The 234,734-nt window shown below is 35.2% G+C and overlaps 2 protein-coding genes and 2 pseudogenes across 12 annotated transcripts; 3 read left to right on the forward strand and 1 right to left on the reverse strand.

Moving 5' to 3' along the window:
• The first annotated feature begins 9,968 nt into the window (after window positions 1-9,968).
• Window positions 9,969-148,834, forward strand: OSBPL8 (oxysterol binding protein like 8). 10 transcript variants are annotated; one of them, XM_016138190.2, is made up of 25 exons: window positions 9,969-10,345; window positions 49,934-50,038; window positions 61,272-61,310; window positions 67,135-67,171; window positions 76,854-76,991; window positions 105,546-105,616; window positions 110,915-110,992; window positions 112,979-113,080; window positions 115,084-115,287; window positions 117,370-117,454; window positions 118,733-118,904; window positions 122,079-122,316; window positions 122,923-123,107; window positions 126,131-126,212; window positions 126,487-126,585; window positions 127,823-127,919; window positions 131,651-131,749; window positions 134,030-134,127; window positions 135,231-135,320; window positions 136,764-136,900; window positions 138,544-138,729; window positions 139,076-139,163; window positions 141,067-141,172; window positions 142,680-142,782; window positions 144,561-148,834. In XM_016138190.2, the coding sequence occupies exons 2-25, from the start codon at window positions 49,997-49,999 to the stop codon at window positions 144,691-144,693; spliced, it is 2,709 nt and encodes a 902-aa protein (XP_015993676.1). In that variant the 5' UTR covers window positions 9,969-10,345; window positions 49,934-49,996; the 3' UTR covers window positions 144,694-148,834. The 10 variants fall into 10 exon arrangements, with proteins under 10 accessions (XP_015993676.1, XP_015993677.1, XP_015993678.1 ...); XM_016138191.2 differs by having other exon boundaries at window positions 76,863-76,991; window positions 144,561-144,693; XM_036237887.1 differs by lacking the exon at window positions 9,969-10,345 and adding an exon at window positions 36,641-36,659 and having other exon boundaries at window positions 144,561-144,985.
• LOC107507165 lies at window positions 18,198-31,700 on the forward strand (annotated as a pseudogene).
• On the reverse strand, window positions 136,253-136,371 carry LOC118614085 (annotated as a pseudogene).
• Window positions 148,835-150,533: 1,699 nt separating the features above from the next.
• Window positions 150,534-154,111, forward strand: BBS10 (Bardet-Biedl syndrome 10). 2 transcript variants are annotated; one of them, XM_016138200.2, is made up of 2 exons: window positions 150,534-150,795; window positions 151,200-154,111. In XM_016138200.2, the coding sequence occupies exons 1-2, from the start codon at window positions 150,611-150,613 to the stop codon at window positions 153,172-153,174; spliced, it is 2,160 nt and encodes a 719-aa protein (XP_015993686.2). In that variant the 5' UTR covers window positions 150,534-150,610; the 3' UTR covers window positions 153,175-154,111. The 2 variants fall into 2 exon arrangements, with proteins under 2 accessions (XP_015993686.2, XP_015993687.2); XM_016138201.2 differs by having other exon boundaries at window positions 150,592-150,730.
• The last annotated feature ends 80,623 nt before the right edge of the window (window positions 154,112-234,734 follow it).

Consider the following 234,734-nt stretch of genomic DNA (forward strand, 5'->3'; position numbering starts at 1 on the left):
TCTAGAATTCTGCTATTTTACTTGACATTCTAAGATCAAAGTAAATAGGAGTTGCACGGGATCTTGTTCTTAACCTAAAATTTAATAAAATAACATTTCCTAATCTTCTTTTATAGAGACTAAGGTTGTTGTATTAGTCACGGTTTTCCAAAGAAAATGAATTAACTATATATATATATATATATATATATATATATATATATATATATATATATGAGATATCCATATCTATGCATCTATCTCTGTTTTTCCTTTTACTTCAACCCCCAAATCAAGCTAACATCAAAACCTATTCTTTCTCTAAAACATAGCTCCGTCCTAGTTGAGGCCACATTTAGCTCTTGCCTGGACTTTAGCCCTAATATCCTATCTCCCTGCTTCCCATTTTTTCTCTTCCAGCCCTCTACAGAGAAGCTGCAGTCATCTTTTTAAAAAGCAAATTTGGTCAGGTTACTTACCTGCTAAAAACAATCCAGTGGTTTCCCATTGCACTCTGTATAAAGTCTAAAACTAACCATTCCATGTAGCCTGCTACAGGATCTGGCCTCCGATTACCTCCTCAATTTATTTTCTAGCCTTCCCTGTTTTACTTACCACAGTATATATTCATTTACTAGCATAAATAGAGATGACTTAAATTTTAGATACATTTGTTGTGAAATGTCTAACTGGGGATTACAATGATTAGTTATTCTATGTATAATTATGTTGCTCAGGAGAAAGGACTAGGCTAGAGATATAGTTGATAGATTAAAAAGAAGAAGAGCATGAGACCCATTTTCTCCTCTTTTTTCTAGGAAGAAGAGGTAGAGTGAAAAGAGAAGAAGACTGAGTATGGAATTTGGGGGCGATTAAAGAAATAGTAGAGAAAGATAAACCTGCAAAGGAGACAGAGGAGTTAGAAAGGCAGGAAGAAAACTAAGGGAATATGATAGCATAAAAACAAAAGAAAAAGAGATTTCTGCCCACAGGCAAACAAGAAACATGCAAAGAAGTTGCCCGTTGGTGATGACTGCTAAAATGAAAAGTCTATGTGGGTTTAGTGCTCAGGGAGGCCTTATGAGCCATGGGTAAGTTATGCAGAGGTTAAAGAAATCATCAGCAAAGAGGCTTTGCCGAAGTAGCCAGCAAGGCTTGTGCCCTGGTAGCCTCCCAGCTGAGCTCCTGTCAATGATGATTCGCAAGCTATATGTTGTAGGAAATAATGATTAAAAAAATTAATAATCTTTTGTTATTATAAAAGCAGTAAATCCATGGTAGAAAGTCAGGAACTATATATAAACAAAATAGAATATTTTTTTCTAATATTCTTTATCCAGATTACCACTGTTAAGTTTGTTGTTTATCTTTCTATATCTTTATTTTTTCCTACATATGCATATAAATACATACTTATTTTTAAACCAAAGTAGTATAATATTCAATATGCAGTTTTATAACCTCTTCACTTTTTTAAAATTAAACAATCTTTACCTTTCCAAGTCAAAAAATGTTCATCTTATATAAAACTCAAATTCCGATTTTCCCATTAGTTTCCAAAATATCTTTACCGTGAAAATTAGTAACTAAAATAAAAAATTATTATTTATTTATTTTTCCTGTTGAATCTATATTTCAGAGTATTCAAGTCGTTCCAGGTAATAAAGGCAAGCTCTAGTTTACCAAAGAAAAAATATAGAAGAAATGATGGAATTAGAATTATTCCGTAATTCTCATTGAAATTATTAACTCATTTAAAGGCTTTCAATGGGTGTTAAAATATGAAGTTTATGTTTGAAGGGGAACTGGACATCTGTATAGTATCAAAGTAATACCATACAATTACTTCCCAGTCACAAATATAAAATGGAATAAGACTGCCATATCATTAATTCGATTGTCAGTCTAAGCATCAAAAATTGGGCATCAATCAAATAGCATAAAAGGTGCTATATAAAAATATACTACATCACTTGTAAGTATTCTAGCCCGATATTTAACTTGAATCCATTAAGTCTTTATATCTAATATCTTTCAAAGATACTAGCTTTGAAAAAGCCATTTTCACATTTATAAAAAGTCATAGATAAGGTGTTCTGGGTTGCTAAGCAACACTGTGTAGGCAGAAGAATAAGGAAATGTATTGTGCTTAGAGACAAGTTATGTTTTACTTTGATTCATTGTACTTGATAAGTTTGGTGAGACTGGATTGGCTTAGAGTATTGACTCCATGTATTGCAAGAGATAGTCTGCTTGGAAATCTTAGTTAAAAGGAAAACACAACTCTGAAATTGAGCCTAGCTCTGGTTTGCTGAAGAAGTGGTAATGGTTTTTATTTTACATGTAAGATCCTGATATGTGAATTGGGGATTGTATAATTCTTAAATAAATCTTCTTTTATGACCTGAGATTATTCCCATGTCTTCTATAATTTTCAGAATTGGGGAAGTTACTGCAAGAGCCTTGGTATCAATTGAAAGTTGGTAGAGTGTATGTTCTGTGTGAAATTTTCTTACAACTGAGTGGGGTGAAAATAGTAATATTATGTAGAATGTAATATTCTCCAAAATGGTAATCATAATAGTTTATATTTTTTGAGTTCTTTAAGTCTTCTAATAACATTTAAAAATAGATTTAAAAAAAAACTCCACTTTACTGATGAAAAAAAGGACCTTGGTGGTATTACATAGCTAGTAAATGATAGGGCCAGGATTAGAACTGAGATCTATCTGATTTTACAACTGAAGCTCAACTTCTCTACATTATACTACTTTAGTGAGTCAAATATTAATGATTGAAGTAATTCTGAGATTTTCTTTGCATTTAATAGTAATACTAACTCATAACAGTTTCCAGATTATCACTGCTAACCTTAACAGGAACATCTATGCATGAAACAAAAGTACTCAGTTCTTGTCAAATATTAGCACTGAAGAATTAAAACATTAATAAGAAGACTTTCGCTTCTTTTTCAGATAACAGTGCTGTTCAAGGCAGAGCCTAAACTTTTACTTGACATTTTTTTTTGCTACTTTATATGAATTTAACAGTTGTGCATTCGGAATCTGTTCAAATTCTATTCGTAATGGAATCATGTGAATGCCAAGGAAATCAGTACATCTGCTTCTTAGCATCTCTAGAGTAACCTGTCTTTGTAGAAAGCTTTATATAAATTTGAGCATGTCAATGTGCTCAATTTGATTTATTTACCACAGGTCATGTGATGTTAGCTTTCACAGGGCCTTAATAGAAGTTTGAAGCAAATAACAGGTGGCATGAGTTACTTTTGAATTGAACACTTTTACTGAAAAAAAAAAAAAAGGTGCAGACATGATAGGAGAAAATACTTGCTATATTTGGTTAAGGGTAGAAAATAAGAAGTAGTAGTTGTAGAGTACATTCCCCTGGAGCTGACCTACATATGGTGAAAATGAAGTAACATATTTTGAAGTTTTTTTTCTAAAGCATTTTGGGGAGGTGCAATAGACGGCTGCTACCTGATAAAGCTGTGCGTACGGCACCTTCACTTCCAGGAGAGAGCAACAGAAATGACAGTTTTGAAACATTGCTAGTTTATAGGGCGAGGCCTCTTGCTGGTTTTTGCATTCATTTCAGGAAAGAGGTGGAGTAACCTACAGATACTTGATAACTTATTTTGTCAACAGGCTGTGCCTCAGAACCTGTAAAAACTGATAACTTATTAAATTGAAAGAATTAGTGTACAATCTGGTTTATATAAATGGAATTAATTCTGACCTCTCAGTAAGTTTATAAATATATAAATTCAGGTTGGACAAAGCTACCTGGAATAACCTATACCAGTAAAATACAATCATTTATATGTTGAAAGATATAAAGACATGACAGTCATTGGACATTCTCCGGTGAAATTATAGATTTGATTTTACCAAGAGAGTAATAGAAGAGTATGTTGTGAATAATCTCATATGGTTGAGGAAAAAAAAGAATAATGCTTGGGAAGAAAAAGTAAGGTATAATTTCTTTGCATTATAGTTACAGCTTTGGAAATTTAAGGGATTATGTGTTCTATGTTTCCATAATTGTGATAAACAGCTTTTTACACACTGTCATGAAACTAAAATAAAACACATATCTACAACTGGGAATGGATAGAAATGGGTTCCTCTTTTTAAAATTTCTTTGGAGTTTAGGATGCCCTCTTGAACAGAATTAAAACTTGAATCAATTCTTATAGCTTGAGCATAAATTTCTAACTATTTCCAGAGATGATGTTAAAAGTTATAACATGCACTTAATTTTGAATAGGCGATGTGGGCGGGAAGAGTAGGCAGAACTTTTAAATAAGACTTAATTGTCCTTAACCTGTGAATACATAATTATATAATTCATTATGACGAACTTTCATTTTTAGACTTCTATGGTGGGAATCATTAATGCTTCATAGTTATGTGAAAAATAGCATATAATTCTGCTTTTTTATTACTTTGTATCATAGTCTCCTAAATATACACCAATTTCTCCAGTCTGATTATTAATAAATCATCTTCATTGGCACATTATGCAAATTTGAAATAAGGAGGTCATCATGAAGAAAATACTGAAAATGTTCTACCAGTACAGTTCTTTAAAAAGTACCAGTAAAATATTAATACAATTCTGTCTGTATGGATGAGAAAAGAAGACAAAAAAAAAAAAAAGAACGTTTAGTGTTTTTGCTTTTAAAGGCATATACCACGTAGAGATAATAATACAAATGGGTGTAATACTTGGTCTGATGAGGTTGGTGTAATAGAGGGTATAAAGTGAGAATTTTAATGAACTTATTCTGATATTAGTCATATGAGTGATTGTTGTTTTTTAAAAATATTAAAATAACTTTAATAATTACATTTTGAATAATTAATGATTTTTGGGTTTATGTAAACATTTACCATTTTCAATGCTCTCCTTCTAGTCTCAACTCTCAGACCTTTCATTTGAGATCGCTTTATTTTTGTCTAAAGAAATTTCTTTAGACTTGCTATTGGTGAGAATATGTTAGCAGCAGACTTTGCTTTTCTTGCCTGAACATGCCATTATTTTGGCCTTATTCCTGAAAGGTCTTTTTACTGGGTATTAAATTCTAAGCTGACAGTCATTTTCTTTTAGCCTGTTGAAGATAGTATTCTGTCTCTGGTTTCTGTTGCTATTGATGAAAATCAGTTACCAAAAACTTTGAGGATAATCTGTTTTTTTCTCTGCTGCTTTTTTTGTTTGTTTATTATATTTGTTTATTATATGGTGCTCTATAGTTTTACTATGATGTACCTAAGTATGGACTTATTATTCTTTAGCTTGCTTGGGATTTGGGAAACTTTTCAAGTGTGTGGGTCGGAGTTTTTCATCAGTTCTAGAAAAGTTCTCAGTCATTATCTTGTCAAATATTGCCTCTACCTAATTATCTTTTTTCTATTCTTCTATAGCTATGATTAGACTTATTTTATATTTCACAATGTCTTCCATGTCAAAGTCTCTTTTATATTTTTCTCTTATTTTTATTTTTCTGTTCCATTTGGGATAATTTCTTCATTTCTAACTCCCGGTTCACCAGATTGTACTTCTGCTATGTCAAATAGACTATAAACTTGCCCACTGAGTTTTACATTTTAATAATCTACGTTTTCAATTCTTTAAGTTGCTTTTTCAAATATCTTCAGTCATTCTTTATAGTTTCTTGTTCTCTGTACATATTTTCAAGCTTGTCTTTTATTTCTTTATTCATATTTTAGATAACTACTTTATAGTCTGTGCCTGGTAATTTCTGTATCTGAAGTCCTTTTCAATCTCTTTCTGCAGTTTTATGTTTATACCATTTCTCACTAATGTCTTATTTTCTTTTGTGCTTGTTATTTTTTTTTTTAAATGTGAGCTGCTAATTTTCCTCAGAATTTTTTTATAATCCTTCTGTAAGGCTTAAGATGAAGACAAGTTCCTCCAGAGAGGGTTGGCATTTGCTTTTGCCAGATATCTGAGAGCACTAACAGTCAAAAATAATTCTTGATTATCAGTTTAATCACACATCTGGAATCACACAGATGGTATGAATTCAAGTTATATTTTTGCGTGAAAGTTCTGAGATATAATTTCGTTTTTTTCCCTGTTCACTAGGTGCCAAGGTTTAAGACAGTTCATTTTCTTTGTAGGGAGGGGTGTGTATGCTAGCTAGTAAGGGGCAAGTTTGTTTCTAGTACATATTTAAACTGAATGAATAATCCTTAGAATCACTGCTTTCCGTTTATGTAGGGCAGGTCGTGAGTTTTGTCTCTTATAAGGCAATGAAAAACCAAAGTTTATGTTAATTGGTTTGGCAAATGCCTTTGGGGTAAGGCTAGCTTTTAGGCTCTACTCAACTTTCTAGGTTTTTGCCTTCATTTCATTTTTTTACTTAATAATTCCTTACTTTATTTCCAGTTTAGCTATATACTTAATATGATATACTAACTTTTTTTCTGGAACTCTTGTTTTCAGTGTGATCACTGAGTTGGGTATCTGGTCCACAATATGCCATAAACAGAAGCCTATATTCGTCTTCATATTTTTTTTATTATCCAAACTTTCCTTGAGGGATATTTCTTTAAAAGAAGTAATACTAAATAGAAATACTTAAAATCAATAAGCAAATATTTTGCAAGCGAATAGGTAGATTTTATAGACTACATTTTAATATAAATATTAGTCAGATATTTACTACATATTTTAAGATGTCTATTATTTTATTTTACTATGTAAAAGTTTAAATATTATGATTCTATAGTGCATTTAGCCTTTGAACCACTCTCCTGATGGCTCAAATTCATATTAGGTGATTTGTGAAACTACGATATATAATCATTTTTAAAAATCTCTGTTTCTTAGAACAATAAATATTTATGTTCTACTCTTGTTAGTACTTGCAGATAAGCTGCTGCAAAACTGCTGCAGGGTAAATGTGAGTTTTAGGTCTGCTCTACATATTTTCTTATTCAGAGATGCTATTTGGAGCATGCTTTTCTTGTGGCAGGCAGCAAAAGACTAAGAGTGACCTGAATGTTTCACTCAGATTTAAAGCAGTTAGCACGTGTCACATATGCTAACAAACCATTGGCTAGAGACCAGTGACATGACCAAGAGTAATAATACACTCTACCACAATCTTCAAAGCTATGTTAAATATCTTACTTATGTCTGTCTGAGGTTGCTCTCAATCTTCTTAGAGAAAAATCCTCTAACAATCTTTGGCAACATAAGCATCTAAATGGATAGGCTAAAGGAAAAAAACCGTCAAACCAAATTTCCCTTATTCTAGGTCAGGTTTGAAATACCTTCTGTGGGTAAGATTATCATGCCTATTAATGTGCTTAAACTGATTTGGAAAAAAAATTCCTTCTCATTTTTAGAAATGAGTAATTAATTAAACATTAGGCAATTTTCATTAGAGTTAAAAGTGGATAGTTATAATAAAGTTTTATTTTAAAATATTAGTTTTAAAATCATTTTAAGAGTAGAAAACTTCCAAAGCAAATGAAAGTTATCAGATATTTTTCAGTTGTATTGCAGAACCACATATTAGTTTCTATTTATGTTGTGATTACATTGAAAATGTTAGATTGGATGATCTGGAATCATAGAGTAGTTGATTTTAAAGGATCTCAAAAACATATTTTTTCAACTCTAGTGTATTAATACATCATTTTGTTGCGATCAGTTGTGAGGTATGTCAAAATCATTAGCTATTCATGGCAAGGTACTATTACTAGCAATAGTTAAAACACAGAAAATTGCTTAGTGAAAGATATGCTTTGTTTTGTTTTCCTGTAATATCTACACTTTCACTTACCTGCACTCTGATTTTTTTTTTTTTTTGAGTGTGGCTAAAAGCCATTGCAGCTATTTTGACAAGAATTTGGATAATCCTAGGTATACCATGACTATTTGTTTTAAATGTGAATATATCTATTCGAGAAAAAGGTCGCGTATCATTCCTTAAAGAGTATGTACCCAACTCCCTACTTTTATTAGAACTTGAAATGCAGAGAGTAATTTATCTAGTCACATATCTAATTATCTAAGTCTATGTAACCTAGGCCTCCTTGCTTCCAGTACAGTACTTCCTATTCCAATAAATGAATGTTTATTTTCAACAGCTAATATAAGAAAGTGGGGCTAAGAGGATTAGTCAAGGCAATTTGCCTCCTTTTTCTAATCTTAAGTCTCAGTTCCAAAGTAAAGGAGAAGCACCAGAGAAAAAGAGCCCAGATGGTATATTTCACATGTTATCTATGCTGTAGGAACACTATCAAATGTACTTGATTGTAACACACAATAAGAAATACAGTTTGAATTACAACATAGACACACGCTCACCTTCTACCATAACTGAAAGTTTCATAAAGCAATTCTTACCCTTACTAGATATGAACTCTGATCCTTTATATTCAATTCCATTCTAGCCTATGTCATGAAAAAATACAATTAATTTTTGAGTTAGTTTGGGAAAAAACTGCTTTAGAAAATAAGAGACAGTTTTCAATTTGTTGACAAACTCCAAAGTTACTAGCTTTGCTGAAATAATGTCATTTACAGAATAATAAACTTCCCTCACATTTATTTGGACTACAAGTGTCATCTCTCAGACTTCAGAACAGAGCTTGTAAAATCTTTTCCTCATCAGAACACCAATTTATTACAATATCTTATAGATTCTAAGACTTATCTGTTTTCAGTTTAACATGTCTGAATTCAAAACTTGTTTAAAAAGCCAGTGGCATGGCAGTTTAATTGGCAGTGTTTCTTTTCTTTCTTGGATGATATGACCTACTGGTGAGTCTTAAGAACCATTATTTCTTTGAGTTTCAACGACACATATTAATAATAAGTGTAATATAATAATTATATAGACCAAACTTTAGTGCTTATTAATTTCAAAATATCAAGCTGATCAGAAAGCTTTTTGACGTCTTGTTAAAAAAAATGTGGGGAGATGAGAAATGCTTAAGAAAAAAACTTTAGTCCTGGGCTGGAAGGAAAAATGAGTTACAAACTGAGATGAGCTATTACAGAAAGCTTTCTCATGTGTCTTTATTGTTAGCAGGGTTTGATTACAATCTTTTTGCTTTTCCACCTCCCTTATTTCTGTGTTCTTTTGGTGACTAGCATTTTACTCTTTTCCTCTAATCAACAGGGCTGGGGGAAAACTCTTTCAACCATGGTTAAAAAGCAGGCAAAAAGTTGTTTCCAAAAGTTAGGGTACTTAAAAAATAAAGAATTAGGCTTTATTTTTAAAATAGAAGGAATTGGCAAATTTCTGCTGTTTAGACTGCCACCAACCTAACACATTGTAAAACTTAATGACTGTAAAACTGGCACGAAGCATCCTGAACATGACTGAACGAAAATAAATTTGCTAGGCTATTTTGATCCCAGTGTGACTGAAATGCACCATCCTTTCCTTAAAACTAAAAACCTCTAATGAAGAAAACAGTAAATTAAATGCCACAATTAACGTGCTACTAGAAATAGGAACAAGTAGTTACTGCTTTTCAAGCCAGGCACCACGATGCCTTTTTTTCCCTTTGTTTGGCTAAAACCTTGGCCAAGCCCAAACCTGGGGAGGCAGGTCCCACGCTCTGGCCTCAGACTGGGCGTGGGGTCCTGAGCCCTGAGCAGGGAGCAGTATTGTGCAGTTTCCTAAGATTGGGCAGAGCCCACTACGACGGGTCCAAAGGCCTCGCATGGGCAGATCATAAGCGTGGGCCAGGCGGCAGTGGGCTCACATCCTGCGACCGCCCTTGAGTGTGCAGAGGCGGCGCAGCGAGGACAAGACTGGCAGAAGAAGGCGTTGCCGGTTGCTCTGGCGGGGTTGGCGCCCGCCGGGCAGGGGAGGCCTCGCCGCTGCCACCTCCGCTCGCGGTCACGTGACGGGGAGAGGGTGTGGCCCGAGCGCGCGAACCGGGAGGCGGGGCCGGAGGGGGAGGGCGCACGAATGTGAAGGATCTTGGCGGCTCTAGGTGCCCAGAGAGGCGGCGACGCGGCGAATGACAACATTAGGCCGCGACGCGCTCCGGGACGGGCGGTAGTGGTAGCGGCAGTCCCGGCGGTTGCAGTGTTGGCCGCCACCCGTACCCCGCAGACGGAGCGAAGGCGGGGTCCCGCCCCGGCCGGTGGCCCGCGAGGCCGGCGTTCCCGCCCCTCTGGTGGGCAGAGCCGGCAGCGCCTCTGCGGCGGCGAGACAGCGCCCTTGGTCTGGGCTCGTTCCCCAGCTGTCGCTGGCGACAGCGGCCGAGAGAAGTTAGGGTCGGATCAGACGCGGGCAGAGCCACAGAGGAACCGGCCCCCTGCGCCCCGCCTCTCCGGGGGCTCCGCACTGGTGAGTGTCGCGCGGGTGCCTGAATTGGGGGGCGGCGGGTTCGCACCCCTGCGGGCGACTGCACCTCCAAATCTCTACGTTCTGAGCTTGGGCCGCTGGGGACTTTCTCTTTGTCCCCCTTTGGAGTGAGAGATTCCAGGGGCTGGCAGGGGCGGAGTGTTTTGGGGCCCGCAGTAGGTACGTCTGTCCCCTTACAAAGCCACAGCAGGGGCGGGGGGAGGCACAGCATTCTGGCTGTTCCGAATATCTGCCTCGTCCCGAAGTTTGGGCGGACAGCGGGGTCTCGCCGGAAGCTCCGGCGCCCAGGAGAGCTGGCGCTGTCACTTGGTGCGGTTAAGACGAGGCTCCCGTTTTCCTGTGACAGCACCGGAGGAGATTGTGCAGCGCACCGCAGACCACACCCGCTCTTGCAGAGCAGAATGACACGGTGCTGTTCCTTCCTCTAAACCTCAGTTCCTGTGGCCTTATAGCGTAGGAGGAAAGCGAAGCCTTCGGTGTACTTTTAAATTTAGTGTTTCTTTCAGAGCCCTTTCTCAATAGTGGAATCGGGTTCCAAGGAGCTTTACATGGAGCGTGCTTTTGGTTCATTGAGCCACCTACTCAGGATCGGCGAAGCAACTGTATATGCAGATTTTCCATTCACAAAAGTCATTTAACACTCTTCTTTATGAGAGACATCTGCTCTGGAGAACATGCTCAATTTCATTTTATCTAAATGCTGTTTGAAATAATAGGTTAACTTGGGCTCCTACTTAAAACAGATGAGAAAACTTACCTAATGGATGGTATCAGCATATATGCTTTAAATACATAATTTAATGAAGTTTCTGCCTTTCTAGTGGGAGACTTTAAATGGTACCTGAGTAGTATTAGAATGCCCTGTGTATGGTAGGGTTATTAGTATATATTAACTTTCCCTAAAACTTAGCCTCAAATTAGTGCCTCTTTTGGTCTTTTAAATAATCACTTAAAACCGTTTTTGACTCCTTAGAATTACAAGAAGAGCAAGGCTTGTGCAGGAACATGGGTGACTTGCTTGTTAGGATTTTTCCATCCCATCAGAGGTCATATACACCGATCATGCTGAGAGACTATGGTCATTTTCTATACTTGCTAGAAGTCATTTTGCAATAAAATTGTTAAGACCATGCTAGTTTTGTAAAACAGGTTGGAGAAGGAAAAGTAAGGGTGTGAAATTTGTCCTATATTGAAAATACAACTAATTTCAAATATGTTACCTCTTTTTTGGTAGCAACTATGTATGGAATGACTATAATATGCCTGTTTTCAAAGTACTGGGACAGGGAATAGATGAAACATAAGAACTACCTTTTAGGTTTTTAATTATGAAGATTAAGTTCCTGTGGTCAAATTCCATGTGAACTGTTCGAGCCGCAGTACATTGTACACAGGTGCTTAGAAATGCCTGCTTAATTAAAAATGGTCATGATTTATTTCTTCTTCAATGTATTGTAATATTTATTGTATCTGTAATCTGAAAAGATGCTGCTATATTTCTTTCAGTTAGAATGTTATTACATTTTGGAGGCAAATATGTTTCTTATAACACATTTATGGCACTTATAAATTCAACAATGTCTAGTTTCTTTGTACATTCTGAATGAAAAAACCTTAAAATATACTTTGGAGAAAAAATATACACTTCTGTGTAATGCAATTATGTTTTTGTTTGGTTTAAGAAAAAATACAAAATTATGAATTTACAAAATATGCATTACAAAAGGCTTTTTTTTTTTTTTAAAAGGGCAGATTGCAGAATTTTAACTAGTGAGTGCTCTTAGTACATTTTAAACTTGGTTTGGTTTATAAATAATCCTTCAAGAGCAGGTTACTTGTATTAAAGCATGAATAACAAAGCACTGATACTTAGATGTAGTTTTTTAGTATTATTTTGGAAAATTCTTATCCTGATAGCAATACAAGAAGTATTATATTTTAATATTTATATTATCCTATCCAAAGCTGAACACATTTATAGCAATGATCTTGGAGCATTAGGGATTCAAAAGTAGAAGGCATAGGCCCTAGCTTATTCTAATGAATGTGACCTACAAATAATGCAAGTTAAATTAAAAAGCCTCTGAGTACTTCATTAATGAAGGTGTCTGGGTGCAAGGAGATTGATGGAGGTGCTTGATTAAAGTATTTACAGCTGAAATGTAGTTTCCTTGTGGATGGGACACAGGAAGAGATGTCTGGACTAATGTGTGAAAGTTTAATGTCAGTGTGTAGAAAACCCCTGAGAAATTTTAGATCTGTCCTTCCTCCTGCCTTGATCCCCACCCCCTCATGTATCTTCAGAAGGGCACGAAGTTGAATGTCTCATCTAGAAGACATGAGAGAAGGGCTTTTTCCTCCTGAAAAATGTTATCAAGTTTGCAGGCTTTCTTCAGACATCTTGTAGGAAAGGAGTCCTTGTCCTGAAACATCATACTTTTATATAGGATGTATTATTTTTACCTTTGTTAAAGTTGCAAACAATATAATCTCTCCATGATAGCGAGAACCTTACCTATTTTGCTCACCATTGACCCTTCAAATGCTTGATAATTATTGAATGAAAAAAATGCAGTTCCAGATATGTGACTGGAGAACAAAGAGGAGTGTGTGATAGCGTAATCCAAATTAGATAGATACAAGCAGTTAAGTGATAAAGGAAGGATGGTGGCTTGAGAGGCAGGAAGCAGGTCATTTACACTGGAGAACTTTCTTGGAGGTGATTCTTGAGTTAGATCTTGCTGAAAGCTATATATCTAAAGATAAGCAGATTTTCTAAGGGGGTAGACAGCATGAACCAAAGCATTTAAATCAAACTAGGTAATCAGCTTAAGCCCAGTGAGTCTTTTTTGATAATTTGAATATTTTTTTTTCCTCATAACTTGCCTCTCCCAGATAAGAAAATTGTCACATCTTATATAAGCTAAGATTTAGAATTACTTGAGTTTTGGAAGTGACAATGGTACAGCGAAAGCAAGAGCACTGAACTGGGGTTAAGAAAATTTGAATTAGATTTTCGATTGCATCTTATACAAGTAAGTGTCCTTAGGCAAATCACCGGGCCTTAGTTTTCTCATTTGTAAAAGGAGGATAATATTTATCCTATATAATTGTTGAGAGACTGAAGTTACATAATGTATATGAAATTGCCTACCTTAATATAGCATACATTAGAAGAAATGAACAAACATTAAATTATATAAAACATTTCTTTGTCTTTAGATCTCTAAAAAATATTTGGGTGTATCATGAACTTTAATATCTGTTTGACCTTTGAGTTGACCCATGGTGTTATATTTAAATTTATCAGTATCAAAGTTTTAGATGCTTCGTTTTCTTTCAATCAAACATAGGATTTTTTTTTTTTTGATAGAAATGAGGCTTGTGTTACTTTTTAATGTTACCTCAAGGAATGGTGAATGCCCCAAATTTTTAAAGCTTTAAGTGGATATCTGTGGCTGAAAAATCAGCCTTGAGGCATTTCTTTTGTACAGAATTTGTTTTTGAAGAAATTGCCCTTACTTATCATGCTATCTATTCATTCTTGTGAAGAAATGAGATTTTCCTGGTAAGGAAAAAAGTGACCAAAAATATCCTCTGCTTATAGTGATCTGAATGATTCTAAACCATGAAGGATCTCTCTACTTGTTGTGCTTTATTTTAGAATTCAATGTTTTTTGAGCAGGCTAATAGACTTCTGTCTCATTTCTTGTCTAAGCTTTTTGTTTCAGTAGCTGCTTGTACTTTTATGAATCTCAAAATTTCATTATACTTTGCAAAATCTTTGTAGTGTTTATAATCCATAGAGCAGTCTGTCCTTTGTATATTTGGAAGGGAATTTTATTATAAAAAGACTAAAAAGAGTGTCAAGTCTTCAAATGATAAAGAAGCCATATTCACAAAAGACTGAAAAAAAAATGGTTTTAGAGTTCGAAGACTTTTCAGAAAAAGAGGAGACACTTTGATTTAAGGTTGTTAAACATAGATTCAGACGGAGATTGTTAAAGTTCCCAAAGGTGTCTTAGGAGTGATTGGTCATACTAGTAATAATAGCTAATATGTTTGACTCCTAACTATGTGCTACTTTAAGAGCACTTGACATATGTTATATTTATTCCTCACTGTGAAACTGCTCTTCCCTGCCCCCCGCCCCCCAAATCAAGCTAGTTTCTTGTCCTTTTTATAAACCTTAGGCACCGAGAGATTAAGTAGTAGGTAGTGGAGCCAGGATTTAAACTAAACCGAGTCACAGGGAGGCTAAGTAGTAGGTGGTGGAGCCTACCAAAAGGATTGAATTTGAAGTTTAACTTGACCTTTGACTTCAGAGTCTCTTTTTAATCACCTCATTATACTGCCTTGTATAGTTTATTTGCAGTTGTCCCTTAAGATAGATCTTGGCCTTCATAATCTTTGTGAATCTGTTCCGATTGTGTGATTTGATGAAAAGTACACTTTGTAATAAGATGGCATATAGCCTCGATTTTTTTCATTTCAAATGTATTTGACTGACATCCTATTTTTTAAATCTTAAAAAGATACTTGCGGTAAGGCGAATAATTATTTTTTTATTCATCCAGTTGAAATTTTCTCACTAGGAAATTCCAGAATCTACTGGAAGTACGAGAACATGGTAGATATAGTATTTGATGGTGAATTGTTACAATTTTTAAAATTCATACTAAAAAAACCTTTTTTTTTAAGGATAAGATTGATGCACAGAATTAGTGTGGATGGTTTTTATTTAGTGTATTTGAGGGACGCAAATCTATATAATTGAGATCTAGCCTTTTTTTCCATGACCAATCTATTTCAGTTTATTTAAACCATATCCTGCTGACATTTCCACCATTAAAATAACTTGTTTGGGGGCTGCCAAATGCCACAGGAGTAGTTTATCAGATTATATAGTTTCTTACAAAGAAGGCTCAGGCCCTGTGGAAATTATGAAGTCTGTTTAGGTATATTCTGATGGGTGGGAATATGGTGTATCTAGAGAAAGAGCAGTCCAGTCTACATAACATTATTGCTTGGTAGGAGGACCTTGGACATGAGGGCACAGGTACATTGCTCAAGTGGAGAGGATGGTAAGGGACTTCTAAATACTAGTTTTGCTTACTGTATAATTTTACCTATTATTTTGAGTGTAATAACATTGGAGATCAGCAGTCCAGAAGTAAAAAAAAACCAGTGCTGTATATCATAGTGGGGAGTTTATAGTTCCTAGGCACTTTTGTAAGATGTAGATGCTTTATAAATACTCAGTGATGATCATGGAAGGACTCTCTTAATACCTGTTATTTTAGAAATATAGAGTGGTAGAATAGCACATGTTCTGGAACCAAACTTAAGTTCAGAACCTATACAGCCGCTTACTAGCTTATTGTCCTGTATCTGGCCCTATGCTGACATGAGGTGGCCTTGGGGGAAGAAAATGGTATATGTAGGCAGAGCGAAGCCCAAAGATGCACCCTGGTTCTCTTGAGTTTTCCATGGTTCTTGTGTGATATAAAAGATCTGAAATTTATTATATTATCCTAGTGAAGGAAATAGAAGTTAGGGAAAGAGCCAGCAAGACTGTCATGAGGCTACTACTGTGAGAGGAGGAACCATGGAGGTTGTGGGAAGGTGGCTGTGGCTGTGGCATATTCAGCTCAGTGCACCCAAGTTTGTGCTCTCTATTTTTGTACTATACTTAATACTGGGAAGTCGTTGCTCAGCCAGAACACATTTCTCAGTCTCTCCTCCATCCTCATCCTCCCTCCCTGCATCGAGGGGGAACCATGTAACTGTGTTTCACCAGTGGAATGAGAATGGAAATGATAATGTTTTAACTTCTGTGTTGAGGTGGCTAAAAAACAGGTGTTCTTCCTCCACTTTCTCTTTTCCCATCCAAAGGCCAGATGCAGAGGTGGGGCTCTTACAGAGTGATAGAGCCATAAGACTGGAAAGATCTTGAGTCCCTAAATTACTATATGTACCAAACAGGAGCACCCACACCAGACTGTAATTTTACTAAGAAATTTTAATTGTGTGAAGTTACTGAAACGTGGAGGTTTATTTCTTAGGCAGCTAGTGTTGCCTTAACAAGAAGCATGGGCTGCATAGAGGAGGTCGTTGAGGCCCTAAGAATATTCATGTCGACAGGAGATGAGGTGAGGCCCAGTGGACAGTGTTCCAACATACACATCAGCACATGCCATTATGACTCTATGAGAACCAGTGGCCAAGTCTCAGAGTCCAGTGAACACCCAGAGGACAGTCTACCGGTCTATGTTCAGACCAATCATAACACTCCCTGTACCTATGAAAACTTTTCTCTAATACCATGATACCACGATAGAACGAGGAGCAGAGAGAAACTATAACAAATTTTCTACAAAAGTCTGAAGAATTCCCTTAAAGCATGGTTTCTTGGGTTGGCACTATTGACATTTTGGGCTAGATAATTCTTCATTGTGAGTGGCTGTCCTGTGCATTGTAGAATGTAGCATCCTTGTCCTCTATCCATTAGATGACAGTAGCACTTCCTAGAGTTATACTACTAAAAATATCTCCAGACATTGCCAAATGTCCCCTGGGGGACAAAATCACCCCCAGAAGAGAACCATTGTCTTAAAAACTGAGTTAACGTGGAAGAAATTATTTTAAACTGAAACTTGTCTTTAATTAAAGGGTTTGTTCCTCTCTTAGGAGGTGGGTAGAGAGTTCATGGAGGAGGTTTTTATGAATAGGCAACAAAGAGCTATATTGTTTTTATGGAATGCATTAGTTTCTATGACATGTTGATCCATGCTTCTATTAATTTATCAACCTAGACATCAGAATTTTTCATTTTCTCTTCCTTCTAAACTAGTGGCCATACTTATTGGATAGATAAACATATCCTTTTTTCCCTGCCCAAGTAACTCCAGTTCTCATGTCCATAAATTCTCTCTAAATGATGAGAACTAATAGTTTTAATATTTTGAATATGTAAATGTCATTTAATGTTGGGCCAGGTAGTATGCTCAGATTATCATTTCTTTTCTGCAGATTATATTAAGCAGTCCTTGGGTCACTTGAGTAAAATGTTGATAACATCAAGATCCAGTAGATTTTGTTTATCAATTGCTGAAAATCTAGCTATTGAGTTAAAAAAAAAAATTGTACATGACTTTTTAGGCTTCTTGGTGTTTCTAATTGCTCCCTTTTCTTGTAATGAATGCTTTTATTCTAATGTCTCAACTACCCCCACCTCATTCATCAGCATAGTACCTGTAGCATTTTGTTCCCTATTTATCTGGAGTTGCCTATAATTCTGTCTGTTTGGATTAGTTTCCTTTTAGGTCTCTATCTGAAACTTTCACTATACTCTTGCATTGCATGGTTGCCTTCTGGCATCCATAGTTGCTGAATAGAAGTCATGTGTCATCTAAATCACGATCCTTTTAAGGTGTAAATTCTAAAGACTTTAAGGATCTTCCCTGTTTTATCTTTCAGCTAGAAATTCATAATGAGGTGTATAGATGGTTTTTGTTTTGGTTGTTTCTTCTAGGCACTCAGTTGCCCTTATTGTCTGAATCAGATTCTTCTTCCACTGTAGGAAATTCTCTGTTATGTCATTGACATTTTCCTCCCTTAACTTGTTTGGTCTTCAGCAGGCCGGTGTTTTCTCTCTTGGATTGATCCTTGTCTTATTTTTACTTTCATATTTTGTGATTTTCCTTGCTCTATGTTTAGGAGATTCCCGCTCCTCCCCCCCCCCCCGTCATTTTTTGGCTGATTTTTTGGGGGGGGTAATTATGAATTTTCTTTTTTTTTTTTATTTTCCTACAATTCTTTGTTTGTTTGTTTGTTTTATGTCATAATACTGTCTTTAGTTTCAGAATATGTAAAGAAGATTTTTAAAAGATATCTTGTGTTCCTTAAATTACCTTCTTTTCTCCACTGGTCAGTTTTTTTTTTTTTTTTTTTTTTTTTCAATCATTCCTGTGTTCTCCTTATATGCCTGGTGATTTTTGGTTTTCCATTCATGTTTCAGAAAGAAAAACTGGGATTCTGGACTGAGTCTACTTCCTCCTACCCTGTTTTTGGACTGTTTCCCCTATTTATTTATTTTTTTGTTTGTTTGTATTTTTTTGAGTAGTTCTAGCCATAACACTTAGTGGGCAAGAGAGTAGAGAGTCCATTGGCAAGCATTGTTGTAAGGTAAGAGGGAGGAGAGCTAGCTTCTAGGCTGTGGGCAATCTAAATGCCAGAAGAGAAGGATTTATTACTCTGTCCTGGCATCCCTACTTATCTTTTCCTACATAGTCATTCACTTTCTTTAGAGAAAAGCCAACTATCTTTTTGCTATGGGGTAAATGTCAGTTGTTTAGATGCCACTTGGGGTTGGGGGTTGGGAAATGTAGTTGTCCTTTATACAGTTAAGTAATATTTAATTCTTTATTTTTAGTCCCACTATTTCCAACCTTTGCTGTGCCATTTACTTTGCAATCATGCTTTTCTAGGGGTTTGTCAGACGTTTGGGTTTCCACTCTTTTGCGTCACTCTTGAAGAGTTTAACTAGGCTAAATGGCTTTCTCTGCTAGTTGTATCAGTCAGTCTCGCATCTGTTTTCATCTTTCAGAAATTTGTTGAATTCCCTCTCTACCCCATCTCCATTTTTAATTTTTTTTCCTATGGCTTTTTTTCTTTCTTTATGAATTGTTTTTATTGCAATGGGATATCTGGAGTAACTGGCAGGAAAATTTATATTTAGTCTACCATCTTTTATTGGAGTCCATTTCCAGCTTCTTCAACAGATGGCATGGAACTGTTGAACTGTTTTTGTTAGTTCAGGTTTATTCACCGAAATTGTGACATCATACTGTATTAAAATACAGTGATGTTCTTTGCTATTGATTTGTGTAGATGTTTGTATCTTTATGCCAATTGGCCCTAAAACTCGTATTCTTTTGAATTCTTTTTTCTTCTTAGTTTTTCTGTTTGCTCTTCTATTGTCATCTACCCCAACTTGCACATGTCATTGTGATTCTCTTGCAATTTCTCATTTACTACTTTGAAACTGAATGAGACCATTTGGAATTGTGCATAAAATAATGACTTTGGCCTACAGAATGGCATATCACCTTTAAGCTCATGGCTCGTGACATTTTGATTCTTCAGAAGTCTTTACTTATTTTTTGTTTCTTAACCGTCTAGACAAGTGAACTGTTTTAAAATTTTAATTCTCTGCCTTAATTGTTATAGCTACTTTGGTTAATTAGTTACTGATATTTTTTCTCTATTTTTCTTCTCTTCTGTCTTATTATCTTTGGTACCTTAAATGTTGAGCTTGCATTGCCTCGCTATTTTATCGCAGGCCTTAATTTTCATCTCCTTTTATTTTCTAGTCACAAAAATTTTCCAGCATTGTTCTAGACTTTCTTTAATTTGTTTTTTTCCCAGTCTTCTTTCTTGAATATTCAGGCTCCATATTTATGGACTTGAATTATCTTGGACAAATTTAAATTTATTTCCTCTGTCTTCTATGATACTTCTGCATTTCCCTGTTAATCTCGTTTAGTTCTTCTCTCATGAGACTTCTTAATTCTTCTACTGCTATGGTTTCGGTTGCTGGAATGTGTGCCTTTTATGATCAGAGTAATAATTCTTCTGCAATCAGAAATTTTACAATTCATATTTTAAAAATGTTGACTATTTTAAAGTTGAAATCCTATCAGAAATGTGATTTGGAGGGCTTAAACTCCCAGATTTGACCTGATTATATAAGATTAGAGAACCTACGTAGTAAATACTTATTTGAAATTTAAAGACATTTGGAAAATAAATCAGCTCTTATGCAATTTCTTTATTTGCCTAATGTAGAGAAGGTCAAAGTCGTAAATATTTCCTAATGCTGTCGACATCTATTTACTGATTATTTTGTGAGCTTTATATTCTGTGAAACTCTTCATTTTATAACCCAGAGATTAGATTAGATGGTGGTTATATGCCTCTTGCCTTACCTTTTTCATGTATTTTAAGCATTTTCCCTTTCAGATATGTGTTGTCAGGATTAATTTCCCTCTTGACTGTCTCATTACAGTACCCTTTATTGCTTCTATTATGTTTAATAGTTTTTGGTACTTTTTCTCAACTGTTCCTGAAATTTTAAAATAGAATCTTAATCATTTATAGTAATACTTTGTCTATCTTCAAAGCTTTGGTTATTTGGGAAATTATTGTTTTTATATATTTTCGCAATGATTAGGATGTAGGAATTTAAAAAACGGTACTCTTTCATCGACAAAAAATTCCTCTGTAAAACAGCGATTCATTTTAGAGATCGTTTACTTAACATATTTAGCATTTTAACTAGCAAGGTCTTGTTTATTTGTTTATCTTTTGGGGCTTCTTTTTAGTTCACAGTAGTAGTAATTAGCGTCTTCAAATTCAAAAGATGAAATAACCAGTGACACTTTTGTGACTGTGAGACAAATTATGATTTTAATTAAATTCAGTAAATATATTGCTTTTTTGATATTCTGTGTTTTTAGTTTTTATATTGATCAATTCTTTTTTGGGGGACAAGCTTTCAGTGTAACAGTTATCTCCATAGTTTCTTGGTAGTCATCTTAATTCAAGTATCTAAAATTGGGTTGCTTCTCATAGATCAGTATCGAATTGGCAAGAAGAAATGTACTTATGTCTTACACGATAAATTAAAGATGATGAGTACTTAGGTTGTGGTAATTTATACCTAGAATTCAAAACCGAGAAGCATCTAGGCCAAAGTGAGGCACTCAGATGCTCATTTTTCTTTCATGTTTAAGATAGGAAGCCATTATTAACGTGTATCAAAATGTGAAAAAATTGCTTTTGGGATTTAGTAAGAAAGTCAGTAATAAAGTTCCTCGAGATTTTCTTGATTTAACTTTATTTAGAGCTTGCATTTCAGCTTTGATCCTTAATAAAGAACCTTTGGCTTAAGTATGGGTATGAATTTTACTTGTAGGAAACTGGATAACTCTTTTTGTTTGTTGTAACCAGTTACCATAATCAATGAGAAACACGTTCATTTTTTTTTCTAGTATCTTGAGTTAAAACAAGGTTCATATTTTCCTTAGAAAAGAATCTTTTAAGAGAACTGAAAAATTTATGGAGAATTAGGTGGTTTAGCTGTAAATTAAAATATCTAACTTCGAAAACAGACTTATAATCTAAGGGAAATATTTAATATAAAGGACTAAATTATTACTGTATGATTGACAGTATCATATTTGTAGGCACTGTCCTTAAGTGGCCTTGATTTTTTACTATCTCTGTAACCCTCTTTGAGACCCTCCATCACAAGCTTGTGCAACATAGAATTATGAACACCAACTGACTTAGTAAACAAATGTACTGGGAAAATACGGAGCCTGGCAGAAGTATTGTCTTTCCTATGAAGTGTGACTTTGGCAAAGCATGTAATCTCTGTGGGTCTTAGTAAAATGGAGAGTTTGGAACAGATAGCCTCAGGTTCTTTTGAGGATTCCTTGAAGATGTTAGGGGCTAGAATTCCAATAAGAGAATATCTTACATGACATAATCCTTATAATAGTGTTGAAATAGATGGTATTATTCCCATTTTACAGATGGATTTATTCATGATGTATAGACTCTGTATTCAAGTAACATGCTCAGTCATAGAGCTACTAGGAGCCCAAGCAAGAAATTGAACCTTGGCCTGTCTCATTTTGTAGCCATGTTCTTTTTAGTATATTATATTGTCTCCCCAAGCCACTTTCCTGTAGTAGATCACCAGGTTTTATTCTTAAAACTTGTTCTACTTCTTAGTCTGCAGTTTTTAGTAAATGTGCTTTTGCATTACAGTACCTGTTATTCAGGAAAACCAGAATTCAGGGATCGGGCCTATGAATTATGCCCAAAGTCGAAATGTGACCAGTTTTTAAATAAACATACTAGAACTTATTTGTCTAAGAGATGGTCGGTGTGTTCAAAGTTATCTTGAATTTATTTCAGTAATGTCACTGTTCAGAAACTCTTTTGGAACGATTCCTTTGTTATTTCGTTAGTGCCTTCAGCCTCATTCTTTTACCTACCTTCTAAGATGGCAAATAACATCTTTTGAGAACACATTTGATATTCAGAAAAAATGTTAAGTAATTCTGAACTGAGTCTAATACATAAACTTAAAGATCAAAATGAGGAATGCCATTTTTAGTTAGAGATAAGCAGTAATCAAAGGGATCAAACCTATTAATCTTATGTCCATTTATAAGGTAGCTAAGAAAGTGATTAGAAAAGAGGAATTCCAAAATTGTTTTGTGTGGTGGCAATTTGAAACAGTCTCTAAAAATGACTGCTCCAAATGAAGGTAACTTTTTTTGGTATGTAAATTCTGCTATATTGGTTAAAATTACATCTAAAGATAGTTATATCTGTTCTGTTTGCTACTTAACACTAGTGCTATGCTGATTTAGCATGCACTTTAGAGAAAAAGAGTTAGTGAATGAATTATAGACATCTTTCCATTTTAAAGGAGATCCAAATCTATAGAGCATATGTTTATGTAATAACTTAGTTCTTGGTTATATGCATAATAATCCTTGGTTATATTCACATTTATTATGTAATTTGTGCTTATCTGTGTTTAGGTTTAATTCCAGGCAGCTACCCCATCCCATTTCCTAGCATAAACTATAACCATTTCTGTTGCTAAGCCTGAGTGTACTCTTTAATGCAGGTTTAAAAAATTGAATTTTTTTCTGTGAAAATTATCTTAGGCTGCCTTATCCACTTATTTACTGAATGGCTTTTGAATATCAGTGCTGTACTCTTTTGGTGCAGAATAAACAATAATGTACCTACATATCTTGTTGCAGAGGAATTTGTGATAGGAAGATTTCATTTTATCTTTTTAAGGTATTATTTTTTTTAAATTTAAACTCCCAGATGATGGAGTATAATGATGTTTTCTCATTTGTAAGTATTAAAAGAGACTAAAAAGATACCTCTAGTCCCTTTTAAATAATAGCTTTCCTTTTGAGATTTCAAAATAATTTAATGTCACAAGACAGATATTTAATTCAACAGATAATTTGAGTGCAAGTCACTGTGTAAGGGGCTGAAAATTCAGTGGGAACTGAATAGACGTGACTACTTCGAGCTTTGTGTGTGTGGGAAGGGCAAGGAACAGAGAGTAAACTGCTAGTTGCACAATCCATTGTAGAGGGTGGTAAGAAGAAATGTGGGGTGATACAAGAATTTGTTGACCTAGTGGGGGTGGGGAGGCAAGATGACTTGAGTTGAGGTTAAAAAGAAGATTTCTGGTAGCTCATCTTGTTTAAATATCCTGGAACAGTAAGGAACTTGGCTTTTGCTAGACACTTAAAGCGTTCACTGTGGTTGGAGTATAAAAAAAAAAAAGAATGATAGCAGTGTGATGTAATAGGCAAAGACTGAGTCATGCAAGGTTCGATAAACTTTTGATTTTTGTTTTAAGATTCCTAGGAAACCATTAGAATATTTTAAATAAAGGATCATGAAATGATCAGTTTTAGAATGATCACTCTGGATGCTGTGTAAACAATGTTTTGGAGGTGATCAGGGTAGATGATGGAAGATCATTAGATTGTGTTGAAATTAAGGTACCTGTGACTTCTCCAAGAGAGGCCAGTGGTTCTCAAAGTGTGTATCACCTGGGAACTTATTAGAAATGAAGATTCTTGAGTGCTACGGCCAGCATGGCGGCTCTTGACGGCTCCTGCTGTGCCCAATTCCATGTGGAATCCAGTGCATGGAAGATGCTAGATGAGATGGACTTTGAAAGGGGGATCTCGTTGGCAACCCTGAATGGAGACATGGGCCGAATGAAACATTTAATCCAGAAGATAATGGAGCCTAGTCAACCTGGACTTGGCCAGTTGTACCACTCTGCACTATGCCAGTGGGTGTTATGCTATATGACAGTTCCTGCTGGAAAGAGGGAGCAAGTGTGATGCCCAGACACATGGGGGTGCCAGTGCCCTGCACTGGGCCAGCTACTGTGGGCACACTGAGATCACATGGCTTCTGCTGTCACTTGAGTTTAACCCCAAGCTAGTAGATAGATGACAAGGAACAACCAATCTACAACAGGCTGCTGAGAAAGGTCACGTGGGCACCTGCTCCTTCTTGTTGCAACACTGCCCACCTCTGAAGGCCTTCTGGGTTTGGAAGGCATGACTGGCATGTGACCTGCTACCCTGAAGCTATGACCTGAAGGACCTGTTGGCCAGTTAAATTTCCACCCTTCTATTTCAGGCTGCCATGCAAGGGTATACAGACTAAGACTTTAACCCCCTGCCTTGGTCAGCATCTGTGCTGCAGGGTGGTAAGGCCTGAAGATGCAGGAAGAGGCCCATTTTGACCACTGGAAGGGAGAGAGTAGATTTAGTGGGACCGCAAGTGCTGAGGCCTGGGTAGATTATTCTGTTCTAAGTGAGTTTGTGTGGACACATCTATTTGTTTGGAAAAAATAATGTTATATTCTTACCTCATCCCATGCACAAAATTAAAGTTTGAGTAGATTAAAGACCTAAATTAAAAAACACAAAACTATGTTAAGTATTAGAAGCTAAAGAATATATGACAAATTGAAATCTGCTTTCTAGCCAAGTGTCCTTGGTAAAAGCCACTTTACCCATCTATCCCTGTTTCCTCATCTGTAAGATGAGAATGATTATAATTGGGCCCACCTCAAAGTTATTGTGGGGGTTAAATTAGTGAATATATGGAGAGCACTGGCAAAAGAGCCTGGCACATTGCAAGCAATATATCAGAGCACCCACTTCCTCAAAACCGAAGCAACACTTGTTTTCATACCATAATTTCAGTACTTTTAACAATCTGAGAGATTTAAAAGTGCTATTGCTTTGTTGTATTTTGCATTGCTGATTATTAGTGAGGTTGAACATCTACCTGTCTTCTGTGAACTTCCTGACCATACCCTTTGTCCATGTAATTTTTTTCTTTTTATTGATTTATTGGAGTTGCTTATTCTGGATATTGTCCTCTATATATAATTATATATGTATATATAGCAGCTTTTAATTTGTCATATATTCCATAGCTGCTTCTAATACTTACATAGTTTTATGTTTTTTTTTTTTGTTTTTTTTTTTTTAAATTAGGTCTTTATCGCCTCTTGGCCTTTTGGCTAAGATCAAGTGTAATTTAGATCTTTAATCTACTTAAAAATTTAATTTTGTGCATGAGATGAGGTAAGTATATAATTTTCCTTTCATACTGTCACTTGTCTTAACTTTGCTGGTATCTGTTCATGGAAATTGGTATAAACACTGTAGATGGAAGTTTGGCAATATCTCAAAATTAAACGAAATAAAAATGCAGATTCCTGGGTTCTACCCAGACTTACTGAATCAGAAACTTTGAGGATGGGGCTCAGAAATCTGATTTTGAACAAGCCTTCCAAATGATTCTTATAGATCCTAAAGTTTTTGAGCCTCTGCTGCAGGTTATTAGATATATGTTTTTTGAATGTTGGAGAAAGTTCTAGGCTGGTGATAGGCCGTAACTGCATGAAGGTGATAGTTGAAAGTGAGAAGAAGAAAAGAGGCTCTAAAAGAGTGAACCCTGATACATGTTAGTGTCAAAGTCCTGGTCAGAGTGAAAGGAAGCAGTGAAAGAATCAAAAAAGGATTGACTAGAGAGACCAGGTCAAGAGAGTCTTTGAATAAGGACATGGCAAAGTAAGCGTTACACTTGGCTGTGAATGATTGTCCCATGAGTATTTTTAGTGCAATTACAGAGGTGGGCATCCTCTTTGAGCAGGTTGAGGGGGAAATGGAGAGAGAATGAGTGAATGAAGTATAATTTACGGAAGACATCCCTTACTCTTTGGACAGATATTTAATATTCCAAAATTATGAGGAATCAAAATAACCTGAGGGGCAGCTAATGAGCATAAGAGTCTGTTGAGAACTATATAAAAATCTCATTGTCTGGACCTGTTGATTCTGAAATTCATAATTTACATAGAGGACCGAGCTTAAGTTTAGCATTGTCTTTACCATCTTGCAAGGAAATGCCATAGTATAATGATAGTTAAACTACGGAAGGTGGATGGGGGATGTTTTATCTACTAAGAATGCCGTTTTTAACATGCTTAAAACCACTTTCGCAGTATGCATTTATATAAAAATAACTTTTAAATTACAAATACTCATTCATTACAAATACTTTAATTCACTTTCTACATAATAATATATGTATCCAAAGGAAAATGTGTTTAAATTCATTTTATGATTAAGATTTTTACTTTTTAAAATTACCCGAGTTATATTTATTTTAACACGTTAATGTTATGTTATTCATAAGTAAAGACCACATTAATGTGAAGACAAATCAAGATAATTTCAAGGTCAGCCTTGATTACATAGTACTATTTTTGGAGTAGTGCGTGTGTGCATGCACATGCACACACCCGTGCATACACGCATGCACAAACATGCACAAGCATGCACACAAGTGGGGAGAGGAGGAAATAGGGAGGGAGAGAGACTGAGATGCACTTTATTTTCTGGGTGAAATATGTATTTGCTTGTCTAAAATTTTCTTTAGAGAAAATGATTTTTATTTATTTAAATTTTGGGGGGTAACATAGGTTAATAACATTATATAAGTTTCAGGTGTACAATTCTATAACACAACATCTGTATTTCGTATTATGGGCTCACCACCCAAAGTCCAGTCTACTTCTGTCAACATATATTTGACCCTCTTTACCCTCTTCCTCCACCTCCCACATCCCTTCCTCTCTGGTAATCATCATACTGTTGCTTGTGTCTATTAATTTGTTTATTTGTTTGTTTGTTACTTTGTTTTAGGCCCCACGTGTGAGCGAAATCATATGGTTCTTATCCTTTTCCTTCTTCTTTATTTCATTTAGCATGATACTCTCAAGATCCATTCATGTTGTTGTTGCAAATGGCAATATTTCATCAAAAAAAAATGTGATTTTTGTCATAATTGCTCACTGTGAAAGTCAACAACTGTAGAATCTCATAAAATTAGTTTATATTGCTACTAGACCCCACTTTATGCCCAAAGTAGCCCACTTATTAGCAGTTTGGTATTCTAGATATTTCTATGTCTAGATAGATAGGAAGATACTTGTCTGTATACTTTTTTAAAAAGCGGGACTGGGATTATAGCGTAATGCTATTTTGCAGTTTTTTCACCGTTCAATTCATTTTAAATCTAAGAGACTGAATCCTAATAATTTCACTTATTGACTTTATACTTTGTTCTTAGAACATTAGGCTGGGGGTTAAGAGACTTGAGTTCTGATCTCTTTTTGCTTTATGATATTGGGCAAGTTATTTAATCTATCCATGTTTAGTTTCTTCATCTATAAAATTTAGAGATAGCGGTTCATTTGAAGATTTCTGATAGCTCTAAAGTTTATTTAGGAATGCTCAATGAGCTTTCAAAGGGCATACATTTCCTTGAATTTTATATGAAAGTATCTTACCCCACTTGTGAATACTTACAGGGATAAGTTCTTGCCAAGTTAAAAACAAAGTAGTGCGGGGAGAAAGCATGTTAGAAACAAGGTTCAAAATTATTTCTCATCGTTTTAGGCCTACCTGCTGCTTTTAGGATAGTACTAACCAAAAAAAAAAGGGGGGGGGGTTTAGAGCTGATTAAATTTTTTGACTGAAAATTCACTTTTTGAGGGATATGGGATGTGAGTGAGTCTATGTTTGGTTGTACTTATTGACTACTAATGGGAGGTAAGACAAATGAGACTTATATAGCCTCCTCAACATTCTTTAAGGAATGTGTCATCTTCTCACATAAGTGTCTTAGAAAAGCCAAGGGCATTAGGGATAGGAACTGTTGGTATGAGGCCAGAAGCTGTGCTCTCGTGTTCTTTGGCTTTCTGCCCTGAGATTATTTACTAAGTAAAGTTTTCATGGCAAACTTTAGAAGGCAAAGCAGTCTTAGTTTGAAGAATCTTTGCGTGAAGGTATTTAGGTTTTGAATTAGCATTGCTACTGTTACTATTGTTACACTGATTAAAAGGTGGTTTTTGTTTCCCTGCTTTCATTGTCTTAAGTTGCTTCTTTCTAATTTTTATTCATTTTTAGTTGTTTTTATCTTTTTCAATAATGTTGTCAACTAATATTTCATACACTCTTTTCTAAAGATTATTTAAATCTTTAGCTTTTGTTTTTCTAATATTTTCTTGCCACCTTTATATATTTTAAATTTCTCTGCCCTTTTCATTGATTTTTTTTTTTGCTTAAACTTTTTAAAAATGTGTTTTTTTTTAAAGTAAGATTTTATTAAGATAGAGATGCAAAAAAGTATAAAGGAGAATAATCGAGAAAAATAATGATTCTAACAGTGGCTTGCCTATGGAGAGCTTTAATTTAAATTTACTTTTTGTTGATATGTGTGTATTTTTTTCTATACATGGCTCTTGGGTGGCATGGTTCTAAGGCGGATAGTCCAAAATATGTTTCACACTCTCAGCAAGTTAGATTCAGGATATTTTTTTTTATACCTACCCCTTTCCCCAACCCCCCAACACACTTATCCAATAGTAGCTCTTAGGGCTTCTTAGTAAGAGACTTTCTCATTCCTTTCAATTTTGGACCTCTTCCACAAAGCTTTAATCTGAGTAATGCAGATGTACCATGAGCAAATTTCCCACCTCTAAATAAAATTAAGTGTTATTTATGGTGATAAAGTCCTCGAGTTATCCTTATAGGGACTCCTCTTATGTCATTTGTTATCCCTTTAGCCGTTTTGAAGATGTTTGATATAAAAAATTTTACTATCTTCATTTTAAAAACAATAAGTAATCTTTAGCAGTATCAGCCTCCTAAACTCTTTCAACAAAAACGAAAAACAGTGGTGGGTCTTAACAATTTTGTTGTTAATCTTATTATTAAAATTATTTTCTAATTTAGATTTTTTAAAATAGAAACTTCTTTTTAGTGTATGTATGTAGGAAAGGCTTTGAAAAGTATTTTATGGTACAAGAATGCTATCATGAGAAAATTTTAAATGGAAAATCATTTATGATTCTAAATGCTATAACATCAATAATTTTTTAATGTGTCCATAAATATTTCAGCTATTACATTAATTGTAGCATACGAGCCCAAGAAAGCAAAAGTACATAAGGTCATTCTTTGGTCTTATATGTTCTACTCTGAGGCAAGACCTCTAACTGGATATTGCTCTGATGTTAGATGGAGCAGATAGCTGTTTGTTAGCTGTCACTACATAACATCCTTTCTTAATAAGAGACTTGAGTTAATTTAATCCTGTAACTCTGTTGTCCTCACCATAGCTACATTGCTGCCACTCCGTTTAAAGGTCAGTATTATTTTCTTTTAATATTTCATCCCTCGTTGTGTATCTAATTCTATATTTCTCTATGTTTTTCTCATTCTGGGAACTAAATTAGCTGAAGTTATTACTAGCTATTTCGGTTATCTCTTTCTAGAGATGAAATGTTGAAATGACATTTTTCTGTTCTATATATAAAATATATATGAAAGGAACTACATTGCTAAATATGTAACATCTTAATAAAGAATTAAGTTAATTTGAATGCCATAAGAATGCTAACCCTGCATTCTTTTATTAAACACATTTAAATGTATACGTGTTAAAACACTTTAAAATTATAAATGTTGAAGTATCCTGATCTCGGTCACATTAGGTCTCTTGAAACACAGTTTTAGTATGCTAGCATTTTAAGTAATATGCCATGACATAATTCTTGAAGCTGAATAGTTCTCCGAGGAGATTTTTTATGACTTGTTTTCCAAAATAGCAGTCACTTATAGAATTCAGAATCAGGAAAATGTAACGGCTTTCATAATTTCAGGAGTGCAATGACAGCTGAACAGCAAGTCCATATGTGGCTTAGCTATAATTATATTTTAATAATTTTTTTTTCTGTTGAGGAAAGAACTATGGCTAACCTCCAAAAGACTGAAGCTGATGTTTATAAGCATTCATATTTTTTCAGCAGAACTTCTTTTTCCCCTATTTTAAATAGTTGAATGTGTTTAGCTTATGTTATAGCATTAACTGGATGAAGTTACTATTCTGGATCCTACTGTAAAATTTAAATGAGTATTTGCATCACATGGGTAGATCACCCTGATTCTTTTGTTACTCCCATATATAGACTTGCTGGCACAGGCATGCTAATTTTGTCATCTCCTACACACAACTTGCTCCTTTCCGCCTCCATTCTTCTGCACATTACCATTCCCTCCACCTGCAATACCCTCCTGCCTTTCCTTTTCTCTTTTAAAACTGACATCTGAAGTTATTTTCTCTAGAAATTCGTTCTTGATTTACTCCATGTAACTTACTTATTTTCTTGGTTTTACTTTAACACAACATGGATAGATGCAGATTCAACTAATACGAATTGTGTTTCTGTGATGTACCAAGTATAGTTAACTTCTCATTTAATTTTCACAGCTATCCTGTGAGTTATTCCCATTTCACAGATGGAATTAAATTGATTCCCTGTTACATTCTGAGTTTTAGTTGTGTTAGATTTTGAACTCTTTTCATGAGTTAAAAAAAACTTGCCTGTATATCATTCTGCGTTTCCCTCTCTGTAGTCTTTCTTGCTCTCTACCACTTAAACTACCAATGTCACTTAAAAAAAAAAACAAACACTACTTTATTCAGATGTAATCTACATAAAGTACACCCATTTAAAATATATAACTTGATGCATTTTGACAAATGTATACACCCATGTAACTACCACCGCAATGAAGATAGAGAACATTTCCATCAGTTTCTTCCCAAATCCCTTGTGCCTTTTTCTACTTAGTGTTTCTCCTTTTCCACTCTCTCAACTCTTCCTCAGCCAGCAACTGATCTGGGTTCTGTCCACTGTAGATTGCTTTTATCTCATCTCAAATTTCATGTAAACGGAATTATAGATTATGTACTTTTGTCTGGCAATTAAAAGGAAAGATTGTTCCTCTGTATTAATAATATACTGCAATTTGTTTATCCATTCACCTGTTGATAATTTGACTTGTTTTTAGTTTTTGGCTATTACAAATAAAGCTGTTGTGAAAATTCCACACACAAATCTTTGCGTGGACATTTTCCATTTCTCTTGGGCAAATCCCTGGAAGTGGCTGTACCGTTTTGCATTCCCACCAACAATATATGAGAATTTCAGTTGCTCCCCATTCTCATCAACACCTATGTCAATTTAAATAGTTTTAGCCATTTTAGTGGTTGTATAGTAGTATCTCATTGTGGTTTTTCATTTGCATTACACTGATGACATGTGGTATTAAACATCTTTTCATGGATTTATTAGTCATTTGTATCAATTTTTTGATTAATTGTTTAAATCTTTTGTCTTTTTAAAAAATTTGTTTTCTTAATTATTGACTTTCAAGAGTTCTTTATATAGTTTGGATCCTAGTTCTTTATCAGATGTATGTGTTCTGCCTACTTTGCTTCTGTTCATTTTCTTAACTCTGTTTTTGAGGAAGAGAAGCTTTTCATTTTTATGAAGTCCAGCATACCAGTTTTTCTTTCATGGTTTATTGTGTTTAGTCCCCTAAGAAATTTTTGCCCAGCCCAAGTTTGTGAAGATTTTCTTTCATGTTTTAGAAGGTTTATAAGTGTTGGCTTTTTTATTTGGTCCATGATTCAACTTAATTTTTGTATTTATTATAAGGGTCAAGGGTTTTTAAAAAAATTTTCTTTAATCACTATCCATTTTTTATTGAAAATATTTTTTTCCTATTGGGTTTCCTTGGCATTTTTGTTGCAAATTAATTGACCATATATGTGTGGTCTATTTCTGGACTCCCTATTCTGTTTCATTGACATACACACATACATATACACATACATACATACATACATACATACATACATACATACATCCGTAAATGCACACGCATATCATGCCAATATCACACTTTTACTTTATTTTTATAATAATTTTTGGAGGTAGCATAAATCCCTCAACCCAACATCATTTTGAAAATAGAAAAATAAATCTCTGCATAATTTACTCTTTGCCCTCATTGTTTGTTTATGTATGTGTTATTGTTTTTTGTTTTTTATTTGTTTTTGTTTTGGCTTTCAAAGATGTCGTCACCAACAGGGGCTTTGTATTTTCCAGGGCGGATATTGTTTGTATTAAGGAATGTGCTATGTACTTTCAGCTGGCTAGAAGGACTTAGCAATTTGTGTTCTTCCTTTGCCTCACTGTCATGGGTAGTAAGCAACTCTAGGTCCCAGAAGTACGTTTATATGATTGTTGAGAAGGTTGGTAAATTGGGGCTGCAGTAGCAAGTGTACCAGAAGCTAAGAGTCTAAATACCAAGTCTGAAACTTGACAGTTATTGGAAAAGTTTGAGAAGGGTTGATATTCTTTAAATATTTGGTAGAATTCATCCATGAAGGTGTCTGGCTTTTCTGGATGTTTTCGATATTCTAGTCGATCTTCATACTTATTTGTCCAGATTATGTGTTTTTCCATGATTCAGGGTTGGTAGGTTGTATGTTTCCAGGAATCTATTCCTTATGGGTTGTCCAATTTATGTATAATTTTTTGTTATAGTCTCTTATGATCCTTTGTGTTTCTGTGGTATCAGTTGTAATGCCTCTTTCTTCATTCTTCATTTTATTCAGGTCTTCTCTTTTACTTGGTAAAACTAGCTAAAAGTTTGTAAATTTAGTTTATCTTTTCAGAAAACCAGTTCTTAGTTGTGTTGTTCTTTTTTATTGTTTTTCTATTCTCTATTTCATGTATTTCTGTTCTGACCTTTAGCTTCTTCCTTTTGCTAACTTTGGCTCAGTTCTAGTTTTTCTAGTTCCTTGAGGTTCAAAGTTAGATCGTTTATTTCAGGTCTTTCCTTATTCTTAATCTAGGCATTTATCACTATAAACTTTCCTCTTAGTACTGTTTGCTGCATTCCATGAGCTTAGGTATGTTGTATTTCCATTTTCATTTATTTCAAGATATTTTTTGATTTTCCTTTTGATTTCTTCTTTGACTCATTGGTTGTTCAGGAGTGTGTTGTTTAATTTCCACATATTTGTAAATTTTCCAGTTTTCTTCCTGTTACTAACTTCCAGTTTTATACCATCGTGGTCAAAAAAGATATTAGGTGTGATTTCAGTCTTTTAATATTTGCTAAGTCTTGTTTTCTAACCTAACATATGATTTTATCATGGAGAATGTTCCATGTGCACTTGTAAAGAATGCATATTCTGCTGCTGCTGTTGGATGGAATGTTCTGTGCATAACTGTTAAGTTCACTTACTTTAAAGTATAGTGCAGTCCAATCCTTCCTAACTGAGTTTCTGTCTGGATGATCTATTCACGGTTGTAAGTGGTTTATTGAAGTGCCCTACTATTTTATATTACTGTTTATTACTCTTTTCAGATCTGTTAGTTGCTTAACATATTTAGTTGCTCCAATGTTGGGTGCATATATATTTACAGTTATTATATACTCTTGATGACTTGACCCCTTTATCATTATATAATGATCTTTGTTGGTTGTTTCACTTTTTGACTTCCAGTCTGTCTTGTCTGATATAGCTACCCCTCCTCTCTTTTGGTTTACATTTGCATGAAGCATCTTTTTCCATCCCTTCACTTTAAGCTTATATATGTTCTTGAAGCCGAAGTGAGTCTCTTGTAGGTAACATATAATTGGGTCTTGTTTTATCCATTCATCCACTCTATGCCTTTTGATTTGAGCATTTAGTACATTTACATTTAAAGTAATTATTGATAGGTAAGGACTTAATATTGCCATCTTGTTAATTTTCTGGCTGTTCTGCAGTTCTTTTGTTCCCTTCTTCCTCTCTTGCTCTTATTCTTTGTGAATTGATGATATTCCATAGTGGTATATTTTGATTCCCTTCTCTTTATTTTGTGTATACTTTCTGTAGGTTTTTATTTTGTGGTTACCCTGAGGCTTACTCGAGACATTTTATAGATATAACAGTCCATTTTAAGCTGATAGCAACTTAATTTTGGTCTTATAAAAGACTCTGCTTATTTTTACCCTTCCTCACATTTTGTTTTTGATGTCACACTTTATATCAATAGTTTATCCATTTACAAATTATTGTAGTTATAGCTATTTTTAATACTTGTCCTTCAATCTTTATGGTACAGTGGTTAATACACCACCATTTCACAGTATGAGAGTATTCTGAATCTGACTATATACTTTCCTAGTTACTAGTTAGTGTCCTTTAGTTTCAGCTGGAAGAACTCCTTTCAGCATTTTTTATAAGGAATGTCTAGTGGTGAAGAACTCCTTCAGCTCTTGTTTGTTTTGAAAATTCTTTATTTTGCTTTCATTTATGGACATCTTTGTTGGATAAAGTAGTTTCGGTTAGCAGTTTCTTTCGGCACTTTGTATGTATCCTTATTCTCTTCTCTCCTGATCTGCAAGGTCTCTGCTGAGAAATCTGCTGGTAGACTTATGGAGGTTCCCTTGTATGTGAGAAATTTTTTTTTTTTTCTCTTGCTACTTTTAAAATTCTCTCTTTGTCTTTGATTTTAGGCCATTTTATTATAATGTGTTTTTGAGAAGATCGTTTTGGATTGAAATATTAGCTTAATGAACTTGGATGCTCACACCTCTCCTCAGGTTTGAGAAATTCTCAGCCATTATTTCTTTAAAAAGGCTTTCTATCCCTTTCTTCTTGACTTCTGTGACTTCAGCGATACATACCTTATTTCTCTTAAGTTGGTATGTCATAGACTCATGGGCTTCTTTTTTCTTTTTGCTTCTCTAGGTAATTTCAAAAGATCTTTATTTGAGCTTGCTGATTATTTCTTCTACTTGGTCTAGTCTACTGTTGAAACTCATGATTGCATTTTTTGGTTTAGTTACAAAAATTGTTTGTTTGTTTGTTTAATATTTTCTTTCTCTTTGGTGAACTTCTCATCTTCCTGTATTGTGTTCCTAATATTGTTAAATTGTTTATCTCTGTTCTCTTGTAGCTCTCTGAGCATCTTTAGAATTATTATTTTGAATTTTTTGTCAGCTAATTCTGGGATCTTTACTTCTTTGAGGCCAATTACTGGAGGTATACTGTATTCTACTGGTTGAGTTATGTTTCGCTAACTTTTTGTAATCCTTATAACCCCGTGTAGGGGTCTGTGCAGTTGAAGAAGCAGTCAACCTCTTCTTGGCTTTATTGACTGACTTCGGTAAGGAAAGACTTTTACCTGCAGGTGGGGACATGTTGGAGCAAGCTGTGACCCTGAGTCTACTGGGTGCCACATGCGAAGGGTGTGACAGTACTGGGTTTTCAGGGGACAGTGTGGCTCACTAGCTTAGGCTGTTGGGGTCCACAGCATCAAGAACTGTGTAGTGTTTGACTACTACTATGGGGGATCCACAGAAGCCTTCCAGGGCTTTTGGGGTCCTCAGTAGCACCTCCATGTCCAGCAGCTAGGGTTCAGAGCAAGTAATGATAGTGGCTAAAACTCATGGTGTACATACAGACAGCTGCAGGAGCCAGCCGCAAGTGCCTGTGTGGTGGCAGGTGTGGTTGCCAACACATATATAGTGGTGGGGATCACGGTAGGCAGACAGCTGTGGGGGCCTTGGCTGTAGATGTGTCCTACTATGGCTGCTGCATCTCACCATGTGTTCATGACAGTGGAGGCTAGTGGTGGCCAGGGGCATGCAGGTGCATAGCTGGAGGGGCTAGCAGCAGGTGAATGCAGTGGTAAAGCTCAGTGACAGAAGATAGGGCCTGCAAGCAGCTGTGGTGGCCTTGGCTGTTGGTGTGCTCTTTCATGGCTGCACAGTCTGCCCTTGAACATGCACACAGCATGGAGGATTGTACCAGGCATCAGGCCAGTGGCATGTAAGTACACAGCTGGAGAGGCTAGTCCTGAGTGCACACAGCATTGGAGATCTAGGCTGGTACTTGTGCAGCTGCAGAGGCCTGGGCTGGCTCCTGGTATGGATCCCTAGACTCCAGAAGGGGCAGATGAGGGGAAGGAGTGGGGAGGGGCCCAGGCAGCTGGTGTAATTGAGTGCAAATACCTCTAGGGCAAAAGCTGATGAAATCTGTTAGTCATTGGCTGCTGGTTTTTCCAGTGTGGAGAGTTGCTGGGGTCCTCTGCAGAGCAGGCCACTGGGAACTGTGGTTGCCTCCATTGTGTGGTTGCTGTCAGTATCCCTTGCTTCCTAACTGTGTGTGTATGTCTCAGCTGTGCCATTCTCTGCTCGAGGTGAAATAGAAGTACATCCTTGGTGAGGTATGTCAGGGCTGGGAAAGCTGATTGCTCCCTTTGCTCTCTCTTTTCCTGGTATGGAGAACTTTGCTTGGGAGTTCCCTCTTGGTGCTAAGCAATGCTGGTGTGTGTGTGTGTGTGTGTGTGTGTGTGTGTGTGTGTGTGTGTGTGTGTGTCAGTGTGAGAGAGAGAGTGAGTGATACAGGCAAAATGAAGCTCTTTTCCTTCCCTTTTTGTGTGGTAGCGCTCCTTATTTTAGTTCCATTGTGTTGCTGAAGTTTCTTAAATGGACTCTAGATCTCTCCCAAAACTGATTTTGTTCACAGATAGCTATCTAATTGTTATCTTTGTAGAGGATGGAGTCTGGAAGCTCCTATGCCACTATTTTGGTCCCTGAATCTTTTTGGGTGATGGTTAACTTCAATACAGAAAGCATTCAGTAACTAACAATGGACTTGACACAGTGTAATATATGTATAAAAAGATTCTTCAAATTGTTTAAAAGCAGATAGAAAAAATATTGCTAATCACACAACTCACTAGACATTTGCAAAAGTGCTCTTAGAATTGCCTTATGAATTACCGATGATTTGATTCATTATTAACAATAACATATATAGTACAAAATAAAATATTACAAGGTGTTGTGTTGGATGGTAGGGAAGTAGACAAGGGTGAGCAGGCTGTTGTAAAGGCAATTCTTTGTTGGCGTCTTGTGTTTCTGTGTATCTTTCAAATAAAGCACTAATCACTTTTTTTTATGGACTGTATTTTCAAGGATGTTTGTATAGGGAATAGCTTTGGATGACAGAGACAGTATCTTCCTCCCAAAGAAAGAGAAGGTTTGTTTACTGCTCATTATAAAACATAATTGGATTTTTAAGTTCAGAGTACTTCTGCATTGCAATTCATGCTTCTGTGGGCATCCTTCTAGGCTTGTACAAATGGCTCTTTTGGGACTTGGTGTGGCTAAGATAACTAGATAACTAGAAAGGATAAGAAAACTATAAACATTTAGGAGGATTTTCTAAATTGACAGCTTTACAAGTGGTTTAAAGTTTTGCTTCATTTTAAAGAACCCTAGAGAACCCAGGCAATCTAATATATCTGTGGTTTAGGCAAGAAAGATGATGCTCAACTTTAATTTGCATATCTATACTCAATGAAACTGCCTTTCCCCTCAGAAGATTGGACGGGAGTGTGCATGTATCTGTATTTACAGTTGTAATAAAATATTTAAAATATGTATTTTATTACAGTTGTAATAAAATATTTAAAATATGTAAATATTGCTTTGATCACCTACTTGAACTGTTTTTTGTTTTTGTTTTTAGGAGCTGACTACTGGTCATGTAGGATAAAAAGCTTTTAACTGAATCTGAATAAACTTAGAAAACTATAATGTGTTTTATTGATCTGTTGAGGTTATTCTAAGTTACCTCACATTGTTTTTTACTCCTTAATGTGTTATTCTGAAGACATGTCCTAGTATGAACCTAAAGTTGAGATTGTACCTTATACAACTTATATTCTTTTGCATTGCAGTGATTATGTCAACAAAATTTAGACAAGTGGTAAACCTGGCTGTTATACTGTAAAATAATGGAATTGTAAGGAATCTCAGTAATAGCCTAAAGGTCCACGGCTAGTTCTCAGTAGAGGCGTTGACTTAAAATGAGGTTTACTAATATTCTTTATATCAGGACATAGAAAGCGAATGTCTTGAGAATGGACAAATGGATGAAACTATGTGGCTAGGTCTCCCCATATTTGATATGGTGGTGTGAGATGACTTTAACTGGTATTTGATGAACATTTAATTTTGAGAGTTATATGTATATTAGAAAAAATGGAACCAAACCAGTAATTTATGGAGTTTATTAGATAAAGCTAATTAAAGATAAAGGCAAGTAAAAAAAAATAAGTAAATAACTATGCTGGTAGTACGTGCCAAAAATTGTGAAATTGGCACACCAATGATTTATTGAGAAACAGATATAGAGAAAAAATAGTCGAGTTAATACCTGGCAGCATACTTATGTGACTTTCAGAGAAATAAGTATTTGAAAAACATTAAGTCAGTACTTTTGAGCTATATATGGATGAATAGAACCAAATGATTTTATTTAGTATTTTCCATTAATGGTAATATTTTTAAATATATGCATCTCTTTTCTCTTTTTGTGTTATTTAAAACAGTGAGACTCGTAGTACTCTGGCTATGCCAGAAATTTGAAATCAAATGGAAGTCGTATGTATGTTAGCAACAATGGAAGGCAACATGAATGAGCTTTCACAGAAAACTGTTGTAGGAGTTACACTGAAATGGACAAATCACAAGTGTGTAGCTCAGTATTTACATATGTATACACCCAGGTCTCTACCAAGTCAAGATATATTACATTTCCAGCTCTCTCATGCCCCCTTCTGGTCAGTAACTCCCCTTCATATAACCTTACAATAATAAGAATAATCACTTACTCTGACTGATTCTTATTAAGCTTCTAGAATAGTGGTTGGCACATAGTTTGTGCTGAAAAATATTAGTTTAGTAAATGAATGAGGTCTTAAGAGCTAACATACTTTAAGGGATTCTTTCTACATTATGATTATTGACTTTGTAGTTTTCCTTTTATAATTTTTCTTTTTTTCTTTTATGCTTTTTTTTAATGGTTTTTGTTTGTTTGAAAGTAGACAGTCTGAAAGTAGACATTTTAAAGTTCAACTAAATCAAATATTAACATAGGATAATGTCCCTGTATCTTAAACACAGCACTTTTTTTTTTCAGGTGTTATAATTGGATTTTATGTAGGTACTTTTTTCTCTTTAAAAATTTTAAGTTTTAGAACTAAATTTATGAGCAACCCTTAAGAAGCAGCTAAGTTATAGTCCAGCTTACTTGAAAAATTTAAGAGAACCTATTGCAGGAAAGGCAGGGTCTTTGGTCACAAATGAAACAAATCATCATGTTTAAATGATTCCATGTGAATAACTATTGCATCATGGAAGGGATTACAGTGCCACTGTAATCAATTTATTTCTAAAAGGCCAGACAAATTTTTAATTGTTGAAAAAAGTCAGTATGTCTTGAATCTGATCTCTAATTAGAGTATTTCTAAATAGGAAAAATTTACACCATTTCTTCCCTTTGAAATTAAAAAAAAATTCTAAGATACATATTACATAAAATTTACCATCTTAACCATTTTTAAGTGTACAATTTAGTGCAGTTAAATAAATATATACATATTGTTGTGTAATCGTCACCACCATTCATTCCCAGAACTTTTTATCTTGTAAAACTGAAACTCTGTACCATTAAACAATAACTCCCTATTTCTCCTTTCAGCTCCTGACAACTATTCTACTTTGTCTCTTTGATTTTGACTACTCTAGGTACTTTACATATATGAAATCATACAGTATTTGTGTTTTTGTGACTTGCTTATTTTACTTAGCATAATGTTCTCGAAGTTCATCCATGTTGTAGCATGTGTCAGAATTTCCTTATTTCTAAAGAGTGACTAATATTCCATTGTATTTGTATACCACATTTTGCTCATTCATTCATCTATCAGCAGGCACTTCTACATTTGAGCTATTGTGAATAATGCTGCTCTGAACGTGGGTGTACAAATATCTGTTCAAGTCTCTGCTTTCTGTTTTTTATATATATATCTAGAAGTGAAATTGTTTTAACATATGGTCATTCTATTCTTAATTTCTTGAGGAACCATTATATTATTTTTCACAGTGTTCATACCATTTTACATTCACAGCAGCAACGTGTGGTGGTTCCCATTTCTCCACATTTGCTGTACACCACTTTTTAATACACTTGTTTTGGAAAGCAGAGACGTTACTCTTATTATTTACACTCCTTTACAACACGTTTGCATAATTAGGAATTCAGTTTTGACTACTGCGAAAACCCAAGGTGTGTGTTACGAACAGTTAAGGATATTATCATTCACACTTTGTTAAGTGCTGATTTAGTTGGTGTAAGACAGATTTGAACCCTGTTGCTTGATTCTTAAAGTGGAAGAAATACTTTTAGGAAGAAAATAGTAGATAAGTAAAGTGATGGAAAAAAAATCATTTGCTCTTTCTGTGAAAAATATTATTCTTTTGAGAACTTTCTTGTTCTACAGTAGAGGATCATCAAAATTTTACATGCTCTGATTGCTTCTTTTCTACATGACTTTATTGTGACTAAGAAGCAGTTATCAAGTAGACCCTCACCAGTCATTTTAATTTCTTATTTTTAAAAAAATATTTTAAAATAATTTTTTATGGTGACATTGGTTAATGAAATCCTCATTTTCATTTCTTACAAAGGTCTAATTAAATATCATATTTAAATGTGAATTATCAAATTCAAAATACACAGAGTTGGGTGTATTTTGATTGACTTAAATTTTTCTCTTCCATTCTTCCACCCACTCACACCACCTCGCCCATCATCTCATTAATACTAGTGTAATATATCTGCTATGCAGTGAGTGTATAGTGCTACTGTAACTACAGAAGAATATAGGAGCGGCTTTCTCACCTTGGGCTTATGTATATTCTCTGCTTGGAAAGTGTTTCTTGCCCTTCTTTGTTTAGCTAAGTGTCACTCCTCATCCTTTAGGTCTCAACTTGAAACATCACTTGCTATGAGAAGCTTCTCATAAGCTCATAAAGTCCATGAGGTCATGGGCCATGTGTATTTTCTCACTTTGATTCTCCAAAGAATAGCGTAATACTTGGCACATATGAGGCACTCGTTAATTTGTATAAACTGTCATCATGGAACTTTGGATTAAAATGGGGGAAGCAGATGGACAAACAAATATTTAGAAATACAGTGTGATTAGTTCTGTAATAGAAACATGTTGAGTGCACAGAGGAGGAAACAGCACTGCACCAAAGGAGAAATGGAGTCCATTCGCTCTCGTCTGTTCCTTTTTAGAACTAATATGATGTTAGTATATATATTTCAAGTTCATTCATTTAAAAAATTTGGAATATGTGTTTACGGCAAGGAGTTCTTAACAAAACTTTCCAGAATAATTAAATTACCCATGTTTTGTGTCTCGTAGCCTTTTATTTAAAGTTGTTTCCCCTGAGATGTTTTATAGGATGCTGTGTGGGTGGCAAGTGAAAGGGAAAACTGTGATTCTTGTTTCTGTTAGTTTTTATGAAACTAATAAGCACTTTGTATGTCATTTTTATTTTTACGTTTTTGAAGCCAAATATTTGAAATATATCACTGTCATCTATCTCAGCAAATATAACCTGTTTGTACTATATATACAATTACAGAGATATTAATTACCAGTCTTAAAAGTATTCATTTAAGTACCAGGTGATAGAAGAGTATAAGTGAGTGAATACATTAATAAATAGATAACATTTGTGTTTGACATTTGCATAGTTTATAAAACACTATCTTTAATTAAAATTTTATCTATATTGGATAATTAGCATAAAATATTTTCGAGATCTCACCTGAAATTTTAAAATTATAATTATCTCCAGAAACATATTCTAGAGCATGAAAATGATTATTTTATTAGACTTTGACCTTTAACTGTTTTTCTGTTTGCCTACCTTATTCTTTCCATTCTGCAGTAGAATTGAGTATGAAGATCAAAATCATCTTCTACTCAAGTAATTTAGCTTATGGGGTATAAGGTGACTATATTTAAAAAGTGGTTCTACATGTATCCAGTGAATAGAATTAAGGCATCAACTCACTGTGATAAAAAAATTCTTAACAGTCATCCAATATATTATGGCATATTATATTAGATTTAGTGGGCCACTGATTTTATCAGAAATTTAGAGTTTGAGACCTCTAAAGGAGTTTTACCCCAAATCCCCACCTACTTCTTATTTACTTTGCCTTAGAATGATTAATTTTTTATTGTAAAGATAACACATTTATACATATGTACAATAAATGTAGAGTTCAGAGTATTGTTGCAAAGCTAACCCTTATGTAAACACCAGCCAGTTCAGGAAATAAAACACTGATAGCATGCCAAAGCCGTGTGTCCCATCCTAATCATTACCCCATCTGTCCTCAAAGATAAACTATTATCTGAATATCATTGCCCCTGAAATTATTTTTCAATGTGAATTGAATTGTATGTTATATATACTGTTATGTAAGATAATATTTTGTTGATGAGAGCAAGTCATATAATTGTCATTTTTCTTTTGCTGTATCATAGTTTATTATTTGAATTTACCATAGTTGTTTATATCTTTTGTTGTTGATGAACATGCCCCCTTCTAGATTTTGGCTATTACGAATAATATTGCTATTAATATTTTTGTACATATTCTTGGTGTAATTGTGAATGCATTTTTTCAAATATTGGTATATATATCTGAAAATGTATTCGCTGTGTTATCTTTGGGTCTCCTTATCTCCAACTTTAGAGGAAAGATAAATGACTCTTTTTCCATAGTGGTTATACTAATTCACTACTCTCAAATATCAGTGTGAATTTTTATTCTTCTATGTCTTACCAATACTTACTATTGTCCATCTTCTTAATTCTTGTTATTTTAAGTTTGTAGTAGCATCTTTGTGCTACTACATACTCCATATCATGATCTCCATACCATGTGCTTATTGGTCATTTGCATGTCTGCTTTTGTGAAACGCCTGTTCAGGTCTCTTCCTCATTTTTTCTATTAGGTTACATGTCTTATTGATTTATAGGAGTTCTTTATACTAGTCTGGATATGAGCCATTTGTCTTTTAATATATATGGCAACTCTTATACATGCTGCTTGCCTTTTCACTGGTTTTATAATGTCTTTTGATGAATTGAAGTTCTTTTTAATGTAGTTTATCAGTTTTTGTATTTATGGCTAGCGCTTTGTGTTTAAGAAATCCTTTTCTACCATTGAAAGCATTCAACATTTCACATTAAGTGTGATGTTTTATGTAAGTTTTATTTGATTAGGGTGGTTCTTTCTCTTTATACTTTGGTAAGAGTTTTTATCATGAGTAGGTATAAATTTTGTCAAAATTTTTTTCAGCATCTATTACAATAAACATGCGCTTTTTCTCCTTTATTATAATATGGTGGGTTATATAGATTGATTATTTTTTAAACAGATAAAATTAACTTGATTATAACGGTGATCCTTTTTGCATATTACAAGATTTGGCTTTCAGGTACTCTGTTTAGGATTTTGAGTCATAATTTATTGTCTTCAAATGTCTAGTTTTATATCAGGGTAATGCTAGCCTTATAAAACTAGTTGGGGTAGTATTTCTTCATTTTTTGCTTTTCTGGAAAAATTTGTGTTAGATTTCTGTCCCTCCCTCACCTCCATTTTGAGTAAAATTCACTAGTAAAGTAATTTACAAAGGGAATTTTCTTTGTTGGAAAGTTTTTTTTTTTTTTTTTATCATGGATTTATAGGGCTATACTGAATTTCTATTTCTTGTAGAAGTTTCAGTAAGTTGGATTTTTCTCAGAATTTGTTTCTTGTAAGTTTTCAAATTTACTACTATAAAGGTATCTATAATTTCCTTTTAGGATATTTTTAATGTTTGGAAGCTTTGTTGTGATGTCTCCTTTGTCAATCATACTATTGTTTATTTCTGTTGTCTTTTTTACCTTGCTTAGTCTTACCTGGCATTTGTCAATTTTATTGTTCTCAAAGAATTAACTTTTGACTTTGTTGATTTTCTCTTGTATTTCAGTTTTCTATGTCATTTATTTCTGTTGTTTCCTTCCTTTGCTTTTTTAGGGTTAATTTGCTTCTCTTTCATATTTTTTGAAATAGCTGATTAGCTCTTTGATTTTCAAGCTACCTTTTATAGGTACAAATTTTCTCTGCAAAGTTGTTCCATCTTTGGCTCTTAAGAGCCCCTTCAAGTTGATTCCTGCCTCTTCATTATATGACTCCAGTAGTCTTTGATAGCTTTTTTGCTTAGAAATGCAGGATAATGGAATGCAAGATACTCTAGGCTCACCTTGTACATTTATTGTCTTAGACCTGGAATATGCCATTTCTCCATGAAGCCCAGGTGTCTTTTAATGAAAAGTGATATTTAGAGACCACAGACTTGGTCCTGGGGTCTGGTTGCTACTGGGTTGGTTATTTCTACATGCAATTTTGCTATTTCTTTTAAAACACATAGAGCTACTTATTTCACTTTGGAATGATTTTTTTTCTCTTGAGGTTTCAAAGGGGAAATATGAATGTATAGTAAGAGGGGTATTGTGTACCTTTCTGCCTTGATACCTTTAGGGAAACTTATCTTACTTAGAATTATGTTCTGTCATAAATATTTTTTTCTCTCTATCCAACTCTGTGAAATGTCCAGTGTTTTTTATATATGTTAGAATTTTGCTGTGACCAAAGTTTAATTTCAAGCTCGGAAATTACCTTTCTAATCTATTCCTTTCCCACATGTATTTCTTTAGCAAAATTATAAACTATATAGCAATTTATTTGAAATTATGTCAGTTGTTCTTTATTCTTTTGTAGAATTATATATCTACTAGGAGATAAAGTTTTGTTTGTGACTAGATGTAAAACTAGATAGATGAATCTCAAAAAAATGTAAACCTAAGTTCAAAATGGATTGCATTGTTTAAGGAAGCCTTTCAATTCTAAATATGTATGAAAGTTTCTGCATTAATTAATCCTAGTTAGGTTTACTTATATATTCTTCTGATAGTTAATTTGTTTATATTTAATATAAATGATTTGTATAAATTTGTTTATATTTAATATAATTTAATATAATTTGTTTATATTTAATACAAAACAAGGGTTTTGTAGGTAGGGAGAGAGGGGATAGTCTCATTTTACCACCTTTAGAAGTCTGGGTTTAATATCCATATATACTGCTATAGGTAACATCATGTGGGTACATACTGTTGTCATAAGGTTCATTACATCGTCGTATACTAACCAGTTTATTTAACTCTCTCGGCTTGGACAGGAATGATGTATATCATTTTCTGTGTCTAGAATCTAGAACATTGTCTTTTACGTGACAAGATATAAATAAATATTTGATGAATGTCTTTTGAGCCCTGCAAAGGACATATAACTGATGGTGAAGCAACAATATGTATTAAGATTCATAAACCTTAAATTTTATGAATAATGTATATTAGTGCTTGGTCTAGAGATATTAGGAAATAGAATTTGTTTCGTACCTTGCCAGAAATTTGGTAGAAGTGATTTCTTGTTTTTCACTGAACTTAGGCTAACACTAAGTTACCTGTTGTATTTCCCCTGGGCAAAGTGCTGATAATATTGTTTTGGCTGTACTCTACATAAATAGTGTGTATTTTATAAAGCAAAATATAAAGAAAATCTTTAGTACATTTTTCTTTGCATTTTTTGTTAGTAACCATTGTCACTTGAATGGATGATTTATACATATGTATATATACATCTATATATATATGTATCCGAAACAGTGCATCTTTAAGTAATGAATTTGCCTTATCTGAGGATATAAAAAGTATTTGGATGCCCTTCTAGTTCAGAATTTAAGTAATTTATTGGGTTTTAATGTATTGTCAGGTAATTATTAAATAAATGCAAAGTAGATTAGAATGACTTTATAAAAGAGATACACATAGGCACAGTAGGTTGTAGATGATGTTTATGAAATAGGGTGCTTTTTTTTTGAGAGTAGTGCTCTGAAGCATACTCTAGATGCTCCAGAGAAATCCAAATAAGTGGAGTTATTTACTATGCCTTTTCCTCCTCTAAGAGTTGGTGTGATTAGTTAAGTCTGTTCTTTCTGTCTCCCTGATTGGCTGGCTGTCTTCCTCATGTTGTGCAGCTGCAGTGGGATAACTTGCCCTGCACATTCCTATCCCACTTCCTGCTTTCCCATCAGTATCCAGTTTTTCACCTGCCTCCTGGTCTTCCATTAGCATCCAATCATTATTGTTGTTATTTTTAGAATGAAGGGAATCTTAACATAATTCATAAGTCCCAAAATATTATAATACTCTAGGAAGCATATATATAATGCTATTTTGTAGTAATTTTGATGAAATCTATTTGGGTATGCAGACTGCTTTATCAAGCAATCACAAATTTGTTTTTCTTTCAGATTAGTTAGGATAACATTTTGGTGCTAGCTTGCTTTTTGGGAACTGTCTAATATAATTTCTCATTATATTAGGCTTTTCTTTAGGATTTGAACTAAATATTATAGATTCATTTAAATACTATAGATTAGTTTAGACTAGCTTAACCAAGTTCTTATTTACAATCTGATCTTTCTTTCTTTCTTTCTTTCTTTCTTTCTTTCTTTCTTTCTTTCTTTCTTTCTTTCTTTCTTTCTTTCTTTCTTTCTTTGTCAAATTGGCAGTGAGATTAAGATTATTGAATTTAATTTAATTCAGTTTCCAGCGATAAGATATTATACTTTAGAAGCGTGGTATGTTCACCGATAAGAACTCTTGCTTTGAGCATTTTTGTTTTTGCTACGTATGTATTTAACAAAAAAACTAAAAAACTTCTGGGGCATCTTATAAGATAGGAAGCCAGAAACTAATCATATACAACTTGTTGCAGCATCATAAGGTTGTTATCATTAAACATGTGTTAAAGACGTTGGCCTTACATGGTAGAGGTTCCTTCCATGTCTCTGTGACTGAAATAACTAAGCCCAAGATAGAGAAGATTTTTTATAAAAATTACTTTCTCTAGGAACTTTGTAAGCTTAAGTGTACATGGTGATGTTCCAGTTCCTCAACAATGTCTAGAGTACTGATAACAAAAGAGGGAACATAGTCTTCTTTAAACTTTGAATTAAACTAGTAATTATGTTTAAATTAGGGTGCAGGCCTAGCTTTAGTTTGACAGTTTAGAGAAACAAGTCTTCAGGTTGTGATACACTGTACTCTTACAAAAAAATTATTCGACATTCTTTTTTGATTATAGAAGCAGCGTAGTGTTTTAAAAATTAAAGTGGCAGAAAAGACGGCCCTTCTTTTCCTCAAACCTACTCACTAGAGCTAGGTACTATTAAATTTTTAAAAAATTACTGTTTTAATTAAACTTTTTTTCTATTCCCAGATTTATTATCATTTTAAACATCTTTCGACTTTCACCTCTGAATAATGGGGAAATTAGTGTGCTTATACCTTAAGCATCCAATCACCCTCTCCCTCTAGGATTTGTTGTTATATATTTTTAGTTCTAGTCTTTGGCTTCAGAGAAAATACTAAAAACTTGTTTCTTGACATATTAGCAGTGTCTCTTAACTCCCTGTTATCAAAGATGAGGAGTTTAGGGCACTTATCCTTAATTTGATCTTTCCTTTCCCTGTTCCCTTTTTAAATTAGTCATATTATAATTCAATTTTTATTTTTATGTGTGTTCTTTGCTTTGTATGTAGACTAATTTTGTCTTTACATAAAGTAATTGTATAATAGTCATTCTGAAAATTGAAAACCAAAAATTGGGATTCATCTATATTGATCCTTTAATATCGAAATACCCTAGGTTTCTGAGCTCGGTCATTTGTTTTTTCTGCACAATTCCCGTGGAGATCTCATCCAGTCTTATGGTTTTAAATTCTGCCCAATGTCACATCTGCCAGTACAAATTGCTTCCTTGATACCTCTATTCAGATATCTAACTGGTATCTCAAAATGAATATGTCCGAAAGGCACTTCTGATACTCATCCCTTCCCTCTCCAAGTCTTCCCACAATGTACCCCATATCTATTAATGGCAGTTTCATTCTTCCACTTGTTTAGGGCAGAAACCTTCTAGGTTCCCATTTCTTTTCTCTTTAAAAATTCACACCTACATCTGGTTCACTGACAAATTTTTTTGACTCTGTTCAAAATATTTAAAGAATATGACACTATTCACCATATCCCCTGCTACTGTTCTGGCACAAGCTACTATTGTCTCTTTCTTGGATTATAGCAAGAGCTATATATAGTTTTTGTATCATCTACTATTTTGAATTTATTCATATTTATAACTGAGTTGACACTATTAATTCAGTGCTAACAAATGTTTATTAAATGTCTACCATAAACTTGGTGTTGGATAGACAGATCAATAAAACACTCTGTCCTTGAAGAAATTTGGATCATGAGAACAAATAATTACAATGCATTGTAACACATACAGTGAGGAAAGGTACCTAAGGTTCATAAATTGAAAGTCAGTTTAGCTTGGGTTAATCCTATTGATTATATTAAAGAAACCAAATGACAAGCCCAATTGAAAGCCTAATTAAAAAGTATTTTCACTAGCATTTGGATGCCAGTGCAGCCTTTTATACAAATTGCAGAAAAAAAGAAAAGTTTTTGAAACTCTCAAGAAATGACTAGAAGTCTGTCTACTGATGTGTCGGTTTTGGTTTTGTTAGCTGATTTAAGGAAGAATTATTAGAAAGGATATTAGAGACTTCTGAATATAGTCACTATAAGAGTTTAGCTTAGAGGTTTGTTAATTTAAAAGTTCTAATGAAAAAGTCTTGTGATGAAGACATACTTTTTTAAGATTTCAAAATAAAAAGATATAAAAGGAATGCATGTTCATGTAAAAATTGAAAAATACAGAAACACTAAGACTATTTTGTATATAACATCCTGTTTTCTTTGCCTTTTCCACTTAATATGTTATCTTCTTTCCAGTTTAGTATATACAGATCTACCTCGTTAAAAAATTGTTGCATATTTAATTTTTTGTCTGTAATATAATTTAAGTAAGTTCCTAATTATAGACATTAAGGTTGTTTCCAGTTTTTCCTATCATATCTATTACTTTGTTGGATGTGTTTATATATTTTTGTGCATTTGTATATGCATGGGATAATTCCTAGCCTTGAAATTGCTGGATGAAAGCACATGCATTTTAAATTGTCCTCCAAAAAATTGTTATGGTTTATATTCTTATCATAAAAGTGTATGAGAATACTAGTTTTCCTACATTCTTACCAATGTTGTATATTAGTATACTTTTTAGTTTTTGCCAGTGTAATGAAAAAAAAATTTATTTCATTAATTTAAAGCAGATTTAAGCATCTTTTCAAATTTTGAAAACCTTATGTCTTTAACCTTGTTCTTCCTATTTATCTTCACTTGAAATATTTTCTCCTTTTGTTTTTCTCTGAACTTTTATCGTTCCTCAAGGTTATGTCAAAACTTTTTTTTTTAATTGTTGAATTTCCCAGTAACCTCAGCCTAAAATAATTCTCCCTCCTAATGTACTTATTGCTTTTTTTTTTCCCATTTATCAAAATTTTATTCCAGTTCTAATACATATGATTTTCTTCTTTTAGGATTTCCAGATTTACAGGATGGCTAAACATTAATGGAAAGTGAAGCATAAACCTTCTTTCACTATGGAGGCAAGTTTGGCAGACGGAGAACCTGACCGAACTTCGGTGAGTGGTTCAAATACAGCATGATAATACAGCTATCATCTACAGCTGTAAAGTGTATGATGTAAGCCATGATCTTATTTTAAAATGTACTTAAAACAAACTTAAAGTATTTTAAAACAATACTTTTTACTTCTCTGATGATATGAAACTTACAGATAGTTAAAATCCCATTGGAACATAACCCTGCCAGTTTTCTCATATTTCTGCTTCATCTCTCTTTCCTCTTCTCTCGCCTTCACAGATATATAGTGTAAGAAATACCTATATAATAGTTTGTGTTTATCTTTTTCCTAAAAAACTAATTGTCTTAGTGAAATCAGGAGGTGTTAAAAATTGAGGAAATTAAATATTTCCAAATCTCAAATCATGTGCAGCTGTGAGCAGGCAGAGGGAATGAAACAGTTAAAATAATTAAGAATTAAGAGCAGTTACCACATATATTCTTTCTATAAAAGTATAAAGATTTAATTAAAGATTCGTGATTGTGATTGAATTATATTCTGAAATTAAATAAGTAGGGGTAGCAGTTACATATACCTTATCCAATAAGTAAAAAATAAAATCTACCTGTAGCATAGATTAAATGATAATTTATTATTGTAAAAAATTATTTTTTGTTCCATGATAATTTTGTTTCAATTCTTTTGCATTTTTAAAAGATTCCATTAATTTATTTCTTATAGATTTTTTATTAGGAATATTTCTGTTACCTAAAGTAAGGGGTGCTACTTTAAAACGTTGTCAGCTAGTAGCTCTACGGAAGATTCTTTGACAAATTTATATTGTTGGAATAATGTGGGGGCCAGTTTTTCTTTCACATTGCTATGAAGTTGAGAGTCACTATTACATTGAAGTGTTTGTAAATTTTAACTTAATGAATGTCCTTTGTTCAGGCTCAATGTAGGGATGGTCTAATGATTGATAGCAAAATGCCATTTTGCTTACCTGCATTAACTTGGTCTCACTCTTTCTTGAATTTCTGGTTCAAAATTTGTTTTAGTTTCTTAAATGGTCAAAAAAAAGTTAAACTTTAAAATTTAGTAGAGAATAAAATGGACATGGAAATAACTTGATTTATGAATGTTATCGTCGTGATTATAAGTGGAAAACTGGATGGTAGGTTATTTTATTATAATTTCAGAAAAAAAGTTAAGATTAAAGCCTTGTCTTAGACTATGATGTTTACTTTTCTATAAATAGCTTATTTAAAGCTAATGGACTTTTCTTAAGTTCTTTTAGCTGAAATAATTTTAATTTCTTAGTGGTAATAAAAATGCCAGTAATAACAATTGCCATTTTCTAAGTGTATACTTTGTCAGACTATCCTCATAACAACCATTAAAGGTACGTGTTTGTTTACTTTTACTTTTATAGATAGGGAAATAGACTCGGGGAGGTTTATTATCTTTTCTACGAGCTCACAGCTTAAGTGGTGCAACTGAGGTCTGTCTGTCTCTACTTTGCCAGTAAGGTTTTGACTGTGTATCTGTATTTCTGAATAGAATTGCTTAAAATTTTTACCTTTTAAAATAAATATTTAAGTAGATAGTATTAAATTCCATACCAGAATACCTATACTATATTAATAAAGTTTTAATCATTTTTTATCCTGTTGATAATTGGAGCAAGTTATTTAAAATACAGCAAGAACACTCTTTTTCTTCTTTTTCATTAAGTTTCTTCTGTGAAATAGCTCATTTTAGAGAGAATACCAATAATTTTAGTATGAACTACTGAACTATTCTGTACTTGAAACTAATCTTGAGGTCTACTTTTGAGTTACTTATTTATAAAATATCACCTTTGAACTGCATGGCCTGAGCTAGTTACTGTTTAGATTTAAGGTAAGTGGGATGAGAACATGGGCTCTGTAGACATTTAGCTGCATGTTAAAATCTGAGCCCTCTAGCTTAGTTGTATAACCTTGGTAATTATTAAATTCTCCAGGTCTCCAGTTTCCTCATCAATTAAATAAAAATAATAGTAATATTTACCTCCCAGAGTTGTTTTGAGTTTTGTGATAATATATCTCGAAAGTGCCTATTACAAAGCTATACACATTGTAAACATCCAATAAATAAAAGCTCTTATTGTTATTAATATAAGTATTGATATTAAGCCTTCTCTCTAAAAAGGTAATTAGAAGGCAGGAGAGACAGTAAAACACACTCAAAAAAGCCTTAGCTATTCTGTGATTTTTGGCTTTACATTTTCTCTCATTCTCAGTTTTTCTACCTAAAATATTGAGGCAAATATTCTATTTCCATAAAAATATATAGGCAGAAGTACTCATCCTTCCTACTTGATAGAAACAGTATAATCTATTAAAACTAGAAAGTTCTTTAAAAATATAAAATAATGTGTCATTATGAGGTGGTAGTATTTTAAAAAATCTTATTGCATGCAGTGGTTTTTAAAATATTATCAGTAAACTCTTTTTGGATGCAGCCTTTGTACAAAGTACTGAGACAGATGAAGGGGAAGCTGAGAGATATAAATTGAAGTCTGTCCGAATTACATTTATTTTGGGAATACTAAATAGAGACAAATTGATAAAACAATAGCATTGAATAAGTGTTAAATGAGGGACATAAAGCATAGTTCACAAGTTGTGGGCAGTTGTACAGTGGGGGGAGTTAGAAAAGCTTTCTTAAGAGAACATAAACTTTGAATAGCACAGGTAATAGGGATCATAGGATTGAAACAAACAGGAGGAACATTCTAGGAAGGGAGAATAATAGCAAGAGGCAAGGCTAAATGGGAAATTAATTGCTCAGGGTTTATTCAGGGAAAAAAGAGTAGAAAAATTGATTAAGGTAGATTGAAGAGAGTGGTGTTTATAGGAAGAATGATTGATGTGGCAGATAGAGACCAAATTTATGGGAGGCTTTAAGTGCCAGACCAGGGGTTTTGAACTTGACTCTGTAGGCAATGATATGTCATTGAATATTTTTATGTAGTTGGATAAGATGAATCAGGAAGCAGGATATAAAATGATTGGGAAGAATGAGAGATAAAAATATTAAGTAAGATACTATTATAGTAGTCTTGGTGTAAAGTTATGAAAGCTTGGACTCAGTTTGATTTTGATGTCTATTCATTTAATTTTCTTCTTTCACATGATATTACTTTTTCTGTCTTTTAAAAATTAATTTGCTCATTCATTATTCCAGTTGCCTATAGTTCTATTTTTGTGGTAGTGTTGTCTGCCTTAGGTGGTAAATACTGAAAAATATGGATTGAACCCTATACATGGCACTAGTATACTTCAGGACACAAGTGTACATTTAATATGTCTTAAAATATTTTGTAAAGGTCCAGAACTTATATCACTTTAGAAATTAACCACTGAGAAATGCTTAAAATGTAGGAGTCATATTTTACTAATAGGTTAAGGTAGACCAAATAAGTAAATATCATTTTAGATAAAAAAATTTGTTCCTTACCTTAAAGAAAGTCATATCTTTTGAATATCATATATTATTCTTGTTACCAGAGGAAACTGCTTTATAAGGCCTATTAGAGGTCAAAATCTTTTGTCGTATTAAAAAATGACTGTATAAATGATTTTTTAGAAGAAAGAAAATGTTTTAAAGATATGTGTGAATCTTTGTAGTATTAATAGGGCCTCTGAATTAAGGAAGTCTTTCTTGAGATTCTATTTAAATTAGGTACTTTGAATCAAAGGTTTTCAGAAGTCAAACTGCAAAGATGATTTAGTTCAGTAATTCTCAGAATTTGTTAAATGAGTGTCTTCCTTTATGAGAATAGAGATGATCCAACGTCCTGAAACTTTGGTTTTTAGATACTTACTAAGGTAAGTTTTTCATGATTATTGTGATTTGGTGCTCATAAAGGAAAATTGGTTATGTTATTAGAGTGTATTGAAAGCTTTAAATAATATTCTGAGAAGTGTGGCTACTATATATACCACTTAGCAACATCGTACAGCTGTTTATGGGCATGCAAATTAATGGAATTGCCCTAATTTTTGGTAATGTCAAGTGTTATTTTGAGTGGGTCACAGTTTTTAGCTGTTGCTATTTTTTTTTGTTGTTATAAATACTGTTAGTTTAGCTTCATCATTATTTTCAATTTAGTATATTGTGTGTTGTTAGTCATAGCATATTTGTAATGACAGTATTTTTGGTGTACAGTTTCCCAATAATTGGCCTGTAAGACAGTTATGTATACAATCCAATTATAAATTATCCACATGCTAACTACTAATCTTCTCATAGTATTGTTGTACAATGGCACTTTAGATTCCTATGCCTCCACCCTCTGGAAAGTGACAATGATGGAGAAGGGTGCCGGAGCCAGCCGGCTAAAGTCAAACAGCACCTAAAAGAGGGGGGTGAAGCCTAAGAAAAAAGAAGAAGATAGGAAAGAACTTTCGGGAGGGCATACAGTCAGTGCTGCAGCCCCGTCTTTATTTAGTTCAGCCTTTATATATGTTTTTGGATACAATAGCAAAGCACAACTATATCATTCAAATGCTAACATTCACACAAGATCATATAACATCCTTGTTATCTGGGTTGTAAAACATCCCCTTATCTTAAAAGGATTTCTTTAGGAGGCAAACCTCCCCTCCAGGGTCAATGATGATTAAATCAACAATTTGCTTCCTTGAACCATTGATAACACAGTCTCAGCAGCTGCTTTATGGCTCCCAAACTATGTGACACCTTCAGTGCCTTGTAATGGCTCCTGACAGAAGGGCCGTGAAGTTTCTTGTCTCACCTATAACAAATAGGCGTTAGTCAAAATTTGAGGGCCACCAAATTTGCTGCATATCTCATCTATTATTTGAATATTCTTTGAGACCTGCTCCTTGGTAAAGGCCTATTTGCTTTTCTTCTCATTTAACAGTAGTTGTGCTATCAGCAGAGCCTTTTACAAACTTCTCAGTCCTGTGGCTACTTTTCTCCTTTAGTCTTTGTGGGAAATTTAGAGATTATTTAGTCTGATGATCTGCCTAATGTAAGAATCCTATCTACAGTATTCCCCCATAGTTGGTCATCCAGCCTTGGCATGAACATATACATGTAACTCACTGTCTCAAAAGACAGCTGAAATCATTGTACTTGAACTGGTTTCTCTGTTAAATTTCACCATTAGTCATTATACTAGTTTCCTTTTTTTGCTATAACAATTTACCACACACTTAGGGCCTTGAAACAACACAAATTTAACATCTTTCAGTTCTAGATCTCAGAAGTCTAAAAGCAATGTGTTGTGTTCCTTCTGTAAGATCTGAGGGGAGAATGCATTTCCTTGCTTTTATCAGTGTCTAGAGGTTGCATTCATTCATTGGCTCATGGTCCCTTTCTTCTATCACTTCAGCCTCTGGCTTTTGTTGTTACATCCCTACTACTCACTCTGACCCTTCTTGCCTACCTCTTATGAGGAAGGACCATTGTGATTATGTTGAGCCCACTCAGATAATCCAGGATAACTGTCCTATCTAAAGGTCCTTAATTTAATCACATCTACACAATCTCTTGCATTATGTAAGGTAACATAATCCACACAAACAACAGCTCTTTCGAGTTCTCAGTAATTTCTAGAAGTGTAAAGAAATCTGGAGACTCAGAAGTTTCAGAATCGCTCTTTTAAACCTTCAGCAACTAACACTTTAAGGAATAATAATTTATACTTACCTAATAAGCATGGAGGGACCCAGAAGATGATGGGGTTAGAATGAGGGAGTGATAACCAAGATAAAATTTGCCTATTTCATAATCGTATCTAGCATTAAGACATACACTATACCTTCAAGGAGTTTTATGTGTTTGTTTCTTTTCTCATGTTGACATTTAACAGAAATCTGTTGAGTGCCTACTTATTTTGTTTTTATTAGCGTCAATATTTTGTGTGATTCATTTGCAAATCATTTTTTTTTTCGGTCCTTATACAGCTGAGCCTATGGTTTTGTATATGTATGTCTGGAGGTGAGAGTTGCAGGAGTCTATAGCTTTTCATATTTTTCCAGAAATTTACCCATTTTGTGTAGGTTTCAAGTTTACTTAAGATTTAATATATATATTTTTTATTTTAAAACTCTGTCATGCCCTCTTCTTGGGTCTCCTTTTTTGTGAATGTGACACTTTTGCTTCTATCTTCCATCTCTTAATTTTTCTTCTATATTTTCCATCTCTCCTTTTCCTTATGCCTTCTTGTTGAATTCCTTCATTACTCTTCTAGCTCACTAATTTATTATTGTATCATATATATATATATATTTTGCTATTCAAGCTTGCTGTGTACTTTATTTCACATAATATTTTTATACCTACTATTATTAGCTGTTTTATGATTGCTTGGTTATGCTTCATGTTTACAATATCCCCCTATATCTTTTTGAATACATTTATTATGATTATTTTAAGTTTTTATAAGTTTGGTTTCCTAATTTTTGCTCCTTTTACTGATATTGTTGGATTTGTTTTCTTTCACAGCACTTGGGATCCTTAGATATTAATTATTTTTGTTTGTTTGCTTCTACTTTCTTGGAAATAATTCTGCTAGGAATATTAACTGCCTGTCCCATACTGTCCTAGATAGAAAGGTAAGAGCCCAGGGACTCTTTTGATCAGTGTAGGGAATACATGTCTTAGGATAGAGAATCTCTTGTTAAAAATCATTGCTTTATCATTCCTCATTTGCCCCTTCCAGTCGTATGTTCTGTTTCTTAGGGGACTTTTTTGTATTTTTGTTCTTTAACACAAACTGTTTCTTTAGTTGTAATCACTTAGGTCATTTGGGAGAAAGGGCAGTGGAAGAAGGTGGTCAGCCTTTTTGCCTGCGCTTACATGCATACTGAAACTGAACATGTGTACAGTTTAAAAATAAAAATGTTTAAAACTGTTTAATGTCTCTGGTTGATATTAAATCATTTTCTGCTCTGGTAGTAAATGCAGCATGGGCAGTGATCTGTCCAGTATTACAAAGAGAAAAGGGCATAGAAAGATCCCTCCCAATTTCCCTTCCAACCCCAGCCCCCTGACCTTTCCTCCATCTGTGGTACTATCTTTCTGCTGTAAGGTTGCTCCCCACCTATCCATCATTACAGATGGGTGTAGGGGAGGGTGTTAGTTAATAGTAAGTAACTCAGTTCCCATTTGCAAAAGAAATTGGTTACTTTCTTTTTGGCTTGTGTTTTCTGCATGTGGAATGGCTGAGGTGGTGGCTGCAAACAAGATTCCAGCATTGTTGGACAGTTTATTAAGATTAAGATCTTTGCCGACTGTGACATGCCTACAATTTAATGATCAAAAGTAGAACTATTAAGGTAACTCTCAAGTACATAGGTTGTCATTTATCCAGTAGAAAGCTATTTGTTTTGCCAGACTTGAGAAAAACCAGCTTTAAAGATTTATTTTTCTTTCAGGATCCATAAATAATGCTATCATTCAGTTTTTTTAAAGTATAAAGATTTTTCATAAGCATTATCATTTGCTGTTTTCTTAGTTTTAAGACATGCAGGTGTACCTAGTTAGGATATAATTAAAGCCAAGACACCCACAGCTCTACATTTAACTCTCAATTAAAATTATGTGCATTAGAATCTTAAAATAAATTTCTTCCTACTGTTTAAAAAAACTGAGAGTTACATAAAACCTCAGAAAGAGGTTTTTTGAGATGGATTAAGATTTTAGCATGTTGGAGGTACATGAAGATAAACTTTAATTAAAAGTTCAAGAAAATTTTTATCTGTCCAACTCTCCAGTGAGAGTAGAACAGAACAATGAAGGCTTTTTATCCAGACCTCAGGGTCACTTTAATACGTCTTCATTAATTTTCAGTGACTTCGGAAGCCACCTTAGATTTAATATTATGAAAACGGCAGCAGTGGAGCCAGAAAGAGCTTGGGAGAGGGAACAAATTTTTATATATTTATGTATGTATGTGTATATGCTATGTATGTATGTGACACATACACACATTCAATTTTGGTCAAACATTTTATTTTAATAAACTAACCTACCTTCATTGAGTATACTTCTATGCACATAGTACCTTGCGAGGTTTATGATTATTTTCAGAGCAGGTTTTAGGTCTCAGAAGCAATATTTACTGTTTTAGGAGAATTAGTAGAAAATAAGGCTAGAGAAAGTAAGCAAACATTTATTAAATTTCTGTCATGTGCCAGGAGCTGTTCCAAGTGCTTTGAAGTTAGACTCATGTAATATTTGCTTCACATAAGCCTATGAGATGGTATTATTACCCCCATTTAGTGGATGAGATCACAGAACGATAAGTAAGCTGGTCAGGATCACACAACTAGTAAGTGGCAGAACTGGGATACATTTTATCTACGGAGGCCAAACCTTAATCATTTATTTCACCTATGTTAGAATTAGATTAAACAGATTTCATAGTTTGGGATTGTTGTTTTAAGGTAATGCCAAATGATTGATTTTTTTTTTTTTTTTTTTTTAAGCAGAGAAACAACCCATTCAGAGTTTTGGCTTAGGGAAATTATCTTAGCAGAATTATGGAATATTAGAGATATCTGGAGTGTTTAGAAAAATCCAGGGCTCGGGCTGCAGTCTGTTCTATTGAATTAGATTCTCAGAAGGATAAACTGAGACATCAGTACTTTTAAGGTCTCTTAGGTGATTTCAATGTGCAACGAATGTTGAGAACTATAGAAATGGAGGCGGTTAGCCCAGGGAACAAGTTAAAATGCAGTTGTGTAATCTAGGTAAAAGGCATTTAAAACCTGTAGGGTAGTAGTAGCAGAATAGAAAATATCCCTTCTGTACCTTGCTTTTTTTGCTAGATGTCTTTGTTTTCCATGTTTGGGTCACTATATTTGTGTGGAGAGAGAACATTTTTTTCACATTTATTATGTGCCCTGACCTCGTCTTGCTGTCTCCCACACTTTTTCATTTATACTCTCCATAATACTGTGAAATATGTATTACTCTGTTTTGGAGGCTATGAAGGGATGGGTAATTTTCCAAAGAGCATATAGCTAATCAGTGTGTCACTGTTAGGATTTAAATACAGATACTCTAATTCTGTTATTCTCGTCATTGAAGATAAAGGCTAATGTGTTTATTATAAACTTATCTATGTCACACCTAGCCTTTTAAAGTATCCCTTTAAAGTTTTTCTATGCATTACCTAATGTATACGTTGAAAAATATGTAATACGTGATCTTTTATTTAACCAAAAGTTTTTATCTCCTGTAATTAATTTTCACTTTTCTATCTGGGGTGTATATCTTGGCATTTAGGTACCATGTAGTTGCTGAGACATGAAGAGCAGTTGCTAACTGTATTTTTATACATGGTAGATATTATGAGTCATGGAGGTTGATGTTTCCATAATATTATTAGCAGTTCTGTTTGTGCCGTGATACTGAACAACATAACATACTTATCAGAACAGAATAGAACTCTAGAAGGAAAGAGGTATTTGGGATGCAGTCCGTATGTGTTACTTCAGATCCTGGTCACAATTAAATATAGGATGTAGACTCATGTATCTGTATGAAGAATTGACCAAAATGAAATTCCAAGTAACATAAGCTCTTATTTCAGCCTGAAAATAAAAATTATTTAAGTAGGTCATAAGATTAAGCATCATACACTGAAATATTTATGTATGTGGCCTATCTCATATAACCAGTTGTCATACCTAACTTGGCATGATGGTAATGTGATAACAAGGTTTCTGTTGTGCTGTTATTTCATAACCTTTCCAGGTAACTATGGATGGTTAGGTCAGATATAGAGAAGAATGTTAATGAAGTCAAAGTCCAAGGTCATAGATTTAATTTTTTCAGTAGATAATCAACTTTTTTTCTTATAACCACTTGACTAGAAGTCTCGCGAAATGCATAACATTACTTATAACTGACAATTGACATGTTCATTGATTTTGACCTTTCCTTGCATGTGAAGACCTTGATGAAGGAGGTTGGTATGATCATGACAAGAGACCACCAGTACTGGAAGAAATATAACACATGCTCCATTACCGAAAACTAGTGGTGAATCTGTTAACAATGTTTTTGATGACGGACAGAATTATTTAAAAGAAAGGATAGGGGAATTCCTAACAATGAAATTTGGGCATTAGTAGTGGAAGAAGATATGAATGAATATTCTTTAAGCACAACTCAGGATGTTCTTAGTGTTGAAGCAATTTTCTATGTTTAATTGTTAGTATTAACAGAATTTTAGGGCTGTAACATCTCATGAACTAACAAGAATACTAAATTTAAGATATGTATTTAAGTTTACCTATGGAATATTATAGAGTTAGGCTTAGAACTTATATTTCATGATTCTAGTCTTTGCGTGTCTATATTAAGTGTGCACAATGTTATGTTTTGGATGAGCAAGACTTGTTTTCTGCTAGAAGAGAATTTAAACTGATAAACAGAGGCATTCCAGTGAACTACATATAAGAAATTCTTTGCAGATGACTCAAGCAAGGGTTTATGTCTGAGTGATTGAAGAAAAGATCGTACCATTGAAAGAATTAGGCAAATTGGTATGGAATCTAGTTTCAGAGGGAAGCTACTGAGTGCTGTTTTTGGCCTAAAGATGTTTTCTAAAAGAAGCTTAAAACCCTTCCTTTGCTAACAGAATTTTAGGACCAGAAGTTGATTTGCAATAATGTCCAAACATATAGGTAGCAATGTTTTGAACTGAAGTTTTGGAACGAAGGTCAGTCTGAAAAAAAATCTTAGAAGTTGTCTAAATAAAGGTAATAAACTGAGTAGGACTGGAATCTGTAGGAAAAGAGCAGATACAGAAAAAAGAGCAAATAGTTGCGGGCCAAGTACTGATTATGGCCCCTTACTTATTGAATGAGAGGACAAAGTAGAGATGGGAAAATAGAAGGGAAGCCAAAGCAGTGGAGTATTAGAAAACCAGGGAGGAGAGGGCTTGTTTAGTGAAAGGTCTATGGAATTAAATTCATTCAGGGAGGATATGGACTGTGAAAAATCCGTAGAACATTGCAGAGAGGACTTCATAGGTTGGCAGATTGACTGGAATTTCCTGAAGCCTCAGGATTTTTTAAAAGGATTCAGTTCATTTCTGGTGTAAACTTACTATTGCACTTTTTTTTTTTTTTTTTTTTTCTTTTTGCTACTTCTTAAAAGATTAACGCACCACTTCATTTGATAAACTGTAGGTGCTCCTTAGATTCAGATTCAGGTATATGAGATAAATCACTCCTGAGAAAATTTGTTTTTTTTTTTAGATCTTGCCATATTCAGAAGTTGCTGAAGTTCAAGAGACAGTGAGTAATATATGGTGCTATGTTTGAAATGTTAACATTTTAATATTTTTTCAAGATTTCAAGTTGGATTCCTAAAATGTGTTTTCACTATATTTAATTATAGATGATTTTGTCATGAGAAGTAGCTAATATAGATTGAAAAGGTCAGTTTAAAAAATATGTATTTAGTTTCCCAAAATGTAAATAGGTTTGATCTTGTTTCGATTACAAAAATAATACCAATGTGGCATATTTAAACAACACAAAAGATATAATGAATAAAATCCTGCTTTGTAAAGCTAACCACTGTTAGTATTTTGGTGACATCTTTCCTAAGTGTGTTTTATGTGGATATCTTACATATGAAATTTTATAAAAGCAGAGTCATACAAACTTTTTTAAAAGCTAGTATAAAATGGATGTTTTTTAGTAAATAAAACTTTAATGATTACATAACATTTCATTGTGTGAATATATTATTTAATACTCTTAAATAGATTACTATTTTAGATTATTATAAATGATGTGAGACATATCAGTGGCCACATTTTACAGAACATTTTGGATGATCACCTTAGTATACATTCCTAGAAGTACAATCAAAAGTGGGATCAAACATGTGATTTGGTTATTTTTAAATAACTGCCTGGCTGGCCAGATTATTTTCTCTCTCTAACACTGATAAACTCTAGTTCCCAGAAAAATATTCCCTTAAAATCCCTCCAGTAAAACACAAGACTAAAATAGACATGTGTATATTTTGCAGACAATTACAGGAGTATGAAAAAGTTGTTTAAATGTAGAGTGATAACTCCTGTTGAAAGAACAAACAGATCTCAGCTGCATTATATATCCTTTCCTGGAGTTTCTTTCTCTAAGGATCGAAGATAATACTAAATAGAGCACTCTTGAGATGTTTTATATAAGCTTGCTTCTGAATTGTGGCTTCTGAGAGCCAACTGCAGCAGGATTGCTTCTACAAGTACAATTGATCTTTACTAGGGGAAGAGGTACCACCTATTTGAAACTTCATTTTTAAGTTTTACTTGTGTTAGTGCTTAATAAACTCTATGTTTTTGCTTAAGCTCAAAGGGTGACTTAAGTCAAATCAATATATATGTTAAGAGGGAGGTGCCATTCTAAAGGCAATGGGATCAAGCTACTGTATAGCTCTCATGGGATTGTTTCTGTATTATCGGGAGGCCATCTGTCCTGGATTGCTTAGGACTGAGGGGTTTCCCAGGACAAAGGATGTGATTATGCACTTTTACGTACTCCATTTCTTAAAGAGTACAAGTTTTATGCTAATTATACATGGCATGGCAAGTATTTAGAAGTATTTTAAAATAAAACCACATATTTTTGGCATAATGTTCTTCTGAGAATTGTAAACTAAAATCAGGCTTATAAGATTTAGATAATGGCAGTAATTCATGCTTTTAATAAAAGTACATTGGTAGTATACTGGATTGTTACTATTACTTTACTATTTGTAGTTCATACCTTCAGCCAATATAGAGAATTTATTTATATGATAAATTATTGAGGTGACTATGTGGACATTGCCTAAGGGATAACAGTAAACATGATAAATTACTAAAATAGAGAAAATGTGTCTGTCATATCTTAATTTTTTTTTTTTTCTGAATAAGCTTAGAAGTTTCTGGATTCTTTGAGATTCTAGTTGTATTTTGGCTCTCTAATAAAAGCCAAGAAGAGTGGCTAGCTTTTTTTTTCTCTTTCTTTCTTTCTTTTTTTTTAAAATATCTTACAACATACTTGTGTGGAGCGTTTCCATATTAATTATTTCATATTGTCTATATCGATGTGTTATATAACAAGAAATTGCACAAATTAGACTCAGGTTCTAAAGTGTTAAGAATATGAAGTTAATAGTGTTCTGTTTAACCATGTGCATAAGACTTCGGTTTTACTTGGTAAAATTAATATGTAATCTTCAATTACTTATCTCCCATTTCTCATTAATATAACTTGCAAGCAACTCTGAGAGGATGATTTCACTTGTATCTCAATATAGTGCCGTTGTATCCACATCCTTCTGGGAAAGATTTCTGAAGCCATACTTATTTTTCATTGTGTTTCTGCTTTTTTTTTGGAGAGTTTCAGCTTGATTCTTGGTTCTATTCTTTCATTATATGACTAATGGTGCCTATTCTTTTATCCTGTGTCATTTTTTCAATCTACTGTGATTAAACCATTAGGTTATATATCTTAACTCTCACACATATCATAGTTTATACTGTTTTCTTACTAGCCTGAATTTTTCTCTGTACAGATGTATTTGTCCAAGTGCCTATTTGACATTTTGAGTTGAATTTCTAACAGACATTTCAAACTTCACCTGTCCCAAACTAAGCTTCTTATATTTCTTCCTATAAATTAGCTCCTCTTACTGTTTTTTGTTTTTTTTTTTGCATCTCGGATAATGGCAGTTCCATCCTTTCAGGTGCTCAGACTTCAACACTTGACATCATTTTGATTCCTCTTTCTTTTACCTCGTATTTGGTCCATTTAGAAATCCTTTTGGCTTTATCTTAAAAATATATTCAGAACTCAGCTACTTCTCATCACCTTCACTGTTACCACCTTGATTCAGATCTCCTTCATCTCTCTCCTAGTTTATTATGGTAACCTCCTAACTGATTATACCCTTGTCCCTGTAATTTAGTCTCAACATAGCAGCCAGAGCAAACCTGTTAAAACAGATTACATCACTCCTTTTCTCAGAATCACTTATTGGTCCCCATCTCATTCAGAATAAAACCTAAGCCCTGACTATGTCCTGTAAAGTTTTACACATTTTCTTTAACTTATCTCTTACTCTTCTCCTACTTGCATTATATTTCAGCCTCTTTGGCCTTTTACTTATTTCCTGAACACTCAAAAAACTTTCTCCCATACCATTCCTCTACTCTTGATCCTCCCTCTGCCTGGAATACTCTTCCCCATGTTCTTATGGTCATTTACTTCATTTTATTCAGTCATCTCTGTTGTGAAACCTTCTTAGGCAACCCTATCTAAAATTTTAACTCCCTCTTCCCTAAAATTTTGTATGTCCTCATTCTCTGCTTATTTTCTCCTTAATATTTATACTGTATAATGTATAACATTTTTACTTCTTAATTATGTTATTGTTCATCTCCCCCACTAGAAAAGAGCTAACATGAAAGCAGGATTTTTGTCTGTTTTGTTTATTCCATGATGCCTAAAATGATACCTATATATATAGTAGGCACTCAGTAAATATTTGGATGGATGGATGGCTCAATGATAGGAATAAACAGTGTTGTTTATTTTGATTATTATTCAGTGCCTCAACCTGAAAAAAATATTGGATTACTTCAATAGGATCATGTTTATATGACACAAAAATACTTGAGGATCTAAGGCCATGCCACCCTGAACAAGCCCAATCCGTCTGATCTCGGAAGCTAAGCAGGGTCGGGCCTGGTTAGTACTTGGATAGGAGACCCAGAAAGACTGGGTGCTGTCGCCGTAAAAACAGATAAACAAACAAACGAATAAATAAATGCTTGAAGATGTAACATTGAAATTCAGCATTATTTGAAGCAGATATTGAGAAGTTGCTGTATATGCTAAGAAGTAAACAGGCAAGGAGTACAGCTACACAGATGTTGACATAGTGCTGTTAATTAACAAAACTGTATAACAGAACTGTACAATGAAAGTAAACTTAATCTTTTACCCTAAATAGAAGATCAAATAAGAAATCTCTAAATGTGACTGGCCCTGTGAAATTGGATACTCCCAACCAGGTACAAATGGTTAGAACCATTGCTTTCTTCCAGGAAGTTCCTGGTAAATCTAGGAAAACTAGTAATTATCCATATCAATACTGGAAGATGTTTTAAAGACGTCTATAAAGCATTAGTAAAGTTTTCCATAGTTGTCCCTCTCAATTTCTTAACTTCTTTTAGTTTTCCAATATTATTTATTTATTGGTGATAACAAATCATCCTAAAATCAAGTGTAAAACAACAAGCATTTATTATCTTACAGTTTCTTTGAGTCAGGAATCCAAGAACAGTTTTGCTGGTTGTCTGTGGCTCAGAATCTCTGTATGGTTTCAGCTAAGTTACCGCAGAGGGCCGCTGCAGTCTTATCTGAAAGCTAGACTAGGTGGATGGGGCGGGGGTGTGTGGTGGTTGGGGAAGATCATGGTGAGGGATGCACATCAAAGCTCATTTAGTGGTTGTCGGGCAGACATCATTTCCTTCTCTTCATGGCTGGGAAGTGAGGGGTGTACAGAGCTGGCTTTCCCCAGGGTGATCTAAGAGATAACAGAGATGGTAAACAAGGTGAAAGTCATAGTTTTTTAACAATCTAATCTCGGAAGTGATGCCCTTCTCTTATGCCCCATCTTGTTCATTAGAAGTACTTTCATCAAGTCAAGCACTCAAAATAGAAATAGAGGGGATTATACACCAAGAAGTGGGGGAATCACCGGGGCATTTTAGAGATTGCCTACTGCAAATACTTAAATTTCTTTCCACATGCTTGCTAGTTGTTCTAACATGGTAATAAGGACTTGAGCACAATTAGTTCATTGTCACTAAAGATGTATTTTTTTAGCTTATCCTATGAAACTGAAATCATTTTATAGAAGAATGAGCTTAAATGAGCAACAAAAAAAAAATGAATAGAGCAAATGTCTTTATTTCTGAGCAAATACCTTTAAAAGGCATTAGAACATAATATCAAGCATTGTGAAATAACTATCACTTTAGAAAAGTACAAGGGCCAAGAGTTTTTCCTAGGAGACAATAGAAGCCCAAAGCAAACAATTGCTACCTTTTTTGGGTTATAGTCAATTAAGAATCCCTAATTTGCATTAAATAAGACCAAGCAATAAAGTAACCAGTGGGAATTTTTTGTTTTCGTTGTTAACTTTAGTTGTGATATGTTACCATAGTTGGTGTTTTAAATGAGAGAGAGCTGAGGACTTTGTACCTACAAGGGAGACTAAAACACTTGTCCATAGATGACATTTAGTGTAATGTTGTATATTAGGTAAAATAGTTATGAAAGGTTAGCAATTTATTTTTTTAGTTGATTGCAAGTTATTCATTTAAGCATTGGGTCTTCTAACTTCCTAAAGACCAGTAGCTCCAGATGATACGCTTGATATTTAGTAGGTCCTAAGAAAATTTTGTCTGAATAAAATTTATTGTTCTAATTAGTATTCCTCTGGGTTTTTTTTTTTCCATTTGAGGAAATAATTGTTCTGCTTTGTTGATGTCTTTGTAATGCTTTTTGCTCAATGCTTGGCATATAATAAGCACTCATAAATGTTCCTTTGTAAAAGAAACAGCCTGAATTTCTATGTAGTCTTAAGTGCTTTCATGGCATGTGGAACTAATATTTAATATTGCATGAGTATTATGTATTTTTAAACCACTGAAATGTAAAGAATGAATAACTCTTGGCTGTCTCTTACATATTTCTAAATATTTTTACCACTCCTAACCCATATCTTGAATTATAAATAAAAGTAATTTTTAACTTGAGTAATTTTCAAAACAAAATACTTGGATGATTTCATTTTTCTCTTTCCGATTTCATTTTTCAAAATAAAACAACTATTTGATAATTGATAATGCCTAAGCCAGAATCTTGCTATGTGTGGAAAAGGAAATTCCTTGTGAATTATGATTATTAGGATTGATGTGCATGTGCTTTCAACTTATAAACTAATGCTATTTTCCTTGTCCTTTTGTTTCACTGCTGCTTCAATCCTGATGCATTTTGCTTCTTCCTGGTTTGGATTGTCTTTGTTTGCTGCTCAATTACCCTGCATTAAAAGCTTCTTGGTGATAGCAAAGATGTCCTTGGGCCATCAAGTAAGTAGCTAAAGTTTGAATGACATGTTTGGAGACATGATTATATTTTGATGTGTACTTATAAAAAGCATATGGTATTTCTATTTTGATTTTTAAATTTTCTACTTTTCTTTCCAAGCATTGAAATACAAAGTGAAGAAAATAAATGGTCATTCAGTGCCCAATCTGTTGTCAGTGTCCATCTGAGATTGATAATATTTTTATATTTACATTTTAATTATCTAAAGATAGATAATTCACTTAGCCAATTACCTAATTCATAATTTAGAACTTCTTCATAGTATTCCTTTCTGCAGTCATCACAAAGCATAGCTCATACTACTTTGAGGCTGGACATGGTATAAGAAATGAGAAATGCTATTCAGTCAAAATTTTTTATATGACAATTTGGTTATGAAAAAAACTTTTATTTATACTTTAGGGATTTCATAAGTGAAACATGTTTCATCTTAGGAATTTAGAAAATGTAATCTTTAAATTTATGTTCAAAAATTTTTTTATTTGACTGACACTGTGCTAGCTTTGGTGGATACACAATGAATAAAACATGTGCCTTACCTTTAAGGATTATTATAGCCTAGCAAGGGAGTTAGACCCAGTAATAGATAATTTCAAAGCATCATGACAGGAACAACATTTTTATTAAAAATCATAAAATTACTGATGTGAAAAGAACTTCAGAAGTCACCCCAAAAGCATTAATTTAATAGATGAAAAGCCTGAAGCTAAGAACTGAAATATCCAGGGAGTTAGAACTGGTTACTAGTCCAGTGTGTTTTCCACTGGTTTTCAAAAATCAGAGTGAAACTATCAGTTTGCTGAACTGAAGTTTAACCAAATAATATTGCAATATTACTGCATTGCAAATCAGACAAAGATTCTAACTTTACTGAAGATCAATGTGGGAATTATATTGATTTAGAAAGTTTTAGTATTTATTTCTAAATAGTTATCTGACAATTGCAAGTCAGTTGACGGCTTTGAGGCTCATTTCCCTCCTCTCCATTGGCTAAAGTGGGGGACTGAGCAAGATAATGGCAAGGTTTCTTTCAGGTGTAAAATTCTTTGTTCTAGAGGAGTAGCTATTTGTATCTAAAACCAGTTATAATACATACGTAATTTTTTTTCCAAAAAGAGAAATGATTTAAAGTAATATCCTAATTCCTTTTTTAACCGCAACAATTCATACTATTTTAAATACATTGTTTATTATACAGTCAACATTATTAGAATAGCAGAAATATTTAAAGTAGAAAATAGTATACAGATCTCAAAAACATTTTTATGTTTTCTTGTTCAGCCTTACTTGTGATACCTGGCAGATGTTTTCAATGGATTTTTCAGTTATTTTAATTATTTCATATATTTAGATGTTGGTGAAGGTGAACTGATGGTGAATTAATGAAATGGAATTTAATTTTTAATATCAGTTGAAATGGTTCTATTTTAGGAACTAGGTTTTATAAATGCACGTGTTTAATATTTACTTGGAATAGGAATTCTGGTTATGTGTTTTAAGTGTGTAAAATAAAAATATACAACATATATTTGAGATGAATTTATATTGTATGTGCTCTGCCAGCTATTAAAAGGGGACTATGTAATTATTTCCTAGAGACCACATATCTGTTAGAGTGAACGTGAATTTTCTATAATACTTTATTAGGATCTCTACTATTGAATTAAAAAGCTATAATGTTATGTATACCAACATAGTTAAATTATTTAAGTATTTAAAAAAAGGTGTATCATCTGTAAGGGGAAATTTAGGATTATTTATGACTCTAAAAGAATTACTTCATTTTATCTAAGCTTTCACTTAGTTTAAGGATATACACCAGACTTTGAAGCTTGTAAACGTCTTCAGATTTTATATTGGATGAGTTGAAGTCAGAAAATAAAGAATGATAGTATAGAAACATATTCTCTTTAGAAGTTTCAGCTGATATGTTAATTATATTATTATTAATTATTCTAGTGTGATTAGTTTCTACTCAAGATAGATAAAGCAACATGAATAACAAAGGTTACTTTACTTCCACTACAAAGTACAAGCAGGAGAGGGCACTGTGATGCTATCTTTAGTAGGTGAGGCAGCTGATTGTTTTGTCAGAAACTACTCTGAAATTATGCATGATTCTTTCATGAAATATCAATTCCTTCATTTAGCAAATATTTATTGTCAGTTTTATGCCAAGGGATACAGATAAAGTTACTGTCCTTCTTGAGTTTACATATCATTAGTCCACTATAGTACAAATGATGGACATCAAAATGATTTTAATATTGTGCAGTTCTGTTTTTGGTTTTTATAGTTGTTAATGTTTGTGAATGAGGTGAGAGAAAACAAAACAGAAAAATAAGGTTTTCTGTTTTTTCTAAAGAAGTATATTATGTATTTTTCTATTTCTGCAAACCCTCTCACTTCAAGGTTATCAAATCATAAACAGTAGTACCTCAATAAGGAGTTACAATGGGGTGACTAGAACTAAATTCACACTTTTTTGACTATTTCTTCTTTATATAGTAAAGTTATTCAAGATGTAGATACCTATATCTTACTGATGGAATACTTACGCATGCTTTCATTCTATTAGTTGTTCTTATAATGTATTTTAAGTTAGCTTTAAATGTACTAATACTATGAAGAAATGCAACATATTTAAATTATAAAGCATAGTCATACAGTGACTACATGTTGCACTTACAACTTAAGAACTTGAATCTTAAAAATACCTCATGTAAGAAAAAACGAGCGTTGGTGAGCATGTGGAGAAAAAGGAACCCTCATACACTGTTGGTGGGGTTGCAAACCGGTACAGCCACTATGGAAAACAGTTTGGAGGTTCCTCAAAAAATTAAAACTACAGCTACCTTTTGACCCAGCAATTGCGCTTCTGGGTATTTATCTGAAGAAAACCAAAACACTAATTTGTAAAGATTTATGCACCCCTATGTTCACTGCAGTGCTATTTGCAAGAGCCAAAATATGGAAGCAACCTAGCTGCCCATCAATAGATGACTGGATAAAGAAATTATAGTACATGTATACCATGGAATATTAATCAGCCATAAAAAAATGAAATCTTACTATTTGCAGTGATCTGGATAAGATCTAGAGGGCAGAGCAAGACAAATGCCATATGATCTCACTCGTATGTAGAATCTAAGAAACAAAATAAATGAACAAATGAGACAAAAACATTCCCAGATACAAAGAACAAACTGGCGACTGCCAGATGGGAGAGGAGTTGTGAGGGTTCGGTGAAAACGGTGAAGAAGTACAAATTAATAGTTACAAAACAGTAACAGGGATAGGGAGTGTACAGCATAGGGAATATAGTCAATAATATTGTAATGGCTATGCATAGCGCCAGATGGGTACTAGACTAATTGAGGGATCACTGTAAATTATATAAATCTCTAACCATTGTGCTGTATACCTGAAACTGATACAAAAAAAGACAAAAGACAAAAAAACTTCATGTCCATCTATGTGCCGCTTCTCTCTTCTATCCTTGTGTCTGTCCCCCAGAGATGATGAATATTTTATATATTTTATCATTCTTTGATTTTTTTTAAAAAATAGAGTTTTTTAGGTTATTTTAAAGTTATATATGTATCACTAAGGTTTGCTTGGTTTTTAACTTTATAAAAATGGTATCATGATATATGTCATCTTCTAGGGCTTATTTTTGGTAGTTAACATCTTTTTTCCAAGATTCAGCCTTGTTATTGGATATAGCTATGGACCATTCCTTTTCAGTGCTGTGTACTATTCCATTATTTGCATATTACACAATATATTATCCATTTTATTTTCATTAAGTGAATATTTAAATTGTTTTGGTTTTTGCTACTATGAATTGTGTTGCTATGAACATTCTTATTCGTATCTCTTGTACACACATAGAAGAGTGTTTCTAGGTATGAAGCTAAGAGTGGACTTGTTGGACCTGTAGGGTATGCTGAAATTCAGTTTTATAAGACAGTTCTAAATTGTTTTCCAAGGTTCTTGTATGAGGTTATATTCCACCAGCAGTGCTTAAAATGTCTCATTGATCCCATTCTTATCTATTTGCTATTATCAGACAGTAATTATTTTTGTATTAAGTTTATTGGGGTAACATTGGTTAATACAATTATATAATTTTCAAGTGTACATTATAATTTGACATCTATATATTCTATTGTGTGATTACCACCCAAAGTCTAGTTTCCTTCAGCTACCATGTATTTGACCCCTTTTACCCTGTCTCTCTCTTCCCTCCTCCCCACCCCCTACCCTCTGGTAACCACTAGTCCATTGTTCATGTCCCCAAGTCTCTGTTTGTCCTGTTCATTTGTTGCTTTTAAGTTTATATCCCACATGTAAGTGATACCATGAGATTTTCAACATTTTCAGTCAGACATTAATTTTTGTCAGTTTTACTAAGTGTAAAATACTTATTTCATTATGATCTTGATTTGTATTTTCCTGATTACTAAAGAGGGTGCACCTTTGTTTGTATATTGAACATTTGCATTTCTTCTTCCATGAGATCACCATTTAAGTCCCCCCCCCATTTTTCATTTTGTATATTATTATTTTTATTGGATTATAATTGACATACATTATCTTAGTTTCAGTTATACAACATAATGATTTGATATTTGTATATATTGCAAAATGATCACCTCTGTAATTCTAGTTAACATCATCACCATACCTAGTTACAGATGATTTTTTTCTTGTGATGAGAATTTTTAAGATTTACTCTCAGCAACTTTCAAATATACAGCACAGTATTACTAACTATAGTCACCATGTTGTATATTACATCCGCATGACTTATTTTATAACTGGAAGTTTGTACCTTTTTACCTCCTTCACTCATTTTGCACTTTGCCCCTCCCACAACCTTTCCATCTCTGACAACCTCCATCTCTTGGAGCTTATTTTGTTGTTTCAGGCCTCTTTAGATTCTGCATATAAGTGTGAGCATTACACATTTGTCTTTTGTCTGACATATTTCACTTGGCATAATGCCCTCAACTTCGATCTATGTTGTCTCAGATGTTAGGATTTCATTCTTTTATGGCTGAATAATAATCAACTATACATATGTACTACATTTTTTTTTATCCATTCATATGATGGATATTTATTTTTATATTTTGGTTATTGTTAATAATGCTGCAGCGAACCTGGGAGTGCATATATATTTTTTGACTTAGTGTTTTTATTTTCTGTGGATAAATGCCCAGAAATAGAATTGCTGGATAATATAATAGTTCTGTTTTTATAAGAACTTGCATACTGTTTTCCATAATGGTTGCACCAGTTTACATTCCCATCATCAATGCACGGGGTTCCTTTTTCTCTACATCTTCACCAACACTTTATTTCTTGTTTTCCTAATAATAGCCATTCTAAGAGGTATGAGGCAACAACTCACTATGGTTTTGATTTGCATTTCTGTGATAGTGGTGTTGAGCATCTTTTCATGTACCTGTTGGCATTCTATATGTCTTTTTTTGGGAGTGGGGAATATCCATTTAGATACTCTCAATTTTTAAATAGGATTGCTTGGGGGTTTTTTTGCTATTGAGTTGTGTGAGTTCTTTATATATTTTGGCTGTTAACTGATTATCAGATATATGATTTGAAAATATTTTTTTCCGTAAGTTACCTTTTTATCATTGATTTCCATCACTGTGCAGAAGCAGCTTTTCAGTTTAATGTAGTCCTATTTGTTTAATTTTGCTTTTGTTGCCTTTGCTTTTGGTGTCATATCCAAAAAATCATCACCAAGTCTGATATAAGGAGCTTACTGCTTTTGTTTTTTTCTAGGAGTTTTATGGTTTCAGGTCTTACATTCAAGTCTTTCTTTTGAGTTAATTTTTGTGTATAGTGTAAGATAGTGGTTCAGATCCATTTTTTTTTTTTTGCATGTAGCTATCCAGTTTTCCCAGCACCATTTATTGTAGAGACTGTCCTTTTCCCCATTGTATATTCTTAGCTCCTTTGTCATAAATTAATTGACCATATATGTATGGGTTTATTTCTGGACTCTCTGCTCTCTTTCATTGGTCTGTAGTCTGTTTTTATGCTAATACCACACTGTAGTTCTCTCCCTCCAACCCCCATAGCTTTGTAATACAGTTTGAAACCAGGGAACATGATGACTCCAGCTTTATTCTTTCTCAAGATCACTTTAGCTATTCAGGGTCTTATGTGGTTCCATACAAATTTTAGGATTGTTTGTTCTCTTTTGTAACATGCCATTGGAATTTTGAGAGAGATTACATTGATTTTGTAGATTGCTTTGGATAGTATGGACATTTTAACGATATTCATCAGCACAGAATATCTTCCCATTTATTTGTGTCTTCTGCAGTTTTTTTCATTAACATCTTATAGTTCTCAGTGTACAGTGGTCTCCCCATATCCACAGAGTATATATTCCAAGACCCCCAGTGGATGCCTGAAACTGTAGATAGTACCGAACCCTATATATACTATGTTTTTTCTTGTACATGTGTACCTATGATAAAGTTTAATTTATAAATTAGGCACGGAAGAGATTAAAAATAATAACTAATAATAAAACAGAACAATTGTAACTATACTGTAATAAAATTTATGTGAATGTGGTCTTAAAATACATTATTGTATTGTTTATACAGTATGGATATACTGGACAGCATAAGATTTCATCATACTACTCAAAACAACATGCAATTTAAAATTGTTTATTTCTAGGATTTTCCATTCAATATTTTCAGATCCTGGTTGACTGGCTTGGGAATGGTGTGTGGTGGTGGGAGCCACTGTACACATCTTTCACCTCCTTTGTTAAATTATTCCTTGGTATTTTATTCTTTTTGAAGCATCCCCTCAGTTTTATATTGCATTGTTGGTCTTTTTGTAGTTGATTTATGAGTTGTTTTTTATTAAACATTCTGGCTACTAACATTTTATTATATGTGTTGCAAGTATCTTCTGTCTTGTGTCTTTAATTTTAGTTTCTTTTGATTAAATTCTTAGTTTTTCTATGTAGTAAAATGTATCAATTCTGTCTTTTATGGTTAGTGCTTTATTTTTTTTTCCTAAAGAAATCATTTCTTACCTCAAGTTTATAAAGATATTCTCTTATATTTTCTTCTAAAAGTTTTCAAGTTTTGTTTTTTACATTTTTGTCTTTAATTTTCATAAAACTATTCTTTGTGGTAATAGGGTAGGGACTTACTTTTCTAATACAGATAACCAATTTTCCTAGTATCAATAATTTAATAGTCTTTTCTTTCTCTACCTATCATGTATCTAAGCTTCACATAATCATGGGTTTGTTTCTAAGAGGTTTCCGTTGTGTTTAGGTTTTTTGTCTCTCTCTACATCAGCAATGTACATTTTTAATTTCAATAATAATTTATAGGAGTTAAATGGATCTTGAATTTAGTAAGTGAAGGAGCCACCATATACTTTATGAAATGAAGTTTCATAAAAATATGAGCATTGTTGATTGATTCATTCAACAAAATTCTGTGGAACCCCTTTAATATTCCAGACCCTTACCAGGACTCAAAGACTTATGAGAAAATAAGGCAGACAAAACTTTATTCGTGTACAAAATTTATGGATTAGTGGAGAAGACCGATAATAAACAAATAAATGATATAATTTCAGATAGTGATAAGAGCTAAAATAAAGTGATAGAGTACAACTGTGATGGAATGGGCAGTAGCCAAAAAAATTAAAAATAATTGATAAATTGTACTATATTAAAATAACACATTATGTATCAAAAGGCATCATGAAGGGCTTTTCTGAAGAGATGGCATTTGAGCACAAACAACAGGTGGTGATTGGGGTTAATAATGAAAAGATCTGGGGTAGGAGTGTTTCAAATAGAGAGAGCAAGAGATACAAAGGCCCACAGACTGTAGCAAGATGCTATGTTTTGAGGAATACCAAGAAGGCCATTATAGCTGAAACAAAGTGAGTAAAGAGGAGAGTGGTAGAGAATGAGGTTGGAAAGATAAGTGGGGACAGACATTGTTGAATCTTTAAGCCAAGGAATTTATTGCAAGATGACGGAGAGTCATTGAAGATATTACTACATGATGCAAATCTGATTTATGATTTACAAAGATTACTGGGCTTCCATATAGAGAATGAACTCTAAACAAGCAAGGAGCAAGATGGTAAGTCTGGAGACTGGGTAGAAAACTGCTGCTGTGATCCAGTGGAAGGGTAATGGTGGCTTGGAACAGGGCAGTAGTTGTGAAAGTGGGAGAAGTAGAAGGACTCCAAATAAATTGTGACTGGAGACTGTAAAGATCTCAGAGATAAATTGAATGTGAAGTGTGAAAGCAAGAGAAAAACTGAAGAATGCATCTAAGGTTTTTGGCCTGAGAAAGTGGAGGGGAATAATGATTAGACTTACTGAGATGGCAGAGAGGGAGGTTTGGGGGATAGGCAGAATCAAGAATTATGTTCTTGATAAATTCGAGATCCTATTAAATAATAGAGGTGATTATAAAGTAGGCAGTTGGATATGTGAGTTTGAGTTTAGGAGGAAATATACATTTAGGAGTCATCAGTGTATAGATTCTTTTTTTATGGTCTTGATGGGAAAATAAATTTTTTATGTTTTACTTGGATGAGAAAGAGTTTTTGAATTTTCACTTTGAGATTTAAGGAGTTAAAACAAAATTTTGAAGACTTTAGCACAATAGAAAACATGTTAAAGCAATTTATTTAAAAGATGTAGTGATAAAAATGTGAACATGAAGTTCTGGTTTCGTTAAAAATTAAGTCAAGAGTGAAGATAGAATCATTTTCACTCGAAATACAACTGAAGTTTTTGTAGGTTGAAAGCATAGAAACAAAATGAAAGGAGGTGGCGATTCTAGGGCACTTTGGGCTTGCTCACAATTTGCCTTGTTCCTTCATGGAGTTTTTTTCTCTTTTCTCTCTTTCTTCTATGGAATTAAGCATTGCCTTTTTATGTTAGTAGCTTGGTCAAACGGGTGAACTGTAGCCTTAAACACTATTTAAATTGATTATCGGGGCAGTAAGCTTTTAAGAGCCCAGCAGCCTTTGGAACTAAATAGTCCTGAGTTAGAATCTTACTTATATTACTTAATAGTAGGCAAGGCAATCTCTGAATTTCAAGTTTCCCCATCTCTAAAACAGGAATTATACCTAACTACCCATGAAAATTAGAAATTAGAGTAGAAATTCTAGTGAATGTAAAATATTTTATACTGCTGCTAATTTAAATTTTTTCCGATCACTAATGAGATTGAGTATCTTTTCACATGTTTGTTGACCATTGTATTTCTTCTGTGAAATGATTTTGTCTTTTGCTTATTGTTCTATTGACAAATATAGAGTTAATAGGCACAGTAAACTTTAGAGTAGTTTTTATCCTCAGTTGAATATGTATTTTTATTTTTACAGTGTCTACAACTTGTATAGTTTTACTCATGCATACTTGTCAATTCCTTTTGGATTGATAGAAAACTCAAATTAAAAGAAAATAAAACTATGCAAGTATATTACAGTATTGAGTTGGTAATGAAATGAACATAACCATTGAGGTGATTTCAATCATGGTTCTGTTCTGCATTATTAATATACCATCCCATAAATCTAGGACCGAAGTACTAATTCTTTTTCTCTTCTTTCCTTGAGTTGTGGTAGCAAACAGTGACGAATCTCAGCTTCTGACACCAGGAAAGATGAGTCAGCGCCAAGGAAAAGAAGCTTATCCAACGCCAACCAGAGATTCATATCAGCCGTCTTTTAGTCCAGCAAGTTCTCATAGCCAGGGTAAGAAGTTGTTTTAATGTTCTGGGTTTTTTGTTAGTTAGTTTGTTTGTTTTTTAGGAGAGAATGACATTTTAGGTCCATCATTAACTTTTTTTTTTTTTTTTTGAACTGTTTGGTGGTATATGGTTGTTTGTTTGTCTTGTTTAGTCATCCATAATATTCTTGAAATGAGTAAAATTTTCCCTTAGCGTCTTTTAATTCCTCTCATGTTCTCCAACATTCTCGGTTAGTTATATCATTCTTCAAATTTAGTGATTCTCAAACTTTTTGGTCTCAGGACTCCTTTACACTAGTAAAAATGGTGAAACACCCAAAGTACTTTTGTTTATATGAGTTAACCTATTGGTATTTACCGTATTGTAAATTAAAACTAAGAAATTTTTAATTGTTTATTATTAATTCATTTAACATTACAATAACAAACCCATTACATGTGAATATGAATAACATATTTTTATGAAAAATAACTAATCCCCCTCCCCCCCCCCAAAAAAAATGAGTGAGAAGAGTGATATTTTTTTCCCTCAAGATTCCTCAACTGGCACTATTAATATCTCTGGCTGAATAAGCTTTCCCTGTGTTAGCTGCCCTGCTTTGTAGGATGATTTGCAGCATCCCCGGCTTCTACCCACTTTATGTCAGTAGCACTTTCCCCAGTTATGACAACCAGAAATATCTCTAGACATTGCCAGATGTCCCTTGAGGGACAAAAATCATCTTTGGTTTGAGAGCTACTGTTTTACAGTATTTGCAGATCTCTTTACTGTCTGGCTTTAAAAAAGACATATAGATTTTCATATCTACGTCTGCAGTCTGTTGTGATATGATGATTTGATTGAAGTACTTATGTGAATAAAATCTGGCCTCATTTATGTGTTGTCATAAAAGAGAAGATTACATATTTGTGGATATTCTTCTTTCATACTATACTAAAATTTGACAAGTGGTAGTTTCTTAAATGTTGGTTACAATATGGAATCTGAATCCATATCAATAAGCTTTTCAGACTATCGAATTCAAATTCATTCATCTAAAACTTTGAATGGCTCTTTACTCATGCGTGATTTTGAAACATTATTTATTAGTCATTTGGAAAATAGGTGCTTACTGAGTTATGCAGTTCTACCAACTATTGATACATTTTAAAATATAATACAAAGAAGTGCTGTATAAATACTTCTCATTTTGTCACATACATTATTAAAACCACATGCACTCAGGAATTAAGATTGATCATTTTTACTACTTCCTCAAGGACATTTATTAGTGAAACCGACCTTTTACTTCAGGTTCATGGCAGTGAAGGAGTCAGTGACTACTACTACAATTTGGTGCCTCTGGCTTGATTTATGCTAAGGTGCCAGCAGTTTTACCCAACATTGTGTTCGTACTGTCAGTGGAAATGTCAACTCAGTGAAAAAGTATGATGAAATAGTTTTAACCTTGCAGACCCTCTAAAAGAGTCTTGGGGATTCCTGGAATCATGGATCTCACTTCGTAACTCTTAATTGATAAGTTTTGTATATTGGATTCTACTTTTTAGTTAAAGTTTATTTAATCAAGTGCTTTGAACTCTCCATGATACTACTGATAGCTGTGGTGGAAAGACTTCTGCTTTTAAAACCAAGAACTTAAATTTGGTGTTCGAAAGCTAATATACATATACTTAAGTTATCAAGTATTTTTAAAAATTAAATTTAGAGCCATATACTGTCTATATGTAATTAATCAGGTTTTGGTGTTACTTTATAAATTATCCTTGAAATTAGGTTTTTGTTACTCAAAATGAGTATTAACTAGTAAATAGTTACATGATCATTTTCTACTTTATTTCAGTAGAAAATATTTTTTCTAATTGTGTTACACAGAAACATTTTTATATAACATTTTTGGAATTGGAAAAACTATATAAATATAAAAATAAGTACTGTGTTAACATTTATTGCTTAGTTGTTGAATACAGTCTTGGAAAGCTAACATTTTTGTTGCCAAAATGCTTTTTCAAAGCCTGAAAATGGATATATGGTACGCTCTGGTATAAGCATCATTAGGATGAAATTCAGAAAGGATGCAGCTTACCTAGCATTCCATTCTGTGCACCATAATTTTAACTGAAATACATATGGTTCATCTGATTCATGTATCTGTGCACTAGAATATTCAGAGGAATTCTTTAACTCAGAACTTAATGAAACAACAGAAGAGTTAGTTACTAATAATTTACCCTCATTTGTATCTATCAAGAACATTTTTAAGCAAGCAAGGAATTTGAGAGAATAGTACAGTGAACACTAATATGCCCATTATGTAGAGTTAAGAAATTATTAATCTTTTGTTATATGTTTCATTTATTTAAGCATGAGGCTGGAATACTCAGAGTAAACTATAGACCTCACGATGTTATGTCCCAGAGTACTAAGTGCATCTCTAAAAATTATAACACTTTTTATATGACCATAAAACCTTTACTGCATCTAACAAAATTATTGATAATTACTTAATGTAACCTAACACCTAGTTTATATTCAAATGTCCCCAATTGTCCCCAAATCTCTTTACAGTAGATTTGCTGAAACCAGGATCCAAGTAAGGTTCATACATGGTATTTAGTTGTCATGTCATTATGTCTTCTTTAATCTTGAAGAGTCTCCTTATTTACTTTTATTTTCTGTTGTGTTTTTGACTTTTTTAAGAAATTGGGTCAGTGTCCCTAGAGAATGTTTGCCTTTTTTGATTTGTTTTGATTGCTGCCTTGACGTATCATTTTTCACTTAAAGGTGTAAATACTGTTTGATAATCATTGAATTAGTTAAAACACTAGAGTTTAAAAAGTAATGATTTTCAGTCTATGGTCATGACATCCTGAAAAAGTCTGATCTTGTCTGATCTTGGAAGCTAAGCAGGGTCAGTCCTAGTTAGTACTTGGATGAGAGACCACCTAGGAAGACCAGTGCTGTAGACATAAAAAAAAATGTGCGTGTGTGTATACAACTTATATGTATATAAATTATATATGTGTGTGTGTGTGTGTGTGTGTGTGTGTAAATTTTATAAAATGGGGATTTTATAATTCTTCATTCTTTTTACATTTTTACTGGAATATTTATGTGAAGAAGAGATTTTCATTGTCTTAGGGATGCTTGGTAAAAGATCTGACTCTCAACACTTTCTGCGATTTCTTCTAGAAGTGCTAACAGTATCAAGGCTCTGATCTCTTTATTTTCATTCCTACTATCACCACCTTAGGTCACATGCTTGTGATTTCATACCTACATAACATAGATCCACAGCCTCCTAATATCTGTTAGGACCTTGCTCTCTCATATACCAAGTTTATCGTCATTGACAAACATCCCAGACAAACAGAAAATTATTGTTATGTGTTAAAGTGGGATTATGGTGAGTCTAGGGTTCTTTTAGATGTATATGGCCAAAGAATACATGAGTCCTATGAAATAGGTCTCTGAGGGAAATAATATGAGTAAAGAGAAATAGAAAATTATAAATAAAAATACTATTTTTTATTATTCAAGTTTGTAACTGGAAGCTTTATTAGATGCCTGCGTTTATGTTATTCCCATTCTCAAAAAGTCCTCAACTGACTATTGCCTAAAGCAGTGGCTCCTAAGTCTGGTTGTTTCCGAGAATCACTTGGGAGCTTTGCTTAGATACAGATTCTGCTCCCAACTTTTTAAAATCTCTAGGGTGAGTCTGTGTATTTATAAAGCTCTCTGAGTGTATCTGATATTGCAACCTTTGGACCAACAAATAGAAACTGGCAATTGAGAGCATAAATTGAAAATTCCATGATCTGGTGGTCAGAGCTCTTAGCATCTGATTTTACTCTACCTTTCCAATTTCATTTTGTGTTTCACCTCATCATGAACCCAGCTAAATGGTTTTCTTCACTACTCCCCAGTGAAACTATGCTTTTATTTATTCTGATCTTCTACTGTGGATTGTTCTCTCCCTTACTCTAGCTTATCTAATACTTCTCAAATCCCAGGGTCTTGTCAATAAAAAATGGCCTCAGACTAAGAACCAGATTAAGAGTGCTTCTGTAAAATTATTTGCTGAGACCTCAGAAAGATTTAAGAATGCCTCAGAGCTTTTCAGCTAGACAAAGGAAGTCTTGAATGCATACTTTTTAAGACAGTCTCAGCTAGTCAAAAAAGCTTCTAAGGCTCTTAAGTCTGCTGTCCCGGTAGAGAGTGGCCTGTCTCAAAGAGACTTGTGGATGTGGCAATTGTCTAATGAAGTTAATTGCAATAAAATTTATGATAAACCCACAAAGTTTTTACAAAATTTTGATAAAAACACCACTACTAAAACCCGAAAAGGATAAACATAGTTCAAAGAGTCTTTATGTGTATGGGGAATCCCAATCTTGCATGGGCAGGCAGCAGGCTCAGAAAACTGCACTGTTACAAACATGGACTATTTCTAATAAAATAGGAGGTAACTCAGAGGATGGAGCCAGGAGCCCAGAGGGCAGAGTCAAGTGCCACAGAGAATATTTTCAGGGAATAGAACTGTGCTTTAATCAAGTTGCTGATGACATGTGCCGAGCAGATTTCATAATTGCTATGGCACTGTTATGTGCTTCTGTGTAAATCCCTGTTCCTTAACACCTTTTAAACGCAAATGTCTATTACAATTCTATCACTGGCCTTCTGTAGTAAGGCAGATAAGTTATCTTTTGAGGTGTTGGGATTTTGGCTTAAGAGAAGCTGTATCTAAGGAGTTGTATGTGAAGAACTAAACCAAAAGTCTACCATCTGCACTTGCATCTGATTCAGGCTAACAAGATCCGGGCCTAACAGCCCATGCTGTAATAGGATATTTTGGTGGGGGTGGGGGTGATGGCAGGGCATTAAGAATATTTTGCATATGGAAGGAATGCAGATTAAGGGGACTGTATTATCTCATTTTCAAAGTCACTGCAACATTATCTTTTATTTTACATGCCTTTTTCTTTGTGTCAACTTGCCCACCAAGAAATGGAGTTTTATTCCTTCTTCATCTCTACCCCCATTGAATCCAGGCTGGCCATGTGATTGCTGTTACCAATAGAATGTGGCAGAAGTGACATTCAAGGACTTTTGAGACAAGCCAGTAAAAAGACCTGCTAACTCCTGCTTTTGCATATTGGAGGGAGCCAGTGTCCATGTAAAAAGTCTCACTATCCAGACCCAACCATGTTGTATGGATGCTCAGATTGGCCAACCCCTAGCTGTTCTAGTGATCTCAGCTGATGCACCAAACATGTGATTGAAGAAGCCATATTGGATGTTCCAGCGGATGCTGTGTGGGTTGGTGACAGGTCATCCCTACTCCCACCCCCACCTTACTAAGTTGCAGAATTGTAAGCAAATAACTTTAGTATTTAAAACCATTAAGTTTTCAGTGTTTTTTGCACAGTACTAGATAACTGTAATAATAAGCAACAAAATGATTAGAATCGAATTTATTAATTTGGAAGAATACAGTATATGAGAAGACTCATTACTAGACTTTGCTGTCTAGGTGAAGTGAATACAGTCTGGATAAGAACGACAATGGTGGGAATAAAAAGTGGAGATATATTTAGAAGAAAATTTGTTAGGTATTAGTGATTGATTGGGTGGGGGTGATAGTGGAAAGAGAGAAGGAAGAATTAGCAATGACTCCTAGATGTTTGTTTAAGAAACTAGTTCAGTAGTTTATATAAGGAACTATGAAGGAAGACTGTGGGGTAAATATGCTGAAAACTCCAGTTTTGGAAATGGTGAGTTTGAAGTACTTTAGAGTTATCCGCATGGAGTTAGTAAGGAGAAATTGGTTTTATGGGTTTAAGATTTAATAGACACATCTGCACTAGAAATGTAGATTTGGAAGTCATGAGCATAAATAGAGTAATTGAAGACAGAGTTAAAACAATCATGTAGATCATGATTGTAGCTCATGTAGTTTAGTGATTCTCAGACATTTTTTTTTAATGAAATAGAATAGGATAATAAGATCAGACCTTATCTGATAAGTGAAATTTTTGTCATACTCATGTGTATACACACACACACATTTTTACATCTTATGTAAAATTTCTCATTGTGAATTGTGAAAAGTTTGGGAAGAATTCTAGCTTGAGAAAAGTAGAGAGTTGGGATATAGCCCTAAGAAATGTCAACATTTAAGGATCTGATGGAGAAGAGATTGGGAAAGGAGATTTGTAAAGGAGCATTGTATCCAAGAATAATGAAACAGAGGGTTTTATGAAGGTGGGGGAGTGACCTATAGTTTTATATACAGCTCAAAAGTCAAGCCAATTAAAACAACTGAAAAATTAACTATTGACAGGATAGATCTCCTTGCTAACTTTTGTGAAATCAGTTTTGGAGACAGTGATGAAGGCAGAAGCTAGATGGCAATAGGATGAGGAGTTGGAAAGATGAGGAATTGGAGACAGTTAAGATAGCAAACTCTTATAGGTATAATACCCTTAGAAGGGAGGAAAGTGGATGTTACCTAGAGAAAGACATTGGGTGAAAAGGAGATTTGTTTTAAGATAGGACATATTTGAGCATGTTCAGAAGTTGACAGGACAAAATCAGTAGAGAGATACAAAATATAGGAGAAAGATAGGGGAATAATAGAGCGGGTTCTCAGAAAAGACAGTGGAAATGGGGTCCAGCAGGAAGGTGAAGGGATTGACTGGACTGGGAATATAGCTAAAAAGTGCAGGAACTATAATGGTGGGATTGCCAAGCAGCATTGAGGCCTCTGGTCACGTTGGTATCGATCTACCATTAGTGTGGGATATTCTCCCATAAGATTAGGCTTTAGCAGATGTATTCAAGAGAAGGATGAGTGGCAGAGTGAGATGTTGGCCAGGAAGTAGAGATTTAGTAGATGAGCTTGGTGAATTGCTTGTATGGAAGGGGTAGGATTTGTATGGGGAAATGTCAGAATCAGTGGGCAGTTTAAAGGCATTGTGTAAGTGGCTGTGGCAGCCGAGGCAAGGGCTCTCCCTAACAGGTGAATACTGAATTGATAAAATAATTTAGGGTTGGTATAAAAGAAAGAAAGTTGTAGGGAGTAAATATCTTTGTCAGTAAGCATCTCAGGGCAGGTTTGTCTTTTTTTTTTTCCTTCTTTTTAAAACATTTTTCAATTACTGTTGATACTCAGTATTATTTTATATTAGTTTCAAGTGTACAGCATAGTGGTTAGACATTTCTCTCTCTTAAAAAAAAAAAAAATTCCCATGTCTGGCATAGTATCTGGAACATAATAGGAACTTTTATGTTTAAAAAGTGAATAAATGTCTTTATTGAGCTCCTGTCATGTGCTGGCCTCTGCCCTCGTGAAACTGACAATCTCATTTTTTAATGAATAAATACAATTTTGAAGGTGATCTTCAAGTGCTGGGAGCCTGTTCTCTAACATGAACCTCACGTGCAGTATTGTTCCTGTGTTTGCTAAAGAGAGAGTCCTACTAGCCTGTAGAGGACTATGCAGTAGGAAAATAATGGTATTTGTTTTGGTGACATTTGTTGGATTCATACTAATAGCTATCATTTATTGGGCCCTTAATAAGTTTGGCTGTCATGCTAACAGTTGTATGTGCAAATTTATATGTAATCCTTGAAACAACCCCACAAGGTATAAGCTAAGTTACTATGTCTGCTTTACAAGTGAGAAAACAGGAAGGATTAGGGATGTTAAGAAATTTGTTCAAATTCACAAAACTGATAAACGTCAGAGGCAGGTTTCAAATTCAGGACTGTTAAAGCCCATAGTTTTAACTACTCCACTAACTGGAGTGAATTACAGTGTCAACTGTTTTTGTTTTGTTTTGTTTTATTAATATAGATGCCATGGTGTTAGAAATGTGTTTTGCTATTGCTTTAAAATGTCAAAGATTCTCATTGTCGCTTTTTTCTGGCTGTCTCTTTCATGCTTATTGATTCATACCAAGTTAATGTAGGTCATTATCCCTTAAAAGCAATTCTTAATTTTGTTTTTTTGCAGCGTGGTTTCTTTCCGTTATTTTAGAATTGTCTTTTCTTTTTTTTTCTTTTTCTTTTTTTTCTTTTTTTGGAGGAACAGGGAGACTCTGACTTTCCTTTCTAAAGCCCCCATACATCAAGATAATCTTTTATTTGTTATATGTTTAGATTATGGTGATAAATCAGATTATTCCAAAAATTGTGTATTTGCCAGACTTTTTCCTTTAGTCAAAGACTAAGTATCAGTTTACTTCAAAATAATTTTAATTTAAATATGATTACAGGTTCTTAAATAGGATGGTGTTTGTTTAATGGTGACTTGTTTGAGCTTAATGTATTTCTGTTTGTTTGTTTTTTTCAAGAAAGAAAGACATGTAGATTAATTAGGTTTGTCGTCTCCCTTTCCCCTCTATTTTTGAATGAAAACAATGCCAAGAGAGCCTAGAGACTCAATTATAGCTCATCTCATGGATAGATAGTCTATTCCCTCTGGATCATGTTTGAGATTGTTATCATAGCTTGATGAGTTAATATAATTTATCTTGTGGATACTCTTTCATTCTTTTGTCATAAAAAACTAATTTGCATGCTTTTATTTTTTAAGAATCTTAAATTATAGTGTTTTTTGAGAGAATATGAAATGTTGCTTTGCCAAAATTTAAATGAGCTCATTGCAAACTAATTTTTAAATGTTTAAAGCTTAAAAACTTTTGAAACTGAAAGTTTTAACTGTTTAATTAATTTTATTAAAATTAATTTAGACCATGCTTGGTTTATCTAGGTTTGAATTAAAATGTTTATATTTAGTACTATGTTTCTTTTATCTCTTAGTAAATTCTCTTAAACCTGAAAAGTCCCCTCACCTTGAATGCTCCAGCAGCATTAAACATGACATGATAGGTCTATACCACAACTTAATAGAAAACTTCAAAGTAAAAGAGGATTTTCTTTGGCAGAGAGTTTACTAGTGTGAAGATGTACCAGATTCCCCAGGGTAATAGTTGTAGACATTGCTGTTAGAATCTCAGGTGACTAACAGGTACCTTCATTAAAGTGGTTCATAGACAAAAGGAAACCTAGGAGTCAGTTTCCTCCATGAACCGAAGCAATTCCTTCTTCCTTGCTAAGACATTTGTAAGATCATTTCTGAACATATATGAGACCATAAGTGTATGGAATACATAATAAATGTATTCTTGAATATGTGTATTATATTTCATAAAAATTATTTTACTGAAAGAGAACTTGAATTTATCCCTCTAACCCAACCCCACTGTTTTTAATTCTTTTATCCTGAATGCTGTGCCTTGGTTTATAGCCATAGGTTGTTTTCTTTAGAATTAGTATAGAGTTCATGTTAATTTTCTTCTGAATTTTTGATTCCTCAATATGTTAGATTTCTGAAGTTAGTTCTTAAGACAGTTGTTTTCTGTTTTGAAATTCCTTGTGTTTGGATAGTTGTTTCATAAAGCTATGAAAGTACCTATTAAATAATAAAAGAGAATATAATATTTGGCAAATTAAGGAAATAAGAATAAAATATTTTTCTGAATTTCTCTTCTGAACTGTTGCAATATCTATGTTCTTCAACCGGTCCTCTGCTTCTAAAGGGAAACTGAAATACTTTAAAAGCATTTATTGAAAAGTGAGAATGAATAATTAAGCTTTGTTTTAAGCATCTTTACTAAGGTGAAAGGAATCTGTCTTATCCTTATTCATTGCTTCTTTAATAGAGCAGTAAGGTGACTATTAAGAACGCTTTTTCCCCATAAACATCATATACATATTCTTTTTACCTAAGATAATATTAAAAGATTATCAGATATTACATGCACTAGTTTTTCAGCTCTTTTCTGCTGGTATTTCCCCCATTTCTTTCTAACGTGTGAGAGGTTGATATCTCTTTAGCAAGAGTGGTAAGAGTTTCACCTGTAGAATTGACTGCTACAATCTTTCTTTTCCTATTTGAGGCATGTAGAAGCAACCTTTCTGTATTTTTAATCACTATATGGCAAGATAAGATCAGTTTATCAGTTTATTAACTTACTGAGTAACATTTGCATATTTTCTGAGAGAAGATAAACAGTACTCACACAGGGAGCACTTTAGTTGTTTCCACTTCCTTTGGTTATTGTAACTTTGAACATACGCATATTTTACTTCGGGATGAAGTAAACAAACAAACTGGAAAACATGCCCACAGTGGAAGTCATGGTGTATTTGCCTCTCTTGGTCTCATGTCTACGTACAATTGGGGGAGAGAGGGACTAGTTCTTGAGAAGCCCAAATACATACTTATGTAGGTATGGGGCCAGAATTCATACTGTTTCTGTGGCAAAAACAAAAGCACCTCCCAGTATAGTTTAAAATGATCTTGGGTTATATTACAGTTCTCAGGTACTTGGAAGAGTAGACACAAATCCTCTTTAGAAAGAGAGTATTTTAAACATAGACCTCAAAGAATTAAATATGAGCTCATAATTAAAAATCAGTAAAAAATGAGGTATCATTATGCCCCATTAAACTGGCTAAAATTCAAAACACTGACAATACCAAATGCTGACAAGAATGTGGAAAAATCAATAAACACGTGGGGTAACAAACTGCTATCAGAATCTGCACAAACTACTCACCATCCAGACCAAAGTCTGCACCGATTGGAATTATAAGTTTCAGAATATAAGGTAATGGGGTTAAAGGCAATATTAGAAGAGATAATGTGAAGAACCTTTCAGAAATGATGAAAGACACCAACCCTCCAATTAAGGAAGCCTCACAAGTCTCAAACATGAAACCTAAAGATAGTAGTTTAATGTTGATACTTGACAAGAAGGAAGACTGAAAAGTAATGAAGTAAGCATTTAATTTAGAAAAATAATAGAATAAACCCAAAGTGGGTAGAAGGAAGGAAGTAATAAAGATAAGACAATAGACAGTTGAAAATATCAAGAAAGACAAAGTTGGTTGTTCGAAAAAGCTGATAATTATCAAACCTTTGACAAGATTAAGGGGGAAAAAAAGAAGGAATAGACATTATTAGGAATAGAAAGGGGACACAACTAAAAGAAGCAGATGTTTAAAAGATAACATAAATAACTTAAAGCCAATAAATTTGAAAAATTAGGCGAAATGAGAAAATTTCTAGAAAGATTATTTCCCAAATTCTAGTGATTTTTGTAATCTAATTAGTAATATACTTTTTACAAAGAACATGAAACCCAGATAGGTTTACAGACAAGTATTGTCAAACATTTAGGGAAAAAAATAATTTCAGCCTCACATTAATACTGTATTTTATTAATTCTGAAAGGCAGTCTCCCATTTTAATATCTCTGAAATTGGGTTGCATCTTTAATTAATGGTGTTTTGCAATCTCTGTTGACCATTGTCAAACACTTTATAACATATCTGAATCTGGGTTAAGTGTTACACATGTTAAAATTGCTATCAGTCTCCTTGTCTCCCCTCATATTTTATGACATCTCTGAAAGTAGTTGATGGCATCTTAGAACTGACGAAATGGAAAAAGAAATATTCCCTAAATATTAGGCTTGTATTTGAAAAGTAGACAAAGACATTATAAGAGAGAAAAATTACAAGACATTCTTTCTCATGAACCTAGATGCAGCAATTCTAAAAATCTTATTAGCAAACTGAATCAAGCAAAATATGTTTTTAAAATACATTATAACCACATTGGAGTTATTCCAGAAATGCAATTATGTGTTTGATATTAGAAAATCTATAATTGTCATTTAACACTTTAACAGGTTAAAAAAGAAAAACTATATTGTGATCCTATTAATAAACTGAAAAATTTAACATCCTTCATGGTAAAAAAACAAAACAAAAACAAAAAACCAAAAAAAAACCAAAAAAAAACAAGCTCTTAGCAAATTAAGAATAGAAGGGAACTTTCTTAGCCTCATAAAGTGAGAATTAGGAATAAGAAAAAGGTGTGCACCATCTACATTTCATTTTAACATTGCTCTTGAAATTTAGCCAGTAAATAAGGTAAAAAAGAAATCAAAATCAAAAGAGAAACAATTTTTCTTTATTTGTAGTGAATATAATTATTTATATAGATTCACAGATAGATCATTTAAATTATTAAGAAGTTACTGGATATATATTAACTGCAGTTCTATGTAACAGTAACAACTAGTTAGAAAAATGCAATTTAAAAAAATACCACTTAAAATAACAGGAAATAAGGTACATATCAACCATATCAACCAAAAAGACCAATAAACCTAACAAGAAATGTGAAATATTTTTACATGGAAAAGTATAACATCATATAATCTCAGTAAATGAAGAAATATACCATGTTTCCAATTGGGAAGCTCAATATTATTAGCCCATCGCTTCTCAAATTGATTTTATGTGTTCAGTGTGTTTTTAATCTATATCTCAATAGGATTTTTTTTCATGGTACTTGATAAGGCCATCCTTAACTCTCTAGGGTAAGCAAAGAGCAAAAAAGGGTAAAGACACTCCTGAAGCAGCAGAACCAGGCAAGAGTTGGGGGTTACTTCTAATGCTCTAGTAAATAAGGTGGGAGGCTGAAATAGACAAAGAGATAAATGGAACACAACAACAACTTAAAAAACAGACCCAACCATATATGAAAGCTCAATTTATGACATATTACTCAATGAATGATTTGGGGAAAATTAGTTTACCTATATGAGAAAAAAATGAAAATAAATAACCTCTCACTATTTACAAAATCAATTCCAGTTTAAATGTGAAAGGTTTTAAGCTTAACAAAATATAGAAAAATATTTTTATATCTTTGGGGAAAGAAAGGGTTTATTTAACAAGACACACACATACACACACATCTCAAAGTGAAAAGGAGACTGACCTTCTGCATCGTTGAACTCAAGAACATCTGTTCATCAAAAGATAATAAACAGAGAAGAAGCAAATTGAACTGCATGTAACTGACAAAGAATTAATATCCAAGAAAAGTGAAGTACTCCTATGGATCAGCCAAAAAGACCAAAACCCTGTAGAAAAATGACCAAATGTCACGAATAGCTATTTACAGAAGAGGTAACACGTGTGGCCACTAAATATGAAAAGACGCATAACGGTATTAGGAAACGGGGAAAGGTAAATTAATACAATAATGAATTGCCATTTCACACCCACCAGATTGAAATAATTTTAATGTCGGACAATTACAAGGGTCATTGAGGATGTGAAATAACAGGATTTCTCATTTACTGCTGGTGGAAGAAGAATGTCGGTAGAACCATTATGGAAAACAGTTTGACATTACACAGTAAAGTTGAAGATAAGCACACCCTAATCCCTAGTTATTATACTCCTTAGGTTTTATACTCCTTAGTATATCCTAGAAAATGAATCAATGCATTGTGTGGGGTTAAATACATAATAAAACAATGGAATGAGTAAAACAGAATTTGAGATAATGGTTAACTGGTTAAAGGGGAGGAGGATGGTGGGATCAGGCACACTTGGGAACCTTCAAAAGTATTTGTAATAATGTTTTAAAGTTGATGGTCATTAGTTTTCCATTTTTATTAATTATGTTTAAAATGTACATGTTATATACACTCTTATGTATACATATGTAGAATAAATACATTTTTTTTTTTTAATGGTATAGTCTGGGGCCTAAAGTTGGTACTGGTCCCTGTGATTCTTTTTCAGTTCTATAACTAGAGGAGAAAAACAAGTACACTGTTTTGAGTTTGTCATTAGCTGAAATTCCTTCAGTATAAAAGACTGTCCTTTATTATGAGATTATAGTCTTTCAGCTGTAGCATCTTTAGTGTTCTTTTATGAATAGATGGAGATTGTGAATTACAAGTTTTTAAAAAATGTCTTATCAAGATAAAAACTCTGATAGCATGTCACAATTTGTGTGTGTGCAGGGGGGTTGGTGTTAACTGGTCCACAAAATTCAAATCTAGTAACCACAGATTAGTGTTATTTACTAGTTTTAGAACACAAAGATATTCAAATGGGTATAGTGGGGATTTTTTTTTTTTAAGAACCTAGTTATACAGAAAGAGACCAATAGCTTTTTTTCTAACATGGTATTTGCACAGCTTTCTAGTAGAAGAATCCTTTAAACTTAGATGTTTCTTAAATTTTGAGTTGAGTCCTTAATTTACAGACTGTCCTTACATACAAAGGATGATCCAGTCGAGTAACTTGTGTTCTATAGGCTTCCCTTTCTTCTTCATTATCATCTAGTTGTCCCACCCACCTTTTCTCCCTTTCTACCACAGACCCTGTTGTTGCCTGAGACCATCTTTTTCATCACTGGTCTTTGAGGCTTACCTTACAACAGAACTGCTTGATACTGGCATCTGTATTGACAGACTTAGGGAGGGAGCATGAGGAGGAGCAGGAAACGTAAACACTCTTCCCATGGCCGGATTTTAATTTTGGACTCTGTTCTTGTTTACTATGTGACATTAAGCATATGTCTCTCAGAACCTGGTTACCTTATCTATAAAACTAGGAAACTGCTCATTTGGTATGTCACGTTGTTGTTGGACTCTATTGAGAATGTATGTGAAAACACTTTTGAAAAAATATTATTGTATAATTATGAGGTAGTATTATGGTGGTTACATTCATAGGTATTACTACATTTTTAGTACATTTTTAGTTAAAAATAGATTTTTGTGAATAGTCCTATAATCCCGAGCCCCTTCATTTAACATGTACTTTGTTGGAATAGACTCTAAGTTTAAATCAACTTTTAATGGCCATGCATATACACACACATATTGAAATAATAGCAGAAACTAGGGACTATTATTTTCTTAGCTATCTGTGCTTAACATAATTCCTAACACATAATAGCTGCTCACTAAATTTTTACTGTCTGAATGGTTATATAGTATACACATAATGATAAAGAACTTGTCACCCAAAGGAAAATACTATCTTATACTGATTGCAGTGAATATGGATGTACAGACAAGAATGCTGTTCAGTCTAGAATTATCGTAAGCCATCTTTTAAATTTTATATGTATATTTGCATGTGTTTTCATATTAAGAATATGTTGAGAGTGAGTTATTTTCTGAGGAAATGTAGGATAACAAGATTTTTTTGTATACTTTTCAAGCAATATAATCACTGAGATTTTACCAATTACAGCTAAGAAACTACTTTGCCGTGTTGGAGGATGGGAATTGATGGAGAGATTTATTGTTATTTTCTATTTTAAAGCAAAGGTCATTATCACTTATCTCAATTTATATATTCTTTGAAGGATTATAAATAGACTTGCTTGCCAAGCATTGGCTTCTCCAATGTATGAAGTATATTCTTATTTGAATTGTGTTATGTAAAGGAACTTACTACTGAATTTGTGTAGTACCATCTTCAGACATTTATCTCATTTTATAGTGGTCTTTTATGTTTGGACATAGTACTTTCTTAAATTCTTGTTGGTTGATTTTGTTTTCAATATTTTGATCTTTTTCCAACTCTTTTTCCTGCTTTAAGGATATTTAAATCTCCTAAAGCCTAGTTTTATTATTTTGGGATTTGAGACAAATGTATAGGTCTTATAATACTTTCATCCCAGTTTAAAGCAATGTATTTGTCATGAGTGTGCATGTAGAACTTTATAGAATTTCAGTGGATTTTTCCAACTGCCAAAATTAAATTATTTCAAAATATCAGCTGTTTGAAATTCATCTGTTTTTAAAATAGAGATGATCTGGAATTTGTCCAGAGAACTCATTAGAGTTCTAAATATCACAATGAGATGCCTCCTCCAGTCCTAATCTTTAGACTCTTTAAAGAGAGAAATTAAGGCTGGGCATTTTCTTTGGACATATAGCAGGAACATCGAGAGAATCTTTTTTTTAATAGCCTTTTGTGATTTTTGCCTCTGCTCAAATGTCTGCCAGTCCACTATGGAAAGAGCCACTCTACCAGAGATAATATATGTAGTTAGTCTCTTCAGTGGCAAGCTGGTAATGAAGTTTTATAATTAGTTCTTTTTAATATTAGAGAATTTCAAAAGAAATAATATTGTTTACATTATCTTTTCCAATTTTGACCATGACTCATACGTTTTACGTCATTATCCTAAATATATGTACACACACACACACACACACACACACATTTACATAATATCAAAGTATGATGTACTCTAATCCTGTCCTGGCCTATTCCAATTTTTTTTTAAATGCTGTTTGTAACCCACTAAATTGATTTTTCAATTTGTCAATAAGTGGTGACTTGAATTTTGAAAAACTTTTTTAAATAAGTATTTTATCCATAGGTCAAAATCTGTTTCTAGTATAAATGTCTCACCTGACTTTCAAAACTATTTTAATGACCTGGAAACATTCTATTTTTGTACTTATTACTTGTTTTCCTACATAAATTATATAATGTAAAATGAAAGAAATGGTTACTTTAGATGTTAACCCAGATATGTTTTAAGAGTATTCAGCCTTGCTATAAACTTTATAGTAGTTGACTGTAGCCAGCATGACACAGTGAATGTAATTATGCTGTAGGTCTTTAAGAGGTAAATCAGGCTTTGAGCATAGTTTAAACCTTAGTCTGACATTAAAATTAATACAAAATCTATAGTGATTATAAGTAATTCTGAAATTAAATTGAAATCACAAGAGATACATAAAATGTTTTAGAAATAGTGAAGGGATTAAGAAAAAATAGATCTTTGGTTCTTTATAGTAATAAATCTAGATTTTGAAAATGGTGAAGGGATTAAGAAAAAATAGATCTTTGGTTCTTTATAGTAATAAATCTAGATTTTGGTTTTAAATTAGCAGCTACCTTTAAAAATTTTTTTTCTAAAAGTGTTGTATTATTGAAGAAGATAGTATTTGTGTTTTTCCTTGTGACGTTAATGTCTACTAGTTTGTAATATCCTGTCCTAAGATGATTGTAATATGTTGGTTTTCTTTGAATTTGATTATAGACTTGAAAAATTTCTTAAAATTACATTTACAGAACACTTTACGTTGATCACTGTGTGTGTGTGTGTATGTATATATATCTACATATATATATCTACATATATATATCTACATATATATACATGTAGATATATATACATATACCCATAAATGCTCACATGCATATTTATATTTATCCTTGTCATATTATGATGTAGAGGCAAGGCAGGTGGTAGATAATAATTGAACCAGATCTAGTTCCCAGAAATATTAGCTCCTGGTGTTGTTTCTAATGGTTTTAATTGAAGTTATGCTTTTTTTAGTTTACCAAGTATTTTAGTCAAGTATTTTGAGTTTACCAACTATTTTTAAGTCTTTAATATGAAGAATGTTAATTGAAGCTTTTAAAATGTGGGTACCATATTTATTTCACCACCATTCAGATGAGATAGGAAAGATGGACTTCTAAGGGAGACATACAGATGGCAAATAAGCATATGAAAAGAAATACAGAATTAAAGCTACAATGAGATACCACTACATACTTATTGGAATGGCCAAAATCCAGAACACTGACACCTTTGTGGATCGGCAGGAACTCTTAATTCATTGCTGGTGGGAATGCACAGTGGTACAGCCACTTTTGAAAACAATTCGATGATTTCTTACAAAGCAGTAGTCTTACCATATGATCTAGCAGTCACATTCCTTGATATTTATCTAAGGGAGTTAAAAACATGTCTACACAAAAAACCTGCACAAGTTTGCGTATAGTATTTTATATGGCCAAAACTTAGAAGTAACCAGGATATCCTAAATGGATAAATAAATTGTGATGCATTCATACAACAGAATATTATTTGGGGCTAAAAAGAAATGAACTATCAAGCCATGGAGAAACCTTAAATACATATTACAAAATGAAGGAAACCAATCTGAAAAGGCTTCATACTGTCTGATTTCACCTACATGACCATTAGGGTAAAGGCAAAACTGTGAAGACGGTAAAACGATCAGTTGTTTCCAGGAGTTAAAGAGGAGAGAGGAATGAATACGCATAACATGGAAGATTTTTAGGGCAGTGAAAATACTCTGTGTGATACTTTAATGACGGATACATGTCATTATGTTTCTAAACCTATTAGAATGTACCACACCAAAATGAACCCTAAGGTTATCTATGGACTCTGGGTGATTTTCATGTATTAATGTAGTTGTAATATATAACTCTGGTGGGGAAATTATTAAAGGGGGAAGCATGCATGTGTGGAAGCGGGGCTTTATGGGAAACCTCAATACCTTCTTGCCTTTGCTGTGAACCTAGAACTCCTCTTAAAAATAAAGTCTTAAAAAAAACAAAGGAGAACCTGTCAATGTATTGTAAGTATCCTTAGCTTATCCAAACATTAGGGTATAGGGAAAAGAAAAGAAACTTCATTAGCATACTGTCAAGACAAGCCTAGATCAGAAAAGAATTTGCACAAAGCTCACCCAATTTGTCCTTGGGTTAAAAAGAGGTGGTACAATGGAATATTACTCAGCCATAAGAAGAGATGAAATACTACCATTTGCGACAACATGGGTGGACCTCAAGATAATCATGCTAAGCAAAATAAACTAGACTGAAAAAGTTGAAAATCACATAATATCACTTATATGTGGGATATAAACCTAAAAGCAACAAACGAACAGGACAAACAAACAGAGACTCATGGACATGGACTATAGACTAGGGGTTACCAGAAGGTAGTGAGTGGGGGAAGAAGGGAGGTAGATGGGGTAAAGAAGGTCAAAAATGTGGTGACAGAAAGAAATCTAACTAGGGGAGGTGAACATACAGTCTAAATATATATATGCCTTACTGTTAAACCGTACAGCTGAAACTTACAGATTTCGTTAACTGATGTCGCCATTAAATAAATAAATATAGTAGTAAGGGAGTTTTTGGTGATGACAGTTGTTTTATATTGTGTGCCATTTTTCCTGTATCCCATGCATTCTTAATTTACTATCATTTTTTTGTAGAGTATATATTCTAGTACAGCCTTTCTCAACTGGAGTCCAGTGACAAAAGTAAGAACTGTGGAAAATAATTTAAGTGAATATTTTTTCAGCTCTTCCAAGGATCTGGTGCATGGTTAGAGCCATTAGGGATGCATGAGAGAAAAAGTTAATTCATTTTGAAGAGAGAATGTTTTAGTGCCATTAGGCGTAATTCTGTTGTGAAATCCCCCGGATAAGTAGGGCTACTCTAGTGAATTCTTTAAAAATATACCTGGATAGTAAATTTTTGAGATCTTGCATATCTAAAAATAACTTTATCTTATGTAATTGATAGTTCGGCTGGGTATAGAATCCTAAATTGGAAGTCATTTTACTTCCAATTTTCAAGGCATTGTTTATATTTTTATCCTGATTCCACTATTATTGTTAGTGTCAGTAGCTTATCATATTTCTGATCTAGAGGAACTCGGTGCTATGAATTATACACAAAATTCTTTGGTATATATACGGTTCGTTCTCAGTTTTTACCACTGCTGGTTTGTGTTTTGACTTTCTTGGATCTGTAAGTCAGTGACTACATGCTTATCTTATGCTTGCCAGTGTCAAATTTTATGTTGTTGATGTACCCTGTCCTCTATACATACTTATGGGATATATACTCAAACTCATTTTATGATTTTTTTAAAGCACCTGTTTTCTGTAATTTTAGTTGAGTTTTAGGAAGAAATACAGTAGGTCATTGTCTTCATTGTGCTATTTTAATCTGGAACCTACCTAGATTTTACATGTTATCCAATTTGATTCTTATAACAATCCCATAATATTGGTAATATTATTAGTATTTTATAGATAAGGAAACATAGACCCAGAGAAATCAAGTTAATTGCTCAACTGCATCAGCTAAGATAGAACTAGGATTTGAACCTAGGCAGTTGAATTTCAAATCCTGCTTAACCATTATACTATAATGCCTTTTGTGTTATTATGTTCTTTATGCCTTGAGAGGCAAGCACCATTGCATGAATTAATTATAGTTATTTCTCTATTGTCTATAATTAATGCTAATTTATATTTCATGACATGGCGATAAGCAAAAAAAAAAAATATTTGTGAGTATCAACCATAAACTTATTTTTATCACTAATTGATTTTAAAATGCCTTTTCCCAAGAAAGAATATGTTATTTACAGGAAAGTGAGTGCTTGTTTTTAAGCGTCCTTTCTATTAAAGCTTGTATATACTGTTGTGTGTGAGTGGAGAATCAGCCTTGAAGTGTATGTATAATGAAGAAGGAAACTGAGATCTTATATTAAAGTACTTATAAAAATGAACTATTAAGTCAGTTGTAACTGAATTAGTTGCTGTCCAGCTAAGTGGGTGTATTTCCAGATTGAAAGTAAGAACTGTGGTGAGGGAAAAAATCAATCTAAGATATGTAAAGAAAACAACTGACTAAAACTTTTAAACTTTAATTAAGGTAGAGTAAGATAAATGGATTTCAATATAACTAGGAAATAATTTTTGGAATCTTAAGATTGGATGTGAAGAGATAACATAGTTAGCATTTTGGCTACAGGTATTTCCTGTTAGATTTAATAATGTGGGATCATACCAGTCACTTAGTTTTAATCTAGTAAAGAAAGAGATTTCCATTTGTTACTATGATAATAAAGGTACATTTTTTGAATAGGAAAATTGTATGTGGAAAATACTCATTGGTAGATTATATATTGTGAAAGGTTTAAATGTAATGAACTGTAGCAGTTCATATTTGTTTCAAAGGAACATGTATTGGAGCATATAGCATAATTATAGTGTCTTTTTATGCTTCTCTGTTGATTGATTTGAATTAACCCTGTCTTAATGACTCATATATCCCTTAGTAGAGGTAAAACGTAAATGTTTGCTTTCAGCTGTAGCTGTTTGAATCCATTAAAATTGTACTTGTAAGAATATCTTTTCTTATGAATTTTTAATCATGGCTGAGGCAAGCAGTAGATTAGATATAAATCTAGAGGCTTCAGGAAAGATAAACAATGTTATGTTTATATCCATTTTTGAAGTAAGCAAAAACTGGAAAGAATCAGAGGAGGTGGGTAGTGTGGCAGATCTACAAAAACAGATATGAGAAAAGGATCGCATTTTTGAGGAAAGAAGAGAAACTGATTTTATTACTTCATCCTGAATCTGTATTGATCTTGCTTTGTTTTCTTAAAGCAGCAGTTCAGTGTGGGGCGTTACTAGATGGTAAAACATTAGTGGAATAGCCTTTCTTGTTTATCAGTTCATTTAAAAAAAAAAAAAACCAGCAGCATGGCTTAATGCCGTCTCTGTCAGTGTCTTTCTCTGTTTATTGCTGATTTGACAGTCTCTGGTCCTCCTTTGCTGTTAATGTGTGTGTCCTTTGTTTGTGCTGGTGGGTTTTGCTACATTTGGATGTGAAAAAAAAGCCTGTCTTTGCCATACTGGTCTAATTAGCCTTCTGGGTGAGCATATATATTAAATAGACCTTCTAAGCCATGAAAGAAGAGAGCTCACAACGTAGATTTTCTTCCTGTACTGTGGTTTCGTCTGTTTTATTTCCTTCACGAATTGATGGCCGAAAGCTTGTCCGGAATGCTTCATTTGGAGGATATAATGAACTTTCTCCTTCGTTGCCAGGTTTGTTTGTTCAGTTTTACATTCTTTCTTAATTACTTGCAGTTTTCATTAAAATTAAGTAGGCATTTTAACATCTTAAAACTGCTTTAGTTTAAACAAAATTCTATATGAAAGGTTAGGTTTTAATAACTGCCACAGTCTCTTAAGCTCAAACTAGAGAACTAATGATTCAGTAAAGTATGATTCTTAAGTGCGTATGTGTTTTAATTATAAAAATAAGTAGTATGACCCTTTGATAAAATTAAAGCCTTTTCTGGACTGGAGATAACTGTAAAATTCTATAAATTAATTACTCTGGGATATTTTTGCAAATGAAGCCCAGATAGTTAATATTGATGTTCATTTAACTGTTTTCTGAAGAATAGTAACTATATTAAAATTGAAATTTAGTTTAAGCTTTAATAGCTCAAGTCCTGCCTAAAATGAAGTTTTCTGATTAAGTATAATTTCCAAAATGTCTTACTACTTGTTGTTAGATGTGTTTGTGTATGATTAGTTTTTGCTAAAAAAGTTATGTTATTTTTCGAGTACTATTAAATAAAATTAGGTATTTGACAGCTATGTTTTAGGCATTTAGTAATTGGTCAATGAGAGATAGATATAAATTGATCTTTTATTGTCTGAAAAGATTTATCGTAACAAATATTTGGACATAATTTAAAATATAAACGATCTTTTCAAAATTTTAAACTGCTACATAATTACATCTACTCTTATTTTAAGGTTACATTTTTCTTTTTAAATAAAAGTAGTCTTTTAATATTCATGGCAAATAAATATCAACTGAAAGTGGTGCTTTTAACTGTTTACATATTTTTCTGACACTTATATTTTGTTAAATTTTAATTATATTTTCTATTTTCACATTAACCTTTATTCTGGGCTTTCTTGTGAATATCCATACTGATGATGTGTGTGCATTGTTTTGTGATAGTGAAACATCTTATAGAAGAAGGTGTTACCTGGGCAATTAAATAATTTTTTTTTAAGTTCATTAACTTCATTTTCTTTTTTAACTGTGTTTCTGAGAAGAATTGGAAACCATAATCCTTAATGGTTGCCTAAGCTTTAAAAAGCACTCAAATCCATTTTTAGTCTTTTTAGTGTAGCATGGTTACGATTATGCTTCTTTCTTTTGTTCTCAAAATGGTATAAATTTTAGTATTTGTCTTTTTTCAGGAGTGGCTTTTAAAATACAATATCTTGAAATTTTTAAATACTGTTAAATATTGCTTTTACAGTGTGACTTGCATTTCTGTATTTGTCTGTCTCCTTTTTTGTAAATCAGCAAGCTCACTAGCATGTTTGCTCATCTTCATGCCTGAGTCTATTGAATAATAAAGAGTAATCATATAAGCCAAATAAAAAATAGAGAACGTTACTTCTTAAAAGTTTGATACTTACTTAATTAGGTGAGGCAGAATTGTCAGTTTATCTTGTCAAAGAATACATTGATCAGTTTGGGAAAGTAAATGGTTAGCTTTGTTTTCTAATTCTCAAAATAGAGAAAATCATATTTATAGAGATGTTTCCACATTCTAATTAATATAAACAATTATATTATAACCAGGCATGATCAAAGGCTCTTTAAATGTGTTTAATTGCATCAGCTAAGAAGTAGGATGGAATAAAGTACTTGAAGTTGCTTTTCATGTATTTTTTTAAGGTAAAAGTAAAAGATAATTTCTTCTTGGTCATTTCACTGTACCAAAAAAAAAATTTTAGGTGCATTTGTTTTTATCTAACATCATTAGAGAAGGAGAGGTTCTACATTAATGCTATTTAAAGATAACTTGGTCCATCTGCTTTAGGCACAATACTTTTTTTTCCTTAGGAAATTTTTTTTTTTTTGTCCCTTCTACCTTAAGAAATATATTGATATGGGCTTTTTTTTTTTTTTTTTATCATGGTCTATAATATAGAAATAGTGCCCCCTGCTGAAGTAGTCATAGTGATACCATAGTACAATCTTTTTTTTTTTTTTTCTCAGTTTTTGTTTATTATCTATATCTGCTGAGGGATGGGGTGGAGGGTGGGTCTTAAGGGATATTGACAGTTTCCTATTTCTTGATTTGGGTGGTAGTTATGCAGATGTTAACTGTATACATTAAATTACACATTTATGTTTTGTGCACTTTTCTGAGGATGTGCTGTATTTCACATATATAAAAACCTTACAAGAAAAAGTAGAGTCCATTTTTATTTTTAGATCAATTTATCAAATTTTTGTATTTGAAAGGACGAGTAAGGATTAGACCTTACTTTTGAGGAACTCATAGTCAAGTATAGAACATTTACATGAAAACAAATAATTGAAGTATATTATGATAAAGTAGTACAAATATGTATGAAGTGCTGTGTGTCACAGAGAAAGGGATAGCTAACTATGCCTACAAATCAAAGCAAGGCCTCCCAGAATATGTGGCCTTGGGTCTTGAGAGACACATTGGCATTCTAGAAAGCGCATGAATTTCAAAGTTAGACCTAAGTTTTAATCAGCTCTGATACTGTCACTTATTAACATTAGTCAAGTTACATAATGTCTGTGAGCCCCAATTTTTTCAATTATATAAAATATAGTTAATATTTGTTTTTTTTATGGCATCATTTTAAAGTTTAGAAAATAAATACAGCATCTAGCATAGTATCTTATGACAGGTGTTCCTACAAATGGATATTGGTTGCTTTATTGCTCTTTTCATTAATGTTAGTGGTAATTACCACTATAATTATCATCATTGTTGATGAATGAATCAGAATTAGCCAGGTAGAGAATAGATTAAAAGGATATAGACTGAGAAAGAATATCAAAGCAGGACAGGTCTAATAAACTGAAAGAATAGAAAAAGATATCTGAATTTTTATTTATTTTTTATCGAAGCATTATTTACATGTAGTAGTTAAGTGCACAGCTTTTTGAATATTTTATTACATATAGAAATGTCAGTTCCTCTTTCAACAAAGGCAAACCACTGTTCCCACCTCTTACACCGTAGATTAGGTCTGCTGGTTCCTGAATTTTAAATAAATGGAATCATTCAGTATGTGCTCATTTTGATGGGGAGATGTGGCTTCTTTCACTTAATGCTATGTTGATTTGTGTAGTATTAATTGGTGGTGTTTCATTGCTCTGTAACATTCTATTGTGTAAATAAACTACGATATGTTAATTTATTCTACCATTAATAGCCTTTAAAATTGGCTGCAAATTTGGGCTATTATGGATAAAGCTGCTATAAACATTTCTTGTATCTGTCATTTCTGTTGAGTATGTCTAGAATCAGAATTGCTGTGTGTTTGAATATGCATACATTCAGCTTTAGTAGATACTGTCAAATAGTTTTACAAAGTGGTTATGCCTCTTTATACTCCCCCCAGAAGTAAATAGAGTTCTAGTTACTCCACATTCTCACCTGTAATTGGATGGTGTTAGTCCTTTTAATTTATCCATTTTGATGGGGAGGTAGGTTCGAATCTCATTGTGGTAGTGGGGAGGATAGTAGGAAAAGAATTTACTACCCAATCACTAACAGACAAACTTGGTGAAAAGTCATGGTCTGAAACTATTTTGCAGTATTAATAATGGTGAATAATGTGTTTTAGGCTTCAGGATTTTGTCTATAAGTATCACATTTTTAAAATAAAGGAGTAATTTCAAAGTAATTTTGAATCTCCATTCATGACTGTAAATAAAAGCATAAGAAATATTTTGGCAAAGCCCTTTGGCTTCTAATAAATGTACTTTCATGACTGACTTTAAGGTAAAGATTATTTTGCAGAAACCGCCTTTAACCATTCTAAAGAAAGGAGTCCCTAGTGTGACACTTTTTGCTTTGCTTACCTTAGAATTACCCTTGAAAATTTAGTGTACAAAATGGCAATGTTTTCTTTTTAATGCTTTGGAACATTTTATGTATTCTTTGCACTATATGGTGGTAATCTACTTATTTGTCCTTAGTTAAAATTCAAAAGTATTTGACCAGACTTAGAAAGCATTTTGCTCTATTCCTCTATAATTTTAAATAACTTGGAAGTCGTTAGGGCCAGAAATAATGATTTGATTTGCAAGTTTGAGGTATAGAGAATCTTTTAAAAACATGATTCGTTTATTGAGTTTGACAGATAATACACAATTTTATGAATGTTCTTTTCCAACACTTGACACTTTCTACAAGACATTTGCATGTTTAAAAAAAGTCTATTCAAATTTACAACTCTTTTTGTTTTAATTTACTGTTCTGCTTTTAAAATGATATGTGAATGTAGACATAGTAGTGATTTTCTTAATCTAATAAGTGGATTTCTTAATCCAATAAATTGGTTTAGATTCAGCTGAAACAAAGACCTCACTTGAGAAATTGAAGTAAAAGTCTGTTTTTGTGAGAATAAAAGAAGGTATCACTTTATTTACAGTATATACTCTTAGAAAAATCTTTGTTCTTTTGTACATATATTTAGAAGATCTTTGAAGTAATTTATATTTAGTTTATTAGTATTGAGAATTACTTGCTACAAAATGTTTATTATTCTGAATACGTATTTTAGATTTTTTTAGTACTGAAGTCTAAATTTTTTAATTTTATTAAATTTGTTGAAGTGACATTGGTTAATAAAATTATATAGATTTCAATTCTATACAATTGTTATAGAATTATTCAATTCTATAACACATCACCTATATATTGCATTGTGTGTTCACCATCAAAATCAAATCTCCTCCTTTCACCATATGTTTGACCCCCTTTACCCTTTCCTACCCCACCCCTTATCCTCCTTACCTTCTGGTAATCACCATACTATTGTCGACGTCTGTGAGGTTTTGTTTGTTGCTTTCAATTTTATATCCCACATATGAATGAAATCATGTGGTTCTTGGTTTTTTCCATTTTTTTCGCTAGCATGATATTCTCAAGCTCTATCTATGTTGTCCAAAATGACAATATTTCATCTTTTCTTATGACTGAGTAGTATTCCATTTTATATATGTGCCACATGCTTTTTTCCAGTCATCTATTTAAGGGCACTTAAGTTGTTGCCATGTCTTGGCCACTGTGAATAATACCGCAGTGAACCTAGGGGTATATATATTTTTACGGATAAATGTTTTCAAATTGTTCTGGTAGATACCCAGAAGAGGGGTTGCTGGGTCATATGATAACACTATTTAATTTTTTGAGAAACTTCTATACTGTTTTTTATAGTGGTTATACCCATTTACATTTCTACCAGCAGTACATGAGGGTTCCTTTTTCTTCACTTGTTAAATATTATTATATTTCTCATTGATCATAGCCATTCTAACAGGTGTGAGGTAGTATCTCATTGTGGTTTTGATCTGCATTTCCCTAATAGCTAGTGAAGTTGAGCATATTTTCATATACCTATTGGCCATTTGAATGTCTTCTTGGGAGAAGTGTCTGTTCAGGTCCCCTGCCCACTTCTTAATTGGACCATTTGTTTCTTTTTGTTATTGAGTTATATGTGTTCTTTATATATGTGTTCTTTTTGTTGTTGAGTTATATGTGTTGAGTTATATGTGTTCTTTATATATGTGGATATTAACCTCTTAATGGAGGTATTGTTTGTACCTCCTGTTTGATCAGTTGCCTTTTTGTTTTGTTGATGATTTCTTTTCCTGTGGAGAAGCTTTATTAAATCCTCTCTTAAGACCAATGTCCATAGGTGCCTATATTTTCTTCTGTGTATTTAATTGTTTCGGATCTTATTTTAGATTTTTATATTGAATTCTGTAACTTTGTTTTACACTAAAGTTTCAAATTCTGGTAAGTTTTCATTTAAAAATTACATGTTGCATTTATGAAACATTTTTTTGTTTTTTTGTTTTTTTTGTTTTTAACCCCTAGTATTGGGATTGAGTGATCCTTCTGACCAGAAAAGGAAAAAAAAAAAAAAAAAAAAAAAGATTTCTTTTTTATATTATAGAAAAAAATTCAATATACTCTCTGGATTAGGAAAGTGGAATGATTTATTTTGAGCTACTATAAACCAAATACAGAATAAATAGTGTCATTGATATGCTAGAAATTATTTTTAATGCTTCAAGCACTGATATTGCTGGTAGTTTTTAAGTGCTACTTTAGGAATATTTGTATATATTTTATACTCAAAACAAATAATTTTAAGGGAGAGTTACTTGCCCTCAAAAGTAGAAAGAACTTTATTAAAACAAGTGCTGTCCCTGCCTGCCACATAAATCTCGGTATTAACATTTCTTTAATTACCCTTAAAACATTAATTTGTCAACTGCTTTTGGCACAGTACTATATTACTGTGTTACAGAATTGCGAGGATGCATGCATGTTTATCCCATTGTACTCATGTATTTTAGATTTATTCCTTTAGACTTTGTATAGCAATAGTCAATGACAATGATAATATTAAGAGGCAATATTAGTTGGATTTACACTACGTTGTAGCATACTGTACTAGGCACTTTGTTTGCATTTTAATTGAATTCTCACAAGAAGAACCTTATTAGATTTTTTAAGTCTTTCTCAATCCAGATTTATTTCCCTAGTCTTTTTTTATCACCACTTCTGGAATTGTTTTCCAGTTTGGCAGGAGATGTGAAAAGTATTCTGGGTTGGTTCTATCAGTTAGGATCCTGTTAGAAAACATTAAAGTAAAACCTCCATGAGGCCTGAATTCATGCCACGTGCTCTAGAAGCAGAGAAAAGGGGTTCAGGGAAAGACTTCATTGCCTCTGTAAGTCTTAATTTATTCTAAAGAATTATTATATTAAAGATAACCCCTTAGAAGTGTTTAAACTTACAATAATTTAAAATTATGTTCAATCTAAATTTCTCATACTGATATACAGCAAATATAATGTGTATTTGATATTGAATGATATATGCATTCATTTTTAATGCTTATATATACTTTTAAATCCCTACATGTGCTCAAAAATAATAATACTGACATTAACCATGTTTTTAAAGGTTTTGAAAGAGGAAAAGAAGACATTTCTCAAACTAAAGATGAATCTTCACTTTCTATGTCAAAGAGCAAGGTAAGCATATTGTTGTCCCTAAATATATGATTATTGCATTTTTCTAATAATTATGATCAGGGGACTAACACCGACTGAAATACTATCAGATTTTTGAGATGTTTTTATGTTCGTATATCTAAACCATGTGGTGTGTATGAAAGAAGGAAAGTTCCACTGGGGCCAATTCAGGCACTGTTGTTTACTTGGAAATATAGACTATTGGTAACAAGTGTCCTCTCTCTAGAGTTATATTGTTTCTGGTGTATCTCCTACAGCAGTACCAGTTCCATTAAGAGAAATCCTCAAGGTTCATGGCTTTTAAAAAATTCTTAAGTGTTTTGGGTTCATTTGAATCACAATCAAAAAATATACATTTTACCAGTTAAAGGCCAAAGATCTCTCACAGTAATAACCTGCAATTGAAAGACATTTTCTTAGAATAAGACATATTTTCCTAAATTAGTAATTCTCAAACTGAGATACTAATGCATATTTTTAGGTCTGTTGAGAATTTTTTTAGAGTACCTATATATGAGGAACAAATTTGAGGGACACTGTATGATATATCAGTTTTACTATGGGTTTGTAATTCTCACTAGATTTCCATAATTTGTCAAGGTATTTGACTTTTGACTGTTACTTCTGGTCAGATTTAATAGCAGGAGAAACTTTTATGTTTATGGAATCAAACAGTGACTTGGTAAGGAAACCCATTTCTTAAGCTAGTAAATTCTCTGCTGTTCTCAGCAATAGGCTTTGCCTTTAAAACTCTAAATTTTTTTGTTCCTCTTATTGGAGTGATTAAGATGATTCCATGATAATGTTTTAATATATAATTTCGAACAAATTTCATTTGCACTTTTCATTACATAAAGGTCCATCTAGAATATGTGTAAAAGTACTCAGCATGAAAGTTTAATAGTACCTTGTATATACATAACATATACATGAGAAATGCCTTGATCATTTTATATGAGATATGTAATTAAAGAAAATTAAAGAGAAAATAATGATTGTGGGTCTGTCCTGGCTAGAAATACAATGAAATTTATGGCATTTAAAAAACCTATTTTCAAGCAGTTAACACCAGAATCAATGAATGCATGGTGTAATAGTTTATTTACTCAGAAGCCAAAACCTTAAACCCCAGAGTTACGTACCTTGCCACCTTTAAGCAATCTGAAAAGAAAATTTACATACCTTAGTGAAGCAGTATGCATTGATGAAAAAAACAAGCATCGTCTTTAGAGCTGTGCTTTTGAGTACAATAGCACCTAGTTGTACATGACTCTTTAAATTTAAATTAATTAAGATTAAATAAAATTAGAAATTCAGGCACTCAGTTACACTAGCCACATCTCAGGTGCTCAGTAGCCACATATAGTGGCTACCACATTGGACTACTCATACTTAGAACATTTCTGTCATTTAGAAGTTCTGCTGGACAACAGTGTTTTAGTCAAAAAAAAAAAAAATGTGTGTGAATCTTGACCCTCATATATTACTTGTGATTTCTTAGATGCTAATTACAATAATATTAATAGCTACTTTGTATTAAGAGCTTGCTATGTGTCACTTTAACTCTCACAACAGTACTAGAAGACAGATATTATTGGCCCCATTTTATAACTGAACAAACTGAAGCTTAGAGAAATTAAGTAACTCTCTAAGGGTCAAAGTGGTAGAGCTAGAATTCATAGTGGCTTCAGTTTTTTTTTTTATCTGCACACAGGAGATAAGATCTGCCTCCCACATTGTGAAGCTACAAGTGCCTGATAATGACTTGGTTAATAATGAGTATTAAGAATTCATTTCTTCCTTTAAATAAAGAATTACAGTGAAAAAGTGGGATTCTTAACGTGGTTATTATTTGGTAGAAGTAAAATTGTACTCATCTTGCTATTTTCCAAGAGCTGAAACTTACTGATTTTATCTTAACTTAGATTTATTCTTGTTTGGTTCTGTTAGCTTAAGAGATGAGTAGTTACTAGTTGGTTCTTAAATATTTTAACATATAACCCCCTCTATTGTTTTTCAGAACAGTCCTAAAATTTACACATTTATCATTAAACCTCATTCTCATGGAATTCTGAAGATTTTATTCTTTCCTAAGTAACTTTGAGAAACAAAATTTTGTTATTTCTTCTATAATTGATCTACATAACTAGACTATCAAATAATTTTAACCTTTTAAAAACTTGATGTAAAAAGTATCAATACTGTCATTTTGGTCATAGGATTTGGGATTAAATGTTATTTCTTGATGTGCATAATTGAGACCAATAAGCACAATAGAATGCACCCTTTTTACCACCCCCCCCCAACCTTTCAAAAATAAATGCAGTTCCTGCTTCTCACGTCTCCCGTAAATGAGTAAATTGGATAAGTCAGTTAATCAAACCATCCCATCTTCTTGTTAGCATGTTTAATGAATTTTTAATTTTCCATCTCAGTAAAAGAAAATGGAGAATTAATAATGTATCTAGTAGGATAAAAGGAATCCTACCACAGGGATAAGGGGGTTCTGAGCCCAGATTTGACTTGATTTTTCAGCCATCAATCTGCTTGCCTGTAGGTTTGCTAAGTTGGCTATCATTTGCTGTAAAAAAGATATTTGCTGGGTATTTAAAAAAACCTTTCCAAATCAAAATGTATGATATGCTCATGGAACCTTATCATTATTGTTATTTCTTGTATCTGCAGTATTTTATAGTTTTCAAAGCATGTTGAAAATATCGTTAATCTTTAATGTTCCATTGATCTAAAAATCTGGTTTTTGACAGCACTTTAATTCTAAAGGTTAGTCACAGACCTGAAACACCATGTATATTAAGTACTCCATCAAACATACCATCCACACTACTTCATTTAACCCTCATAGCAACCCTATGAGTTAGTAGGAGTATCCTCATTTTACAAATGAGGAAGCTAGGACTGAAAGAGATTTAATATTTACTAGAGTTACCCAAACCGTAAGGAGACAATAGTGTATAACATGCTGAGCATTATAAGGCTATTTAGCTAAGAGACTAGCAATATTATACATTAAATCCTGTGGTCATCATTAAGATAGTGGTTACTAAGGTTATAAAAGAAGGAAAACAGTGAAATATTTCCAACAAAAATAGTTTATGATTTTTGGTATTTAGAAGTTAACCTGCTGATTCAGAAAACTCAGGTAGTAATGTATTAAAAAGACTGTAGAACTTGGTTACTGGATCATTTTTTTTCAGTACTAGCTACCCAACATGCCAATAATTTCTTAAAGTACATGTGCACTAATTTATTAAGCTTCTGGTCTGCTGGTTCCTTATATACTGGAATCTTTTAGGAATTACCAAGCCAGATCTTGTCATGTCAGAGAAACAGATTTTGTTGTTCATGAAGATGAGTCTTAAATTCGAGTCTGAGATTATGAATAGTTTTAAAAGGTGACAAATTGATATATTGAGATGGTGAGAGCACGAGATGGAATTAGCTAGACCAAGTACAAATCCCATCACATCCACTTAACTAGCTCTGTGACTTTGGAAAGTTATTTAATCTGTCGGCTTTAATTTCCTCATTAGCAAAAGGGGGATACTACTGTCTCATAGGGTTGCTTTGAGGATTAAATGAGGTAGGGCACATAAAGTGTTTAGCATCGTACTTGGTGAAGAGTAAACAGCTATTAATTTTCATTAATGTTTAAGCTAATACTATTAGTATTTTTCTTTGAACAGTATTTAAGGAGTATATTATAACACAAATTTTTCTATTAAACGGTGAGAAATAGAAACTATCATATTCTTATGACAGTAGCTGTGACATAATTGGGTTCCCATGGGCAAGAGGAAGAAAAATTGGCTTGAGAAATCTGGCTTGAGAAATTTCATGGAATTGTTTTGTTATCACAATATTTACCATTGTCATAAAAGTAAGCAATGTAATGCTTCAAGTCCAGTTCTCAAAGGAGTAACTTTAAAAATTTTTAACTAAGTTAATCCCTACCTTTTGCATTGAGCACAATTTGCCTTTTCCTTCTATTACAGCCAGTTATTACTATCACCATGATAACCCATATTTTTTACCAAGTAGCAGGGAGATTATTAAGAGAGATGAGAAAAATCAGGTGCAAATGCTAGTTTTATTTTCATTTTATTAATTCATCGGATACTTACTGAGTCCTTTCTTTTCTCCAGGTGAGAACTGGGTATCATTGGTAAATGAACATGGCCCCTGCCTGCACTCCAGGAATCTTAAAACTGAGTGAAAGAGTTTATGCCCAGAGTTTTTTTTTTTTTTTTTTATCCTTGATCACATGTAATGATATTATATAGATCTGATCATTCATCATTTGAAAGTCACCATATGGATCAAGCCCCATATACTTTCTTGGCACTAGCAGTAATACTAAGAACTTCACCTTCTTTTGTGTCTAACAATAGATAACAATGAAAATCATGGGACAATTAAGGAGCATGTTTAAGTTTATTGTTTTAGGATTTGTAGAAACAGCTTTTAGTTTTATGCTTCCAGAAAGAATGTAGTCTCCTTAAAAGAGTGCTAGATTGGGAGACCCAGGTTCTGGTCCTTGCTATGTTATTGATTGTTAGATTAGAAAAGCAGCCTCCCTAAGCTTCTCTTTCACAATTTGTAAAATGGAGATAAAACTACTTGTTCTGCTTACTTTTCATGGCTCTTATGAAGATCAAATGAAAATACTAATTACAAACAGTCTGGAAACAAGTTTAAGACCTTAATAATAATTTAGGGGCACTGACTGGGTAGGTAAAAAGTAGATGCTAGGAATGTTGGTTTTTAAACACCACACAAAATAGATAGAGTGTTTTAATACTAGTTTCTGAATACGTTTATATTTCTTTCCATTTGAGGAATAGCAGCAAACAAGGCAGTGTGTGAAGCAGCCTGCTAGAATGCACATGGTTTGGGTTTGGGGGTGGTTTTTTTTTTTTAGAATATTTCAACTGTTAAAAAATTATATTGCTTTGGATACTTTTGTTTGAAGAATAGTAATTGTATGTTTCTTAGAAATACTCTGGAAAACAGAATGCAAAAATTTCCAAATGGTCTTATTTTACCTCACATTGTAGATTAATTTAATCATTAGCTTTTATTTCTGTGGTTTTGTGGGTTTAATATGGATTGGCTTTTACTATACTATATAGAAAATCGGTATTTGAAAATCAACATTTTGCTAAATCACAGCACTAAATGGGAAGTATAGCATCAACATTATTTTTTATATTCCATATGTATAGAATAAGTGAAAGTTTTCATTATTATTTCTTTTTGTTCATTTCTATGTGATTTCAGTCTGAATCTAAACTTTATAATGGCTCGGAGAAGGATAGTTCAGCTTCAAGCAAGCTCACAAAAAAAGAATCGCTCAAGGTTAGTTCCCAAAGTCATTTTATAACTAACATTATGCTTCGAGTGTGCTTTTGAAAGCAGGCAAATAAAGAAATAAATATCTTTATCTTACTTTCTTCCTGAAAAGAACAAAAAAATAACCAGACAGGCACAATAAAAAATGTTAATATTTGTGTGGTATTCTGGAGCTAACTGAAAGGCTACTTAATGACTATCCCAGAGCTCCTGGGGCTGAGGACTAGGTATCTATGCAGAATTGTACTCCAGTCAGGAACATCACTGTGTTGTTGAACACCTGATATTTTAGTTTACTGCTGGGTCGTGGGCTGAATTTGGCCCCTGGGCAGATATACAGTAAGTCCTCACTTAACATCGTCAATAGCTTCTTGGAACTGCAGTGAAACGACATATAAGGCAAACAGTTTTACCCTAGGCTAATTGATATATACAAGAGTTCCTATAGCATCTCGTCAACATTACAATGAAACGATGTTGAACAAAGTGACATTATTAGAGGACCTGCTGTATTTTGTTTGACCTACATAATGTTTTTTAAAATTTGAGCCAACAATTACAAGTCTAGATCTCCAACTTCTTTTAAGAAATATGCAATATTGGGCCTGCCTTCAAGATTGGCTACAGATCCTGGATCCTGAGGAATACATGCTTATTAGGCTGTGTATTCTCTGTGATTCCTGTGGAGTCTCTCTTACCCCCACTGTCCCTCCACATTTGATCTTCTTTGCATTTGCAATCTTATATTAAATCTGCTGTTAATTCAGTGAATTTATTATGCATAATAAAGGTTAAAAGTAAAGTGTTTTGGCTATAGAATTATTAAAATTTTATTGTTTGTAGTCACCATTCAGTGCAACTAAGATTTTGTTATAGTTAAAAAAATATATCACTGATAGGTTATCACCACTCTTCTCCCATCCATGCAACAACAAAGCAATAATATGATTACATTGATTCAATGCTGCTTTCCATGATTATCTCAGAAGTAGCTTGTGGAGGTAAAACTTTGATATTTTGAATGAATTAATTTCATTTTTGTGGTTTCTTAATTATTTATATCTTACATATTAGTATTGAGAAAGAGCAAAATTGTGGGTTGCAAACAACTGTAGCATTGTTTGTAATATGAAAAAAACTGATAACAGAGGATATTTCCATATTCCAGTAAGAGAATATATTAAAAATTCTAGAAGCAGTATAGCATAGTGTTTAAGAGCATGTCTTTTAGAGCAGCCTGCCTCTGTTTGAATCCTACCTGTATGACTTACTAGCTGTGGGATCCTGGACAAGTTATTCTCTGTGCCTCAGTTTTCTCATGTATAAAATAAGGATACTAATAGTCCTACTTCCCAAGGTTATTGTGATGATTAAATGAGATAATACACGTAAAGTGGTTAGAACTATGAATACCACACAGAATGTATTCAGTAAATGTTAGATCTCTTATTCACACTAGTAATGTGTATCAGTTTAAAGAATGAGATATGCATGGAAATGCTCCACAAATATTGAACGGGAGAACATTTTTTAATGTGTTTGAAAAATCCAAAACTAACATAAAAGCTGTATACTTCTATAGATTATATGCATAGAAAAGGCCTTAAAGGGTAGTGTTTTCAAGAAAGTAAACAGTGGTCCTACTGGGAATTGCAGTAGGACAGGCTATAATGAAGATGGCCTTTAGCTTTATTTGTGTTGTTTGAATTTTTTTCCATGAGACTGCATTCATATATTGTGTAATTTTAAAAAGGTAGAATTCTTTAAAAAGATACAGAGAACTGGACTAGTGATCACAAAAACCAGATTCTCACCTTCTCTAAAAATTTCTACCAACTCTAAAAGGAAAACATAGTTATTTTATCCTCAGACGCTAGAATTCTAAAAGAGGTTTAGAATTTTATACTCTACATTCTACAGACCTAAAAAAAATTGAAAAGAAATCACCCATTTTAATATTTTTTAAATTTTTCTATTATTTCTGTAAAACAGGTACAAAAGAAAAATTACCGAGAGGAGAAGAAAAGAGCCACGAAGGAGCTACTCAGCACCATAACAGACCCTTCTGTGATCGTCATGGCCGACTGGCTGAAGGTCAGTTTGTTTTGAATCTTGAATTCACATTGCTGGGTGTTTGCCTGCTGGAGTAGGAAAGCTCAGATTGCACTAAAGTCTGCAAGATGAAAACAACTAGTAGGATGATTGTTTTTCACTGACAAACTATTAATTGTATCCTAGACGTTCTGTATTCCAGGCTTAATGGGGAGACGGAGTCTTAATGTTGTCTTCCTTGACAACGACATCAAATATGTATAGCAATTTTTTTAAAGGCTTTTTGATTTACGTGACTGTTCCTTAGTCTTAATCAATATGCTGTAAAGAAATATTTTGCTTGCTATTCAAATTATTTAATATTATTGTAGACTTGGTATGTGCATTAGTGAGAAGAGATGAAACAAATACAAGTTAGCATTTGAAAAGGATTAATATTCAAAGAAACATATACATTGCTGTTTTCATACCTTATTCTTTTAGCCTCTGCTTATTTCCATGTATTTTTATTTCCTTTCTATCATCCCAGTCACGCTAACCTCTTTCTCATTCTTATCTGGGTAGTAATCTTTTAGACTGATGCTAACTTTAAGAATGATTTTGTAAGATTGTGACGCCTAGGAAGTTTTAGTACCTGGCATTGACCTAAAAATCACCCCAACCTTGAAAGCTTTCCACTTTCTCAAAGTGTTGGTACAACCTTCAACCTAATATCTTTATGGGATCTGTCATGGCAGTTCTCTTACTAATGTGAGAGGCTAGTGATCATTTCCCTAGTAGTTCAAGTAATGCTAGGGTCTTCTTCAGTGTCGTGCCGAAAACAGCTTCTGACTAATTTTGGCTCTACTTAGAAGTTTTTAAACTCCAGATCTCACCTGGGTTTTGAAGGGCTACACCTACTTTTGTCTTTTGACATTGGATTTCCTCAACCAACTCTCCAAAAGTCCCCAACATGTCACCAGGATGACTTTCTAAATCTTACCTTCATTCTGATAATTTGCCATTCATGTTCTACTGTCCCATCTTCAAGATCCAGAATGTTTTCTCAGGATAACTCCCTTCTTTCCATCTCTTTCACATATACTTTTTCTTAAAAGTTTTCTCTTTTCTTCATGTCTAGCTCCAAATTCCCCCTTTCTAAAGTTTTCTTGTTTAGAGTTAACTATGGTATGCCTATTTGAGGGGCTAGGAATCCCTGTGTTATTTTATAATTCATGTAAGTGCATTGAGAGAACAGTAAATAAAAGTGAGGATAATTTCTAGTTATTAATTTCAATATTAGCATTCTTTTCAGTATTGCGACTTCAGTGACTTGCATAGAAACACTTTTAATGGATCACATACAAAATAGAATAGGAAAAACAAGTTATAGACTTATTTTTGACAAAGCATTAAAAGTTAGGATGAGCAACATTTTATGAGACTAGAGAGATTTATGTAACTTGAGTGTTAAAATTTCCCCAAGAAATTTATACGGCATACTTTATGTAATTACTAAGAATAAAGTAATTTAGAGAAGGTAATTTTAGGGACTAGAAGGAGGTTCTTCTCTCTTTCTACCAGTCACCAAATATTTAGGGAATGGCCAGTGTGTGCTAGCAGTGTTTTTAGCACTCTTGATGTAATGGTAAGGGGGGAAAATCTTAAAAGGTAGAATAATCTTACACTCACACAAATAAAATTATACCTGTGATATATGCTAAGAGGAGGAGAATCTCGCTACTAGAAAATTATATTTTAATAACTCCTGACCTGACCCCGAAGGTTAGGAAAACCATTCTGCTTAGTACAGTACTTTGAAATTGTTGACCCAGTCTCCTACTAGATTTTAGTTCCTCGGAAGCAAGGAGTCATGCTGTTTTTATGTTTATTAACAGGGATTGTCATTTCGTAGCTTTTTTAAAAAAAAAAAAAACCTATTAAGTCTAACATGTACATTTTCTGGGAATTGTAGATTAAAACATCCTCTTTGTCATTATTCAGTCTACATCTTGTGGTGCAGGAGGAGAAAAACAGTTTTATTTCTTAAACTTATCTTCCTGTAGATTCGTGGTACTCTAAAGAGCTGGACCAAGCTGTGGTGTGTGTTGAAACCCGGGGTGCTACTGATCTATAAAACCCAAAAAAATGGTCAGTGGGTAGGAACAGTTCTTCTGAATGCCTGTGAAATCATTGAGCGTCCATCAAAAAAAGATGGCTTTTGTTTTAAACTTTTTCATCCTTTGGAGCAATCTATTTGGGCAGTGAAGGTAAGTGAGCACTTGTTATATAGATAAAAGGTAAATATGACAATCTATGAGTAGAACTGAAATAAATCAGTTAAACTCATGATCGCTGTTCCCTGGCAGGACTTATAAATCTTTTTCTGTTTTCAAGTACATTACTCCTCTATCTGTCTTTACCCACAATGAAATGTGCACCAAAAATCCATCTTTACCTTTAAGATCTAACTTAAAATTTTTTTCAGAAAATGTTTTCTTAATTTATATTTATCTCTTTGCCATGGGAATTCAGTTTGTACTTATCCCTATTTATCTCTTTGCCATGGGAATTCAGTTTGTACTTTTAAAAAATTTTTGCAATTACTAATTTTGCTTTGTGATATTGTATCACGTTTACTGTATTTTTCTCTTTATCAAAATTGTAAGATCCCCTAAAACAGACGCTGCCATTTATTTTTGTGGTGTTTCCTATACTGATGTAAATATGTAAATAGACTATAAACAAACTCAGTCTTACTTACTCTTAAGAGGCAGCTTTCTTAAAAGATAGAGCTCTAATGCTTTATAACTTAAAAACATTACTGTGGTCATTCCTGTACTGTAAAAGCAGAAAATTAACCAGGAAAATAGAAATGCCTTTTTTGATTAACTACCAAGGAGTTCTACATTGTACGCGCTAACCGAATAAATAAGTATTCATTGTTTTAATTTGTAAGAAGGTCAATTATACTTGAATAAAGGTTTAGAACTCTTTTAAGAAAAACCACCTAATTGAGATTAGGGCTAACCAAAAGTAGCTTCAGCTTTAAATTTTTTTTTTGATATTGCTTAATCAATCAATATACGTACACCTAAAAAAGACCTGGACTTTTTATCATTTTTCAATAGTCTGGAATCATACAACAAATAAATTTAGGATTACACAGTTAGTTCCAATCTGGAATTAGATACTTCCCACAGGGGAAAGGATTTAACCTATAGAACCTTAACCCAGTGAGTAGAAAGTTACTTTCAAAACTTTTCATCTATAGTATTTATTCTTTACTACTACTCTTAGGAATTATAAAAATTATAATGAATTTTCAAATCATTTAAAATTTTTTTAATGTTAAATTTATTCCAGATATTTAGGGGAGGGAAATTTGTATAGTTATATGAACATCAGAATATTCTCCACAAGCAAAACCTGCTTAGGACATTATTTAAACAACTTCAAAGTCAATGCCTAAGATTAGGAAAAAATAATATTTATGAGTTCTTATTTTGTGTCAGAGACTCTTGAGTTTTGCACAGAATTTTTCATTCCATGCAAAAGAGGATACAATTTTCCCCTTATTAACCAAAGAGATTGAGGTCTAAAAATGTTACTTAAATAATTTTTCTGGCATGCAGCCAAGGTTGAAACCCAGGCAATCTGACTCTAGATCCTACTCTATGCTGGTTCTAGGAGCTGCCCATAAATTATAAAGCTGTTAGAAAATACCCAAGGGATATTATAGGATTTGATAAAATCATGTTATTTTCTTTTTTTTTATTTGAATGTGCATCTTTACTTTCTAATATTTATGCTTCTTAAAACCCATTTTAATTTGTGATCTGACAACTTAAAAATTATGCTTTATCTATCAAAATTATATTATAATTTCAATCCTCGGGTTTTCTTTCCAGATAAGAATTGTCCACCAAAGATAAGCTTTGGTGCTACTAATTACTATAGAGGTCTTGGTGTTGTATACTTCTAAAACAGATAACCCCAGCCAACAACAACAAAAATCCTTTTTCTTTCTTGTTTCTGGAAAAATAAAATTAGCTCTTATAGTTGGTATTTATAAACAAATATATCATTGGTTATAAAATGGAGATTGATTTTTTCCCTAGACTCACTCAAATTTTTTTATTTTTCTTATAAATTATAACTATAAACTATAAATTGTAACATTTGCTTTGTCAAGAAGCATGAAACTAAAACTTCTTTCCTTTCAAATTATAATACATGCCTAACTTAGATTGTTACCAATAATATAACAATATAAAGTTATATATAAAATTGAAATCTCATACTGTATGCCGTTTATTTTGCTTATTTTTATTTTATTTGTTTATATTAAGGGTCCAAAAGGTGAAGCAGTTGGATCCATAACTCAGCCCTTACCTAGCAGTTATTTGATCATCCGAGCTACTTCAGAGTCAGATGGTAAATACAAGTTTTAATGGATTGGATTTTAGTCCTCATTTGTAAAGATTTATTTTATATAGTACTATGTATTTTCCCTTGGGAAAGTCTGTTTTTAGTGTGATATTTGCAGTAGAGGTATTGTAATCATAAGTTGCTTAGAACACCAAATATATCATTAACCTGGTAGACAAATAGAAATCTGATAGAAAAGAATTGAGTGATGAGTTAGCAGCTTGGAGTTTTCTTCATTCTCCATTGAAACGTTAACACCTATCTGACTTGGTTAGTGTTCTCTGTGGTAACTCATTAAGTTTTATCATTTTAAATGTGTGCTTAATACTATTTATATTTTATCATTAAATATTAACATTTATAAGACACATATAAACTGTTTTGAGTTTTTCTATGTGAGACAAACTTTTGTTCTGTACTTAATAGCAATATTTAATTCTTGAAGCAAATATAGGAAGAGTAACACTTATTTATATGAAAGCAAGATAACTTTAAAACTTTAATAATTAATAGTGGATTTCTTCCTCATTTTTGTTTTATAGTTTAGACTAACTTAGCTTAAAGAATCTTATAACCTTCCAAAGTTTACAGTTACCAGATGATTATTTTTAAAATTAAAATATCATAGGCACAAGCTTTCATTATGAAAGCATTTTACTTGGCTGATATTTCCAGCAGATCTTGAAACAACTATATATGAATTTTAAGAGCAACTAACATTCTTTTTTACTGCTAATTACAGCTTTAAATTTTAATTTAAAAAATAAAGTAATTAGCGTTTCTACTAATATGGTAGTTAATGATGGTATTGCGCAGGCATTTCCCTGACTTAAAAATTTTCATACATATGAGTAGAATGGATGCTAAACCTGGGGGTAGACCTACTGTCAACAGTGAAACATTATTTTAGACAGTTTGTTTTGTAGAAACATAACCCTCTCAGTACTTTTTTTGGTACTTTCAAATTATACTACATGTTAGTGTTCTCAGATTTTAAAAAGTACACTTTTTGTAATTAGGTGACTTTCTAATGTGTGTTATATTCTATTCATTTACCAGTGGTTTTTAGATGCTTAATATGTAAAAAGCACTTGTTAAACTAAAAAAAAAAAAAAAATTGAATTAAAAAAAAATCCTTACAAGATTTTATGTTCAAATTAACTTTTCCAGTGAATATTTCTCAAAGAAATAGTAGTATGCTTAAAGGCTAACTGTTATTTTAAGATAGGTGCTAGTTTTTGTAGTTTCTTGACTCACACTGCTTATGAATCTGTGTTCTTCTAGGGAGGTGCTGGATGGATGCTTTGGAATTGGCTTTGAAATGTTCTAGTCTTCTTAAACGTACGATGATCAGGGAAGGAAAGGAACATGACTTGAGCATTTCGTCAGAGAACACACATGTGACTTTGTATGGCTTATTACGTGCTAACAATCTCCACAGTGGTGACAACTTCCAGTAAGTAGATGTTGCCACTGATTTGGTAATTATGTTGGAGCCCATATTGTTTACTGGGTTAGATGGCAGGCCTAGAATTCTTGTAGTATATCTAGGATTGAAACTTGTCTGTCTTCTTCCCATTATATGGCCTAAGGCCTAGTTTAAGATTGTTTAGTTACTATATTAAGGTATAGAAAGTTATTTCCTTGATTCTAGCTAACGTGAATTACTTGTTATTTCCCAAATATGATCATACTGTTTGCTTTGTCCTTGTGCATGGTGTTCCCATCATTATGAATGATTTCTGGTCCTTTTCGCTCTTTTCTCCTGTCATAATCCTACGTATTCTTTAAGACGAATCTCAAATATTATATCATATGTGAAGACTTTCCTGCCTCATGACCATGAAATGTAATCTGCCCTTCTGTTGCTTTTCTATAGCACTTTTTGTTATTGTAAAAGCACTTATTCTACCTGGTATTTGTGGAATTCTTCTATTATATTGTAAATGTTTCAAGTTGGAATTGTACCTTATTTGTGGTTTTAGTCCCTGAAACATTTATTGTAGTTAATACTGGAAAAAAAAAAATTTAAGAAGTACTTTATTTGAGATTCAAAGTTTGTGGAGGGTCAGCTCTCTTTTGGTGCTTTGTAGGGAAGACTTTAGATTCCCCATTTTCCTCCCTTGCCCCAGCACCCAGATTCTCTACAGCTACTTTTTCCTGTCAGCCTCAGGGTTACTCTCCTCAAAGTTAGACTGCTACTCTTCGCTTTTTCCATGTAACCTGAGCTGAACATTTTTTTCTTATTCTTTTGCTTGAGCTTTCTCCATCACTCTTTTTAAAAACCTAACCTCCGTTACCTAACCTTTTACATTCTTTCTTTGCATACCTATAATCTGGAGTTTTGGAACCCTGAATAGGATAAGAATGGCAGGAGAAGGGGAGCACAATTCATACAGTAATGGGTGTTTGTTGGGATCTCTTCATGAGATTTTTCCCTCGAAGCTCTTCAGCTATAAATCATTAGTTGTTTTTGTTGAATACCAGGTTATTTGTAAATGCTTTTAATTTGAGGATTCTTCCATTTCACATATTTATTCATTAAAATTTTTGAGCCTGTTTTATGTATAAGTAGCACACATTTTTCTGTATAATCCACATTGTGAATAGGGAGATGAATCAGATATGATTCTAAATTTGAATACAATACAGCAATTAATTAGTTATATGATCCTAGAGAAGTGTTTTGTTTTGTTTGTTTTGTTTGAAACCTATAAAATGCCAGGCAACTGTAAATAGTAAGATAAAAAGAATAACATAAACAACTAAAGGAGAGATACCTTAAGGCAACATAAGATCAGGAAAATTTAGAGGCTGAAAATATAACATCCATTTAGGGATTCAGGGAGAGAATCAATATAACAGATTTTTTACAAAAGTAGAATCAACATATCAACATATTTATTGGGCTATAGGACAGAAAATGATCAGGAGGCTGATAGTGTAGAGATGGGTGGAGGGAGCCCAGCTTTAAGACTTATTGTCTGCTTGGATATAAGGGACGGGAGGTTCGTGAAGTTAAAGAAATTAAAGATAATTACCAAGCATTAAGTATGAATGACTGGGAAGATAATGGTAAAATAAAACAAAGGACCATGTTTGGAAGATAATAATTTATTGTACATGTTGAAGATGCTTTGGTCCCAGGACATAAAGGTGACAGCAGCCAAGGATTTAAAAGCATGAGTCTAAAGCTCGTTCCCGCTTACATGGGACCACATCAAATACAAATGATGACAGTGCCTTGAAATTGGGTAGCTTGCCAGAGGAGAAGGATATAGAAAAAATTAAAAAGGGCCAAGGAAGATGAGAATATCTAAGGATAGTAGGAAGTAAAAGGGATCAGAGAACTTAAAAAGTAGAACCATGATTGCAGAGAACCAAAGCACTAACACCATTTTAAGGAAAATAATCATCATCAAAATCCAGGAATGTAAAGAAATCACAGGAGGCAAAGGTTAGACAAGGCCATTGGATTTGTCAACTTAGTGACCTTTAAGGGAACAATTTCATGTATTTAGGAGAGTGAAAACCAGATTATGAAAAGTTAAGGAGTAACTAGATGGTAAGAAAGCAGAGATAGCAATTTTTGACCACTTTTTAAAAACATGATTATAAAGGGAAAGAAGGAAACTAATATGTATATAAAAATGAATTTCTATTAGAAATTCTCTGGTTAAAACATCTAAACAAATGAAGATTTTGTAAAAATAGAGCCTAACATAGGAATCAAATAGGACTTTTGCTCTGTTACTATCTCAGCATTGTTAAAATATCAGTTATATGTAATGGCACTGTGTATTTATTTTTACTTTAGTGCTTATCCGTGTAAGATATTTATACTAAATGAGACTACCAGATACTTTTCCTAAATAAGAAATTTCTTTAAAAAATATTGATTCTGAAAGTGAGGTTTTAAAAAAAAATTTTTTTTTTTTTTTGGTACATATTACTAACCCTAATCACTTTAGAGTTAGTAAAAACAGGATTGGCTAGAGCAATTTATCAATTTTAGGCTATAGGTTCATTTTTTTAAGCTGAAATTTCCATTTTCAGTTCTCACTGGATTTTTCCCCTCAAGATTAAGTATTAATTAATTAAATTTATATATTTATAATATTAATTAAATAGATAATTACTTGCCTTTCACATTTTCTTGTCTTAGACTTATTTTTGAGTGACTTTGGGAGCCTTTACAGGTAGAAAGTCATAATTTGAGTTCACTTGAGAATCTAATGATCTTGAGTTGAAGTTTTTCTTCAGACTAGAAGTGACAGCAGGGTCGATTCAAATGATGATGATTACAAAACTAAGAAAATAACAAGAGAATAGTTTAAAATTTTACTTTTGGAAGATTTTAGCCCCAAGACATAGGCAAAGAGCTCAAAGCATCATCTTTTAACATTGCCCCAGATTTTTACGTCATTTTTTGTGTCATTTTACTAATCTATGAAGAGAATAATTACCTATTTTATAGGGTTATTTTGAAAATTAAACGAGTTAAACTATATAAAACATTAAGAACAGCTCCAAGCACATAGTAAATTCTCAATAAATGTTAAATATCATTGTTATTTCTAGATTAAATACTCTTAACCTTCTTTATTCTTCTAATAATTTTTTTCTTAAGATTAAATGACAGTGAAATTGAACGACAGCATTTTAAGGACCAAGATATGTATTCTGACAAATCCGATAAAGAAAATGATCAAGAGCATGATGAGTCTGACAATGAGGTGATGGGGAAAAGTGAAGAAAGTGACACAGATACATCAGAAAGGCAAGATGACTCATATATTGAACCTGAGCCTGTTGAACCTTTAAAGGAGACCACCTACACTGAACAGAGCCATGAGGAACTTGGAGAGGTAAAAGTCAGATTTTCAGAGAGTTTTGGTTTTCTAATTCTTGGGAATTTTTTAATGAAATTGAATATATCGTTTGTTTGCCATATTACTTATTTTCCTAACAGAGAATATTTCTGTGATACCTATTTTCTTTTAAAAGGTGCATGCATGTGAAATATATCCAGATTGATAAACAGCTAAAAGCATAGTACTCCTATAAATATGAGTATATTCTATGTAAGGTTCGCATCTTTTTCAGGTTCACTTTTAACATAGCATACTGCTTGATGTCATTGCCAGGTACAAAATAAATTTCAAGGAAACATGAGTTTATAACTTTCTTGTTATTGCTAGTATATAGAAGTAAAGATAGTATAATAGAGTATAACATTTTTTGTAATGAATTCTTTGTATGTATCATTCACTTTGATGTCTCTTGCAACTACCCTTTTTACCTAAATTTTATAGCTATGGATTTTATTTATGACTTAATACATTATTTCCACATTTTAAGAATGCTTGAAATAGTCAAATAGGGAAATCAGGTTTTAAACATTAAAGATTTTCTACACATTGATATGTCTGAGATAAATATAATATTTCAGAATTTTTTGTTAATTGCTAAAGGCAGGTGAGGCTTCTCAAACAGAAACTGTGTCTGAAGAAAACAAAAGCCTCATCTGGACACTGCTGAAACAAGTCCGCCCTGGCATGGACCTGTCCAGGGTTGTTCTGCCCACATTTATCTTGGAACCTCGCTCTTTCCTGGATAAACTTTCAGATTACTACTATCATGCAGATTTCCTATCTGAGTAAGTAGGTTCTCATTTCTTAAAATAGAAGGTACTTCATGGTTTCAGAGATTTTTTTCCAGAGTGCTATTCCATGGTTATGTCTTACCAAAATTGGGCTCTAATGAGATATCAGTCTCTCTTCTCCACCACTTCTGTAGCTGACCTTCATAAGAAGCATATTTAATACTTCAGTATAATGTTTTCATTTAGGAGGTTGAATTAAGAGATCACAAGCCTAAGGAGAACAAGAATTTTACCCCTCACCGAACAGCACTGCTGTCACAGGCTACCTGACCACTGGCCTGACATAGGGAAAAGTAGTTGGCATTCTTTGTTCTGCCCGCTTCAGTCTTTGTTCAGGTCCCGTGCTGGGGCTTGGGCTTTTATTTATACTTATCCTCTCTGCACGCTTGTGAGGCATACACAGCTTACCAGGACCAGAGTGCCCTGCCATTTGCTGGCTCTTGGCATCCACTTTCATCTTTGCTTTTCTCTCTATCAGCTGATCTTGGGTGTAATTCTGAAAAAGGCAGGCATAAAGGAGGTAGAGGAGGAACTGTCCACCTGTCCCCCAGCAGTTGTTTAGAGAACCATAAAAGACAGCCATTTCTTGCAGACCTTTCCAGGTTTCACCTGCTGCCTCCATTCTAGCAGCAGTGGTGTTTCAAGGCATGTGTTTTTTAAGATACTAAGTTCTGGCCATATGACCTGATTTTTAGATTCTGCATAAATATTTGTATTCAGTTTATTAGTTGCATTATTATTAGTCTTTTAGTTGCATTGATGAACACTGGAAAAACATCATAAGCTGGATCAAAAAATTACTGATAAACTGTGGGAGATTTTTGCAAAATAAATCATACACAAAGTGTTTCTCTCTCTAAAATAAAAAGGCCTCATGAAAGTGAACGAAAATGATCAACAACCTAATAGAAAAAGGAGAACACAACCAATTTAAAAATGTAGAAATAGAAACAGACCTTAAACATTTAAACCTCACACAAAATAAGAAAAATGTAGATTCAAACTGTAGTAAGATACTGTTTTTCATCCACCACATTGACTAAATGTCCAAAAGCTTTTATACCCCAGTTCTGCCTTATATTTTGTCATAGTTCTCTTTATTTTTTATTGTCTAGAAATTTAATTCTCTCAGAGTGTGAGGCAGGTTTCTGTGAATCACAGTAAGGTCTTGTCGAAAAATAAATGCCCATTTTCCCAAATTGAAAGGTTGCACTTTTCCTGTAGCACACACTATTTTATTGCCAAGGCTGTGTGCAGCAGGTACACACACACTACTGATGCTGGGCAATACAAACTAGCACAGTGCTTTCTAAGGGACTCTGATGATATTTAACAGGATTATAAATTCATTCAGTCCTTTGATCCAGTAATCCTGCTTCTGGAAATAATTTCTATAAATATAACTCCAGATATGTAAAATGATAAGATTGTTACAGAAGGATTTATAATCATATAAAATTATATAACTCAAGTGTCCAGCCACAGATGACTGGTTAAATAAAGTATGGTGCATCCACACATAAGGAGTAACTCTATAAATTGATATGGAAGGATCTTCAGATAGGGGAGAGGGAGGGAAATAGAGAGAGAAAAAGAGGGAGAGAGAGAGAGAGAGAGAGAGAGAGAGAGAGAGAGAGAGTGTGTGTGTGTGTGTGTGTGTGTGAAAGGTAAGATACAGAAGAATGTGAAGTTTGCTACCTTTTTTTAAAGAAAAACTACATATATTTTCTTTATGCTTAAAGAAAACAAAAAAAAGGAAGTTAAAAAAGTTGCCCATAGAATATAAGTAGGTAGAGTTTTGAGATGGGGCAATAGCAAGGCATGTATACATTTTTGTATTGCTTTGAGTTTTAAACTATGTTTTATTTGTATATAAAATTTAAAATAAAATGTCATTGAGAATTTAAAACAAGAGCAAAACAATCAGAGGGTGTCACTACTCCCTAAAGTGCAACCTTATTACTTGGCAAAATTTGTCAGTAAGCCTAGGCTTAGCCTCTTCCATCTTACAGTTCATCTTCAAAATTCACCACATTGGACCATCAGACATACTTTAAGAATATAATAAATAAATTATAAAATAAGTAAATAACAAATAAGCTAAGTGAATTCTACTGAGAATTCACTTAGACATACATGGTCAATGTGTTGCAATGTGTATATCAGCGACAAAAGGGCAAGGAGGCAGCTGAGTCATGGCTTCTAAAAATTTCTTCTTTAAAATTAACATTATTCTTTGATTATCTATTATACTTGTAGAGCTCGTTCACTCAGGAAAATCAGTTGGTAGCACATAGAGGAGGTTCAAGGCTAAAAATGGGTTAAAACGTTTTTGATTGGTTTAAATTATTTTAAATCTTTCATATTCATGATTCGAAACTTCTGTGTTTTGTACAAAGGACTAAAAAGGCATATAGTCACACTAAGGCAATTTGTGCAGGAGAAGCTAACATGATTCTGTTGTCCTCCCTCCATGTACTATAGTACTCACCAGTTACCACTGATTTCCTCTAATTAACATCAACAACTGAGAATGGACTGAATCAAGTGAACATGGTCCTTATCTGACATGTGGGGCTGAAAATCTCTGATGAAGTTGTTAATGAGGCAGCTTGGCCACTGTCCCTTTACTCCGGATGCTAGGCATCAAACAGTGCCTGAATCTCAGAAATCTATGTTCATTTTTTTAATCACAATTTCCCACAAAACCCCTGGCAACATCTCGGTTCCTACAGAATCCCAGTTGAAAAAACTTGGTTGGGGGAGTTTCCAAAAACTGCTTAAGCAAAAAAAGACCTGGAGACCTGGTCAGTACCTCAAAAAATAGGAAAAATGGGGAGAAAAGTAACTACTTGATTTTGAAAAATGATTCTTATAAACTAATGTACCTGGTTGCTTTCGCCATCTATTTTAAATATGAATTATACTTTCCAATCATATCTAAATTGTTGACTTGATAAATATGGAGAATTTGTGATATATTCTGTAAATATTTTATTGACCTTTTTGTTTTTTAGGGCTGCTCTTGAAGAAAACCCTTACTTTCGTTTGAAGAAAGTAGTGAAATGGTATTTGTCAGGATTCTATAAAAAGCCAAAGGTAATACTTGTATTTTACTTTCTTCTGCCTTATATGAGTTCTTCATTTTTTTATGTTATATTTAGACCATTTATTAATGATTACATTGCAGGTCTCAGTACGTGATCATTTAGACCTGTATTATGATTGACATCATTTTAACTTTATTTCATGTCACTGCTGTGAAATTTTATAAGGATAATCTCCCAGATGATACAGCTAAAGCCATCATGACTGGTTTAAGCTATTTTGAGTTTTACCTATTTGTAATTTGAAACTTGTATGTTTTTTCTAGGGACTGAAGAAACCTTATAATCCTATACTTGGTGAGAGTTTCCGTTGTTTGTGGATTCATCCCAAAACGAACAGCAAAACTTTTTATATTGCTGAACAGGTATTAGAAATGCATGTTACAAAAACAAAACTGATTTGGAAGTTATTGGGATGTTTTCATAGAAGATATTTGCTCAGTAAAATCACTGTCGATTAACCTTTATTTGTGAATGTTTGGTAATCATTTTACCTGCTAGTACTGAGTACTACTAAATACCTTCCTCCTAAGTATTATTATTAAAGGCCTGGAATCTGATGACTGTGCCCCCACCCTCTTTTTGCCAAAATTCTTCAGTATTTCCCCAGTTCCAAAATCAAATTACTATCCATTTGTCTGACATCAGATGTTTTCCATGTCTTTTAAAGTTAACTCAAATTATGTCTTTCTGAGCCCTCTGCAGTAGTCAAACTTGTACATTCACAATTAGATAACCTGGTATTGCACTTCTTTGCCCTCACTATTTTTAAATTTAATTCTCCCACTCCATTGTATCTTCTAACTAATTCTTCATTGAAACAAAACCCTGACCTCCCCTTTTTAAAAAAAATTTTTAATACGTTTATTTATTTAAATTAGTTTCAAGTATACAGTACATTGGTTAGACAGCTATATAGTTCATAAAATCATCTCCCCTATTGTTCCCTCCCTCCCTCCCTCCCCTGGCCCTCCACTTTTTTATGGTCCAGATGACTGTAGCAACCGGTGATTTCTACCTTCTCGAACTTCTGTATTATTTTTGTGATTATCCATTGAGCTATTATTTTAATACTTGTATTAACTTTATAGAACATGAATCATTAGCCCCTTGAAGATAGAATCTCCTGTTAATACATCTCTTATTGTACACATAGTAGACAGTCAGAAAACCATTCTTAGTTAACGTTTCATTAATTTAAACTTATATACACTTATATTCATAATATGATTGTCACTCTCCCCCACCCTAACAAACCTGAGGAATATGACATCTCTTTAGCTAGCTACATAGAGCTAATAATCTGAAGGGGGCGGGGGGAGAGAGAGACAGACAGACAGACAGACAAGAGAGAGAGGTATGGATGCTACATTATAACTTAGTTTCAGAAGTGGCTTACTGTCAACCTAATGGTGTAAATACCAGATGAATTTCTTTGGGAGACATCTGGGGGACTGATAACTATAATAATTAATATTTAATTTTACTACTTACCAAATGTTTCTTCTTATTCATCAATAGAGTATACTTTTAAGACTTGAATGTTTGATAATAGAACAATAATATGCTAATTATATTCTGTTTTTCCCCTCTGTTCAATAGGTGTCCCATCATCCACCAATATCTGCCTTTTATGTTAGTAACCGAAAGGATGGATTTTGCCTTAGTGGTAGTATCCTGGCTAAATCCAAGTTCTATGGTGAGTTTCCCCCTGTCTCAGTCTGCATCCTTTTCTAAGAGGAAGTTATTTTTTAGTGAGTTTTTATTTAGATAAGTTTTTGGTTGTTTTGAGCAAGGAATGTATGTGCCATTTTAAGTATCTACTTGGATAATGGCCTTTCTTTTATAGTGCTTTTCTTTGCCCATTTCTAAATCTAGTGATGACTCATTTTATATAAGTATATACCACATATGTATAAATTTATCACAAACACCACTTATCAAAAGACAGAATAATGATTGCCCACTATAACTAGCATTTTTAGCGCATAAGGTATTTCTTTTGCCTTTAGTCCTACTAAGGTTTTCTTGGTTCCATTTTAATGTACTTTAGGGGTCAGTTTTCTATTTTAGTCTTTGAATAGAAAGAGAAAGAATTCAAGTACAGTTTGAATACTTGTTCCAGCATCAGCTGGTAATAGTATTTAACTTTGGACCAACTAAATAACACACCAATAAAATGTTTTGTTAAGTACAAGGAGAAATAGAGAAATGTAGTTATAGTAGGAAACTTAAAAAACTGTACAACAGTCCAAACAAATGAATCATGGCCAAACTTATACACCAGTAGAAAATATGTAACTTTAAATGCTTTTATTCAATTAAAAAATGTTAATGGAGAAAAATTAACAAATTAAATTTCAACTAGAGAATTTTAAACTTGATAGAAAAAATAATTATGACAAAATAGGAAAAATAAAATATGTCAACAGAAATCTAAGTTTTGGTTATTTGAGAAGATAGAGAGCCATAGATTAAATATGTGACAGGGAAATCTTATAAATCTTATAGTTTTTGATCCAGGAACATGATGTATGCTTTTATTTTTCTTCAAGTTCTCTTTCATTTCTCTTAATGTTAGTTTTGTTTGGGTTTTATTTTTATTTTTATTTATTCATTTATTTTATTTTTTTTGCCTAGTTTCATGTTTCGTTTGTTTGTTCAGAGGGTGATTGCTTTCTTCTGATGGTTCTTTATATTGTTATTCTCTCCCTACTGCATCTTCCATCCTTCTACACTTGACTATAGAGTAAAGGCTTAAGAAAATGAACACTATGAACAACCTTACCCTAATTAATAATTCTAGAACTTTACAGTCAACAGTTACAGGATATACATTACTTTCAAGTACATGTATAGTATTTTCACTGCTTTAGACTAAGTGTTTCACCATAAAGATTGAAAATTATAGAGTATATTCTGCAATCTCAATGAAATAGAATTCGAAATAAATAATATGTAGAGATAAATCCAAATATTTGGAAATTAAATAACACACTTCTAAATAATTCATGGGTCAAGAGAAATTAGAAAATATTTTAAACTAAATGATAATGAAAATATACCCATATTTGTAGGATACAGCAAAAGCAGGGCTTAGATGGGAAATTTTTGATTTTAAATTAGAAAAAGAGAACGGTTTAAGACAGTAACCTGACTTTTCACCCTATGAAATTAGATAAAGAGGTAAATAAATTCAAAGTAAGGAGAAGAAAGAAAATAATTAAGAGCAGACATTAGTGTAAAATGTGGGCAAAAATATAGAAAATCAGGGAATCTAAGAGCTGATTTTAGACTGATGAAGATAATAGAAATCAGGAATAAATGAGCAGAATCACTACTGATTCTACAGACCCTGAAAAGATGAAAAGGAAATATTACAGACAATTTTATACCAATAAATTTGACAGTTTAGATTGTAATGGGAAAATCTCTGAAAAAATACAAATTACCAAAACTACTCAAGAAGAAATATAAAATTTCAATAACCTTAAATCACTGAAAGAAATGGAAATAGTAATTTAAAATCTTCCTTCAAAGATACACTCCAGGCCCAGATGTCTTGAGATCTAAACATTTAAGGAAGAAATAATATCAATTATATACAACTTCTTACAGAAAGTAAAAGGATATACTTCTTATTTTATAAGGCCAGCAATCCTAATCCCCAAAATCAGACATTACAGTTAAACAGCAAATCAGTATCTCTCTTGAATATACATTAAAAAATCCTTAACAAATTTGTAATAAATGAATATACAGATAAAGGATAGTAATACACACACACACACACACATACACACACAAAAGGATGTGTAAAAAGGATAAATATGATCATTATATTAAAAGAATAATATACCATGATCAAGTGTGGTTTATCTCAAATACAAGGTTGGTATATCATCTGAAAATCAATGTAATGCATATTAATAGAATAAAGGAAAACTGTACCATTTTAAGAGATGCAGAAAAAGCATTTTACAAAATTCAACACCCATTCACAATTAAAGCTCTCAACAAATTAGGACTAGATTAAAGATATTTATGAAAAATATATAGCAAATTTTATGCTCCTAAGGTAGAAATTGATAATTTTTACCTAAGATCAGGAGTAAAGAAAGCAAGAATGTTCATTCTCACTACTCCTGTATTAAATTGTATTAGAGTTCCTAGCCAGTGCAGAAGAAAGTTAAAAAAGCATACAGATTCGCAAGAAATTAAACCATATATATACCTGCCTTACATAGAAAATCTTAAAGAAAATACCAAAAACTACTAGAACTAATAAGAAAATTTAGTAAGGTTATAGGATACAAGGTCAAAATACAAAAGTCAATTGTATTTCTATATATTTCTATATACTAGAAATTGTATTTCTATATACTGGAAATGAACTCTTGTAGAATGAAAAGTTAAAAACAATTTCAATTACAATAGTATCTGAAAAATAAAATATTTAGCAGTACATTTAATGAAAGATTTGTGAAACCTGTACACTGAAAACTACAAAACATTTTTGAGGAAAATTAAAGAAGACATGTGAACAGGAGAGATATGCTATGTTTATATATTAGATTTTTTACTATTGTTAAAATAGCCTAAAATGTTGACACAACAGCATGGATGAATCTAAAAACCATTTTGCTAGGCCAAAAAAGTCAAACACAGTAAACCACATGTGTTATAATGCCATCTATACAAAACTCTAGAATGGGTAAAACTACAGTGATAGAAACCAGACCAGTGGTTTCCTGGGGCTGGAAGAGAACATCGACTTCCAAGGAGCAAAGGGAAAGTTTCTGGAGTAATGGAAAATTCTGTATCTTGATTGTGGCGAGTAGTTAATGTGACTGTGTACAATTGCCAGGACTATCAGAATGCATCCTTAAATTAAGTCACTTAATTATATGTAAATTACGTTCAATAAAATTGGTGATGCGGAAAAAGAAAAACACCATGAAATTTATCATTGATTTCATGGGTTATGGGTTATGCATGTTTCTATTTGTCTGAAGTATCTATAGTATTACCTATAGTATTATTATATCAATGATAAGTAATTAAAGCTTGGTATTTAACTAAGTAATGTGACTTATGGATAAAAAATAATGTTTTTATTCAAAAATGGACAAATGATGCTATACAGTGAAACTTTTATTTCATATTCCATGTGTTTAAGAATTTTTCTTAAGAGCCTCATATAAAATAACATAATCACAGAACTACTTGCAAAAGTACTCATTTTATAAGAATAGGAATATGGATCAAATATATTTTAGATGTAAGATAACAAATACATGTTCGGGCACATTAGATTGAGACATTTTTAAGACGTTCCACTGTACATGTCTGTACATGTCCTGAATATATCTTATTTGTTTTCAGTTGATTGAATTAGTTTTGTGAAATTTAATAAACTATGTATTTTAGGAAACTCATTATCTGCCATATTAGAAGGAGAAGCACGGTTAACTTTCTTGAATAGAGGCGAAGATTATGTAATGACAATGCCATATGCTCATTGTAAAGGTAAATATTTTCCATATTTGAGTTAGATATTCCTTAGAGCTTTTTAAATAAATGAATATAGCTGTAATTTTTTGTTTTGAGATTGAAGGGAGTCAGCCTTTCGATTGAAAGTGTCCTAGGTTTATAGATACTTAAGATTATTGCTGTCATCTGCTGAATATTTCTGTGGTAAAGTAATTCAGCCACAATGGACTTTTTATGACACATACATAGTTGGAAGAGGATGATTATAATAATGGAATTTCATTTGCCTTAAGTAGTTTTTAAAATTTGATAAAACTGCCTATTATTTCAAATTTCTTTAAAATGATTTTTATCTTCTTAAATCAGCACCCCTTTTTAACATTTTAATATATTGCTTTTCAGTATACCAAGTCTAACAATTTTTTTCATCTTCATTTGGTAATTTCTTAAAAGTTAATATATTATGCTTTTCCCCTATTATTTAGGGTACAAGTAAAGATATTAAATAATAACTATCATTTACGGCAGTCTAGGCTCCCAACTCTTCTGTACACTTTATGTGTATAAACTCAGTCATTCCAGCAGCCCTGTAAAATAGCGATATTATCCCTTTTTTATGGACAAGGAAAATGAGGCACAAAGACGTTACTCTGTTTGATCTTGCACAGCTAAGATGTGGCAGAGTCCAGATCTCTGTGAACTGAGCTACTGTGCAGTAGGGCAACAGCTTAAACTCTCAGGTTGGTCATTATCTGTACCCTCATTTCCAACAAACTTCTTAAAAATAACTTTTTTTTGGCAATTATCTTATATTTTAGGAACTGATTCATGAAAACATTATTTAATATGACCTCATTTCACATATGAGAAAATCAAAAGAGTTAAGAATCTTATCCAATGCCACACCAGCTAGTCAGTAAAAATGCTAAGACTAAATTCTGGGCTTGTCAACTCCCATCTACTGTACCAGAACCTACCTAGCACTAAATATAAGAGGGGCCAACTTGTGGCCTGAGGCTAGATCATTCTTAGAGCTTCACATGTGGTTTCTGAAATATGTGTGAAGTTAAATATCTGAAATTAGGAACTGAATTGATAAGAACTATATTTTTAAATTTCATATCACTTGAAATAAAATGATAGTTTATGTAGATACCCAATACCATACCTTACTAGCAACAGGGGAAAATTTTTTCATAGCATTTCTTTTTATTGCATGGAAAAAAAGATAATATAACCCCTTATAGAATGATCAGAAGAAACAGAGATTATTTTCTACCCTGTGTATTTTCTAAGATGTGTTCCCCAAATCACTACTCTCACAAATTGTTTTATAAAATAAGAGTTCCTTGGCAAATAAGTATGAGAAGCATCACATAATTTGTTCCCCTCTTGGAAATTAACATTGTGCATTTGCAGGTGAAGTCTGCCTTAACAGCTTAGTCTAAGAACAGATTTTTGTTTCATTTTGTTAAATTCAGATTTTCCTTAGATTTTAGCCCTATTTGGGAGCATTTTTTAAATTTGCTTGTCTTATACAATTGATTCTTCTTGTTGGCAGTAGTTGTGTTCTATAAATTCACCACAAACACTGAATTAATGAATAGTGAACCGTTGCTCCTAGGGAAAACACTTTCTGTGAGCCCTTTGTCACATTTTATCAACTAATCTATATATAACCTTGTTTCTATTTAAAGACACTTTATTTAATATGTAGTTGATTCATTAACATCGAACTAACGGCCAACAGCACTGTATACTCTTTTCACAACCAAGTTTTAATATGTATATTTTGTCTGTAAGGTATATGACAGCTTCCCTGCCTTGGAACACTAGACAGCGTGTCAGCACAGCATTTGGGGGCCATTTTAAACAGTAAAATCACCAACAAAAAGCACAAAACTGTGAAAAGTGTGGCACTAAATATACTATAAAAAAAGACACCTCTTTTACTATCTGAGAGATGAGACGAGAAAGCAGAGGGTCACCTTGCTTGACCTCAGCTGGGAATGTGCACATTGGACAGCTCAAAATTTTAAGCACTCTGCCCATGTCCACGAATGACTGCAAAAGTGCTGTGGGTATTGATTTGGGGAATATATATTAGTGAGTATGTGGATTTGCAAATATGGATTCTGCAAATAATGTAGATCAACTGTTATCTATTTAAAAATCCTACAGAACCAACTTTATGTGTTTATTATACACTGTTATTGAGTGGGACAGAATACCCTTACATTATTAGATTTTAAAGCTCTGTTTGTTATGAGCCACCGTCTCTCTTTTTTCAGCCTTTTGTCAAAATTGTTTTTTTAGGAATTCTTTATGGCACGATGACACTGGAGTTTGGTGGAACAGTCAATATTACATGTCAAAAAACCGGATATAGTGCAATACTTGAATTCAAACTAAAGGTTAGTAGACAATAATAGAAGGTATCACCTAATTAAAGAGGAACTACATTATAAAAACCAAAGAGTACAGTTTAGTTCCTAATTAAAGACTAAATATAAGGACACAGAATTTATGAAAGGGCAGCCTTGGAAGAGCCCAATGAACACAAAGCCATCATTTTTTATTTTTAATTTTAATAAAATTTTTGGTTATCACTATCTTCTATTAGTCGAAGAGTTATAAACCCACCCAGATTCAAGGGAAAGGGCTGTAGACCCTACTTCTCAGTGTGAGAAGAGCGTGCGAGCTAGACGGACAAGAGTAGATAAATTTGAGACCATCTTTGGAAAATCCTGTCTGCCTTGGAATGAAAGGGAAATTTAAGACCTTTTTACAGTGGTTGGTGTAAGACAGTACACTATGTTCAGGTAAAAACATTTCTATGAACTAGTTAATATTTAATAACTCCTATGTTGATATCTAGCTCATCAGCAATTTTTATCTAATAAAAAGGATCTCCTTTAAGTTTTATTTTTTATTTTATCTCAGCAAATTTTTGTTTGTATGTGATAATGATATTTGAAAATAATGACTAAAGAGGTCTTAAGTAATTTATGATACCTTTAAGGATTAGATTTAGAGCATCAAAATTTCGTTACTAAGGAGAAACATCAGTAAGGCAACATAATAACTCATAGTGTATTCCTTCTAATATTAGTTTTTGGAGGGATTTTTGGTTGAGTATTGTTTTACTGTTTTATTTTGAAGGTTATTTCTTTCAATAGATAAAGTCTCTTAAGTTTACTGAGTTGTTATTGCTTCATATATTGCAACACTGATAGAGTACAGTCTTGAATTAGGAAGGAGCACAGGACTTGAGCCAGTTATATAAGTGTGATCTTTCTCAATATGTGTATTTGGACTTCACGTAGTATTTTTTAATCTGCTTTTTCCACAGCAACAAATTCTTTTTTTTTTTTATTGAACATTTCTGACTAAAATTTAAATCAGCATTTCACCAGCACTGTAACTATAGTTACTTTTTCTTTTTTTTCTTTGCCTACATTGTATGTAAATATAAGTTAAAAGCAAAATGTTTCTTTAACATTTTCTCTTTTAAAAGCCATTTCTAGGTAGTAGTGACTGTGTTAATCAAATATCAGGGAAACTTAAATTGGGAAAAGAAGTCCTAGCTACTTTGGAAGGCCATTGGGTAAGTATTTTTATATTTTGGCTTAACAAAAAAATTTTATTCTGTGGAAAAAAAACTAACAATCACATTTTATAAGCTCACTTATTCCATTACTAAAAGTATCACTATTTAACATAAGCTTCAGCTTAACAAATATTTTGGTATTTATCTATTATTGATAATATTAAGTTTTATGTGGTATTTAACTTGCCAAAACTTTAAATCAATAAAACCAGCTAATGCTTATATATCACTTACTGTGTCCTGCATTGTTTAAAAATGTTCCTCATATTAGCTCATTTAATATTAATGTAAGAACCCTATGAGGTGTGGGTACTGTTATTGTCCCCATTTTTAGAGGAGGACACTGAGGCACATAGAGTTTAAATAATTTGCTCCAATTAAGTGGTGGACTGAGAATTCTCACCAGGTACTGTGACTCCAAGGCTGTGCTTTTATGAACGGCAATAACTGCCTCTCATCTAGAGGGCAAGGGCATTTCCAGTGAGAGTTATACTTCCTTTGTGGGACATGGAGAGTATATAGTGGTATATGAGAGCAATGGCTTCTGTTCACTTCTCTGCTGACCTAAATTCACATTTATGTAATTTTGTTAAGAGAAGCTTAAATGAATAAAATGGAATTACATCATGCTACTGCTTAGGTGCACTTTCACTGTGAACACTGAATATGTACTGTTTTCTATGTTATAATAAGCAGAAAATGAGAAATATAAGAAAATGATACGGTCTAAAAATGCAGCTAAGAAGCCACATGAACTTTGTAATTTTTAAAACTTACGTCTGTCTGAATACTGTTTGGAAAAATGAAAATCTTTTTAAAAATGAAATTTCTAATATGCTCAAATTATTAGTGCTAAGAGGCTTTTTCCTATTTTTCTACACACACACACACACACACACACACACACACACACACACACACATTTTAAATGCCTACAGCACTGAGTATTCCTAAAGGGTCTCCCATCCAGGCACTAACCAAGCCTAACCCTGCTTAGCTTCTGAGATCTGACAAGATTGGGCACATTCAGGGTGGCATGGCCATAGACATTCTACATGTATTGAGCGCATAAATAGTCATCGATATCTCATTGTAACTGCAGCAAACCCTGTGGGCCGCTTTGGCGATTTCGAGATGGTAGTTGAGGTTTTGCATGTAATTGTTTGAAATTTGCTTAGTAAAACTTGTGAAATCTCACAAACTTGTAGTGTATTGAATCAAATTTTTAAATAACTAGTATAACATTTAATCTTAAAATGTTTTTATAAAAATGACAAGATTTGGGGCTTTCAGAAAAGTGCTAGTTATATTTATTTTAAAATTATGTTTAACTGATGGATTAAGTATCAAGAAGTATTATATATACTATATAATCCTCTTTTAAATATATTTTAAATAAAGATGGTTCTCTACCTTAATTTTTAATTTCTTTAAATACAGGATAGTGAAGTTTTTATTAATGACAAAAAGACTGATAATTCAGAGGTTTTCTGGAATCCAACACCAGACATTAAGCAATGGAGATTAATAAGGCACACTGTAAAATTTGAAGAGCAGGGAGACTTTGAATCAGAGAAGTAAGTATATTATTTTTCAGCTAGTTTCATTATGATAAAGAATATTTTTTTAATCCCTCAATGGTGTGGGTATTTTTCTCTCTTGAGTCATATTTTAATTCAGCAAAATAGTTGAATATGTGTGGGATGTGACAGGATTCCATTTTAGTTTATGCAAATGTCAAACAAATATAATACAAATCATGCTGCTTTTCTGCAGCTCAAAAGTAAAACTTCCCATTTTTTCCTTTCTCTTCTTATCTGCTCCAGGGCCTATTAAAATAAAAAGAAAAAAGAAACTTCTAGTTTTTCTGCATAAAATTATGGGACTATGTAATGATTCTTGGTTTTTATCTGGTAGCTGTTCTCTAAGCTGGGTGAGACATGTAGAACTAACTGTAGATGAAGGACATGGTACAAAATCTACTTTTGTTTCATTTTCTGAAATACAAGAATAATGCCATTGGATGTGCAGTCTTCTAGAGGACTTACATTAGTTGGGTAATAATTAAGGCCATTGTTTCTGTTCTTAAAGTCATAAAATTCTTAGATCTGTAATACTTTTGAACCAAAAATATTGTGTACACATTGCCCAATTTTATTCTTACTATATTTTGTGTTAGAAGGGTGTGGGGGATCTCTGTAAAAGACACTATAGGTACTTTATACACATTATGCAATTTAGTCCTCAACTCATGTTCTGCATGCGTTATCATTCTTTCTAATGGGACTCAAGTCTCTGTGTACTTTCCCTCTACACTCAAAATTGAGGTTGTCAAAGATGGAAGAATATGTATGCACCAGTTCTAAAAATTCTGTTTTAGTTATAGCCACATGATTCTTGTCAGTCAGAGTGAAACTTTGCCAAGGCATCCAACAATTTTTGATGTGTGGATATAATTTAACTATTTTAAGATGAGGAAAATGAATCATAGACAGGATAATTAACTTTAGACTCATCAGCCAAGAAATGGCAGATCGAGGCTTCAACTCAAGTCTATCTAATTCCAAAGCCTTTATTCTTTCAGACCCAACATGCTTTTGTCCCAGGTGGGTAGAATATATATATTATATTTTTGTTTATCTGATATAAAACTAAACTTTAGTAGGGGAAAACATTTCACCTCAGTAGTCTTTTCTCTTAAATCAGTGGTTCTCAACATTGGCTGAATATTAAGATCATCTGGGAAACATTTTTTAAAAAACCAATACTTGAGTCCATCCCCAGAGATTTTGATTTTAATAGTTCCATGATAAATCCTGCATTTGAGATTGGGAAGCATGGCATTACACTATTGGATCTTTGATGCCAGTGGATCCTAAACAGTTTGTATAAAAATCATCTGGGGAGCTTTTTAGAACTTTAGATTCTTGAACCTTCATTACATTCCTTTCATCTTGGATCAGTACCATTCATTGCCACGAGTTCAAGAACGCATGTAATTAATTTTTTTTTTTTTTTTTGCCAAGAAAAATTAGTCTGCACTGTGTCACTCAAGGCACCACTTTTTATATTTTGACTTATTTCTAAACATCTAAGCATAAGCTTTGTCAAAGCCAAAAACCCACATGGACATCACTTTCTCTCAAGGGGATTCAAATCTATTCAATGTAGGTTTGATTTTCTGTTGCCTTTTTTAAATATTATTTTGCACATGTATTAGACTCTGGCAGCGGGTAACTCGAGCCATAAATGTCAAAGACCAAACAGAAGCTACTCAAGAGAAGTATGTTTTAGAAGAAGCTCAAAGACAAGCTGCCAGAGATCGGAAAACAAAAAATGAAGAGTGGGCTTGCAAGTTATTTGAACTTGATCCACTCACAGGAGAATGGCATTACAAATTTGCAGAGTAAGTAATCAAAAAGAGTATATTACAAACAGTATATGAGCATAGTTTGTTGCCTTCATTTCTAGAATTTTTATTGTTATTGAAGTAGTTTTTATTAAGCCATATATATATAAATTAGTGTGAGATTTTAAATTTGATGTTTCATTCATCATAAATTTTATTCCATGGTAGTAATTAACCTATAAAATAAGGTGAGAATAAGATTAGATATATTAAATATATTAAATATTAATCTTACCTCTAAGTTTATAATTACTAATGAAAACCTCTTCTAAACTTTGAAAAAGTTTTTTTAATGTTTTGTTTAGTCATTAAACAAATGGTGGTTTTTTGTTCACTTATATAGTACTCGACCATGGGACCCACTTAATGATATGATACAGTTCGAAAAAGATGGTGTTATCCAGACCAAAGTGAAACATCGCACTCCAATGGTATGTGATAAAAAAGTAACTAAATCTGCTAGGCATATAAATGTTTTAACTCTTTACTAGCATCTTTGGCCACCAACATTTAAAATTTGGTTTCAACCTAAAACAAGAGTTAAAACCATAAAACTCTTAAAAGAAAACAGGGCAAATCTTCATTATCTTGTATTTGGTAATGTATTCTTATATATGATACTAAAAGCACAAGAGACAAGATAAAAATAGATAAATGGGTCTTCATCAAAATTAAACACTTCTGTGGTTAAAAAGACATTATCAAAGTGAAAGACAACCTGCAGAATAAGAGTATATTTGCAAATCATTTATCTAGTAAGGGTTTAATATCCAGGGTATATAAAATTTAACAAAAGACGACTCAATTAAAAATGAGCACAAGACTTGAATAGACATTTCTCCAAAGAAGATATGCAAATGACCATCACATGTAAAGATGTTCAGCATCATTAATTATAAAGGAAATGCAAATCAAAACCACAATGAGGTCAGGTATTATTTCACATCACTAGAATGGTAACAGTTTTAAAAGTGAAAAATAAGTGTTGGTGAAGTTGTGGAAAAATTGGAAACCTAGTATATTGCTGACAGAATATAAAATGGTGCAGCTGCTGTAAAAAAAAAAAAAAAAAACTGTTTGATGAGTTCCTCAAAAAGCTAAACATAGAATTGCCATATATCCCAGCAATTCCACTACAAAGGAATTGAAAACAGAAACTCAGATACTTGTATACTAGTGTTGATTGCAGCATTGTTCACAACAGCCAAAAGGTAGAAACAATATTGTAACTATATACTCCATTTTGTTTATCTTTTGGATAAACAAAATGGAGTATATAGTTACAATATTATTCAGCCATAAAAAGAATGAAATTCTGCTACATGCTATAACATGGATGAACTTTGGAAATATTGTACTAAGTGAAGTAAGTGGAACGCAAAGGACAAATACTATATGGTTCTACTTAGAATATAAAACAGGCAAATTTCATAGAAAGGCTGGAGGTTCCTAGGGACCGAGAGAAGGAGAGAATGGGAAGTTATTGTTGCAGTCTCTCTGGGATAATGAAAATGTTTTGGAAGTAGCAATAGTGGTTGCACAACATCGTGAATGTACTTACTACTACTGAATTTTGTACACTTAAAATGATTAAAATGTCAAAACTTATATATGAAATATGTGTTTGTATATATACACAAATAAGTTATCACAATTTAGAAATTCAAAATATTTAAATTTAGTTTCTTTCTGTAACAACACTAACATGATAGACACATAAAGCATCTGTATTTCCTTCTAAAGGTACAGTTTACTAATCACAATAAATCTTTGTATACTTAGAGTTGGATTACTGACTTCCTTTGTTATTTTAAATGGCTTCTTGCTAGTTATCAGTCTCCAATTTGAATCTGCTCAAAGAATGTGGATTTGGATTCTAAATGTTACAAAATTTTAAGTTTCCGTGACTTGAAGTAGGAGTGTAGGCTGAATACAGGACCTGCCTCATTATTATTTATTTTCTATAACGAAATTATGGAAATTTAAATTTTAAGCACATGAATAATATTTTACAAAATTGTTTCAAGGAGTAGGTAATTGGGGCTAGTTCCTAAACAGGTAAGAACTAAGTTAAAGGCATGTGACCACTGGTTCTCTGATTTTCTATGTATGCAAATTACCTTTCTGATTTTAGTTTCTTGTATTATTTTCACATTTAAGACGTATTTCCAGAATTGGAAGATTATTAATAGTATTAAGTCTAAAGTTCATTATTCTAAGGGAAATTAGTCCTAGTTCATGGTTTGATATGCTTTTGAATCTTAACAGTTTTACAGCATTGGTCTTTACAAAATTCAATGCAAATTCACATAATAGCATGATTTTTTTTTTCAGGTTAGTGTCCCAAAAATGAAACATAAGCCAACCAGGCAACAGAAGAAAGTAGCAAAAGGCTATTCTTCCCCAGACCTTGATATCCAGGACTCATCTGGAAGTGAAGGTAAAAATATTTATTGCAGATTATTCACTATGGGGATCTAAATTTTTAAAAAGGTACTACTAAATGTGTAAGAAGATATCAAAATGGTTTTTCATATTAATTTAATAAGATATGTAAGAGTCTTTGTGGGGGCAGAGATGGTATATAAAAAATCCTCTATTTTACATTATAAATTTAAATACCAGACCACAGTTAAAGGCATGGGGAATGAAAAAATAGGAAACATGCAAATCAAGAACCACACTGTAGTGTGGCTCTTATGCCTTGTTAGCTTCTGAAAAAATGTTGATGGCTTCCTAGATCCAATGCAGGAAGCATTCTTTGATCTTTGAGCTAAGTTCCACGCTTCAGAATAGTTTTTCAACCTCAGAATAAATTATTGTAGTGTTTAGAAGTCACAGGCTAGTAAAATATAACTACATCAAAATTATGGACTAATTTAACTAGTGTTCCATTTCGTTTAAGTCAAATAATGTGTAAACCGTGTTGAACTACATTAAGATATAACCAAGAAAGGATTAAAGTATGTCTGAGATACTATGAAAAAATAAAGTTTTTTTAAAGCCATAGTCTCTAACTGAGCTCATATTGAACTGGGGAGCTCATTTTTACAGAGATAACACTAGAGGTGAACAAATGACAAATGCCAGGAAATTAGTAGATGAAAGTGGTGAAGAGCTGAAAGGAAAAGTAGCTGAATTTAGTTTGGGGAAGTATTCTTAGGGAACCTGATGAACTGTAATGGACTACAGCAGTTTAGGCTTGAGAGATGCAGGTAGGAGAAAAACTATTGGAGTAAAAGAGGAGTAAAAGGAACAAAAATTTGAGAGCAAGAGTTGCATGGTACCAGAGTGCTAGAAGGGAGTGTTAGTTACACTGTTGTTCCCATTTTATAGAAAAGGAAACTGAGACACAGGTTAAACTGCCCAGGGCCATATATGTGTGTGTGTGTGTGTGTGTGTGTGTTGTATATGCAGATATTTTTCCTTTTTAATTCACCCTTTTATTCTTCCATTATATCAGCTGACATTTATTGAGCACTTAACGTGTGACAATAAAAATTTCTAGAAAAGATATAAAAACGAATTAAAAAGGTTTAAAGTTTAGGTGACTAGGGGAATAAAGACAATATTAACAATTAATAGAAAACTGAAAAGGGAGCTAAAAAAGCTGAATGCTTCAGATGTAGGCAAATGGGCAAGAGACAGAAGAGAGCAATACCTTGCCTAAATTAATATATGTATTTTTAATGAACTATTTCATCTATTTTAATTAAAAAATAAAACAAATTTAATTTGTGGTTACATTAAGTATATAGTGTTCTACTTTTGAAATGATATGATTAAAACTCCAAAAATGCAGAGTATTAGTATTATTATGTTAATCTCTGAGCCATAAAAATAATGCCTAGGAAAATTTTTATTACATGAGAATCATTAAGCTGAAATGTAAATTGTGTATAATATGTTCACTATTTTCACTAAGTTCATTCTTAATGTCCTTTTAGCTCAATCAGTAAAACCAAGTACAAGAAGAAAGAAAGGGATAGAACTGGGAGACATTCAAAATTCCATCGAATCTATAAAACAAACACAGGAAGAAATTAAAAGGTAATATATACTGACAGTGACTATTGTTTGAGTTCAGAAGACTAGTTAAGAATCCTATTACATAGGAAATATATGCTGACTTTACATTTTTATATCATTGCTAAGCTAAAATAGAACTTGGCTTCCACCACCTGATGACTGAAATGTATAAAATTCAGCACTAAAATATTGAGGGAGAGAGGGAGGTTATTTTTTCTCAACTTTGAGGGTGGAATTGGAATCTCTTTATCTTATTGCAGAAGCATACTAGGAATGTAGCTGGGTTGTATGTGGAAGTGAGGTGGTTTCTAGTTAACCTAAGGGCTTCTGCAGTCCCCTTTGTACATGGCTAATGTTAAGTGCAATGCAACAGTTGTTGAAAATTTGAAATACTTTCATGACAATGGGTTAGTAGCCACCACCCTAAGACCTTCAAGTGCTCCACTTGTAGTCCCAGACCTTTCCCCACACACACCTCCCCATGATCCAGCAACTACCTACAAAGTTTTCTTTGGAGGGAAAAGGGTCCTTATCCTGCTGTGCATTGCTAAGGCTAGCATGAGTTCAGATTGATTGCCTCCTATTGCTATATTAGATGCTTAGTTTTTAAATATTAGCCAGCCTGCTTTTGTGTATTCAGCACTTAATATTAGATGTTCATAAATGTTAGATTTTCTCTGTACATGGTGATCTTATGATTCATATTTAGTTGCTGTTTTCATCTACAGCTTATCTCCTTCTATCCCCCTACACCCATCCCATCCCAAGTCCTATGAAACTCCTCACACCTCTAGAAAATACTCCTTTCTCTCATCTTTTCTCATCTTTGGATCTTTGCCCACACCGAATCCACTTCTTAGATTGCCCTTCCTCCTACTTTGCCCATCAAGAAAATCCCTGTTTATCCTTCAGAATATCTCAGATGCCACCCTTTTTATATCATTTCTAATTATTCACCCTGTACTGTAGAATTATTAATTTGTCCACTAGGCTTGTTTAACTTCCTATATATATTCATTTTAAGTGCTTACTACACTACAAAGGTCGTTATTGTGTCTGTTTACTACACCTCTCCTTCCATTAGACCATGAGGTCCTCTATAGCAGGGGGCATGTCTGCTGCATCTCAGTATCATTAGTCCTTATATAAAGTGCTTAAGTCTCCTAATTTAATTACATATATGAATTAATGAGCCTACTTGTTTGTTTTGTCTTTTTCTTTCTCTACACTGGTAAGACATTTTAAAAGAAGTCAGAAAAGGTCTTCACTAATCAGCTCTTTTTAGCCAGAGCATTTAGGTTGGCATGAGGATAATTTAAGCTCATTTTATGACTAAATTAACATTTTATTTCTGCTAGCATATGAAATTTCTATAGCACATTCTTCAAATTAGGAATGCCATGAAATCTGTTGTATTATTTTTTCCTGGGTAATTTAGGATTTTTCTCCAGTTCAACCTCTCTCTCCCTAAAGACAAAAGAACCTTAGTGGGTCAACTAAGAAGCAAAATTTTTGTTTTAAAACCACTGTGATAATAGAAGTTATATATTTCTACGTCATCAAACTTTAATAATTTGTTTGATGCACATCATTAAGTAATACGTGTGGTACAATGTGAAATATAGATTTAGACAAGACCTAATAATGGCTCCACATAGCATAATCAGCTCCCTGTTAAGATAGTAGTAACCGATTGAACTAGTTACTTTTGTTCATATAATTAAGTGCTCTGTGACCATATGTCAAACACTTTTGATAAATAATTATAAAACTTACTGGGTTTTTGTTTTGTTTTGTAGAAATATTATGGCTCTTCGAAATCATTTGGTTTCAAGCTCACCTGCCACGGATTATTTTCTGCAACAAAAAGACTACTTCATCATTTTCCTTCTGATTTTGCTTCAAGTCATAATAAACTTCATGTTTAAATAGAAGTTCTTTACAGTTGAATCAATGAACTGGAATGATCAGATTTGGCCTGGGACCAGTGTTCAAGTTGGTTTGGTCTTTATTATAACATCACAATATTTCTGAAACAAAACCTTAAGATTTAAATGTAAAGGTATTGACCTTTCATACCTTTTATCCTTAACCTGGAATAAGAGTTACTCTATTTCATTATTAATGTGAGCTATATGTTAAGTGCCAGAACATTTCTAGCTTTTGTGAGAATGTATGTACATGTGAGTATAATAAATCCACATGTGTACACAGTTGTATCTTATGTACACCTGACAGTAGTCTTCGTATTTTATAGTATGTTCTGAGATACAGCACTAATGCTCATAACAAAAATGCTATCAACATTATAAATATATGTATAGTAATCTATTTTCTTCATAAAATAGGCACAAAACTTTTATCAATAAAGAATGACAAAATGGAAATGATGGGATAATTGACATTAGAAATAGGTCAATAAACTGTACTGTTAAAAAAAAAAAATCATTCCCAAAGCACCCAGTTCAATTGTCTTCTTAGAACCACCTAGAAAAAAGTGTGGTCAAAATTAATATGTCGAGAGGTACAAGGTGGCAAATTACTTTTTAAATAGTTTACACAAGATTTTTTTAACCCTAGAATTTAATATTTATAGATATAGATACAAATGCACGTATGTGTATATCAACATAAAAAATGGTATGCAGCTACTTGGATCTATAGAGTACATCTTTCTTATCATACCTATATAATACCTTAAGCACTTACTGAAAAAAGCGTGGTCAAAATTGGTTGCTGTCCTTTTTTATTTTTATTTTTTTAACTCAGTCCAATAACACAGGCCAAATTCTAGATTTGTTTATAGGGTATATGAAATGCTGGTAATTCATGTTTTTTCATTATGAAAAACTTACCTTAGTTTTAATTTAGACCCTAGTGTGTTCAGTGAAGAAGTAGAATAGAAAAAATTAAAACCAATATTTTACTTCAAAAGCCAAATAAGAGAAAGGCTATAAGAAAAGATAAAAGGTGTGGTGGCATTTATGTGTACATTAAAATCATTTTCTTTAAAATGTGCAATAAGTTGAGCATCTAAGAGCATCAAGTTCTGAAGTTTAATTTTTTTTATTACCCTCTACAGTTCTTAGTAACTTAATTCTGTGGCAGAAATGACAGTTCTTCAAGATTCCTTTTTATTCAGGTTCAGGCACACTTTTTCCTAATTTTGTTTTTTGTTTAATATTTTTACTGTATATTTTTACATAAATATTTATAGTCCTCAAAAGCAATTTTTGCAAATGTAAGTTAAGGTTAGGAACACATTGTTCTAAGATATATCTTAGAATCATGAAAGTATAGATTTCAAAATGGATATTAATGAAAATGATGGTCAGAATAATTGCTCTGGCTACATTTGCTTTTGACTAAGAAGAGACTGTTAGACACTAGTAAAATTACAATCAATTGTTTAATGCTATAATAAAATTAAAGAATGGTTACTAAATTACAAAAATTGAAAAGGACAAAAAAGAACCTGCTTTTTTCCTGATACAGCTATCTTAAATATCCGTAGTTTTTATGAAGAGCTATTTCCCATGTATTTTTGGCAAAACAATGCTATCGTATGTACATGTGAAAACATTTTTTAAATTGATTAAAACACAGATAAGATGTACCTATACCCAGGATAAGTATCGATGTAATGTAACTGCACTAGAAAAGGTGGAGGTTTTATGTTCGTATTTCATACCTGTCAAAGAAATATTGTACTCACTTTCCATCACCAATGTTATGCTCAGCTGTTTATTCACTGATATATATTTTGTAAATATTGTACAATTTGATCTTTTTATGGTTTAAATTAGTATTAATTTATATTATATATAATTTGGCTGATCACAAAAGTCATTTCATCATTAAACCCTAAAAACTTAAAATTTTTTGTTGGTAACCCCCCCTTTGAAATTTTAATCTTATCCACTTGTGGGTTATTTTCATTTGGTCTAAATAGTGTTTTATTTGTGTATCTTCTAAGACTGGAAAGGTAGTTATTTTCTTTATTCTTAAAATTTTTCTTTTTAAGACAGATGTTATGGGTTCTTATTACCCAGAGTCAAAAACTATTTCATGAGAAAGAGCAGGTTTACTCATGACTGTTTCTTGTGCACTAAAAGCATTTTATTTAATCTAATAGTCTTATGCTTTTAGCTGTATGAGTTCCTTTCTGTGAACTGAACACAAAACTCAGGAATTGGTGGCTTAATGTTAGATTACTGCTTATACCAGGCTTAGTATGTGAATCCTTTAAAACAAATAATTAACTTTGTATTTAGCCATATATGTAATTGACTTCGAATGTTCTCTACCTAAGATTAATCTTCCTTCACACATGGATTCATAACAATTGTGATTTACAATTCCCAATTGTCTAAGAGCCTCATAATGGTTTCTAGGATTTAAGACCCTTATGACCTGTTATTTTCATTTGACCAAAAATTTATTTTTTCAAATGAAAATTTAGGTAAGAATTATTGAAATGTGCTTTTCTATTTTAGTTGTTAAATGTGCGATGCCTTTTTTATTCACCATTTAGCAAGATGTAGCTGGCCCATGAAAAGACAATAAATAGGGCATGTGAAATAAGTAGTTTCAGCAATAGATAGTTCACTTGTATTTCATGTCAGTACTGTTTTGTATCACTTATAAGGTACAGTGTAATCTTTATCACCATTCTATTCAAAAAATTGGCCTTGTAAAATACAACCCTCATTTAGTATTTACGCTTTTGTGCCTTTAAGAAAATACTTTTTGTCATTTCGTGTTACTGAACTATCATGATTCAAAGTGTTTATAGGCTTGTCATGAAAGGGTCATTTTTCTGTGTCACTTTATTTCTTTTTATATAGCTAAGTATATTTAAATGGTAATGCTGTACTTTTATAAAGGTTTGTCTATATAGCTATTTCAAATATATTATTTACCCTCACATATCATTGAAGTAGATTTGTCAGATTATTCTGAGTATTGTAAACAGTGCCTTTTTGATGGAATTCACACTGTTTTGGTGTCAACTTGTGCCATATACATACATAATTCTGTGAAAGGCAGTTTTAACTTTTTGAAGAATATCTTAATCAAATATTTAAGAAAACGAGTGTATAAAATTCCATTTTTCCCAGTGTCTAGCATTTCTAGTGAGCAGTGAATATATTTTGGAGTTGTTTTTTTCTTTGTTTGACATAAGGTGATGATGGCATTATTGATACTGCATATTATTTTGAATTATGTTAAATTAATTACAGAAATAAAATTGGCATTTGTACCAAATTTTCCAATTTGAACAGTGGGGTAGGGGAACCCCACACAAATCAGTAAGTCAGTAAGTTAACATTTCAACTTCTATTTTATTTGACTTACATGGAAAAAGAGATTCTTTAAAATGTATAATCTGCCACTGTTACATAATTTGGTTTCATTTTGTTTACCTATAGTGTGAATTTAGTATATTTAATTTACTTTTTGTTACTTTTAACATACTATTTGTTTTGTTTAAGTTTTTAATTGAAGATGGACTGTTAAAATTGTATAGGACCAGTGTTTCCTAAGTATAATTAACATATTTAGAAGAGCTACAAGAAACCCATGACAAAATGAATGTGAATATACTTTCTAAAATATTTAGAAAATTTTCTTTCTGCATTATGTAAAATTATTCTATCATTACAACATTGACATTTATTTAAAGACAATGCCACAAAATATTTGAACTGATGAGCCACAGAACTTCAGTTGAAATTTTTTTCACTTTTCATCATGCTAAATATATATCTAAGTGAAAATTCTGATTGATGGCCATTTATAAAATCAAACACTACCACTGGTCAGTTTTATATAATAGAAGTATGTTGTCTGCAGTGTAAGTACAGCACACTGTCAAATTCTTTTCCTTGAGGTGCATTGTAAATGTACAGATAGTCATAGGCTACTGTTTTGTAATGTATTACATTTCTAATCTCTTATTCCCAACTTATCATAAATGTTTGCAGAGACAAAAAAATTTTTCTAATGATCTGTAAAATTACGCTAACTTCTTCAAGTAGGCATTCTAAATAAAATTTTTAAAAAGAACAAATTGTGATCAGATTACTTTGACTTACGATATATGACTAAATTACTTAGTCCTTATTTTTAAATTAAAATAAATTTTGTGTGGTGGTAATTGTGAAGGGTGTGCAGGGCTTGAGACTTCACAGAATCCCTAATGCATGCTTTACTTTATATTCATTCTTCCTAAGCACTCATAATAACCTTAAGTAGAAGTTATCCCAATTTCATAGATGAAGAATCTGAAGTTCAGAGAAGTTAAATGATTCCAAAAGCTTCATAGTAAGAGTGATAACGAGCACCAGTTTGAATCTACGTCTGACTTCAATGTGCATTCTTTCCAGTGTACACTTAACTAGAACTCTGAACGCTTTTAACTGTTTGGAACAATCTGCTGCTGGAATCTATGAGTAATGTGACCCCTTTGTGATGGGTAGAACCAGAAAATACTTTTCTATTAAGCATATATACAAAACCCATATGAAAAAGTTTTTTCCCCTCAAGTCACCTATTTATACTGAGTCAACTTCAGATGAGTTCCAAAAGATATCCTTCTCTGGTTTTCCTCCATCCTCATCCCCTCCCTTTCTTGCTTTCTCCTCCGGGTCCAATTGCTTCTGGCTATAATGGTCAGTTGGTTCTGTCTTACTGACAGGAAAAGAGGGAAGGCCTTACAGGTTTCTCCTGTTCCATGCATAGGAATAAAGTAAAAACAACTCACTGTTCAATTCCAATGAAACATCTACAAGATAATTTTCTTATTAATATTGCCCATATGCTTAATAGATATCCTCTATTATGCTAATCGTCCCTTCCGCACCTTAACCAAATATCCCTTTCTTGTAGAGATAGTGGTCCCATACAGTGGTGACATGTCAAGAGTAATTTGATGAGTGAGCTCATCAATATCTGTTGAGTGCTTAGTATATGCTGGGCACCATGTTAAGTAAAGGGCTTTGTAAACATTCTCACCCTCCTCAAAATCTCATGAGATTTTTTTATTTATATCTATAATCTTTTTTTTTTTTAAGATAAAAGAAGTGGAGACAACAGTTCCATAATAAATGTCACAGATTAAGTAAATGGTAGAGCAAATCCAGGTCCAAATTCTAAGCCCATGCTTTTAACTATTTTATCCTTAAGAGAGCGTGTATTAAGTGTGGTGGATTTCATAGCGATACCTGGCCCAGGAAATGTGGCAAAGAACGCTGCGGAAAGCATAAAGCCTGCAGCTGGTGACCTTGACCAGGCCCTTCCCCATCTATCCTGCACCCCTAAACAGCTTTCGTGAATGGAAGGAGAGCAAATGATGGAGAGTGGACAGAATATGCATAAGTCCAAGGCAGAGGTTTTTCTACGAAAAGAGATTTTAATGGGGGCAGGGAACAAAACGAGTCCTATCCACGGTGACCATTCCCTCTTTCATATAGGTTCCATTACCGTGCCGAGTTAGGAAGGAAACATCTTGGGAGACAAAGGGATTTGGTGGTAATTGAAGCTAACGGAAGGGAACGAATTTACCTAGGGACCAAGGGAAGAGCCAGCGGTTTCCGCTCCAAGGACAACACCTGGAAAGTCCTGACCTCTTTTCTAACTTCCCGGGTATTGGACCGCTAACCTCAACCCGCAGAAAAGCGCCGCTTTTCAGCCGAGCGGACGGAAGGGCAGCCTCCTCGCCCAACCAAGAAGCCGAGCTGCCCGGGTTTCCGGCCTCCCCGCCTCTTCCGCTTCCGGTCGTGCCACACCCCGCCTCTCCTGACCCTGGTTGTAGTCTGCGACCCGAGCGGCGGGAACTCGAAGGGCTATGGCCGCTGCGGGGTCTGTGAAGGCGGCGTTACAGGTCGCCGAGGTGCTGGAGACCATCGTGAGCGGCTGCGTGGGGCCCGAAGGTCGTCAAGTTCTGTGTACGAAGCCCACCGGTGAGGTACTGCTCAGCCGGGATGGAGGCCGCCTCCTGGAGGCGCTACACTTAGAACATCCCTTAGCCAGGTACCCGCGTCCCACACTCCCGCCTATTAAAACATACCATAAACGAGCACCCCAGGCCATCTCCCTGAACTTATTATCCCTGAGGCTATGCTGGAAAAACTGACTGGCTGAGAATAGTGTGCGCTCAGGGTTACAGCGATGCCTAGGGGAACACTTTCCCGGACATCAAATCTTATCATCTTCTAAGAACACTTCTCATTCCTCTCCTCCCCGCTCCACCCAACTCTAGAATCTTGGAATTGACCAAAATAACTTGGCAAAGGAAGAACTAAAACTAAGGACATATCAAAGGGACAGTATTCACATTTTATGCTTATAGCTGTGAAAACATTTTTTCAACTTGATCCAAATGTAGGAAGGTAGCCCACTGAAAATCTGAGTTTCTTTATTTCTTTTTTGTGCAGGATGATGGTGGCATGTGTTTCCAGTCATCTGAGAAAAACAGGAGATGGTGCTAAGACATTTATTATCTTTCTTTGCCATTTACTCAGAGGACTTCACGCAGTCACAGACAAAGAAAAAGATTCTTTGACTTCCAAAAATATTCAAACCCATGGAAGGTATTGGAAAAATTGTTGTCAGTGGAAATTTATTTCTCAAGCGCTTCTAACATTTCAGACACAAATATTAGACTATGTTATGGACCAGCACTTAAGTAGACACTTTTTGTCCATCTTTTCTTCATCCACTAAAGAGAGAACATTGTGTAGGAGCTCTGTAGAGTTGCTCTTAGGGGCATACTTTCGTGGAAGAGTGGGAAGAAATAATCACGCCTTTATTTCACAATTAATGTGTGACTACTTTTTTAAGTGTATGGCTTGTGAAAGTGGGTTCGAAGAGGTATGTGAGTTAGTGGATGACTGTTTTGTAGAGTTGAACGTTGGTGTCACTGGCCTTCCAGTTTCAGATTCCAGGATCATACCGGGACTTGTGCTTCACAGAGACTTTTCTGTGTACTGTCCAGCAGATGGTGACATAAGAATAGTGCTAGTAACAGAAACTATTCAGCCTCTCTTTTCAACTTCTGGAACAGAGTTTATTCTAAATTCAGAGGAACAGTTTCAGACGTCTCAATTTTGGATTATAGAAAGGACAAAAGTAATAATGCAACATTTACAGAGTCAAAATGTAAAATTGCTGCTATCTAGTGTGAAACAACCGGACTTAGTTATTTATTATGCAAGACTGTATAGCATATCAGTGGTGGAGTGTTTATCATCTGAAGAAATTTCTGTTATTCAGAGGATCATTAGTCTTTATCCTATTGTACTACCGCAGGCCTCTTCACAGTTTGACATTTCGAACAATGCTTTGGTGAAGTTTTGCAAGCCCCTTATTCTTAGATCCAAAAGATATGTTCATCTTGGCTTGATTAGCACATGTTTGTTTATACCACACTGTATAGTTCTTTGTGGACCAGTGCAGGGTCTTGTTAAACAGCACGAGGATGCTTTACATGGAGCTTTTAAAATGCTTCAGCAGTTATTTAAAGACCTTGACCTAAGTTACATGATACAAGTCAGTGATCAAAATTATGCATTACGTCCTCTTATTTATAAGAATACAACAGAAAGTAATCATTTACTAGAAATTGGCTCAATACAAAGGCCAAATCAGGGCACAGTTGTAGAGAACAAAGATGGACTGGCAGAAACTCAGAGACATGTAAAAATATATTCAAATATGGTAGTTCCAAGTGTAGAATTAGAAACACATATTCCATGTGCAACACCAAAAGTGTCACCAACAGATACATACCAGACAGATGAAACATTGAGATGTTTATCTCCACACAAAACCAAGATAATTGATGATCCTGATCTATGTATTGAGTGTAATTCTACAAATTCAACAACAGAGAACAGTAGACTAGAAATTTCTTATGAAAATGTAAAGATCACAAAAATTGCTGGAAAGGGGAGTACGTTTCCAGTGAGAAACAAGTCACTGGAGATGGGTACTGCCCAGAATTACTGTTTCTCATCTATACCAGCAGGTTGTGTTTTGCCAGTGGGTGGTAATTTTGAGATCCTGTTAAATTACTATCTTCTCAACTATGCCAAAAAATGCCAGCAATCAGAAATAGCCATGGTTAGTACAATAATAGCTAATGCAGTTTTAGGCATTCCCAAAATCCTGTATAAGTCTAAGAATGGAAATCGCAGCTTTCCACAAGTATATATAAGAGCTCTCCATGCGCTGCAAACCAACCAACCCATGGTAAGCATTCATACAGGTTTGGAATCAGTCTCTGGTAGATACCAGTTACTAACTTCAGTTCTTCAGTGTTTAACAAAAATTTTAACCATCGATTTGGTAATCGATATTAAGAGACAGCCTCAGGAAATTTATGATCTAGATTCCGAAGAAGAATTATAAAATTAAAAGTTTTTAATAAACCAAAGTTATCTAACTCAGGCCTGAAGGAAAGCAGGTTTGTGACCATTGATTCTCAAGGCAATTCAGTCTAGTAAGGAAAACAGCATAATTTAAAAAGGCTTGAGAGGCCAGTAGCATTCAGACACAAATGTTAAAGTATGTTATAGAACAGTTCTGAGGAGGAAGCCTTCAGGTGAGGGAAGCCAAGATCTGACTAAATGTGTTCTTCCCCCTTATTGTCCCTGCATCTCAGCTCTGTTATTCTCTGTGTTTGGGAGGGGTGTTTCTTTAGGGCTTTTCTTTACCCTTTTTCACTTTCTTTATCTCTACTCCCTCACCTTTCTGTGTTCATAGAATCATTTAGTCTCAGATTTGGATGGGGTCTTCAAATGCCATCCTATTTTAATTGTTTATAAAACATTTGTTTCATTTAAAATAATTTATTTTCCCTACACATAATTTCTTTTTACTTTCATATGGCCCTTTATTTCCTTTTCATGTGGAAAGCCTGAAGAGAGTCTCACCGTCCATGTCATAGAATGTTAACAAAAATACAACTTTGTGCATTGCGAACTTAATTTCATTTCTGTAACTAAAAGTTAATTCCAGAAAGGATATGAAATTTGTACTTTAATTTTCTCCTGGCCCATAAGAGCTTATAAAAATAATTCATGTATTATATATTCTTCTTATATTTAGTGCATATCCAGAATTCAGTAGTAACAAATGATTTTAACAATTTTTTCTAAGGCGAATTTTAAAGGGTTTATATTTTATTTTAAAAGCTTATAAATGCAAATTATACTGTATGTCTACCCCTCGATAAGACAGTGTCTCCTACTTTTAGTACTCTGTAATACCCAAGACAATGCTCTGTTTATACCAAGTATTCAGAAGTGCTTGTTGAATAAAACTTATCTTTAATCTGTTCTCCTAAGTACATGTTTTCAGTTAACTAATTAAACATTCTTATTGAGTGCTTACTATATGACAGGTGCTGAATATACCCTGGCAAACATATGGTTCCTGCCTTCATGCACCTTTTCTTAAAGGTTAATGGATAGGTAGTGACAGTACTTGGGTTGGATTTAGGAAAACTGATATTTAAAATTTAGTAACAAAAGGAACCCTCATATACTGCTGGTGGGACTGCAAATTGGTACAATCACTATGGAAAACAGTATGGAGGTTCCTCAAAAAATTCAGAATTTATCTACCATATGATCCAGCATTCCTTCTACTAGGATTGACTTGAAAACCTAAATCCAAAAAGGTATTTGCACACCGATATTCATAGCAGTATTATTCACAGTGGCCAGGACATGGAAGCAAATGAAGTGTCCTATGATCGATGATTGGCTAAAGAGGCTGTGATACATATATACAATGGAATATCAGTCATAAGAAGAGATGAAATACTGCCATTTGCAACAACATGGATGGACCTCGAGATAATCATGCTAAGCGAAATAAGCCAGACAGAAAAAGTTGAAAATCACATGATATCACTTATATGTGGGATATAAACCTAAAAGCAACAAGTGAACAGGACAGAGACTCATGGACATGGACTATAGACTAGTTACCAGAAGGTAGGGGGTAGGGTAGGAGGGGGGAAGTAGATGGTTTAAGGAGGTCAAATATAGAGGGTTAGGGGGAGGGTAAGTGGGTAAGGGGAATCAAATATATGATAACTGAAGGAAACAACTTTGGTAATCACACAATAGGATATACAGATGTCAAATTATAATGTACACCTGAAAATTACATAATTGCATTAACCAATGTTACCCCAATAAACTTAATTTTTAAAAAGCAAAAAAAAAAAAATTGTAGGCATGAACATGCAGGTGACATTCAGCTATTAAATCATGTACATATATAACTCTTGTGGGAAGTAAAATTATAAGTTTTGTCTGACCTATCTAAAGGTTTTCCTACTCTAATTTTCTTCAGTCCTCCCACATCGTTATTCTCCCCTCGTCCCTTCTGGGTCTTTCTCAGTAACATACAGACATGTAATATTTTCCATCTTAAAAAAGAGACCTCAAAATAAAATTTAGTTACAGTTAAACTTGAAAAAGTGATGCCTAATAATATATTTTTAAAAACTGTAACATCCTATAATGCAATTATCTCATGGTCTTTTACATTAAATATAATTTCATTTTTGTAAGGTCTAAGTTATATAACTTTTATTTCCGTAAATATGGAGAGAATAAATTTGCTCTGTTTCTTATACTGAATTCATAGCCATATGAACCTGCTTTAAAATTGCTATATAATTTTTTCCGTTTACTCTTTTAATATGATAGCTTTGCTTTATTATTTTTGCTATTTTTTTTTCAATTAAAGTTGATGTTCAGTATTATTTTATATTAGCTTCAGGTGTACAGCATAGTGGTTAGACATAGAATTTACAGTGATCCCCCTGATTAGTTCCCACCTCTCACTATACATTATTACTGACTGTATTCTCTATGCTGTACTTCACATCCCTGTGAATATTTTGCAACTACCAATATGTACTTCTTAATCCCTTCACATTTTTCACCCAGCCAAACCATAGTGCTCTGTGTTTTTAAGTCTGTTTTCATTTTGTTCATTTATTTCGTTCCTTAGATTCCACAATAAGTGAAATCATATGTCATTTGTCTTTCAGTGATTTACTTCACTTAGCATACCTTCTAGGTCCATTCATGTAGTTGCACATGGTAAGTATTTTTATGGCTGAGTAATATTCCATTGTACATATGTACCACATCTTTATCCAATCATCTATTGATGGACTTTAGATTGCTTCCATATCTTGGCTATTGTAAATTGTGCTGCCATGAATATTGGGGTGCATGGATCTTTACGAATTATTGTTTTGGTTTTCTTTGGATAAATACCCAGAAGTGCAATTGCTGGGTCAAAAGGTATATCCATTTTAATTTTTTGAGAAACTTCAAACTGTTTTCCATAGCGGCTGTACCAATTTGCAAACCCACCAACAGTGTATGAGGGTTCTCTTTTCTCCACATCCTTGCAAACACTTGTTCTTTGATTTATTGATGATAGCCATTCTGACAGTTGTGCAGTGATATCTCATAGTGGTTTCAACTTGCATTTCTCTGATGATTGGTGACATTGAACATCTTTGCATATGTCTTGGCCATCTGTTTTTACTCTTTGGAGAAGTATCCGTTCAGGTCTTCTGCCCATTTTTTAATTGGATTGTTTGTGTTTGTTGTCGTTGTTGTTGTTGTTGTTAAGTTGCATGAGTTCTTTATATATTTTGGATATTAACCCCTTATCGGATATATCATTAGCGAATATCTTCTTCCAATTAATCAGTTGTCTTTTTTTTGTTGTTGATGGTTTCCTTTGCTATACAAGAACTTTTTAGTTTGATGTAGTCCCATTTGTTTATTTTTCCTTTTGTTTTCCTTGCCCAGGGAGATATATCTGAAAAGAAATTACTGTTAGTAATATCAGAATTTACTGCCTATGTTTTCCTCTAGAAGTTTTATGGTTTCAGGTCTTACATTTAAGTCTTTAATCCATTTTGAGTCTATTCTTGTAATATGGTGTAAGAAGGTGGTCCAGTTTCTTTTTTTTTCTTTTGCCTATATCTGTCCAATTTCCCCAACACCATTTATTAAATAAAGAGACTGTCTTTACCCTATTGTATATTCTTACCTCTTTTGTCATATATTAAGTGAGCATATAGGTGTGGATTTATTTCTGGGCTCTCTGTTCTGTTCCATTGATCAATGTATCTGTTTAAATGCCAGTATCATGCTGTTTTGATTACTGTAGGCTTGTTGTATAGCTTGATATCAGGCACTGTGGTACCTCCAACTTTGTTCTTCTTTCTCAAGATTGCCGTGGCTATTTGGGGTCTTTTATGGTTCCTACTTAGCTGAATTTTTATTGTTTCCTTAAGTTACATGTCAGTCCACCTCCCATAAACATATATTCTCCAATAACCTTATTTTTTTCTCATTGGGTCAGCACAAGTCATTTTTATCCCCATTTTAGGTAGTAAAGAGCTGAACTTAAACATCCCTAAACTGCTTTAGCTAGGGGAGCTATTTAATCATGCTGTATTGCAAGTGTCATGGTACTTATGTTTCAAACTAAAAGGGACAAGGAAGAAGAATGCAATTTGAGCCTGAACTTTTATATCAGAAATTTCTCATCACCTCCCAAAAGGAGTAGAATATGTCTTTCCCATCATCATATCACAGCAGAGAACACAAAAACTACAGCTCAATAACTATATATATAGTTATATATAATATATATGTTATATGTATCATGTAATATATAACATATATTACATTATATATTATATATCATATAACATATGATATATATTATATATGTAGTTTTTCATTGCAGTTTTGTAATAGCAAGAGATTGGCAACAACCTAAACTCTAGACAGATACACAAACTAATGTGTAGGGTCCTTGATTTGGTGGGGGAAACATGCATAGGGAAAAGGTGGGAAGGTGAATTCTCAGTCATTTTGATTTTTGAACCATTTAAATACTATAAAGATGAAATAAATTCTTAAAAATAGATTTAGAGCAGACACATAGAGAATACTCCCCACATAGTAATAAAGTAATAGGGATGCCAATATTAAAAAAAAAAAAAAAAGCGCAAGGTGATCATGGAAGAAAAGCTATGTGAGAGAGAACAGTAAATCAATAGAACTTTGACCAAAAAAAAGGGATATAACTGAAAGGGAATATTCTCTTAGCTATACCTTACTTGGGGTTTTCTCACCAGTTCTGGAAATTCTTTCTTAGCAAGCTGCCGTGAGCTAAGGAAGAGCACCAGCAAACAGTGTAGCATTCATGTCCTCGGGATTTCCACCGCCCGCCCTCTTACGCAGACTCGCCATCGGATTTTGTCAGCACATTAAGAATAGATCTGTTTCAGGGGGTGACTCAAACCAAACTCATGAGTGTGATCAACTTTTTTACATGAGAACTGCCCGGGGAACTAGAATATTCCAAGTTCATCTGACCAATCTTTCCTTTATGGGTGGACCCATATGGGAAGTCAAATAATAATCATGTGGTTGCTCAGTAATCGTGGAATCAGAACAAGAGAAATTGAATTAAGTCCATGATCCTCCTCCCAGTCTGTTAGCGCTCCAGTGCCCCAGCACTCAGTCCTGGCCATCGTCACCTACACATGCTTCCTAGGGGATTCTATTCAGTCCCATGACTTGGGAGTCACTGCATGCTGACAATTCCAGTTTTTGTATGTCCACCCTACCTCTCTCATTTATCCAACTGCCAATCTAATCTCTGCTTGGGTGCTCACTGTTAATGTGGCTATTTCCCATCCCCTAAGCCTAGCTCTTCCTCTGCTATCTCATCTCAGTTACTGGTATCACCAATCTCCCACTTGCTTAGGACAAAAACTTAAGAAACACCTTGACTCCTCTCTTTACTTCATATCCCACAGCTAATCTATCAGCAAATCCTGCTGGTTCCAGATACAATAGAGATTTCAAATTCACCCATTTCTCACCATTTCCACTGCACCCCAAACCACTTCATATCTCACAGCAGCCTCCTAATGGTCTTTGCTCTGTCTTCCCCAACTTTTTATTTAAAAAAAATTTTAAACCCACAAAAATGTTGAGAAAAGAGTACAACATACCCTTCATCTAGATATACCAATTACCATTTTACCCTCATTGTGCATGTACACACACACAAATATTTTACTGAACCATGCGAAAATAAGTTGTAGACATTTTATCTAAATACCTCAGTATGTATTTCCTATGAACTACATTCTGCATGACTGAATGATTCTTGTTATATGCAAATCATGTCATTCCCATGCTCAGAGTCCTCCACATAGAATGAAATCCAACTTGTCGACAAGGCTCTGCATGATCCATCCCCTGCCTTTCCCTTAGATCGCATCCTCTACCATACTCTCCCTCTAGCTTTCTCGCCACCAGTTACACTCACTGTATCAGTTGGGACAGGTTATGCCATACTGAGGTAACAACTCCAAATCTCAGAGGTTTGAAACAAATTTATTTATTGTTCACATTTATGTCCATTAGAAATTAGCTGGGCACTCTGTTCTCACGTTGTTGTCTTCCTCGCTCTTAGATTCAAACTGATGGAGTGGCCACTATCTAGAGCATGTCAGTCACCAAGTCACCAGGCTAGAGAGAGAAAAGGAGCTCTAGAGGGCTTTTCATTGGTTCTCTCCATAAGTAATACACGTCATTTCTGCTCATGACTCACTGTTCCCAGAACTAATCACATAGCCTACCCATCCACAGAAGATCTAGGTAGTGCAATCTCATGTTGTGCCTGGAAAGAGAGACAGCCAGAATGTTTGAAAACCAGCATGAATGAGTACAAAAACAGCCTTCTTTCTATTTCTTGAGCACACACAATTTCATTCTGGCCTCTGAGCTTTCTACTTGCTGTTCCATCTGCTTGGAACACTCTTCCACCCTGCTCTTCATATGGCTCACTTCCTCACTTCATTCAAATATCTCTACTTTAATATGACCTCACAAATGCCTTTCTTGACCTTTCAGTCTAGAATAATGCCAGGTTCCCTCCCTATGACCTCTCTCATTCACCCCCTTCCTACCTTGTTAAGTTTTTTTAAAAACACTGATCTGATGCTATGGGAGAGAGTGAGAGAGAGTGTGTGTGTGTGTATGTGTGTGTCTGTGTATGTATTGACTGCCTTCCCCACTAGAATGTAAATTTCATGAAGACTTCGACTTACTCATTTCCATATTTCCAGCATGTAGGATAATGCCTACATGCTTTATATTCAATAAAGTTCAATGAATTGCTGAATAAATGACTAAACCATCTGAAAGACTGAGTGAGCCCCCTTCTCCCAGGCAGCGATCACATAGACCCAACCAACATTTGCCTTGGTGACTCCATTTTCTTTTGTTTCCAGTGCTACCCGAACTCTGATGGAGTTTTATCTTAAAATACCAAATCACCATGGTATCCTACCAGCCTGGAACCGACTCTGTTTCCCTCGGATGACTTATCATGTCTCTGTTCTAAACAAGTATTTGTTCATTTTAAAGAGTAGCTTTCAGTAGGAAACGTTATTTCCAAGTCTGTGCCAAAAGCCTTCCTGTAGCCCCATGTATTGATGACGTTGTATTATGGTTGAATCACATTTATGCTTATGTTAACAGCATGGTAAAACATGCATAATTCTTGCAGTCTCTGTCATTCACGACTACTTCTTTGGATGTATTTAATATCAAATAAAAGAGGAGCACCCTTATCCCTCCACCACTGATCTGATTCCAGATCTTGTAAATAAATGTCTGGGTAGAACCTCCCCAATCATTACACCAAGTTTCTCATGCTCAGATTAAACATCGTTAGCTACCAGCTGAGTGTGCTCCCTGAACGATTCGGAGGAGTTTCCGATTATGATGAACTCCATTATCTGTGCCTCCACCACACAGAGATCCCTGTGTCCATTTCCTTTAAATATGGATCTCCATGGTATATTTAACCTTAATACTTATTCTAAAAGTACATATATGCAAAGCCTGAGGCCTCATTTGTGTCTCCTTCAAAATTTGCATGTGTTTTTATACTTAGTAATTAACTCCCATACGGAATTCTTCTAATTTGTATTATATGTCTTATAGTTTAAATTAACTTGCAATATAATTAGTCTTAATATTGTTAGGGGTTCTTATATAATCCCCCAGGTAGTAATTCCTACATGAGCATTAACATATGAAAACTTGGGCACTGGGAAAGGAGTTATCTCATGTGCTCCTTGAGAAGACTTTGTTATTTTAGGGGGATGGGGGGAGTCCACTTATACATTTCTACTATTTGTAATATTTTACTCTAACTTGTGAGAAGTAAAATAATGAGACCTTTTATCTATGTATAGGGAGAAATAAAATGAACTCCATATTAGAAACAAAAGGGGGACATTTTACAAGTTGTCTATGTCCCACACTCTGAGGCGTGGACTAGCGGACAGAACTGTCTTTGAAGCCAGGCAGACCAGTGTGGCTTATCTGGCTCTTCCAGTTATTGGTTGTGAAACTTTGAACAGATTACTGAACACCCCTTTGCCTTAATGTCCTCATCTGTGAGTAGCAGTAATAGTATCTACCCTCACAGAGCTATGGTAAAGATCAATAAAGATGTCTCCTGCCACATTATTGAGTAGGAACTTAAAAATGTTAGCATTATTCTTCCTTCATTGACTATATAATTTTACATTTTCTCTCCTTCTTTCAGTCTTTCAGTTAGTTATACAACTAATTTGTGCCCTAAGTGTGGCAGCATGAAAATAACAGATACCTTTGGGACCAGTGCCAGCAGGGACTATGGCTGTCACAGACATAGTAGAAATGTGTTGTAACATTGTATTTTTTCCCATGTTTCCTTTGCCATGTGGTCTTACAGTATGGCCTTGGTTCCTGTTGTGTGGTGGAGTCTAAGTCCCCTCCCCTTAAACCTGGATGGGCCCTTGTGACTGCTTTTCCCGATAGACTCTAATGAAAGTGATACCATGTGACTTCTTAGGTTATAAAAGGCAATATTGAACGTCCTGGTTTTCTTGGAACTCCTACTCTTGGAAATTAAACCACCAAGCTGTTAGGAAGCTCAAGCAGCAGTGGCGAGGCTGAGAGAACCAAGACCCCAATACACAGCCCTGGTGAAATTTCCAGCCAACACGGCAAACACCGACTTCCAATCATTTGAGTGAGCCTTTGAAGTGGATCCTCCAGTGCCCAGAATTTAGAGGATTTCTTCATGTGAGCTGTGCTTATGCCCAGTGAGATAAACAGATAATATAGTACAGGAAGAAAATTTTCTTGTTATTTTTTAAGAGTTGATCTTAAGTTATAAGTCAACAAGGATGCTAATTAACTAGAATGCACTGATAGAGCTATACCAGTTGTCAAAACATTCACATGCTTCTGAAATGCTGTGGTAAATAACCACTGTCTTAAGCTTCTCCAGTGCCGCTACCCTCCCCCCAAGTCCCATGATAACACCTGGGTCTCCCAGCTCCTCTCCTAGGACCCCTTGCCCACAATGCAGGTTAATACCTGGCTCAGCAAGGAAACTTTCAGGGCACTGCCCAGTTCTTTGGTGTCCACTTTAAGGGGTGAAGTAGTAACTGTGCCATACAGGTTGAATTATTTAGAATCTCTGTCCTTAATGCAAAAGAGAGAGAGAGTGTGTGAGTGTGTGTGTGTGTGTGTTTAGTGATCACACCATACATACTGTGTTTTAGTGATTTGTTTTCCTGTTTTGCTTCTCTCCCCACTCCCCTCTTTCACACTGTACCCCAGGCATCACCCCAAACCAGGTAATCCTGTGAACCACATACCAGCTCTCCTTCCATTTTTCAATACACCGCTTATAAAATCATATACAAATGTTCCTACATATTCATATATGTGCAATTGGATTGTTTTTGACCTACTCGGTTGAAATTCCTCTCATCTTGTCTCACTCACTGCCCCTCCAGGGAAGCAATGGGACTTCCTGGGCTGATGCACTGGTGTAGAGGAACTGTGCCTGCCGCCGCATTCCTCTTTCTCTTGGTTAAGAGAAAGGAAGGACGGTCAGGTTCACCCCTGCAGGCCTGCGACAGGAATCAGCTGGATTGGAAACCACCATCACTAGGTGGGTCTGAATGGTTCCGAGATGGAGCACTGACCTGCCCGCTCGATTTAGCACTCTAAGCCCCGCCCCTTGGTACAGGTGTTAGCGGGCATTAGGGTGGTGTTTCTGTCTCCCTTCAATGACTCTAATGTCTGCCTTCTAATGTCTTGGAGGGGAGTTATTTATTGGGTTCCCTAAATCCCCATCTCTGCCACAGACGTTGCATGCTTTTTATTGCCAGTGTTGGATAAAGTAGCATCAAGGACCAACTGAAATGGGACAATGTCCTCATTGTCACTTCCAGTGTGCCAGCACTCACATGCTCACATGGTTGAACTCTCACCCGGGTGCCCACTCACCCACCAACCAAGAGGCAAGCCCAGGAAGAGGAATGGAGGGAGAAGCCAGCTCCTCACGCAGACAGCTGAGCTGCCCTGACAGAAGGGCTGGGAAATGGACAGGAGATCAGATTGTAATCATCAGCTTTAAAAGCAATCACTAGAATAGACTTAATTTGGCCAAGGAGCCCCAAGTGCTGTTTCTTGGCATTAAAAAATCTTTTTCCAGCTCCAGGGTGAGTGGAAACTCTAAAAAAGCAAAGTTATTGGGACAACTAAAGTGTTCCATGTCCTGTGCCACTGTGTAGAGGTTCTTCAATTAATTGTACTCCACAAACATGAAGATGGAATCACAGACAAGAGATGGAGAGACATCTCTCCAGTTCACAGTTCCAGAGCTTGCCAAGGCCCAGCAGTGTTCCTGTTTTGGGAGCTAGGAGACTCTACCTAAGTGAGCTCAACGAGTCTAATACAAGGAGGAAACTAGTGGCAATGCTTTAATAAAGAAAAAATAATAAAAATTAGTGGAGTGATTAGACTAAAGGAATGTTTTATTAATTTCATTAGGAAAATAGAAGGAGTAGAGAGAGGGAAATGAGTCATTCCAGGATAATGGGATGAAGATATTAGGTCCAATCACCGAAGACTGGAAGACCACTAGGCATCATACATATAACTAGCTTACAGTGGTTAAGGTTGCATTTTACGATTGGTACTTTTCTGTCTTAAGAAGTCTTTGCCTACTATAAGGTTTGGGTCTTAGGATGGTAACTAAGAAATCTCAGGAAAATGCTGAATTTCAGTAATTCCTTCATAAATACTACATACAATATTTAAACATTAGAGATATATAATATACAATATTAAACATATAATACATATATAAATCAAGCAATCTAGTATAATCCAGTCACACTCTGAAGATTTTATAATATCATAATGAGCTAATGAAAAAAGTTACTTTTAAGTTATCTCTTTTCTAATTTATAGCAAACTTGCTTCACTCTTATCTTCCAACAAACTGTCTTCACAGAATTTCTTTAAATAGTACAGTACACTTAAACTTCTTCATTAGAATTGCCTTTTTATTCACCATTCTTTCAGAAATTCTTCCAGTCAGCAGCTTCTTTGGAAATCCAGAGAGACACCTCCTGAAACTGTAACATGAACCAATCTGCAAAGACTTGATAATTACACAGTCAAATGATTTTGCATTTGCCATACTAAGCAAATTTAGGAAGCAGCGTGTCACAGAGACATGGGTTTTAGAGCCTCACAGAACTGTGTTTAGACCCTGCATCATTTACTAGTTGTGTGACCTTTCATGACTTACTTAAATTTGCTGTATTTTACTTCCCTCATCAATTCTTTCGGTTATCTATTGTTGCGTAACAAATTTTCCTCAAACTTAGTAGCTCTAAACAGCAAACATTTATTTGCTCACGTGATTTCCGTGAGTCAGGAATCTGGGAGTGTTTTAGCTGAGTGTTTCTGGCTCAGCGTCTTTCATAAGGTCATTGCCAAGATGCTGGTCAGGGCCAGAGTCATCCGAAGGCTTGACTGGGGTTAAAGGATCTACTTCACTCACTCACACAGCTGTTGGCAAGAGGACCCAGTTCGTCTCTACATGGCTTCTCCATAGGGCTGCTGTGGTATCTGCATGACATGGCAGAAGGCTTCCCCCAGAGCAAGTGGCCCCAGAGAGAGCAAGGAGAAAGTGCAATCAGTGCCTTTTATTATACTGTCAGTTCGGTTGTTTTCTTTCTATTCATAAGAAGTGAGACACTGAGTCAGCTTACATTCAATGAGGGCAGAATTAGGAAGGAGGAGCGGCGAAAAATTTATGGTTTGAGATCATGACATTTGTAAAACGGAAATAGTAATACTGATTTACTGCACCCTTGCAAGAATCAAAGGTAAACATTTAGAACAGTGCTGGCTTCTGAGTATATTTTTATCTACTTAGTCTGCAGTACCTACTACCGTGCCATACGTTCAATGTACGATCATGAGAAAACCCAGCAGAGTCCCTGCCCTCATGAAGCTCACAGTTTAATGGGAAGATAGACAGTACTCAAATAATACATAAACCAATATTAAGTCATCACTTAGCATGCACACAGTGCAATGGAGAAGGATTGGAACTAGCCAGGTAAGGTTTCTCTGAGGAAGTGATATTGGACTGAGATCTCAAAAATGAGTAGGAGTTGGCTAAGCGCAGAAGGAAGACACGAGTGTTCGAGGTAAAAGGGACCATGACAGGGGTAAGACTTTGGGTGGAAGCTTGGCAAGAACAAGACACTCACAGGGCAAGGCGGGTGTGGCTGGGCCAGGAGAAGTGCTGCACGCAGAGGCGGGAGTGGTGGCAAGGCGCGAGCCTCTGCTCTGCTCTTCTGTGTCTGACAAAGGAGGGGAAAACCTATTTTATACACTTCTATGAGACTGCCAGGGAGTAGAGTTGGGGGTAGGAGTTGACTACAAAGGGGCATAAAAGAACTTGGGGGACGATGGACTGTACCTTGATTGCGGTAGTGGTTACAAAGTGTATGTGTTGGCTGGAACTCATACAGTTGTAAAGAGGGTGAATTTCGCTATACGTAAATTATACTTCGAAAAACCAAAGTTTTAAAAAATATTCTTTTATGAAGGCACTTTTATGAAGAGGTTCAATATCATTGCGAGTTTTCCTATAGTATGGGTTTTGGATTTCATCCAAACAGTGTTAATTCCTGCAGTATGAACAGAATATGGTGATAATGACGTTAAACTCTCTAGGAGTGCTATAGATAAAACCTTGAAGTCAATGAGAGTGAGCCGTGTGTGTGTGTGTGTGTGTGTGTGTGTGTGTGTGTGTGTTGGTGGAAAGAATAAACACATATCAAAGTAAACTAAATACAGTACAGTTTTTGTCATTAAAAGTAAGATGTTTTCACAACTCTGTAAAGCACGAAGGAAGATATGTTTTCAGAAATAATAAGTCAAGTTACTTTAATGTACGTGCTGACTATTTTTGTTGCTTTATTTTTATGCTGAAAAGATTGCTGTATGAATACTGTTTTAAGATCAATGGTGCTTAACAGTGGGATTTAAGAAACTAGTATTTTTGTTACAAAACCAATAACAAATATGAAGCAAAACTGGTTTTCCAGGCTCAGATATAGTGCCTGTAACATCATCCTTAGGCAAGACACTAATGCCATTAAGCTTTTGTGAAATTAAAGATTCGCAAGTAACAGTGTGTTCATTGCAGCTCTGGACTTCACTTTCAACAGCTGAGTTCGTGAGAATTCCAATATAAGATGTTGTCAGTGAAAGAAAAATGGATAGTATTTCATTGTATAAATGCACAACAATTCATTTATCCATTACAAAGCGATAGGAAGAAGTAGCCCACAACCACACACAACAAAAGTACAAACAAAAGTACGAATAGAAGTGCATAGAAGCCAGTTACAAATGTGCGTATCGCATGATTCCATTTTTATAAAGTATAACGCCTGGCAAAACTAGTCAATTCTGTTACAAGTCAGTAGAGCAGTCCCCTTGTAGAGGGGCTGGGGAAGCCAGCAACTGAAATAGCATGGTATAGATTTCTTGGTATGGATAATGTTCTGTTTCTTGATCCGGGAGCTGGTGACACAGGTACCTTCAGTTTGTGATACTCACTGTGCTGTACATTTATGATATGTATACTTTTATATATGTATGTTATACTTCAATTAAAAGTTTTATAAAATATAAAAAAGAAATATATGGGACAACTATAGGAGACTTGTGCCCTAAAACAGAAAATTGGGACATTAGTCCACACTTTCGCCATGATCACACATTGCTCTAGTACTACACACGTGACCACAGAACTGTCCTTTCTGAGAAGACCCTCTTTTTGATCAGGAGACTTTAGGAGGCAACAACTGCGGAGGGGTTAAGGAGCTAAAGAACACCAAATCCAGCGTAGCAATCAAAGAGGTGACACATATCAGAGCCCAATCACCCTTACTTTCTCAATCTAAGGTTTGGAATTTTACACACTAAATCCAGTTGCTTAAATACTGACCCAGACATTAATGTGTGAAAATCTTTGTGCACAGCATCTTTGTAGGGCTTGGAAGTTGGAAAATATGTTTTCTAGTATTTCTCATGATTTCACTATAAGCAAATTTACCAAACACAATTTTATTCAAGTCTCTTTGCCAAAACTGGTGGGAGAGATAAAAAGATGCAGAAGACACAGTCCTTGGCTTCAATAAGTTTGCGATCTATAGGAAGATAGCTCCACACCATGAAAAGATTAACCAAAAATACATAGCAGTATATAAAGTTCAAAGGTGGATGGTAGGAACTCATTAAATGAAGCTATTAGCATGTGAGGTAAATTTACTGTGTTCAGTAAAGGAAGGGAAAGCTTATCAAAGGAGATGGAACTTAAGCTGGAATTTGAAGGAAGGAATTTAAAGGAATAAAGTAGACATGGAAATGTGAGGAGAAATTTCAGGAGACAGATTAACAATGTAAAGAAAGATGTGAAGGGATCAATAGACAAAGGAGATTTAACTAGGGTTGCATTGTGGCTCCATCTCTGAGAAAGCATTCAGAGAAACTGTCCAGCATTAGAAGTAATTCAAATCTTTACTGGAATCTTTCAAAGTCTGTCCACAGGGATCCATCCAACTGGTAATCCTTAGCATCACTTTTTAAAATATCCTTTTCTACATTCCTTGAGGTCTAATATCCCACATTTTGCAGCTGTAACTAGATCAGAGGTTGGCAAACTTTTTCTTTAAAGGGCCAGATAGCAAATATTTTAGGCGTTCATGGGCCAGACAGTCTCTGCCACAATTACTCAATTCTGCAGTTGTAGTACAAATGCAACCGTAGACAATATGTGAAGGATGGATGTGACTGTGTGCCAATAAAACTTTACTTACAATAACAAAGCAGGCAAGATTTAGCCTGCAGGTTATAGTTTGCTTAGCTCTGAATGAGACTCATCCGATATCCCACAGACCACTCCTCACAATCCAAATGTATCCTTTTCATTTTTCTCCTCACCCTTCCATACTTTTGCTGTTTCTCTCTCACAATTAAATTTTATTCTTTCTGATGCCAATTCCTGCTCTGTGATAAGAATCGAGGTCAATGGGTACAGAAAGAAAAGGCACACCGATGGACTATGGATGGAGTCTTTCTAACCAAGGAGAATGAGTCAATCCAAATGATTTTTTAAGAAAATTAATCTGGCAGCACTGTGTAGGATGAATTGTTGTGGTGTAACAGAAAGCAAAGAGACCAATTAGGAGGTTATTGCAAAGAATTTTTGCAATAGATGTGGAGTTTAAGCTAAAATGTCAGCTAAGAGTGGAAAGAAGGTATGTGTCTGAAACAAAATATGGTTCAAAGACGAACTGGAATCCACAACCAATTAAATGCAAGAGAAGAAGGCAGAGGAAGGAGTCAAAGATAATAAGCGAAATATTACTGAGACACAGAGACTAAGTAGGAAAATATTTGCATTGTTTTTGTCTGCTTTTGCATTCTCCCTACTCCTCGCCCTCAGGTTTCTCAGCTTTCCCCTCCCTTCCCTTCCATTCCCACTTCATAAAATTTTCCTGGCTGACACGATTCAAATTCATAGCTTTGATTATGATTTCTCAGCTGACAAATCTATTATCTCTAGCCCAAATGTCTCTGGTGAGCTGCAGACTCATTTATTTAACTCCCTATTTGGCGTTTCCAGAAGGAACAATAGATCCTCAACTCGGGGTCCAGGCGAGGTTGATTTTGAGCCAGCAAGTTAGCCTATTACTGTTTTATGGTTTCAGGCGAAAGAAACAAGACTCTTGGTTCAAAGACAAAGGTCCTTATTACTCACAGCACAGCGAGCAGCGTGAGCATCGAGACGTTGATGTCAGTACCCTTACACCCCAAACCCCACAAGGGTGAAATGGATGGCCAGGTGACATGCCTGCACACGCAGTGGATTATGTGACAGGAAAGAGACACTGAGTTTTAGGAACCTGCTGGTTTTTTGCAAGTACTGAGCACAGCTACTCCTTGTCCTGGGAGGAGACCCTTAAGGTAACTCACTGCAAAAACAAGCCTGAGAATGGCCCAGGTAAAGAGAAGTTAGGGCTTAGCATACTCAGCAAGATGTGGAGACATGAGACAGACCCAGGGAAGATTGTCTATTCCAACAGCATGTTCAAAGAGAAATCCCCAACTTCTTCCTTAGACCTGCTCTTCTGTTTTCAGTCTTGGTGAAGGTCACCATGTTTTTTCTACCCCAATCACCTAAACCAGAAACTGGCAACTATCTCAGGCCCTACCCTGTTACTTACTCCTTGGATCCAATTAGCCACTGCATTCATTTCCTGTGGCTTCTGTAACAAATTAAAACATAAGAAATTTATTCTCTCACAATTCTGGAGGTCAGAAGTCTGAAATTAAAGTGTTGGTAGAGCTCTGATCTCTCCAAAGACTGTAGGGGAGAACCTGTCTCTTGTCTCTTGCAGCTTCTCGTGGCTCCAGGAGTTCCCTGCTTTGTGGTCGCGTTACTCTAATCTTTGCCTCTGTGGATATATCGCCTCCTCCTTCTCTTCAGTCAAATCTCCTTCTGCCTCTTTCTCATGACATTTGTCATTGGATTTAGAGACTGCATGGATAATCTTAAATAACTATCTCCTTGAAAAATCTTTAACATAATCACATAATTTCCCATATGGTTTTTTGTTAGTTTTGTTTGGACATATAAGGTAATATTTAGAAGTTCTTGGGATTAGAATGTAGACATATCTTTTTGGCTCGGTCTACTACAGTCACAAAGTCCTCTAAAGGTTTTAGCATAGTCATTTTTATGCAATAAATATAAGTTGAATTTAGAGGTTATCTACATAGAAGTAATGGTTAAAGTGATAAACATGTAGCTAGTGAACAGTTATGCCAGATTCAAACCCAGGCTGTATGACGCCAAAGTTCATGTTTTTAATCATTAATCAATAGTCACCTTTTTGCCCTTTTTAAAATGTTAGTTGTCAATATGTTCAAAAGTCAGCTTTATTGGCACCGATATCCCCCAGGTCCTTGAGTTGGCAAGGATTCCATGGACATAAGCCCTTTGCACCGCCACCACCCCAAAAGCGATTCCCCCTATTGAAAGATTAGTACAGTACATGGATGACCTGCAGCCGAGCAACCAGAAAGCTGAATTCTTTTTTGACAGTTCCGTTAGGTTGGCAGTTCAGTGCTCAGAGTTTTCAGTCTGGGGAATAAATATGACCCTGACAGTCATCTGCCTTCCCAGTGAGTTCTCTGAAGGGGGTTGGTGCAATCTAGTGAGAATCAGCCCTGATCAGGGTCATTCATAATCACCTTCTCATTTCACAAAGAATCTCTGCCCTACAGGCCTAATGAGAACACGGAACGATAAATCCTTAAGACATATGAAGCACTTTATATTTCAGAAGCACTTAGCTAAAATTAATTACCCAATTAATCTCCAAGGATGATGACCAAATGATTCCTTTTAAAAATTATCATTATTTATTAACAGATTAGAAAGTGGATGAAGGTATTTTGCATGAGTTTCCACAGGGGAAATTCGAGACATTGAGGAACCAAATTCCAGTCCCTTTAAGGTGGCTAAATGGAAAAGCAACAGAACCAGACTCACTGGAGCAAGGAGGGCCCATGGAGCAGGAACACTGGGTTCTGCCCAGCGCTCTGTGCGAAAGTTGTGAAGTAACTAAACCCCTCGAGGTTCCTATTTCTCTGTCCACCACAGCACTACAATTCTGCCCCTGCTTCCTTGCCTAGCTGATAAAGTGTCGAAGTCTTCATGAAAATGAAAATGCTGTATTTTGGGAAAGTTGATTGACTTACATATTAAGTTAATTTGAAATTAATTATAATTGAGCAAGAATGTTTTCTTCCCCCCAAGGCAGGGCCACATGGGGCCAGTTTATTACAGCTAAATATCTATATATTTTTGTCCTTGTTTCCATAAAGAAAATGAAAACACATACACAAAGAATGCTTTTATACCATGGATCCCTTAACTATTATTTATTACGTAACTGGCTTTGCTGGGGATATGTTGCAGTTGAGAATACAAGATCTGGAGCCAGATGGCAGGATATCAATCTCACTCACTACCTGGATGACTTTGGTCAAGTTATGTGCCTTTTCTGTAATATGGGCATCAAGATAGTATCTGCCATACATTGTCATTTTGAGGACTGAATGATTAATATAGGTAAAGACACTTAGTCAGTTTCCAGGTACATGGTAGGTGTCCAGTAAATGATCGTTAAGGATTGGGAAATGTTATCACAGCAACAGGAAGACATGAATGTGTCCACGTTTCTGTCTGCACAGCCTTTAACCAGATGTGCAGTGATCGAACGTCCAACAGACTCACTAATCCCCTCGAATCCCTCTACCCGTTCCCTGACTCCTCTATGCTTGTGTGTCTTTCTCTGTCACTCTTTCTGTTGATCTATCCCCCTCTCTTCTCTTTACTTCTCTTTTTCATTTTTATCCACCTCTTCCTGTTTCTTCACCATCCAAGACAGTGAGGGCCCCTACAATTGGCTGAGTCGGCTTGTGAGAAATATTTTTGTCTCTAGAAGTATCAGAAAAAAAAAAACCCACCAGCTCTGTGAAGGCCTCTAAATGCACTCTCCTCACTGAACTGAGTCTGTACCTCTACCCAACTTTTTTTGATTGTCTCTGTGTCTGCTTAACTTTCTGTTTCCACTTCTATCTGCCTCTCTGAATCTGTCTCTTTTTGATTCTCTTCTTGTCTCTTGGTCTGCATGTCTTTATTTTTCTCTGTATTTCTCTATCGCTGTCTCTTGGGGGAGGGGGGTGTCCCCTTTGCTGTGTGTGTCCCTTTAGCTGTGGGAGGTGAACTCCCTGTGCTCCCTAAAGACCTTCTGGTGGAAAAGAAGATGGGGAGAGACCTGAGATCCATCGTGCCTTTCCCTACACTGGGATATGAAATGAGAGAACTGTCTTCTCAAAGTAGAGTAACTGTCAACACGACCTGGTAGTTAGTTCTGGAAGTCCAGGGAGTCAGTTCCCTCTTGATAGCCCCTGAAAGAGCAGGGGCTTTAAGCAATGCGTCTCTGAGCAGATGTCTAAGTAGAACAGAGATGATGACTCTAATCAAGAAAACTTACATGAAAGTTAACTGGGCACATATTTAATGATACACATGATTATGATTGTACTGCATGGTAATTTAGCATAAATGGTAAAGGGCTTATTTAAATGACTGTAATTAGTATTACTTTTTCACAGCTAAGCCAAATTTCATTTCCCCTTTCTACATTGCTAATTCGCCAGCATCTGTAATCAGTGTCAATGTTGATAATTTCTTGATATCACATACTGTTTAATCATCACATCCCATGAACATACACAGATCCAGGCACACATGGACACACACACACACACACACACGCACGCACACACGCATACACGCACACACGCACACATAAAGACAAAGAGTGAGCCTGAACTCTCTAAAATGAGGAATCTTCTGTCCCTGGCTCGCCTACTCCCAACTGTGAGGCAGAGGTTTACTCTGCTCCACCTATCAATCTCCACTTTGTTTCTCTTCTTCCTGGCCCTGGAATAATCGAGGTCTGTTTAGAGGGGCTTGACCACTGACTGATGTCATCTGTGAATTTCCTTCTTGGGGGTGGGGATGGGGTGAAAATATACAGATGGGCAGGTGTTAGTACCTTCATAATAATCACTATCATCTTCGTCAACACAAAAAAATGATAGTGATTAAATTTTAATACATTTCACATACAATGGTGTGTTCTTTACACATATAATCCTATTAAATTTTGATATAGGTGTTATTTTTCATTTCCGAAATAAGAAAACTGGGCCAAGTCCATAATATGGAACCAACTTGTTCTTCTAGCAAAATATTAATGTAAGAACAGATATTTCTTTCCCCTCAATCTTATTTTTTTCCACTGGTAACTACATTTGTAAGGTAGATCTGTCCTATTGCTGTAGGAAAGAAGGGATAATGGGCACAGGACACTTGAAAAAGGCTTTGCTGCCAAAAACTGAAGAGAGAAAAGAATGAAGAGGCACAGAGCACAGCCAATGTTGAGATGTTTATTAACACCAAACTTGTTCTTCTTCATAAGTGACCATGGTGATCATTTAGAAAGTTTTAAGGATTTCAAAAGAAGAAATCAGGGAATTTAGGCTGTGCCCACCCTTCAGTGATTCTGCTCAGGGGGCTGCTCCCAGGAGAAGCTTTCACCTCTGCTACTGGGTTTGCTGTTCACACAAATTAGGCAAAGATTTCTGAGTGGTCGTCCCCTAGGCAGTGCCCCCTAAAGGCAAAGTTAAGCTGTTCACCTGGAAGAAATAAAAAGAGGGTTTCATGGACACAAATGGAGAGAAAGGGCAGGGAATGCCCTGCCTGGGCCAGGTGGAGGCTGCTCCTTCTTTTCAGGAGCTGCTCCTCCCTCTGCACTAGCTTTTGGGTTGGCCTGGAAGCAGCCTCTTCATTCTTGACCCTGTTCCTGGACCACGATGAGTGATCCAGGGAATAGGCACAACGTTTCAACTCAGATTAATACAAACTCTTTCCTAGGATTTAACCAACTGCATGTGGGAAAAGGGTCTCTATGCTCTAAGGACTGAAAAGTTTCCCCTGTGGCCCTCCATGTCCCTGTCCACCGTAGCTTTGCTCCCTCACAAGACCTCAGCCCCTCACAATTTTTCCCATTCTTCTTGGTAAAAGAGGAATTGTCCAAACAATCGCAGCTAATTAGTCACAATAATTTCTCCCTTTTCTGAGAACTATCTTTGAACAAATATTCTTAAAACTAGCTGAACTTCAGCTGACCCCGCCCGCCGAAAAAATTCCACCCTCCTTCCCAAGTTAGAACGCTCCTCATGCTGACAGTTTTGAAAAAAGACTTATGCTAATGGTGCTCTTGTTTTTTTCCACAAAGGATATGAGTAAGAGATGCTGAGATGCTAGCAGCCTGTAGGTCAACGCTTGTGGAGAAGGCAGCCTGGGAGAATGAAATTAACAAGGGAACAGGTGAAGAGATAAGTGCTGGGGAGAGGAGAGAGAGAGAGAGAGAGAGAGAGAGAGAGAGAGAGAGATCCAATGGTGTTTATTTTTCCATCCTGTTTCTCTAAGGCCAACACAACATCTGTTATTACCATTTTTTGGTTATATAAGTGAACTAGTTAAAATGTAAGATAAAAAAAGAGAATCACAGCAGTCCTCAAATTGGGCTGTGCACGCATATAATTTTTTTATAACTCCATACTGAAATAAACCCAAATCTAGATCCTCTATATCCAGAAACGAGGGTCAACATTGTCTTCCCCTTTTAAGTAGTTAATTCAACTAGTCTCCTCTGAGTAAATGATTGGTCAAAAACTCTAGGTTTTCTCCTCACCCTTTGCCAGCCTGACTTTTGGGGATGAACGAAGATGCTAGAGAATTATGGTACTAAATGGTAATTTTTAAAAATCATAACTCCCATACAAATATAAATTCAATGTGTCAAAGTTTTTTTTTTTATTTCACTCGCTATTGAATAAGGAAATCAGTAAGAAGTAAAAACTGATTCAAAGAAGAATCCAAAGGAAAAACACATATATAGGCAATCAAGAATTCTGAGTTGAATTTGCTGACCAATGCAATACTGACCTCTTCCATAGAGTGGAAATTGATGCACCTTCATTGGACAAAATTCGTTTGTATTTCTAAGAATGGGAATTAGGTGCATTAGCATCAGCCTTCCACAAATTAACTTCAGTTTCTTCAGACTTGCAAAATAGTTAGACAGTTTTGAAAGGCACAGGCCCCAGTGGAATCAGATAACCCCAGAAAGGTCTCTTCTCCAGAGATTCTGCCAAGAATTTCATCTGTACAATCTGATCCTCTACACTGGATCTACGGACTAGTTAAAATAGAAGTGAGATTTGAATAACTAAATTTGAGAAATTTCCTGCCAAATATGACACTATAAATTACTGCCAACCTAAAATTATTCTTCTATTTTCATACAGTCCCCAAATCCAATTCATGGGCATTGGGACAACACTAAAACCATCTAAATTTCCAGTTTTTTCCATTAATTTTAATTAGGGCAATTTATCCAAGCTCATTGGGAAACTACATCACAAGCCTTGGTACCCCACCTTGAAATGCACACGAAGATGGAGTGCTATCTCAGAAACTAAGGTTTCTGTGGGAAGGAGGAATAGGTTTAAGATTTCAAAGTTGGACAAAACAGAATATCTCAATATGAATTTACAACTCCAATCAGGAAAGCCTGAATATCATTAAGAAAATACTTAAAACCAGTACCCCTGTTATCTGGCCCTCGCCTGCCTCTTGAACACATAATACTTATATTTAAATAGCTCACCTTGACTTTCCGTATCAGGAAGCATGATGCACACTTTTGGTTTGGTAAGGAAGCAAGAAATAAAGATACTCATGGCTTGATGGGATTGCTCCTCAGAGTTCATGGTGGATTTATTTACTCCTTACTGAGAGAAAAAAAAAATGGTTAAATGAAGTAAATTGAACTCCTAAAGCACGTGGACGATGAACCTCTTAGATAGTGTACCCCTTAATAGTTGTGAGAGAGGTGGAGACCAAAGCTGAGAGTCAGTAATTGCAAAGGCAAAGCCAAAGGAAGTTTTGATACAGGCCCAGGTGAAGGAACAGTAGTTAAAATTCTAGATTAAGGGTCAGAAGACTGAGAGGAGTCATACAGATGTGGTCCATTTATCTTGCTTTCCTCTTGGTCTAGAATAGCATTCCCTCTGGAGTTTAAATACCAATGTTGGCCCAGCAGTACAATACTAGGGTAAGTCTTTCATCCATCTTCATTCATGAATATACTAAACACAGGTTGGCTATCATCTTGGTACCCTAAGTCCTCAAGTCTATGTAGTTGCTTGTATATTTAATGCTTAAATAAAAATGGCTGAGTCCCTATCCTATGTTCTATGGAGAGTTTAGTGCCTTTCCCAAGATTTTTGCAAGCCCAAGCTGCTTCCATTGTTGTGCTCACTCATTGCTCAGATTTCTTTGTCCCACCAAATTCTTGACCCACCTCACATTCCACTTCCTATGGCCCTTCTCTTCTCTTCATCCATTGTCACCTTACAAGGGAAAAACAGCACGTTTCTCTGATCTCTTCACCAATGCAAGAATTCACGTGGAGCAGACATTTATTGAAGTGTGATAGTTTTGCAATGCCAAACAGTATAGAAGATAATGTAAAAGAAAGTATGCTTCTTCTTAAAACTGCTTGGGGGATAAAAAGATGAAGTAAATGTGGTGAAAAGTTAATAAAGTCTAAAACTAGATGTTTACAAATTTTAAGTCACAAAGTTTTCATAATAAGAGTTTTTGTTTAAAAAAAATACACTAATCATGGGGTCACGGGAGATATTTTGCTGTCTATTTGGGTAATGGTGAGGTTGTCATAACAAAGCATCCTCTAAATATGGGGACTAACAATTTAAAAATTTATTTCACTTTCCCATAACAGTCTTAAGGGGAGTGGTTGGGTTGGTGGGAGGACTCCACCTGGTCATGCAGGGACCCAAAATCATTCCATTTGCTTCCCTGCCTTCCTCTAGGGTCTTGTCCTTGACTGCATAGTCTCAGTTGGCTTCAAACAAGTCCAAGCTCCCACTCACAGACAACACAAAGAGTGGATATGCACCAAAAAGTCATTCCCTATATCGCTTTCATTCACATTCCCTAGTTTATGACCACACCTAACCACAAGGGTGACTGGGAAATGCAGCCTCTAGCTAGGTGACCATATGCCCAACCAAACTCTACTATTCTGGAAAGGGAAGACACCTCGCAGACTCACCACACTGTGAGTCTCCCTCCACAGCATCCCTGGCCTCCCTCCGTGGGATGGAGCTTCTGCATTCCCTCATCCACCCCTTGGTTTCAATTTTCCAATCTCTATCTGATACCAGTTTGTTATCAGCTGAATTGTGTCACCCCCAAAATTCATATGCTGAATCTTAATCCCCCAGTACCTCAGAATGTGACTGTATTTGAAAATAAGGTCTTTAGTTTTTTAACAGTTTTATTGAGATGTAATTGACATACTACGAAAAACTGGACATGTTTAATGTATGCAATTTGATGGATTTGAACAGATGCATATACAAATGAAACTATCACCACAATTAAGGTAATAAACTTATCCATTTCTTCCAAAAGTTTCCTCCTGCTCCCCTACATGCATGTTAAGAACATGTAATTTGAGATCTACCCTCTTAACAGTTTTCAGCATATATCACAGTATTGAAAGTTATAGGCATTGTGTTGTACAGCAGATCTCTAGAATTTATTTATTTTTATAACTAAAAATTTATACCTGCTGGACAATTTCCCATTGTCTCCTCCCCAAAGCCCTGGTAATGACCATTCTACTCTCTGCTTTTATGAGTCTGACTATTTTAGATACTTTATAGAAGTGAAATCATAATAAAGATATCACCTCACACCTGTTAGGATGACTATTATCAACAAAATAAAAGACAACAAGTGTTGAGGATGTGGAGAAATCAAAAGGCTTCTATATTGGTGGAAATGTAAAACGGTACAGCTGTTACAGAAAACAGTACAGATGTTCCCTCAAAAAATTAAAAATGAACTACCATAGGATCCAGAAATCCCACTTCTGGGTATACATCCAAAAGAATTGGTATCAGGGTCTCAGAGAGATAGATGCCTGCACGCCCATGTTCCTTGCGGCACTATTCTCAATAGCCAAAACATAGAAACGACCTGACTGTCCACTGACGGATGAATGCATGAAGAAAGTATACATACAATGGAATTATTCAGCATTGAAAAAGAAGAAATTCCTACGATACGTAACAACCAAATCCAGGTTCATATGGATGAACCCGGAGGGCATCATGCTAACTGAAATGTGCCGGTCACAGAAGAAGACAGGGTTTTTAAATAGGTAATTGAATTAAAGTGGGTCCTAATTCAATATGACCGGTGTCCTTATAAGAAGAGATTAAGACACGCAACACACATAAAGGAAAGACCGAGGGAAGAACAGAGAAAAGGCAGCCATCTACAGGCTGAAGAAAGAGACCTCAGAAGAAACCTGCCCTGCCACTACCTTGATCTTGGACTCCTAACTGCCAGATCTGTGAGAAAATAAATTTCTGTTGTTTAAGCCACTCGGTCTGTTTTACTATGTTATGGCAGCCCCAGCAAACGAATGCACTGCTCATTTTAATGTAGAACAGTTTTATTCTCCAGTTCACTGCTCTGAACTCATGAAAGCCTCCCTTGGTAAATCCTTAACCTCATTAAGGCTCTCTTCTAAACAAAAGGCCATTCTCTCAGGATATCTGCCCATTAGTAGCACAGAGTACCCAGAGGAGTGGGAAATTAATCTTTCCTTGAATGAGATCAAACTCTTTGGCACACCAGTCTCCTTAAGTTGGAAGGGAGAAGTACAAAAGTCTATTCTTCTGTAATAAGGAATATGCCACCCCTCAAAAAGCTGGAAGCATCTACTGCCAGATTTTCTTTTGTTTGCTTGAAACAGCAGTTTTCTCCTCCCCGCTGCATTCACCGCATTCATTCACCCATTCGTCTAACAGTAGTTTATTAAGAGCCTCCTGTGTGCAAGCCGCTGTGTCAAAGCTGCCTGGCCTGAGTGAAGCTGACCAGCTCCATCCCTCATGGGGCTCACATTCCAGTGGGGAGACAGACATGAAAAGAGTAAACAGACCAATAAAATGTAAATTGCTATCATAAAGGACTATAATGAAAGAAACAGGTACAGGTCTCCCCTGCTAACCAAAAGTAGAGCACTCCTATGAAACCTTTTGTAAGCAGGAATGGTGAAAAGCGAAAAAGCAATGGCCATTAATTTACATGAAAAAATTTTTGAGTATCTCCAGAGCCCCAAAATAACCTACTAAATCATACCAAATACACTTAATTATGTCCAGTTTTAGGCTAAGCGTAACACGCTTATGAACTCCTCGGGATTTTCTGATACCTCGGGACACATCTTGCTAACAGATGCACAAGTTGAGATAAGGCACAGATGCTCATGGGCACAGGTCAAAACAACAGCGGCTTAATGCTGAGGTGTTGACTGTAGTTCCCTGAGAAGGAGCCTGGCAGGGCGGCCCTCATAGCTCAGGGTGCCCTCTGCTCCTTGCAAAACAAATGCTGAAAGCTATTTTCATGTTGTTCCCTCTCTCCGCTTCCTTTTTTTTTTTTTTTGGTAAAAGTAAAAATCGGCTTCGGATTTCTTTTGGTTTGCAAAATGGGGTACTAATATAGGTCATGTGTAAAAGCAAAGTGGCATAAAGAGAACTTTCTGAAAGAGGGGGATACGTGTGCTGTGACAGAGATTAGGGTGAGCAGGTTCAAACCACTTGTAGTGCTCTGAGAAGTAAATCTGGCACAGTGAAAAGGAACCAACAAGCTTGTGGAAAAAGTGGAGCGAGAGCATTTCTGGAGGAGCTTTTGAGGGTATATCTAGGGATATTTTTCTGTTTAAAAAGGAATGAGGCACCATGTCCACGTAGGCACTAGAAATACAGCAGTGGAGAAGAAAAGAAAAAAGAAACTTTCTGCTCATAGAGCTTATGGTCTAGTGGAAAGAGATTTTTAAAAAAACAACAAAATGAGTAACCATATAGTGCAGGTGATGGTAAATGCTATGAAGAAAAACATAAAACAGGAAAACAGAGAAGATTAAAGGGGTAGGGAGAGGTCGCTGTTTTGTCTAAGAGGGTGAGAGAGCTTTCTCTGATAAAATAAGATTTGAAGATGATTTATTTCTTTCTTCTTTTTCCGAAGAGAGTTGGAAGTATCTTATCTCAGAGGGACTTAATGGGAGCTGTGCACTCTCTGAAGAAGAACATTCAAAGGGCAGGGAATAGAAAGCACTGAGCCTGCCGAGATATGCAAGGAGGTGAGAGGGGCTGGAGAGGGGTAGGAAACGATGCCGGGGAGGGGCCCAGCGTGAGTTTACGAGTTCCCATGTCAACCGCAGTAGAGGACTTGGATTTGCTCCTCAGTGAGATGGCATGTCACTGAGCTTTGAGCAAGAAGGGGAATGTGATCTGATTTTTATTTTTCAAGGATCATTCCAGCTGCCGTGTGGAAAACAGTCTGAGGTGGAGATGTTGGTGCATGAGGCTGCTGCAGTAATCCGGGGCAGAGGTACTTGTGGACGGGTGTGTAGCTACTGCGGAGGTGGTGCAAAGCTGTCCGGTTCCAGACACGTTTTGTTGGTGAAGCCAAAAGGACTTGCCGAAGGGTCGAATACAGAATGTGAGAGTGAAAGAGGGATCTGTTATGACTTCGAGGTTCGACCTGAGCGACTAAAAGGATGGAGTTGCCGTCTATGGAGCTGGGCGCGTTTCCATGCTTTCTCCTCTGCGGCATTCAGTGCTGCTCCTCCGAGGGGTCCTCGTCTCCACCAGCGATTACTGCAGGCCAGTGCAGGGCAGAGAGAAGAAGGGGAATAATTTTTCTTGAGGGTTTAATATTTACCAGTCACTCCATTGGGTGCTTTACTGTGCATTATCTTATTTCTTCTACACACACACACACACACACACACACACACACACACAACCTAATTTCACTTTTTTAAATTAAAGATCATGTTGGGGGGGGGTGGGCAGGATGGTAATGAAACTGAGACCAACTGAGGTTAAAAAATTCTCCCCCGGTCCACAAAGTCAAAGGTGGCAGAGCCTCTGCAAACACAGGTGTTCTCTTTGGCTCTCAGGTGTATATTCATATCATTTTTTGAGAAAAGTCCATGGGACAAAAAGCCTGAAAAGTGCTGGGAAAGACATAGGTGCCCAGGGCGAAGGAGAGCACTAGGGAAAATGAGACAAAGTCCCAAAGTAAACCAGAAAATTCTTTAAAACCAGTTCTTTTCAGGTTCAGTATCTGGACTGAGCCACATTCTTTGCTTTCTCTGCACGTCTCCATTGCCATGGCCCAACCCTCCCTCCCTGTCCCCAAATCATTCTGAGACATCCCCTAAGGGAGACAGGCAACTTTGCTACAAAACACTAACTCTTCGTCTACAGGCCCTTCCTCTCTCCTGACATCTCTACCTAATTGTAAATCCAAATATCAGGTCAAACGTCAAGTTCAGAATTTGTCAGTTGCAAACTAGCTCCTCTGTGGCATTCCACTGTTTTCCCCACTTCTACGATGGCATTATGGTATTTCCTGCCTGCTGGGCCTGTCATTTATAAGTCTCTAAGTCTCTCTTGTCTCACACCTATGCAGGTCTAAGATCTACCTTCTTCATATATTTCGCAGCCTTCCCTACAATCGAAGGCTCTGTCACGCCCTTCATGACCTCTCTCCTAGATCCCAGTAATAACCTCCTGTTTCCCATCCTATCTCGATCACTTTCTCCTTCCAACCATCCCATATATCTCTGCCAGATAAATTTTTTCTAAAGCTCAGCTATTATCTTCCACATTATTCCTTAAAATCTGTCAATGCCTTATTGCTGCCCAAACAAATATAAATCCTCAGACCCTCATTCAAGTCCCACCCAATTTCATTTCTCATCCCTGATCTCTCCGTGTAACACCTTCTGTGAATAATCACAATAAGGTGCTTCTATACACTGTTTGCCTCTGACTTTTCCATCTCCGTGCATTGGCTGGCATTGGGAGGCTGCGCACTCATCCCTCCACCCCCGCTGCTATTTGAAATCTTATGTCCATGCAAGGTGTACTTCACTTAAGTCCTCTCTCCTCCATAAAGTGATTTGCTGGTGACCCCTTCCCTGAGCCTCTTAACATATTTCTCTCTTGTGGCATTTATCAAGACACTTATAGTTTGGTTATTTCTTTTCTCATGCAGTAGATATGAATTTACAACTACAAATTCAGATGGTCAGTAAATGTCGATTTAAAAATCATATATCTCACTCTGGGTCTGAATGCCTCCAGATTATTGGAGAATTCCATTTTCCCGAGGGATGAGTGAGAACTTAAGGAGCCTAAATGATACTCACTGAGCCCAAATACTGAGGGCTGTGAACTTTAGTTCCTAGCCCATCATTTATTTGGTCTCATTATCCAAGTCTTCACGGTCCTTGAAGGGAGCCCACTGGCTGGGACGTACTCTTTCCATGGTCCACTCTTCCCCCCCAAGCTCTGCCCTGTTTATGGTATTGTTGGAAGGAATAGCAGGCTCCAGCTGCCCTTGGGTCAAGCTAAATTTCATTCCCTTTCTATTTGGGGGAAATTTCTCCCCTCTCTTGGCTCTCAAAGTTGCTCCTTTTTCTCTGCCTCTCTTTACTGGAAACCTAATATTTTCACAAAAGTCATAAAGCATTCATAAAAGATAGAAGGAGAGATTGTCTTCCTATAATTCTACTTTCTGCCCTGAAACACGAACCTCTCTGAGGCAAAAGAGCCATTGAACTCAGCAATCTTCTTAGCCTGCAGGTGGCTGAAAAATCACAGAAAACAAATGACAAGTTCATCTCAATAAGGAATCCTGCCACACTTGTCCAAGTTATCTGGCGATGGCAATGGCCTTACTTGTTTTTCTATGCTTTGTGGCCTGTGCACACTGCAAAGGCATCTGGTTTAATAAACAGGCAGGGCTCAGGAGGATTCAATCAGGAAACATACATTGTTTTGTTTCGTTTTGTGTTTCCTCTACCGTTAATGTCAAACATCCTGTTGGTTTTCCCTTCTCTGTCCTCAGACAATACCTCAGGCAGATAGATCCCCTGGCTTTACCTGTCCAAGTATGAAAACACTCTTATTTTCAATATTTGGAAATCCAGACCAATCTCACACCAGACTTTTACTCTCTCATCTAGTTAAAAGCTTCTTCCTTTTCCCCTGCTCATGCCTAACCTACATTCAGAAACCTAAATTCAGAAAGAGGACTGTGGTTTGTTCTGACTCTACATCCCCTCCTGTCCTCCAGGATGCTACTGACTCCTCTACAGAGTGAGGGGTGGAAGGAAGGAAGGATAACAGAAAAAAGGGCAAAATGTGAATATTTAGTCAGCTCTGTTTGAACATCGCTCTTGGCCACTGAATGCCTTCTCTCTCCTTGAAAAAGCCCAAAGGCTGGCTTGTTTTTCTCGTGAGGAACAGTTGCGGGTTCTTTGAAGGATATTCTCCGTGACCACGTCCAGACTTCCAAACCCTGTCCAATGCACTCTGGGTAATTCCCAGGCATCTCTTTCTCCTTGTTCAGCTTCTTCCCCTAGTGTCCCGCTTGGCGTGTGAAACATATTGTGTGGCTTTCCTCTCTTGCCCTTCCCCACCCTCCACCCCAACACTGAAACTTAGATGAGGCCACGCTTCTTGCCCTGCCATCAGGAGCCACCAGGGGCAGCCTCTGTCTATATCAGGTACACACTCACAGTCTGCTGGTCACACGTAGATTCCTGGCTTTGGTAGGAGAACTGCACCTCAGTGAGCATCTAGCTGGGGACCAGGTGAGCTGTCCCTTTCCCCAACTGTCACGCCCCCAACTCCGAAAGGTTCTCCGGCTTCTTCCTTCACCTGGCTTGCTGTAGAAGGATATTTCAGAGCCTGCTCTCCTAGCAGACAGCTCTCTTCAAAGAATGCCTCTTTCCTCCACCAAATTTCTAGCCTTCTCTAGACAAGCTGAAGGTGGGTGAGAGGCTGAGGGTCACGTGATAACATTTGGCCACTCTTAACAAGTCCTGACTGAGTAAACATGTTCACCATCTCTTTCTTTAGAACGTGTGGAACTCCTTAGCTATTGTTCTCAGCTTTAGATTTCAGGTGACATTCTGAGACCACAGGAAATACCTGTTGAATTCAATAACCTTCAAGTTCATTCATTACTTTGGGCATACAAATGTGAAATAACAATTAAAAAAAATGACTTTTGACAAAAAAAGAAAATGCAGTTCATTCTTATAAACGTGTTCTAAGCACCAGTTAGATTAGGCAGGTTGTCTGTCTCCCGCCCTCAGGACTGGAAAGAGGCTGTTTGTATGTTCTGCAGCCTCTTGAAAAGCCTTTGATGATCAGTACGGCAGATCTTTTCTTGATAATTTTAATTTATTACACGGCAAATGTTGGCGTAAGTAATTACATTTCAACTGCTTGGCAAAAGTACATATTTTTTTAATGTTCTCAAAAGTTGTAGTTCATGTACAAAAATCAAGCTGCTTCTTAGACTCAAGTAGCGGTCAACTTTCTTCCTTTCTCAACCCAGAAAAAGACTATCACATTCACCTATTTTATACTTCTCCATGGGGAAAAAAAACAAACAAACAAAAACAAAAACAAAAACAGTTACACAGTGTTTTAGAACTGTTTGTATGAGAAAAAAATAGCCTTCAGATTCAGACAGCCATCCTCACCACACAGCTGTGGAGTTGGGGAGCCCATAAAAGGAGAAGGTCTGGGACCTCGGGTTCAAGGATGGGCAGGAGCTGTGGGCGGAACCCAAAGGCGAGCTCTGCAGGGGCCTGGAATTTAACCTTGTGACCTGGAGGAAGTGCTTGTGTTTTTCTTTTAATAATTAAAAAATCCTTACTTTATCTGTATTTCCCAGAGTGTAGCCCTTGAGCCATCTTATTAGAATCAGCTTGAGAGTGTGTTTAAATGCAAATGCCTGAGCCCCAGGTGAGACCAAATTAGAACCAAGGCATTGGGACTCCAAAATTTATACAAGCCACTCACCTCCCAAATTTGAGAATTCTTGCAGGCTTTTCAACATTCTCCTTGTTGACACAGATACTCTGGAGAGGTTATCAGGCTGAGGTTATTCACCTTGTAACAAAAACACCAAAGCCCCCAATTTTAATTTCCTGACAACCTGTTTTCCCAAAATAGTATCATGTGTTGTCCTTTACTAGTACTTGATTCTTTCTCTCTTTTTTCATTTTTTTCTATCATCTGTTTTTCCTGTTTCCTACTCATTATGATCATAGTTTTATTGAGTCAAGTAGAGTCCTTAAGTTTCTGTTTTTAGGGAATTTTTTGATTCTTCTCTCATATCTCTCTCTGAATCAATTGTAGTCTGGCCAAGACTGATCTAAGACATGCTCCACAACTCGAATATCTTCTCTGCAAAATTCCAGCATTCTTTTTGCCCTGAACTTGAGATACACTTCTAGAGTCCTACAGCATCCTCTGGGAAATATGGTCCCTTGATTTCAAGAACTCCTTCCCTAGCTGCTTAGGTAGACTTTCCTTTGCCTTCCTTTTTTCTTGGGAATAACATGATTATGGAAGAGCAGAAATAGTGGGTAGGCCATATAAGGTGTGAATGGGGCTTGTTCATATAAAAATTGGAGCCTCCCCAAATCAGCTTGTCAGCATCATCCTGGTAGGATTCTAAAATCCCATGTGAGAAACATCTGTTCATCAGACTGCCCTTCCGGCATCAAGGCCTGGCAAGAACATCCCAGAATATCCCTCTAGGCATGAGTCTAATGCAGACTTGCTGCACTCTGCCCAGATGGCATTGTTAGCACAGGCTGGTCCCAGTCACCAGAAGGAGACTTAAAGAAACTCTAGGATATTGCTCCAAACCTTAGGCCACTGGGCACAGGCCCCATTGATTACAGTCTAAGGGTGATATTGCCAGTGAACCAGGTATATCTTAAGACCATAGCTCCCAGATGAGATCAGTGTGCCACATCCCATCCACATTCAAAGGCAGCTAGACATTTGCTTTTTCAACACTTATAAAGTTGTTCTTATTGTTTTGTTTTGAAAGCTTCTACTGATAATGAGAAAATTCTTATTTCGATGTTTGTACTACATGAATTATGGTTTTTCCTTTCCTTCTTTCCTTCCTTCCTTCTTTCCTTCCTTCTTTACTTCCTTCTTTCCTTCCTTCCTTCCTTCTTTCCTCATCCCTTCCTCCCTCCCTCCTCCCTCTTTTCCTTCCTTCCCTCCTTCCTTCCTTCCTTCCTTCCTCCCTCCCTCCCTCCCTTTTTTCCTTCCAGTTTCTGTCTTCTCTTATACACACTCAGTTTCTGTTGTTCTCGTGCAAGCTATCCTGCTCAGTTGCAAGCTCACTCACTCTTCTCTTTCACACACACCTTCACACATGTTCTTAGCCTCTCTTCCACGTTCTACATTCTTCCTTTCAAAAATAGCATTTGGGCCTTTGAGCCACGCTTCTCTTGCTCAGGCCCTCTTCCACATCTGGAAGTGTATTCTCTCTTCTAATAAAGCTTCTCTTTCCTGCCACAAAAAATAAAAAATAAAAAATAAAGCATTTGATGGGCTGGGCATTATTTTAAATAATTTTTTCTATTCTATCTCAGCTCTGAGAAAAGAAAGTGTCTCTCAATAGATAAATGTGTGTTTTGTCCTGAAAGTCTATGGCCTGGTCTTCCTTCTCTCTCTCTCTCTCTCTCTCTCTCTCTCTCTCTCTCTCTCTCTCTTTCTTTCTTTCTTTCATTAATGTTATTTCAAATCTCTCTGTACCTAGGACCAGGGCAGCAAATAAAAAATTCAGAGTGACCACCACACCGAGTCTTGGTTTCTGGTCTCCTTTGCCCTACAGGGTCCCAGCTTGTGAAGCCTGAAGTACAAGGTGTGTCTGCCCAGGGTAAAAAATCTTTTCTTTGGGTGGTTGGAGGCAGTGTTTCTTCACTCATTTAACAAACGTTAAGTGAGTACACACTAAGCATCAATCACTGTATGAAATACTGAGATACAATAATCCCAGCTTTCAAAGTACAGTAAAAAAAAAAGGCAAATAAATACAAGCAAATAAGGAAGTGATATGTTGAGCTATGTATAAGTGTGTCCAAAGTACAAGCCTAGGACAGTGCAACGCCAAAGTGTTCGGCCTGAACTGGGGATCCAGGTACCTGGGTATCCCCCCTGGACAGTTTTAGATCCAAGGTTAAATATCTTGTGGCTTCCTTGAAACCTCTTGGCCCAACCGCCATTTTTAAATGAACAACTGTACAAACTTGGTTTGCCTAATACAAACCTTTACAACCTGCCAAAAGCAAAGGCCCTGCCCCCACATTCAAATCCAAGCCCTGAAGTCGCAGGTCATGGCATCACCAAAGTCTTCCCCACAGGTATATTTTTCTCAACCACCCCCAGCTGAGGACCAAACATTGGTATCTCTGAGGGGTCAGGTCTCTTCTCATTTGAGACTCTAAACAACTGAGAAACAAAACAAAGGGTGGCAGATGGAGACCAAAATATCATCATCATCAATAATAACAAGAAGAAGAAGAAGAAGAAGAAGAAGAAGAAGAAGAAGAAGAAGAAGAGAAGAAGAAGAGAAGAAGAAGAGAAGGAGAAGGAGAAGGAGAAGGAGAAGAAGAAGGAGAAGAAGAAGGAGAAGGAGAAGGAGAAAAGGAAAGAAGGAGAAGGAGAAAGAGGATAGGAGAAGGAGAAGAAGGACGAGGAGAAAGGAGGAGAAGGAGGAGAGGAGAGGAGGAGAAGGAGGAGAGGCGGAGAAGCGCTCTGAGGGATCTTCTTCTTCTTCTTCTTCTTGAGCTTCTTCTTCTTCTCCTCCTCCTCCTCCTCCTCCTCTCCTCCTCCTCCTCCTCCTCTCCTCCTCCTCCTCCTCCTCCTCCGCCTACCTCCTCCTCCTCCGTCCCTCCATTCTCTTCCTTCCTCCCATCTTCAGAATCATGACTAAATTAGGCAGAGGGTCAAACCCTGATAAGGCAGAGTACCAGCTTCCTCCCATGAGCAAAATGGATGGGGCTGAGTGGAGCATGCCCAGTTTATATTTCCCAAGGTTACCAGTTAGATTAATCACTGTGCAGCCCCTGTCCTTAAATGGCTGAGTTCAAGGCCATAGGGAAAGACTCCAGGAGTATAACTAATAGGACTCCAATCACGTGGAAGGAAACATAAAGTAGAAGAATTATTTTTCCTGCAAAGTTATTTTATGAACCAAATTGTTATTACAAGTCCATAATCCTATATCTGTGATCCCAAAGTCAAAAAGTTTTGAAACAAAACATTTTCTTATAAGTTTGTTGAAAATTTGTATGGTGGCAAAATCTGACCTGACTTAATATGAGGTGATCTATGGTCTTGGTTGACTATATTCATATGTTTGATAGTAAAATATAAATGTGTTTGATTATGGGCTGCTTCCCCAGACCCCACTGGGTGTGTTATTTAAAATACAGTACGTGTCCCATGTTCCCTTTCTAAAAATCAGCAATTCTGAATTATGAAACATATTAGACTTCAAAAGTTTTAGATGAGGAATTGTCTTCAGTGTGGGAGACAGTGAATTGGCTGAGGATAAATTAGTAAGATATCTTGGGAATGTAAGGACAGTAAGTGTAGGAGAGAAAAACATCTTTTTTTTCTATCCTTCTAAGTTCTTGGTTGGGATCCCTATAACAAAAGGCAAGTTAACAAGGGAAAAGTATATCAATTTATTTAATGTAAGTTTTATATGACACTGAAAACCTTTTAAAATAATAAAGACTTAAGAAGTGGCCAAACCTGAATGTTTTTACACTAGATTCGATGAAAAGTGGAGAGTTGTGGAAAAATGTGATAGGATGGAAAAAGTATGAGCTAAGGGTAGTAAACCTGGGGAAAGAGCAAGGCCTGTTTGTCTGAGACAGGGACGTTTCTTTTCCCTGGATGTAGGGAGGGCTCTTCTCGCATAGGGTTTTATGTCCTGATTCAGGGGAAAGTCGGGAAAGTCAGGAAAGTCCCGCACATATCATTTCTCGAACTCCTTCATCTTAAAATGTTCATTCTGACAAGGTGCTGTAGTTTGGGAAAGCATACCCTGAATACAACCACAAGGGAGGAGGGAATTTGTTTAGGGTCCTTACATGGGCTATGAAAATCAAGATGAGAGTTGATAGTAATCAGGATTTCCTTGATAGGGGATAAATATAATTTTTTTGAGAGGGGATAACTATGTACATAAAAAAGGGGGCACCTAAATGAGAGAGAATCAGTCTAGGAGGAAACGGAACTGCCAGCCTGAGAATGCTGCGGGCAGCAGTGCGTGGGAGTCACGCCTTCGGGCGGGTCGGTGCAGTCACACGGAGTGAGTCGAGAACAAGGAAGATCATTCCACTTTTCTACTGAAGGGCCCAGATTGAGGCATGCAGACTACAAGTCTCTGCAAAGAAGGATTTGAATTCTTTTTTACCCAGGCTGAAAATTTCCTTATTCAATGCTGATGACATAGTTCCTTATAAATAGTCAAAACCATCAGGACACAATCCGGGTGTTTCTGAGCCTGGCCTCTTGGAACACGGACTATATTCTATGAGTCTTCTAATGGCTGATCCTGCCTAAATGTGCAAATGTATATGAAATTACTCCATTAGCAAGGGAAAGGTACAGGTTACTTTCTCCAGAGAATATTTCTTCTGTAGGGAATCTCTGATAGCACATCAATTTTTGAGATCAGGGTCATGGAAATATGTCTTCCATAGATTTGAAGAATGTTTGAGTTAGTAGATAGAGGTCATTTGTTTTCACCTCTCGAGTAGCAAAGGATGTTCTAAAGGATGTCAATAATATTAACAATAACTACTAAATAATAATGGGGTGATGATACCTCATCTTCATGGAGCACTTATTCTATGCACTGTACTAAGTGCCTGGCAAAGGTATCTCATTATATAATGGCAATAGCTACCATTTCTTGAGCACCTCCTCTATGCTAGGAACTTAATTTCCCCTCTCTCGTTTAATCCACACATATCAGCGAGCTAGGTAGTATTGTTGTCTCTCATTTCGCCAAGAAGAAAACTGAAGCCAGTAAAGAAAATTATCTTTAAGCCAGCAGAATGGGTGAGTGGGAAAGTCAGAGCTGAGATTAAAATATTGAACCATAAATATGGCCAAGGCAATCAGACATGGGCTCCTGGAAGTCCCCTTCTGTGCCAGCCTTTAACTCTTTGGTAAATGGGCCTTGGGGAGCTGGGAGTTTGGGAAGGGGTCCTGGGATAGATCTGGGACATCCAGGTTTCCTGGGGATGGGGATAGGACACACTTGTGCACTCAGGGAAGAAGTTATTTACTAGCTATATGAAATTGGCTAGTATGAATTACAGTACTTAACGTAGGGTTTAATAATTAATTTAATGTTTAACATCTCATAAATATGTTATGTAATAATCAACTACTTTAATGAACCCAATATAGTCATCATGGTGACTGAATATCATCCCTTGGAAAAAACCTAAGATTTAAACCCACATATGTTTGATGCCAATGCCTGTGTGCCTCTATGTTTATGCACATGTGTGTGTGTGATGGTGGTATTGTATGCAGTCTCCTTACATACCCTCCTCACAATTACTTCCACTAAGAAGGACCTTGCCACTTCATGAAGCAATGCTAAGTAATCTGACATTGTTCCTTTACACCAAAGCTCTTTTTTGATTCCCACTCTCTGATCCTGCTGGAAGTTCTGGAGCTATAGCTTCCTCCTCCATATGATGCCCTTACATTCTTTCAGATCACCCCCTTGTACCCCCAGAAAAAAATACATTTATATCATGGGCAAGCACTCCTGAATTTTCCTTTATTCCTTTTATTTATTTTTTTAAAAACCCTATACACCAGATCATTCTGATCTTAGAAATGATCCTTGTTATTTTCAACGAGCAAGGAAGCGATTTCTGCAGAAGTGAATTGCTGTACCCTTAGACTCCTAACTCAAAAGACCTGTTTTCAGACTCCCCCTCCTTCAAATATAGGCTATAAGAAAAGTACATAATCTCATTTCTCACATTTGTAAAATGGAGAGTGTGATGGTTGGTTTTACGGGTCAACTTGATTGGGCCACAGAGTGCTCAGATTTTTAGTTGAACATTGTTCCAAGTGTTTTTGTGAGGAAACTTTTGGATGCAAGTAACATTTGATTGGCACACTGAATAAAGCAGATCATCCACCTTAATATGGGTGGGCCTAATTCAATCAGTCGAAGGCCTGACGACAACAAAAAGGCTGACCTTTCACCTCACCCCCAAATAAGAGAGAATTCTCCCTGCCTAAGGCTTACAAAGTGAACTATTGGCTTTTCCTACCTTCAAAGTGGAACTGAAAGATTAGCTCTTTCTGGATTTCAAGCCTGCCAGCCTGTGGGTCATAACTAACCTTCTAGCTCTTTTGAGTCTCCAGCTTGCTGACTCACCCTAAAGGTCTGGAGGCTTTTCAGCCTCCATAATTACATGAGCCAATTCCTTATGATAAACAAACAAACAAACAAACAAACAAACAATACACACACACACACACACACATCCTATTGGTACTGTTTCTCTGTAGAATCCTGACTAACCCAGAAGACAATAATAGTAATTGTTTTATGAGGCCTTTGTGCAATTAAATTTATGTATGGTACTTAGTATATACATAGTAGGTGCTCAATAATTGTTAGCTTTGAAAATTTCTCTGATTTATGCTCCTGTTATTAGCACACATATTTCCTACAAAAGTTCAAAGCGAAAAAATCTGATAAAATCTCCATTTACTCTCTCAAGCATAATTCTCTAGCTCACCCTAGAGGTAATCTGATCCACGCTAGCATCTTGCCCTGCGACTAAAACCCTGTTGTATTCCTGGATGCAATTCATCTCCTCTCAAAATAGAATCTCATGCTTGTGACCTCCACCCTAACTGAACTGACTGAATCAAGTATTTCTATTTTTTTGCTTCCATAGCCTGAATGTATATACCCACTCTCTTGCAATTGAATTTAATTTGTAATTGTTCATTTGCATGTCCATCTTTCCTATGACATTGTTTCCTAAAGAAGAGGATCAGCTATTTTTTTCTTAGCATCCTTCAGAGCTCAGCATAACTTTCCACCTATTGTAGGTACTTGGTAACCAAATAGAGTGAATAAGTGAATGAATGAACAGTTTATAAAGTTTTTAGTTCTGCAGCATTGATTCAGAATACCTGGAATAATTCTTCACTCACTTTTGCCTTTTTCCCACCCTCCAGATCGCAGGACTGCAAACACACAGACTCTCGCTGATGGAACAAGACAGACTCCTCCAAAACATAACCACCATGACACACGCATCACAGAAGACTTGAGAACATGTTCCTCTGCAATGTAAAGGTGTCTTATCTGAGTTCTCAGTGTCTTAAGCTGTGACCTGTTACTTTAAGCCAAGATATATATATATATATATATATATATATATATATATATATATATATATAGAGAGAGAGAGAGAGAGAGAGAGAGAGAGAGAGAGAGAGAGAGAGAGAGAGACAGAGACAGAGAGAGAGACAGAGACAGAGAGAGACAGAGACAGAGAGAGACAGAGACAGAGAGAGAGAGAGAAACAGAAAGAGAAAGACAGACACAGACAGACTGGGACAAAGAGAGGAAAGGTTAAAAAGAAAAAGAATGGGATCTTTAATTCTGGGTTTGCTTTCACATTTTTACAGGCAGCAAGAACTATTAAAAACTGCTTTCAGAACAGGAGGACCCGTTCCCTAGTGCATTGGAAAGAAGAGGAACTTGGATTTAAAAATTAGATATTAGTGGAGCATAGAGAAAAGGAGAACCTTTTCATTTATTCTAAATGTCATGAGAGATTAACTAGGATGAAGGAATGATACTGAGGGGATTCGCTGGCAGAAAAGTCTCATCTCATCCTTTGTTCATGTCCACTAGAGTGGTGATTCTTATTTATTTATTTATTTATTTATTATTTATTTTTTGAGTTTGAGGGTCTGAGATTCTTTTAAGAATCTCATGAAGGAAATAGGCTATCTTGCTAGAAAATATGTGTTTATATGCACACACATTAGTGAAAAAAAATTGAATTAAAAGACCCCTAGGATTAAGAATCAACCCCCTACATGAGTGCGCCGATATATACTGATGCTCTTCGTGCTGTTTTTCCACTCTTTTCAGTCCTGGCCTTACTAGAACATCAGCCCTTTGTGACCTAACAGCTAAGAAAGGCCTGAACAGCAGAGGAATAACGAGAAATCTATTCTTCCTATCCCAAGTTGAAATACTAAACAATGGTTTTCCATGGAAATATACTTCTATCTGTTGATCACTTTCTAAGTTATCATTAGGTCCTTATTTCTGGTACCTTGTATGCTAATAGGCTGTGTGCCTGGGTATAGAACCACTCATCTTGTTTCATTAGGAACACGTATTTAATCTGTCCTACCTAAACAACTTCTGAATGAAGCTTCACTACTTAGTAAGATGAGGACGACCTGTGCTCCATTCATGGAAGGAGAAAATATCCTTTTAGAAAGCCATGGAATTGGGCTGCAAGCCCAAAGACTGAAAAAGATGCATGTTATGGGGAAGTAATATTTTCAATTTTAAAAAATTGAGATATATACTCCATGACATCAGGACTCTATGTCTCTAAACCCCTATGTTCCCTGTGGCCTAATGCATCCATCACCTCTGTGGCATTGTTAAATATATTTCTTTCAGTTGGTAAGAATTTTTACAGAGACAGATTTTCTTAAGAATATCTTTCTTCAGTACTGAATAACTAGCTATTTTAACAATCTCAGACAACCTAAGATTTCAGTACTATAGATTCGATTTTGATGCATAGTGCTCTATAGAAAGCACAAGCAAAAATGAATAATTCATGAATGATGTGCTACATTCATGATTTATTTACAGCCCAGAACTCCTGGTAACTCAAAGAGCATCAAACACCTTACACCCTGGCCTACCATGTCAAGCAGCATTCAGGAAAAAAAAAAAAGGACAAGGTAGAACACATAAAATGTGCTGTTAACTTTGTATAAGGCAACAAATAAAACTAGATATTTGCTAAGAAGCAAATTGAAGGATGGCTTTGAGAAAAGTAGAAATATCAAGAGATTGGCTATTGATGCCATGAGAGAAATTGTATATGCTCTTATTTGTTACAGCCTTCTCTTTGTGCTTTTTCCTAATTAATTCTTCATGGTCTCTTGTGTGTTTTGTTTTGTTTCATTTTGTTTTGTTTTGCTTTTTTCAATCTTTCTAAGTATTCCTACTTCCTAATAAAATTTTAACTATAAAAAAAATCCTAAGTTCCCTGTGATAATCAGGAAAGGGACATAAATTTGTCGGTTTTTCAACATACTTACTAGTTCGTTGTGTTGCAAACATTTTGTTAAATTCCACAGGTCCCTGTCTCCCCTTACCACCTATGTTACACTCTTAGCCGGCAGATTCTCAGCTGGGAGGCTATTTCCAGCATGAGTCTTTCCTGGGTGGTGCATTTGGTTAATCTGGAGTCATCTCATCGGTAATCAAACAAGAGTTGTGGGGGTGAGTAGGTGGGAGTAAGAATGACATAGTATCTTTTTTTGGTAAAATTATATCTTTTCTCCACAAAAAAAAAGTAATCATATCAATTAAAATGGGAAAATAGTTAATAAAATATAAACATTTATTTAAAAATCTTTCATGAGTTTTCATAAAATGCAATTTCGTGTGCACCGGAGACCTTGAAACTGAAGCGACCCCTCTACCTGGACTTCTAGCCCAGGAAACAGTGCATGTCCCATGAGCCCAGTCAGGGATCAGATGGGAGACCTAGCTCCTCAGGCCTGGGCTGATCCTACCATTGAAGTTGAAGTGAATTCTCAATGATGAACATGTTTTGGGTGATATATGAGTGGTTTGAAGGTTCATTTCCTCAGGGGCCATCAGGTTCTGCCTTCTTCATGAAGTCATCTCAGTTATTAAAACAGTCTCATTGGTATCCTTATCTTTATTAAAGATAAAAACCCAACTGTAACACATTCCCATTCTGCTAGGGGAATTCTCACTGTATAATGCCTCCTTCTTACATGGATGGAATTGTTGGAAATAATCTCTCTCCCTAGGAGATACTTTGGCAAGTGGTCCTTAGCATGGATTTCACCTCTTTCCTTCTCTTCAAATATAACTAATTCATGTGGGGGTTTATCTTAGTCAGCTTGGGCTGTTGTAACAAATTACCACAGACTGGGTGGCTTATAAACAGACATTTATTTTTCGGTTCTGAAGGCTGAGAAGTCCAAGACGTAAGAGCAGGCAGATTCAGTGTTAGGAAGGGCCCTCTTTCTGGCTTGCAGACAGTCATCTTCTTGCTGTATTCTCGGATAGTGGAGAGATCATATTTCTCGTCTTATGTCTCTTCCTCTCAGGGCACTAATCCCATTCCTGAGGGCCCCACACTCATGACCTAATTATCCCCCAAATGTCCCTCCTCCTAATACTGTCATGTTGAGGATTAGAACTTCAACACATGAATTTGAGGGGGCAGAGACACAAGCATTCAGTCCATAACAGAATTTATTCCAAACTTAAAAAGAAATCAAGACAAAACAAAACAATAAAACAGGAAGTCTGAACAGATAAAAGAAGCTCAGTGGGCTAAGGCCATTGGATATGAGACTCCATAAGGTCCTGGCTCCCAGCTGCAATGCAGCATTTGCCACCAAATTTGTTCATTCTCATAACTGCTGCATCACTAGCTGTGGTTGCCCCAGAGACCCAATCATTCTAAGGCTTTGCAGGAAGCATGTTAACCTGTTTAGGCAATCAAGGTAGAACTTAAGGTGACATTTGAAGAAAGCCTCCTTTCTCATGTTAAATTTTGCCCTATGCAAGCCTGGTGTTTAGACATGATATCCACATGGAGCAGGTGTGATGTCCACCACAGCTGGTACAAGGTTGAACACTGCTCAGGAGGATCATAAATAAAGACAAACAGGCCCCATTAAATGTGTTATAAAATAAGTGGTTTTCCGAGTTGGTCTGTGTGATATTCTTAGCATCTGTCTTACTTTTTCCTTTAGGACAAAGAATAAAGTCAGTTGCTTTTGAAGAAAGTATGTGTTTTTCTAAATAAAAAAGAAAACTGAGTTCTTTAGAACACATGGGTCCCAATTAAATAGAAAAAAAAAAAGTAAAGCAGACCCCAAGTCATGGGAGCAATAGTTATAGAATGGAATAAACTTCTTAAAGGGGAAATCTTGGACTCAGTCTGGTGTAGGCATTGTAGTATAAACCTCTTCCACAAAGCACACACACCAATGAGCCAAATCCACTGGCTGCCTAGATTAAGATGCTTCCATGGGCCTTTAATCTATGTATATAGCATTACCAAACAACCTACAAACAGACTAAATACTGTGAGCCCTTCACGTTGTGAGTGAGTCCAGCTAAAACAGCGGTATCACCAAGCATCTGGTCTCTCTGAGATCATTCGCCATTGCAACGGTAGGGGTGCGGTGTGGGAATGGGAGACTTTCTAACAAATCTGCTTTTAATAAGATGAGTACCTCATCTAACACCCTCTTTGGAGTAAATTTCCAGGATCGGGATCGGTCCCATGACCAGTGGGATAAGTCACCAAAAATGGAATGGAGCCTAGAGCATAGCAACCTATCAGGCAACCCAGAATGTCATCCAGAGAATAACAGCTAACCAAGGCTGTTTATGTCAAAATTCTGAATTTCTCTTATCTGCATGATAAGTATAGTACAGGGAATCTCAGGAATTCAGCCTGGGCTGGAGTTGATCAGAAATGAGCTACACACAATGGCAAATGTGTTTTAACTGGCACGCTAAGCCCACAGAGCTCATAGCTGCTCTCTGGAGCCCAACAGGAAAGAGACTCATGATCAGTGTCAATATCTACCATACACCAATGATGAAAGAGTAACGGCTGTGTGCTGTATATGTGCCACCTCTCAACTACACATTGACATTGAAAGTCTGAGTCTAGAAACGTAGGTTGAAATCCAGTCATGGAAAGCTTTGAATATTAAAATGAAGAGTCTGGCCCTTGTTTTGTGGTTCATTTGATCGGAACAGTAGTTCTAAAAATATAGAATGTAAATGCCTTTAGCAGGATCCATTCTCTCCATTTGCCAGCAGCTCTACATAGTTCCCAGTTGTCCTAAACGTTCAGTCACATCTTACAGTTAGATCACCTGAAGGCATTAGAGTTTGCAGCCCTATTGCAGGAATTAGAGAATCACTGATGAATTGTGAACTGGAAAATGCCATGCTCAAAACATTTTTTAGGAAGATTATTTTTGCAGAGATGTAAAGGATAGTTTGAAGAAGAAAAAAAAAAGAGTAAAAGCTGTAATACCAGTTAAAATGTCCCCAGAACCCTCAATGTAAGTTATAAACCTAAACTAGAACTGTCAGAATTAAAAGAGTGAATTAAGAGACATTGCAGAAGTGACATAAGGTATAGATTAGATGTAGGGGATGGAGGGAGAGAAGAGAGACTTCAAAATGATTTCAAAGTTTAAGTCTGAGGGACTTGAGTAGAGACTGGTAATCCTTTCAACATACATAGGGAACTCAAATAGAGGGACATATTTAGGCCGAAATGTGGAGAGGAAGGAGATGAGCAAGTAAATTTTAGACCCCAGTTATTTTTCTGATGACGCCACTGTTACAGATGGATTCACTCACAACACAGCATTGCCCCGAGAAAAGCTGTGGATTGGACATGGTGTATCATCCTATTTTTTCCAAGACAAATGGAGGAACTCCAATTTGGACAGCTGGCAGGGTTAAAGGTTTAGTCTGTGGCCATGGCATAAAGCCAAATTAACTGGGATGGAATCTGTGCCCTTGACCAGACAAGCAAAGGACTCACTGGCAATCAGCTTCGGCCATTTCTGTTACAATATCTAATCAGGTATTGTCATCCCGTCGTCAGCTTTCTGCCAGCCGAATGGTCATCTTGCCTTACTTCCTGGCACAGCAATGGATAGATGCCACACTGAACTTGCTTGATGCCTCGTGTCTCTTGATCAAGTGTGGGATTGATGGGGTGAGCATCATAGAGAGTGTAAAACTATAATAGCTGGATCAACAACAAGCGTAAGTACAATCTTGCTTGATGCCTGTTATTGCATCTTGCCTGCCCCTCTGATCTCTGAGCCCTACTTCATAATGCCAGAGGCGGGGCTTGCAAATAGTACTTGCTGCACATCCCCCACCCAACATTCTTTCACTAATACTTGATGCTAAGATCCATTCTCACAGGTTGAGTTCTGGCTTAGTTATCAGTTAACTTAGCAGCTTGGTATAACCTTCTTATTGTTTCTTTTTATTCCATAAGATTGACTGGGGCTCAGGTGGGTGTCTCACAGGACCCTCACACAACTGTACATGGGGCTGGAACATCCAAGATTCTTGCTTCATTCACAAGTCTGGCCCCTTGGCAAGGACGCTGAACTCTGTTGGGTCTCTTGTTCTCCCCATGTTGTCTCAGGCCTCTCTCCCTTTCCATTTGGCCACCTCACATGCAACATAGCTGAACATCTTACATGGCTTCCAGGGATTTCCAAAGCACAAAATTGTCACACAGCCAGCCTAGATTCGGAGTGGGAAGGGACTACATAAGGGTGTAAATACGGGGATGCGCAATTCCCCTTGAGGCATCAAATGGCTTCCTATCTCTCTCAGAATAAAATTCTCTGAAGAGCTCTGTGAACTGTACCCACTGTACCACATAGCCTCTGACCTCAACTCCATCCTTCCTCTCTCCCTCCCCAACTTCTCTCTGGTTTCACTGGTTCCCTTGCTTTCCTTCAGCCTGGGAGAGGTGGAAGGAAAGAGGCATTCAGGGAGGCGGTGGTGGGACCCTGAGTGAATCTTGTGGAATGTGTAGAAATTGTTTATGAAGACAATTGACAGTAAGAAAATCCCAAGAGAGGATGGAACATTGAAGAACACTGAGGATTTTGAAAACTGCCAATCGTGTAGTTAGAACATAGAGTAGCTTTTGGGGTTTGTATATGATGAAGCAAAAAGAGACAAGAGAGGCCAGATCATGAAGGAAATTAAATGCCAAGCCAAAGAAGTACAGTTTAGTTCCCTAGATAGCAAAAGGTCGTAAGCAGGAGAATTTGATTGGATTTGCATTTTAGAAAAAGCACTCTGGCAGTTTGGAAGATACACTAGAAAGTGTAGAGATTTTTAAAAAAAAAAAACAGACAAATTAGGAGGTTATTACAAAATATCATGGTGGGGGTCTTAGCAGGCCTGCCCCCATGGTGTGTGGGTCACTGGGCAAAATATTTAGGGGGTCCGTCTATATAAAACTTTTGATTAAAAATGTATTGCAAAGTTTATGGGCCCATAAATCAACTAATGATTTAGAAAATAAGAAGAGTAGAGATACTTATAATTATTTTCTATCCCATCAGTGCATACAAAGATTCTTCATAGTATCCAGGGTCCAGCTGCTCCTGCTCAGGGCCAGCGACTTTATCGTTAAATACACTGTTCCCTGCTAACTGCTACTCCCGCTGCAAAAACAAACAAACAAAACATAGCAGTGCAGTTATTTCTCACAGTGCCATGGCTCTTTGTAAGCTGTTAGTGTAGGAACATTATAGATCTTTTTGCTCCTGCAGTTCCCCAACACCAGTTATTTCATGCTGGTTCCTTCATTACTCGTGAGGTGGCCCCATTCATCATGCTGCCTGTGAATACCGGCTTCCAATGATTCCCTCAGAGGTGGTCATGGTGTGTATTGATGATGACCACAAGTGCAAGTCTTGCTTAGGGTATGCAGGAAAATGTGAACAATAATTCATTTTCTCCTCATGTGAAATTTATCGTTCAGAATTACATACCTTATCTGTAAAAGAGCACATATTCCAAGCATGCCTGCTCTTGAACTCTTTAGGCCATAACCTGCATTCCCAAAATGTCACCTTTTTTAATGTTGAGCACAGTCTTGCCTTCCACATCACCAGCTGCCCTAAGGATAGGACAAGAGCCTGTGGGCCTAGCAGGAAGAGCATAGTCCCATTCATTCAAGGAATGTCTACCCCTCATCTGGCAGGCCTTAAGACCAACCTGAGAGAGCACAATGTCACGATATCGATCAGAGGAAAGAAAAGGACATTGATCAGAGGCCTTGTCGCCATTGCACAACACTGATCTCAAGAGCCCTTAGAGAAGACAAGCCTGGGCCCTCCTAAAGGACTTCCTGGCATGTGGTGCAGAGCCTGCAAAAGGAGTGTGTGACTGCCCTGGGTGCCAGCAGCAAGGAATTCGAGGTAAAAAAAATTCCCAGTATCACTGTCAATAACATTACTTGCTAGAGACCAGGGATGACGCTACAGTTGGAACAGGGAAAATCAAGGGCCAATGCACAGGCCCTTGTATGCAGTTCAAGTCTAAAGAAAGACAGAGGACTGTCAGTTGCCCAAAGCCTTGATTTCTTTTTATGTCTGTTGTGAGTGTCAGTAAACCCAAAATTAGAATGTCGGCGCAGCTCTGGCAACCGGATCTTAAACGACCCTTTGAAAGAAAGACCACACTGGCCAGTAGGAACAGTCTGCTGGTCAGGCTGCACTCCTGGAACTGGAAGTGCAGAACAACCCATAGGGCAAGTTCTACAGTTCAGCTGGTGGACTACCCATACCAGAGAGAGTTTCGGGAAGGCCTCTGAAGAGGAAAAACAGAGATCAGGAACTATGTGGGTAACAGTGCCCCGCCTGGATGGCACTGCTGGAACTAGCAGTAGAGATAGAAAATTTCAAGGAAGACATTCTAAAACACGAGTCCCCTTTTGTCACAGGGCCTTAGACAGGTGCTTGTCGTTTTAAGGTACTCGCACTGTATTGAAGAGCTGGAAGTTCATTTAAGAGACTCTTAGAAGATAAGTTAAATGATTCGTAATAATGATTTCCAAACGCTTCTTTCACCTCCCCCTCTCTTGGACCTATATATTTTTTCACACAAATTTTACAGGAAACACTAATATGCAAAACAGATAGGAGCCCAGATCACGGTGATTGAAGTGGGACAAGAGTTCTCAGAATCTACTCGATGTCTTGAGCTCAGTACCTCTAGCTCTTAGACATGTCTGTTTCCCTGTAACCCTAAGAAAACCTTAGGGCTCCATGGAACACAGTGTGAAAACCACACATCTAAAGAATGTACCATAGGCTGATAGTAGAAATGAAAGTTGAATTGCTGTTCACGCCACCACTAGCATTGCAGCCAACCTCGATTATTTCCTATGTGGTGTTTCCTGATCAGCTTTGAGAATTTGTTGAAAAACTTAAGCCACTTTCTTTAACTTTTTAAGTTTCCTTTTTTCCCTCAGAAATCCAGTTTAGATCTTTATTAGGTCTCATAATTCTCCCCTGTTTCCCATTGTCCTACACAAAACTAAGGAAATTTTAAGGAAGAACGTTTTTATTTTTAGACAATTTATAATAACTCCTCCAAAAAGAAAGGAAATGATCAAAAAAAAAAAAAAGTCTCTCCAAATCCTTACAACTTAAATGAATTGGAGAAAAATGGCAGTGACTGTCACACATACCTGTGCTTGGTCCTGTGTTGAGAAGGGTGTTCCTGCAAATTCCATTTAAGACCCACTTCCAAATGACTTATTTTCTCTGGAAATTCATGTAATTTTTTGCTTGTTTGTTTTTAATGCCTTTACCAAATGGTTCCAGGAGGGTTTAAATCTTTCCTGAGAAGAACAGCAAAGCTATTGTGCCCGGAACTGGAATGACTGACAGCAAAGGAGGCCGACCTCAGCGCCCTCACACCAGAGATACAAGGGCTGCTTTGAAATCCGTGCCAACTGGTTGACAGTATTTTCATTATTTCTGTGAAGCCTCACATTGGTCATCTTTTAAAGGAGCGGCACTTTGTGTCCCACACCCAGGATAAGTTAGCTGAAATAGCAGCGCGTATTCTATCTATCCCGAAGCTTCCAGAGACGAAGGGTCAACAATCTGCAAAAGTGACTTCACTAAAGATGTAGAAACAAAACCCAAACGAGTTGTAATGATACCAGGTCAAACCTAACCACTGAAGAAAACACGGAACACCCAAAAGGAATCGCAGTTTCAGGTCTGGCTAGGAATTGGAGGAGGGGTGCAGAAAGTAAGCCTCAAGTCGGGCAGGGTCTATTCAACTGGTGGGTGGAGTAAGTTACTACAAGAGGAACTGCCATTTGATCACTTTTCCCTTTGAGTGCTTGTAGAGTGACCCCTTAATGTTTTAGTACCCTGTCTTACCAATCCTTGAAAAGGTACCACTTTTTGAGAATTGTTCAGATTTGCTTCTATGTGCTCTTTCCCCTTTCACCATCAAGGGTCACTAGCGAGGCCCCTTGAAGCTGGGAGGTACGCATTATAAGCTCTTGTATAACCTAATAGGGCACAGCTCTTTGTCACTTCCTCTGAAGCCTCCTCATTTCTTTGATTTCAAATTAAGCCATATAGCCGCCATGAGCTTTAAATCTTGTGACTTGCACTTTATTGTGCTTTGCATTTTAATGATTTGATCTTTGTTGACACAAAGCCCATCTTATTTATACTTGATTCTCAACAACATCTGCACAGCACTTGGCTTTTATGGATTTTCTGATCCTTGGGTGTTAATTTTGAGAATTCCATGCTTGGTAGATTTAAAAACAAATAAACATATGTTTACTGGTTATTTTGATGACCTCTTTTGTGAAGTATCTATGTCTTTCCCTCCTGTCCCCTTTTCTATTAGGTCTTTTGGCTTTTTCTTATTGATTTGTAGTACTCATTATATACCCTGGATAAGAATTCTTTGCCAGTTATAAGTATTGCAAATATCTTCTCCTACTCTGTGGTTTACCTTTTCATTCTCTTAATTATATCTTTTGTTGAAAAGAAATTCCTAATTTTATATAGTCTAATTTATGATTTTATTTATGACTGCCATTGTGTCTTAAGAAATCTTTATCTAGCCCTAAATCATAAAAGTCATTTTCTAAATTTTCTTCTTGAAGTATTACTTTCCTTTTCACTTTTATATAGTCAATCTGTCATAGAAAAAAATCAACTTTGTCTGGATAGGTATGTAAATATTCTTAGTTCTCGAGGTTTAGATAATAGAGAGTGAAGAGGCAGCGGGCAAAGGGGTTCATTTATGAATAGGAAGGTCAGGAAAGGCTGTCTTGTTGAGGTAACATTTGAGATACCAAAACAAGTGAGAAGTGTCATAAAGATACTTAGGGACAGATGATTTCAAGTAGAAGAGACAGAGGGTTTCAAGTAGTTTCAGAGGCCCTCAGGTGAGAGTGTATTAGAAATATTCAAGGAACACGGAAGAGGCCTGTGTGACTAGAGTAGAGTGAGTGTGGCAATAAATGAGACCAGAGAGATATGGGGGACAGATCATGGAAAGTTATGGTGAAGGAGGATATTAGTAAGAGGTAATTTTACATAATGGTTAAGAACATAGTTTCTATCAGCAAATTCTTTAAGTTCAGATGCTAGCTGTACTATTTATGTGACCTTGAACATTGTATAGCACCTCGTGGTGCTCTATCTTTACTGTGTCCTCATATATAAAATGGGATTAATAATATCAAATTAGGTCTGAGCAAATACTGACCTTTTTTTGGCTTCTAGATAAAGAGCTGAAATTAAAACACTTCATTGTTGAACTTGTAGTTCATGGAAGGTATTAAGCCTTTACTTGCATAAATACCAAAAATGGACTTTGTATTAACTATATAGAGGCTGGGATTTCATACTACTATCATGAGATAATTGACTAAAGAATATCAATTATAGTATTTCACTAATCAGTGATAGTACTAATCACTAATTACAGTGGCTAATCAATGATAGTATTTCAATCAACAAGTGACCTTGCATATTATTATCAGTTTCCAATGAGACTAAAGAATAGGTCTGCATCTGACCACATAGCAGAATAAACTTTCTCTCTGCCTAAGTCACAGCGTTTCATCAAAGTGGCTTAAGTTACATGAATGCAGACGAATCTAGGCCATTAAGATATATAGCCTGCAAAAGAAGATGGGCCTTGATGAAATAACATCAGTATTAGTGTTCTAATATGCAATATAATTAAGTTTCAGGTCTAGACTCATGAAAACAACACAAGCTGACAAGTACATTAGGTCAAGATTTTAATTCATAAAGTGGGACGAGAATAAATATTTTGTGGGGTTGTTCTTTCTTATTAAAGCATGTCCTCTATTACAGAATGTTGAGGTCTTATATATATTTGGCAGTGCACCATCTTCGATGTCTTTGATTTATGCCCCAAGTGAAGAAAAGCTGGGATTTATCTGGATCCCTTGTTTCCAAATGCAACGTATCTTACTTACATTTACATCTTTTACCGCCTCAGTTCACCATTAGACCAAGACTGAAGATTACTTATTTCTCCAGGGCAGTAAGTAAAAAAATGACTTGAGCAGTATCCTCTATGCCACATTCCGAAATAGGAGATAATAGTAATTATAAGAAATCTTGTTCTTATATTCAACCATCACTTTATAAAACATCTCCTATGTTGGCCATTAGAAACTCAGAGTCCTACCCTCTCTGCTACCTTTGCTCTTTCCTTAAGAACAGAGTTCGGGGCAAGAAGAGTCACTGAGATAGGTCTCTGAGGAGTTGAGTCTTATCAAAGGTGTCTAAATTTGTTCTGGGGAAAATGTTCTGCTGATATTGACTCTTTGGATACTTTTCATCCCATGAGGCCAGATAAGATGAGCCTAGAAGTTAAGTCTGTGGGATGATAAGTCAAAGAATAAAAGTCAGGGATGCTATAAACCAGGAGATATTCACATCTTTCATTCCCCTCACTTCACCCCCAACAATAAAGAATGTGGCATGCTGTTAGGCTCTGGTTGCCTTTTCTTTGATAAGGCCAGAAACTAAGAGAAAAAGCCTAAGAGCTCAGACTAATCAGGGCAAAATACATTCATCAAGTTGCCTGTGGGATGTTCTAGGTCACATGGGTGAGCACTTGGGCTTGGCAAGAGTCCAGCTAAATATAATATGCTTCATTGACCAATATAATTTTCTGTGTATGTATTTCACTCTAGAACAGAATTCAGATGTGCAGGGTTCCTTAGTATTAATCCCTCTATTACCTTATATTCCTAACAGTGGCACGGATTTGCTGGACCAAAAAAGTATGTCACGGAGGACCAGCCTTTGGGCAACAGAGGCTCTCAGAGGGTGAGAGAAGCTTTTGTAGGATTTGGTGTTAGCAGAAAAAGAGATTCCTTTTGAGTGCCAGCTTGTGCAGGACTTGAAATGCTGGATCAGCAAAGAGGTATGAGAGCCAAGGCCAGCTCATCAGTCAGCTCTGCCTGATGGATACAGCCAAGGAAAGTCAAGCCAGTAGGATGAGATCACCGTTGCCTTATTAATGTCGCATGTGTAACAAAAGTGGGTGGCAGGGAGAGCGCTCTTCCCACAGAACACTCTGTCTTATTGCCTAGTCAAACAGGGACAAGTACATTTCAAAATGTGTGACATTCTAGCAGAAGGCAGGTACAGACCTACAATCCTTTTTCTGCAATTACAAAATCCCAAAAGCTCTGAAAAAGAGAGGGCTTTTTGTAAGTTTGGGAACAAACCTCATTTGGTGGCAAAAACAGTTCTGACCATTCGTTTGTTGTGTTTCAGAGATCTTACCCATCAGTGATACATCTGCCGTATGCATTTTTATTTTAAAATTTGAGTTCAATTTCCCTCTTTGAAAAGAGTTAAAGCTGCCCTGTAGGTAACAGGAAAGAGGAAGAAATGAAGAAAAGGAGGTATCTGTTTTAATTAATAATGCAATAAGAAAAGTTCTTACAGAAGACAGATCACGGCATCTGTTTTAATGAAAAACAATGTTGAAGTAAAAACAATATGTGACCAAAACCAAAATGGCAAGTATGGAAGATTTCCTGCAGTGATGATCAATAACTAATGAATGAAAAGATAACAGTGCAAAGGACAAATAATGCAGATCATGACCATGTGTTGATAAAATGGATTTGACAATGGAGAAGTGAATATATACCACTAGTTTGTTGGTCATGAAGCAAGCTACAATGTACTACGAAAATTAAACACTGAAAGCAGTGCAAATATTTAGAAGGCAGATGTGTTATCAGGATTCTCCAGAGAAACAGAATAAATAGGATATTATTTTTATATAATATATACATATAAATAGGCTGGAAACTCAAGACCAGATCATTCTGTTAGCACCTTGAGGTAGAACTGATAAGTTTGTGGTAAGTTATTACACGGTGAAAGTAAAGTAATGCACACAGATTTATAGTTTTTGTTAAATTTGAAAAATCTTTAACCATTAATTCCTCAGATGTTTTTCCATCCTCTTCCTTCTAGGACATCAATTACGTTTATATTAGTTTGATATTGTTCCACTGACATTGAGGCCCTGTTCATTTCTTTTTTCAGTCTTTTTTTCTCCGCTTCACTTTGAATCATTTTTATTCTGTCTTAAATTCACTAATTTTCTCTTCTATAGTGCTTTACCTTCTGTTAATCCCTTCCAGTGAATTTTTCATGTCTTTCATTGTTTTCCTCATTATGTTGGTGTTTTCTTTTAAATACTTGAACATCTTTGTAATACCTACTTTAAAGCCTCATCTCTGTCATTTCTAGATCTTTTTCTCTTGATCGATCCTTTTCTCCTACACGTGAATCCCATTTCCCTGCTTTTCCAAATGTCTAGTAGGTGGATATTAGATGTTGGAATGTAAATTGTATCTTGTTGGGCTTTTTCTTTAAAGACTGTTGGACATTGTTGTGGTAGGCTTGATTATTTCGAGGCTTGGCTGTTTCAAGGCTTATTTTTATTTATTTTTTATTTTTTTTGAGCCTTGTTACAATAGGTTTAAGGGTAGCCTTACTTTAAAATTAGTTTGGTCTTTCTGCTAATTTGCGATCTTTCTATCTTTCTAGGGTACCTGATGAATACTCTGGTGTTCAGCAAGGACTCTTCATTCTGACTAGCGAGAACCTGAAAGTCTTCCAGTTCTCTGTGCTCTAGGATTTGTGCAGTTTACAATTCCCTGGTCTTTCTCTGCCTGGCATCAAGGAGTGTCGGTCTATGTGTCTGCTGCTTACCCTTCAGCAGCAGACTTATACAGTGCCTAAATCATACTTCTATAGCTCTTTTTCCACATTACACCCTCCCTTCTGGTATACCTATCCGCAAATTCCAGCCACTTTTACCAGTCTGAGGTGAGTCAACAAAACCACCATGTTCTGCTTAAGATCCTCTTCTCTGTACTATGGTCCAAAAAGTTCCTCCAGGAGGAAAGCAAGGGTGATTGGAGGGCTCACGTTACTTGTTTTCCTTCCCTTGGACATCACAGTCTTGCACTGAATGCCACCTCATGTGAAAAAGCAGCCATTTAATATATTTTATCCAGTTTTCATTTTTTATAGCAGGAGGGCAAGTATGACCTTTTTATTCCATTATGGCCAGAAGCAGAAGTTGGAGGAGGTGTTTAAAACGCTGTGAATAGTGATGCTGCTTCATCATTTGAGAATCTTGCTCTTAACCCATCATTTGATATCCACCTGTATCCAGATGACTGATATACTCTCTTCTCTCAGATCTCCAAGTAACTAGAAATAAGAAACATTTATTGAATGTTTGTGTGTATGTGTATATACGTATACACATATATGTATATATACATATATATGTTTATATATGTAAAACCTTTAATTTAGTTTTAATTTAGTATATAAACCTTTAATTTAGTAAATAATTGGAATTTTAGTAATCATTTCTATTAGAAATAAAAAATAGTATTTGGTTAATATTCATTTCACTATTTCATTTACCAGTTTACTACTACATAAATAAACCATAATACAATTTATAGTCTTTAGCACACTTAATTTGAATAGTCAAATGTTTCACTGCAGATATATTAATATGCTTGTTTGTGGGGTTCTGTTCAGGCTACCATAATAAAATACCACAGACTAAGTGGCTTAAACAACAGACATAATTTCTCACAGTTCTGGAAGCTGGCAAGTCCAAGACCAAGATGCTAGCTGATTCAATTTCTGGTAAGAACTCCCTTCCTGGCTTGTAGGTGACTGTCTTTGCACTGTGTCCCTCACAGAGAGCAGGAGAGAGAGAGAGAGAGAGAGAGAGAGAGAGAGAGAGAGAGAGAGATATCTGGTGTCTCTTTTTAATAAGCACAGGAGTTCTGTCAGATTAGAGTTCTAATCTGACTTCATCTAACCTTAATCACCTCTTTAAAAGCCCTATTTCCAGTATAGTCACGTGAGGGTAAAGACTTCGGCATATATAAATTTTAGGGAGACAAAACTTGGTTCTTAGCATCTACAGACTCCATTGAGGTATTTCATAAAATACGGGATAAAAATGCATAACATTTTTAAAAATCTTTAAAACTCTAAATTATGAAATATCCAGCCACAAAGCTTTCTGACAAGGCACTGCTGACCTATAACTTTCTTTAAGAGTTGAGATTAGAAAAATATTGATCCAGAAAATAATACAATTTTAGAAAAATAAAAAGAATATTTCAAGGTTCTTTTTCCCTTAGAGCTTTCTTCTCCCCCCTCCCCCAAGGAAGGCTGGGGCTATTAGGAACTCAGTGAAAGGGTCTAGAAATCTCAGTTAAGTTTGTATTTCAGCCTCAGCCTAGTCTTTATTTCCATGTAAAGTCAAGCAGGTCCTCAGATTCTCCACTTACTAGTCAAGAACAAAGCAACACCAGGGACTCCCATCATGAGCACATGCTCTTCTGGGTTCAACACTCCTATTTACTCTAGTTCTGCCGCTTCCTGGCAGAGTGTCCTTGGGCAAGCCTTATATCCAAATAAAGGTGATAACTGCTTACCTCAAGGGGTATCATGAGGACTCAAGTAGCAAGCATAGAGCTTGCCATAGAGTGGGCTCTTGATAAACGCCCAGCTATCTCTAACCCTGCTTTTGTTATTACTATTAAAGGTCAAGAGGAGTAGAAATTCCTTTGATCTTTTCCATTAAGGTCAAGGTGGTTCTGAGAAGAAAGAAACTCTCTTAGCAAGTCCTCCTCCCTGCACCTCTCACAACCACTCTTCCTCTGTCTGTGGCTCTTTGCCTGAGTGGTCTCAGAGGTGAATGAGCACTTTCTTCCTTTCAGCTTCCTCTGTATCTGTAGCGCCCAAGGGACTTCACATTCACTAACCTTAGGAAATGAAACAAAGGAATAAAGAGCAATGTTTCACTGGGGTGGCTTTTTTGAAACCTTGCTTTTCTGATGATAATGATCATCCTCTCTTTTCCCAGAGATGTTGCCTGGAGAACCTCCAGAATATTCACCACCTACTCCATCTCCTGTGCCCAGCAACACAGTCCTTCCCTGTGCCCCTTGTATTCCTAAAGGTAAACAATTCACATGGCTGCTCACAGTTGATGTTTACCTTACGCACTGACCAATGGGGACCCTACTGGGACACAGGGTGACAGAAAGAAGCTTTTCCCCCAGAATTAGTTCTTCATTTGCTCACAAGTGCACTAAGCCATCTAATCTTCAATCACAGTTATCTAAAAGCAAATACTCTTGACACAGTGTTTAAATTCACACTAAGTTCAAAAGAACTATAATGTACCTTGAGGGCAGATTTTCTTAGGGGTCACACAGAGGTTTCATCAACTGTTTTCCTAGAGCTCTGGATAGTTCTATTCTAGGACAGATGTGTGCAGTGACAGTTCAGTAAAAACGCAGGCTGCAAATTGCTGTCTGTTCTGTGTTACAGAATGCTCTGACTTAGGCAACAAGAGAACAGCCATAGAGCATGTTGAGAACTGCCTGCAAGGATCTCTGCCATCACTCCCCAGTTCTGTTGGGCTACTTCTCTATCACACCATCAATTGTCTATCCTAGCTTCACTGACTGCCTGTATTAGGGGTATGTCTTTCATACTCATTTGTGAGGGTTACATGGGAGATTTTATGCTGGATTAAATAGAAGGGGTTGTAATATGAAAACATAATATTAGAATGAATTAAACTGGTTTCTTCTTACTTGTTTTAATGTGACTGCTAGAAACTAACGTTATATATATAATTATATTTCTATTGAATAGAGCTGCCTTAGAGAACGCTAATCATTTTTTTTTAATGAAACATATACGTACAATTTAAAAAATACTTAAATTTGGGGAGTTACTAACAAGCTAAATGCCTTCCCCAGCCTCAAGTTCTCTTTGTTAAGCATCTTAAATCTCCTTTTCATTTACTGAAGACAAAAAGCTCAATTGTTTTGAGAATTAAGGAGAACAAAAGAGGGTCAGAGAAAGGGTGATGATCCCTGCCCGCAGTGTCCTTGTCATATACTGTAAAGTGAGTTGGCCAAATGGTACTTACAGTTTGACAGGTGAAAAGGGAGAAAACAAGTCATTTTTTAATCCTAACGTCTGAATATTCCTCTCCTAATCTCTCTCTAGCATCTATTTTCTAGAAGGGTGGGAGACTTTGGGTTGAGAAGCTGAGTGACCTTTAGCATGTACTGGAATAAAGTCTGGGGAAGCTGGCTCCTTAGAATAAACAGGGGAGGACAAAATTAAATAGAGAGTGAGCATTTGCTCATACTCAGGGGCCTGAATTAGTAGGAACCAGTGATCTCAGTCCAGGTTGGTGGGGTCCAGAGAAAGTCAAGGTAGTGAGAAGTAACCTTCATACACAGAGAATAAAGAGTAGAGTAAACCAATGACCACCACGGTCTTCTGATGAATGATGAACAGGGTATCCACTAAGTCTTGTCTCCAGTGGTAAAGTTGCAGTATGTTATTTTTCTTAAAACATTGAGTCTTCAGTTTTCTCTCTTGCTGTTCACATGTTGTCAGTTTGCCATTAAGAGGTAAATGATGTGTAAAGTAGAGATGATGGGGACTCTCCTTGTCCTCCCACAGAAAACGTGCTGAGCGCCGACAGCAACATCTAAAAATGGGTCACTCATTTATTTCTGCAGGCACAATATTCTAGGTATTATATCAACGACAACTTTTGGGAGTTATTACTATTTATTTCAAGATTTTTTCCCTAGATAAACTATAGATTCTAAGTTAATAAATGTTTTACATAATATATTGGAACATTTGGGGGGGGTAAAATTTTTTAAAATATTTTATTTTGAATATGGGCTCAATCGATATATCTAAGCACAAGACAAATGTAAAATCAGAAATTAGGAGATTTCTAGAATAGTTTAACCTACTTAAGAGATCATTGAAAAGTTTTCTATCATTAAGATTTTAAGACTATATTATCTTCTTAGTATCTGATTTAATCTCTCTTCCCATGGTTTCCTTGTTATTTTAAGGTAGGATAATTGTGTGGCTTTTTTTTTCTGACACCAAATATATCATTCTGACACCAACCAATTCTCCAATTCTCTGATGCCAACTGGTGTCCAACAATTCAATTCAATTCTGACTAGCTACCCAGTTATTACCGACCCCACAGATTATGGGATCAATCCCACAAGACTGTTTCTACTTCAGACTCCAGCTACAGATGAGGTCCCCATGCTACCCGCATTTCTGCCTGTCAATTCAGAGTTTCCTACAATCTTCTCTCAGATAAAATACTTTGCAATGATGACTTGTAGAACTCAGGAAAGTGATTTACTTACTATTACAGGTTTATTATATAGGACATAACTCATGAACAGCCAGATGGAGAAGTGGGGCACAGAGCTTCCATACCCCCTGTCCTGGCTTACCTCTCCCAGCACTCTGATGTATTCATCAACCAAGAAGCTCTCTGAATCCAACATTTAGGGTTTTATGGAGGTTCATTATGTATGCACGATTGTTTAAATCAATAGCCATTGATGAACAAACTCGATCTCCAGCCCCTTTCCCCTCCTCAGAGGTAGGGGTGGAGGTGACGCTAAAAGTTCTAACCCTCTAATTACACAGACATTTTTTTGTGGCAATCAGCCCCCATCCTGAAGCTATATTGGGCTCTCCATGACTCATCTCATTAGCATACAAAGCCAGTAAATTTCAAGAGTTTTAGAAGTTGAGTACCAGGAATCAAGGACAAAGACCAAATTTTTATTATACCCCAAAATGATCATGATAAATAATATTCATCATGATCATTTGTTGGATGTCAGACAGTGTTATGAGTCCTGTATCGGTATTTGCTCATTGCTATGTGGTGGAGGCTGACGGTGAAGGTGGGAACAGGGTGACCCTTGGAGATTCTGATGTAGTAGATGGAGGGTGGGGAACAGGAATCAGTGCTTTTAGTAATCACTCTCAGGTGGTCCACAGATTACTCCTTGAAGAGACAAAATATGCCCTTTAAAGCAGTGTTGACACTGTTTTTGCCTTGTTTAATCCAACACTGCAGTAAGACCAAAAGGTATGTTTTTATTCAGATTCAGAACATCTAATTTATATTCTCTAAAGCTGACAAACCTATTGTTTGTCAAAGATTTTACTCTGATGCTCATTTGCTGTCACAGAATTCTAAAGGTACTCAGGCCAATTTGGTTTCTGAAATGGAGAACAAATTCAGAATATCTCCTGTCCCCATAGACATCATCAAGGGATACACCGTGGCAATGGATTAAATACCAAAAAGCAGAACTTCTCGACTTCATCATTATTGACATTTTAGACTGGATGATTCTTTATGGGGAGCCGTTCTGTGTATTGTATCATGCTTAGCAGCATCTCTGACCTCTATTCACTAGATGCCAGTAGTGACGTCCCATTGTGACAACCAAAAATATTTCCGGACATTGCCAAAATTGTTCTCTGGGGGCAAAATCTACTTTGACTGAGAACCACTGCTCTAAAGGAAATCAGTGAAGTGTCTTGTGATAACGAATTTCCTTTCTTCTTGTTTCTCTCCCTTTTGTTAAATGGTTTTATAGTGTGGGGAAATATGCAAAGCATCAGAGAGCTATTTATACCGACTTCAATATAAATAAGAACAAACACCTGGATCCTCCTGTGGCCCACCAGGTACCTTCTGAACTTCAAGTGAGAGTCCTGGTCAGGTGGGGTGGGGTGGGAGATCTTTGCTGGTTACACTTTCTTTCCAGTGTTTAGAGTGATCCTCAAATATAGATTGAATAATTCTCACCTACCTTGACCATAACTACAAGTTCCCAAATTAGACTATTGAAAACATCAACTTGACAGCTGGATCTGGGATTTCCAGGACCTCACGCAGATTTACAGTGAGAAGAATTACTTCTTGGGAGATATTGCCTGTTATTAATAGTTTGCCTCAGGTTATTGAGATTGATCAAAGCAATTCTATCTTTGCAGGATAAATCCAGGTGGCCAGTCCATGCTGAGAAAGATAAGTAACTGACCATCGATTTCTCTGTAGATTCAGGAACTTTATGTGTAGTAAGTGGGAAGAAAACGAAAACAAAATCTTCTTACTTTTGCTGTCCAGAAAATGAAATATGTCCTCTTGGAATGTTTGGATGATTCAATTTCCACAGCATGATGTAACTGTGGACACCCTTTTCAGTTTTTCAATATGAACTGGAAAGATATCTCCTGAAATTATAATCATAAGAGGCCGTACAGGGATACCTCTCCCCTGACTGGGCCTGGGCACGTATAGTTGGAGCAAGTAGTCTGGGATGGGTCCAGAAGTGGGGGCTGCCAGGTAGATTTCTTTCCTTAATGCTGCTCCCCCAGTCATTCCACCTTGTCTGAAATTAGAAAAACATTCAGATAAATGAAGTTGTAGTTTGAAGCCCACCCTTCAAAAAATTCAAATATACCTTAGAAGGTTAACAGTTAAGGTGGCATTAACCATTCATACTTTAATATGAATTAGTTCATTAGCTGGCACAAAAATGAGAAATTAGCATACACATTGAGACTTTGAGAAACATTTTTGAGGGAGGCAGGAAAGGAGAGATTGGGAGATGGGATTGTAACACCAATTACCTAGAAAGAAGAGTCCGAAGCAAAAATTAAGTCTAATAATTTCTTCTATTTTCTCTAATACTTTATTATTGTTGCTATTTTAAACTGCAAAAGTACCATGTACTAAATCAAACAATACAGAAGCATATAAAATGTATATTCTCCTCCTCCCTCCCCGCCCCTCATCTAGCCCCACTGCCATGTAAATGTCATATTGGCATTCTGTTTATTGGGTATTATTTCATTGGGATTATTGGGTAAGTTTTTTCATGTTTGTACAAACTCACATTGCATGTATATAGGGTTTTAGAATTCTTTTTATATAAAAACAAAATCATTCTATATGTTTAGTAATTTGTCATGAACATCTTTCCAAGTTAATGCCTTTCTTTCATTCTTTATAATAGCTACATATATTCAATGATATAGTTATATCATTATTTATTCAATAATTTCTCTGTTTGTGGAAATACCTTTTAAATCTTGTACTTTACTATTATAGATAATGCTTCATAATATAATAATCAATAAATTGTGATGTAGTCATATAATGGAATATTATAGTTAAAATAAATGGACCAGATATATATGTAACAATATGTTTAGGTCTTAAAAACAATCTTAAGTGAAGAAGTACACAGAATAAAATTACCTATTACATAAAATGTTGAGTATATAAAATGAAACTATATCGTGTTTACAGAAATGTATGACTATAATAACAATTTTAACAGAAGAAAACAATAATGTTTCAAAAAATATCCTAGTACCTATGTTTGCATATGCTGGTGTTTTCATTTCTGTGAGAAAGATTTATAGGGTATGCAGCAGGTTTCGGTTCCTTTTTAGCATGACATGGTTGGAGTGAATTCACTATCTTGTTTACCAGCATTTAAACACTTTTCAGTTTATCTAATTGCTTAAATTCTATTTGAAAAGATAGCGGTATTAGAAAAATAATAATTTAAAATTCTTCTTCAAATGTAACACTTGAACAGAATACAAAATTCAGAGAAATTTGGAGGAGTTTAAATAGGATGTATTTAACCTGACTATTCACTTCCCTTGCCCTAAACCCTACACTTTTATTTAGAGATGGCAAGACTTATTTCACTTTGAGAGCATCGATTTTATTGATAGTTTGACTCTTGCTCTGGAAAATATAAATATTCCAAAAAAGATCTGAGAAAAATTGTTCTCGATGGTCTAAATACAAAGTTTGGACAGTTTATCCACCCCTAAAAAGATACAGAATAAAACAATCAGGACTGAGCCTCTCGGTGACCTTTAAATGTAAGTTCAAAGGCTTAGCCAATTTTTATTTAATATAGATATCAAGGATGGAAATGTGGCGTTCAGGACACAGTGAGTGAATACGTGGACACAAGGTCCAGCTCTGCCTCCATGTCTGACACGCTCCTTTGAAGGTGTTGCTTTATTTGTTCATGTATGTGCTTCAGCAGCCCAGTAGGTATAGGACGGTGCTTGCAGGGAGCCACTCTGGAAAACAGCCTTGGTTGCATTTTGTGGCTGTGAGACCTGCTCTGGTCTAGGATCTCTTCCCACAACTCCAGGAAGCCTTCCTGTCTTGAGTCACTCCTCAGAGTGGCTATAGTGTTCTGCTCTCCTACATCCTTTGGCCAGGAAATTTGGCAAGAGCAACTAGGGCAAAGTAAAACAGGCACCCCTCCTCCCCTTCAGCAGAGTGGAGCAGAGATGCCCTCTATAGAGTCTTTCTTCCTTCCTTCTTTCTCTTTCCTTTCTTTCTCTTTCTCTCTTTCTCCTCTTTCTCCTCCTTCTCCTCCTTCCCCTCCTTCTCCTTCTCCTCCTCCTTCTCCCTTTCTCTCATTCTCTCTCTCTCTCTCTTGCTCTCTCTCTCTCTCTCTCTCTCTCTCTCTCTCTCTCTCTCTCTCTCTCTCTCTATTTGCCATGACATTTTATAAGTTTAAGGTATACAACTGGTTGGTTTGCTACCTTTATATATTGCAACATGATTATCAGCATAGCTCAGCTAACACTCCATGGTCACATAATTATCATAATGTGGTGGGAATATTTAAGATCTAATCTCTTATGACCTTTGAAGTATATAATACAGTACTGTTGACTATAATAACTATGCCATGCGTTAGATCTCCAGAATTTATTCATCTTCTAGTTGCAAGTTTGTACCTTTAAACAACATCTATCCATTTCCACCACCCCTTAGCCCCAGGTAACCACCATTCTATTCTCTGTTTCTACAAGTTTGGCTTTTTAAGAGTCCACATACAAGTGATATCATACAGTATTTGTATTTCTCTGTCTGAATTATCTCACTTAGTATAATGCCCTCTAGGTCTATCAATGTTGTTGAAAATGACAGAATTTCTTTCTTTCTCAAGGCTGAATAATATCATATATACCACATGCTCTTTAGCCATTCATCCACTGACGGACTCTTAGGTTGTTTCCTTATCTTGGCTATTGTGAATATGAGAATGCAGATATCTTTTCAAGATCCTGTTTCATTTCCTTTAAATATACACCCAGAAGTGGGACTCCTGAATCATATAGTAGTTCTATTTTTAATTTTTTGAGGAAACTTCATACTATGTTCCACAGTTTGCTGAATCTATTTACATTCCCAGCAATGTGCACAAGGGTTCTCTTTTCTCCACATCATTGTTATTACTTACCTTCTTGATAATGGCCATTCTAATAGTTGGGAGGTGATATCACTGTGGTTTTGATCTGCATTTCCTTGAGAATTAGTGATGCCGAGCAACTTTTCATGTACCTGTTGACTATTTGGATGTCTTCTTTAGGAAAATATCTATTCAGTTTCTCTGTCCATTTTTTAATCATATTGTTTGAGCTTTTTTTTTTGTTATTGAGTTGTATGAGTTTTTTTTTTTTTTTTTTTTGGATATTAAACCCTTATCAAATGTAAGATTTGCAAATATTTTCTCCCATTATGTAGGTTTGCTTTTCTTTTCTTCTTTTTTCTTTTTCCTTTTGCTGTGTGGAAGCTTTTTAGTTTGATATAGTTTCACTTGCTGATTTTTGCTTTTGTTGGTTGTGCTTTTGGTGTCAGTGAGTTTCTTAAATGTATATTTAAAAAACCTCTTATCTCATTCACTTGTCAGAATTCTTCTCTTATGGTAAGTTATCTTATCTTAAACATTATCTAGTTGTAGGGGTCACAAACCGAAGTCACCCTTTAAACCCTTGCTAAGAGGAAATAGGGTGTGTGTTGGGGAGGACTAAAAGGGACAACGAGGAAACCACTAAGTATAACCTATAGAACCCAAGTTCTGGGAAGAGAGTCTTCACATCTACCTGCCCTATTGACTCTCTGCCCTTGAAACTGTCTTTCATGTTATTTGTAAATAAACCCCCTCCCCCAAAAAAGGAGTCAGATAGTCTTTTTCTTTATTACTATAGCTCGTTATGCTAACTAGTGTCTCAAAATTTACATTTCTAATATTGTAAAATAAAAATATTAGTGCAGTCATGTTCTAATGGTACTAAGACTTTTTAGGTCCTTAATTCCCTAATGTAAAACCAGATTTACTGTATAGTCTCACTGAGCCATGGACAGTGGGATTCTGCTCCCAAAGTACACACCAGTCTCTAGGTACTAGACAAATAATTTTCAAACTACACAACTGGACTGCTCTACTTTTCCACAAAAATCAAATAGAATGTCCCACTCTAGCTTGGGAATCCTGCACATATTTCTAATCCAGCATTTAACAGAAAGTGCAGAGATCAGTATCAGCCTACTAGATTATTCATGCCCAGATTCAAGGACTATGTTCTAGTCATCTTTTTATTTTATCTTCTAGTACAGTGCCTTGCACACAGTATGCATGCAACAAATGTTTGTCAAACAGTTGTTAAATGAAAAGATGAAGTGGAAAAGGAAACCAACAATTACCGAATGCCTACTACATGCCAGGGTCTAGGATAAGCTCTTTGCAAGAGTTATTGCATTATTTGGTATTTGTTAGAGTGTTGCATTGTGTACGGCTCCAGGAAAAGCACTAGTACTAATGAAGTCTATAGGAAGATACCTTTCAGTTCAGTATTAAGAACTTTAGATTGTCCAGAGCTGACTAAAGATGTAGTTAGCTGCCTCAGGGAGGGTGAATTCTTTGTGACTATACATGGATTAAAGATGTTATATGGAGATCCGAGCATCAAGTGGAGTGAGGGCTGTCAACCAGATCAGGGTCCCATGCTCAGGTGCCTACAGAATGCAGGGAAAAAGTATAAATGAGAGAAGAGACCTAGTGTAAGAAGTACTCACTTCTCACTCAACTCCAAGTAAAATAGTTGCAGCATCAAAATAACAGTAGCTGGCCTTCAGCCCTTAAATTAGAAATAGGGGGAATTGGGGCCTGTGCATATTTCTTCTAAAGAGCACAATTATTATTTAACACCAAAAGGTTTTATGCAGAAATATGGGTTCTGTGTTGAGAAATCTTTCTGACTTTCAAGAGAAGCCAGGAATTCTGATGTTTATGTAGAACCTCCTGATTCTTAAGTGTGCTATCAAAAATTCCACGGGATACGGGGTGGGGCAGAAAACCTTATGGGCCACACAACATATCTATACATTTGGCCTATGATCAGCTTGTTATCTCTGCAACAAATGCTGTTTAAGGTACCTGAGATTCTTGAAATTTTTGCCTTATTGAATGGTTATAATCCAGTGTTTGGTTGTAAATGATAAATTCTGATATTTAATGACAGTGTCCCAGGTTCACAAGGTTTTAAGCTTTAACTTTCACACGAGGGGATTCATTTCTGCTGGCTCTGTTTGATTTCACTGCTTTTTGTCATTGTCATCATTGCAACAAATTTGATTATCTGATTATTTTATGTAATTTCATCAACCGTACTGTTGATTGATAACACAGAGACAGAGAAAGTCAGGTAATCTTATAATCTTATGGCTTCCAGCAAGAGGCTCATCTCTCAGGGAGCACAGATCAACTACAATGAATTGAAACACTGTCCAAGATGATGCACGCATTCGTGGTGATATTTCGACAGCCCTGGTTTTGTGTTACCTTTCCAGATGTTCTCTCAGAAAAATTGGAAGCCCTATATCTGTAGTGAATGTCCTTTGACCACAAAGTGAAAACTGACTTAATAGGTTAGAAGCTTTTGTCCTTCTATAAAGTAACTTCTTCTCTTCTTGATTTGGGTTTATAGAAGCTGTTTTCTATTATCTGGGATTCAGCAAAAGTTATATAGAAACCACATGTCTTTCCCTGGGAGAGTATACCACTGATGTCCATGTCCTAGAAGGTTGTAATTGTTGATTTCTAGGGAATGACCTGAAGTAGCTTAGATCAACTCTGCTCTGGGCTACGGAAAAGAACCCAAGTCCATTCTTTTCCTTTCTTTCCTTTGTTGGTGGCTTAGTCCATTAAGACAGCTATAACAAAATACCATAATCTGAGTGGTTTATAAACAATAAACATTTATTTCTCGCAGTTTTGGAGGTAGAAACTCCAAGATCAAGACACCAGCAGACTCAGTGTCTGCTGAGCACATGTGGTAACCTCACACGGAAAGGACAAGCTAGCTCTCTGGGATCTCTTTTATAAGGGCATTAGTCCCAATCATGAGGGCTCCATACTCATGAATTAATCACCTCCTAAAGGCCTCACCTCCTAATATCATCACCTTGGGGGTTAAGATTTCAAGTATGAATCTTGAGAGAATACAGATATTCAGACCATAGCACTTGGGTTATACTTTTCCCCATTTCAATGGAATGATCTTATTTGCCACACTTACAATTTTTGTATGCCCTAAAGGAATAATTCCAAGGCGACGACTTGGCTAAAAACTTGTAGGGTTGTAGGACCTAGAGTTACCTTCTCTAAATAAAAGGAAACACTGTGGTTCATCCTCTTTACCAGGAAATGGTAGAGTTAAGGATAAATCTATGATAATGAATAGAGTGAATTTTTCTGGAGCATGCCTACTACATATATCTTTCATAATATGACATAAAGTATGCAGTGTTGGGAGACAATTCTCCAAGAGTCTTTCAGTTTCTGAGGATATTGCGAGTTAAGTACTGACCGCTCACATTATCTTTTTCTGATAGTGAACAACCTTGGAAGATAAAATCTCTACCTCCAGCGCAAATATTACAGTTTCTTATACCTTTGGAAAATAAAGACAATGCCTCTCTCCACAGCAAAAGATATGCCCAGTGTCTATTTTTTTTAAAAAATTCAGATTACCCAGTCTCAGGGTTTGTTTCCTATAATAAAATCCTCTCTGTGTGCATATATCGTCTGGTCTTCTTTATGGTGCTCTGTGGAAATTAGATTTCAGGGAACTGGTGAAAAATGCTGATACCCTGACTAATGCTATTCCTGTAAATAATGAAACATCATTTATGTCTGATCCAGGAGACTTAGTAGTCACGAACCATAGTGGGCTGACTTGTTAGCTTGTAAATAAAGTTAAATTTCAGATATATGATTCTTGACTAGCAACTGATTAAGTTATCAAGAATCTTAGATCAACAGGCAAAGAGAGGGTGCCAAAGTGGCTGGGTAATGAATCCCGATTATCAAGGGGAAATTGTGTTGCTGCTGTGCAGTGAAGTAGAGAGAATTACATCTGGAATCCCAGCAGCCTCTGGGTGCATGCGCCCTTGAGAATGGGTCCAAAAGAAAGTTAATGGGAAACAGCAACAATATAATAAAGAAAAGGCAATTGAAGATTCAGAGTTTTGGGAGTAAATGTTTAGATCATTTCACTAGGTAAAAATATGGAACACATAGTAGAATAAGGAATTTATAAATATCACATATGGATCTTGAGTAGATACAGAAACAAAGACCATGGCATTTCTGCATATTTTCTTCCTAGCTAATTTCTTTTTTAGTCTTTCCTCTTTTCCCTTATTGGTTACTTATATAATATAGTCTTTAGGTTATCCTATGTCAGAGGATTATGACTGTACTAGGAAAAAAGTCAGCATCATCCAGAGATGGATACATAGGCCATAAATGGACGTCAAAACTCCTGAGACTCTGTGCTTTTATATTTAGGGGGAGAGTGTTAGCTCATCTATATTTGTACAAAGGATACTTGCATCTTGTCAGGCAGAAGAATAAAGATGTTAGTGTTGAGGTGTGAATGTTCCAATATATATGTAGGATAAATGTAGGGAGAGAAGGAGAGAGAGAGAGAGAAGGGAGTGTGTGTTTGTGTGTATTCATGTGTGAATGCTGACTAGTCAAAGGAGATAGATGGTGTTGGTAATTTACCTATTATCACTGAGCTCCAAGTCCACCCTTATTTACTAGCTGGCTTCCTGTTGGGTTCCCTAACAGAGGACATTAGAAAAAGGCAGGAAGAAGGGAAAAGAGAATTCCTTCTTCCTGTTTGCTATTTCTGTCAGCATTACTCTTAGCAACAGCACTTCATTCCAGCAGTGTTAGTTATTTATAAACTCCAGCCTCTCTCTGGTACCCCCAGAAGCGGTCACATTTCACTGCTTCTGAGGTGTCAGCACCAGCTGGGCAATCCCCCCCTCTCAGGAATCTGAACCCCAGAGCCATGACTCTTCTCCAAGCTTCTAGATTCTGATAACCCCAAGTTTCCATTTGTTTCCACCACCTATAGGAGTGGTAGCTGTTTCCTGCACTTATTATCTCTGCGTCCCCCCGCTGATCTCCTTTTGCTCTTTCATCCCTCCCTTGTGTAACCAATTTCTCATATTAACTTTTCTCTGTTAAAGTACCGAGTGCAATTCCTATTTTCCCGACTGGACCCTGACAGACATAATTGACTTTAAGACATATTCTTTATTTATATTTCTATCAGAGAATTGCACTATAATTGATACTTAAAACTGCCAATTTGATTTTTATAACTTCACTTGAGGCAAGAAGTCTGATAGAGAAAAGAAGTTAAAATTATGAGCAAATGTGGTTTTTGAGATAACATGAATTCCTGTTACTACACTATTTCCTTTCTCATTGTGTTTCAAGGGTTTCTTATAAACAGCATGTAGAGACTTTTTTTTAAGTTCAATCACTCAGTTTCTGATTTTAATAGGCAAATTCAGTCCATTCACAATTAGTGTAGAAACTGATGTACTTGATTTTAATTCTTACATTTACTCTGATATTTTAAAAAATTAACATCACTGTTGTTTCCTTCTTCCTTTTCTCTATTTTTCCTGATGCGGCCATCCTCATTTTCTTCCCTATTTCCCTAAATAATCAAAAGTTAACTACATGCCTAAAGAAAAGACTAGGTTTTCTTTTTTTCCTTTGAGAAAGATCAGAGTTTTAAAATGCTATTTTTCTAATGGTTGTGATCTCATTCACATGGTTCTGCCAAGAGTCTTTTAGAGAAACTAGGTTGGCAGAAGAGATTCAGAAGCTGTCATCCTGGGTGCTGTAGACTCCACAATGGAGGATTGTCTTGGCTATCCATTAGATACTCTCACCCCACACACCTACTCTAAAAGATAAAGAAAAATAAATTAAATGGAAAATGCTTGAAATCAAAAAAGTTCTGCTATACAAGAGCTTATGAACTGAATCAATGTGAAAGTTGTTGTATGCCTTTATATTATAGTCTGATGTGGCCGTGGGATGCTTTTCTATTATCTCTCTCAAGAAAGCATAGCTTACCCTGGCAAAGTCCTGTTCATCCTTTGAGAAAGAGCCCAAGGATCTTTTCTGTAAATCCTTCCCTGACCACCCTCTCCAAACTTGCTTCCTTCCTTGCGCCCTCTCAGTGTCTTATGCATGCCTCCATTACAGCCCCCTAAAACATTGTTTTGCAATTATTGCTCGAGGCTACATGCTGTTTGAGGACAGAAAATTTTGATTCATTCATCGTTATATCTCCAGCATTAGTACTTATTAAATGCTTGTTGAGCAAATGACTGATCACTTCACTACTGGGCAAACGGCTTATTTATAGCAATGTGTTTCTGGCATTGCTTTCGTTTTTGCTTTTTTCCTAAAGTAGCAGAAAAAAAACAATTTTAGAGTTAATGTTGCCTCTAAGGACTATAAATAGTATCTCCAGTAGTCCTGTTAATAATGTATTCCCCTAATTTTTTTGAGAATTTGGATTGAGGTTTTCTGCACCCCTGTGTCTCTGCTCCTTAAAGGTTCTTTGGCAGATTCCCATGTGTGTACCAGTAACTAACCATCTGAAATCAATTTCCACCTTCTTGCTTAATGGGAGCAAATGCTGGCATGTAGACTAACTGGCAGTGCCACTAACTAAAATCATTTCCAGTGAGACATCCTCCAGGCTAATCCAGTTTTTGGTAGTTTGAAGCTTTTTTCCCCTCTTTTTTCTTTTTCCAGAGATGCACCCATGAACCCCCTTCCTTAAAGTCATCTTCTTAATTTCCACTTCTCCAGGTTAGGGCCTTTATTTAGCATGACAGCAACTCAGTGTTCTCCAACTCTGACGTTCAACTTGATTATAAGTTCAGTCAATGCCTAAAATCAATGCAAAAAAAGTGAAGTCAGAAGGTTTGAAATATAAATCCATTAAGGCCTGACGTATTCTGGATATGTTCGTGAATAGCATGCAGTCACTCTCTCTTCCAGCTATGAAAATAACACTGTGAATTTAAAACTGAAATAAGTAACTTGGACCTCCTTTGTAATAATAAAGTCATCATTTTAGAAAATGCAGAGAAACCATTAGGAAGCAATTTCCATAAATTCAAAGGCTCCTCATTACAAGACTAAAGATAGTTTATTTTCATTTTCTTAGCTGTTACAGAGGGAGGTGCGGGAAAGGAAAAAAAAATTCCTCTACACTTCTAAGTCCTTCTGGCTGGCCTAATAATAAAACTGACATGAGACAGATTAGCAGAAGAAAATAACCAAATTTATTAGATATGTAGGTATAGAGTTTCCATGAGAATATGAGATCCGTGGACAAATTGGGCAGTTGAGGCGTGTTTGCCATCTTGGGCTAAGGAGAAGGAGCTAGTGGTTTGGACTTCAAAAGGAAGGTAGGCAATTCGCAAGTCGATGAGAAGGAGCAAACATCTGGTAAACCAGTTCTTGCCAGGCCACCCAGAAACAATGGGACACAGAGGGGAGTCTGACAAACAGACTTTCTGGGTCCCTCCCGGTTTGCCACACTTAGTTCACAATAAACTGTAGTTATCTATAATAGGTCCCTTCCTGGAGTAGGTCCTCTATCAAAATTCTTTTAGGCAGTTTTAAAGAAGGGTGAAAGGTTCTTCCTTAATCTTTAGTTTCTTAAAAATAAGCAGCTTAAAATGACCAATGCCCCCCCCCCCCAAGGCATATTTTGGGGTGGCAAAACTCTGCTGCACCTCAGAGATAATAGCCAGAGGATATTTCGAAAGTGGTCAAGCAGATCACTTGCATTCCTGACTATGTCAAAGGTATTCTTACTGCTTATGACCTGCACCGGCCTCCACCACGAGTGCTCTCTCTGTTCCCCTTCTGTCACGGTACTGAAGACTCATCTGATTTTTCCTTCAAGATCGGGCTGCAGGCCTGCATCCTGGACCAAGACCATCGGTTTCTATTACACAAATTTTATAATTTCAACATTCTATCTGTCCATATTGGATTTTGTGCTTGTTTATTTTCGAAGAACTTTTAATCACATAAATGGTTATTGTTAATGGTAGCAGAATACACTGCCCCCAAATATTCCACTTTTGTATATTGATTTTGAGTTATAGATACTTGAAAAACAGTAAATGCAAGGAGAGGCTTTCTCTGAACTCCTCTTACCTGCCTAAAGACAGAACCTCCAAAAGGAACTCAATTGTCATAGACCCTTCCCCAGGAGTTTCATCAAAAATATTTCATCAAAAGATTGACTTTTATCATAAAAAACACTTTATCACAAACTATCATACCTCCCATCTATTCTTCTAAGGACTCATTCATTTTTTTCTAAAAATCGTTTACTCTCCCCTAAGGAGCCTACATCTCCCTGCCCCTTTTCCTGTTATGATGGCATTTAATTCTGAATCGTAAAGCTATGTATTTGAGTTACTCATTTCTTCTGGGTATCTCCCATATATAGATGAGGTAAACATGTTAATAAACTTTTTTGTTTTTCTCTTCTTACTCTGTCTTTATTACAGGGGTCTTGGCTAAAAATCAGAAGGTTGAAAGGAAATTATTTTTCCTCTCTTACAATTTTTAGAATGATATGTAAGAAAAACTTGTCACAAATTGATTTTTCTAAATCATCTCCAATGCTTTTTTAGAAAAGGTGGAAAAAATATGCCCAAATATTAAAGTTAAAAAATTGAAAGAATAAGTTTATTGAAAATCCACAAGCTTTCACCTAGATCCAGTACTGCCTCACACTTTGGGGGGCCCTTTTGGTCCTCCAGCTTTGCTCCTCCCTAGAGCATAAGGAGTGTTTAGGCAAAGTGGCACACCCATCTGAGCTTATCTCTTACCCATGGCTCTTGGCTTTTATTCCATGCTTCAGGTATCCTAGACCCTGGAATTCCTGCTACTTTCATCTTTGTAGAGGTTCTGACTTCCTGAGGTTAGACTACATCCACTGCACATCCTTGGCCCAAAGGTGGCCAAGAAACAGCTGTTCATGGGATTAGGGAGCTGTGGTATGGGTGTATCTAAGTTCTTGGCTAGAACCCTTAAACAAAAGACAGATTATTAAGAGAAAAACAAACAGAAGTTTATTAACATGTATACTTCATGCACACATTGGAAATACCCAAGGAAAAATGACTAACTCACGGGCTTATGAAGAACTTGAGTTTATATAGTATTTTAGCAAAGGAACAATAAATATTTATAGAACTAACAAGACAAAGGAAAAAAAACCTTGAGTCTTTAGGGGCTCAAGGCAAATATATAGGAAACCGATGGTAGATAAAAGCTGGTTAGTAAAGTTTGTTTGTAGATTCCTCTGGTGCCATCTCTAGGCAGATAGGATCAAAAGTTATCTCTGGTGGTTACCTTTTGTCCTTCCTGGTAGAAAGAGGAGGAAGGACGCCTTTGAAAATTTATGTCCTGCTTTTAGGCAAATAGAGGGAAGGCAGGGAGCTTTTGTTGTAACTGCTTCTTCTCAATTGCCTTCAGCTCGAAATAATCCTTATGCAAAAGTGGTATATTTTGAGGGGTGGCATATTGTACTGCGCTTCAGATGGTGTTTGACTTCATGACCTGAAGTGTTCACACACATGTGCATAAGACCCTTATGATGCAGGATGGCCCTGGGGGAGTAGGAGGAGAAAAGGGGACTGGCTGCAGGCCAGGAGACCAGGGCTAGCTAGCTCTCCTTGCATTGCTATGTTCTAGTATAATACTTGTAGAGGTTTTAAATTTTAAATTTGAACTTGGTCAAAGTTAAAGATAGAACATATATTATTATTTTGTTAGTTTGCTTTAAAACTTTAAATATTTAGATACGTGGTATATGAGCTTGCATTTGCATTTTTTGCCCCAGGCTGTGTAGGGTTAGAAACAGGCTTGCTTAACTATATCAATTATAGTTAAGCACTCTGGCTTGCTCTATCTATCATCTCTTTCTCTCTCTCTCTCTTTCTCTCTCTCTCTCTCTCTCTCTCTGTGTGTGTATATATATATATATATACATATATATATATATATATACACACACACACACACACACAGACACACACACACATATGTATAGATATACATATATATGTGTATACACACACACACACACACACATACCTATCTATTATCTATCTATTATCATCTATCTAATCAAAGTGCGGTTTTAAAAAAAATGCTGGATCATTTGAAAGTATGTTGCAGACATCATGAAACTTCATCTCTAAATAGCTCACCATGTGTTTTTCTAAGAACAAAGACAGTCTTCTATATTACCACAATACCATATCACACCAAAGAAGTTTAATGTTGATATAATAAAATTATCTACTATATTGCCTACATTTAAATTTTCTCCATTGTCTTAAAAATGCCTTGTTGTGGTGGGGGGGGAGGGGTTGTTTTCAGTTTTTTTTCCAATCTAGGATCTATCTAATCAAGAAAACCCATTATATTTGTTTTTCATGTTGTATAATAGTAAAGTGATGAAAATACCAAAATAGCCTTTCTCCTTAATGGAAGTTCCATTAGATTATTCACTGTAATTGGTGAAATGTTAAAACACCAAACACATTTTATGGAAATAGAATGCAAAGTCTTCAAAATTTTAAGGGCTCATGGGGGAGAATATATATCAACAGGCTTTGAGCTTCAATTTCAGTTTTTTCCAAGACCGTTATTTCTAAATGATATACATCTGCTTTTTCCTTTTGTAGGCTTCTGCTATGACTTTACACTAATCCTAAAATTTAGGAGGAATAAAGGCAATGTCAGATGAGAGCATTTTTTTTTAAGTAAATAAAACTTTAAGTCAGTGTATTCACATGTTTTTAATGAACAAATTTACACTTTTGCACATTTGCAGATTCTTGCAGTATTCAACACTGATTTCCTAAGCACTCTCTTGGCCCAACTTCTTCTGTGTCCTCATGTGCATCAGTAAAACACTGATGTTTGTGGAAACTCAATCATTTCCTGATAGCTCATTCTGTTTCATGGCAACACAGTGTAATGTTATAAGCATCTCTCTCATAAGATTTTATGCAAGAATAAAAATATTCTTAACAAGAAACACATTAAACAGACAGATACGGGGTATTAGAGATGAATACCCCTAGTTATTCATTTGGAGTCATCAACATATTTTTATTTGAGCCCAAGAGTCCATCGGAAAACTGACTTTCAAAAATATTTACAAGTGCAAGAAAATGAGAAAAGAAGTAAAAAGGCCTTTTCAGACACAATCCTGACTTCCTAAAGATTAACTTCAAATGGTTTGCTTTACTTTAAAGGTATAAATAGTTGAAGATCAGGAAGATAATATAGTAGTCCTCTTATCCATGGTTTTGCTTCCCATGATTTCAGTTACCTGTGGTTAATCGTGGTCTGGAAATATGTTAAATGGAAAATTCCAGAAACAAATATCCATAAGTTTAAGTTGCACACTGTTATGAGTAGGGTGATGTAAGCTCACACTGTCTGGGACGTGAATCATCTCTTGGTTCTGCGTATTCATGCTCTCCACGACACTACCCACCCATTAGGCTCTTGGTAGCTGTCGGGTTATCAGATCAACTGTCGCAGATATCGTAGTGCAAAAAAGTTCAATGAAATAAAATCTTTATTTTACTTAACGTCCCCAAAGCACAAGAGTAGTGATACTGTCAATTTGGATATGCCAAAAAGAATCCATACATTGCTTCCTGAAAAGGTACGTATGTATATGAAAAAAAATGGTATATATAGGGTTCAGAACTATCTGTAGTTTCAGGTATCAATGGAATGCATCCCCAGAAGAAAAAGGGGTACTACTGTGTTGTCTATGTAGTGTGTTGTAGCTATATAGAAATTTAATATTTAACGAATGTTTGTGCATCTAAGTCAATATTATTCAAAATGTAGTTCATGGGCAGGTGCCAAATAGCAAATTATTTGTTATCAATAGTTAACATAAATTTCTAGGCTCAAGACAGAGCCCCTCCTGCCATCGTGCTACGTCAGCAAACAGAAACTCAGTTAACTTTCCACTTTCACTTCCCTACAAATGCTCCACTTAGCCAGAAACACAGTATATCTAGTCATCCAATCCCAAAGGCATTGAGCTGTATTCTTATCTCCTTGCTCTTCCTCACCTCAAACGAGGTTGCTTATGTGGCCCCAACCAATCAGGTATTTTCTACATTTCTTTTCTTCATTCTTTATTCTATAAAAGCTTCTTGCCTTCTGTCCATTTTGTAGTTCTCCGAAAGGAGACTGTCAGTTTCATGAAGTGTGAAGTAAAGTTTGTATCATCTCAATTGTACTTGTTAATTATTTTTAACACAGTCTATAAGGAATTAAGTAATAAATTGAGAATAGCATTTAGAAATTTATAAAGCAATATGCGTAGTTTTATATATGCTGAATCTAAGAAGAGAAAACTTGGATTGTATTTTTATGTTTTTTATTCTATTTTTCTTGTTACTTTTTCTTGTTGTGTTTTATAAAAACCTGTTTTTATGATGGATTGGGAAAAGAAAATCTGGTTCTTCACTTCGGATAGTTTGAGAAGCACTGTCCTGAAAATGGTATCTGGTAGGAGTGTGGAGTGTATGTTTGTGTGTGTGTTTGTGTGTGGGGGGGGGTGGGATATAGGATTGAAGGGAGAGAGAGGTGAAGCAGAAAGTTGTAGATCAAATAAATATCATCTATTAAAGAGTTAGAGTTTATTTTTAATAATAAAATACCATATATATTTTAGGCATTGTTTTTACTGTTTCCCAATATGATGCAAAAGAAGGGATTCAGAACAATCCCCCCTCCAAAAAAATATGCCACTTTGGCATGAGGATTATTTTGAGCTGAAGGCAATCAAGATCCAACAGACTCAGGAAATGCAATTTATCTCCCAGCTAACTGCCTAAAAAAATTAATTTCTCCATTTTTAGGGGAAGTCTGTAATTATAAAGGAAAGTTTACTAGAAAGTGGGGGGGAGCTGTACTAGGAAGAGTGCTACTACCAGAGATAACTTTTTTAACCGAAAAAACTTATCTTCTAACAGAACAACCTTTGTTTACTAAACATTTCCTTCTCTCATCTTCTCACTAATTGCTTTCTCCCCTCTGAAGCCCCAGGCCCACATCCCTTTCCTTAGCTCAGTATGGTATATAAGCCTCAATTGCCTGGCTGTCTTTTGGGTCTTAAACCTTTGTGGGACCCCCATACACATATGTAATTAAATTTGTTTTTCTCCTCTCAATCTGTCCTATGTCATTTTGATTATCAGACCAGCCACAGAAACTAGATAGGTAGAAGGAAAAAAATTTATTCCCCTACAAAAACAAATTCATAAGCCAGCAAATGGGTTAGATAATCTTCTATTATTATTTAAAACCATTTCTAGGAAACAAATGAAACAACAAAAGATGTGCCAGTTCACAGCACTTGAATGTTTTTAGTATTTTTTCTCTCTGGTTTATTTTCTTCCTCTCTATTCATTTTCCCTTACAGTGACCTCGCTGTCCCAACAGTGGCTTCCCATGTCACTAATGTGGGGGAGGGAAAAATAATTTTCCCTTTACCCTTCTAAGTTCTTATCTGGGAACCTCGTAACAAAAGACAGATTAACAAGAGAAAAACAAACAAGTTTATTTACATATATACCTCCCATATATCTGGGAGATATCTGGGAAAAATGACTAATTCTGAGAGCTGGCTTAGAATTCAGGCTTAAATACCATCTCCAGCTAAAGACAGAAGAGAGAAGGTTTGGAGGAGGCCAGTTATGGCAGGTGAATAGTAAAAGTACCGTAAACAAGAGTTAGATTTGTTATCCAGATTTAAGCTGATGCCGTCTCCATAGATACATGTTTCTTGTAATTCAGTTGCCCTTCTCTTCCTGGTATAGAAAGGGAGACACCCTCACAAATGGAGGTTTCCTTATACATATAAATAAATTTCCCTTACAAAAAGCTAACTGCTCTGTTTTCAGATCTTCTCCTGTGTCTGCTGTTTTTCAGAATGATCCTGTGCCAAAGAGGCATATTTTCCAGCAGCACATCCTTCCACCTTTCACTAATCAGGATCGATATCCAAATTCACTTCGCTTTTGCCTCAAGGTCTTTCATCAAAATGTGTGAATCATCTGCCTCTTTCTCATTAACTGTTTTCAATCGGTCTATCTCTTTTACTCATCCAAGCCATCCTTTTTCTTTCATTTCCCTCCGTTCGTCCTTCCGCCATCACAGGAGTTCCTGAAATCCCATTTTCTCCAAAAGCCTTACTTCCATTAACCTCATCCTACTCAGAATGCTCCATTTAATGATGTTAATGTTTAGATATATTTGGTATGATATTAAATTTTATGCAATAGTTTGCAGTTATGAAGACATGCCCCTGCTGGCCGCCCACTTCTGCAACACAAGCCTTTTGCATTTTAAAGTTCTACCTTTGTTCTACTGCCCAAGACAGTAGCCGTTATCCATTTAAGTTCAAGTTTTTAAAATTTAAATAACATTCAATAAAATAAATTAAATGACATTAACAAAATTTAAAATTCAGTTCCTCAGTTGCATTAGGCAAATTTCAAGTTCTCGATGGCCATGTGTGTGGCTAGTTACAATCATATGGGACACTATAGATATAGAATATTTTCTTTATAGCAGAAAGTTTTATTGGATAGCACTGTTCTAGTATTCTCCACAACACCTATCATAGCTCTCTGTTTACAGAAAATAGTCAACAAATGAATATGTATCAAACAACATAGAACACCTATTATTACTAATATATTACTAATATCAAGAAAGGTCACATTTATGAGATCTTATAAAAAGAAGATATTGACATTGAGAGACCTTAAAAAAACACCAACAATAGAAATGAAAGAGAATACCTACCTGTCTTATCTATTTTCACAGTTGTTTGTACGAGATTCTTGTGAGACTAAAAATGAGAGTCTCCATGAATTATAAAAGCTTAGATGAGTATGAGGTATTGTTAGCAATAATTACGACATGAATTACAATTTGGCTATTATTCCTTGTTTTAAGACAAAAGGAGAAGAAGTAGATATTTGAAATTGCTTGAAGGGCACTGGACCCTTTCTTTCATTATTTTTTCTCCTTATATTTTGCCATAGAGTTTGCAGATTCAGTCTCTACAGGGGAGCTGAACACACAGGAAACAACTAGAAATGCTACCTTCAGAAGCATATGCCTTGAAACAAAAGCTTTGACCCATGTGACTAGCTGAGCTTGTGGACAGGAACGTTTCCTCATCTGATGACCAGCATCCTTGGGTTCCGAATCCCATCTCTAATTAGAAAACCAGCTGTTCCAGGCAGAGAGGCCACAAACTCTCCAGGCCTTCTGTCCTGAGGGACTCCGAATTTATGCCTGCCCTCCAGCACTGACTTTGGACCATCATTTACTTTTTCTTCATTCCTTTTTCTTTTAAAATGAATGCAGGAATCACAAAATAACAGCTTCTGGGAGGATAGACAAAATGATTTTGCTCAACAGAATGTAGAGCTTTTACAGAAGAAAGAAAAACCTGCTGTTTCATGTATAATTGAATAAAAACATAAGGAATGTCTTTATTGGTGTTACTGTAAGCAGCATAGAAAGACTATCAGAGTTGGGCGAGACATTAAAAATTACTTAGTCCAAAGATAAGACAATCTCTGCTGAGAAATCTCTGCTTAAGAACCACATGTATTTTACTGAATGTCCTAGCGGGAAATCAATGCACGCTCCGACCGGGTAACTGCGAGTGACTATTTATAAAATTATGGGCGGGGTTATGGAAACCAATAAGGAATTTCGTAGTACTTTGAGAGTAGCAGTATCAGCGAGCTCCTGATTTTACCTGCGCCTGAAGGAACAATGGAGAAGCGATTCTGCCTTCATCGACTGGGGTTGCTATAACAAAACACCATATACTGGGCAGCTTCAACAACAGAAAACTGTTTCTCACAGTTCTGGAGGCTGGGAAGTGCAAGATCAAGGCACTGGCAGATGCAGTTCCCAGTGATAACTCGCTAACTGGCTTACAGACAGCCGCCTTTTCACTGCATCCTCACATGACAGAGAAAGAGTAGACACTGGTCTCTTCCTTTTCTTATAAGGCTCTAAGCCCAGCTTCACAACCTTCCCTAACCCTAATTACTTCCAGAGGCCCAACTTCCAAATACAATCACTTTGGGGCTTAGGGCCTCAACATATGAATTTGAGAGTAGGGGGACACCAACATTTAGTTTATAAAGTAGCAACAAGGAGAGGGCTGCCAGACTGGAGCTATCACTTTCAATAGAGGGATGACAACAATCCATGGCAATCTAAAGAGAGCCAGGGGAATAAGCATCCTGATCTCACTCTCCACCAGTCCTCCCACTGGCCAAATCTAACAAGAAGCAGGCAGATGAGGTGATCAGTTGATGGGGTTCATGTTGGTTAGCATTCTTTGACACAGAGATAGGGGGTGGTGGATAAGGATCTGGATCAGTAAATGGAAAATATCCAGTTAGCCTTTCGGTCTACTTACTCTCCTAGAATAACTAAATGTGATCATGTGGAGAAGGCTTTTAGTACAGTGCCTACAATACTATAGGAACTCAAAAGGTCCTAGTGTGCTGGGTATAAATTTTGCAGTCCCAGAACTTATTATTCAGGTATGCACATATTCAATTTTTTTAAAAAAATAAATGCTTAATAACTGAATGTGGAGCTCAAGTCCTCAATTCTGTTGAGTAGATTGTGGAAAGCATAATGTTACCAAATTATTATGTTAATCATTTTTCAAAATTTTTATTTTCTTTAGATAAATTGCCACATCCAGAGTTTTTCAGTCCTGATCTAAATTTCTGGAAGGGTCTTATGAATTATGTTGGAATTGGTAGTATATGGCTCATTGCCATCTTCTGGCCTCTTTTGTGATATTGTCATCTATTTTTTCCAGTTCTGTGTTTTATGATATGCACTTTAGACTCTGATATGTCAGGCTTTATCCTTAATATTCACAATCAAGCTTTATAATTAAACATAAACAAGCAAAACCAAAAAATATTTCAGCCTCAGTTGTACCCTTGGCTAGATATCCATATGCAATGAAGGATCTGTACCACACAGGGCAATGTCAAATGTCATAGAGTTCTGCTTGAAATAACTGATTAAATTACAGAGGTAATATTTTATCAAGGACAGCTATTATTCTATTTATTATTATACTGATTTTGGGGGTGATTCATATTTATTAGGAAATGTATAAGACTGATTGCCCAATAGCCACACATAAGTGATATTTGACCTACTTTATCAGGAGAGACTTTAATTTTCTCAGAAGTTTATGTTTGAGGTTTGGCTGTCCTCTGAGTTTCTGCTTCCATATAATAATTGTTTTTCTCCTTTGGCCTCACTGATATGAAAATGGGAACACGTTTGCTGGAATCTCTAGAATTCAATTTGGTATACGCTATAAGGAGATAAAACCAATGATAATACTTGGATTTTTAAAATGTATTCTGAAAGGACATTTACACAGCTTCAAATGCTCTGAATGTTGGCATTTTGACATTTTGAAATAAGATTGATATGGCCTGAGGATTGTGCCAGTACTCAAACTGAGGAAGAATGGTGCTGATTCTATATTTGAAGGTTATCACCTAAATTTAACTAATGATGAAGGAATGTGGCACCACTGTAGCCATGGGGATTTAGCTAATCTCTCTGCCCTACCTGGTTAGCTCTGAACAGTTGAGACCCCAAAGTTTAATTCTTTTGTTCATATTAACATGTGTGCAGTAAAAAGAAAAGAATGATGAACATTCTGTCCTCAACATAAACACCCAGAGTGCATTAGTAATTAATGCAAGATCTTAACTTACTGAGGGCTTTGTCAAATTATATAAAATGGCAAGTATTTATATACATCTTCATTGCTGGAACACAATGAATTCTCAATGTGTTACTGTTGTCTGCTCTTGAGAGGTAGTTTACCAAGTAACAAGAGAATAACCAGTATAAATGATAGAGAAATTGTAAGAGCAAACACATTTTTAGTGGTTTCTCTGTGCCAGGCTCTGTGATAAGCACTTTACTTATATTAACTTATTCATTCCCCAAACAACCTATGATGTAGTTACTATTTCCATCATACCCATTTTGCCGATGAAGAAACTAAGGCAGTCATTTATTGAACTAATATTTACTTGATCTATACTGTGTACCTGATGCT

This window comes from Rousettus aegyptiacus, unplaced genomic scaffold (genome assembly GCF_014176215.1).
Source record: "Rousettus aegyptiacus isolate mRouAeg1 unplaced genomic scaffold, mRouAeg1.p scaffold_m13_p_2, whole genome shotgun sequence".
Taxonomy (NCBI): Eukaryota; Metazoa; Chordata; class Mammalia; order Chiroptera; family Pteropodidae; genus Rousettus; species Rousettus aegyptiacus.

What these genes read in the sequence shown, in the direction of transcription:
- OSBPL8 (XM_016138190.2), top strand. Translation starts at nt 49,997, where the DNA reads ATGGAGGCAAGTTTGGCAGACGGAGAACCTGACCGAACTTCG. An exon ending in CTTTTTATATTGCTGAACAG is followed by an intron (nt 126,586 to 127,822) that starts GTATTAGAAATG and finishes TCTGTTCAATAG; the next exon opens with GTGTCCCATCATCCACCAAT. An exon ending in GGCTAAATCCAAGTTCTATG is followed by an intron (nt 127,920 to 131,650) that starts GTGAGTTTCCCC and finishes TATGTATTTTAG; the next exon opens with GAAACTCATTATCTGCCATA.
- BBS10 (XM_016138200.2), top strand. Translation starts at nt 150,611, where the DNA reads ATGGCCGCTGCGGGGTCTGTGAAGGCGGCGTTACAGGTCGCCGAGGTG. An exon ending in TTAGAACATCCCTTAGCCAG is followed by an intron (nt 150,796 to 151,199) that starts GTACCCGCGTCC and finishes TTTTTTGTGCAG; the next exon opens with GATGATGGTGGCATGTGTTT.